The sequence below is a fragment of the Xiphophorus maculatus genome, chromosome 9 (assembly GCF_002775205.1).
Source record: "Xiphophorus maculatus strain JP 163 A chromosome 9, X_maculatus-5.0-male, whole genome shotgun sequence".
In the NCBI taxonomy this organism is placed as follows: Eukaryota; Metazoa; Chordata; class Actinopteri; order Cyprinodontiformes; family Poeciliidae; genus Xiphophorus; species Xiphophorus maculatus.
The window spans coordinates 23,508,382-23,743,671 of NC_036451.1; the positions used below are offsets into that span (position 1 = coordinate 23,508,382).

Here is a 235,290-nt window from a genome sequence, read left to right on the forward strand (position 1 = left end):
TTGCAAGCCTATAGCAGCAGAGTATACGTGTGATGTCCTAACATTACAACTGTCTGTGCCCACTGTGTTTAATTAATACCAGATCAGAGCAGAAAATGTCACCTCCGCCTTCTGTTCCTCAGGACCACCTCAATACTGTGTCCTCTTGCCAGCAGTCTGGCTGTGTAACATGAGTCAGGGGCCAAATATAGCCCCACACAGTGAGCAGCTAGGGACCGGCACAGATGGGACAGCAGCAAGCTGCACAGGCAGTATGCAATTGGACCCTGAACCTGAGAGAACCTGCTGACCGTCTGACCAATAAGGCGAGGGACAGCGAAGAGAAGCTTCGTTTTGTTTCGTTCCAACATAAACAAGACAAACCTGGACCCGAAGAACCAGGGAAGAACCTTCAGCCACACAGGGACACTTGAAGGTAAATATGGATTTTTAAATGAATCATATTTTAAGGACTGGTTTATTAGTTGTTTATCAAACAGCTGGAATCATTTAATTCTGCAGTAAAGTGTTTCAAACAGCTGTTTTCTGTACATCAGCGGTTGTTGTCTCTGTCACGTTATTCCAAGGTTATGACTTCCTCTTATTTTGAAGTATAACTTTGCCTTCAATATATCAAATGGTCAGATTGTAATGTGTAAGCATTTACAGCATGCATATACAGTACTTACTAATTAGTATATACAAAACACAGTACTTTCAAAACGAAACACAAAAGACAGATTATATCGGATCATTGCCACAGATTTTCCTCGTTCACATTAAGTCAGATCTGTGCAGTTGTTGTCACTCCAAATCGATTCTGTGGAAATCTTCTGCGTTTTCGCTCTGGCTCTAAAGTGATTGTCTCTGCTTGTTTGTGAAAATGTCTCCACTGATACCTGTGTGAGTGTTTGGAGGTATAGCAGCCCCTCTCCTTCTGCTCTGGGCGGGAGGGGCCGCGACGCTGCTGTGAAACATAGCCGCAGGGGATTATAAATAACAACAGCTGGTCTTCGGGACGCCATGAGGCTCTGAGCGTCACATCATCCGCGTATCAAGTCCAAAGGTTTCGCAGCACATTATTCACAAGCTCAGACTCAGAGGAGAGCAGCTCAAAGAGCAGAGCAAATCTGCTCCATTTTGACTTCCAAAAGCAATGCTTGTTATTACAGTTTAATAATGGAGTAACTCAGAATTAGGTCCACAGGCATGCTTGGATTATATCTAAAGTTGTTGTTTTTCTCCACCTTTTGTTTATGAAATAACATTTTTACACCAACGGTGAACTGTGTTTTCTGTAGGCCAGGCTGCAATAGCAATGAACTCAAAAACACTTTAGGATTCATCCATTTCAATTTCCATTCATCTAGTTTTAATAGTATTTATCCAAGGCATTCGGATCAAATGCATGTGTGACTCATTCAGCTCATTCAAAAGTAAAACAAAAGTAAATTATATTTAAAAAGAAAGAAATGCAGTAGGATTAATAAAACCTAAAGCATTTGCCTGAAGTTTATGTTGTTCAACATAAACTAAATGCATTTATTAATTTGTGATAAATACATATTTAAGTCCAGACTTTGACTAGACTACTCCATGATCTTCCTTTTTGGTTATCGTTGCAATGCAGACGTGGGCATGCTGGTATGCTTTGGATATTTTATTTATTTATTTATTTTCTGGAAATGTAGCAATAAAAATGAATAACTTTTTGCATTTACTTAGATTGTTTTTGTTTGATGCTGAAATTTGTTTGATGACATGAAACATATATGTGTAACAGGAACGACCGCCAAAAAATAGAAAGAGAAAATAGCAAAAGCAAAGTATTTAAGAGGACAAATACTCATTCACACCACTATTCTTTTGCTTTGCCTTGATAAGTTGATGAGGACCGAGACTGTCAATTGAAAATGGACAGTGCTCCGTTTTTCTTGGGTATAAGTGTCTCTCATCAAAATGGAAACAAGAGAACCTGCCATTAGAGTAAATCACAGGAAATGGCTCGACCATCAAAGCAATAGCTTAAAACAACTTGAACTTTGACAAACAAGGCTGGACAAGGACTCCAGTTAATGTTGGCAAGTGAGACAAAAACATCTCTAACAATGAAAGTCAAAGAATTGCAGCAAGCGCCACCAAGTCTGCACAACACCTTTTTGTTTTAAGACTTTTATATACAAGCTTACCAATAAATGCCGATAACTCTGGAACCTGTTTTAAGTGATGTGATGAACTGTTATGTTGTATGATGACTGTATGTTGAACTAGACACAAGGCAACAGAGAAATGTCAGCGATGTGGATCAGAACCTGAGTAAAGACCTTTGCTAATACCCACCAGCTGTGTCCAGACAGCAGCGCCCTGAGTCATCCTGCCAGCTATGGCTGTCTGAGCAAATGACACACTACTGTATTATAAAGTCTTTATTTTAAACTGGACCTGCTGTCATTGCCTTTTTGCAGATGAATATGTCATGTACAGTGAGTCCTCTTTCTGCCTGCAGCATAAACACCCAAATGGTCTGACTAATGAGGCGTGTTTGTCTTTCAGGATGCAGGACGGGAGTTGGAATCAGCCACTCCCCATTTCAGTGCTGCTCAAGGATCCAGCAGCAGGTGGGACTTTGGAGGGCGATGCGGGTGTGTTTTCTGAGGCCTCCTCCGATGGAGAACTCTACCTTGACTCGTCGACAGAGCTGGATTCTGGACACGGGGACTTTGCAGATCTGACTGCCTTCTTGAGTGCAGAGGAGATTAATCTTAGCCTGGACCTGGCCCGGGAGGCCTTCGGTGAGGCGGATGAATGTGAAGATCAAGACCCCTCTAGTCTTAAACAGCTGGAGCAGGTTCTCCAATCTGTCCCTTCCCCCCTTGTTGTGCCCTCTCAAACGACTGAAAACCTCAACTCAAGCCCAAACCTACACCACCAGACCAAAGCCGTTTGCTCCGATGACAATGGAGCAGTTTCAGTTTCCTCCAACCAGATTGCTCCCATCAGCAAACCCGTACAGATCTCCAGTGAGGCTCCGTCCTCAGCTGAGAAGGTTGTACGGCACAAGCCCATCCAGCCCGTGTACAAGCAAGACAAGCCCAGGCTGGTTCACGAAGGTCTCGAGCTGAACGACCGAGCGGCTTCGGTCACAGAGTTCTGCAGCCGAGCGGCCACCTTCATCGAGGAACTGTCATCCATTTTCAAAGGTTCTGCTCAGCCGGCGGAGGAGGAATCCTCCTCTCCTGACAGTGGCTACCTGTCTCCGAGAAGCCAGCGGACCGTCCCTCAAGGCTCGGTCTCCATGTCCTCCCTGCCTGCAGGCCCACAAGAGGACACACACAACAACCCGCCGGAGATGGGACAGGGGGGTTCGGAGAGGCACCTACATGCTGGAGCTTCAGCGGCATCCGAACCCCTGTCCCCACCTCAGTTCCTCCAAAAGCTGAAGAGTCAGGAAGTGGCTGAAGGCAGCCCCATTCGTCTGGAGTGTAGAGTTCAAGGAAACCCACTGCCACTCGTCAGGTAGGCAGCTACACCATTCTTTTGATCCTATGCTGCAGCCGGGTTTTCATGGCTAAAGTATTTAATTCTAGTGTAGGTTTTTTTTAAATTATATATTTCCCAAAGTAAAATTATATTATTACTTCACCATAGATTGGTTCCTCTTTATGTCACCAGTAAAAATATTTAACCTTTTAACCAATCATCATAAATTAAATCTGCCTTCATCTCCAGGAGAACTGGATTATAGGGGACCTATGATGCAAAATTCACATTTTGCACATTTTTGTACTTCCATTACTTTGGGTCTCTACTGCTTCTAAAAACTGCCCGATCGCTTTAAAAAAAAAACACCCAGACATTTTTTTGAAATTTGGAAAATGAGCTGTTTCAAAAACTACTGTGGGAAAAGAAGACAAGTCACCTGTTGTACTATGAATGGGTTTTTGACCAGACGTTATACTTATCAAACTTAAACTGGATTACAATTAGAACTAGATGATAAAAAATACAGTTTTATGCAAACTGGATATTATTAAAGGACAGTGTTCGCTTGCGGATGGGGCATTCGCAGAGGGCATATGGAGCCCAAAAGTAGGAAACCCGTCCAGGGTGCCAATGATACATGAAGGCCAAGGCAGAAATCAATGGTTAGATGTGCACAAACCCCAAATCATGTCATGTACCTGGGATTAATATAGCTGCATAGGGTTGAGAACATCTTGTAAAACTATTGTCACTCAGCACACTCAATCAGTGCATCCAAAAATGTAACCTGAGACGTCGTTTATTAACTCTGTGCTGCAACGCTGCTGAGTCCTCGGCACCATCTGACCCCAGACGCACGGAAAATCAGCAAACACTTGTTCTGTGGTCAGATGACTCCACGGTTCAGCTGCTTCTGGGACAAAGCAGTTGTTCAATCAAGGGTGATGAAGAGGAGAGAGACTAACTAGACTTTAATCGGTGAATTACCAAAAGCATCTGGGATGACGATTTAGGGAAAGAGTGTCTGTGTGACATGACGGACCAATCAGAGCTGCAGTGGTTTACAATAGTGGTTCATATATTTTAAGGTTTTTCTTTGTGTTTTGATATCACAACCACAAGCTTTAATTCGTTTCACTTTAATCCACTGTTCACCATAGTGATGATGTACTGGGTTAGTTTTCTCCAATATCGTCATGATCTTTGCAGAACAGATGAGTATCAGGCTCAAATAGCTCAACACAACATTAAATGAATCACTTTCCTCCATTTGAACATATATTTCTGTTTTATGAAACTGAAGTTGAGTTTCTGGCTTGTGCACACAAACCTGGATGATAAACCGAATTGTTCTGCGTAACGTCTTAGTGTTGGTCTGCCACGTAGAATCACAATAAAATACATTGTGTTTGTAATACGACAAAATGCTTAAAAGTTTAATGGCTATGAAATTTTTTTTGCAAAACCACCTAAACAGTCTTTTTTGTAATCAGTTAATGATAAATGTTATCATATGTGAATAATTGCACTAATTTCTCTAACAAAAGTAGACGTATGAAACTAATATATCCCAGATTTTTAAAAGGATTTTGAGGGTGATTGGACTTACACTGCTTTTAAAATCTTTTTATTTTTTAACACAGTGAGTCTGTTATTTTTTGATCTGCCTTTAAACCCTTCATATAATTTCTGATCAGCTTTTAGCAAGTTTCCACTGGTGTTACGTTTGGGTTTATTAGCCCACAATTTTAGAGTTAGCTTTATTCTCCCTTCACATGAAAGTTGCGAACATCTTAACTTCATAGGGTTAGGAAGTACTAGTGAAAAATAATTTAATGATGTATTGATTTCCAGGTCGTATTAGCAGCTTCTTTTCCAGTGAGCTTTGTGTTTGTTTTAGCAAAAACATTGTTGCAACAGAGGCTTTTTATTTACAGAGGATGCTCTGTTTCGAAGGTGATATTATTAGAAACACACAACCAGCAATTCACAAATATAATCAATATAACTGAGACAGAATTTACAACTATTCTCATTGGTTTAATTTTTTTATTAAAGTGAAGTTTGGTGAGTGAAAACACTAAAAATGTCTCTTTGTGTACATTTGCGTCTATTGGATAAAAGTTGCACAACTTAAACTGCAGATTTTTTTTATGGCTTTTTTCCATTACGAAACATGAGGTCCATGAATTTAAATAATTTCCATTAATTAGTCTGGATAAAACAATATTGATTCTCACCTGAGTTGCTTAGGAAAGCCTGTTTGCTTTTATGACATTTAAAGAAAACGAAGCAAAACCTGCTCTGACCTTCAGTATGTGAATCAGCCTGGGATGTTGGTGATGTTGACCAGAACCAGATCCAGCCTCGCAGCCTGACTGTTGCAGATAAAGTGAGTGATTTGGGAGGGGGCCAGATGGTAAAAGCTACCCCTGTGTTGACAAGTCGAGCACCTGGTCTGAAGTTTGGGGAACTTCCACCCAGTGTTGGCACATTTAACCAGTCAGAGTGATGCTTCATTTATAGAGCCTTAAACCCCCTGAACTTTCCACAATTTGTCACATTACAACCACAAACATTTAAATATCTTAATGGGGGTTGACGCCATAGCCCAACACAAAGTAGTACATAATTATTAAGAATGAATTTTCAATTAATACTTTTTTTTCTTCTAAACCCGTAATGTTTTTTATGTTTCATGGGAAAATTAAAAATTTTATCTGGTCAGGTGAAACCAAAATGGTTTGTGTTTTATATTGTTATCTGTGGTTGTGGACTGCACAACACCCACAGTAAAACATGGTGGTGGCAGATTTATGCTATGGGATGCTTTCTTCAGCAGGGTTAAGATGATCAGAGTTGATGGAAAGGTTAAAAAACGAAATAAAACGCAGCCCTGGAAGAAAACCTGTAGTAACTTACGACTTCTTTTAAGTTACTGCAGGTTTCCCATTTTCTTGGCAGAAATATCTGAGAAATCATTTATGCTACTTTGAATTGGTCTGTCACATAAAACGTCGATGAAATTAATTAAAGCTGGTGGTTGTACGGTGTCAAGATGTGAAAAAAAGTTTTGTTACTTTGCAAGGCAATGTATGCAAGTGATCAGCTAAGAGGAGCGTGACCTGTGTTATTTGTAGCACTTCATCAGTAAACTAAAAATACTCAGCTCTGTGTTTTTTCTAGATCTCAGCTCAGGCTCTGTGCTCACTGTTTACTAGAGAGACATACCTGAGCAAATGAGACCTTCAAGCTATTTGATCGATTGGGTTAGGCCTTCTCTTGACTGAGTTCCTGTAATATACCTATATTGACCATACATCCAGTTTATGTTTTGTACCTTTGAAGATCATATCTGTAGGTGAGTCCGCGTGTAAATCAAAAAGATACGGCTCAGGATGTGTATCTCCCCTTTTTGACTGCGAGGGGCCTCTTCTTTGGCCGTATAAATAGGCTTCAAGGGAGTAGGAGCCAAGCACAGGAATGTGTGCAATCCAATGACAAGGCGTTTTCAGTCCAGGCTCCACATCTCCCCACACCTTCTGGGGAAATATGAAGCATGTTTGACTGCACAGGAACAGGAGAGCGGGGTCGCTGCAGCAGCACCTACATTATGCTGCATTACATAGAGAACTGAAGAGGGGAAGTTCTCAAGAGATAAAGGACTGTGAAAAGCTATTTTGTGTTTTGTGGTTGGTTTTTGTCACATTTAAATATTTCAGATCACCAAACAAAGTCAGACCAAGATTCAGAATGGAGTTTTCAAGTAATGATTTTATTGATTATAGCAACAGTATGTAAAATTGACCTTTTTTTGTTTTGTTTTGTTTCACATCATGATGTAATGTTATTCCCTCATCAAAAACATACCTGGAGTGTTGCTTAGTTTTTTTTCATTCCTGTTTGAGAAATTGTTTAATCTCCCGTGGCAACCATTTAGCTGTGCAAAACACTTAGAGGAACTGAGTGCCACAGTCGAGACAAAGCTTCACCTCAGAGCTGCAGCTTCCAACCCTTCCATCTCACATCTTCTCCAGCAACTCCCCCACTCAGCTCCTTCAGACTAGCCAGCAGCAATTAGCAAACACCTGGTGGAAATGAGGATCTGCTGAGCTCATTGTAGAAGCTACTGCTCAGTGAAACGCTGGTAAAAATGTTATTAAAGAGGAGCGGTGTTGTGATTTCTTCCTGAAGGCAGAGTTTCAGAAAGAGCAAGAGATTTTTAAAGAAACAGAAGCCCAATTCCAAGGCGCTAATTACGAAGTCAAATTTCTTTTAAGTCATGTTTGACATTTTTGTAACAACTGAAGGTAACATAGTTATTTGATTGTGCTATAAAATGATACCATGTGGCTGGAAAACACATAATATTGTCTCTTTAAGGGGAAAATAGCTATGTAAACCACCCTGAACTCTGTACAAAACCATAACTGCTGTCTAAACCCAATAACTGACTGTGCCACCCTGACATCCAGCAAATAATATACCAGACAGTACGTGTTTTTCATCGCTGTGGAGCAATTTTTGCCCACTCTTCTTTGCAGGGTTGTGTTAATTGAAACAACCGAGAGGGATTTTTATCATGAACTACCTGTTTAATATCATGCCAGATGAATATAGTTTGACTTGGCACTCTTATTTTCAAGTCGTTCAGAGGTGTACTTCTTGCTCATTGTCTAGCTACTTACCTTAAGTGAGCTTGAATTTAGTGGAAAATCTTGAATTTCCTTCACAACACAGTCTGTCTGTCTCAATTACAGCAAAGGGAGCAAAGCAGCACCAGACTATTAGTGTCGTGTTGTTTTTCTGAAATTAGGTCTTAGTTTTATGCCTGATGTACCGGGACACATCCCATCCAACAAGTTCCTCCTTTTTACTGTCAAACCAGAGAATATTCCCAACAAGCCTCGGTGATCCTCCAGCTGTTTTTGGAGCAATGTAAGGTGGGTCTTTGTGTTCTTTCTGGTCAGCAGAGGGTTTTGGATTAGACGGCGCCTATGGATTTGGTCAGCCTCTTTCTGATAGCTGAATCTGTTTAAATGAATTGTGGTGACTGAGGCCTGCAGTGCTTTGGATATTGTTCTCAGTTTGTTGTGATCTGGTGAGTTCTTGGAGCCATTTGATTAACCTGATGACTCCTTGGAAAATTCACTGTTCTGTTTTCTCCATCTGTGGATAATAATGGCTCTAATTATATTTTGCTGATGTCAACAAACCTTAGAAGTCACTTTCTAATCCTTTTCTAAACTGATAGATGTCACTGTTTTTCAGCTGTCCTTAAACTGATTTGCACTGATTCTTTTTAGCTGATTTCATGTCGTCACACAGCTTCTGTTCAAGTGAATTTTTGTTGCAACAGGAACCAAAAATCGCTGCGGCGCTGTTTTTTTGTTTTCTTCATAGGGCTAATAAAACTGAACAAAAACAACAACAACAACAGAAAAGAGTTAAACCCCAGTTAAATCATGATTTAACGAAGAGAAGACAGTTGTGTTTTCACACAAGGCCAGGTTGTTGAAAATAAAGATGAAATATATATATCTACAGTACAGACCAAAAGTTTGGACACACCTTCTAATTCAATGGGTTTTCTTTATTTTCATGACTATTTATAAGGCAAGAAATCCCACTTATTAACCTGACAGGGCAACACCTATGAAGTGAAAACCATTTCAGGTGACGACCTCTTGAAGCTCATCAAGAAAATGCAGAGTGTGTGCAAAGCAGTAATCACAGCAAAAGGTTGCTACTTTGAAGAAACTAGAATATAAGGGGTATTTTCAGTTGTTTTACACTTTTTTGTTTAGTGCATATTTCCACATGTGTTATTCATAGTTTTGATGCCTTCAGTGTGAATCTACAATGTCAATAGTCATGAAAATAAAGGAAACTCATTGAATTAAAAGGTGTGTTCAAACCTTTGGTCTGTACTTACTGTGCATATATATATATATATATATATATATATATATATATATATGCCTCTGCAGAACGCTGGCATCGGATCAGAACCGGCTCATTAGAGTCTGTGGAGGTGAGACACACCTCACCTCCACACATCTATATATATATATATGTATATATATATATTATATTATTATATATTCCTTTATTTAACCAGGCAAACCCCATTGAGATCTAGATCTCATTTTCAAGAGGGGCCTGGGCAAAAAAATTTGCAATACATAGCAACCTGGTTACAAGATAAAAACAATTAATACATATGCACAAATAAATAAAGATGAAAATAAACAAATAATTCACTTCATTTTTTAAATTAGAAAGTAAAGTGTAATTGAACTGGATGAAGTTAAAACTATGCCACTTGAGGAGCTTTGGGTAAAACATTTAAACAGACAAAGGGGTTTTCATCTGAAATGCAAAATGTATATATATTTTTGTACACTTTTGTATTAAGTACTGTTCTGAATATGTAGATTTTTCCCCCCGGAAAATTGCAGGGTTTTTTTTGAGTCCGCATACTCCAGTTAACTATTAATCAGTTACTAAATTAATTATTAGTTATTACTTCAATAATCGATTCATCACAATTAATCATTTCAGAACTGCAGGGCTGTTTTGCTGCTTTGTCCACTGAGTGTGTGGTCCTCAGTGTTTGGGCACTAGATGGCAGCAAATTGTTTGCGGTGCCACATAATTCACCTTCTGGGCGCTGAAAAGACATCAGCGACCTAAAGAAAAGTTTTCACAGTCAAAGCATTACTGATGCACTTTCAGCTGCGTGTGACTAAAGTCCAAGAAAACAAATGAAAAACCGGTTGGTAAAGATCCCCAAACCTGAAGCAGGTTGTGTTTCCCAAGTCTCCATGCTGCTGCTGTTTGATGGCGTTTGCACTTTTCGATGAGGTTTTGCAAACTTCTCAGGAGCTCCTTTCCCATGGGGAGCACCTTTGATGCAGCTGCCAGAGTGAGCAGGTGACGCACCTCCTCACCTCCACAGACTCTAATGAGCCGGTTCTGATCCGATGCCAGCGTTCTGCAGAGGCAGCGAGAAGGCATTCCTGGCGGATGGGAGCTAGGCGTGACCTTCCGTGGTCAACCACAAGCTGTCTCCGCCAGAAAGTATTATGGTGCTGAGCGCATGGTATTCTCCAGCATGCCCTCATTCCCCTCAACACACAATGCATAATGCAGCGCTCTGTTTTTAAGGGATTCGTTTCTCGCACAGGGATACATGCGAGCTACATCCCAGAGGGGAAATTATGCATTTCTTTACCCTGAGTTCATACTTTCGTCTTTTTAGTGGCTGGATTTTTGGGGTCGGGATTACAGGATCAGAAATCAAGGGAATGTGTTGAGTCAGTGCAAGACCCCAGTGTAGGTCTAGGCTGCTAAAGAGAGCATGTCTAAACATCGTTGTTGGTGTGAGGTCCCACTCTGCAAAGCACCAAACAAGCCTCTCTATTTCAAGTCCCTGCAAATCAAGTGGAGAAAATCACCGGCATGCTAATTCCTGGAATTTCATGCGACGCTCTCTTCCATATCATTACTCTGACTGCCTCCTGCGCAAACAAGGCAATTCAAAGCTTGGGATGTCGAACATTGAGGATGATGGGCAATTAAGGGTGGGAGCAGCCTTGGCTTCTAAGTTTCAGACAAACACACACAAAACCACAATGGAAACATTTGAATGCTTTAGTGGCTGCTCAAACATTCTGCCTAGACATCCATGCAAAGCAAAGTTTCCAACCCCAGCATAAGACTGAATCTGCCGCTAAGTTCCAGGCATCACACATCTACATATGGGATCATGCATCTCTGCTTTCACCAATATTAATCGCAGACAGGCTTTACATTGCAAATACTTATGATGACTTTTGTTAAAAGCAGGAGAAAAAGTTTTAGGGGCTTCCTTAAAATGTTCTGGGAAAGTCATTCAAAAACTACAAGTAACTTTCTGTAAAACCACATTGTTCAGATGGAAGCAATGAATTGGAATTTTTTCTGGTTCTTGAATAGACAACACAATATGTGGCTTTTCAGTAAACGGTTTAAATGTAAATCACATGTCACCCATTTCCCATCATCCAGAACACGTTTTGTCGTATTAAACATGAAAACTAACATTGCTTAAGCATTTTGAGGGCATAAACAAATGAAAGTACTGAGGGAACATGGGAGGAAGACATGTCCACTAATGAGCACAAATTGATTTACAAGTGTTGGGATTTACAAATGCAGCTTGCAATTTGCATGCAAATACTAATTGATTCAGTTCAACTCAGTTTGCGTACACAATGCCAATCAAACCACAAATGTCCTCACCAGAAACTTGACACTCATATTTAACTGTACAAAAAACAGAATTAAATCAATTCAAGAAATAGTTCGACCCAATCACATAGATTCAGCAATGCCTAAAAATGTGTGGAAATACGTCATAAACTCAAAGTACAAAATTTCATATATTCCCTTTAGCAGCATCATTTCTTTTCTTTATGCACACACTTAGTTCGTCACAGAGCTGATTAAACGCAGGTAGAAACTTGGTTCGTGCGGGCTGTCATTAGATTCTTATAAAATGTTCTCTCATTTATGTCTCAACTGATAATTTTACCACAAATGCCTGAAAGTATTTTTCTAGATGTAAAGCATCCTAATATGAAATACATTTAAATTTGCAGTCTTAAAGTACCGTAATACTTTCTACTCATCAAGCAGTGAATCAGTGACAATATTAGACTAATGAATATATTAGACTTCCAACTAGTGAACTATAATGCTCCAACATATAGTTTAAGTTTAAGGATATCAAGCCAGAATTTGATTGTTTTTCCTCATGCTGATTTTGCATCCAACGGGGTCTGAACTTTCTATTCATTAGCACTCAAAATATGGAACTCCCTATTAGTATTATTCACTCTTTTAGTTTAACAAGATCCTATGATTGCCTGTGCTAATGCAGATATGTAGTGGTTTGACAAAGACTAACATATAGTACACTATGAAACAAAATCTTAACATTTTATCAACAGATATTCCAGCACCTGTTGTTAGCATTTAACGCCACTGGATGCTTGCAGAAAAACTTTAATAACGGACCCTTTGTGAACCTTTGACTTTACAAATATCCTAGTTAAGATGTCAAACCGAAGCCCTTAAGGGGCTGTTTACCTCCATCTCTTAGATTTCTGCTTCAAAACACCTGACTCAAATAACCAGGTAATTAGCAGGACTCTGGAGAACTTGACTGCATTCTGAACAGAGCTGGAGTTTGAGATTTTTTCTGTGAAACTTCACTGGAGGCTGAGGAGGTAATGCAGCCATTTGGTTCAGGTGATGGACCAGGGATGATACAGATCACTAGAGTTTGAAACTGGTGAAGTTTATGGTTGTAAAATTGACTGTCTTGGTTTATCATGTGAAGTAATACTGCTAGGGCTTTTAGATACTGGTGTGTCTACTCTAGAGGGTGTGTAACTATAGCTTTTCATTGCTCTTGTCCTTTTATGCACAAATAAAACAGACGGTTTTGAAATACAAGTTTGCTGTGGCATTTTAACCAGCATACCATTACAGTAGCTCTTCCTCCTACATTTAGTGAAAAAGATTTTGCATGAGGTCATGGCAGGTGAGATCTCATGATGTAATCTGACTGTAATGCTCACTGTTTGGCCCATTTCTGCAGGGTCATAATTTTTAAGTCTCCCTAGCGGACTCATTTGATCTCTGCAGGAGAAATGGAAAGGCAAAAATAATGATTTTTTTTATATTGCTTCCTTCTTTAAAAGTGTTGCAGTCATGAAGTCATTTCCTAATTTATCTCCAAATGTCTGGTGTCGAGAATGACCTTGACCCATGTTCAGATTTAAAGCTACAGTAGAAGACGTTTCTATGACTGTAGTAAGCATTTTCGCTTAAACATGACAGCATTTGAAAAGGCGGTATTCCAACAAGCGAAACAGAACAGAGATTGTAGCTGTGTGGTGAGATATAGCCAGCTTGACGTACTGCTTAGCTCTCACCATGCTGATACCTGAACTCTGCTGACAGCATGTGTCTAAGGTGAGAGCACATTTGAACTGCTTCACCACAGAGCTATATGGGGCTGCTCTAATTTAACTCAGATTATCAGTGAACCAACCATGCATACACCCCTAAAGGCGCTACTGCCCAGGGGCCTGCACACGTCATTTAAACATCAGCAGTAAAATGCTCTAATAGACGCATGTAGGACACTTTAGTCACTGGTTTGTTAAATGACCATATGACATGTAGAGCTGCTCCGTTAAGACTCAGCGGTGACTCCAGCTTTCCCGCTGGCCTGGAGACAGAGTGTGAAGTTTCATCTGGCTAGGTGAGACATTTTCTGCTCACCTTGCAGCCTTGGTGTCTGGGAGGGCCCTGATGTTGACAGCCTATGATGAATGGTAGCAAAACTCACACAATCCAGTTACTCGGGTTCACCTTGGTCATGTTAACGCTACAGAAATGCGAGCGGGGCTGTGTCCTTCCATGGACAGGGAGAACACCATGGACTGTTCTCCCTGCTGCCCTCTGGAAAGAGGTTCCGCAGCATCCGGTGCAGGTCCACCAGGTTCTGAAACAGCTTTTTCCCACTTGCCATCAGACTGCTGAACTCTTAACTGGACTGCACTCAAAAACTGGTCTCCACTTCATACCTTGCACATGTACAGAGCTAAATAACTTATATTTTACTGTCATTCCTGAGCTTTATATTTTATATTCATATTTATATTCATATTTTATACTGTATTTTATTTTATTCTGGAGTAACCTCACAACATTGGAACCTCAAAACACTGTCCTGAGCCGTAAGCAACAAAATTTCGTTCTGTATATACCCTGTGCATGCAAAATGACAATAAAGTCAGTCTAAGTCCAAGTCTAAGTCCTTCCACTCCTCCTTGGTCTTGTGAACTGGCAAACACTGCAGGATCAGAGTGTCCCTGCTGAACTGTAGGAGCCTACAGGAAAGGAGATAGTCTTAAAAGACAAAGTGTTTTAACTCTTTGTCCATAGGTTAAATACGCCCTTGTAATCTCATCTTTGGAGAAAGACCATTTCTACAGCCAGAAATGATTCTGGGCTCAGTGTCAGCAACATGACGCAATCATGCTCAGTGCTCAGAGGATGGGTCTTGTGAAACAGTGAGAATGGATATGACTCTATACTTCCCTCCCCAAAAGACTGACCCAGGCGCCAAACGTTAGAGGGAACGCAACTCGCCTCCCTCTTATAAACTGCCAAACATTACAGGGTGTACTAATGAACTAAACAACCCACCAGAAATAGGGCAGATTTAAAGCAAGGAACTGAAGGAAATGAGCTTTGTAAGTACCAGATCAGTGATTGCTGAAAACATGCCATACCAGGTTTAACAAAGAATGTCTGTGGTGGATAAAAGCAGCAGCAGCAGGAGGAGGATTATCCAAGGGGAGGATGACCAGCGGAAGCTGGCTAATAATCCCCACTGAAAACTTCTATGTCTACAGAATCAACCTGTGTGTAATTTATTCTCAGTATAACTGCAGCCTGACCTCAGGTGTTGTCCCAGTCCTCCATGTAACCTTGAAGAGAGAAATTTTGGTTTTGCTAAAGGGCAAATATTGTGCAAAATTCACATTTTGCATGTTTTTGTACTTCCATTTGGGTTTCCACTGCTTCTTTTTTGGTGCCTGGAAAATGTGCTGTTTGAAAAACACTCTGAATATAACGTCATAAATTCGGTGGCACTGCCCCTCACCAAGCAACCCCAGAGAAGCCCAGCCTGTTACCTAGCAATACAAACTGGTTGGTCAGCTGGTTTTACATGTGCCCATACATGTGCTGTATAATTACTGCTGAAACAGAATAGTGTTTTGTTGTTGACTTACCATTCATAAACCACTTGCTGCATTCATGTTGGTTGTGCAGGAGGCTCTACTTTTACTTTTCAAAGATGTACGGTTGTATAATTTCACATCTGTTTACAGCCATTTTCACATGCGAGTGTAAACATTGAGTTAGAGGGCGTGGCCAGCAGCAAATTATTGGATTGGGTTAGGGCCTTAAGCATCTCGGTCTGAAAGGAGTTTGAAATAGGAAGAACTGACCAGACTGAAATCTCATGATTTTGTTCACAAAATGTAACAAACATTCTTTATTTAGCCCATAGACTTATCCTACTTGTTCTAGGAAGCAAATATGTCACCTTTAAAGATGTTTTGTCTTTATGGCTTTTGAATTTGTATGGTCCTACAGGCATCACCCCTACTATTGCCTATAGTAGATCTGCCTCTTGTCAGCAGCTGGACTTAAGTTTCCGAAAAGGTCTTTTCCGTCTCATGCTAACGTTTGTGGTTCAGAGTGTGCGCCACAGCTGGACTGTGAACAGTGCACTCTGGACTGCCTTCTTCGGTTCACCTGTTTAAACGACTCTCTGCGGTTCATCATGCTTGACGAGGCACTGCTGTTAGACCCGGCTTACAGTAATACGGCTTTTGATGGGATATTTTAAGGCCGGTACTTTTTTCCTGTATGGTGGCTTCCTGTGCAGCTGCCAAAAAGCTGCTTTTGAAGTAGAGCCTAATTCCAATATGTATCTCTGACGAAGCTGAAGGCGAGGAATTTTGGAGATCTTGTGCGCCTGTCTAAAAGAAACACCAGCAGACTCCCGTTGGAGCGCGAGGCGGTGAAAATGTGTTGCCCCCACTACGTTGTTACTCTAAAATCCGAGGCTGCACAAGGATACTTCTTTTATGAGCAGATGAGAGGTCAGCGAGGACTCATAAAAACAAGCCAAAAGCCTTCCTTCCCATGTGCATGTGACAGGATAACAGCTGTGCGGACGTTAAACTGTCCAGAACGGAAACTCAAGATGGCCATCTCCACTCCTTTGCCCTTTGTCTGTGACTGGATGAAACAATGTTGAAGGCCCTGATATCACGGGGAATGACGGTTTCAGTAGGGGGTCCGCAGAATCGGCTTTCATACAGGCAGAAAGAGGAAGATGTTTCATGTCAAGTTCATGTGTTGGATTAGAACTCGGATGGGTGTCTATAAATCCAGGAGAGGAGGGTGCAGAGTTCAAACCGTGACTGGAGCAGCGTCAGCCTGTTGCAGATTTTGGCATTCGTCTTCTCAAGTAGGCAGGAATTTACTGCAGTTTCCTTCTTTCTCCCCTCCCCCGTACATTTCTCCAAAACAGCATTTTGAAGATCCTGCTTAGGTCAACATCGACTAACTTCCATATCTCAGCCGAGTGAGGAGAAGAAGTAATAAAGAACTTCGTGATATTTAGATGACATGTAGACACCTTACAAGAAACAGGTGGCCCAACTGTTCTATTCATAAATGTTTAGTATTCTTTTTTGGTGTTTGTGGAAAGATCGTGGGCAGCTTTCTTTGTACTAATGTGTTTCTTGAAAGATGTGACCATACCGTGAGTGACTCACTAACCCTATGTGGGGCCCAAACATCTGCGCAGTGACAGACAGCTATTGCATTAACTGAATCAAATTGATCTTCCCATAAAGTGGTGATACATACCTAAAATTAGTCCCGACACAGGCCGCTGTGTGGTTTATCGTCAGCTAAAATTACTCTTTGACAGAGAGATTGATGGTAGTGGCTATGGAGTACTTTTGAAAAATTATTGAATTGGTGTTTTTGTCGAAGCAAATCTCTAGTTGGGAGCACGCACTTTTGCACAAAAGCTTAAGTTTTGAATGAATGCTCGTGGGGTTTTACATGATGTTAGAATACAAAACAAAAAGAAAAAAATTAAGACCCACAAGCATAATAATAGTGAAAATGTGCTCTTGTCAGCATTCCCCTTCGTTTTCGTCGGAACTTTAAGCTGCTGTTTAAATGTGCGGTCTCATTTATTGGTTATGGCTGATATGTTTAATTTTGGCCTCTTCTGGATGTTCCTTTTGTTGGTTTTCAAGCTGGATTTATTTGACAATCAGGAGGATACATGGTCCTAACAGTGTGAGATCATGAGCGGACATGGCCTGTGTTTTTGTTAGCGTCACTTGGTCTCCTTGGAGCAGGAACACAAGATGACAGCATGGGCCCACTCTCAATGATGTCAGCTGACCCTCATGGGACCTTTTTGAAACGCAACATGGTCAAGGTTTAGTTGGACTCTGATGTTATTTGCATGTTCGAACCAGAACTCTGCATTTATTTTCCTACAGTTATTTGCAAAAAATATGCACACTCCTTGAACTTTGTCACATTTTTTATGTTACAAATATGGATGTAGTGTATTTAGATTGTATGTGATAGACAAAAGTTTTGTGTTATTTTCCTTTTCCAATTTTTACAAATAAGTCTGAAAAGTCTGGCATGCATTCATATTCAGACCTCTGTTTACCGATACCCCTAAATAAAATCCAGTGCAACCATGAACAGTGAACTAATTAGTTAATGTTTCCTTGTAGGAAAGTGTTTGGCATAATCAGCAACTCACAAAGACATCACTATCAATCTAATGATCGGTTTGATTGTAAACATTCACATCTCACATCAGTGAGCAGATTTAGTCATATTCCAGTCTCCCGGTGTGGATAAAACCACAGACCTCATTAACAATTTTATTTTAAGAGTAAACCATTGTGTAGGAACGTTTTCTGTAATACTCACTGGGACATTCGCTGGGATGTAGGGGAAAAGGTGTGGCCTGAAAATTATGCAAAGAAATGCACAAAAACCACGTCAGTCTGTATCGCCTGGGAAGTCTGGGAGAAAAAGTTCATGTTCCAATTAGATAGAACGCAGCTAACCATAATGCTAAAGAAACACAGGAATGCCTTCAGGAAAGAACTGGACTGAAATGACCGGAGTCTGAATGTGAGAAAGATCTCTGAGGAGACCGAGAGACTCTGGCTGTCCATTCAGCCGAAGCATTTCTGCTAATCAGCTGCAAAAAGTTCTTGTCAGGACGGGGAGTGAGTGCATGTTGCTTCAGCATTATTTCATGCTGCACTTTCTTGTATTTGGTGGAGCCCGAAAACAAGGCGCTGTGTGTGAGCGCGCCACTTTGACTCATTCAGTGATTAATAAGAGCATAGGAGCATGCATGCTCTGTAATAACATGGCAAAGTTTAAGGAGACATTAACACAGCAAGTCTTTATTTTCAAAAATAGTGTTGTTTTTTTTACTGAAATATGATTATTATTATTATTATTATTATTAACTTGCCGTTCATACTACTAATTAAACCAGTCCGCCACGAGATTTCTTTGAGAAAGCGTCCCGCATGCGCAGAAGAAAAACGTCAATATCACACAGCAGTGCACCTACGTTTACTGAAGTAATAGTGGATGGTTGATTTTGTTCAGTTTATTCAGCAAGGGGAGCCGACGGTATCGTCACAAGATTATAAAAAAACCACAAAAACAACTAATAAAGTTTTGTGGAGCACTGACTGCAAATTCAGTAGGGAAGTGTGTTCAGGTGTGTAGTCAGAACCAGGAGTAGTCTGGTCATGATGTGATGCACTTCCGTGACATAAACTTCTTTCATAAGTTCGTAATCATAATTTCCAGCCAATGTTTATGGCCTGATTGACCACATCTGGCCTTTAAAGACATAAGTCGTTTAAAATGCGACATAACCGCTCAGACTGCAGAGGTTTTGAAAACAATCGGATACTTATCCGATTTAGTTCCACAGATGAAAGTGGCTCAGATTTTTTGTGGGAGCGAAAAAGTCGACGAAAAAGTTGGATATGAATCGCACATGGACATACGGTCGCAGTTTGACTGCTGTGTGAACGCAGCCCAATAGTCACATGACTTGCTGTTTGTCAGAACAAATGGACGCGAGCTGATGCCCAACGACAGATATTGTCAGATGTTTGTTTTTCTCCTCGTCGATCTTCATGTCACCAAGTGGAACCGACACAAAGAGAGCTGACCCTCTCAGTAGTGACACCTCAAAGAATCCCACCTGCCACATCCCAGCAGAGCGCCATTAGTGACCAAAAATATCCCGAGTCCTGTATGCGGTAAAGCCCGACTGGCGAGGAGATCCTGCGGAGACCGAAGCACTCCACCACGCCCTCTTGCTCGCTGCATCCGCCAGCAGCTCTCCGGCTCTGAACAAAACCACAAATGGCCGATTTTCGCCTGCTGACTGAGCAGATTTTTAAATTTAATCACCGCGGTCTTATTTTGGCGAGAAAGAAATGACGTATCCACACCTCTCAGAGTAGCCGCAGTCTTCTGTCTTGTTCCTGCCAGGTACTGCCAAGTCAAAGTGGTCCATTTTAGACTCTTAACTTATACTATTTTTGTACAGGCCGAATTAGGCTTTTCCAGTTGCCTACTTCTAGTTTCTGGCATGAGGAAGTGATTAGGCTTGGGTCAGTGTATTTCATGTTTTCCCCTCTTTGGTCACGCCATTGTGCAAGCTGAACCACTGTCATCTTTTATTAACTTAAAAGCCTTCCTCCTGCCGTCGGAGATTAGAGCCCCAGAGGTTTCCATCGTGACAGTGTTGACTGGCTCCAGCCAAGTCCTGCTGTGGCGCTTTTGATGGTCAGCGGACTGTAGCCAGGACTTCTCTCGCAGCTGAAAAGCCAGATTTATTTTTTTCCTGGTTTTTTTGTTTGTTTGTTTTCTTTGCTTTGGTAAAGGATTCTAGAATGCACAACCAGAAAAGTTATTTAAAGGTTTGTTGCCCGCTCAAAAAAAACGTATGAAGTTTACCTGCTCCAAGTTTTGATGGGTTTAAAGTTGCAGATGGTTTGAAGTGCATGAACCGGATTTATCTGTGTTGCTAGAGAGAAGCTTCCAGATATTTCAGGAAACCGCTGGAATTACATGAATGAATTCAGTGTGGGCAGTCGTGAAACATTTTTTTTTGTCTCTTTAATGAGTCTTAAATGTGTTTTTTTTCCCACTCTTCTGTTTTGTGTGGAATTTGGCAGCTCTGAGCTGCTCTCTCTCTCCCTCCTTCCCTCCCACTCAGCCCTCTGCTCAGTCTGAGAAATGTGTGTATCTGTGTAACACTGAGTGGCTCAGTGTGGGTCATGCTGTCAGGAGAAGAGGCTCTGTGTACATCTTTGTATCAGGAGCATTTTTACTGATCTTGGTTCACCTCAGCGGGAAGCAGGAAACAGAGCAGGTGAGTTGCAATTTGGGCGACATCTGGGTTAAAGGTGTAAAGGTAAAAAAAAGATCAATTGCTATTATTTTTAAATTAATCCTCATTTACTCAATTGTCACCTGAGACTCAGCTTATATTAATTATTATTACTGTTATTAAATATTAATTACTGTATTAATATAATGCACCAGTAGCTCATATCTTTCAGTGCAGAAAGTGGGTGAGAGCGTCACTTGATTTCTATGACGTTGCGTCGCGCTCGCATGCATTTCCGCTCATTTGCGTGAGTTCATGTGTGGAGGGGCCATCCCACTTGAGTGCTGAGGTGTGTCCAACTTTAGCTCAGCTGTTGCACTAATCTGGTACTATTTTAATCTTTGCATTTCATGCATACACACACAACACGGCCGCAATTCATTCCCTCTCACTCTTATTTATCTGGAGCGTTTTCAGCTAAGTAAGGGATGTACGTATTCCTCATCACCTCTTTTTGAGGCACGTTTCATATAGTTGACAGTGTTGATTCTCTAACTCTGAGGTTGGGGTTGTAAAGGTCCTTATGGCCGGAGCTGAAATTCCTTACAGTCTTGTATATTCTGGTTGTTTCCGGTCAGAATATTCGACTGTCATCAGCAGCTGTCTATTGTCTAAATCATCCCAGTCGGGCTTGACCCATCATTGACCAGGCTCCATCATCACACAATCTGGGCTTGTTTTTTATTTTAACCTCTAACCAAAGCATTTCTATTTTTTAATTTTTAAGGCTCTAAGTGGAACATCTTAAACTGACCCCAGTGAACTAGGAGTGTTAACGTTTTCCTCCTCAGTCCAGTTGACAGCATTCAAATGAATGAGGTGAGCTGGGCTTTGTATATCATGATTACTCCATAACTGAGAAACAAAACATTCATTTCATTTCTTAGTTGAAAATGTGCACATTCTTTTCTCTGGGTTGAAACTATGCTAGTAGCCTACTGTACTATAATCCAAAGACTAATATTTGCTTGAAGACTGTAGATTACGGCAATGCTAATCAAAGAGGTTATCAGGAAGAAAAGGTCACCCAACAGGCTCTCAGGTGGAAGCCCAAAGGGAAGCGAAAAACAAGCCACCCACAAAACATCTGGCGATAAGACCTTGAGGCAGATGTCAAAAAGATTGCCTACACCTGGAACCAGAATGAAACCAGGACAGAAGTCTCTGGAGTTCTTCCTTTTGCAGGCCATACCCTGGTATGGAAAGAAGACGTCATAAACATGAGTTAAACAAGCATCTCATCAATGAGTGAATGGTCTCCAGTTTGTTGTAGGGCAACACACTGCAAACAACTATGGGGCAACTTAGAGAGACCTAACCTCATGGCTTCCTTCCTCTTCCAGGGGAGGAAGCCAGAGTACCTGGAAAGAACCCAGAATATGGACTGAGAGAATAGGCTATCACCGTGCACAAAAACCATTGGCCGGCATTTGGACTTGTACCTGTGATTTAAAAAGTGTCTTTAAAAATGCCTAAAGAAAAACAAGAGATCACAAGAGTAGTTGAAAGTGGTGCTCAGACTTCTTGTAAAGATTTATTGACATACAATAGGACTGAATAAATCAGGATAGCAACCTAATTGGCTATGCTGCAGGTGTGATCCTACCATACCCTGCTTTAAGGATATTTTACAATACCATCATATTGGACACTGAGAAATCATCACTGTGTATGTATAATGGGGACTGTTTTTGACTTTGGAGGCTTTAAGGCTGCATTTGTTTGTATGAACTCAGTCTGCGTCCATGCAAGGGAAGAAACCCAGTAACCCTTCCCTTTGCTGTTTGCTTGAGTTAGGTGATAGTAAAACCAGCCCAGCCTGCTATAAGGTTTGGCCAGTCTCCCTTGATCTCCCTCTGTAGTTTGTAATTATGGGTAAAACCAGCCTTGATGCTGCTCTTGTTGTCCGTTTCAGCCTTGGTCCGGTTCTGTGGTCTGCAGACATTAAACTCTCCCAACTGAGAATGCAGGACAGATTTGTCCCAAGAAGATGACCTCCTGTCTTTGTGGGAGGGGAGGGAGGTGTTGTGTTCAAGTTGGTCACTCCCTTGTCAATGACAAGGGAGTGTTCAGTCATCATAATAACTGAAACCTCCTTCTTCTACTTCCCTTTCCCCTTCTCCTCTGTTCTGGCCTCCTCCCGCTTGGCTTTGTGGTGAAACTGAGCTTTGCTTCATAAAATTTTCCATCAACTGCAGCAAATAACAACAGGGTCAGACGAGGAGAGAGCAGCCCGTCGAGGCCGGGGCAGCAGGACTCGGTTTGGCCCGTGAGACCCTCTCTTCATTTGGAGAGCAGCTCACAGTTCTTTCTCAGGCTTCATCCAGACTTAACTAAGTTGTGTAAGCTACTTTCCAACATGAGGTTATTGTTCAGAGAGCACAGTGGGGGGCTGTTTGATGCTGATGGTGGGATGTGTAATCACCTTGGTGGCTGACTGCCATTGGGTGGGATGAACGGAGAGTTGAGGTGTTACTCATAAAGACTTTGAGTTCATTCGCATGCATGCTCCGAATAGTTGGGTTTTGTAACGGCATTGTGTTGAGGGGAAGTGGGTGGTGAAGCCACACTCTGCCAAGAAATGTCTACCTTCAGCGCGTTTTGTCAGGGCATTGACGGCTTTGTCTCGACCACACCCTGCTGAAAAGGAGTCTACCGATGGTCAGATTCCTTCTTGTGCCTTTGACTCTGTGTCTGACTGGAGAAAGTGTCGGTTCCCTCGCTGGAGAAAGCGCCGCATGCTGTTTAGGCCTGTTATGTTCAGCACATTCCAGAGAAACAGAGAGGGGATTAAATAAACATTACCAAATGGCTTTAAATGAGTTTATACAGTAATTATGCGTAATTGCACATAATTAAGGTTTATTAATAAGGGTTTTTACTGTTTTTGTTGAAAGTAGCTTGTGTGTCCCATTTTAATGTCAATGTGATGAGAGCCCTTGTTGCTTTGAGAGCAACAAACGTTCTATGTTTCCATTCACTACTCTAATGTACATTACAGTTGCAGACGTGCATTTGGGTTCACCCCGCCCAAATCAACACACAGTCGAAAGTGTTTGGCTGAAAGCTTGAAGTCATTTGGATTGTGTCTCCACATGCTTTGCACTTTCAGAGACTGAAATTCTTGCTTGGTCTTATTTGCAAAACAGCTTAAACTCAGCTAGATTAGAGGAAGAGTTTGTGAACGGCAATTTTCAAACTTAACTACAGAAACCCTGATCTTAGGTTTTTCTGTTTGGGCCTGGACTTTGTTAACACATGAGATTACTTTAATCTAAATCCTTGCCTTGTTGTCCTTCTGTGTAGTCAGTCTCTCTCTCTCTCTTTTACTGTCAAACCATTTGCTGCTTCTGACCGGTTTTCTTCCTGGATTGCCCTGTATTTAGCTTCGTCTATTTTCCCATCAACTCTCACCAGCCTCATTGTCCCTGTAAATGAAAAATACCCTGTAGCGTTATACTGTATAGGCTTAATACATCATTAATATGATACACTTCACAGTGTAAAATGCATTGAATTTTGATGGTCTAACGTGAAAAAGTTGACAGGATTTGAAACGTTTGTGAGGCGCTGTCTGTCAGATTTCATGTCTGGGTTGATTCAGAGCAAAGAATCATACCGGTCTGAGCAACCACCTCCCTCCGCCTGTAATGCCCTCTGATCCCCAGTAACTCCATCAGACTTTACTTACGGTTTGAATGACGCATCAAACCCTGCTTGTTTTTAGTGCAACTTAAAACACAATTTTAGAGGATTTATATTAAACAAGCTTCTTCGCACCCTTTGCATTTGTTGCAAAGACCACAGTTAACAATTTCTTAATATTGCTCGCAGACTGTAGAGATATTTAATTAACCTAAACAACCTGGCTTTCAGGAGTTAAGCCCCAGCAGACACAAGAGTCACGCAAGCACGTTGTTTTCACTTTTCCCCAGCTGGTTATAATCCCGGAAAATGGATTTAAAAACCACACAGGGATATTGTTTGGTGGGGGGGGGAATCTTTATTTCACTGTCAGCCATGGGCTGGTCTTAATTAGGAAGCAGAATTTGAAGTGAGTGTCGTGTTGCACATTGTTTTCATATCACTGTACGCTCTCCGACTCACAAGACATCATAATATATGATAAGTGACACATGATAGTAGCTACCTGTGCACTAAACAGTTCACTTAATAAAGCCTTTAAAGTAAAGTCACTTTGGCCGCCATTTCTGACAGAAAGCCGTAAGGAGTCCTTTTCGCTGTTCGTCACAAGCGGTGCAGAAGAAAGTGCTCTGAATGGAGAAAAGCAAAATGACCACAGACAAAACCCTAAATGTGAAAGAAAACTAATTTTGCACATCACCCTGAACACACAAGCCCCCTGTAATGTGTAATGTGGTGGTGGCAGCATCGTATTTTCATTTAGCAAGCTGGTCAGAGTTGATGAGAAGATGGATGAAGCTAAACAAACAAAAATTAAATCAGTTAGATGTTGCAGAGGCCTTAAAGCTGAGGTGGAATTTCACCTTGAAGCAGAAAAATGACCCTAAACAGAGAGCCAGAGCTACATTGGAGTGGTTTAGAGCAAATCATCCTGTGTTAGCATGGCCTAGTCAAATCACGTTTATTTGAATAGCACATTTCACCAACAAGCAGTTCAAAGTGATATACATAATAAAAACATAATGCAGTAATCATGAATTATTAAACAAGCAATAATTTTGTCAAATTCCACAATCAATATCATCAATGCACATGAAAATATTGATCAATATTCCATTTGTTATGCTTCAAAAGCAACTCTAAAAAGGTGGGGTTTTATTCTGGATTTAAAGGAACTCAGTGTTTCAGCTGTTTTGCAGTTTTCTGGTGCATAGAAGCTGAATGCTGCTTCTCCATGTTTGACTCTGGGGATGCAGAGCAGAACCAGAAGATCTAAGTAGACTGGAAGGTCGACACCATAACAACAGATATTTTATGTATTTTGGTGCCAAGCTGTTTAATAATTTATAAACTAACAACAATATTTAAAAGTCTATTATCTGGGTTACAGGGAGCCAGAGTAAGGACTTAAGAACTGGGTGATGTGCTCTATCTTCCTGGTTTTAGTGAGAACACAAACAGCAGCGTTTGGATCAGCTGCAGCTGGAGGATTGATTTTTTTTTTTGACCAGCATAGATGAGTTACTGTAGCTCTTGTTAGAAATCCTTGAAATGTTCTTCAGCTGATAGTAGGTCGACTTTGTAAATGTCTCTATGTGTTTCTGAAAGTTCAGGTTTGAGTTGATCGCTGCACCCAGATCTTGCATATAGTCAAAGCAAAGACCAGAATCCAATCGACAATCTGCAGTAAGATTTGAAAAAATCTGTTTCATCTAGTCTGACTGAATTTTGTAAAAAAAAAAAAGAGCCGGCAGAAATTTATTTTGCAAATGAGCTATACTACAGAGCAGGGGGCGTTTTTTGGATAAGATTTGGATATTTATTTGTAAAAATATAAAAAATTTGCATTTATACACTACTTTGAGTACTGTATAGAATAATAAGAAGAAGATTTTGCTAGTGATGTGAAAACGCTCAGTATCTGTGTATACTTTGCACTCCTGTCACTTTGTCTGCAGTATCTCACCAATCATCATTTTTTATGTCTGACTTTTCCTTACTCATGCTCTTTCATTCACTTTTCCATATCACAGTTTCCGCCCACGTCAATCAGCTCAGTCGTAAATTCACCAACTATGAACTATTGTCTGGATGCGCGAACTGATTGATTGCTGTCTGGAAGACGAGTCAGCGGGCCGTCCAACTGACACATCGGGTTGTGAAAAGTGAAATTACGGCCATGCGGCGGGTTGTTGGAAATTATGCAGCTCTCTGAGACAGCAGGAATGCCTTCAGGTCATGGCTCTGGGTTTGTGAAACAGCTGTTCTTCCGGCGTTTTGGGAATTCCTGTGCCTCCCTCTGACGATTCGCAGGCCAAGAGGTGAAAGAGAATTTATATCGCTTATCATTTAGCGGCGTGCTGACGCTGTTAGTGGTGTGTCAGCGGAGAGTCGACGCTTTGAATGTTTGGAAAACACTTTTAAATAGATTAAGACGTTGCTATGGATCAAAGTCTCAGAATGTGGTCTCGGAGAACTAATGTATACAAGGAAATAGTTGAGTGGATCATCACGGTTTGATCTTGGGCTTGATGTGGTGGCACTGACTTTGAGCCCTGCTTTAATCCTGACCCTGTGAAGAGAGATGAAACAGACAAAGCTGGTGGAGTTGGAGGCTCTCTCTTATCCACCTCAAGTCCAAGATGAAGCGAAGGCTGCTCCTCTGCTCCCCAGGGAGAGCTGTTCAGGGCTCACAGCGCTTTGATTGGAAAGAGGGCAGAGGGTGTTCCTGCTTCCCATAACAGAGCGGCTTGTCAGCGCCTCAGGGTGGCTGATGTTTTGGAAGATATGGAAACTCATACATGCCCAGCAGGTGTGTGGAGGTGTGTGTGTGTGTGTGTGGGGTGGGGAGTGGGGATATGTAGATATTCACGTGAAGTTGATTAGGAGACATCCATCACATTTGGAGTAGAAAAGTAGAAACCAGTTTGGCTGAATTATTTAAAGCTGCAGTATATAACTTTTTATTTACAAATATATATGTTTTACATATTTGTTGAAACTGTCGCTATGCTGTGACAGTTTGATATGAGACAAATAATATGTGAGACATTTAGGAGCTCAGTCAAAAGGCTGATAGTGCGAAGACCCGCCTCCTGGCTCCGATTGGCTCTGCTTTTCTTCAATAGTATCTCAGGAAGGAGGTACAGGAGCTCAATGTTTTATTTTTTTCACAGTTTATCTGTCTCTTTTTACACTGTCACGACAGTATAGTAAAATTTTTACATATTTGATTAACAAATATGTAAAAAAACATATTTCTTTATAAAAGCTACATGCTGCAGCTTTAAGAAACAATTTGCACTTTTGAAAAGATTTAAGCTGAAAGCAGAAAATCCTTACCACCACTGCAGCTTTGCTTTTGTAATAAATGAAATAAGTATATCAAAATGTTGCTGGTTGATGTAATCCAGGTGCTCCCCTCCCTGCAGGTGGTTCTGTGAAGGCCGCGAGCTGCAGAACTCCCCTGACATTCAGATCTGGAGGGAAGGAGACCTTCACACGCTGGTGATCGCCGAAGCCTTCGAGGACGACACGGGACGTTACACCTGCGTGGCGTCCAACAGCCTGGGAGCAGATAATACCTCCGCCGAGGTTTACATCGAAGGTCAGGCATTCAAGCTGCTGCTCTCATGTAAATATTCACAGCTGCTGGGGGAAGTTTTCACAAATGGACCTGACATAATAATTATTGAACTGCTCTGTAACATAATCCTAAATGTCGCTTGTTTGCCTATAATGAGCAGGAGTTTTTTCTTTGTTTTGGTTTTTTAACCTCTCTTCCTTTTTAGTTTTTGTGCACCAGAATGAGTACACTAAAGTACGTGTGTCAAACTCAAGGCCCGTGGGCCAAATCTGGCTCGTCATACCTTTTTATGTGGCCCTCTAGGTTCTACATTTAACACTGAGTGTGCTTAAATGTCATGTTATCAATCAAATCAATGCAGTTTTTATCTGTTTTCTGTCAGATCATATCAACCAGTCCCTCCAGTTTCTTGAGAATCATTGTGGAAATTCATGCAAAATCAACAAATCCCCGTACTTTGTTGCGCTAATACATAATTGGTCCAAAACTTTCTTACTTGTACTAAACAGCTGCCTCAGCCTTAATATCATCTATACGGCGGGTTGTAAAAAGTCGCTTTTACCGTCATAAATATGTGCAAATATTTCCAAATTAGTACCACAAACGCTCTGATTTCAATTGTTTAAAAAAATCACAAAAAGAATCCTGGAGGGACTGAAAATATGTTCAATAATATTATTTAATTTCAAGAATTCATTGATATTTTAACAGGTTGTCAACAAGGTTTTATCACTATCTGGATTTGGCCCAAAACGAAAATGAGTTTGACACTGCCTCACTAAAGAAAGAATATTAAATAAGACCGGTTTGACAAATTATACATGGAATATGCAGCAAATTGTTTGTGTCCTTGTGGCCTTCAATAGCAGCAAAGAAGATCTTCTGCAAGTTATTTAAAGGTTCTCTATAAAGTTACAAAACTGGCCTCTGCTTTTGTTTCCGTCCACTCACAGGGGCTTCATCATCAGACTCAGAGGGAGAAGGAACAGCGTCAAAGTCAAGATCAGGAGCCATGCCTCAGTACGTGTGTTTCTGCACCGCCTCTTGTGACCTCACGACCCTGCGGTGAACGCCGAACCCCAGGAAGGGTCAACTGAGCCCTGCAGCAGCCAGTAGTCTACTGTCTGCTTCTCTTTATCCAGGCCTTTAAAGAGCCTTAAGCCTGACCCAGAACGTGGGACGCATTCCTCTAATAAAAGGTCCAAGGGGGTTAATATGAAAAAGAAGCACCGTGTCATTCTATGCCTCTACTTACCTCCAGACTTTAACCTCTTATCTGCACTTCACTGCCTACATGTATGTTTCTTCCATTTCTTGAAGCTCAAGCTGCTTCATACGACCCTTTTCTAAAAACCAAAATAAAGCATCTTGATAAGAATGTATTCTTTCCAGTCCGGCAGAGCAGAATCACTTTACTCCAAATGTTTTTGATTATTCCCCTGCCTTTCAAGGATTCTTGGCTAAATTTTGTTTACATTTCCTTCAAGTGTTCCCTCCTTCTCCATCTTACAGGGCGCAGAGAAAGACCACTTCGATGTCCTTAACAATACGCTCATCATCACCCAAAACCCCAGAGGTGCTTCCTCATCGCTCAGCCCTGGTCCAGTCCATGTCTCAGCACCCACAGCGGGTAGGATCCCAAACCAGCCGCGATCGTAAACCTTCAAAAATATTAAAAAAAATGTCTTCCTCTCTCTCATGTGTGTGTGTGTTGTCTTCTAGATGCAGAGCCCTGTGTCTGCACTGCATGGTGGTGAGTCGTCAGGCCCTCCACTGTTCACAAAGGTACGCTTGAATAAATGTAAAGTGCTCCAAACCCAAACTTCACTGTGTTTTATAAGGATTTTGTGCGATAAATAGGCCAACACAAAGTAATTGCTTATAAAGTGGAAAGAACAGGAAACATGGTTTTTTTTTTAAAATAAAAACCTGAAAAGTGTGGCATGCATTTGTATTCCCTTAATCAATAAAATTCCTCTTAAGATTTATTTATGACATTATTCTCTCATCAAAAACAAACCTGGAGTGTTGCCTTAAATCTTTCATGCATGTTGGAGAAATCCTTTAATCTCTCATGGTAACCATTCAGCTGTGCAAAACACTCCAGCTCCTTCAGACTAGCCAGCAGCAAATGGCAAACACCTGTTGGAGCTGCACACCTGCAGAACTCATTATATGAGCTACTTCTCAGTGCAATGTTGGTAATAACAATGGTAAAGTTTAATAGGGAAGCCATGTTGTGATGAACATCCTGAAGGCGGAGTTTTAGAAAGAGCAGGAGTTTTTAAAGAGACAGAGGCCCAATTTGAAATCGTTAAGTTACAAATTGAAATTTCTTTTGAGTCATATTTGATTTGTATAGCATTGTTACAAAACTGAAGGTAACTTAGTTATGGCATTATATGGATGGAAAATACATAATATTGCCCCTTTAAATTAAACTGTGTGACTACAGTATAACCTGAACCATGAAAGGACTCCTCCATGCTTGTACATGGCACCTCGTCCAGGCAATCCATCCACAGATGTATCCATAAATGTCCTCAGACATCCCATAATAACTGCTGTGGCTTCCACCAGTGGGGGTCCAATAAAACAGAGACTTTTCTGGTTCAGACAATCCAGCTCTCTGCTGTCTCCTCCTCCTCCTCCTCCTCTTCCTCCTCCCTCAGGCTGCGGGTCTTATGATAGCCGAACTGAGACGGGCTGAGGCAAAGCTTCAAACAGTCCTGCCAAGCCCACACGGGTCAGGCCCCCTTCACTTTCATTCAGCCTGTCAGGCCCTAAATCATTTCCCACTTCATTAGTAAAGGACATTTGTTTTTCCTTCACCCCCACATCGAACTCCTTTCAAACCGCTGCCAGACTTTAATCACGACATTCCCCCGTTGGTCAGCACCCGTCCCCACTGACCCATGAGGCATGTTTCTCTTGTGAACCTTCTTTTAAATGTGTCTGTGCTGAAAGCGCAGAATGAGAAGTTCCCAGGTCCATGCGAGCCCACCGAGGCTGAGGGTTCATTGTCGCAGTTCGTGCATTCATCCGACTTTATAGATTGAGAGTACTTGTGCAGGAACACTTGATTTTTCCTTCATTTTCTCACAAACTATGCATTCTATGAGGATTTTCTGCAGCAGACAGAGACAAGGTAATGCAACACACAAATGTGAAGTGGGTTGAAGATGATACATGTTAACCTAAAAATAATATTATAAAAGAAAAGTGTGGCATGCATTTTTGTTTTTTTTATGAAGACGAGGAACTGTCAGAATTTATTGACTAAAAAAAAAAAACTTAGAAGCTGCAGAAAATGAATACTAGATTGATGTATCTAGTATGTTTTGTACAATGAACCAAAACATACAACCAGATTTATATTTATATGATTAAATGGCCCAGTCAAAGTCCTGACCATAATTTAATTGGGAAAAGTTGAAAACTGACATTTACAAATGCTCTCCATCTAATAAGTTCCAGTCTTTAGATGTGCAAATGTTTAATGTAAATGTACAACACAGTTTATATATATATTTTTTTTTTTAGTAAAACGTGTATCGTTTTCTCTGAACTTCAAAGCTATGCATCGGTCTCTGTTGGTCCATAAGATCTTAATAAAATATATAAAAAATACACGTGACGTGATAAAATGTTAAAACGTCCAAGGGGCCTGAATACTTTACAAAGCCCCTCAGGAACCAGTTTTACGATGTTGGAGTTTCCTGTTTTCAAACTTTTCCTATAGCCGATTTTTATGACCCCCTTTGTTGTGTGAAATGATCTCATTCGAATTTATTGACTGTTCTGTTTGCTAGCTTCTGATTTTATTTTCCGTATAATCAGAAAAGCACTTCATAACATCTGTTTCTAAAAAAAAATTGCTTTGAAAAAAATAATTAAAAAATTGGATCCCTATAAATCAAAGGAAATCACCACGACAATCATTATTTTTCAGAGTTTCCCCAGGCAGTTTATATTTCAAGAAGACAGTGGCTTGAGTCCTTAGAAAACTGCAATGGCTAAATTGGACCTTGAATCAATTTGGCTTGATTAAAAAACATGTTTGAGAAGTTATTTAAAGCCTTACTTTGATGTGGAGACGATCATATCTCCAAAGTCTGAACTGAATCCAAGAGAATTTCCTGATTCTTTAAGAGCAGATGGTAATCTGAGCATGATGGGAACCTTGTAGCAGCTTTGGGAAAACGGCGAGACGTTCGTTGTTAGTGTCAGGACTCTGGGTTTTTGGGTTTGGTAGCATTATGTTTTAGTTAACTTTAGGTTAGCCCTTCATGGTCATTTCAGTTTTATTCTTTGAGGTTATTTAGTGTGATTACAATTGCCTTGTCTTCCTTATTTTCAGTTCTTCATTGGGTTTCTAGTTAGATTTATTCTTTAGGTTCTGTTATTCTTCTATGTCTGAGTATATGTCAAGCTTTCTTTAGTGATTATAGTTTATTTTTATTTAATCCTCCTAGTTATTCCTTATTTCAGCCTCCCTGTAGTGTTTCTAGTAATGTTTATTTCTGAGTTATTTTTCATCAGTTTACCTTTCTTTAGTAGTTCCAGTTAAGTTATTTCTTAAGTCCTTCTAATTTTTCCCAGTAGTGTTTATAGCTTTTTTTTTATTTTTTCTCTTTAGGTTTAGTTTGCCTTTTGTCTGAATCTATGTCCATCCTTCTTTAGCAATTCTAGTTAAGTTATTTGTTTGTTTAGTCCTTCTAGCTCTACGTCCTTAGTTCATATTGTTAGATCAGCATTCTTTCTGTTTAGGTTTGTTTATGTTTTTCCCTCATGCCTTTTTGCCTTCTAGTTTATCAGATTTTCTTTACTATTAGTATTCCTTTAGTTTTAGAAGTATTTTCAGCTCCCTGTTGTTTCCTCCCTGTTTTTCCCACTATATTTCCTTTGTGTACCAGTACCATCTTCTCCCCGCCCCTCAGCTAGCTCCTGTGCCAACTACTCACACCTGCAATCAGTTATCTCATTAGGTCCATTGTTCCATTTATTACCTGCCAGTATTTAAGCTCTCCTGCCCCAGTCTGTCTTGTTACCCTGCTTATCTCCATGCTCATCATCCCCCTTACAGTGCCCGTGTTCCTTAGTATCGCTTCGTGTCTCAGTTTTGGATTTGCTTTGGTTTGTTTTTGCGTTTCCCTTGGATGTTCATTTTTTGTAAGTTGGACTCTGATTTTGTTAATTAAATTTTCTAAACCGCACCACGTCTTTACGTGCTGCTTTTGGGTCCACCACACCACATCATGACAGGAGTTTCTTACTATAAACAAACAGTTGTCCGTGGCTATTAATGATTTCCTACACACTTTAAACTCGGACTATGTTCAGACTTTCCTCTGCACCTCAGCAAACAAGGACAGACTCCCAATTATACATCGTTGGCCTTGCGTGTCAAGCAAACATTTAGCTGAAAACTTTCAAAAGCTTTAAAAAGAAAGTTGCTGAACCATGGAGCATCTGTGGAGAGACTTAAAAAGACTTCCCTAATCTGCTTTTTCTTGACTGTTCACGTCTGAAAGAACGGGGAAACAAAAGCTTACAAAATTCACATCAAGCACACAGGTTCATTCCCCAAAGAGACGTACGGGTTTAATCAAGGCCTAACAAAAGCATCTGAATTTCTATATTTATGTAACGGATTAACAAAACCTTCCAAACACCTGCTTTTGCTTTGTCATTGTGAAAAATGTGTGGTGAGAATATTCCTTTTGGAACAAGCAAAGGGCATGATGAGAAAAATGTGGACGGTTCTCAAAAACTTCTAGATGGACTGTAATGTCCAACAGGAGGGGAGTTATATAATAGTGGGTGGTTGTTTTTTTTTGGTTTTGAGTGGCCCCAATTTCAATTTTTTGTATGAGTTTTATAGCCCTCATCCTCCCTCCTTGTCATGTTTCTCCTCTATAACAGACGTATCTTAATTAGAGATGTGCTCGTCATCCTTCACTCATCGGTGTCTTTCTCTTATTGCTTCTCCCTTTCCAATCTTCGACTGTGGCCTCCTCCCCTGCAGCTCCTGCAGGACGTCCAGGCCTCAGAGGGCCAGGTGGTGGTTCTGGAGTGCAGGGTCCGTGGAAGCCCTCCCCTCCAGGTCCAATGGTACCGGCAGGGGAACGAGATTCTGGACTCACCCGATTTCAGGATTCTACAAAAAAGTGAGACATTTCCAAGCTTGACGAAGCTCAGTAACTTTCAGACGTGTGCTGACTGATAGTTTGGGTTTTTTTTCTCCTCTCCTGCGCTGACTGAACACATCAGAGCCTCGGTCTGCAGCTGAGGCAGGTACGTTGCCTCAGGCGCTTGCAGCTACGTTCATGTTTAACACGTCCCGGTTAAATAAGCAATGGACTGGCAGCTTTGTCTGGGGATTTACTCTTGATTTCATCATGACGACATTGTATCGCTGCAGTCAAAAGGGAGTCCCATCTATTAATAACGTTAAATCACATATTTCCCACCTGTGTGACTCCATGTTTAACTCGGGCTGTGAGTCAGAGAGACATCCCCAAACATCTGTGTGTCTGTCTGCTAGCTTGTCTTCTACACTCTGTTCGTCTGACTCATCAGTCTACCTCAGATAACCATCATCCTTGTCATTTCTGTGTCACTCGGCCGTCGTCTTGTCGTATTTCTCTGACCTCTTTACAAACAAATGTACTTATGGCGGCGATGATTTATTTCAGAGGAGATCTGCACCTTGGTGATCGCCGAGGCTTTTCCAGAGGATGGAGGTCTGTTCTTCTGCAAGGCGTCTAACGCTTTTGGCTCCGTCAGCAGCACGGCCCAGCTGATCGTGAATCCAGGTGCGTCCAGCGCACAATCAAAGAGATGGTCAAACTTCACAGGGGCAAAACCGTACCATGAGATGTGGTGTCTGTTTAATTAAATTAATTTACAAGGTAAAGTACAGAGAAATTGAACAGAGCAAAAAAAAAAAAAAAAAAAACTTTAATAATTGTACTTCTTTCCTTTTCCATTTTCTGGTTTAAGGTGCTGTAAAGTCATTAAAAAAAAAAAAAAAAAAATTCAAGCTTCCATAACAGATTTCAATAGATAATAGGTTAATTCTGGTGTTGTTGTTTTTTTAAAAGAACAGCTATATCACTTGGTTAAGTTTTTAAGATAAACATAAGGATAGGATATTGTTGTTTTTTTATCATTCATTTAAAGCATAGATGTTAGAAAAGTCTTAAAGCTACTGAAACAAACAGTAAAACACAAATGACACAGAGTTAATGTAATCCCACAGGCGATCTTCTGGCTAAGCTAAATGCTAGTGATAATTTAGCTAACACACATGCCATCTTTCTTCCGGGTCAAAAATAATTTAAAGAACATAAATGAATGATTTTTTTACACAAAGGTTATGCAAGCTCCAGTCCTTCATTGACTTGCAGCTTTTAAATATCTTTTCAACACACCTGAGTAACAGAATTAGGTTATTGTCAGGAATCTGTAACAACACAACATCTCCTCAAAGAGAACAATACATTTATGATTTCTAGAGCTATATCGTTCAGCTTCCAGAATGTGTCCAACCCCAGAAAGAGCAGTACTTTAATATTACCACAAATATACTTTCTTTAGGTTGTCGGGCAAAAAAAAAAAAGAAAAAAAGATTAAGTTCAATGTTTTCAGAAATTATAAACGTTACTCACAAACTGTGTCTGGAGGTTCCTTCAATTTTTAAGTGAGAGAAGTAAGTGTATTAAATTTCTTAATTGAAGGTTTTAACTGAAGATTGAACATCTAAAATAAAATTCAGATATTTTAGTCATCTTTAGGAAGTTTTGGCATGGCTATAATGCTAAAATCCAGCTAACTTCAGTAGTTGTTTCCTGAAGATCGAGCTGGTTGGGTTTACTCCGATTGTCAAGACGTATCTCAGTGACCATCTCCTCGGACTTAACTTAATTATGTTAAGTCTGTATAGAAAAAAGGTAAAAAGAGTTAAACTAGACACAACTATTTCTGTGTATATTATCACAAACAGAGCTGTTGGTAGAGTGCAGGATTCACCACACAGTGTAAAGGAAAGGCTGAATAAACAGGGATTGCATCAGCCTGACTGGACCCAGCTGTCGCCCCATATCAGACCAGCTGTGATTCACTGTGTTTGTGTTCAATTTCCACTCAGTAATGGTATGTGCAGGTCCAGAGAGAACTAAATATCAAAGTAAGAAAAAAACAAAACAAAACACTTTCCACTGTTTGCTTCCCCCAGCAGCTGAGGACTCATCAAGTAATGGCATGTCTGGCGATAGTTCAGGATTTGAGGATGCGGCCTCCTTCCCTCCTCCGCCTCCTCCTCCTTCGCCACCACCCACCGAGATCAGCCTCCTGGAGTTGCCGCCTAAGGCGCTGCCTCAGCCCGGTTTAGACGCGTTCCGTGTCAAAGAGCTGGAGTTGTGGCCCAGTGCGTCCGTTGCCCCTCTGGTGCAAATTAGCTCAGAGGTAGAAGACGGGGACAAGGAGAGAGGGCAGGAACCTCTACAGAACGGCCAACACCCACCGTCACCTCCAAGCTTACCTAAAGACGCCCCACTCCCACCGCCACCTCCTCCTCTGCCACTGTCAGAACCGGCAGCAGCAGACATCCAGGCCACGCCCTCAAGTCAAACCCACATCGTACGAGATTCTCCTCCGAGCCAGGGCAAGCTGTCTCCATCCCCCGGGAAAGATGGTCCTCCGATCCCTACCAAGCCAAAACCAAAGCTGTGAGTACTTGTCATTCCTGGTATGGCTGCGTCCCAGAGGAAGGTTGGATAGCAGGGCTGAGAGTCTGATTGGGAGGACTGTCTGAGGGGAAATGATGGTGTTGTCTCTCTGCTTTGTCAAAAGGGTCAACAGGGGGAAATCCCAGACCTTTTGGAGAAGAAAGCATTATCTTTATGTTAGTGTCAGTAGCTGCGTTTCCATTACAAATCTGCACAAAAGTTTGTCGATATTCTACTAATGGTGGAAAAAACCCACAATTTCACAATTGCTGTGTTTCCATTAAATAAGAAAAGCAATTAAAATCACACGTGAATAAGTTTGTTCACGTGACAGGTCATTAAAAAACATGGCGCGCCGCCATCCTCCTCCCACTTCCTGTTGTCTTCTTCATCTTTTCCGCCGGTGGTAACGTCCGGCTGTTGATCACATGACCTGTGTGACGTGACAAAAGTGTTTCCATTGCAGTTTTGCAAAATGCACTAACTTCAATATGGCCAATAAACTACCTTATCGTAGCACAAGAACTTTTTATCTTTTTTTTCTTTTCCAAAAAATTTCCTTGTTTCCATTAAGCGAATTTGTTTTCATAATTCCAATTTGTGCAAGTATAAGGTCAGTGGAAACGCAACTTGTGTCTGTAACAGATCTCTGTGCTTCTTCTGGATGGCTCCCATTGTATCCTTGTGACCTCGCTGTGCATGCACGTCCCAGGATTCGGCTATTGTGTTTTTTATTCCTGAGGTAGAGTGTCGCTGTCATTTTAGAAGAGCTGAGCAGTAAATGGTTTTCTTTCTGTAGTAATCAGGCCTTGTCTTAACCATCCTACCACACCTTTCCTTTTTTTTATTGTAAGAATAAAGTGAAAAACTGAGGACAATAAGGAGCAAAGGAAAGACGTGAGGAAGAGAGGTCTGATGTGAAACCAAACTCCACATTCAGAATAAACCATTATGTGGTTAGCCTTTTAATCCCTCAGGCTTTCCGGATGCCTCGCTGATACATGCTTGAATATTTGCTGATGAGTTCTTTACTGGTTTGAAGTTATTCATTAAAGTAGCTAGTCTATGTTTGTTTTCCAGACATTATAGGATTTTTCTTTTGATTTGTTGGCAAGTGAGACACTGTTGGTTTTCTCTTTAGTACATTCTGTGATATTCTAACTAAGTGATAAATATTGTTCTGTTCCATACAAGATGGAAGATAAAACCTAACAACTTTAAACAAGTTTTCCTTTAAACAACTTTAAAGGAATAGTTCAGATGTTTTTAAAGTTGAGCTCTATGAAGTCGCCATCAATAATGATTCCCTCATAGATTTCATAGATGCATGTAAAGGTAATCATTTTTTCAGCTTGTGTAACTTTTAATGTACAGAATGGATACTTGCAACCTTAATTAACTCTTCCAGACAGTGATAGTCCTATCTAGGCCTGGGTAGAATATTCTTTTCTGAAAATGTTTAAAAAAAAAGATGTTTGAAAGAATGATTCCTTAGTAATAATGACGTATCACAAACAAACATGTCCTAAACTCCTCCACGCTTGAAGACATCATGACTGTGTACTCTGAGTCAGTGCAGAGACGCTATGACTAAATGATGGGGCAACTAAGAGAGAGAGGGAACCAACACCAAGTGAGAGCGAATTTATTAAGTCTGGATCAACTCTGTTGAAACTCTGTGACGTTATTTTGAGGGAGACATTAAATTGCTTGATCACTTGATAATGAGTCCAATGAAATTTCTTGAGAATAATGATGACACCTGGAAAAGCATAGCAACACCTGTGACCTTGATACTCAGATGACAGCCTGTTGGGAAATACAAAGTAAATTCCCCTGTTTACTGAACTCATGTAGCACTGGTTAGCTGTTAGCATATTCCACCACCTGAAGGGTTTTATTCTAATTTCTACAAACTCACTGCAATTTAACATTTCTCCAGTACAATTAAGTAAACTGTTATTGCTAGTAATTTCACCAAAAAGCGCTTCTGAACTATCTGAACTATCCCTTTAAATTTTGTCTACTACTTTGTTAAAGCTGAAGCATGTAGCTTGATCCCGTTTAGTCATGGTTGCAGTCGACGTTTCAGGAGGAACTTTAACCTTTTATGTTGCGTTTTAAGAAAAAAACCTACATTTTCTACCTAAATCATACATTTGAACCTCTGCCCAGCTGCTGCTGATGATCACCTTGCCATGATTCTCGGCTCTATTTGTCCCTGCATGCGCTCCAGATTGCTGCTTATGGGTGCATCCATGTACTGAAAACGTTGTGACTTGATAACTCTGTGCTTCCAGAGCTGACAATATTGAGGAGAAGACTGAAAACGCCAGGTAATTATTTCGTCGTGTCTGTGATGCTGTCAGCAGCATTTATCTGTGGTTATGGAGAATGCGTTTGTAAAAGTACAATGGAATTTCTTTAGAAGCAATCAAGTTTCGATAAACCTTTTATTTAGCTCTGATTTTTATAGATATGGAAATTTTTAGGAAGCTTTTGTGTGGATTCAGGAGGTTACATCTGAGAAAGTTAGACATTAAGAAAATGACCTCGTGCGTAAAGCTGCGTTTACAGTTTAATAATTCACCGGAGTTATATTACGACTGCATACTTTGGACAAGGCACAACATCTGACTTAGTTAGTTGCGTGACAAACCCTGCGCAACAAAAAGTCTTATCTGTTTATTTTTTCACAGATAATAAGGCCAGGATGTTCAGGTTTTCTTTTCTTATTGGCTTAAATACTTGTGTTCTTTTTCCATAACAACACACTAAAACAATCGGCCTCCGACGTCGAAGAAATTTGCGTCGACCCCCATCTTCTGCCCCATTACATTGTTTCCTTGCTTAATGAAAACAGCAGCACCGCCATTAACCAAAGGTCATGTTTCTGCAGCACTGCGCTTATGAACAGTGGCCGACTGTAACCAATCTGAAGCTTATCAGTTCAATCAGATCCTGCTTGTTGTGCGGCACGTCGTCTGCAGGCTTCTTCTCAGTCAGCTGCTGGGGAACACTCAATATAAACAGGATGTTTTTATCTGAGTTAGCTACACTCATCTTAAGGGCATGTGTCCTTATTTTTACTATATATATTTTGTATGTAAAAAGGTGGGAAAGGACACAAGTACAATACATCAGCTTGGCTTAGTGTTGGTGAAGATTGATGACCCTCCATGAAGAACACCATCCCTGGGTGGTGATGCGTAACACCACGGCTGTCCAATACAATAAGGTTTTAACAGTCTCCCACTTCGAGTTAATAAGGGCAAGAGTTATTTGTTTCAGAGAGGGAGAGGAAGTTGGGGGGGAAATGTGGTGTCTGACAGCAACACACAACCTAACAGACCGGCACTCTACTCCAGGATTTAAAAGCGCTCTGTGGCATCCCCAGCATGCCTGTGTTTCATCACAGTGGCTCTTTGTTTGCTTGTTACAAGATTATGATTAGAGAGAGAAAAATGTCAGCAATTTTCAGAAAGACTGTTGCACTAAAAGAGCCTATAGACCAATTTCATAAATTAGACTATAATTGAAAACTTCATATATTTCAGTAATTAAGTTCACCAAGTAGAATACTTTAAATATATTAACTACACTGACTGTTTTTAAGAACGTTTCTGTTAAATACGACAATTTTCTGCTTGTAGCTATGTAAACAGGACATTCAATGTTAGAATATTGCATCAGACCAATTAAAAAAGCTTAACAAAAAGCACGTGTAATCCACCCTTGAAGGTTGTTTGACTCTGACAAATGATCCTAATTGAAAAGCACACTCTGATGTAATGAATATAATTCTACACTTCTTTGTGTAAAAGCTAGCACCAGTGAATGAAGGGAGCCAATTCCTGCTTTTTTCACAAAATCACTTTGTATTGCACCTGTGTTGGTTTAACTGCATGATGGAGCTAATAGAGCCGTCAGTGAAATAGTCTGAGGACACAGTCAGGCCCACCACTCAGAGAAACTGTAAGGGAAGTTAAAACATTGATTTTAAATCTGTCGTTCATGTGGCATACACACTGTGGGGGACAAACAAGCCACCGCTGCAGCCAGTTTTGGTGGGTAAACAGTAAGAGGAATGTTTGTAGAGACCAGATATCGATTTAATTTCTTGTTCTGTTTTGTAATATAAAAGTCCTGAGGGAGAGTATCCAGTAGACTTAAGCAGCAAGTCCAACTCTGAATAGCACAACAAAAGAAAGAAAGTTCTGGAGAGGCCTACGCAAAACCTGGACATAAATCCAGCTGAGACACAGAGGTGTGGTTGAAACTAGAAAACCCTCCAGATTGGATGAAAGAAAATGTTACAACAAAATGTTGATTAAATTTCCCCAGTGATTAAAAAAAAAAGAGAGACAGTTATTACTGTAGTTTGGAGGCTGGACTTAGAATTAGGTATCAGGGCAACTTGCTTTTTCACATGTAGCTGGGTTGGTTTGGATACTTTATTTCAGCATAATTTGTAAAATGCGTTTTGTTTTTATTGAAGTCACCATTCTCTGATATTAAAGTTGGTTTAATCTAAAACATATTAAAGTGAAAAAAGCACAAATAGAAGAAAACTAGGGGTGGAAATACTTTTTGATGGCGTTCATTTTAATCTGAAGTTGATTCTTTCTGGACTTTTTTTAAATTAATGTATCTATACATCACTGGACAATATGGCTGGAAACATAATATGATACAAGAATTTCACATAAACCAACTAAAGGTGATTATTGATTAGTTTTTTGTTCTAAATATCTGAAATACTGCCAAACTGGTGATGTGATCTTTCCTGTTGCATCAACGGTTTTCTGTTGAAACTGCTGCTGCATCAGTTACTCAACAGGCTGTTGCTAGGTAACCAAAGAGTGAGTGAGTTAGTTAACGCCCCCGACCTTGTTTAGCTGACCGTGAGAGTTCGAACAACTAAAGCCTTTCTTCTGCCTACATCTCCCAGAATGCTGTGTGGTTCTGGATCGGAGTTCAGTGAAATTATTGAATATTGTGCCAGACGTATTATTTATCACATATCTATCACAATATATATGTTGTTATTGATTTATTGTATGTAAAACTTTTACTTACGAACAACTCGACCCATTGATTGACTTCATAATGGCTTCTCAGCTTGCAGTATTAACAGACAGAAAACCTGCGATTTTTAAATTTTTGTTTGGCTCGAGTAATGTAGAGGGTTATGGAGCAAGCTTGAGAGGAAGGGACGTACTGCGGGAGACCTGGCCAATGAAAACAGACCTGCTGACTTTTTTTTTTGTGGGCTGGATAAGGGCAGATGCCAGACATCGGTGCAGGAATCGAGTGAAAGCTGAACTCAAACTTCCCAGGGAGAGACTCGGATTCTCTGCTTGGATCAGAGCTAAGGCACAAGTCTGGAGAGAAACCAATGACTTTACCACATGCTGGTAGAGACAGGAGTTTCTCATTGACTGCCTTCCCCCCCCCCCAGATCATTTCAGTGTTTCTAAGCATAGCCAACAATAATATTTTAAGGTGTGTTCTTTAGTCCGAAATAACACCTTGATTCATAAATTCACAGGCTGCTGATTGCAGGATAAAATGAACGAGCAACACTTTTCTATAGAGACAGTGTTTTCTTCTCAGAAACTGCTGCAGGGTTTAAGCACACAAAGGAAAAGAATGTTTTCTTAACCTAACCCTACTGCTGGGAGCTTGTGTGTTTTGTCATCGAACCAGAAGTTATCTTGTTGTTGGAGGCCAGTTTAATTGTGTGAGCTTGGCAGGAAAACAGGAGAGCATTGCTACTGAATGAAACGGCTTTCGAGCATTGTGAGGCGAGGAGACAGCACTCGGGAGATTTATGACCCTGTTAGATAAGCTGAGTTGTGTTTTCATGATGCAAGACATCAGCTCGCTTTTATTTTGTTCAGCGTTCACCTGAATAGTCACCTTGCAGAACGTAAAGTCGCATTACGACAGGCAGGTAACACCTGGAGCTGGTCGTTCTGATTCACATGTGAGCACATGTTTGTGTTTCAGGATGAGGAATCGACACCGACCATGATTTACAGCTAAAAGGTTTCACTGCAGTTTTTCTTTTATTGACATTCTGCTGTGATGCAATACAATTATATTACATTACAATACCAATATTGATCATTTGCAATAATCTTGGCTAGAGATATAGGATTATTTGATATTGTTTAGAACGTGAAGCAAAAGATGTTCCATTATTTCTTCTGTTAACTTTATTAGAAAAGAAAAATCTTGGTTTTAAAAACTTGATCAACTTTGAGGCTGTCCCACTTGTTGCTTCCATAAGATCCTAATAAAAGCAACAGCTGGGATTTTCTACTATCTGAGCTTTCAAAATATTCTTGAGCTAAAGTCAAAAGCTGTTTCAAGGTAGGTGGGAAGGTAGCCTGGTTTTTAAAACATAAGTCTTAAACCTGGTGCTCTGATTTGTGTTCTTTCTTTACTCTGAGAACACTTTACAATTTTTATGGCCCAGTTTGTGTTGGCTTATCACATAAAATCCAAATGAAATATTTTTTTTTGTGTGGATTTAATGTGATAAATCAGTCACATCCAAATGGGGTAAAAATAAAAAACCTTGAAGATATTTGAACCCTGTGAATATTGCTGCTCTGCTAAATGATAGAACATTAGAACATGCAAAGACTTTACACTCCGAGTAAAAAAAAAAAAAGCATTTGACAAATTAGGAGGCATACAACTGGAGCAAAACGATAAAGGTGGAGCCAGCAAAACGCTGCCTGAGCATTATATTATAGGTTGGTACAGTCTAACGTCTGGGTGGGCGTCTCTGTGAGCACAAGAGGCAGAGGCAACAATTATCCATTCCTCTGCTTAATCTCTCTTTCATCAGAGCAGGAATCAACACTGACAGTTGAAATGATTCTCTTGCACGGATTTCGCTCCACAAAGTGCTTTTTGTGTACGCGCTGAAGTCTCACTAGCGGCGTAACTGTGGGTTTGTTTTTGACGCAGCACCGCAGTGTGTTCTCTTTTAGCCTGCATGATGAAAAACAGGCACTCTTTAGCACTTAGCAGAACCTCAATTTAGCCTTTTTTTCCCCTTTGCTGCACTTATCCTGGTGTTCCGGCAATCATTCAGGTTTTTTTTTTCTTGCTCTTTGGCTGCATGGATACTGAGGTAATGACTGATTGTAATCTGCAGAACTTGGGTGGCTTACATGAAACCAGACATGGGGGAGGGGGGAAGAGGTTAACTCAAACAGGCGAATGTATACAGTTTGCAGCCCCTGAACCTGATTTACAAATGGTTTAGAGATGATATTTAAAGAGCAGCCTTGGAGAGAAAAGCACAGATGTGTTTGTGTGAATGGAGCGCAGGCATCGCCAGAGCCACTTTATTTTTCTTTCCTTGGTATTTACATCTTGTGTGCCACTGTAAACTTCCCAATCACATTTCAAGAAAACACTGCAACCTCAGCAAATCACCTATAGACCCACTTTAAGAGAGCTCAAGGAAGAAACTAAAGAGTTATACAAAGAGGCATTTTGTTTTTGCAAATGAAAGATTTTCTGTTCAGAAAATGTAATGGATGTTGCATGGATTAGCCCAAACTTAAGATGGACAAAGTATCGATTCATTACAAAGTACATGTGGATCTAAAAAAATTATTATTTTGCTTGAGAAAGATGAAGAAGCAGCCAGACCATGAAGTAAATAATGGAGCAGGAAACTTTTTTGTGTTGTTCCTAGATGTTTTTGTTGTGAAACATGATGGTGGCAGCATCATAATACAATTCAAACGTATCATCTCTGACCACGCTGATATGAACTTTACAAAAACATTATTTCAGTCCAGTCATACGTAAGTCCCAATCGATCCTCTAATGTCTGTCTGGACTACTGGACTGGAAGAAGCTGAACGATTAGAACCCAGAGAGAACATTTTTGAGCTCAAGTTAAAGACTCATTTGGTCACAACACAGCAAATGAAGACGAGGTCAATGCATAAACACAGTGTTGATGAAGGCCAAGAATGTCCTAATCAAATTTAACATGGCCCCTGCCGCCTGCTGCTTGACCTCGTACCTTTCAATCCAGGTCGGCTGACATAACGGCCATACCTCTGAGATGAAATGATTTCTGCAGTAGTTTCCAGACCTCTTCAGCTCCACAGAGGCGGCTGTCTGGGGAATAGCAAACGCACCGTTTTCACACACAAACACACAGACTGTGGAGTTTCAGCAGAAGATTAGCTGGTCTCCGTTTTCCTCCTACGTTTTTTTGTTTTTTTCTTTCTTTAAAGAAGCGGAGGGCATTCACTCAATCTGGTGAATATTTTTTGTCTTGTTTTTTTTTCTGAGCAAAATGCTTTGGTTGCCAGGATCTGTCGCATATCTGCGCTGTGACTCAGAGCTTCCCCTCAGCAGTTTGTTTGTGTTTACGAGGTGCAAACGCTAATGAAGTATTAACAGTCACTTTCCTCTCGAGGTGTTGCTTGCGGTTTTGTAGAAAGCAGAAAACATGCGTGTTACGGAATCACATACAGCCGAGACGGCAGGCTTCTCACCAATGGGTTGTCGCCACCGTACGTCTAATTAGAAGCCGCTGAACACCTTACAAGGCCACATGCTTGGTTTTGATTAGCGGTGTTTGGGAAAAGGCAGACAGGAAGCTGGCTCTCGTTTCGTTGGGAGTGAGGTCCGTAAAATCGAATAAAAAGTGAAAAGAAGTCGCAGGAAGCTCGAGGGAAGAAGGGATGAAGATAATTTCACATGGACCTCTGCAGCTGGGGAAGAGGGCCAGTCTATAAAAGGACATAGGAGACACGGGATTGGCTGAGATGGCAGATCAACAAACCGCTGGATTGGTCGGGGAGGCAAGAATGACCCGAGTGGAATGAAGAAACTCTCCAAATAAGGAAGAGATCTGTGGGAGCTGACCTTCAGAGAGACGAGCCGGAGGAGAGGGAGTGATGAAGGGACGAGCGCTGGGATGTGAGGGGAGCGAGAGATGAGGCAGTGTGTGTGTTTGGGGAGTTGACAGCATGGAAACTCAACTACCTCAGAGTCCCCTCCCCAGTATAAAGCGCTGCTGTATGTAAAACGCACAGATAAACATACAGCACCTTGAATTTGAATTGATTTCATAAGAGACTGAGCTTATTAAAGAGAAAGTATTATGTAAAACCAACTTTTTTGATATTTACATCATGTTATAATGTTATTCCCTCATCAAAATCACACCTGGAGTTTTGCTTTTGATTCTTTCATGAACGTTTGAGAAATCCTTTAATCTCCCAAGGCAACCATTCAGCTGTGCAAAACGCCTTGGTGGACCCAGCTCCGCCTTCGAGATGGAGTTCGTCCTCAAAGCTACAGTTTCCAAGTTTCCGTCTCACAGAGCAGTCCTCCACCACAACTCCTCCACTCAGCTCCTTCAGACTAGCCATCTGGGTTTATACTGAATGAAGAGGCTAACGGCTAGCCTGATATCGGGCAATTAGCAAACATCTGTTGGAACTGAGCGTCAGCTGAGCTGATAATACGAGCTGCTTCTCAGTGAAACGCTGGTAGAAATGTGGTTAAAGGGCTAACAGAGGAGCCATGTTGTAATGACTTCCTGAAGGCGGAGTTTCAGATCGAGCAGGAGTTTTTAAAGAGACAGAGGCCCAATTTGAACATCCAATTTCTTTTAAGTCATATTTGCAGAATGCAGCATTCTTATAACAACTGAAGGTGACATAGTTACTTGATTGCACTGCAAAATGACTCTTATTGTGACATAAGAATGTCACAATAAAAGCTGCAAAAGATTTCAGACTGGGCTTGAGTTTCATCTTGTAGCAGGACAGAAGCTTTAAACATACAGCCAGCACCACAACGAAGCGGTTTAGATGACATAATAGAAACATACATGAAATTATGTTTCTGTGCCTGGATATTGAAACCAAAATTCACAAATACTCTTCATCCAATCTGATTGAGTCAAAGATATTTTGCATAAAGCTATGGGCTAAAATGACTGCAGCAAAAAGCGGTTCCATTAAATACTATGGAATCCAATTTCTGCTATGAAACGAAGCCCAACAGGAAGTCATATTTTCCAGTTCTACAGTCATATTTACTAGAATAAATGCCATAATTACAAGAATAAAGTCATAATTTTGGCTTTTAATGTCATAATTTTTATATAAAATGTCATAATTTCAACTTTCAGTTATAATTATGAGGTATAAAGTCATAATTTTGAGTTTCAGTCATTAATGAGATTCAAAGTCATGAAACAGTTTGAATAATGTCCCTCATAATTATGACATTGAAAGTCAAAATTATGACTGATTCTCAAAATTTATTTTATTCTTGTAATTATGACTTAAAGTCAAAATAATGAGTTTGTATCCCCATAATTATGACTGTGAAAGTCAAAGTTCAGACTTTATTTTTCATAATTATGACTTTGAAAGTTGAAAATATGACTTTTTTCTTTCTTTCATGGCGGAAATGAGATTCCATAAAATACTGACTCTGGGGTTGAATACAAATGCATGATGCACTTTTTATATTTATTTGTAACATGTAGAAAACATGTTACACCACATGCTTTAAGGTCCAGACTCACAAAAACCCAACAACATATTGAAACTTGTGGTTGTAACATTAATAAAAAGCCAAAGTCTGCAGGGTGTGAATACTTCTGGACTATATAAAGACAGACAGAGGGCGACATTTTTTCCTTCTGAGATCAATGAGCCTGTGATCAGGCCGTAGCTCCAAGTGGTAAATGTGGCTTATCTCCCAATGGACACTCTCAGTTGGTTGACCACATAACTCCCACTTGTGGATCTCAATTAGAGGGCTCTGTAATGGGAACACACTCCAGTCTCATCACACGTCTGTCACCGAGAACAAACACAGACGGGACTCGCTGTGATTCGCCCCACAGAGTCCGTGAATCAGCCCGCGAGGTATGACTCGCTTCGTAGTCGAACGAGACTTCCCCGAGTGGCTGTCTGACCTCCAGCCGGTAACTGGACTGGGCACATACAACACCCCACTGGAGCGCATCCCAGCTCTCCCACCTTCCACTGGTTCTGCCGTGACTCATCAGCCAGCCTGGAACGCGCTGGCTCTAAAAATAGAGCCATAACACACCAGAATAGAAATGAGAAATTTGTAATAACAGGAGCTTTGCTTCATGGCTCAACAATGAGGAAGACAATCCTTCTCTTGAGAAATACTTGTGGAAATAGTTGTGTGAATATAAAGCAGAACTATACGGTCAGGATGGGAGTGCTCACACACGCCACACAGAGAGTCGGGCTCTTATATTATTCCCACACCCTAAAACAACACACACTGCATAAAGCTATTATGCTCCATATGCTGGACATGTAGATAACGTCTTCATACACACCTCCAACATATGAGGGGTGATAATAACAGAGAGCTAGTTCTACGTGCCATCAAACCAAAGCTCGCCAATGATTAAAGGGTTAGTCCAAAATCCTGGAAGTGAGATTTTCTTGAAGCAGCGAACATCTTAACTACCGTAGGCGACTTTCAATCTCCAGGATCAAATCATCTGGGTTTATACTGAATGAAGAGGCTAACGACTAGCCTGATATCAGTCAAAACTCTACAGTCTCAAAAAAAAAAGGTCCTGTATATGAACATTAGTTTATAAACCTTTTTAAAAGCATCACTGAATCAGATGCTATATAAAGGATAAAGAATATTTAGAAAGGAAACAAACTTTGGTTTAGCCTGGTTTTCCAAAGTGGCAGAGATGTGACATCATATAGTAGCTCAAAAAATGTAGAAATGTAAAAGTAAGCACGTTTGTTTGCTATACATCTTATTACACCGCAAAATTCAAGTGTATGAAGTTTTCTTGTGTTTCTCTCATCTTACGGTTTTGTTTTGTAATTTCTGTCAAGTATTTTGACTTTTTGTAAGCGGCTGCTTTCTGGCTCACACTGTGGAGGGGAGGAGCCCACAGAGCCACTGACTCATGCAGAGAGAAAGAAAGAGAGAGAGGGAGAGAAAGGCAGGGAGGCGGCCTGTGTCACTGTCTGGCTGCCCACAGCTATAAAAGCCGCTCTGTACCTGGCAGAGCAACACTGAGACACTGCAGCGGTTCATTCACACCGAAGATCACCACACTAAAGGTAGACTTTTGTTGGCTTTTTTTTGTTATTCTCTTGTGTCAACTGGGAGTTTATTCTGACAACATTACGCAGACTCTTGGGTTGGAATGGAGAAAGGGAGGGAAATGTGCTTTTCTGTAACTTTTTAAGAGTTTTACATCAAGTAGAGAAAAGTTTTCAAAAATGTTAACTCCTTTTATTTCTCGTTTTTACTATTCATAGCCTTCATTTTCTTAGGAATCCAAGTTACCAAATGATGATGTAGATTATATACATTTCAACTTTCCTCAGCTTGTGCTGAAATCCTGCACGTTCAGAGTGGCTCTGGTCTGTTTGGAACCACACAGAGGCTTGAGTTTGATACCCGTTCATTTAGGTGAGGCTCATAAAGAGGGAGCCATTCAGGCTGAAGAAACGAGACGGGGAAAAGCATCACCAGAAACCCGTTCTCTCTCCAGGCTGGTGTCTGTAACAAACTCAGAGTGTGTTTATGTGGCGGGGTTCGTGTGTTTGCCGAGCTCCCCGGCGGAGTCGGATGGATTAGTTAACACAATAGACTCTCCAGAGTGAGAAAGCTCGTGGCTTGCTGCGCTCCAACTCATTTGCTGGCTGATTTCTTCACTTTCTGCATCTCCTCCTCCTCCTCTCCTTCCACTCCTGCTGCTAATCCCATTTGATGGCGATCTCGCCAATCCAAAGAAGAATGTCTTCAGCATTCCTGCAGCAGAGGAAACTCACTTGAACAGAGAATAGGAATAGGAGAATGGATGAAGATGAAGCAGCCTTCATCTGTTTTACGCCTAGATAAAAAACGCATACGAAGCTTGGGAGCGGGAGGCGATGGTGTAAGATGAGAAAGAAAGAAAGTAGGACAGGGAGAAAGTGTGCGACTGTGAGTTGTTGGTGTGGCTGGAATAAGAAAAGCGCTCTGTGCTTCGCTTTAACCCTCTATGGCATGACTTTTTATTTTTGTGGGGAAGAATTATTTTCCTGCATTCTTTGGGAGCTTGGTGGTCCCTAATTACATGTCAATCATAAAATCGGACTCTGACACCTCCTGGAACCAGATTTGGGTTTGTTGCCTCAGGGTAACATTGGTCTAGAACACCAAGATTGTCTACACTGATTATGAGAAATGAAATACAAATCAAACAAAAACTATATTCATAAAAAAACTTTTTTTTGGACAAAAATATGTCAAAAATCATGCCCCCCAAAAAATAAAATAAAGGAGCAATGTGAGGTACAGCTATGTGGTTTGTTGCCTGAGGGCAACGCCATGCCATAGAGGGTTAAAGATTGTAAAACAAAGTAGGGTCGGGGGTGGGGGGGTGAGAAAACAGTCTGCTTCTATTTTATGTGGTGTGTGTGCAATTATAGACATGGGCAAGGGGAGGAGGAGGCAAGAACGGATGGTGGTACCCAGGGAGGAGTGGGGTTGAAAGTAAGTTGAGCCGTTTAGGAGACAAAAAGCTGGAGTAAGACAAAGCAGCAGATGTGAATGCAGTGACTAATGGACTGTAGACGGATGCTTCAAAGTATTTTATTGGGTTTTATGTGACAGACCAACACAAAGTTCTGCAAAAATGGGAAGCAGAAGGTGACGTCTCAAATCTTTCACAGGCTTGATTGTTTTCCATTTTAGCTCCATCCATCTTTCCCCACAACTATGACTAGCTTTGAAAAGCCTGGTCCTCACAGTATGATGTTGCCTCCATTGTTGTTTCATCTTGGGAGTGGTTGGGGGTTTTTTTTGTTTTTTTTTTGCCACACAGAGTTTTGGAAAAGTTAGATTTTGATCTCTTGTGATTTAAGTTCAATGATTGGCTTTTGGATTTTTGATAATGGAGTACATAGTCATGCCACACTTCTCAGAATTTGTAAGATAAGAAATGAAAACTATGGATTATTTACATGTCATATCACAATTACGCTCCACTTTGAGTATCCTGAAGTTTGGAGTTGTAACTTGGCATCATGTGAAAAAGTTCAAGGGTCAAGAAATCCTTTGAGTCTACACTGCAAAAACACTAAATCCTACCAAGTATCTCCTACATCTTTCTGAAAAGTTACTTGTAAGTTAGTTTTGCCTTATTTCAAGCGTAGCAAGAAATTTGTACTAAAAACGAGACGGAAAATACTTGGTAGGATTTTGTGTTTTTGCAGTGTCTCAGCTAGAACGTGCTCTGTTTTACTCTGGAGCTAGCTGTCCTAAAATTCATTAGCAATAAACGGCATTTAGGCAATAAATGTGTCATAAAACACGTCGCTGTGTTCAGTAAACGTCTAGAAGCTGCTGATGTGACACATTTCTGCAGAACCAGGTGACTGAGGGAGGTCGGACGTCATTCGACCGATCAGCCTTACCAACAGTCCGCCAGTCATTTCACGTATGAGCTCACTCTCTGTGACAGATTAACGGGATTTGCCGCTTCAGGCGAGTTCATGCAGACACACCACCATGGTGACGCAATGCTCACTGACGGCAAGGCAGCGTTTCAACACAATGAATATGTGAAATCCAGCCAATATCCAGTGGTTTTATTTAGAGGGTATCAGAGTAAAAGGGGGTTTACTACAAATTCGCAGCATGCTTTTCAGGAATTCACTTCGTAGTTATGCTCTGCTTTGTATTGAATCTGAATTAAACACATTAAGGGTTGTGGCTTCAACTGTACATGATTCCCACCTCGTGTTTCTGTGACCCTCAAATCCGGTTTCACTTTCCACCATAAATCATTTATGAATAGCAAAGTCCCCGGCGTTACCAGGCCACGGAGGTGTTTGCAGAAACAAATATTCGGCGGTGTAATGCAAACACGCGCTGGTTTTATAAGCTGAAGGCAGGACTCTAGTCTCCCCTCCCTCTTCTGCTTTTAGAGGAGCGCAGGCAGAGACTCGGCTGTCTCCGTGTTGTTGTTGTTTACAGAAGGAAACCCCTCATTAGTGCCGACGTACACTCAACAGCTTCCTGCTCGCTTCCTGTCTTCAGCTGGCGAGGATAATAAAGCGGCTCCGTGGTTTACGGCCAGCTGCAGAGCTGGCAGGATCGGACGGCGGATAAAATCCTTCGATGGCTTTCCGCTTACTTGCTCTGGTCCTGAACTGCAAAAACACAAAATGTCAACAAGTACAAAAGTACCTAACAAGTCGCTTTTCAGCAAACTATGGGAGCTTATTTTAATATTGATGTGGATTAATCTGCTGAAGGAACATGACAATTTAACTTATAACATGGGGAAAACTTATTACTAGTAGTTTGTTAATCTTAAGGAATTATTGACTTAAAACAAGCTCCTAAATCTTGCTGAAAAGTTACTTGTAAGTTAGTTTAATCTTATTTCATGTGTACTGAGATATTTGCACTACAATCTAGACCAAAACGTTGTGGTAAGATTGTGTTTTTGCAGTGTGAAACGAGGAGTTTTCAGTGCGATGTGGGCCGTTAGAGTTCAAGAAGGCAACAAAGAGCAAACATGGCCTTTTACAACGCCGGGGTCTCCATTTATTAAAGCAACATGCTGCTGCTGCTGCTGGATCTGGGGCTTCTCACTGAGCCTGAAACATCACAGCGCTGTAAAACTCTCCCTCAGCGATGTTACTGTCAGCCTGCTACAGGGTCTGGTTATTATGATTTCAGAAATGTGACAGAGATTCCAGTCTGCGTCGCTGTTTGTCTCATCTTTCTTCCTCCGAATTTAAGAATGTACAAATCCGACCCAAAAAGACCTCCTCCGTCGACTCCTCCAGAGAGGGGGCAAAGAGACGGAGAGAGGCCTCCGAGAAGAAGAGTAATTGCGTCTTCCAGTCGGAGCAGCACACAGAGGAGCTGAAGTGTTTTCTCTATGAAGCGAGCGGCTTTGTGGGCCAGTTGGCCCAAAGCAGAACAGCAAAACACAGGACTGTTGGCGTGGCGACACAGGAAAACTTCCCTACTAATTAGACCCCGCTCTGACATATGGACGGAGAGTAGAAGGGACAGATGGAAATCTGCTGTGAATCTGAAGTCTTTTTGTCAGAGATCTATACAGATCTATACAGAAACTGTAGGTCAGGTCAGGCGGATTGTTGAAAAAGCAATGTATGGCGGGACGACTCTGTTGGACTTTGCGGTCAAAGATTTCTGGGAGTAGAAGCTGGAGGCTGATCTGTTTCTGGATGACCTCTGGCTGGTAGCTTGATTGATCCAAATTCTCAAGTGGGACATGAAAATATTTACACAGCTGGAAATAAGACCAGACTGACCGTTTAAGCATGAAGCAAATGTTTAAACCAGATTCAGATGCAGCTGTAATTTGGCTATAATTATAATCTTCTTGAACTAAGTAGTTTTGGAGGACGAAAGCTGCCAAGTCACGACAGATTTCTTGAATCTGCATCAAAACTCGTGGAAAAAGCAGGATAGTTACAAAGTTCTTGACAAGCCAAGACCCTAATTTTGTGACCAAATTCCGATCCCTGATTTTTGTGGAGCTCTACCTGCAGATACAGATTTAACAGCTGTAATGGGAGATTTCAGAACAGCAATGACAGCATTTAACAAGACAAGTTGTAAATGAAAGTAAAACTAGCTTTTGCGTCTCATATTAGCCTAGTTAGGACGTATAGGCGTTGCTCTCTCTCGCTCTCTTGCAGCCGGAATAAAAAGTAGAAATGACACCCTATGTTGCAGGAAACAGACCTCTTGGCTTGTGATTTTGGTGACACACTTCTAAAGAACTGTATTTGCACCTCGAGCTGGAATTTGTAACTTCTGCGACCAACCTGAACTCACCATTCGTTGATCGATTTTTGCGACTCTACCTCCTGTTTCAATTGTATTTTTTTTTTTTATTCCAAAAAGAACTGTAACACAAGTACGTCAAAAAAGTAGAAGAAAAAACCCTGATGAATGCCAAAAGGGCCTTTGAAGTGTGTTCATGCTGAGCCAGTAAAGCAGTGAGGGATTGGGGCCGTGAGGATATGAAGTGTGTTTCCTTTCTGCCGGCCGCTTCTGCCTGACGCACCGAGAACAAAGCCAAAAAAGGAATGAAACTGCTGCGGAGCGCCGCGAGCCTCGCCAGCTGCCAAACTATTCCTGTAAAAGCTCACTTTCTTTGGAGGCCTGAGGAGGAGAGCTTTGGGGGAATGTAAAGGAAAACGTACACAAAGAGGCAGACATGTTGAACTGATTGTGTTGCTTCTTTTTTTTTTTGCGGTCGGTGAGGACCGTAAGGAGAGCACCAGGTGGGGACGAGCTGGAACGATCGGAATGGATGCTTGTGGATTAATGGGTATTTATTTGGGCCTGTGAAGTCCACTCTGGAAGGAAGCGCATAGCCAAAATGAAAAACCAAAATGGCTCGGAGAGACTAATCAGTCATGCTGCTGTTGGCAGCAGGACCTAAAAGAAAGGGGTGGGGAGTAAAGAAGGGGGGGCTGCACTGTCACAGATAGGAAAAAATAGTTGAAACACTCCACTGATTATCTGACATCTGGAAGAGATTTGGGCACGTGAACTTGGTGGACTCCAGACAACATGCGCGCGCCGGGATGTACAGTATTTTCTGAACAGTGAGGAACTTCTCATTCTCACACACTGCACAGCATGCTGCAAGATTTACAGCGTCTCAGGCTTTTCCTAGAGACCAATGTCGTCTTCCTGATGCCTGCGGAGAGCTGCGCTTCAGGCCTGTGGTTTCTATAGTTTGTGAAGGCTTAAAGGAGCCCCACATTGTCCTCATTTGCAAGTTTGGAATGTAATTTTGGGAGCCTGTTGGAGAGGATTTATATACATGCTGCGTGTTGCTGCTGTCTCTGGTATCAAAAGTTCTCTGAAATCCTCCTGTCTTTTTGAGGCCTGTTCCTCGAAAGATTCTGTTTGGTAGCGCAAGTTAAACAAATAATTATACAAATATAACATGTCAGAATGTAAATAGCTAAGAAAGTATACTCTAAACCACAATACCTTGCAAAATTATTCGCATTTCATAAACTTTTCCACGTATTGTTTACCTTGGGAGCAAAAACGTCTGCATTTTATACCCCTAAGGTCCAGCTATATGGGAAAGCTCCAAAGTGTCTCATGGTGGAAAGAACAAGTGCTGATCTCAGGTTGATAATATTTGCTCTATGATTAAAAAAACCAAACACTTGTATGAGGATCTGTGTGATACTGCATATTTGGGTATTGATAAATACAGGGTTAGTATCGCAAATATTGCTACTTTTTATTAAGTATTGATATACTTAATAAACGTGACATATTGCCAAACTTCTGACGTTGAGGTGTTTTTGTGTTTATAGGTGTTTTCAAAAATACTATAATAGCATATTAAGATGACCAATAAAAAATATAACATAACATAATTGTGTACATTTTTTCCTAAACTTTTTGGGGGTTGTTTTTTTTTACCCGGGGTTGGGAAACTGCAGTACAAAACTAAAATCACATTTCAAGAGAGAATCTGAAACCGAAATATCGATTTTACCGCACTAATACCGATCTGATACCGATACCAACTAGGAATTGATATTATTGATATTTTGGATCAATCTGCTCCAATTGTAGCTCCAATTGCAGTAAAAAAAATAGTTAAATAATAAAAAAAAACACATGTATACTTTGAATTTACAGTGGCATGCACTTTTTAGTCACATAAAATCCAGTTAAAATAGAGAGAAAGTTTGCTCTAATATGAACATTTTCAAGGACTATGAATTCTTCTGTGAGACTAGTGTGTACACAAAGCTTATGAACCACAACAGGATCAAAGGATTCCTTCATTTGTTGTGTTTTTAAAAGTTTATGGACTTCATATACATAAAAAAAGCTATAAACAACCACCCTGAAATGAAAAGGATCAAAATAACTTAACACTTGGTCTCTTTGAAACTTTACTAGTTCATGTAAAGATTCGTGGAGGATAGAAATGTGGAGCAGATGGCATCCGAGAAACTCCACCGTCTCTCCTCCACAATGACATCGCGAGGCGGTCACCAAACTGGACAACCGCAACTCTGAAAACCCCCCAGAAAAAACAGCATTTCATCATCCGGATAAATGACTCGCATATGTCACAGTTATGTTTTTCTTCTTTCAGCAAAACATTCAAGCAGGAGTCATACCAAACTGTTTCACAGAGAGGAAATCGGCCTCTGCAGCGCTACTATTATCAGTTTTCTAGGCTGTGAGCCGAACAACAGCAGTCTGACTCCTGCAGCGCATTTAAAGTGCTGTCAACAGTCTGACTCTTTGTTAACGGCTACAAGCTGATAAACTATCAGTCCCTGCTGCTCGTGCAGTTGTTTCCTCCCTACAAGTCGGACATATTCCAGTTTGAACAAACCTGGTGCCAGACGCAGCGCAGGAAGAACAGTTCACTGTAGTTAGTAGTTAAACTCTGTCAGTAGTTCTCATTGACTGCAGCTGATGCACTGCAAAAATAAACTACATCTTACCAAGTTGTGGTTTCAGTAGATCTAGCATTTTTCCATTAGCATTAAAGAATTATTTACTTAAAACAAGCTCCCATATCTTCCTGAAATGTGATTTGTTTTATCTTATTTAAAGTGTATTAAGATATTTGCAGTAGAAACCAGACCAAAAATATTTGCTAAGACTTTGTGTTTTTGCAGCGTAGAAACTTGTGGTTGTGGAGAACCTGAAAACAGATGCTGGGTTTTGTAGCTTATTTTCTCGGTGTTGCCGTGTTACATCCGCCCTCCACCTGCTGTAAAGCGGTGAGGATTAAAGGAAGCTGGACTGACTGAGTCTTCTTCTCCTTTTCCTCTCAGGAACGCGGCCCAGCTGAAGCAGCTGCAGGACCAGATTCTGTTGGAGCAGCAGGAGGCAGCCATCTGGCAGCAGCAGCCGGAGCACATCCAGGAAGTCCCGCCTCCACCCTTGCATCTGCTTCAGGAAGCACCTCCACCTGCTCCGCCCTCGCCGCCTCTTCCCCCACCCCCCTCCTTCCAGGAGCTGGAGAGCAGCACCGCCATGCAGGCCAGTACCTTCAACTACGCCCGGCCCAAGCAGTTCATCGCTGCCCAGAGTCCGGGAGGGGCGGGCTACGTCGCCCACTCCTCTGGCTCCTCTGGGTCCAGCCTGTCCTCCCCGCTGTCTCCACCCGCCTCCCACAAGCCCTTAAACCGGGTCGCCCTGCCTCCTTTCACGAAGGCCGGCAGCGTCGAGTCCCCGACCTCTCCGTCTTTCCCGCCTCCTCCTCCGCCCTTCCTCAGCCTCAGCAACCTGTCCTCTCCCTCCGGCTCCGGCCAGGACTTCCCCCCTCCTCCGCCGCCGCCTCCTCCTCCTGTCTCCATGTCTCCAGTCGGCTCAGATGTGTCGTCGCCGTTCTCCTCGGTGCCCCCGTCTCCCGCCTCCAACTTTCTGTCCTCGTTGCTGCCCTCCAGCCCCTCCACACCCGGCAGCCCCATGGTCAACAGCCTGGGCCTTCCCAAAGGCAACGGCACCATGTAAGTGTCCAAATGTCACACGTCTGTTACATGTTCAGCTGCGGTTCTCGTTCACACTGCACTGTGTCAAACGCACCGAAATAGTTGAAAACCTGTTCCTCTCCTCGCCTGTGGTGGCGCTGCACCAAGAACAACAGAAAGAAATGACACAAAAACAACTTCATTCTTCACAGAATGTAAACAAAAATGGTTGTAGGAATTCTGTTTTGTAGTAATAATACATTTTATCTATAAAAATCTTTTAAAGAAACTCAAAGACACCGTACAGTAATATTTTTAAAGACAGCAGCAGTAACAAGCAGGCAGGGAAACTGTCTTTGGCAAAAGACCACAACGCAGTTCTCCTGCTAACATGTTTTGGTTGTATTTACCCAGAATGCCCTGCAGTATAGTCCGCTTCCTGCTTTTGGAGTGGTCTCTGGTCCACTTGCGTTCACATACACATTCAAACCGCACCAGAGTTCACTTCAACCAGACAGAGACCATCGGCGTTAGAGTGCAGATTCGCACCTCCCCAAACGAATCAGACTTTCTAGACAAATGAACCAGAGTTGGATCAAAGCGGACCGAACAGCACACCCTTACACTCTCTGCTGTCTCTTCAGAGTTATGCCTTGTGTCAAGCGGGACATTCAAGGCCCTTTCTACACAGCATGAACCCATAACAGAACCTGGTTGGACGTAAACGTCCAGGCAGGAGGCTTGGACAGATGAGAAACGACATGTTTACATTTTTATACGACATGTTTGAAAAAGAAAAACTAGATAAAGCAGCGAGAGAGAAAGTAAAGTTTACCAAAGGTGTAATGGCAAGAAAATAAACCCTCTGACCTGAGAAGGAAAGGTGAGTCCAAGTCAAACAAATGCTCACACATGCCATTTATTTCATAAAGTCAATTATGCAACCAGAGAAACATCCAGTTTAGTTTATTTTTTGTTTTTATCAGACGTGGAATAATAACTGAAGTGCTTGAGCTTGGGAGTCCAAAAGCCTTAGAATGGCTTTGTGGCCCTTTTCTAGACACATATATTAAAATGATTTTGTTTTTTATTCATCCTTGAATTTCTTCAGATCAGGCCGTGGTTTATCTGTCTTTTACATGTTATCAGGCAGATTCTATTTAAAGATGTTCTCCCACCTCTTAATTCACAACACAAGTAAATGAAAGAACAAACATATCTGATAAAATATGCATTTTTTTTTTTTACTGGAAGTTTGTTTTGCTGATAGAGGATAAAACATTGTTACGCTTAAACCAGGCATCTATTTCCACCAGCTCGTTCTTCAGAATTTGAATTAGTTTTGTTTTTCTAGTGTGATCTAGAAACATCTGCCCCCAAACAATTTGTAAAATATTTAATATATCATCGCGCTGTTGCAGTGCTAATTTGCCCTTACACTGCAAGGCAACCAGACCCACAGCTTTGCCCAAGCTTCCTGGACAGGACACAAGGAAAAAATTGAAATGAAATAAAATTTCTTTTCATTCTAAATTTAAAACATGAACAAGAAAATGAGGCGGTGCTGCTCAAAGTTTGAAATTTATCGCAGTTTTAAGAAATTAAGCGGCGTGTGTGATTAATCTGTAAACGGAGGATAGAAACTCCCCGATGAGCATTTCATCTCCCCTCACTGTCCTCTGCAGGGCTGCCTCGTGTTCATATCCACGTATGATCAATCACTTTTATGTTTTTAAGTCAAAATCCCACACCCGGCCCAGTTGATACTTTCATTTTGCTCTTGGCACATCGACTTGGCTGACAAAAATCTGCAGGTCCTTCCTCTCTCCTAATGAGAGGGGAAGGTTTTCCCGTTCCACCTTCATCTCTCCGCCAGTTATTTTTCATCGGCCCCTCACTCACTCCTGCACTCCCTCTCTCACCCTGGCATTCCTGCGGCATTCGTAGAGAGATAAGAAGATACAGAGAGGAATGCAATAGCTGGACATGTCCAGATAAGGGAGAGTGAGTTCTGGTAACGATGCAACAGGAGTAAAAAGATTTGAGATTGTAAGAGAGCGTGTGCAAAGAAGTACGACTTTAATGATGAGTTATTGTTTTCTTGTTCTTTTTATCTTTCTTTCAGCAAAGTGTTTCCGAGGAAGTCGTCAGTCACCAAGACGCCTCGCATCGTCTCCGACTCCGACATCCAGGGCTCCAAGGACGCCGTCATCCAGGATCTGGAGAGAAAGCTGCGCTTTAAAGAGGAGCGCATGAGCAATGGTCAACAGGTGGGTTTTCAGCTCCCGTCAGCGAGCGTGATCACCTTTTAACATGGATTAACACGCGCTAAGAAGAACAAAGAAAGCTAATTAAAACATGACAGCGATACTCATTCAGCTTCGGTTGGATTTGCCTTTGGATAAATGTGAAACGTTTTAACAGCGGGCCTGAACGCAGCTGCCACTGGACTGTGTAAGCGTGTGTTTTTGTGCGGCTGACCCCACTAACCCGCGCTGACCTCATTAATCCCTGATTGCAGAGGTTAACCTATGAGGAGAAGATGGCCCGTAGGCTCCTGGGGGCCGACAACGCTGCCACAGTCCTGAACACACAGGACACAGAGGAGGAGCCGGTCACACAGGTACGGGGGCCCTTCGCATGGGGGACCGACACCGCTGGGGCCAGATGCTGAAATTATTACTTTTGTTATTCACAGTCATGACAGGTGGATGAATGTAGAATTTCTATCCTCTGAAATTAGGGATTGTCAGTGTTCATACTGGGATCCCTGGAAATGCTTGAATTTCAATTCGGTGTTTTCGAGGCTCCTGCATCAAGTCCTTAAAAGTCGTTTTTATTCAAACTGCACTGTTTTGTAATAAAGCCAAACATTTGGAGAAAAACACTTACAGCTGAACCCAGATATTTTCATACACCCAATCAAGACACTTTTTTCCCTCACTGTCTGAAGTTAAATTAGACTAAATGTCAGTAAGAATTACCAACATTATTTATATTTGCTAAACGCCACAATACTTGATGAGAACTTTTTTTTTTTTAGAAATGTTATTTTTAACTTTCTTTGTATGTTGTGTTTGAGGTAATTTACCTGAACAAGATTTGTTTAAATTGTGTTAATGTCATAAATATTTATCATTTCTAATGGCCCAATGGCTTATTGACTCATTTAGTTGAAATAAACGTTCACTCATGTTTGATGTTGGATATTTTACAGCAACATTATTGAAATTGGGGGATTTATTTTGTGAAATTAGTGTGTTGTTCTCGGAGCAGTCAGGTGCATAAGGAGTGTGTAAAAGAGACATTTCAAAACACAATTGGGTTTTTTTTTTTGTTCATCTGGTTTCTGCTGTAGAATACGATCACGAGATATAATAATTAGTAATAAATGATAACATATTGAAGTGACTGGAAAACATATTTTGAAGTCAATTTGTTTTAGTTTTATTCTCCAAAGTGTGGTGCTGGAAAAGTTTGAAAACGTTCCTTGAAAATGCTTGAAAAGTGCTTGAAGTTTACAGTGGGAACAGTGGGCAAACCCTGAAAAGCAGGGTTAAACTTTTAAACTTTTTTTTCCATTTGATCACATTACAACCACAAACCTTTATGTATCCAATGTTGATTTCATGTAATCAGAAACCAAAAGTGTGGCGTACATTCGGATTCAGGCACCTTTTAATTTAAACATTTCACGAAGCACATCTTCCACATTAAAGGTGTTTCTACCACGTATTGGCCCCCAATTCAATTACATGCCACACTTTTCAGATTTTCTGTAAAAACCACACGTCGTTTCTCTTCCACTTCACCGTTACGCACAACATCAGTTGGTCCATCACACAACACTCCAACGCCATGCGGCGGAGTTTGTGTTTGTATCGTGACAAGATGCGGAAAGTTGGAGGGATGAAACGAAACATCAGAGAGAGAAAAAAAAAGAAAATCAAACAAGCTCTGAATGTCTCTTTATGAAAAGCTTTCAGTCAGTAATATATCTGAAAATCAACAAACTCTAAATAATGTTTTGGAACACATGGCTGCAGTTAAATATATGAAATCAAAAGGGAAATATTGCAAACGTCGGGCTGTGAATAAGTCTCGGTTGCGTGTTGACGTTGTTTATGCATCTGGCCCCAGGAGGGGAACATCACACAGGCATGGAAACGTTTCACCAACACGTCCTCACCAGGGCGGGTTGTTTCTTTCACTCTGCTGCATGTTCACCGTGTGACGCGAAAACGTTTTCTGACGACACTTCTATCTTCTGACCGCCCGTCAGCCCCGCCCGGTGCCTCTGTAAACACCGGCGAGGAGCAGCGGAGGTCCCTCCATAAAAAGCTCTGTTTATCCAAACCCTCTGTTGTTCCACAGGAACATCCAGCTAGCGCTAATGTGGCTGTTTGTCTTTCTCAGAGCCAACGAGCCAGTTCTGTTGAAGGGAACAAAAATAGCAACAGTTCCCGGAGCCGGTCGTGTGTTTCAAAGATGAGCCGTCCATTTCCAGTTATGTCAACCGAGAAAAAGCTACATTTGAAACAACACGACGGTACAGCCGCTAAAACGCAGCAGTGAACACAAAGGGTTGACGGGTCACTTATTAACAGACCAAACTGATCCACATTTCCATTTCTTTGTGACTCTTTGCATGGAGAGCTGGAGTGGTTGGAGCACCAAGAGCGCTTGTCTCCCCTCACTGTGTGACGCTCAGAGCCAAACACACTCAACCAAAACGTGTGTTTTCTCCCAACAGGAAGACAAGTCAGCTGATGCAGAAACTTGCCCTCAAAAGGTTCATTTCAACCTTCTCTTTGCTGACGCATTGTTTTTGGTTTTTGATTATTACTATCCACACCGTTTTTAGATCTGTAAATTGAAATCACACTGATGTGTTTTTAGAAGTTAGAAAACCAGACATGCGAGTCCTGTCACTGGTTTCTACAAGCGTAGAAACGTCTCAGGGTTCGGGTAGCACTATAGTGTTAATATGCAGTATTAATATCCATTACAATCTATTACTGGGATTTTGCGAGATGGCCCAACACAAAGTTGCGAATTTATTTCCAATCCTCTCTGATGCCTCCAAATGAAACCTTCAGAAGTAACCTAGTTATCTGAACCACTAGCAAATAAATTAAGAGCACAAAAAAAGGAACTTTGTGCAGCATTTTATGCTGAACACTTATGTCCTCTGTGAAACATGGTCATGGCAGCATCATGCTGTGGGGAGGCATTTCTAGAAGAAAACCTGTTAGAAGCTGCACAAGACTTAAGGATAGGATGGAGGTTTGCCTTCCTGGAGGACAAGTACGCTAGAGAAATGGTTTATATCAAAGGTCATTCTTATATTAGAATGGCCCAGTCAAAGTCCAGACCTAAATGCATATGACAAAACCTGAATGTTTGATTTTAAGAGGTTCTCCATCCAATATGACGACTTAAATTCACACATCTTGAAAGATCTAATTTGTCAGAAACTTGTTTTAAAAACCATAAATCCCTTTCCTTCCAGTTTATCAGTGCGCATTGTTTTGTGTTGCTTCATCAAATCAAATCCCAATAAAATACATTAAAGTTTGTGGTTGCGACAAAAAGCGAAGAAGTCCAGGCGGCATGAAGACTTTTGTTACGCGCTGTACAGCGTGTCGTGTTGCTAAATCATCACATCTCACAGTGACGCACGTTGTTTCACGTGTTGTTCACGTTTTAAGCGGCGAACAAGCCCGTCTTCCAGTCCAGTTCTCAGAGAAACGGCCTCCTCTCGGTGTGATCGCGGGTCGGCACCGGCCTCCTCTCCGCGTCGGCTCAGGAGGATTAGCGCCGGCTCTGCAGCTGCGCCCGAGGCCTGTCATTATCTGCGGGATGTGTCATCACGCTGAGCTGCTCTGCATTTGTTCCTCCACGCTCCGCGGAGCGATGAGGGATTGATGGGGATGGTAGTAGAGGAGGAGGAGTGGCTCATCTGGGGGGAGAAGGACTGGGGAGTTGAGGGGAAGAGTTCGGCTCGATTGGGTGACGATGAAAACGAGTTAATGAACCTCGGTGCTCTGTCCCTGCATGCTCCTCAGATTCTCTCTGGTCTAGACGTCTCCTGACTCGCCCCGTGTGTCTTGTGTTCAGGAGTACAAAGTGTCCAGCTTCGAGCAGCGCCTCATCAGCGAGATTGAATATCGCCTGGAGCGTTCTCCGGTGGAGGAGTCGGACGACGACGTCCAGCACGACGAGGACTCCGCCGGCCAGGGGGTGGCGCCCTCCTTCGACCAGAAGCTGAAACACTACAAGGTGTTCGAGGGCATGCCGGTCACTTTCTCCTGCAAGGTCCACGGAGACCCCCAACCAAAGGTGCCCACCACTGATTCAAACGGTTTCATGGGAAAACACTTTTTCCTTTCACACAACCTTCCATCAATGCACTTGGATACAGCATTCTGTATCCATTATCTTCAGAGATTGTTTTTGTGACCTACCGACATGAATAAGTTTGTTCACAGATATGTCATTAAAAAACAAGCCGCGCTATCGTCGTCCTACCACTTCCTGTCGTCTTCTTCGTAGTTTTTGCCAGTAGTAACATCCACTTTTTGATCATGTGACTCTTATGATGTGAAAAAAAGTTTTCATTGCAGTTTTGCCAAAATACACTGATTTTGACACAGCCAAAATCCACCTCATATAGCGCTAAAAGCTTTTATCAAAAGACATGAGGTGTTTTTTTTTTTTTTTTTTAAATTGACGTGTTTCCATTAAGTTAATTTATTTTCATAATTCCAATTTGCGCAATTTTATGGTCAGTGTTTCAGTCAGCAGTCTTTCACATGATTACCTGCAGGTGATGACACTTATTTGGACAATTATTGTATTTCTGTCTTGTGAAACTAATTTTCTGAGTAGCTGAATTTTGAATTTTTGCAAACTGCGGGCCATAATCCTCAAATGATGTGTAATAAATGCTAGAACATGTGAAAACCTGGTGCTACTTTTAAAACATGATGTTCATAGAAAATCAGTGTAACAATAAAACTTGAGTGTTGAGTTTTTGCATCTTTTCCTTGCAGGTCTATTGGTTTAAAGACGGTAAGCAGATCTCCAAGAGGAGCGAACACTACCGGATCAGCCGGGATCCGGACGGTACCTGCTCGCTGCACACAGCGGCAGCCTCGCTGGACGACGACGGAAATTACACCATCCTGGCAGCAAACCCAGACGTAAGTCAGAAGAAAAAAAAGAAACATTTATCTGGGAGGCTGCAGATAACGCCCTGCTGGTCTGAACAGGAAGAAGGCGTTGAATGAAGCAGGAACTCACTAACACCCTCAGAGGGGTGAAAGGTTCATGTAGGACAGGCTGTAGAGCAGCGCTCTCCTGCTTTATCAGACACATCTAGTTTCCTCCTGTTTTGTGTGACTGCCAGTCCTGGGTTCAGACTCCAGCTCTCTGTCCTCCCACTGCAGGGCCGGGTGAGCTGCACCGGCAGGATGATGGTCCAGGCGGTGAACCAGCGCGGCCGCAGCCCACGGATGGCTCCAGGTCACATGCGCAGGTGAGGATCCACTGTCTGACGGTGGTTTTTTTCCCTCTTTCTTTATGCTGGGTCAAATTGCCTGTTAGTGTCGGGTCAGATTTGTTCTACTAAAGGGGGGAAATTAGATGCTTTTGTTTAATTAGTACTACAAACTGGCGACCTGTCCAGGGTGACCCGACCTCTCGCCCGGAACGTTAGCTGAAGATAGACACCAGCAGCCCTCCTGACCCCACTAGGGACAAGGGTGGTAGAAAATGAATGAATGAATGAATGGATGGATGTTTAATCAGCTGCTGACTTGGCTAATCTGTTTTATTTTAAAAGCCAAGTACAACCAACCAAGATCAAAACCACAATCGATGGAAATAAAGGGCGACGTAAATGTATGAGAAAATAACAGACAAATGTACAACTATACATGATGTTTGAACATTTTCTCAATTATTTATTTCCATAATTCCTAAAATACTTGAATACTAGTATTCATAAAAATACTTGCAGGTGGACACGTGGGTAAGAAGTGGAAGTAGAAAGGACTAAAATGTAAAAACTTATAAGTGTTTAAGGGTAAATTTGGGGTTCAGTAAAATATATTGCAAAAGACACAATCCAGAACTGCATTCTGGGGGATGTAGGCAGAATAAAGGCTTTAGCTGCTCAACCTCTAGAGCACAGGTGTCAAACTCCAGTCCTCGAGGGCCGCTGTCCTGCAGTTTTTAGATGTGCCACAAGTACAAAACACTGGAATGAAATGGCTTAATTACCTCCTTCTTGTGTAGATCAGTTCTCCAGAGCCTTAATGACCTAATTATTCTATTCAGGTGTGGTGCAGCAGAGGCACATCTAAAAGTTGCAGGACAGCGGCCCTTGAGTACTGGAGTTCGACACCCCTGCTCTAGAGGCTAGCTAAGCAAGGGAGGTAGCATCAACTCACTCAGTAGTTGGTTACCTAGCAACAACTTGTTAGGTAACTAGTGCAGCAGCAGTTTCATGTTTCACAAAACTGCTTAAAAATAAAAAAAACAACAGCATGAAGTGAAATCTGGATAAAGCAGGAAAGGTCACCAGTTTGACAGTATTTCTGATATTTAAAAGAAAAAACAAACCAATATAACTATCGACTGAAACGCTTCTATTGTAATATGTTTTTCAGCCATTCGGTTCCAATATTCAAAAGGGCAAACAAAACAAAACCTGTACTTTTTTTAAAAAGTTATCCATCCAGCTGCTGGCTGGCACGCCTGCAGCTGCAGCCCCTCGCTTTTCTGCACAGATTCAGGCCAGAAAAGCTTCCAGGAGACTCATATTTACACAAGTGTTTGCCATGAACTGAACTCACACTCTGTTCTTTGTTTAACTGTTCATTCAAAGAAAATCAGAGTGTTAATGAGAGGGAACACATGCTTGTTCTGACCTTGTATACACGGTGTGTACTCATGCAAGCCCGGATAGTAAAAGATGATCACAGAGGCTGTGGACATAAAAACCACCTGTGAGCTGTTATCACCATGGACATGCCCCGATTAGATAACAGCGCCGCGTTGTTTTGGGTGAGGAGAGAGACCGAGATAACAATCGGTGCCCGAATGACCTTTTTTTCTTTTTGTTTGTTTCTGGGGTTTTTTTCTTCTATGTACAGCCCTGCTTCAGGTGCAGGTGGGATGGTGAGGTCACAGGGAGGATTCAGAGGAACACCTGTGGGTGCAGAGATCACAAACAGGAAGAGGGTTGATGTCAGACCTGACAGGGGAGGAGAGCGCAGGCAGCTTTATTAAAATTACTGCTCCGGTTTGAGGGAGTTTTTCTTTCACAAATCAAACATGTTCAATTTAAGAGCAAGTTTCTTCTTCTACAAAACTCACACCTCTCACTGTAAAACGTACTGTTTGCTAGCAAAATGGTTTATTTCCCCTTTAAGCTGGTTCTGTGGCGAGCATTTGCACAGATATATTCTGCTTCTTGCTTAATCCTGTTTTACTTAAACCCCTAAGTGACCCCCTAGCTCCAAGAGGGCAAAGAAAATTATTTAGCAGAGATTAAAAAAAATACGGTAATTGAAAGGACAGACTTCATCCACTTCAAGAGCAAGCCATTCAATTGGAGCACAAAAACGTACTTTTTAGAAGGAGAACAAATTTGTAAGCAGGATTTTGAGTTTTGAGCAGGACAGATTTCAAAAATCATACACTGTTTTTTAGAAAGACAATTCCCCCAAATGTAGTGCTTGAAACGTTTTCTCTGTAAGTTTGTAATTCATTAGGTAAAAGCTTTGTTCTTCAATTAAATAGGGCGGAAACAATTATTAATTATTATTCGATTATTGAAATAAACGTCAACCAATTTAGTGATCAGTTAATCATTAACTGTAGTATACAGACTGAAGAGAAGGCCATTTGCTGAATGGACAACATATTCAGAGCAGTAAGACAAAACTCTACAAAAAGATTTCTATTTTACATTTAAGATAAAAAAAAACCTCTTTGTCTGTAAGTACGTTCTACTTAGAGCTTCTCAAGTCACATAGTTTGTTTCCCCTGGCTGAAACTCTGCAGAAAATCAAAAAAAAATCTCCTATTAAGCTCGTTTTGCTGTCCAATTATTATCACGTTTAACCAAAAACTAGCCAACAGATTAGTCTTGAAGTTAAAAATATTTAATTTGCAACAATTGATAAATCGTACACTAAAGGGATGCTACACTGACTGCATTTAGACAATTAAATGTTTAAATTCTTATTCAAAAAAGGAAATGATTTGTACTTTTTAAATGCATTTCTATTCATGTATATAAAATAAGCTCAAGAGGTTAAATAAAAATGGGCAGAATGTGGCAAATTTTTTTTATTAACTATTGTCAAAATAATCAATTACTAAAATGATACAATTAATGAACTTATGTTTGGACGCCGTCCTTGCCTGCAGCAGGTTCTGTAGGGAAACAACAGACTGATAACTATATGCAACTCCTGAACTCAATCCAAGGCAAAGAAAACTTGATGATTTTCTGCACAAGTAGAAATGATGTTTACTCCCAAGCAGAGCATCGTTTGTTAACAACAGGAAAATCTGCGCTCAGCTGAAGTTTGCATCTGTTCAGTTCAAAAGCTGGCGCCACTCTATTGGGCTTAAACCGCCCGCCCAAAATCATTGCACTCCCCTAACCGTACTCACTGCTGTCCTCTGCGTCTCTGCCAGGCCCCGATCTCGGTCCAGAGACAGCGGTGACGAGAACGACAACATCCAAGAGCGTCACTTCCGCCCTCACTTCCTGCAGGCGCCTGGTGACCTGATCGTCCAGGAGGGCCGCCTGTGCCGGATGGACTGCAAGGTGAGGACACACCCCTGGCTCTAGCTGCACCGGTCTGGAGGAAAGAAGGTCAGAGCAGTTCGCTGCTGCTGCTGCTTCGTCCAATCAGCTCCTAACCCTCTATGGCATGGCGTTGCCCTCAGGCAACAAACCACATAGCTGTACCTCACATTGCTCCTTTATTTTATTTTTTGGGGGGCATGATTTTTGACATATTTTTGTCCAAAAAATAGTTCTTTTATGAATATAGTTTTTGTTTGATTTGTATTTCATTTCTCATAATCAGTGTAGACAATCTTGGTGTTCTAGACCAATGTTACCCTGAGGCAACAAACCCAAATCTGGTTCCAGGAGGTGTCAGAGTCCGATTTTATGATTGACATGTAATTAGGTACCACCAAGCTCCCAAAGAATGCAGGAAAATATTTCTTCCCCACAAAAATAAAAAGTCATGCCATAGAGGGCTAATAGAAACCATCTGGCCCATCGATTGGTCAATGCATTTGTTTTGTTTTAGATGCTCTTGCTTTGTAGCAACAGAGATCCCCCTCACACCACCATGCTGATCCGTTATGTCATTTTTACTTCAGTCCTTTGTTACCTGGCAACATATAGAAACACAGTAAAGAAACTGGGATTATTTACTTAACCTCCTGTGATTTAAAAATAAAAAGTCTCCATCTGCATCAACCACCTGCGGAGGACAGGCCAAAGTTGTGTCATTCTTGAACTGCAAATGGCCCCCGGGCCGCACTTTGGACACCCCTGTTCTATATTAAAATGAAGCGGAAAGAATCCTCTAAAATAACAGAGAATGACTGGGGAGGAAAAAAACCCAGTTGCAAACCAACAGGAATATGATAATCATAGTAATACAGAAAGCGTTTTCAGATCCACCCTTTAATTCAGTGTCTGGATCGCTCAGAGGGAGGCTCCATGTCAGCGCTGCCAAAGAAACATTTCCACACTTTTTCCTTGATTTACTCGATTTAGTCTGTAGGAAATAAGGAAAACTGGCTCAAAGGAGACATTTGCTTTCTTATGAATGTCTCACCATAAATGGAGAGAATGCAAAGATGGAAGCCTTGAAGGACCAAGTCCAATTTCTGCTCGCAATTACCATAAGTAAGATGTTTTACCTCGCCTCCTTGCAACATTTACAAACTACTTAAAGCTGGTTCATGTAATAAAAGAAAACAGACCCACAATTAACTCGCTATAAAAAGATGGTCTTTTTATGCCTGTAAAAAGAAAACTGCTCTCCATTTTTTCTTGGTCTGTGTATTTATAGCGAAGATTTATCTACAAGACCTGTGTGGAAAAAAACCCCCAAAAACAGCCGGACTTCCGGACCCGTCCAGCGGCGCCTACACCGCTAGAACAAAATCTTACCAAGTGCTTCGTCTAGATTCCAGTGCCATTATCTCATCACACTTGGAAGTTACTTGCTAACTTACAAGTAACTTTTCAAAGTATGGCAGCTTGTTTTAAAGTTAATAATTCCTCAATATTGATTAAAAGATAAACATAGTTTTAGTGGTAGAAATTTTTATTCATGAATCAGGCAGGCAAAAGCCTTGGTTTAAGTCTGTTCCTTTTTTGTAAATTAAGGGTTTGTAAAGTGGATTTCTTGCTTTTATTCTTTGTGTAATGTTAATTTACCAAAGTAAAATGAAACTGAACTGAAAAATGTCTCGTTATAAGTGAAATAATCTGCCAGTGGATTTATATTGATTTTATCAATATAAAGGAGTTATTGACTTAAAACAAGCTCCAATATCTTGGTGACAAGTTACTTTTAAGTTAGTTTTGTCTTATTTCAAGTGTATATTTGCTCTTGAAACTAAATTAAAAAAATACTTGGTAAGATTTTGTTTTTCCACTGTAGTCCACATCCCTTTGTGATTTTCCATGAACGCCGCTGAACTGGAATTTCAGCAGAGGCGTTTGGGAACGGTGAATGTTCCAGGTGGGCCAGGTGTTGGGTTTCTCACCCAGATTTCGTCCTTTGTTCAGCTTGTTCCCATGACGAAGCATGCAGGTGACTGGGCTCCGTCAGATAAACACAACAGAGATAAAACAAACACTGCTATCTCCGTCCTCTCAGTAAACACACACAGAACACATGCGGCTGACGCACTCCGTTCTCCGAGAAAAACAAGCAAAGGGCACAAGCCTGGAAATTCTCTTCCACACATTCACCGCAGTACGATGACTTTTTAACGCTTCCTTCCGCCCGCAGGTGAGCGGCCTGCCGACCCCCGACCTCGTCTGGCAGCTGAACGGACACGCCATCCGTCCCGACTCGTCCCACAAGATGTTGGTGAGGGAGAACGGGGTGCACTCTCTGGTCATCGAGCCGGTGACGAGCCGCGACGCCGGCATTTACACGTGCATCGCCAGCAACCGGGCCGGCCAGAACTCCTTCAACCTGGAGCTCATCGTCGCAGGTGAGCTAAAAGGTCGCGCGCGGACGACGACCGCGGGCGCGGCTTTTGCCGTCGCCTCGGTAACGATGACTCTCTCGACAGCTAAAGAGATGCACAAGGCGCCCTCGTTCGTGGAGAAGCTGCAGAACACGAGCGTGGCGGAGGGTCACCCCGTGCGGCTGGAGTGCCGCGTCATGGGCGTCCCTCACCCGCAGATCTTCTGGAAGAGGGAGAACGAGTCCTTCACTCACAACACAGACAGAATCAGGTACAGGTCTGCAGTTCTTGCTTTTCCAGAGCAACTCGTCTTCGCAACGTTTTCCACATTTTGTCACATTACAGACACCGAGTATGATGTATTTTAGCGGGATTTTACATGGGATTTAATATAATGCACAGAAATGGGAGGAGGAGGAAAAAGGCTACCCTGTTTCTGCCATGGAAGCCTTTGCACTTTTCAGAACCACATTTTCGTGTCTGTTAGGGTACATCATCCAGCTTTGCAGATGGATATAAAGAATTCCGCACATTTTCTGCAAAACAAAGCAAAGTCACATTTGATTGAGATCATCTGTCTGGGCAAGTTTTCTTAAATTAAGGTCTGGACTTTGACTGGGCCACTCTAACCGTTTTCAGTGTAAAAGAGGCTGAATACAAATGAGTGCAACACTTTGGATTTTTATCAAGTTTGAAAATGCATTGGATGGTTCATCGCATTAAATCCCAGTAAAACGTCTGCGGTTTCAGGGTTAGAAGTAAATTTGTATCAGTAACACTGATGGCTCCTTCCCAGCATGCACCAGGACAATTGCGGCTACCTGTGTATGATAATCCAGCCGGCTCTGAAGGAAGACGCCGGTTGGTACACCGTGTCCGCCAAGAACGACGCCGGCATCGTTTCCAGCACCGCACGCCTTGACGTTCACAGTAGGTTCAAACCGCCTGCAGAGTCGCACGTTTCCTCCCACGTACTTTGCCGCCGCGGTCTCCAACTCTCCGTTTCCCCCTCCTCAGCTCAGTGGCAGCAGCCGAACCTCCCGAAGCCCAAGAAGGTCCGCCCCTCAGCCAGCCGCTACGCCGCGCTGACGGAGAGGGGGCTGGACGTGAAGGCGGCCTTCTTTCCCGACTCCAGCCCACTGCCACCCGGCGGCCTGGTGGAAAGCGACGACCTGTAACGGGGACGCAGAGATTTTGGACTCCAACCCCCTCCCACCTCTGAAGGCTGCCCTCAGTCCCCCCCCCCCCCCCCCTCCCCCAACACTCCTGAGACATAAACAGAGAGGCAGGGGGCAGACTGAACTCTAGTCCACCACTGAACTGAAGAGATGGGGAGGGTGCAACTGTGGTTTCCTTCTTATAAACCCTTTATAGTAAAGAGATTAAGGTGACTTGGAAGGTGATTGAAGTGCTTATGATGAGAGAAGAGTTAAAGTGCCTCTTAATTCTGTAAAGATTGAAACTCGTGCAACACAGATTCACTACACATGCACACGTCTGATACCTGCAGTAATGGATCTGAGTGGCCAGAATTTAAAGGGACTGGAAGAGGTGAGCTCTTCCATGCCGAATGTTGAAGGTCTGGTATGACGAAGGTTTGAGGTTAAGTTGAGCAGGATGTATGTGGAAGAGCAGGTGTACAGTGGAGTGAGAGTAAAAGGCTTTAAAGATGGTTCATTTAGTCGATTTCCCTCTACTTTGGAGGTTTATTTTTCCTAGCCGTGTGCAATGTAATGTTCTGACTCATGAAAGGTTTCAGTGTAGCTCTCCTATGCAGCACAGATCACACTATCTTATTCTATTTGCCTTCCCCACCATCCTATCTTAAATTATACCTTCAAAACAAAAAAAGAAATGAAGTTTTATAAACGTACTGCCTTAAATCGCTTCAATTAAACAACTTTTCTTTGCATGTTCTTTTCAAACTCCTGTATAGTGCCAAACAGCTTTTACATGGATGTATAAAACACAACTTCTTGCAGTATTCAGGGGTAATAAACACTCAAAATAATAAAAAGAAAGAAAAAAAAAAAGAAATTAAAATATATTTGTATCTATCATTTTGTCCCCGTTTAGATCTTGTATCAGCTGACCTTAAAGTGCTGGCACATTTCTATGCCAATCAGTGCCTGTGTACAGATTGTTCTCCTGATTTCATTTTAGCTCATGAACTGTAATAAAATTCCAGATCTGAAGAAAGTGAAATGTTTTTATAAACCTCATTATGGAAATATTTTTTAGAAGGATCCATTTTGTAGGCAGTGTAAAAGCTAAAATTAGGTCAATATGTGGGCTATAACTAGCAGGTTGACTAAAACTGAACTACTAAACGGAGCGGGTCAAAGATAGTCAACATGATACAGTGTTTGTGCTAATTCTGGTCATTTTCATGCAACAAACACAAGCTGGTTGGGCTTTGACACAAACCTGGAGCCTGCATAACCTCTCAGCATCGCAACCCCAGATTTGGGTCCGACCGATATGCACCCTTTAGCAGGTGCCTCCTAAATTTCTTCACCGATAGACAAAAGCACAATGAAGACCAGTGGACAAAGCGATGTTGACATTTTTTTTTTGAAAAGGATAAAATACAAAAGGGTTGTACTTTTTGCAATGCAAACATTGAGAGCAGGAGGGCAAAAACATGTAAAGTTGCTAATTCATTCGACTTTTTAAATGATTCTTTATAATGGTAGAGATGAACCTAGTAACTTCTTACTACTGGACATGACAGTCACCTCTGTCGTCCCTGCAGGTCCGAAGCTGTAACCAAACACGGGAAAACATTCCCCAATCTAAAAATACCACCCCCACCTCTAATTTTCTCCAGCTGCAGCCCAAAGGGCCTCGTTCCCGGACAGGCCCCCACCAGAGGTGGAATCAGGAGGGTGATGGTGTTGGGAAGATAGAGGGGGTAACGTGCTGGGGGGGATCTCCCGAGGGAGGTGGGGAAAAACAAAACACGAGCGCTGGAATCAGTCATGGAAAATGAGCCGCAGCGTTAAATCTGGTGATTAAATTTAGGACCCCGGGGCACAGAGGTCTGGACAGGGCCAGACACTTCGGAGTCAGCAGTGTTAGTCACAACACACACACACAATGCGGCTCAGTGACTCAGTAGGACAGCCCTCTGAAGGCAGATGAGGGATTTCATCTTCTAACTCAGCCTCATCTCCATCCATATTAGCATAAAGCCGTCGCTCGTCATTAGCATCCTTGCTTAAACAAGACACCCAGAACTGAAAGGCTTTCCTTCCTTATGCACCAGTGATGCCGCTCCCTACATGGCCAGCTGCAGTCCACCGTCTGCCACCAGCACCTGTCCTGTAACGTATGAAGAGTCCAACAGGAAGAGGACGGCCGTGGCTACCTCCTCTGGCGTGCCAAACCTCCCCAAAGGGATGGAGCGCGCTCTGGCCTCCTCCTTGAGCCCCACGGTCATGTCAGTGTGGATGAAACCTAAAAGGAGAAAGGAAAAAAGTTGACTGGAAACAGAAAAATGAAGGCGGTGACGTGTGAAGAGTGTGTGCCAACGCCGTACCTGGAGCCAACAGGTTAACCCGGATGTTACGTGAAGCCACTTCTTTGGCTAACGACCGAGTGAAACCTTCTAAACCGGCTTTACTGGCACCGTACGCGCACTGGCCACAGTTTCCCTTCAGGCCCACCACAGAGCCTGAAAACACGGCTCCGTTAAGGCAACCAGGTGTGATGCAAACATGCAAACACAGCTGTTTGTTCCACAAACGATTCAAATCAAATTACCTCAGTGATCTCTTAACATGCATTCCTTTAAATAATAATAATTAAAAAAAACATGTAATAAAGGGAATTTTAGTGGTTAAATCTTGAGGTTTTCTTGGGAATTACCCTGTCTGAACTCAGTAAACTCGTAAAATAATTTACAATATAATGTAAAACAGAAAAAAATAATTTAGTGCTATTCTATGAATTCCATCTATGTAAGGTCAACGATGTGACTCTGCTGCCTCCTGGTGTCTAAACTGCTAACCTACAGCTAATGTAGAAGCTCTGAAGCAGACCTATGTTAACGATGGCCGCTCCCGGGGTCCGCAGCATGCTGCGCAGTGCGGCCCTGCAGGTCAGCATGGGGCCCAGCAGGTTGGTGTGGAGCACTGCCACCACTTCTTCAGGCTTCGTCCTCAGCAGCAGAGCATCCCTGATGACAGGATCATAAATATTCATACAGCGCCCCTCACAGTCACTACCATCCTTAAGAAGCTTAAAGATATTTTACATAAATTAATCTTCTTAGGTGTACCTTAATCCAATACTGAATAAAATATATATTTTGGTACTTTGTACAACCACCACTGTCTTAACAGGACAGGTTTTCCAGTAACAATTATCACACAGAGACAGAGATTTTTGACCCCTCTAAATAATTTTCTCCAAAGCGCTCGACTCTTTAACCCAACTCACAGATTTCTAAAAGATTCAAATCTGGGTGCTGATATGTTAATAATAATAATAATAATGGTAACTTTATTTATAAACTGCTTCCAAACAACATGCTTAACATTTACAAGGAGTTACAAAAGCCCTACAGCAAAACAAAACAGTTTAAAAACATAAAATACCACAATAGATATAAAACATCTTGTTTCTGGTGAAGCACTTCTGTGTTCATTTGCTCATTTCTTGATCAACATGTTGACAGTTAATGGAAACCAGGCCCACAGCACCACTGTTCCTCCACCATGCTTATCAGGGGCGCCAGCGGCTTTTTCACATGTCCCTTCTGTGTTTCACACTAAACCAACTTGGAGTATTTGCAGCCAAAAAGCTCAACATTGGCTAAATCTGAAATAACTTAAGCATAAATGAAGAAATGCTCAAGTTATATTTATTTTACTGAAATTTTTGTTCCCCGAAATCCAATTAAAAGTTGGATTTTTAATGCTATACTAAAGATACATTTCTCTTAAGCCTTTCAGCGCATCAGTTATCAAGTTGGGTACACAGGCCGAAATATATTAATACTTCTAGAAATGCAGCTGAGATTTCTACTCCGCTGCCCACCTGTTGATTCCAGCGGCGTTCACAAGGTAAGCGATGTCTCCACAGGTCTTCTGGATAGTTTCAAAGGTTTCCTGCACCTGTTGCTCCTTAGAGACGTCACAGCTGAAGGCCCTGTGGTCAGCTGAGGAGCACACACACACACACACACAAACACACACACACACACACACGCACACACGCACACACACACACACACACACACACACGCACACACACACACACACACACACACACACACACACAACATTTCTGTGAGTGAGCGAGCCAATGCATTGTTACAATCTGTTCTTAACCAAATGAGCAGACAAACTTCAACTTTTCTGTTTAAACTCTTCAGACCAGCAAGTATGAAGGGGACCTGTACAGCGAACGGTAGCACAAAGAGTCAGTGTGTGGAAAAGACGTTGCATGTGGAAGGTTTTTGTTATGGAGGATATGGCGTTCTGTCCACAGAGGCTCCGGCAATGGCGCATAAAAATGGAAAAACACAAAGAAAATGTTGCTTAACACGCGGATAGCTGATACGACAAGAAAAGGTACATAATAATGGAAATTTGCTTGTCCATCCACTTCAAGTATAATTCAGATAAACACAAAGGTCACCACTGGCCCAACGGCGTGGCCCCCATGGACTGGAAGCTGTTTGTTGTTTTTACCTCAGAGTGGCTAACTCTGGTATTCCTATGTCGATTTGATACAGTAGGGGCTTCCACACTTCCAATATAAGCACCTTATGTCACGTTTTTCTGCCATTAAAACTGTTTAATCGTTGTTAACACGTCGTGACCTGTCTTTCCCAGCCGCCGAGTGTACGAGGCTCGCGCTGGGTTTACACCTGTGCTGCAGCGAAGGAGACCAGCTGCTGCTGGGCAGAGCTACCCAGGTGTGCATTAGAATCATGGCAGCAAACCAGCAAAACGCAAAGAACTTGGTACAGTTTCCCCCGCAAACTAACCGACTGAGTTGAGTAATGCTGTTGGATGCAGGTAATGTATACACCTGCATCCAAGAAAGAAAGAAAAAAAGAGAGAAGGAAGGCCAGACAGACAAATAAATAAATAAATGTGTGTGGGTGTGTGCCAGAGAAGTAGCAATGGGAGGACTTGTAATGGGGGGAAGTAGGCAAGGCTCGCCCAGGTCTCTTCTCATGCTGAAACCGCCACTGGGTCTTTGCCTCCTTCGCAAATGAAAGCAAAGTTTTTCACATGTTCACAAATTACAGCACCTCCGTGTAGGGCAGCCACAGCAGCCTCGGCTGCCTCCTGGTTCCTGGAGACCACTGCCACCCTGCAGCCCCTCTCTGCCAGCAGGCGGGCCACAGCCTCCCCAATCCCCCTGGAGCCTCCACAGACCACCGCCAGCCTGGACATGACCCTACCGGGGAGGACACAATCCCACCCGAACAGTTGGAGGGAAAACTATCATTTTCAGCAAAGTAGCCTGGGATTATTAAAATGTTTTCGGCTCAATGTAACAACTGTCATTTATAATTGACACACTTCATCTCTGTGACATTTTACACATGCAACTGGTTCTTACCTTATTTCGTTCTGTCAAACCTCATCAGCTGCCTTGTCTGGCTTAGTAAAGTGAGACCAGCATTTATTCTGAATACACAGACGCCGCCATGTTTCCGAGCCTAAATATGCGTTGCTAAGCACCAGCCAACAGAGGGCGCTGTGGGCCCACTGAAAACAGACACACCGGTTGAAAATGTCGCTTTCCTACTAGTTTGTTTGAAGTAATATTTTCGATAAGTATTATGCAGCCAGAATGTTTTAATTGAATCACAATTTTTGAAGAAGTATATAAAAGGCGGAAGTAAAACTATAGCGAGAGCATGGTCGTGACTTGACAACAGGAAATGTTCAGTAGTTGTCTAAAATGGGGTTCAGTTTCATACCTACTGAATTTATTTATCACATTACAATTCTAAGATTGAAAGTATTTTTGTGATACTTAACACAAAAGTTTTGCTGTAAAAAGGAAAATATATTTTATTTGACAATTTTTTTTAAAAGTATTTCCAAACCTACAACAGACTGGCTGGAAGAGGGGGGACCAGCAGGTCAACAACTTCAAACTCACACCCACAGCTGCAATGGAATGATTAAGACGAAAAGTAAACATTTGTGCTAAAGTGGCCTTTAGCACAAATGTTAAGTCCAGAACAAAATACTATTGATAATCTGCTGCAAGACTTGTAAGTCAATGTGAACAGACACTCTGCACTTCAGATATATAGCGCAAAGAGACATTTCAGTCTTTAAAAGTGCAAACCTACCATTAAGAGCAATAAAAAAAAAACTCATCATAGGAGAAAAAAGCAAAAGACAACAACCTGCATTGCAGAAAAATGAGTAATGACAGGAATGGGTGGCCTTGCCCCACACCTGAACATCACACTGCTTCTCTGCAAAATTTATCTGCTGAAGTTAAACAACATTAACGTCTAGCACACCTTTGCCCCCCCGGAGTCCTGTGAATCATATCCTCTCTGCAGCAGAAATCAGCGTGTGTTGTAAACGTCCCAGCTCCTTAACACGGTGCTCCTGACTGTAGTCTTGCTGCAGAGCCAGATTGGATTTGTATTCACATCACCTCCCGAACACATTACTCCTCTCTGTCACACCTTTGTGATCCAGTGATCCTTGCCAGCAGAGCTGTGTACTTTTTCTAACGCACAAACACTCCTAGGAAGAAAAAAAAAGAAAAAGTTTTCATTGATTTTCTGAAAGCGTTTTCCAGAAGACATTGCAGTCCTGAGAGAAAATGTACCTTCTGTTCATCCTTCACAAACAAAATCTGAACAGGAACAACCTGATGCTGAGCTCCTGAACTACATTCAGTCCTCAAAAGCTATTTTTGAACCACCTACTGTACCATGGCTTCTATTTTTAAACACATCCCAACCCTCCATGCACACACCAAATGGAACAGAAAATTATGCAAATGCATACTGAAGTTAGAATCTATGTCAATTATATATGCTCTTGTTCTTATTTCTGCTGCCAAGTACATACAGTCTTGAGCTCGTATATCAGAATAACCTATTACCATGGTAACCCGACCACTGCAGGGGACTGAGTGCAACACGATGACCTCTGTGGGTGCATGTCAGCTCCTGTCAGTGTTTCCCAGCCGAGCACACCGGGGGAGGCTCACCTCTGTCTGAGAGGCTCTTCGTGGAAACAATGACCGCATGTACCCAAACTCGCTCCAACTGTGTCCTCTGAGGAAAAACCAGAGCTGCTGCTGCGTGTGCATGCATACCGAGCAGAACCTTAACATGGATGTAAAAAAATACAGCTGCTTCCACACTTATTGGCTCCACCGGTTTAGAAAGATTTCAAAATAAATTCATTAGAGAAACGACTTCAAACTGAAAAAATTACAAACATAAGTTTGGGTATATTTATTTGATGGGGAAAAGCAATTTCCTGGAAATGTATATATATATTTTAATACAATCTCACAATCTCTCTCGTTTTAAAGTTTTATGATTTATTTCCAGTGAATCAGGGTGTCTAAGAAACTGCAATTATTAACCCGTGGCTTTCCGTTTCTGAGAATCTAATGCAGCAGTGACCGATTCACTCCTTAAAATGGGAAAGCCAAGAAAACATGGCTGCAAAGTCATCAACTCAGTGCCTAAACCTAAAAAAAGAAATGATGGAATAAAAGGAGTCGTTTTTAAACCTTCTTCACAAGGGCCACCGCTGCGTTGCTGTTAATCAACACTTCTGTACGTCTGTACTCCTAATTTGGCCAGGAAAAAACGCCACATTACCATAAAAAACAGAAAACCTCAACAAAATATGGAAACAGTTTGATTTTATTGTTATAGATTTTTTTTTGTTTGTTTTACAAAATATGTGATTCCCTCAAATGCTTCAGAATATTTTTTTTTATTTTCACATAACAAGCATGATGTGCCAAATAATTAGATTTCAGTTTTACTAGTTTTAGGCATAAAACAGACTAATTAAGACAACAACAACAACAAAAAATCAAGTAAGTCACCTTGGCGTATAAACAACATGTTAGACTGGATGAGGCAAACACTGTTTGCTGATGCTCAGAAATGAATGAACAGAGTTGAGAGTTACTTCAAGAAGCACTTCATGTTTGCAAACTGTGCAGCATATGCATGAGAAGACAAACAGATGTTGGTGAAATTAGCAATGCCTTGACAGTGCGTACGTCAGTAGAAATTTGTGCATTTGTGCCTTTTTGGGTAAGATGAAAGGCTAACTGGTGAAAGAGAGGAGAGGTTTGAGCAAATAGTGTGAGGTTGGTGTGATTGCCAAGACATCAGATTCATTCTACTTAAAAAGGACAAAAAAACAAAAAACAAACAAGACCTGGACAGTGACGTGTACCATCGTTCTCCACATATCAGGCAAATTATAACATATTCCAGCAGTCAGTCACACAGTGGTCCCCCTTAATGAACAACGAAAGGCAAAATAAGACAAAAAAAACATTAAAAATGTGTGCTTGAAATTCTGGGTCCCCATATTAAAAGCCAAAGCTGGCACAAGTGAACATTAAAATTTGAACAGGCTTCAGACGAAGACAATGTGAAAAGGTCAAATTGCACTAACCGTGTCGGTCGGTCTACGATAACATGAAGGACTGCATGTACGTGGTAATGATTTTAGAGAAACGTTTCCTCCTGCTGTAGCACAGTACTCAGTCTAACTCAGCTAATTTCATTTCATCTTATGCTTAATGAGCCACAAATGTGACACAAACCCCCTCAAATCACAATATATTAAAAGGAATTCAAGTCTGTATCACATTTAAAAAGAAAATTAAATAAAGGGCTCAAAGTGATTGATTTCGATAAAAATCTGAGATTCCACAGAATCACACAACACGCCTCTTCCTGTGGAGTGATACGTCGTGCTACTTTAGGCAAACAGTCTGCGCTTCGGTCAGCAGTGTGCTTTGTTGCCACAAGTCACATTAGGAAAGAGCTATTAGTGTTTAAAAACAGAAATCCCAGTGAAGAGTTACTGTGTCAGGTCAGTCATAAGCTCTACCAGCAACAGGTGTCGGCCAGTGACATGCCTCGCAGAGACAAATATACAAAAACACAATCTGCTTTGTTTCTGAAATGTAATGTCGCTCTAGTGATGCAGAGCTCTGTCTGGGTTCGGCTACTGTCAGGGGGTCAGGAGAGCAGCTACTCTGGTCAGTGAATATATTAGCCAAAACGTACAAAAGCTACTTTCGACCGCAAAAAAGTTCATCTGGAGTGTAAATTTTTAAGACGTTAACATCCTCACCTTCCGTCCAGTCGGTGCCTTTACTAACGACAGGCAAATATTTGATCTTTGAAGGTAAAAGCATCGAAAAGCAACCTCCACCACACCTCAGGAAAGGACAACAAATAGTCATAAAAAAAAAAAAAAATCTGCCCAATGGCACAGAAATATTTAGTCATGTGCAGCATTCACAAATTTGAGCTTTGAGGATTCACACGTGCAATACAGCAGATCTCACTTCTACTCCTCTTGTTCAGGTAATGGGAGCAGGAGAGGATTCAGTTTTGTTGTTGTTCTTACGGTGCAGCGCCCTCATTTGTTCCAGTCAGCGCCATCTCCCCGCTGATAGCTTGAAACAATGATAAAACCTTCACCAGCAGGCCAAGAGAAGAAGCACTACGAACAGGGTCAATTATGACATAAGGCATGTGCACGACTTAAAGGGATAGTTCAGGGGTTTTCCAAGTGTATTGAATGGAGTTCCTGTTTTTCAGATTATTTTAGTTGTTCTAAACTTATCCAGAACTGAAACATAAAAGAAACCATTTCCAAATTTTCACATCTATAAGAAAACTATGATTAACAAGCTTTTATGACCGATAACATCTTGCATGTGGAAGCTAACTCTGTTAGCATCTTCATTAAGTATAATTCCACGATAACTGATCCTGGAGGCTGAAGCTAACAGCTAGTCCAAGACCAAAACAGACTTCTTAGTGTCAAAATAACTCCAATTTTAACAGCACTGTATTATTTTTTATTTTTTTTGCAAACCCTCTTCCGTTGGTTAATTACACAGGAAACTGAGGTAGTGGGTCAGTCGCCACGTCAGAGTGACTACTTTATAGAAAAGTCCTGTAGCGTTAAGAAAAAACACCCCAATAAAATAGTGTCCACTTGCAGCTGTACTATTTTTGCTTTTTACACTGCTTTACTTTTATATAAAAGTAGAAATACTTCACTAGTTACTGTTTCACGCAGGAACACTGCTACTGGCGCACCAACTTCTACTTCCATTTCTAGTATAAATAGTCACTGGACTTAGTGGAAATAATTGGCTGATTTAAATGTGACAACAGCTTAAAGGTTCTTGTAAAACAAATAAATAAATAAGAGGAGTTCATAAAAGCTGCTTTGTTGTTTTGAGACCCGAGTCGTTTTAAATCTACTTTGGTTTTGACCCTGTTGGACTTCAGCTAATCTGGATTTATCCTGACTGAAGACACCTAAAGGAGTTAATCACTGCATGTAAGATGTTTACTGCTTATAACTTTACAACTCCAGAACTATCCCTTCAATCTCTCAATGTCTAGCTTCATAAAACGTCAACATGAAATAAGTTAAAAAGTGAAACAATCGGATGAATATTTCATATGGGTTGTTTCAGAACCGGTTACGGTTGTGTCCGTATGTACGATAAAGTGAGGAACAGTACAAGGCACCCATTTTACAGCTGAGTTGTTACAAATATATAAATAACCAAGAAAAAAACAGAAAGGTTTATGAGTAGTGTGCTATTTTCGCCACTTAACTCTGTCCACTGTGCCTTTTTTAATAAAAGAAAATGTATTTCTCTCCCCCAGCTCTGAGCGATTTTAACTTCAAGTGTTGTTGGTTCTCTCAGCAGCGTTCACGCCGGGTCGTAACGATGATGAGCGATGAGCCCATCTCTGGCTAGATGCTGTCCACAAAGCTGCCGGGGAACAGGCCGGTCCTGCCGTTCCTCTGCAGCGTGCCTTTGAACCAGCCGTCCTCCCTCTTCCTGTGAACAAACACAATGTCTCCCTCCTTCAGTTCCAGCTCGGCCTCGCTCTGCGGGGGATATGACACCACCACCCTGTACCTGGGGAGGACAGCCAGAGGCACAGTCAGACACTCCAACGCACCGCTTCAAAGACAACCGAGCCGTCCTCGTATAACGTTACACCTTCTGAATCTGGGACAGACAGGACAATACGGCGAAACTTTCACATCAGTACCTCTCGCATATGATGGGACGTGCGTCGTGTTGATGTGATAAAAGAGAGGAGCAGGGCTGCCGAGGGGGCGGAGCGATGGGGGCGCATCCGTCGAGAGGGCTGCTCCTCCGGTGAGACGACTCCGGAATGGAGGAGGAGGAGGAGGATGATGACGAAGCAACGGCAGCAGGTTCAGGCTCGGGGCAGCCGGCTGAGGTCGAGGGAGGGGAGGTGTCGGGACCCACCGCGCCGTGCAGCACCTCTCCAGCTGCAGCCTGCTCTGCTTCAAGGGTGGGAGAGGATGGGGGCGAAGGACGAGACTTCTTCTTGTTGGAGGACAACAGCTTTAGAAGACTCTTCTTTTCTCTCTGCAAAAAACCCCAGCAACAATTAGATGGTAAAAATGAACAGATCTTAAAATCATTTACATGTCTTTATATCCTTGAAGAGACTCATTTTATTGACAAAAACAAACACTGTTGAGAATGATTATGTTGTATCCTATAGCAGCAGTAGCCACAATATTGCTGTTGCCTGGTAACCTACCAGCTGGTGTTAATCTGATAAGTTTGTATGAGCAACTCCAGGTCCAACTAATCAAAGCATTTTGCCAAAAGTTGTTACAGAGTGAAGAACGCTCAAAGTTAGTCTATCTAAAACAAATTCATTCAGGCTGCAGCTACAGACAGCTAGTCCTCCACAGACGATGCAGAGTTTCACCAACTCAAATTTAAGACCTTTTAATACCACTATGAATAAAATTTAAGACCTATATCACAACAGAATGCACAGGCAACAGAAGACTGCCAGTGGCGAAAACGCAGATGGTTCAGTCAGCTGGCAATAATTTTACACTTACCCATGATGGATGCAAAAAAGCTAGCTAGCTAGGATTTATTAGCAGCTACTTAGCACTAGCCTCAACTGCCTCGAAATACATAGTCAAGATTTCTGCGCCAGACTCAAAACTTTTGCTTGACAGAAAAGTCTCACAAGAATAATGAACTACATAGAATATATGAGATTAAATATTTTTAATATCATACAATTTAAAACCTGTGATAAATGTATTTAAGGCTAAATGAAATATTTTCTAATGTAATTTCCTCCTTCACCATATTGTACATTTGTCAATTCAGCCATTTCATAACTGACAAAAACGTTCAATTGAAATCAACACTGGGGGCATATCATGCAACTTCAGCAGAAAACAGGAAGGCTATAAGATATATTCAAGATGGTCTTTTTCTCCTTTCTAGGCTTCAACCTTAGTCTGTCATGTAATATAATGTTAGGTATACAACTACAGTTCCCTGGAGGAGAGGAACGACGTACACATGCTGTATGAGACGGGTATCCTGGCAGAAAACATCTCTAATCATGCCTTTAGGCGAACAACGGTTGTTCCTCCGTTTGTCAGGCGCTCTTCACCGAGCCTAGGTGCTCCATCCAGGTGATAAAACCTGACAAAAGTGCGGAGTGAAGATCAACAAGCAGCAGAGCACAGGTCCATTTTTAATGATGTCCATGAGGCTGTTACACTCCAGCTAGAGTTAGCTCTCTCAGCCTGAGGCAGTGGGAGACTGATGCTCCTATAAGCTGGGGAAAAGGCCTCAACGATCCAATAAGACAGTCTCTGTCTTGACAAGCTCTGCGCCTGGGGGTGTTGGCAAAGCTCACAAACAGTTGATCGGACAGCCACATCCTCTGTGAATGACCAACTTAGACACACAGTGCGTGCACAAGATGCAGGAAGCTCAACCTCCTCTGTTCCACAGAAAGAAAGGGGAGACGATAAAAACCACAGAGCTCAATCTTCATGGAGGTGTAGTCTGATGGAATAACTATGTATTTATCATGAACTCTATACTAGGTGGCTGAACAGAGAGAGTATGGAGGTAACTGAGCATCAGTGAGGGCAAGGAGTAAGGCAGCCTTGTATGAGAAAAGCTTCACTTGACTGGCAGAAATGGAGAAGCAAAGAGATTTTGAAATCTCTTTGCCCTGCCCTAAACGAGGGCAGGGCCAAAGAATTGGCACCTACCGTCATTTCATTAAAGCCCACATCGGAAGCAGCTCTTAGAAAACCTAACTAGTTAGGATATGTTAGCAGTGAGTTAGCATCGGTAGCCTAGATGCAGTGAAGATGTCTGAGTGCGACTCAAACTTTTGCCTGACAGAAAAAGTCCCGCAAGAAAAGACAGACAAAATTTAAGACCTCGGAATAAAGTATTAAGGCCAACTCTTATTTAAAAAAAAACTTAATTTAAGACATATGGCCTTAATTTTAGATACATGAATTTAAGACTTTTTAAAAATGTGTGAGACCCTGTCTGGTAGCAATGAAGTCGATTGGAGCTTTGCCACTCTGGTTTGATAGCTGAGCTAGTGAAGCCTCCAGTCCTTCTTCAAGAACTTCCTCCTGGACAGACTCTGATCTTAACAGAACATCCTGCACAGTCAGAATCTGACAGAAGTGTTTCAGAGTTAGCAGGGTGGCTAGTATCTGGAATAGCAATATTCTTCTGTAAAATACTAACAATATAGCAAGAAACTTGATTTTCTGTTTAAAATATGAGTAACTAGATCACCGATATTTTTATATAATCAATTGGTGAATTTGATCCGCCTAGCAATAAGAAATTCCTTGAAAGTTTTTGCTCACAAAATCTTTACCGAGTAGAAACGTCCTACCTTCACATCCTTGTCCAGTCTGCAGGCAAGAGCTGAGTTGGACGAGGGATTGAGGGCAGAGTTACTCCCGACAGGAACGGGTCTCAAAGCGTCGCCGTCCAGGGACGCGGCGCTCACGTTGGGTGGGGTCAGAGAAGCAGCAGCGCAACCCATCGCCACCCCCACCCGACTACAGCCTTGAGCGGGACTGGTGGAGGACTGGGAGCAAATGGCGGCGTGTGGAAGGTAAGTCACAGACTGGATGGGCGTCACTGCAGCTGTGGGTCTGTCCTGACTGTGACAAGCAGCTGCAAAGACCACAGAAACGGCATGAGATGGAAACTCTCATTCACGCCTTTAGGCAACATCTGTGCGCTTTACCTGTTCTGACAGCGTTGCGAGCCTGATTCACAGTCATCTGCGAGTTGACGTGCAGGGGAACCTTTGGCTGCTGGCCTGTGGCCGTCTGGGCTGATGTTACAGCTGCAGGTGGGGAGCAGGCAGACACAGCTGTGGAGCACGCAGGGAGGGGTTTGTTGAAATCAGGCCCAGGAACAATAGCCCCAAGGGGAGCAGAGGAAGGACTGACGATGGTGACTCCTCTGCCAGCCTGAGTGCACAGACTCATGGGTACTTTGGGTTGGGTGCTTCCAGATGCCGTTCTGATGGGGGAGAATGTAAAAGAAAATGGTGAAAACAGGGAGATAATTATAGGATTTCTGTAGGTTTCACCAACTCAAATATAAGACCTTTTCAAGACCATTATGAATAAAATTTCAGACCTGTATTATGACAGAAATGCACAAAGGAAAATGGCAAATCTTTTGTAGTAGTAGTGGCAAACCAATTGGCAATGATTTTCGCTTACCCATTGTAGATGCATAAAGCTAGCTGGCTAGTAAGGGTTTATTAGCAGCTAGTTAGTGGTAGCCTCAAGTAGAAGAACATAATGAAGATGACTCAAACTTTTGGCTGGTAGAGAAGACCCACAAGAAAAATAAACTATGGTACAAAGAATAAACGAGATTTAATAGTCCTACCACAACAAAATGTAAGACTTGTGATTAACGTATTTAAAGCCAGCTTGCATATTTTCTGACAAATGTAAGAGATTTAAAGGTTTTAATTTTAGATAAATAAATGTAATACTTCTTAAGGATGTGCAAACACCTCGTGTTAAATAAATGAATAAACTGGCTCTCATAAGTCTCTTTGCTCTACTGCTCTAAAAAGATGAACTAAAAGCTAACTGAATTGGATTTCTACTCAAAGCATATCACAGGTTTTACATTTTACACTCAAGGAAATAAACTAGTTACACATTTCTAAAGAGGAATTTGCAAACCACTCAACTGCTCATTTTTATGGGAATTTTTTTAAACAAGGGATGGGTCTATGGTTCAGGAACTTCCACAGCAAATGTATCAATATAGTTCACAAAAGCATCAAATAAATAACCTCTAAATAAAATAGGAGTTCATATTAAGGAATGACTGTGCAGATATGCTGCTGTAAAACTAAGCATGAGTGTGCAGCTGACACCGACCCAGCGACTAACCTGCTGACTGGGCTCATGTAGTTTCCAGGGAAGACTCCAATCTTTCCAGTGTGCATCGAGGTGCCCTTGAACCAGCCGTCCTGACAGCGTTCCAGCACTAAAAACATCTCTCCTTTCCTCAGCTCCAGCTCATCTTCCTTACGGGGGGTGTATGGGAACATGGCCACATAGCTGGATCAAACAACAAACAGATAACGCAGCTTTCAAAACCACGCCGATGAAATCCCAACACCGCTCAGAAATAAAAGCAAGTTTGTGTGCGTTTGATTCCCTGACAGCCCAGCTGGACAGCTGTCCACACCTCTGCCGAGCTCCTCCAGCACAGACTTCGCTCTCTGACCCAGAAGAAAGTCAGCACGAAAAGGATAAACAAGCTGCAGGTCGTCCGCTTACAGGAGCACAAGAACGGGGCTGTAACAGCGGTCAGGGCAGAGCTTTACAAAGTATGTACAACATGAAATAATTTATTGTATTTTATTGGGTTTTTATATCAGGGTTTCTGCAGGTTTCACCAACTCAAACCTGCATCTCCACAAAACGTCGACCTGCCAACTGGTGAGAAATTTGCCCTTATCCATAGTAAAGGCAATAAAGCTCGCTAGCTAGATAGCAAAGGTACATTAGTAGTGGCCTTATTTTTATATACATGGATATAAGACTTTCTAGGGATGCTCACTATATGATAGATCAACACAAAAGAGTGTATAAATGTGGAGGAAGTGAAAGAAAATAAAAATAAAAATCTATAAGGCATACTATGTGTTAGACAAAATTCTAACCTAAACCTTACACTAAAATTTGAAGTGGTAGTGGGACAACAATGTGAAAAAGTTAAAGGTATATAAATACATAAATGCCCATCGACCAACATTTATGCACTGGGAGATCCAGATGACCACAGGAGAAGCCGGCATGAGAAGAGCAAACACTCATCAAGTGTGTGGGTTGACTCGGGAGAGTAATGAGGGTAAAGGTGAGCGGGTCAAAAGTCAGAGGTAAGAGAAAGGATCTCCCTAAGGGACCCTGGAAACCTTCAGTGACAGGTTTTGACCTTTTCACCGGCACACAAGCTCCGTCTGCAGGGCCACACCGACAGCTGAGAGGAGGGTGGTCACACAAAGATTTCCCCTCCACCAACCAGGACAGTGCATTCAGTCTGAACCACGGCAGCACCAACCAGCAGTGACAATCTGCAGCATGTTTATGGAGACCTTAAAAAAATCTGTGTGGGGAGTTTTTGTTTTCCTGTTTTACTTACACTGTAGGTCTTTGTCTGCCACATTGGTCACTTATGCTGGGGGAGGGTCTCTGTCCAGCAGCGAGGGAATACGCTGCTCCGCTTACCGGGGACTGAGGAGGAGGAGGAGGCGGCGGCGGAAGAGCATCCTGTGAGAGAGAGAGAGAGAGAGAGTTAGATGGGACCAGTGTTCAATTACAATTTCACAACAATTCATTACTTATCTCCTCTTGTTATGACGCACAAACTCAAAAGCAAGAAGTAATACAAACCTCAATAACAAAGTTACATAGGCGGGGAAACCAGTTTGTTTATTAGCAACAATGAGAGAAGGAGATTGAAAGACGATTGGTCACTTGGGTTGCTCCCTTGGGTTTGCCCACACCAAGGGAGCACGGTCTGGCAGACACGCGCTCTTATCCCTGACTTTCTCTTGGAAAGGAGAATCTCCTGTTCTGCTTGTTTTCTTACTGCTAGGATACCACATGGCTAGATCTTAAATCCACTGCAGTGTTTAATTGAGACCATATGAAATGAGAAACATGTCTGTCAGCACACTTTAGAGCAACCACCAGAACCAACCCACGAGTGGACTCACGCTTTTCAGAAGATCTTCGACTGCGAACGTTTAAAACACTGCGAGGAAAACATGAAATCCCCGCAAACGGAATAAAAACAAATACTTAAAACCCCCAAAATAAGTGAGCTGAAATGATGCTCTTCTACTCAGAAGTTCCCCGAGTCGAACACTGGCAGCAGCGAGCAGCAGAGTAATAGCTTCCATGACAGGCTGGGGGAGGAGAGTGGCGCTCAGACAGCCCTGCGGTGTGTGCGAGCCTACGTGTGCACGCCAGCGTCGATCTGCTCCACGGTTCGCTGCCAACGCTTGAGCTGAGGTAATTAGGTTGCCTGCAGGCTGGAGAAATCATGTGTACAAAAACATCATGTAGGTTTCCCAAGTGACGCGGAGAGCTCAACCTTTTGTGTACAACATTCCAGCTCATTCAATAACTCTGCATACCAGAGCAGACGCACGGAAAGACAGGAAGTGTGCGTGCTGTTTTCAGCGGCCTGCAGGATGTTTTAATGAAACTTTTAAGGCTTTGTGGACTGTCAAAAAATCTCTAGGAAAGATGGATTTTTTGAAAAGCACATTTTTATGGACATTTTTACACGCTCAACCATCTACAGTGCCTTGTAAAGTATTCACACCCATTAACCTTTGGCTTTTTGTTACATTCCAACCCCAAAGTCTAATATGCTTTATGTGACAGACCAACACAAAGTAGATCATAATTGTAAAGTGGGAAAAAAAAACTTACATGGTTTTCAATATTTGTTTATTTTTTAGCAAAATGTAACAAAGTGTGGTGTGTGTTCATATCCACAGTCCTGACTAAACTCAATTCAACCTAAGACTTTTAAGGGTTGTGTCTCGTTCACCTTTGCAGACTGATATTTTTGCCCGTTCCTCTTTTTTATATTTTTATATTAGCTCCACGAGACCAGAGGTATTCCACGACAGCATCAAGAAATGTAATAACTATATTAAATGAAAAAAAAAAAAAGATTATTGTGCGCAGTTTAGTGATATAAGTTACACTTTAAGTGAAGAAGCCTATTTCAAATGGGATTGTTTTTCTTTTTTTGTAATTTTAACTTTATTGATTCTCAAGAAAGTATCACTTACAGTAACTTAGGTCTCTACATCACAGGATTACCATTAACATTTGTAATAAGGTAGACATGTAGACCATTGCATAATAACAGACAAAACATGGGATTGTTTTTCAAGAACAGGATTTGTGTTTTTGCCACTATGAATCCTGTGACATGCAGTCACAGTAACCAAGAGATCTAAAAATGTAATAGTTGTAATAATCATTTTTATCATTATCACAATAGTACCACAAAATGTTGCAATAAAATTCTAAGTCCATGTCACCCGTCAATCCAACCAAGTCTCCGTTCCTTTGCACTCAGGTAGTCTTACAGGATTTCCCCTGCATATAGCCCCAACATAAACTCTGGTCAACCTTACTGGGTCTACGCAAAAAAAAAAAAGCATTCCCACATCACCATGCTGCCACCAACAAGTTTCTTCCACAGATTTGAAATCGGGGTTTTAACTATTTTCTCATGCTGCTCTTCCCCAAAGTGAACATGAGACTCTGCTGCTTCTCCAGTGAATAATCTCCTGACCCTGTCTGTCATTCTGACGACCTTGTCTTGGTTGGTTGGTATTTTTTGTGTCATGCTCTGAGACCTTTACAGGACAGCTGCATTTAAACTGGAATCAATTAGAAACGGTTCATCGTCATTTACTGATGAGATGAAAGAGAGGGCAATTGGTTGCATTTGATTTTATTTTCGGACATCAAATTGCACCTTAGACAGGGCTGGGCGATGTGGCTTAAATAAAATCTCTAATTCTTTTATGTCAAATTCAATTTCTGATTTTAAATAGATTTTTTTTTCCCCCCATTTAAAAAAAAAAAATCTAAAGACAGAAAATATCTGGCATTAATTTGTTTTGTGAGTTCACCTGAATTCAAAGTCAAAGTAAACAGAAGCTGTAAAAAACTTTTGTCAAACAAGATGTTAGTTCCTCACTCTGGAAACCCAGAAAGTGCATTGGTGAAAAAAATAAAATAAAATCCAGATTTTCCAAAAATTTAATCTTCAAAAACAGAAAATTTGATCCATGGATAAAACTGATTTGTCGCCCAGCCTTAACCTTAGACTTTTAATTGCAAACCTGGAATCATGCACTACTTTCTCTGTTGATCTGTTAAATAAAATCCCACTAAAATACTTCGGCTTTCTGGTTGTAATGTGACAAAATGTGAAAATGTCTAAGTGACATGAACAAATTTTTTTTAATGACCCATAAACGGTTATAAAACTTCCAAAGTGGGAATCTATTGAACGAGCTGTTAAAGCTTGTAAAGCTTTAACAGCTCGTCCATGTTCGACCTACCAAAGCGATGGAGGTGTAGCTCGTCTCTGAAGGAAATGTGAAGACCGTTGCTGTGGTAACCGGACTGCTAGGGGGTGGGGTCACTATTAGTCCCGTTGTGCAAATATGTACCTGTCAAAGCAAAGAGAAATGTTGACTATTTAATACACTCGCCTCTCATCCAATAAGAAACCGAACACCCTCCAGTGAACACAATTATTGTAACCAATTAACTGATTAATTAGACATACAATACAATTACACTCTGACCATTAACGCAGTCTCATTACTTGAAGAGTTACAGAGTTTGCCAGGATTTCATTAAAAGAAAAAAAAAATCCCTCTCCTGTCACATTGTGTAAATGACCCACTGAGCAACACAGAACACATGTGGCTTTGTGTCCAAGCTTTGACCACGACGCTCGCCTCGCGGCCCGATTGCTCAAAAGGAGTCAGGTGATCACACACGAGGGTGTTTCATTGGGCATGTTATCAGCGGGCAGAGGAGGGGGGGCCTTCCCGGTCGGTAATCCACCCGAGTCACTGTGGTGTCCTGGTAACAAGGCAACACTGTTGGGACACACAATATGCCCCTGTAGCTCGGTGACTCTCCACGGCTGGCTGATCCAGACAGATCCGCCTCCTAAAGGTGAGCCTCTCTGGGAGCGGGACGCAACCGTGCGCTCACAGGCGCCTCGGAGAAGCAGCTCGTTAGATGATGGCTTCTAGAAAATGGAAATTTCTAGAATCTTCTGGGAATCTTGGGCTTAGCTTTATTTTCTTTTTTCGTTTTGTTTATTTTTTGGTGGAAAGACGACAAATGCATGCGAAGGTAAAGAGACTGGGCATGCACAGGCAGAACAGTCGTGTGCTGTTGTGTTGTCAGTGGGGAAGATCGCTTTACAGCCGCAAGCAGGTTCTCTAGAAAAGCCTTTACGGCTGAAACTCTCATACATAATGAATTAGAAATGCCCCAATCATTCTTCTCCAGGCCAATACGGAGTTATGATTATCTTTGAAATTTGGCCTGCTGATTACCATTTTGACCAGATCTAATTTGTTGTTTTAAGGAAAACAAATGCATTGCAGGTATGGATAGTAGCTTCAAATCAAAGCAAAAAAGAAGTTATTAGATTAGATCAGATTTTGATTAAGGGTGCACGATAAATCGGCATGAACATCGGTATCGGTTGATATTAGTCAATGGTCCGATGAATAAAACTAAGCTGATTTTAACAACCGATATTTTTTTTCCAGCTTGTTGCCGTTTGTTTCTGGAAAGTTAGGGGAAGAGCTTGGTCATGTGATATTTGTTTAGTCATTTGACAGTGATAGTTTTGCAGCAAAGGATTGTGGGGAGTTTAACTGAAGCAGAGAAGCAAAGGTGAATCAGCAGTGTGGTTATTTTTTTCAAGGTGTTTTATTGGCCCAAATTTTCACATCCATGCATCACAAATTTTTATTGAACTCAAAATTGAGTGCCTCAAATTTAACGGACACAACCATGCAGATTCTAGTTTTTATGCACTAAATGAAAGATGAAACAGATTTTTTTTTATTTCTGTTTTATAATAGGCCCACCGATCACTAATCAGAGGCAAACAAGGGATAGTTGGATGATCGATTGGTGCATCTCTACAGAAACAACAACATGCTCAGAAAAAGATCCTCAGGAGAGGCTTTGCTGTAGAGGAGCACTGAGTTCGTCTCACAGAAAACTCAGGAACATTTAACGGTAAAAGTTAACAGGAGGTTTTAGTGCAGATATTTGCAGAAAGTCTAAATGCATCAAAGCGAATATGTTCCAGAGAAACATGTACCCAAAAACACAGACAGTAATAAAAAAAGAGTTAACTGAAAACTCAAAGTTGATGAAAGTAGGACATTCGTGCGGCAAGAGAGTCGTCGTCTGTGTTTCAAATTATTCACAAACCAAACCCGTGTTATTTTTTTAATGCCAGTCATTGTTGAATATAAATAATGCTGTAAGAGAAAATACTCAAAGCGGTGACAACGCTAGTGAGATTCTGTCTGGAAAAACAAATGATAAATTCATGCCGCATATTAACGGAGGTCTATTCTCAAAAAGGTCTCGGGCTCTTTTTGCTCGGCCACTTGGGCAGTTTAAAGCGACATCAAAGTAATTGTTTTGTTTATCTCTACACATCTGCTTTTCTGGCTTTAAAGCATCAAATCAAGACTCAACTTCCAACAAGTAGAAACCACAGCGCAGCTTTGAGCTTCTCTCATGTCAGGATTGGTGTGGAAACCTTGAGGGCTAAGCTGGAGTCATTTCTGTGGATGAGTCAAGACGCATATGGATGACTTTAAGTTCCTAAAATCAATAATAGTTTGCTCAGTACAAAGAGAGAAAGGGACGTTTGTCTTCATGTTCAAAGGATAAAAGTGGTGCTTTCTGGAAAAATAAAGTTGGGAAAATAAGAGCAGCTAAGTCGCGAGTCTTGCATAAATGCTTGAATGCTGGATCCTATATAAAGGCCATTTGTTCAGATCATCAGTTTTAACCAGATTAAAATTGTAAATAAAAAAAGAGTTTTGTATTTTGTGAGAATTTCCTGGCTTTTTAGTTATTTGATTAAAGCAAATTATTTTCCTCAAATAATCAAAACATTTTACTTTTTATCTGATAATTATTACATTAACAACACTCCACTCAAATGTTAGATACATTAAAGTCCCAACTATATGTATCACTGGCCAATTAAAGAATGATAAAAACACCTAAATAAGACATACACAAACAAAACTTATGATCTGAATTCATGTCTCTCCTGTCAGCTCACCAGTAGACAGTACATGCATTACGCCCTGCTGAACCAAAACAAAAGTGCTCATTTATCATCACCTACATTAAATTACTCAGATATTTTTTTTCAGTTTGAAGATAAAAACTGAAGAAACCGATTAAACGAGTACATCCCTGTAGTACTTTGCAGTAGTTGCACTTTTTTTTTTAAACTTATATTTTGCATGGAAACAGAAATAGATTGCTATGCTAGCCGGATGATAAATGCTTCAACAGGTGACTGTTCAAGTAATTGACTGGTCTTGGGTTTCGGCTTGTCATTAAAGGCTGATGGTGCATCTCAAACGCTGACTAGTTGGGAACTGGCTTTAGACGGAGCTGATTAGTGGTTGGAGCCAAAACCGACTGACACACGCACCACACCCACAGGATGCCAACAAACTGAAGCCAGGCGCTACTTTATTTTGTCTAAATGCTCCGATAAAAAATAAAAAAAAGTAACAAAATTAAAGAGGTGGTATTATGTATTTTCCAGGCATTTTATGGCACAATCCAGTAACTATGTTAACTTTAATTGTTATACAAATATTACGTGTAGGAAATTCGGCTTTATAGGTTAACATCTTGAAATTGGGCCTCTGTCTTTTTAAGAAACTCCTGCTCTTTCTAAAACTCCACTCCCAGGAAGTCATCACAACATGGCTCCTCTATTAACCCTTTAACATTGATTTAACCAGGGTTGCACTGAGCAGTAGCTCCTATAATGAGCTCAGCAGATGCGCAGTTCCACCAGGTGTTTGCTAATTGCTGCTGGCTAGTTTGAATGAGCTGAGTGGGGGAGTTATGGAGAAAGGGATGCACTGCGAGGCAGAAGCTTGGAGACTGCAGCTCTGAGGAGGAGTTTTGCACCGAAGGCAGCTCTCAGTTCGCCCCAGCCGTTTTTCACAGCTGAATAGTTGCCACAGGAGATTTAAGGATTTCTCAAACATGAATGAAAGAAGCAAGGCAACACTCCAGGTGTGTTTTTGATGAGGTAATAATATCTTAACATAATGTAAAGTCATTTTTACATTTTTATATAACACTGCCCCTTTAACAGAATTGTGAAGACGAGAACTCACTGCCCAAACTAACAAGTCAGAAACGAACAACATCCAGAAAAAAAACCCTCCTCCATGCATCTCCCAGCTGACCATCCTACCTGTGAAGGTGCGCTGCAGGAAAGCCCCCCGCTGATCTCTCCGATCCGGGCGGCTGCGGTGGGGTTGCTGGAGCTGATGAGGACCGGGCCGCTGATCTCCATGGAGTGGCGCTGTGGCGGAGGAGCGAGCATGGGTTTGTGGGACATGGTAAGAGAAGTGAAGGAATGTCGTTTCTTGGTGTTCTTCTTCTCCCCTGGCCGCTGGGCGCCGTTGCTCTGGGGTCCCAGGGAGGCCCCTTCAATGGACTCTCCACTGGAGTCGGATGGCTTGTCCAACTCTATGAGCTGGCGGGCTGCAGAGTTGAACTATGGGAGAATGAGAGGCAGGGGGCGGCAACAAAGAGAAAATCACTAACAGACGAAAATTGTTTTGAAATCTGACCCTACCCTGCAGCTGATTGGCCTATATTTTCTTACATTTTAGCTCTTAAAGTAACGCCATAGTTGGCAGGTCAAAGATTTACCGAAACTGTGAATGTGCAGAAAACGTTGGATCTCTGATGAAGCATTAATGACCTTCATCTTAACAGTGTCTGAATGTCTACTTCATCAACATATTACCAGAAATACTGCTGCTTCTACAAGCAGGACCAACTTTATTTTAAGGAAGCTTATTGGTCTTAGCCAGCTGCTTAACTGCAGGTTTTGAGACTCTTTAGGCAATGTAACGTGCGAGTGAAAGACGAAGGTAAAAATCCAAGCAGCAGTTTTGGTTAATCACAGGGTGCGTGAACTTGCCATCATCTCTTGCCCCAAGCAGCTCTTTTTACTTAAAAGCCTAAATGTTTCAGAGCAATCCGGTGGTGAGTCTGTCTGGGTTAATCGCTGAAAGGCAGACAAGTACCAAATCATACAATAAATCAACTTCAGATGAAAACAGAGAAAACATGGCTCAGAGGAAAGGAAAAACGCAATGACCTAAATATTCCTTATTCACCCTGAACTTTCATTATTTAAAAATATACAGAATGAGCCATTCTCAATTCTGTCCCTCTCAATATTAGCAATGAATACAATGACAGTTAAACCAGAGGAAGAGGGGATTTATATTGTAAAATACTCCCAGGCTAAAATAACTTTAAACATATTTTGCTTGTATTTATTTTTCCTGAATATATAGACAAGATCGCTTCTGGCCAGTAAACCAAAGCACCAGCATTTTCTGCCTTTATAGTTTTGGTCATTTCATACTAAAATAAACAAATAAAGCTGCGTACCATGTTTAGCACCGACCATGTATAGTTGAAGAGGAATCTGACCAACAAATGACGGAAACAGGGAGAAACACGACATTAAGGGAGATTAATATAAAGATGCATGGTGTTATCGGCACCAACATCAGTATCAGCCGATATTAGTCATTTTTTAACATGTCAGTATTGGTCCGATAAATGAAACTGGACCAACATTAACAGCTGATATTTGTTTCCAATCTGTTGAAGTTTATTTCCAAAGGGTTGTTTAATGTGGTATTTGTTTGGTCATGTGACAGTGAGTGAAGTAGCAAAGGATTATGGGGAGTTTAATGCAGAGAATGAGCGGTGAAGTCAGCGGTGTGGTGGTTTTTTCAAAGTGTCGAAAAGGTAGTGAAATATATATCGTCACCTTCGTAAAATAATAGCTTAAGTCATTTTTTGTCAAAAGATGAATTAGCGGGGCGTGCTGTGGTGGCGCAGGGGGTTAGCACGCCCCACGTTTGGAGGCCTTAGTCCTCGACGCGGACGTCGTGGGTTCGACTCCCGGTCCCGACGACCTTCACCGCATGTCTTCCCCCCTCTCCTCACCCTCCTTCCTGTCTGCCTACTGTCTAAAAAATACGAGCCACTAGCGCCGCAAAAACTCTTCAGAGAAAAAAATTGAAAAAAATAAATAAATAAATAAAAAATAAAAGATGAATTAGACACACACAAAAAACCTTTGTTAAAAAATTACCTTTGGACCATTATTTTAGGAAAGTGATGATATACGATACATAAAATGTCAGTAAATATCACCAATTGGCCATAACACCAATAATACATTTTCATATTGATGCATCCATGGGTAAAATGCATTTAAATAGATTTACACGAGGTTTGAACCTTTCGTTGACTAGTTACCACCATAATTAAAAATACAAAGGGAAAAAATCATACGCAGTAGTGAAGTACAAAGCAACAAATTCCCATAGAGGTTAAAAGAAATGACCCTGACAAGGCGAGACACTGACCGTTTCTAAGAGTAAAAGATCCTTACGCAGAAAACACTTGTGTTTCATAAACTTAAGTAGATTTAAAGAAATAACAAAAAAAAGAATAAAATTAGACCATGATCAAAGTCCCAGACATCTGACTGTGATGTGAGGCAGTTTCATCACAAGAGTGAAGTTACACCCTTACCTCCACGTATGAGATGGGGAAAATTCCAATTTTATCTCCCAGCATTCCCTCGGCCCAGTTTTCATCAACTCTGCGGATCACGGTCAGGATATCATCCTAGAATAACACAACAGAGAGGGAAAAAATGTAAATAAGGGTTGGTATCTAACGCAGAGCATTGCTCAACCTTAGGGAGTGAACTTCAGAGCAGAAATAATGAGGAGGAGAAGAGTTTTTGGGGTTTGTGAAACAGAACATACCCTGGGACTAAAAACAGCCCATCAGATGAGATACTTGCCGAGCTCGTTTCTGGTGTTGTTCGTGTGGCATATAAATTGATGACAGAATCCAAAACAATCAACTTATGACCCAGCAGCTGAATAAACAAAGCAGCTTAATTACTGTAGTTAAGCGATGCCTCGCTCTATACGCCATTCATTCTCTCCAGCCTAATTACAGCTGCTCATCAAGAGGCCCGGCTTAAAATCCAAACCGTTGCTGTGGGTGTTTCATTTAAAAAGCCGGACGTTCTGACACGCACATAACTCCAGAAAATGAAGGCCTACAAGGCAGAAGCGTCACTGTAATGAGAGGTATTTTGGTTTTACTGCGCTGGCTATGTGGCAGGAGAACGTCTGCTGAACGTCTGCGGCGTTCTCACCTTACAGAAGGGCAGGCAGTCCTTGTCGGCCTCTTTGTCTTTCAGCTCGAAGTCGTACAGAGCTTTGCACTGAGGCGGCGGCTGCGGCAGAGGCTTGATGACCTGGACGAAGTTAGTGGGGAAGAAGCCGTGGACTCCGCCCATCTCACCGTGGTACCAGTTTTCATCCACTTGTCGGCGCAGGATGATGATGTCGCCCTTGCTGAATTTGAGGTCTCCCGGTTCCTTGCCGTCATAGTTGTACAGCGCCTTGGCACAGGGAAGCTGGGGCATTCCCTGAAACGGCAAAGAGATTTGGCGAATCAATTTTTAGCTTGATTGTAGAATCAGATTTTTTCAGAACATTTAGTGCTACTAAGTCAGTGCAGTTACAGAGTAATGAATTGTCAAAGTTAATGACTGTCGGCATCTGTGAGGGGGTTTATATGGCTAGAGGAAGCTCAGACATGTGAGCAATTTAACGGCAGCTATATGTTCCACTAAATGGAGACATGACTGCAGTTTACTTAAGCTACAAGAGAGCGAGCAAGAGCAAGTCTTCACAGATAACAGGAAGACTGACCAGAGAAATAAGTTGCTCAGTTTCATCTGGCTGAGATTTTAACCTCAGCCCGTTACAGAACGAGCACAGACAACTTTTCAGAAATGTCCAGTTTTACCATGGAATACATGAAGATTGCAGCATTAGCAATGTCACTTACATTAAAACTCAATACTCATTTAAATCTTGTTTTTTTTTTTAAAGTATTAGTTGAAACCTACTTTCTAGCTCACACATGACATCAAGGTCTATAAGACATTTTCAGTGCTGTTCTTATGTCTTATGTGTATGATCCGATACTGGTATCGGAAATCAGTCGGAGAGTCAAAAACCAGGTATCGGATTACATTGGTCAGAAAACTTCTTATACGCACACAGATGGATGCACTCTGCTCCAGCATTCAGTCTGCAGCAGCACTTCTATCCAGCAGCGCTTTGCATTTTGCACAGAGACCCATTGGTTAATAATAAATGGGTCAGTTGTTCCAACACATTTTGTTGTTCACTATTGTTCTCTGAGTAATTTCACTTGATTAAGCATCCCACACTGCAAAATAAGCAATAAAAGTATGTATGATTCATGCTACTGTCATATCGGGTCAATAACGATATTGCACTGAAAGTGAAAAAGTTGAATCGGGAAACCCCTGAAAAAAAGATTTATTTTTTCATTTGATTATTTTTCTACATTTATCTGTAATATTTTTTACAGAAAATGAAGCGAAGCCCTTATTATTTATGTATGTATGTACAAATAAAAAGCCTGCACAATCAGAAAGACCCCGATAACATGTTTGAATTGGAAATAAATAAATCTAGGCTTGAGTTCAGTCACCACCAAAAGGAAAAAGATTCAATTACACCCTTCATTTAAAAGGTGAAAATGGGGCTGTATTGTTTTCAAGTGATAGATGATTATGAGTCTGTCTGGTTTAAGTTTGATCTGTTTACGTTTGAATAATATTAACATAATCTACACAAATGTGTGAAACTCGGGCAGCTAACACATGGATACATCCGCTCTCCTAAAGGCTGAAGTAACTAATCAGAGCGTCTCTGCTACAGTATGAGCTTGGCTGATTCTGTAACTTCTGACTGGGGGCTTGAAAGTACGCAGAGCTCTGTGCGTTTTAATAAGCAGAGGAAGGTTTTGTATCCAGGCCTGCAAGCCTGCGGTCCTGAAAGGCTCATTCAGGGAATGACAACCCAGGGAAAGAGGGAACGCTAGTGAGGATAGTGAAGCATCAATGTTCTCTATTCAGTGAGAGAGTCCATGAGAAAGGCTTCGGTCCAAAACAACCCCCCACACTACCGACCTCCCTGCTGTTGGTCACAGTCCGCAGTGATCGGAATCCCAAACACCTTCAGTCGATTTGATCTGAACTCCAAAGCCAAAATTGAAAAATTACCGTTGGACGACAGAAAGAGACCCAAAGTGCGCATTGAAAGTCCGAGACGGAGCCAGACACGGAGGGGTTAACGCGGAGTTTGGAGTGGGCTCTGCAGTCTTGTTAAAGACTAATGAACCGTTTAAAGGCTCAGAGGAGAATAAAAGTACAGAATGAGCTGTGATGGTGAACCAGGGTGACATTACCCTGCTGCAGAGAATCACACAGTCTGAAGCACAGAGCCAATCACACTGCGGCTCTGCCGCCGCTCTGGCCTGTGGAGACCACGGGGAGACCAGGGGTGCGCTGTGGCCCCTTGGACACTGCGCTGGAGCTGGGCCTCTCTGCTTTTTCAGAGGTCGAAAACAAGGCTTTTGAAAGTGAAAGCTTTGACATTTTTGTTTCAAATGACAGTACGGGTTCAGGTTAAATCCAATTACATGGTAAATATGAAATGCTTGTTCTCATGAAACGGCGACATTTGTAATCGCTTGTGCGTACAACGAGGCGCAATAAAGCCTGTGTCCAAAGTCAGCCGTGTTATGCAATTTATTTCTGTGACTGCAGCCAACAAATAATCTACTTACAAACATAACAGTTTGAATTAGCCGGTTAAAAGTGCAATTGTTTTGTCTTTTTATTATTTCTTACTCAAGCTTTGTAGTCAACATATTTATTGGCACTTTGTGCTATTCTCAGACCTTTACTGCCCATTTCTAAACTGAGTTTAGGTCCTGCTGTCTGGAGTCATAAAAGAGGTGTTGTCAGCAGAGCTAAATTTCCATGTTTCACTTGGCTAGATGCAGTGAGAGTAACAGGGAGAGAGGAGGAGGGGGGAATCAGGAGACTGTCTGTAGGGGGCCCTGGATGAACGAGTTAGTGAGGGGGGAAAGACGGGCTAAAACTGGGGCTGGAAGATAGCTCAGAGGGGTGGCTAATATCCGGTGGCTAATAACACAGAGACAGTGTTGTTGTTTCTAGAATCAGGCTCCATAGAGAAGTGTGCAGATACAGAGCAAAGGAGGCTGTGCTCGAGGAGAAAACACACAAAAGTGAGCCAATATCACAGGAATGTCCTAAAAACATCTCAAACACACACATTACGTAAACACACAAGCGTATGGAGATAGCTCAAGCTTTTACTGCTATTAGACTGTCTCTAGAGGCAGGACGAGACTCGAACAGAGTGCATCTCGTGATGAATCTCCCTCGATTTTATGCTCCAATAAAAACAGAGCAACTACAGAACAATTCAGCACCAGGACGATTATTTTTTATTTCTCCGTCTTCGCCGATGGTTTGAAAAATGAGCAGAGAGGCTACCGTAGTGATTACAGGATCATACGCCACTGTAAGACTGCTGCTACTTAACAAGAGTACACGCAGCCAACTTCAAGTGACTTACAACCTCTTTAAAGATTTATAATACACGATTACCCACAACAGCAATAACCCACTTTGGCCTAAGAAAACAAAAAGGCAATGTACAGGCCACAAGAGGCTTATGTTTCTTTAAAACTAATATGTTAAACCAATCCACAGGCCACAATAGTACATTGCGGAACAAAAACCCATCACTGTTGTCGTGTCAATTGAGCTTTCTCCACCACGAAAGCTAAACGAGGTTAAAATGAAAACTTCACAAATTTTGTCAATAAATACAAAACAAGAAAACAATTATAAAGACCATAAGAAGTCATTAAAAAAAATGAATCCACCTAGATGGCGAAACACAAGTGGGATTAGGAGCAGGTACTCATTCAAAATACTGACAGATCTGATGTGATATGAACCAATTCCTTAATTGTTTTTTAAACAGATTCGAAGCGGTAGCTATTTCTAAAACTAAAAGTTAAAGATCTACTTTTCCCAGGGAATACAAACAGAAAAGGATGTTTAAAAAATGCTAACTTTGCTAAATGCTAAACTCTAACCAAAAATGCAAACTCTACAATACTTTATTTCACAATGCTATAAACTATTTTCCTTGCTTCTTCTCCTAGCACAAATAATGACCAATCATTACAAAAAGCCTGCAAAACATATTCTGAATCTTGTTTCTTTGTCTTCCTAGATTATAGTTCTTAAAGAACAATCATAATTGACTAAAGGTTTGGACACCAGAGAAACCTCAGTGTGTCTAGCTCTGAGACATTAAAAAAAACTTTTATTTAATCTTTTTTGCTACATTAAAAACATCGGCCAATTAAAGAATCGTTCAACAATGTATGATGAAGGAGAATCTGTTTTCATAAGTTTACTTCTCTTCCTTGATTCTAACTCAAACAGAAACCCGTCCCAGTCTGTGGACATCAGCTGGTGTTTTGCAGCTAATGCAGTTAGACCTGTGTGCTAAAGGGATTTTACTGTTATAATGTTCTCTTCCACAGCGCTGGGCTATAAGTGAATTATCCATGTGTGCTGCTGTACAGCACAAGCAGTGAGTAAACAGGCATTTAAAACAAAAAGCAGACACGTAGGACTACACTTAGTCTATCCAAACAGCTTCGTTTTACAACCTTTGTTTTTTTACAGCCATATTAAAGACAAAATATGCCTTCCTTAGTGCTCAAAAACCCAAATAAAACGATCTGATCCACACAAAGTAAGCAACGTAAATGAATTGGACTTAAACAACAGAATATCTTGACAGCTAAGGATGCGGTAACTTTTGCTCCATCAGCAGTCCGGGAGCAGTGTGCAACCACAGCAGACTGGAACCTTTACCCCCAACCAGCAAGTGTCAGACATGACTCCACTCCCATATGGGCACATGCAGAACCTCAGCGGGGGCTCGGAGAATGAGCCGGAGGTACTGCTGCCAAAACGGTGCGTGTGTAGCGGTGGGGTTAGTCTGGCCACTGTGCTGCTACAAGCAAATCCAGGCTTGTTAGGCATTCAGAGAGAGAGAGTTGGAGGGCGATCTGCATTTTTACAACCAGGCAGCAGATTGTTGTGGGTGTCGTCGTCAGCGCTGCACCGAGTGCAAGAACTGACACATTGAGAGTGAAGAGTGGGAAAAAAAATTCACAACAAAGTTCAGCTTGATTCCATTACAGATAGATTAGTTTAATTGATTCCTAATGGCATTTTTATTGACCACTGTAGGCCAGGCTTTTTCCCACTACTTCACTGCACTTTGTTCATTTATAATACAAGAACAGATAAAGAGAGGCAATCAGCAGCATTGCTGCTAGGAAACTCATGAGAGCAACAACCAGCATCAGTGGGAATTTTAGATGAAATCGTAACATTTTTATATGAAAGTGCCTGCAATCCCTGGCAAAAGAAACCTACCACTTTAAACTTTCACATGTCGTGTTGTGGTGACGTTTTATGTCAAAACCAGGGTTTCCCCCAGTGTATTATAAGCCTGGCGGGCCACCAGACTTTACTTGCTCCTTATTTAAAGTAAGAAGCAAGTAAAGTCTTGCTCTTTAGCATGACTTTACTAAGGAGTCTTGCTTAGTAAAGTTGCTCCTTATTTTAAATAAAGAACAAATAAGGAGCAAGTAAAGTCTTCCCCCTCTTTCCTGTTGGACTACCATCAAATAAAAGCCACTACAGCTAACAAAACCTTTTTATAAAAAGGGGTTTTTGTACACCAGTAACAGAGACAGAAAAGACAAATTAAGCCAGGTTTATAGATGACGCATTGAACTGGGAACAAAGAGGTGCGCACCAGTTGTGCCGTCCCTGCAACTTTGCCAAATTATGATGCTTGCCTGTGCAGCATCAAATTTTTGTAACTTGTACAGTTTAACACAAAAAAGCAGTGGAGTGCCTTGCGCCTCTACCAGCAGGCTTAGCAGCTTTTCTAGGGAAAACCCAAACGATGAATGGCGCGAAAAATTACAACGTTTCTACTAGGGGATCTGCCAAAATAAACGATGCATTTTCATCCAAAATAAACGATGCATTTATTGTATTGTTTATCATTTGCAAGAATTTTATTTATTCTTTTGTTAAGACAATTTTGTGTTGTCTTGATACATTTCAATTAGTGGTGTTAAAAAAAAATCCAACAAAAAAGTGAAGGTATTATCTGAAATTTTATTTTTACCATTTTCTCCACTCATTGTTCCACAAAACCGTCAATAAATATGAGTAAATTTGAAAATGTGGTTCAATACAGTTACTACATGCAGTTTAATTCACAGTGCGTCCTAAAGAAGACTAACTAAAATGAGAATGTTTTTCCAAGCACAGTGCTTGTGTTTGTGGTGCTGAGTGCTGCTGTGCCATGCAGTCACACCCATTAAGTTGTAATATATAAAAAAGTGGTAATATATGGGGTGCTGTGGTGGCACAGGGGCAAAGCATGGACCACATATGGAGGCCTTAGTGGTCGTGGTGGTAATCGCAGATTTGATTCCCGGCCTGGTGACATTTGACTTCCCCCTCTTCCCTGTTGGACTATCAAAGAAAGGCCACTACAGCTAACAAAACCTTTTTTAAAAAAAAAAAGTGGTAATATATAGTTTTCATCATCATTTTTATCATTATCACAATAGCACCACAAAATATCGCAATAAAATTCTAAGTCCATATCACCTACCCCAAGTTTCTACTCTTTAAAATCTAAATCTGAAAAGTTTGTTATGCATTACTGTCCAGGAACCTTTACCTTGAGGTCCTTAAATAAAATTCAGTACAACTGGCTGCTTTTAGAAGGAACCTAATTAGTAAATAGAGTACAGCTGTGTGTCATTTAATCTCAGTATGAATCTCGCTGTTCCGTGAAGGCCTCAGAGGTTTGCCAGAGAGCGTTAGGAAACAAACGAGGAACACAGAAAACCAGTCAGGGATAATGGATGGAGACGTTTAAAAGCATCATTAGGTTATGGGACAGTTTCCCAAGCTTTGAAAAGTTTACTAATTAAATACACAACTGCAGCCAAGGTATTTACGTCCATAAAAGATATTAACACCTTTAGGTGTTAAATTGCTTATTTTTGCTGTGCAGGAAAGCTACATTTTTAAAATTATTTACAGTTTTCAAAATGGGTGCCAAATTGCTTCACTGTTTATTGGTCTTACTGGTTTTGCCTTACCAAGACAGTGACCATATTGTCTTTTTTAATTAATGCTAAAAGAACCCTATGGTTTCAAAGAAAGTCCAGACCATAGTGGAAATTGTATTGAATATGTTCCTTCGTATCAGATTCAAGTTTGAAACTTTAATATAGAGATAAACAGTTTGGACAAGTATTAGTCATTCTCTTGTCATATTAGTCATGTCATGCTACACTAGAAATGCATTTAAAAAGGGGTGGAAATGAGAAAATTGTTTTAGACAATAAAACCAAAATTAGTTAGCCCTGTTTGGAGGTTACCACAAGAAACAAAAACCACGAGGAGAAATGAGACCAAAACTGAATGTTTTTGCCAACTTCCTTTTGTGGAAGGAAACCAACACTGCTAATCATCGTTCCTGCATCGAGGCATGGTGGTGCCAGTGTCATGCAGCAGGGAAGCTGGAAAGTGTTGACGGGACGATGGATGGAGCAAAATACAGGGCAATTCTCGAAGATGACCTGCTCAAGGACGCCAAAGACTTGAACAGGTCTTTGGCATCCAGGGTATTTACGTCCATAAATACCTTGGATTTATGCTTGCTTTAAGCTGTTCGAAAGGTAATGCAAGCATTTCAAACAGGTTACCTTAGGATAAAGACCCTAAACATACAGAAATGGCTACAATGGAATGGCTTAATCATTTGTTACAATATCCTAGTGAAAGTCTAGCCTTAAATCCAGTGGACAATTTAACCTTAAATCCACTACACAATGTGTGCAGAACATGTTTCAAAACTGTTGTTTACGGATTCTCTACTCTCTTTTGCAATCCCTGGTCATTAAAACGTAGTTGGAGTATACGGAGAGTATACCCAAAAATGTGGTTGAACACCTGCAAGCCAGAAAGAAAGCGACCATTTTCATTCTACTTCACAATTATTCACAACTTTATCAATAATAGTTATTGTAAACTAGTCTTAATGGGACAATAACTGGAAAGGTTCAGCATTCCTAATGCTGTATTTTTTGTGTTTTTTTTTACAAACATGTTTCATAGCATACAATTGGTATTAACAGCACATTTTGGTTACAATAAATTGCTTTCTCAGTGCTGTTTTCTGATAAGACGTCCAATCTGAATTAAGATGGCTGTATATATCGTAAGCACAAAAATATCGCAGCGTCAAAAACATAAAAAGACATTGTTTCAAAAGAAAGTTGACAAAAAGTACAAGTAGGGCATGTGAAACTTTCTCAAACTAATATAAAGGAAAGTGCTGGATGAGTCCTCGATACGGTAGAATGTAATGACGGCGCTTCATCATCTAGAGCTGCCGTCTACTCCTCAGCATGAGACAATAGAAAAACTTCCATCTGCAGGTTTCTATGGAAACTCCACGCTGGAGCTATTTTCCCCTATTTTTGGGTCTCTTGACAGTGAAGTGAATCTTACAAAGGAGACTCTTGAACATCTCATTGGTGTCTCAGTATGGAATTGTAAGGGTGACGTTACTGGGTTATCGTATCAGGAAAAATACCTCGTTTCTCAGGGAAATTTGTTCAGCGTGAAAACATTTAGATCAGCTAAAAGTCTCTGTTGTGTCACTGTGACAAAAATCAGAATGCAAGACTTGAGAGACTGAAAAACCATCCACGTGAAACAAAATGAAATCCTAGGGTCGAACGATAAAAGAGAGAAATTTAAACTTTATGTGAATGATTGCCTAATTCAGCTTCAGACTGGCGGAGAGCAGAAGAGATTAAAGAGTCAAACATCTCAGCGAGCAACAGCAGCATTTGTACATTAGATTCCTGGATCAGCTACAACAAAAATGTTTAAACGCCTGGCATGAAAACGTGGGGGGAAACGGCCTTTATCAAGCAATACGGTGTCGAATGTTGTGGGAATGTTTACCGACTTTATTTACATCCAAGATGTCGAGGAGGCAATAAAACATTCAGGCCTAACTAAACTAAAACTTTATGTGACAAAACTCAATGCTTGTTTGTTTCCCCTCGCTACATACTTAAATGAGGTCCCACACATTAGTCCACAGGCATGAAAACACTCAGCGCAGTCTGGACGCCAGATGGAGGCTTGGATCACATGTGAGAAGGAACAGGAAGCTTTGAAAAGTCTTGGAAACTCTCCCTGTGTTCATCGATGTTGCTCGAGCCGCAAAGGCATCTGTCAGTTAGCCTGATACTTATTTTACATGAAGAAAAACAAATGCAGTCTACTCCTCTAAATGCAAACGATAAAGCACATCTTCAGAGTACCCACGCTATGACCCCAGGAGTCTGCTTTACTGCTGGTTCTTGACTCTTCAGCTGTCCCCTCGGGGGGCACGTGTAAATCTGACTGCTTAGACAAGAATAGGAGGTCTGAAAAATCAGGAGCTCCATGAACCGACGGTGGCGAGGTTTTATGAAAACGTTCGACACATGGACATACAATCAGGACATTTTACAGCACTTTATTAGCTGCAGAGGGAAAGCGTTTTAAGAGGAAGGGGAAAGGATTTATGGGAGAGCATGTGCACACATTGTAGAGGTGTCACGCATGTGGTTTTCATGAAGCTCTAGTGCGTCTGGCCATCAGTGTGGGTTCTACTGTGAAAATGCAATTAGACAAAACTACTCGCACGTGAACTGGCCCATTTTTTGCTTAACCTTTCTGTTTATGGGCCTGCTTTTCATCCGCGGGCCGGCCTTCTGACGCGGGGGTAAACGCCGGCTCTGGGTGGCCTCGAAATCACCCGGTCGGCTGGTCTGACTTGAAATCCGAAAGGACGGAACCCTTTAACTCGGTGCCAATTCATACGCTGGGCTCACCGGTTTCTCTCACAGGAACCTGCTCACATTTCACGGCAGACGGAGCGTGTGAGGAGGCAAAACACGGAAAGCCAGAAAGACCTGAGCGGAGAAACAGTCTGAGATCAAAGGGGGAAAAGAACATGAGGCAGAGAGAGGAAGCTGGGCTTGAGTTTCTGAACCTTTCAAACAGCGGAGAGGCAAACACAATTGGTCAGAAGGCCTGACTAATTTGGTACAGGCAAAAAGACTGACTAGAAAGAACAGAGATGTGAATTATAAAGTAGAAACGCACTGAGAAATCGGCTGGAGACTGGCACTGAATGATTTAATGCTTGACCAACTCTGATCTAAGAAGGAAACTAAAAATGGGATCTCTTTTGATGAGTGAATACATAAGTAAGCGCTACCAAGTTGGGTATTTCAACACTGTTCAGTGTGGAAGCAGATCCTCAATAAAGAAGCAGTTGGAGGAATCACAAAGTTGCCAGAAGCTTTAAAAATAAGGCATTTTCTATGAGGATATAGTGGCTGTTAATCCAAAATTGTACCATTTCTGGGATTTGTTTGTATTTCTTGGTGGCAGATTTGTGCTTCTCACACTACATGTGTGAGAAGCACAAATATGGCTCACATATATATGCACATGGCTCTCTATAGCCTTAACCCCTGTAGTGCAAAGCTTTTATGCACATAATGTGCATAACATTGTATGGGTTGGCAACAGAAGTGAGCCAGAGGCAAAGAAAAACATCGTCCAGCCAATTGACAATAAATTTGCACTTACACATGATAATTGTAAAAAAGCTAGTTAGTTAGCTAGGATGTGTTAGCAGCTTGTTACTGGTAGCTTCAAACACCTTGAGTCACAAAATATAATTAAGATGTCTGTGGGCGACTCAAACTGTTGCCTAACAGAAAAGTACCGCAAGAATAATAAAAAATCTACATAGAATATGAGATTAAAAGGTCTGGCCACGACAAAATTTAAGACCTGTGGATAAAGTATTTAAGGACAAATTACATTTTTAATGAATCCAAGACATTTTAAGGCCTTAACTTTATATACATTAATTTAAGACTTAAGACTTTTTAAGGATGCACAGACATTTCAGACAAAGAAATGCCATTAGCTAGCATTTTTGCAAAGTACTAAAAATATATAATTTCTAATGCTTCTACCTACAAATTGTTAGAAACGTCCATTTAAATCACACCTTTTCTATTTATATGGCTTCAATTTTGTATAAAATGTACAGATACTGACACATCTTGGTCTTTGAGGTGGTACCAGGTTATTTCTGATTCTAGGTGGACAAGAGACAACACAAAGGATGGTTGACGGTGCGCTGCGGTCTGGACGCCGCTCAAAGCAGCCCCACTGTGCCACGAAGCAATAATCTCTACATTATACATAATAATTCAATCTGTAATGAGACAGTAAACCCAGAGACACCCTCAGTAATAACCAGGATTAGGACTGTGAAAGCAGTCTCACGTAGGAAGCTAACTTGTATCCAAGCTACGGAGGGATTAGTTCACAAATGTCACAGTATCTGTGTATTGAGTACTAGTCAATATGAGCTGAATACTAAGCATTTCCTCACATTACTCTCCACTGTGCTTGTGAAAGCTCACAGTGTCTGTAGGCTTTTGTCCCTCTCAGTCATTCAGGCTGAGCCACCTGCTCTGCTTGGCTGACGCTGATTTACACACGCTGCAAATTAAGGGAAAAACTGATGAAGTGGACAACTAGCTTGTAAGAAATTTTGTATTAACCGTGGTTCGTACAGGCAGATCATCTCATTGTATGCGCGGGTCCTAAGACACTTCTAAAGTAAACAAACAAGGGCAGGAAATCGACTCGGTCCTGGCAGAAATCCAAGAGACAAACACTGCATCTTTTCACTGACTCAAGAGGCAGCATTATTTTTTCCACTCTCTCAAGAAACTGTTTGTCCTTTTCACTCGACTCAGTGCAGATGTCACATGTAACTGCAAGTTTCACCCATTTCTCTGCTGTGGAGACTGAGCATGTGAGGCACCATGCGAAGAAGCCCTCCGTCATTCCATATATTCTGCAGGAGGACAAAATGACCTCGTTCTTGCAAGTGTTTGCTTCGGGAAAGAAAAAGTGGTGAAAGGGATTGGCCAGTTTCTGTTGCAGTAAGAATTGAGTGACTTGTGCCAACTTACAAAGGCCTGGTTTCATCCGTCGCTTGAACAAAGATATTAAATTTTAAGTATTGAGAACTGAGCAAGAGCTGCAAAATCTGAACAGCACTGCACTGGAGTCTACTGGCTGGCATGTCACCAGTCCTTAAACATCCTCACTCTGTCATGGAAATATGCTCTTTAATTAACTTTTTATTGCATTTATAGAAAACATAGTTTGGTGGATTACAAAGAGTTGAATCACCAAAACCACTGGGTAATCCAGGCAGCAGTAACAATATCAACCAGGTTTTCTGCAAGTTTTGCTCTAATTTAATTACCTTTTAAGACCATTATGAAGTACATTTCAGACGTGTATCTCCACAGAAATACTAACATACCATTGCTGGCGGGAAAGGGTACGTTAGCAGTAAGTTAGCAGTAGCCTCAACCAGCCAGAGACACACAACGTATATGTCAGAGTATGACTTTTGCCTGACAGAAAAGACTGGTGGAAAAAAGAAATACATGGAATATATGAGTTTTGTCGAAACAAAATTTCTACATTTTCAGGTACCATTGGATCTGTTGCACCATCCAATGGTACTGGGATCGATCAACTAAAAAGAGAAAAAGGGGAAAACAGAGTTATCTGAATGTTTTTCAAACAGAATATAGAGTGTTCTACCAAGAAGCGGAGAAATACAGGCTGAAAGTCTCACTGGCATTTTAAGTTGTTGTCTGAATATGTTGCAACTCCCCACTTGTATCTGTTTTTTGTGGTTGTACACAGTTTAATGGGTTCTCGCGGACATAAAGCCAGTCTGAGTCATTTAAACAAACATAACCCTCCTTAAATGAGGCCAAAGTAATGGAGGATAAGGTGTGTTCATATTTGAGAAACCAAGCAGGTTGCAGCTGAATGTGTTGCCAGAAGTTATGATGAGATTCTGGCGTACATGTAAGCCTCTGGCAGGCGCTTGTGCCAAAACGTGAGTACACTGACAAAAACCATCCTGCTCTTTTTCAAGTTCTTGTTAATAATTAATCATGGGTTGTCAGCAGGAAAGACCCCACAAGTGAGAAGTAACAGAGAACCAAGGCTTCTGGTAGAAATGAAATTTTCTGAGTGACAAAAATAAAAACTGAGTAAAACAAAAAACTTAAAAGACTAACCTACATCAGTTTTGCTATAAGCAATTTATATACGAGTAAAAACTACAAAACTGTGAACAATGTGTACAATATGCCCGTTTGCTGTCAACACTGTTCGTTCCTACTTTCTCAGACTAATTTAAAACAAAAAAGTCAGAGGAAGCACAAAAGAAGTTGTTAAAAAGAAAGCCATATTTTTTCGGTCAGGTTGTTGCTTAGCTTCTTCATCATTTCATACTTATGAACTTTCTACTGGTTTGTACCCAATCATCTTTGGGTACATAAAGGAGTCGTCTGCACCGTTCTGTAGCCACCTCGGAGACAATTCTTTAAATAAAAGCTGACTTCGGTTCTCCACAGGAAAGGCTGAATGAAGCGCAGTAAAGTTGACCTGTTTTATTTTTTTCAAGCTTCCAACCTTTTTCCCATCATAGAAACAGCTGGAGTTGGAAAGACTGGCAGCATTTTAGAAACTTTAGCATCTTAGCAACCTGTGCTAATTACTAATATGCTAAAGTAAGTTTAAAATGTCAACTCTGCTCTCAACCAAAAGGTATGACATTGTCTCTGCTCTTAAAACAAATAAGTGCTCGCAGAATGTAAGCTGCAAATTTTTTTTTTGAATGCTATGAATTGTTCAGAAATAGAAGCTGCTAAAATTTGTATCAGCAGGTCAAAAAATGAACAAAATGTCAAAGATCAATGAGAACCTTAGTCCACGAATCCCTAGCCACTCTGGATTGAAAAACAGAATTGCATTGCTCCTTACGGCCAGTGGGTTGCGACTGAAACAATGTTGGACAACAGATTTTTTTGAATGAAAGTTGGACTCTACATAGAGCGAACCAGATTAGCAACTCACACTTTGTCTCAAGTCTGCATCAACTGTGCACCAATTTTGAAGAAAATTAATCAATTTATCATCTCTGAAAAGGAGGTAAGGATCAAACACCAAGGTGAGCCAGAGGGTAAAGATGCATCAAGAGGCAGTAATAGCGCCAGGGTCAGAGGTCAAGCAACTGAAAACGAAACTCGCAGCAAAAAATGATTACGCCTTAGGGATCAGAAATGAACACTTAAGATGCCAGCGGTCAAACGGTCCATGGATGACCAGCTCAGGCTAACCAATCACTTTGAGGGGTGAGAGGTCAAACTACTCAGTTAAGTCCAGAGTGGCGGAAAAGCTACCTCGGGAGTAATGAATGAGGGGCACCACGTGACACACACTGGAAAACAGCTTGCAAAACGTTTTACCAATAAACTGACATTTGGAAAACATTTTGGTGCCAACAGTCTGGTCCACACATACACACTGCACTGGCTCCAAAGAAAGGCTTTATCGGCCCACACAGGTGTGACAAGGCTGTGGATAAGAAGGTCATGGATGTTTCTTTCACTGCTCCATGCTGAGAGATGTGACATGAATGGACACAGCACAGGAGGGTGAAGGGGGCGGCGTTAGCAAATGCGGCATGTTGGTTTGGGGACCACCTAGAGAGCAGAGCTAAAAACAAACAAGTAAACTCAAGACGTCTTTGTTCACAAGCTTATTGACACAGAGCGAGGCTGACTTTCCATAAAAAGACAGCCAGGTGGCCGGCACTTTATACAGCAGGACCTTAAGACAGGATGAAAAAGCTGCAGCCAAGTCGGCCCGGAGGCTTTCAGGTGCAGAGGAACATCACAGCTTGGATTACTATAAACAAAACTTGCAAGACCCTTCTTCATCTACTTGACAAACCAAAAATCAAAGAACTAACCTGTGGTCAGGGAAGCAGATTAAAACATCTAAGAAGGTACACACCCAGCGTCTGCTAAGAGGGGAAGGTGAGTGTTAGCTGGCGGGCTGGACAAGACCCGACAGGCCTGCTGTTTGGAAAAGAAACAGTGACCTGCAACTGTTCACGGCATTCCTCCAAGACACTAACACAAAACATCCCCCTCCGTCTGGGAAAAAAAAGAGAGAGAGAGAGAAAAAAACACACAGAACAAAAGTGTTTTCCTCCATATGTCTGGCCTGGAAAATCTTAAAGAGCCTGAAAAGACAAAGACAGGCACAGAACCCTCATCAGAGGAGCAGCGAAACCCAACAAAGAGACTGCCATGACGGCCATTAATCACGACTGGGCTTTTTGAACTTCTCTTCCTTGGAGATTTGGTAAACATATACTGTATTTGGAGGGAGCGTTATCTCCCAGAGTATAAGTAACCCTGTTCCTGTTCACTGTATCCGTTCCGAGACGTGCCCAAATGGTGACGCATTTAAAAGCTTTGATTGTTATCCCACTAAGTTTTCCCATGACACCAGCAAGGCGACAGACTGGGAACGTATCCAGGTACATGTTTTTAATTCTAGTACAAGACACATGCTGGCCAACTGGGAACTTGGACAACATAATGAAAATAAAGTGGCAGCTTACATACACTGAGGATGGATGATGTGGTAAATATGTATAACAATTTCCTTTAGAATAAAATCAAGTATTTTCCCAACAATTTCCTCCAAGTTTTAATCGTTGTTGCGACTTACAACAGTTGATATTCAATACTTAGTTTTTGAGTTTACCATTTGTGTGTCAGTACTTGTTTTCAAGTATTCAAGTATTTTATTTAATGTCTATGCATCCATGTAGTTTAAAGTTTTTCATATTCTTAAAACGTGCTATTTTGAAGAAAAAAACAAATACAGGAGCATTTGTTTTAAGAGAAAGAAAAAATGTTCTGTAAAAACTATTGAATTTTAAGCTTAAAGAATTCAGCTAAATAGGTGAATTTATTATTTATTTTTAAAAGATTCAGCCCATAGGACCAAAAATACAAAATGTTCAGTAAATGGACATCTCACTTCCACTGAGGATCTCTGCAGAGGAGCGGAGTTTGCCACGGTGCTAGGTTAAAGTTAGCTTGCATCCTCTTTGTTTTGATAAAACTTGTTGATTTAAAGCTGAACTTAAAGAGATGTTTCCCTGTTTCACAAGCTAAGGGCTTTACTTTATGTTCTTAACTCTACATGAGTAATGCTTCAGCAGCGGTCTGACCAAGAGTCAGCCTGATAACATATCAGAATCGGATGCAGTAACTCTTATTACTCCACTTTGACACTGAACATCAGCATAAAAGGTAAAAAAACCAAAAACAATTGGAAACATCAGCAAATCCTGCAATGATCAAAGTTTTCCACAAGAGAGAAACTATTGGACCCTACTTACAGGGCAAGATTGCAAAAATATTTTCATCATTCATGATCTAATATGATTACATTGACAACCTTGAGTCAGCACTGAGATTTTCCCAGAACAAATCATGTTCTATTTCCTACTTGGAAGGCTCAAAATACTTTATAATCTTTGTGTCCTAGATAAGCATCTGAAAATACAGAACGTAAGCAGAGATGGAGACACCCGGTTTGCTGCGCCACACAGCAAGTGTTTTGTTTCCTCTAAATGAAAAGTAAGGAGTAAGAGGAGAACAGGGAGCAGTGCTGACTCTGTATCTAATAAACTCTAATCCTGATTAGACCCTTAACGAGCTCCAGCCTGGATTTAGATGGTGAGGAGAGAAGGTAGAAGGCAGAAAATTACAGGAAAAGCAGAGTTTGTGTCGACATCAGTTACGGGTTCAAAGCTGATAATATTTTTTATATATATAATTTTAAAACGCTTTCTATGCATTAATGTTGTTACAATGAGATTTGACGAAGAGTACAAAGTTGTCTCCGGCTGTATGAAGTGTAGAGAAATTAGTGATGATTTATCCTCAATGTGTTGCTGCTCATTGCCAGACAGCTGGCTGAAAGACGGGCAACTATTTTCCCTTACGACAAAGAAATATTTATCAGTTTAAAAATATTCCAGGAGGCAAAAAGCATAGATAGTCAGTAAATGTTATTAATTAGATTCTAATTTTGACAGATATATATATGTAAAATTACTTGCCATGAGAATAAAGTAAGTGATGCTTTTCTGTATAAAATTAAACCAACGGTGTGCTGGAATATTTTGCTATTTTTCTTTTTTTTTTTTTTGGTATTTTTATTTCACGGTATTGCACTATTAAAAACACACTATTAGCTCTCCAACACCATAATGTCCTTGGAGGGAACATTTAGGTCACTCCAAGATGTCTGCATTCACTGTCCAGAAGATCTTTGCCGCTTCGTAAACCTCTGTGGGAAATAGAGGAAGCAAGAGGAAGGGGTGAACGTGCAGAGAAGAGTGGGAACGAACAGAATGAAGCGCTGTGAAAAGAAACAAATTCCCAGTGGAAAAGCAGTGAGCATGTTTGCCAGTGTGCGGGCAGTGTGAGGGTGTAATGACGGGGTTCTGTCATGCAGGCTGAGGCGACCGGGCAGAAGTTAAGACTTCAACAACAATATGATGTAATCAAAGAGAGCGAGCATTACTCATCGACCTCAGACACAGGAGGTGCTCAGGAATTTTATTGTGAGCACTTCACACAGGGAGGCACGCAAAAGCACTTTTTTCCCCTTCCCTCTCGCTCCCTTTCTCTCTCATAATATAAACGCAGAGAGAACCCGCTATGATGTTCATCCAAGAATAAACGGAGGACCAAGAAACATCTGTAGCGTCTTACAAAACAACAGAACTTCCTTTTAATCAGTAGGAAGTTGCACCAAATTATAGCGCTGGGTTTAGAGAAAACATGCCAGGAAGAAGTCTTTAAGTAGTAAGAGGTAAAGCTACACGAATCACAAATCAATGCCCGGACGTGATATCTGGTGGGCTACGTTAGCTGAAGTACCAGCCAGTAGGGATGGACAACTATAGCACTGTAAAAATTGTGATTTACCATGATAACCAAACTCAAGGAAGTTTGGTTATCATGGTAACAAAGGTAAAGGTAACAAGTGATTGCTACCTTCAAATGTATTTGAAAATATGACAGCATTGTCCTAGTGAGTGCTGTTTAGTGGTTCAATTGGACTACTGAATGTAACTGCTATAGTAGTTACATTTTGATTTGATAATGGCTTAGTTTTGTTTTTCAGAGCAGCATTTGTGTTTTTGGGACTCTGTATGCAGTGACATACTCTGAGTGCATTTTCACACCTGACAGGCCTGTAGACTCTGTTCCACTTAGAACCAAAATTACAACATTTATTACATTTCCAGTTGGTGCAGTTCACTTTCACACTGCACTGTGTCAAATAAACCAAACCCATTTCCCCCCTTTGCCTGTGGTGTCGCTGCACCAAGAACCACTGAAGGAAACGACACAAAAACCTCTGAAGACGACGAGCGCAACTTCATTCTTTGTGAAATGTAAACAAAAACAGAGTAGCGTCAGATTTTAGCGATTGCAGGATTTCTCTTTTGCTTTTGGCAAATGTCCATGAGTCATTTCTCCCACTTGTTCTAGACTCGTGCACTTGTTTTGGTTATATTTACCCAGAATGCCCTGTGCTATAGTCCTGCTTTTGCAGCGATCTCCCATCAGCTTAGCATTCATATACGCATTCAATCTGTGTTAAGAGTTCACGTCAACCAAGGCGAGACCTACGTGTTTAGGGGGACCAGAGTTAGCTTTTTTGATCCGCATCAGAGTTCAATTGCGCGTTCACACCTCCCCAAACGAACCAGACTTTCTAGGCAAGCCAACTGGAGTTGGATTAAAGTGAACTAAGCAGGGCTGGAGTGAATGCCCCCTTAGTCACCTTGCCACTTCTACCCTTATCAAAACAAATATGACAAAATATGGTGATAAAACCTCAACTCCATGTAACCCACCGCTAGCATGACAACGATATATTCAGTTGGTTAACAGACTTTTACCGTCCTTAATGCCAAAACCTGATGTAAACATTAGTGACTAAGATGCTAAAACTCACTGGACGTTGCAATAATGACAAAAAAAATGGGTGAGGAAAATATGTGTTTAATTGTAACCCATATATTTAATTCAATATTCTAAATGAATATCCTGGCAGCAAGTTTTCCTATCTTTGTACCGCCCTAGAAAGAGCCAAATTGAAAGGAGAGACAATGACCTGAATACATCGAAGGAAGGTTAGAGAGAAACCAGCGTCTCATTACTTATCAGCTAAGCATGAGCTGACAGACATGAAACAAAAGTTCTGAACCTAAACTTCAAACTCCAAACTGTGGCTCACTGGGAGCATCATTAAAAATGAACACAAAAGATTTATGAAAAACCCCAGAAATGCTATTTTGGTGCAAAGGATTATGGGTTCAACTCTCTGGGGAGCCACAATGAAACTGAAGACATTCACTTGGATCTCAAATTCCCTTCCCATTTCCCCAGTTGCCGATGACCCTTGTCAACCGTGACTCGCGAACTCCGACCTTTTGACTCCCCCACAGCTCAAAAGGCCTCCCTCGCTCTTGCGGAGAAATACCACCAAGTGTCTGCTTCCAATCTCTGCCAACCAAATCCTGTGTTTTATGAGTCAACACGGGGCCAGGGGAAGACAAAACATCCCCGTAATGGAGCTCCGCTGGAGGCGAGTCTCACACGCAGACATTCTGCTACAGTGAAGACGAGCCTTTTGATGGCTCTCGTGAAGCAAATGCCACGTCGCTGCGTCAAAGACAAGCCACAGTCCCGGAGATAAAGAAAGGTTGCGCTCTGAACATTTGTCCCTTTTGAGCCCGACGTGTTCACTCAACACTGTTACCGGCGGCCTTCCACACACATAAAAATCACTCTGTGGGCCACTCTACGCGTGTCGGCCGGTCAGGAGGATCAGAGGGAACCCAGAACAAAACCCTGTTGTGCATCTGTCAGCCAGTCTCCACCATTCTGCCCTCCAAGCCATTATTTAGTCACATAAGAATCGGAGGTGGAGCCCTGCTTTAACAGAGGAACAGTACCAGAGGAGCAGCCTCAAGCTTTAAAAGACCACCCCCCTCCCCTCCACACACACACCAAATCCCCTTCCCCAAAACCTCCAACCCTTCCCGAAAGGGACAGATGACGAACAAGAAAGAAATGGGACTGAGGGTGTCACCCGGGAGCAATGAAGCGTTCAATGCCCATGGATCGCTGGCCAGAGATCAGACTGGACGATGTGTAAGAGCTTTGATCTCCGTCTTTTGTGTTCCCAAAATGATACACCTGCACGGCCGCATCTTTTCTTGATTCTTTGGAGTCGACCGAATGCATTTAGACAGCAGGACAGACTCAGGAGATGCAGTCAATGGCACAACAGACCACAAAAACGTTAAAATAACGCGTGGAAATAGTTCAATCTCTTTGAAAGACTTACCTGTACATTATATGAATATAGGTATGCATCTTGTATGTCAATTAAACTGTCGCTTTTATTACGGTACAACTAAGCCTGTCACAATAAGTTTTGCTGTAATATTATTGTTTATTGCAATAAACAATACTGTTGTTGTTTTGAGACCATGTTCATGTTGATAATGGCACCCTCTTAAAGACCAATAAACTTGAATTTTGCAAAGAACACTACAAAGGACATGGAGAGTTTTAAACTATTCAAAATAAAGCATGATAACTGAAAACAAGACATAAAATGGGAAAAAAACAGCAAAACTATGAAAAAAGTGGATTTGTTTGTGTAAAAAATATTAGCTAGTGCTATAACTACTTCTTGTATTCAAGTATTCTGTCAATTACTTTATTAAAAACATGTTTTTTCCCATAAAAATAAAATGTTCTTATATTTTTGTACAGTTTTGCCTTAGTTATTGTTCTGAACGTATTGTTTTTTTCAGCAAATGGACATTCTTTGAGTCTGTATGCACCGGTTAACAATTAATCAATTACTAAATTAGTTGACTTTTATTTCAGTAAATCAATTCATGACGATTAATAGCTTTCAGCCCTACAATGAGAATGAAATTTACCAAGCTCATTTTTATTCATCATGCGATTAATTTCTTAATTGCTTACCGAGAGGAGCTTAACTACAACATCAGACTTTAATGGATTTCATCTGGATTTCATGAGACAGACCAACACAAAGTAGCAGAGAAGAGTTCAAGGGAAATAATTGGATAGTTTCAAATGACGCCTGCTCAATTTCCAACAATCAGCCTCCTTAGTATCTGCAAGGGGAGATTCCAAAAGGCAAAAACTGCTTTGAAAAAGAGAACAAATCTTCTGAAGTGATACTTTGGCGAATGAGGAAGGTCCCCCAGTAGCAATTCACAGAAGGTTCTCTGATCTTCATACCTGCATGGCTGGGCAGATACATTATCAGCACGCTGACATTCCAGTGATTCTACACAGAACCTTGACATCTTTTCATCTACCCAATCCTCCCTTCGTGGGCACCAGCGCAGCTCATAGAGAGGCCCACAGGTAATTTTCCTGCACACATCAGGAGGTACCTGAGAAGAATTACAGCCCAAAATTTTGAAGAAATCTGACTGAGTCAAACTAGTTTGTGTAAATTTTAAAAAGTAAGGGACTTACGGTTTGATAATTGTGTTTCATACAAAACAGAGTCTGGACAGGTACGTTAAATAGCATTTCCTAACAACATTTCCTTTAAATTTTTGACCTTTTGCACAGTGTTGATATAAACTTTCATGTCATATCAGTAAAAGAGATTCCAGTTATTCTTCTTTCTACAAGGGAAATACAACTACTAAATTTCTAATGTACAGTGCACTCAGATTTTATTTACAGATACACCAGTCAAACTTGTGTGACCAATTTCCTGTTTTTACACAGCTTCTGACCTGCTGATATCAATTTTAAATAATTTATACTAATAGTAACTTTATAAATGCTTTTAGAGCATTGAACAATTACAAAGAGATAAAAACAATAAAAATGGGAAGTCAAGGCGATGTAAAACAGGTCTTTACCATTTCAAACCAACTACTGCAAACTAATTTAGCATCTTGTACTAGCAGTTAGCATGTGTGGTGCATCTAGAATAACAAAAACGGTTTCATTTTGCGCTCCTTACAAACGTTACGTCCTTAAAACAACTCCATGATTTTCAGAAGGTTGCAAATATTTCCAACATCAGCATGTTCAGCAACAGATGGACAGTCTCAAAAGATAAAACCGAACTTTGTTGTTCTCCATTCAGCCTTCCTGTTACCTGCTGAAAGTGTTAATGAACTCAAAACATGCCATGTTGCTGAATATACAGTATTTTCCAGATTTTCAACTTAAAAGCGGCATCATATGAACTTATTTGTGTGGTTTCCTTGATGAGAGGGTTTGAAAACATTTCTCCGTCGTGCCTGCTGCTAGCAGCAATAAACGTGCTTGTTCTAAATGAAGATCAGCATTTTCTTCTTTGATTTCCAATTTTGACTTCCAATGATTCACTTCCTGCCAAAGAGCCCCCTGGTGGTGGAAGAAAAATCCACAGAAAAGCCGCATGGTTCAAAGTGTGGGAAAAAGTAGCGGCTTATAGTCCGAAAAATACGGTAATTGAAAAAGCTTATGACTTTGTTCTAAATATTTTAAATATTTTTTCTATTTCACAGCTAATTTGGGTCTTTCTCACTCAATCGCAACTTCCACACCAAAAAATGTTTTTAACACAACCTGAAATGTACGTATATGTATATGCTGATTGAAATATATAGGACTTTTGTCAACTGGCCAGTCATAATCCAGGGCAAATGAGCTGAAAATCAATTAATAGAAGACAGGAGGCAATTGCTCTGAGCATCTCTAGTTTCATCATCCGTCTATTCGTACCGGCAAATGTGTAGACCTACCTGTTAATGTTCTGTAATTTGTATGTGTTAATTTTATTTTTCTTGGATTAGGACACTAAAACCGGCTACGGGCGGTATTCTTCTAAATCCGGTCCTAACTAAAAGGACGCTAATGACTGAATCCACAAAGAAAAATCTGTGTGCCATCAACAGGGTAAGTGGAATTATTAGCGGCTAAACTACTGACTGCTCTAAAATCTCCGTCTGTGGTGGTGATGGGCTGCTAGTCAACTGGCTGGCTTAAAGATCCCCCACGATAACCAGTAATCCGGACCAAAGATTAGAGACCCGACATGCTGCTGTTAATCCACGCAGATTTTCCCTGTTTTGTCTCAATTTGGCTCCAACAATGGGAAGGACAAGCTCAATTAACGCGTGTCCGGTCAGGCAGGGTACTCACCCGGACGGCAGTGCTCTTCGCCTGGGCGCGTTGGGGCTGCACACCCGGAGCGCCCGGGTCCCTGGTTCCGCTCCCGTGCGCCCGCGCCACAGCTCCGGACGTGCCGTTGGCGCAGACGCCTCCGCCGGACGCGGAGGCCCGAGGCCTCTGCTTGATGCCATCCAGAAGGCGCACGAGGAGGATGTTGCTCGGCAGTTCGTCCACGGCGCACTCCACCAACGTCCGGCACTCGGGGCAGCGCAGCTCCCCGCGCGAGCCCAGGATGCCCTGGAGACATCGACGGCAGAAGGTGTGCTGACAGGGAAGGACCTTCGCCGAGGCATCCAGGCGCTCCAGACACACGGGGCACTCGAGCAGATCCAGTAAAATGGACTCATCCATACTCTGTGCGATGCGCCTTCACTTCAGAAGGACATGATAGCTGAGGAGGTTTCTGTTCGGAAGCAGCTCAGGGGCCGTCACGTCACTGCCATGCCTCGGCTGTGGCCATGGCATTCACATCAGCTGTGACCAAAAAAAAGGTCAAATGAATCGGCTCTGCAGCCAAGAAATAGGTCATAGCATCTATATAACAGACAGGACATATGGCTGAGGCAGTGTGTTGTGTCATCAGCTGAGAAGTGGAACAATGTCAGGCACAAACAAGCAACTTTTACAGCTTGTGTGGGTGAAAGTTTAACAGCTACAAAATAACTATAGATCTGTAGTCTGGTCACCATTTGAAAAAACTTGATAGTACACCTGTTAGATTTTGCAAGGTGCATTTGTCGTATTATTTATGATTTATTGTGAAAATTTTCTTTTCATGATAAGCATTTTGATTTATTCTTGTGCCAATAAATTACAATATCAGTAAATATGGTTAAGTATATTTACATAATTACACATGATCCTTTAATTAAGAAATTTAATTTTTTAATTAAAGGATTTTTTAATTAAGAAATAGGATTCTTAACTAAAGAATCCTATTTCTTTAATGAAGAAATAAGAAATTCTATTTCTTTAATTAAGTGCCATATGGAAAAAAAAACTATTTCAAATGTTGAAATGTTTTTCAAGAACAGTATTTGTGTTATCATACAGTCACAGTCATACAGTTACCTATAAAAGTAGTGATAGTTTTTTGTTACCTCAATAGTACCACAATATATCGCGATAAAATTGAAAGTCCGTATCGCCCCACGTCTAAATACATTTGGTAGTTTTTGTCCTTACACATCGTTACGATTCTGTGTTATGTCAAGATTCAATATAATTCCAGATATAAATATCCCACCGGGTGAATGATGGATAAAATATTTAGCCAACAACACAGGAAATAAAGACTGGAAATACATTTGTAATGCGTATCCACAGCTGGAAAATACATAAAAACGCTTAAAAACCAAAAATCAGATTTTTCCAGATTTGGTAGAAGCCCTAATACAGACTGTGAACACTGCGCAATAAAAAGGAGCGCAGGAGTGAAACGCTGTGATTTATCATTCAGGAGGACAAACATCAGACTATCAAACATACGATCAACACACTCAAATAACCTATTCATCTAACAACAAGTCGATTTCAGCCAGAAAATAATCTCGCAAGCCGCAGCAGAAATATTCTTGCAATGGTCGTGAAGAACGTCAACATTACGCAACACTTTTAGCTTTTACAACCTGACGAGTTAAAGCTGTCAAGTTTTAAAGAGACACTTAAACATACGAGAAAAGAGGCGAAATTAAAGCGGGGATGCTGGAATATATTACATGTGACGTTAATGTTGCCACATTATAAACACATTATACTTTTACGAGTTTATCTGCCTATTCGCACTTTGATAATAACAGTTCCAACAACTTACGGGACGGAAGTCAGATTACATAAAACACTTTAAAACAGCTGAGAGGGTAAAAGTAAATGCGGCTCACCTCTTCCAGCAGGACTCCTCCTCGGTTTGTTCCGTTTTTCCCAGTTTCTGTCTCCTTGCTAGCGGTAAGTTAGCAGCCGAGCCCCGGAATATTTTACCCACTTAGCAGAGAGTGTTACTCCGACAAACACGGCCGTCTAAATAACATGTGTTTGAGTCACGGAGGCGCAGTGGGAGGAATAAACAAGCCTCTGTTAGATACTAAAGTAAAACCAAGCGAGAGAGAAAAGGCGGAGAAGACAACGGAACTCCAGCCGCACGGAGCGCCATGCTAGTAGGCGAGCTGCTCGGCTGGAGTGTCGCTGCTGGAGCAGCGGGAGGAGAGGGAGCGCGACCGCTTCAAGGACGCATGGGAAATTAGAGAACTGAGCGAACTGTTCTTTCGCATCACTCAAAGATGTAGCATCGCGTCAGTATTTTTTTTGGGGGGGGGGTTTGCCAGGGTTTTGGGTTTTTTTTTTCCAAATTGAAACTTTTCTATAAACTGTACTCTGTAAAAAACAAAATTCCACATCCCTTTAGTGACAAAAAGATCAGAGAACTGTATATAGTTCTTTTGATAACTTTCAGTTGTATTTTTCTAAATTCCCTTTTTTTACTGACCCTGGCTCTTTCTAAAATCAGAATGCACATTTTTAGCCATCTAACATAAAATAATTTATTTTTATTCCGTCACCGTTATTTCAGATTAAGATTCTTAACAAGTCTCACAAAACTCAGATCTCACTCCAAGGCCTTGTTACCAATATGCTCCACTCCCACTCAGCTGTACAATAATCTCTTCTTGTCTGCATCCTTCTTATTTTTCCACTCAAACTTCTTCTGCTCATGGTTGAAACCTTTGCTCTCTGCTATCTTCTTTTAGCTTGTGGATCTCTATGGAGAAGGACCAAAAGAAAAGAATAAAAAGAAAATCCAAATCAAGACCTAAAAAGAAATGGGGGAAAAAAATAGACCCAGAAATATTAAATATGAGCACAGAAGCAATCTTTTCAGAGAAAGCAGAGCATTTTCAACATTGAGAAAGAGTTACTTCTTTATTTTCTGGAATGTGATTTGAGCGAGAGCAGTGCGTTACGACTGGCTCAAGGTCATAACAGAAACGGGAGACCATGCAGTGGCTAGAGTGCATAAAAAAGGAATATTTGTTAACAAAAACAACAATGGATTGAGGATGTCAGTATCAGTGGTGTAATGCAAATGCTTGGATGTGGCGCATGAGTCCATATGGAAGTGCTGAAGTGCAAAAACAAAGACAAACTCAAATGTGCAAAAGGAGGGGAGCGGAGGCCTGGCAACAAAACACCACAAGCATCAAGCGGCAGAACGGACACCGAAGGCCACCCAGAAGATGGAGACAGCCAGGCTTAAATACTCTGTGCTCCAATCAACAGACCAGCACCACCTGCAGAGGGGAGGAACACAAAGACAGACAAAAGCACCTGTAACCCATCCCACAAGGCCCAGGGCTGTAACAAGTCCAATCTCTAAAAATGAAAGCATGCTCTTAAACTGAAGATGTACTCTCTTTGATTAAACCCAGGTGGGGTTTGATTGAAAACACGAGAATAAAGAGTGAAGCCAAAGCATGAAAAACACAGATGAAGGAACTTCAGGCTTTACGCCTTAAATGAATATCGCAAGAGAGAAAGACATGGACTTATTGAAGGTCACACATCTGCAGTACAGCTGAGTCATCACCATTATTCTAGTCAACAACAGAAAGAAGAAGAAGAAGAAAGATCCAATAGCTTATACTCAGAAGTTGTCTGGGTAAGATAAAGCAGTTTTCATTCATCCCTTGGCTCATGAAAATAACTCAGATGCTTCATCATTTCTGCCAAAAAGACACTCATCCAGCATAAAAGAGAACAAATTTTGTTATAAGTTACTATCAACAGATACACACTTAGAAGAAAAAGCCGCTAAAAACGGCTGAAAGGCCAAAAGAAAGTGATGAAACACAACTTGTATCCGCAAAATACACAAGCACCAAATGCAAAACAAGGAAACTGTGATGAAACTATAATTTCCGAGTTTCACCTGAAGGCGTTATGTAGTGTTGTAAAAAGGGCGTAAACTACGCTGTCAATGAACGACGTTCCCTTCCAGACACAATGGAAAATTCCTTGTTTTTCATTTTTTTAAATTCAAATCTGTACGTTTTTCCATCGGTTAACCTTTGTGACTATACGATGTGCTCATCTGATTGTTGATCCGGTTCCCTTAATGTCTCTGTCGTAAATATATCCGACTTTAATTCTGTGACCAAACATGCTGTTAAAGCGACGTGTCTCTTCAGTTTCTCCAGATATTGGCTCGCCTCATTGAAATAATTTAAATTTGTTCGATATTTTTGTCTCGCTCTTTTCTTGTATTTGTCACAAAAGCAAAATTTTGTCTGAGCTGTAAAAGTAAGAAGATTTTTATTGAGACTCTTTCTGTGTGTATGAAGCGTTTGAAATGTTTCATTTCCGGTCTTTATGTGCAGAAACCAGTGAAAATTTTTATCTGCTTTAAATGCCGTCTGGTAAATTGGGACAACAGAATCAGATTACAGGTTTTCGTAAATGATTCATGCAAATATAATGTAGCATTACAATCAGATTCTGTTTTACTTTTTCCCCCTTCTTTTTGCCTCATTTAAATGTTTCTGATTATTTAAAAAAAACTTAAACATTTAATTAGGCTAAGTAAATACAAAATCAAATTCTGATTTCCTTTATTAAGGACAACGAATTTCTAGACAGTCATGAAGGACTTTTAGTTTTAAACATGAACTGACACTCGTAGGTCACAGAATCTCACATTTAAGTCCAGACTTTGACTAGGCCATTCCCAAAACCTTCCTTTTTTTGCTCTCTCTCTCTCTCTCTCTCTCTCTATCTCTCTCTCTCTCTTTTCACTTCCAAGTGCAGTTGAGGCTGAACTCGGGATTTTCTGAACTCGTGGTTCCAAGAAGTTGCAACAAAAGTTGTCCCAAAGCCTCAAAACAGCCCCGCATCATCACGCCACCACGACCATGTCTGACAGTTGATACAATACTTTTCTTGTTCTTCTGACGCAGAAACAGAAAAAAGTGTGCGGGTACTTTTTCCACAAAGGCGTCATTTACAAAGAAGGAGTGAAATATCTTGTATTACTTGACGTGAAAATAGCTACCCAGTGAGAGACGGAGGTCGTGTTGCTGCCAGTGTTTGCAGACCCTGGAGAGGTGAAGAGGGACATCTGGTGGTCACACTCTCAGCGGGACTACGGACATTTCCGCACGTTTCCCACGTTATTTTTTGCGGCTTTTTCTTTTGCTGAACATGAATCATCCGCGGTACAGTCCGTCACCACTTCAAGTCTTTGACTTGTCTCTGGGTTTGGCAAAAAAAAAAAAAAAAAAAAAAAATAGACCAAAGTCCATCAGGGGGCTTGAAAAAAAAACCAAACTTTTTATTATTATTATTATTATGAAATACAAATTTGCAATAGACCTTTAACTCCCAAGTAACCTTCACAGCAGAGGCAAAAGCTGCTATAAAAGAAGACAGAGGATCCAATGAGACACTAAACGTGATTTATTTTGATCCCGTCCAGAGGACGGCGCGTATTGAGCAAGAGGGAGAGAGGAGGAAGAGAGCAATAGAGAGGAAGATTTATATGTGGGGGTGTGGGGGCTCTCCTCTGTCTCCTGCGGTCCCGGTGGGTTCCAGCAGAAGCCCCCCACCCCCACCTATTTTTTAACCAGGAAGGAGGCAACGCTCCACCCTCCTCCTGCACCTTCACTTCCACACATAGACTTCAGGCCTTCCGGAAATCCTTGACCACCCCAGCACTCATGAGGAATAAAAAACATTTAGAAAAAAAAAAAAAGACCTGGCAGACATTATTTCTGATGTTATTGTAAAAGGCAACAGGAATGATTTGTTCACTCTGAAAGGCAGTAATCCTTTATAATAAGAGCTGCAGCTGAGGGTGTAAAGAAAAGATCACGGGGAACACACACACACACACACACACACACACACACACATACACACACACACACGCACGCACGCACGCCCACATAGAGAGAGAGATGATGGAAGTGACAGCTGTGCCTCCACTTGTGAGGCACGGGAAGACCTGACGAGACGTACGCCCTCGTTTCCACTAAATATATAGGCTATATATTACACTCTCTTGCGCTTCATAGATATTCAACACGCACAGACTGAATGCTAATAAGTGCAGATATCCACAAGTCGACGTTTGGCGAGTTGAAGCGGTGCAAAATCTTTGGCTTTTACACAATCCTTACATCAGGATCCTGACATTACCCCCCTCCCTGATCCTCTCTTTGATAAGGCTTTCAGACTCACTCGCTCACTCAGCCTCAAGGCTTTTCCTTTTCTTTTGAATTAGATTAGGAAGCAGAACTGAACTCTAACTAACGCCGTCTGATTTTATTTTTAGTTTTTTTTTCTATGCGGGCCATTTAGCGCTGGCTTCCACTGGTCGGAATAAAAGCGGGTTGAGGGAAATCCCAAACATAGTTACATTTATTAGTCGTCAAGCAGAGATAAGGTCGCCAGGGTCTGTGAGGGTCTGAAATGCGTCTTTGTTTCGGATGCAGACGGGCCTCGTTGGGATGTTTGATTCTTTTATGGGCGATGACCCGATGAGATCGGTGTAATACGGTTCATAAAGGGGGGGAATCCCGGCAAACACTGATGTGACGTCCGACTGTACTGAGTGCATGTTTTCAACCAACAGCGTTGCTATTGTTTCGTCATGGCGCTTAGCCTGATATCATTTTTATTGTTAAGGGAAGACAGACTTGCCGGCAGCCATGTTTACCGCAGACACAGGACCAAACTGGTCTGGAGCAATATGTCAAAAGAGTGAGAGCCTCCCGCCAGAAAGGACAAAACAACCAGAGTGTTCTGCCTGTAAATTTCTGTTCATTTCAAATGTGATTTATTTCTCAGAGCAGACATCCTGTGGCACTCAATGGCATCTAATAGTAACATAAATACAATACCTTGCACACGTAATCACACCTCTTGCTCATATTTTGTCATGCTACAATAACAAAGGTCGGGGTGATTTATTAGGATTTCATGTGAAAATTGTGCAGAATTGTAAAGTGTTACACATGAAAGTTTAAAGGGGCAGCACGATGTGTTCTCCAGGCCATTTTATAGCACAATCGAGTAACTATGTTAACTAAAGTTGAAAAGAATGCTATACCAAATACGACATAAAAGAAATTTTACATTGTTATTCAGTACCTTGAAATTGGGCCTCCGTCTCTTTAAAAACTCCTGCTCTTTCTGAAACGTCATTTTCAGGAAGTCGTGGCTCCCCCATTAAGCGTTTAGCTCATTTGAAAAGTATTTGTGCGCAATACTGAAAAAATAAAATTACACATGTTCCATTTAAATATACATTATTAAAGTCAGTATGTGTTATTGTCGAGATGCCTTCGTTACAGTTCCACCAGGTGTTTGCTAATTGCTGCTGGCTAGTTGGAAGGAGCTGAGTGGGGAAGTCGAGGGGAAGAGCTGCTCTGTGGGGCGGAAGCTGAGCCTCGAAGGCGGGGCTAGGTCCACCCAGACGTTTTGCACAGCTGAATGGTTGCCATGGAGATGAAAGGAGGACATAAAGCTCATAAAAGTCGATTTTACATGATTCTGCCCCTCTAAAACTATGGCACACATTTGTCTTCACTCTGATACCCCTAAATAAACTGCAACCCGGCTCCTGAAGATTAATCAGACTAATTGTCACTGAACCACTTTGGATTCTAAATACAGGAAGTGCCGGCTTGGTATGAATTCCGAACTACCAGAAGAGGAATAAACAATGTATAACTGCTGCTAGTAACGCCTATTAGTTCCTAAGCGATAATTCTGTGTTTTAGGTTGGTGTATGTGTGAATCCTTCAGATTTTCAAGACTGTATTTTAAATTTGGGGGTGGAGATACACCAATTAGTCAGCTAGAGTTTATCACACAGTTTTCCTCTGAAAAACTGATGTTCATTAAATGCATCAAAATAAAATAAAAACACTTCCACTGTTTCCAGTCTACAAGTGCATCAGTTAACACGCAATTTTATTTGATTAAAGCAAATGTGACAAATGTGCCGATGCCTAGATGGGAACGACCTTATGAGTCCTTGTTTTTCTGCAGACGTCAGAGCTACTGCTGCGATCAAAGAACCCGCAGCACATCTTCTCTTATTTCCTTTCTTTTTTTTTTTTTTTTTTTTTTAAATTGTCCTCGGGGAAATCAGTTGAAGAAGGAATCGGCAGGTCGGACCTCCGACAAAACTGCAAATCAATTCGAACGCGGAGAAGCTTCAACCATGAATTTGACGTTGCACAAACAGAGCGGGGCTGCACATTGCATGTTCTTCTGTGTGTGTGCTAAAATATTAAAATGCTGGAAAATTTAAGAGCCCGAGTGCACAGTCCATAACGGAGACGACCACTCCTCAACATTTTATTGTTGCCACTTTTAAAATAGCATCTACAGCCTCCCCACGACTAGGAAGATCATTTACAAAAGGAATAGAAGTGACAGACAGCTGTAAACATTTTATCAAGGCCAGAATTGCTCTTATTTCAGTGGATTCACCTTCTGGAAAATCCTCATGACAACCGAAATGCAAACCACAAAGCTGGAACTACGACCCATGCATAATGCAAGGAACAAGAGAAGGCTTCAAACAGATGAACAAGACGAGACAAAGATCAAACAAATAAGTCTGTCCTGCATCGGATATGTTTGATGAGGGCTTTGTGACGGGAGTAAGAGCTCTCGCTTCCAACGCTCCCACACCCCACCCAAATACCTAGAATAAATTGTGTGGAAGACTGAAAGACGAGCCAATCCCATACACGTTTTAGTCCTTGTGCTGCGTTCAAGTTGTACTCGAAACTGGGAAATTACAACTTGGAATTTTTTTTTGGGGGGGGGGGGGGGATCTACTGGAATGCCGGCCGAAGTGAAATTAACCACCAACTTCGACATCGTGTTTCAATATGGCCGCTCCTCTCATCAGCAGTGATAACATGAGGCAAAAACTAAACATGTTACCGTTAAAGGACACAAGCGCAGGAGGTTCTTAAAGAGACAGACTGATTTCAATTTCGAGTAAAACTATAATGCTAAGTCAAATGAATTTAAAGTTATTTTCAATATACGCACCATTTTCAATGCAGCAGTTGATTGTGCTATAAAACGGCACTGTGCGCCTGGAAAGCACATAAAACCGCCCTGTTTACATAAAAGGAAGCTTGTGAAGTCAAATTAAAGGAGCAGCATTATGTTTTCCAGACACAAAGTGTCATTTTACAGCACAATCAAGTAACTATTTTAACTTCAGTTGTTACAAAAACGGTGGATACATCAAATATGACTTAAAAGAAATTTGACTTTTTTTAAGTCGAAGCTGTAATTCAACAGCTTGGAATTGGGCGCGTCTCTTTAAAAATCATTTGTTGCAACATCCATCGTGTCAGTATGCGAGTCTGATGCAGAAAGAAATACAGATTCAGGTTATTAGAAAGTTTATTAAATAATAATAAAAATAACAGATTTACAATATTTAGTCAAACATGAATTATCGGTAATATCTGCACAAGTTGCATCTTGAAGACAACAGTCGCTTAATCTTACCAAGCAAGTCTCCCAAGCCAGTGCTGCTACAGCGCCTTGGTGGCAATGCTTTGCTTTGATCTGCGTTAAACCAGTTAGTAAAAATAATACGGAAAATTAAGTCGGCGTTTGTAACTTGGTATATGGTAGAAATTCTGGTAAGAAAGGGAGGTATAACTGGTTTTTGAGTACATTATATAGTCCTTTATGTTGATGATAACCTGGTTTATAAATTGAAGTTGAATGTGGCACAGAAAGAGAGCACCTGAGAGAACCAGATCTAAAGCCCCCCTAACATGAACCGCCTCCAGAGTTCAAGAAAACTAAATACGTACACGTGTCATTCATCTGAGGACGCAGGCAGCAATAAATATTTACAGAATCGTGAAATGAACTTTGATTACCAATAAACAACAAGCAAACAAAAAAAAAAACAGATTTAAAACTGCACTTCTGAACAAACACTGGTTAGAAAAAAGGGCGTGTCGGATGCTGACAAGTGCTCTAGATAGAACATCATGCAAGTGAGTCACTAACATGTGAGGGGCAGCCAGACTTCATGCATAGATCCTGCTGTCTGTAGAGGGAAGACGGTCAGACAGCCGCCAGCAGCTCCACTCTTCTGAACGTTACTCGTCGTTGTCTAAACGAGACAGAAAAGGAAAACTGATTAGAATGAGGCGTGAGGGCGTGCTGTGGTGGCGCAGGGGTAAAGCACAACCCACATATGGAGGTCTTAGTTCCCCGATGAGGCTGTCGCAGGTTCGATTCCCGGCCTGGTGACCTTCGCTGCATGTCTTCCTCCCCTCCCTCTCATTACCCACTTTTGAATTTCTAACCTAAAGCGACGCAGACTGGATGCCACACATCTATCGAGAAAAACGATGACGCGTGAACGTCGGCGACCACTTTGGAAAAATGCCAAATAAATATCATTTATCACAACCCATCACAGTTTAAACAAAAATCTGTTGTTTTAAGTCTGGCTAATATTAGCATTAAGCTAAAGCTCTTCTGTATTGTTCTGTAATAGAACAAACTGATGATCAGTTCATATTCTCACTGAGACGAACTCCCTTCCCCATTGTTAGAGCTCAACGATCTTTGTTTGGAAACCAAAAAAAATAGAAAAAAAAGAAAGTTAAAATTGATTTTATGGTTTTAGACAAAATTCATTTCATAAGAGCAAGGTTAAAAAATGTCTAGGTTAGAGATTCCTAACCTAGACCAACATCCTCCTAAATCTGAGTGTGAATAATTATAAGTAGGGCAACAGACTACAGTTCATTAACACAGAACGCTCTCCGAGAACCGCTGCACACATCTTTTCAGAAGTGTGTGGAGCTGCTCTCTGCGTGGAGGTGATAAAACATCTGCCAACGAATCCTCAGGGAAAATATCCGACATGTGCAGCTTCTCCTTCAACGCAGTAAAAATAGAAATCAAAGAGTTGTCAAACAGAGATGTTTGCTATAAAAAAAAAAAAAAAAAAAAAAGAAAAACAAACCCCAACATATCTGAAGACTATTTGGATCCTGAGGGAAAACCTTTCAAGCCTCTCCACCCTCCAACATCTATTTCTGGTGTGGCCACAGTGTGACAACAGATCAGGCACAGAGAATGACAAATCAGGGAAAGCAAAGGGAGCGTTTCTCCATCTACTCAGTCCCTTGACAAGTTGGTGCAGTGACGCATGAGAAGTTGGTATGTTGGAGACTTAAATCTGGAAATATTGAAGAAAGGTGATCCAGATGCAGTCTGCATAAACCACTGAATATTCACAGCGAAATAGAGGTGCTGAAAACATATTAAAACACACAAACATTTCCTGGTTGTTTAATCAACCATTCCTGGAAATATCATAGCCTTCCTAGGAAATTTCCACACTTTGGGGGGTGGGAGGGATAGAGAAAAGTACAAAAACTAAAAGAGTGTAAAACTTTTGCCAAGCTGAATTTGCTGATTTGTAGTTTTATTCTCTGAAAATCATGAATCAACAGTGTTCATTTTGGCTTCTGATTCAGAAGTGACGTCAAGGGCAAGTTGAAAATTATCATAGCAGATCATAATTGTTATTATAATAATAAAATCTGTGTGGCATAGGGGAAAAGAAAGGTTAAGCACCTTGAGTTCAATTTTAAAAACACAAAAAAGTAGAGGCCAAGATAAACAGTGTAGTTTCCCCTTTAAAATTTTAGGGGAAAAAAGTGTTTTTATTTGTTTTTAACTGGTCAACCACAATGGTCACAGAATGGGACAAGAACACAAACTGTTAAGTGGCAAACCTAATCTAAAAGGTCTATTTTTATTACAAAAAAAAAAAAAAAATCAGTGTAAAAATACTTATTTTCCCAGCAGAGTCAACTTTTAAGTCCGGAAAGAAAAAAACATTTACCACACGGTTTTAATCTTTTTATGCTTGTTTAGACGTGGAAAAACTTGATTTAAAAAAAAAAAAAAATACTTTATAAACAAAACCCACTAACCTTCTTGGTATGCACCGTCAGCCATCACTAGATGAAGGATGTTTGGGTACAGATGCTGGTGCTCAGTTCCTAGGATGTTTGACACCAAACTGGAACCCAGTTCAATATTCTCATCTTCATCTTCATGTATAGCCTTGGGGGAAAAAAAACAAACAAACAAAAAAAACAGGGATATATATTGCGAGGTCAGAAGAAAGAATTGGCTGATTTCCTAATGACTAAATCTGTACCTTTATCTTGTTATAAGCTTCGATGAATTTCTCGAATCCCATCTGCTGCTCTAGGTTGAAGCGCAGCTCCTCCAGGCGACTGTAGATGCTGTCGTGATGGCGAGCCTCCACACCCTGATCGTCTCCGCTGCCATCTATAATGGAGAGGAATGAGGCATTTGTCTTCTTAGGATGCTTTGGTTTACATGAAAATATCTCCAATTATAGTAGGAAAGGCTAAACGGGTAAAGGCAGGTGCTAGGGCTGGGCGATATGGCTTCAAAATAAAACCTCTGATTTTAATCCATTTTTTTCCCCTTACTATGAATATGTTTAATTCTGAGTAATAATATATATAATTAATGATAGCAAGAATGTTGGAATAAAGACAATTTTACCAGAAGACAGTCTTAAAATTACGAGAAAAATGTTGTTTTAGTGAGAAAAAACTAAGTTTCAAGACGTGATCAGTCTGTGTGGTTCTCTCTCTGAAACAGACTCAGTCATTTTCTCGACTGCTCTTGATAATAATTTGATACTGATGTGTTAAAAAAATGAAGAAATGTCTTTACCTGTAAAAACAATACCAAAGTACAGTATAACTTAACGAGATGCTCAGTAGTCCTCGGTTTAAGTTTATTTTTCATGTTTGAGCTCTCGTAAAATTACTTCATTGTGTTAATAATACGACTTTATTATGGTAATGACGCTTCTTGTAATACACTGACTTTGTCCTACGACTCTGATATTTTATTGTGACTATATTCTTGCAATATTATAACTTTATCCTTGTAATAATAATAATAATAATAAAGTTGACCTGAATTCAAATTCCAAACAAATGGAAGCTGCAGAACTCGCTTCTCAAAGAAGATAAATAAAATTTTTGGACGTGCTGACAACAATGGAAAGTGCTTTTGATTTAATTATTATTATCCCACTCCCCCAATTTTCCAAAAACTACATCTTCAAAAACCAAAAATTCAATTGCTCGATTTCTCCGTTTCACGACTAACTCCTGCGACCACGCGTGGCGCTCCCTCCTACCTGACTGCCATTCTTCGTTGAGCTGCTTGCCGTCGCTTTGCCCCTCCTCTCCGTCTCCGTCAGCCAGCAGCTCCCTGGCCTCGTCTTCTGCCGGACTCCCGTTAGAGCACTCCTCGTCTTCATCCTCGTCCTCCTCTTCGTCCTCGTCGTCCTCATCCTCCTCGTCGTCGTCCTCTTCGTCGTCGTCCACAGCCATTCGGTTGTTATCCTGATCGAGCTCGGCGGCTATTGTGTTGTACAGCTCGCCGTCGCCCGCCTGTGGGGGGTTTCCGTTAAAATCTCCGGCGCCGTTAACGTCTACAGGGTTTCTGTCGCCTTCTTCCTGCAGCAGTCTCTCCATCGAGGCCCGGATGTCCCGCAGGTCTTCGTCTTCGTACGCACTAAGAAACAGAGCAGAGTCTCACAGTGCGCTCTTACCCTGCAGTAATTATTCTCCATCTTGATTCTTAAATTGAATTCTTAAACATTTTACAATACAAATATTTTGTTGGCAGAAGATTCTGAACACAGAGCCTTCACTCGAAGTATTCACATGCCTTAAAACTTCCACATTGTCATTTTATTTATGATAGATCAGCATAAAGTAGTGCATAATTGTGATATTACAAAAAAGAAAAAAAAAAACCAACCTGACCTGGTTTTGCAAGTTTACAAACCAAAATCTGAGAAGTGTGGAGTACAAGCCCTGCCCCGATAACAAATTTTTCTGGATGATAAATTGTCCCAGAAATTATCTCCATAAATGATAATATTGTTGTTTTGAGGCCATTTTCAAATCGTATATCAACAACGACGTAATAATGCAAATTCACCCTCTCAAAGACTGATAAACTTTAACTTTGTATAGAACACTTAATACTGGACCTGGAATATATTTTAAATATATTAAAAAAAATATATTAAAAAAAAACAATAGTTGAAAGATGGATGATAGAAAATATGTTCAAAAACTGACTTATTTCAGTTATTTACATTTGTAAAATTCTCAGTAAAAAAAAAAAAAAAAAAATCGATTGAGGTTTGTGTTTCCAACGAGACAAAATGTGGAAAACCTCAAGGACATTACTTTAGCGCGGCGTAGACTAAAATGATTAAATTCAGAGTCGGCATGACTTACTCCTCAGCATCTGATTGGTCGTCGTCTTTAACAGCCTCCTCCAGATCCTCAATTTCTAGGTCTTTGTCCGGGGAAACGTTAGCCTTGCTAGCTTCATTGGAGTCCTGCTCAGGGCTGAACAGTCGACTGAGGTCGGGTAAAGAACACGTCCGCAGCATCTAACGACGCAACCGGAGCAGAAAGGCATCTGAAGAAACTCGATAAAACATATTTATTAGAAAATTCATGAAGTAAAACATAGGATTTGGCACTGAATGACCCTAAACCCAACTGTTTGATGCTTCCAGTCCAACTCCAGACAAGAACAGAAGGATGCTCATCACCTTTGGGTTGTTGGCATCAAACATGCCGGCAGAGAGACCGATGAGAAGGGCGTCCTGGTTCTTGGTGCGCAAAGGTGAGACGGATCGTGAGCGGGAGGCCAGAGAAGAGGATGACTCATCCATGGAGGAATTGGCGGACATCAGTGAGAGGGCAGCGGCGCGGCGGTGGGCTGGCGAGCATTTCAGAAACAGCGGCTCTTCGTTCTGAGCCGAGCCTGGTGAGGGTGGATTTAATCAGAGTTATGATCACAGGGGGAAAACAGGCGGCCATGACAGCGGGGACGTTCGCCTTACATGAGGAGTCGGTTGGCTTCTCTGAACTCTTCTCAATGTCCTGAGTGACCGTTGGTCCTGTAACGCCCCCTTGTGGCCTGTAAGAAGACACACACATGCAGTAATGAAATATGACGGAACATTAAGGTAAGATTAAGATTTTTTTTTAATTCGGGAGAACAAAGATACGACATTACCCAAAGAAAGTCGTAAAAGAAAAAAAAAATCACTAGGAAAAAAAAGTTGTTTTAATGAGAACAACGCTGCAGTACAGTGGTCAAGATCTGATGTGACCAATTCTTCAAGTCCATGTGGCACGTTCTTCGAAATAGTCGTTTGAACACATCAGCATCATCAAATTTACCATTTTTTGTAAGGAGTTCTCATAAGATTACTACTTCATTTTCCAAACATGACGACTTTATCATTCTCGTATCATTTCGACTTTGTGATAATGAGAGAACAAAGCAATACGACAACTTCATTTCCGCACCATCACGACGTTATTCTCGTATTATGAATTTTCATAATATGTCTTCACTCTCATATTATGACTTTATTCTTGTAATGTTAAGACTTTTTTCTTAGCCTGCCCCTTATACTGTAATGTAGTGAAAAGTTATTACAAATGAAAAACCATTGCAGGGTTTCGCTGTAGCTGTATGACAAATCTACATGGAGTTTTTTTTTTTTTTGCTATTTGCATTAAAATATCCTCGAAATCTGCAGTTTATTGCAACATTTATAATCCAACATATATCAGTACTCACATTTGCTTCTGGGCTTCCTGTTCCCAAGCTTGTTGCACATTAGCAGGTGGACTTGATTCTTGTTTAGGACTCTCCTCCAAAATCACTGACTCCAGGTCGGCTGGATCTAGAGGAATTTAACCAAAACAAGATTTTGCTTTGCTGAAAATGAATACAAGTCTTGATTGGTAATCATCAATAGTGATGATTATTTATATTAATATCAAGCTAAGAGATAACTTACCCTCTATATCAGCAAGGTCAGGCATCAGAGATTTGTTTACCACTGACGTTTGCTGATCTGAATCCTGGTTTCCATCAGTCGGTCTCTGAGCCACAGCAGAGGTCAAAGGTTCACTGGGGATTTTCACACCATCAGCTGCAGCAGAAAACAGAAAATACACCATTAATATTAGACAATGAAAGCACCGAGGGTATTCTTGTGCTTTCATTTGCGACCCTCTCGCTCTCTCTCTCAAAAAAAAAAGTTTAGAAATCTGTCATTTTCAGATCATAAAGGGAAATCAGAATCAGCCAGAAATGATTTCGATAGGCCAGAGCTTCACAAAAACGTGGGGAACAAAAAAACAACCAAAACAGATCAGATTGCTGATTTCATGACATTGTCTGTATGAAGTACATCTGCAGCCGATGCTTTAGACCAGTGGTTCTCAAACTTTTTTCAGTGATGTACCCCCTTAAGAATATATTTTTAGTCAAGTACCCCCTGACACGGGCAAAACATTTTTGGAATTAAAAAGAGGTACAGTGCTGTAAAATCACTGTCTGATTTATTAAAGCCAAACAACTTATATCAGTGAACCTGACAAATACATCCATATTACAAACATTGCATGGTAAAACAAAAAAGAAAACAGAAGACGGTGACCACCAGGAAGGTATAAAACCAGTCAAACCGTTTTATTTTAAAGGATATTGAAACTAAATACTGAATATAAAATTCAGTGCATGAACACACATTTATATTTTATCTAACTTTTTACAAAATAATTTTTCCCAAGACTTATTATGAGGAGCCTACTGATTTTTAAAGATATTTTGAAAAGCTTCACGTACCCCTGCAGTACCTCCACGTACCCCCAGGGGTACGCGTACCCCCATTTGAGAACCACTGCTTTAGACCAGTGGTCCCCAAACTACGGCCCGCGGGCCAGATGCGGCCCGCCTCCACATTTGGTCCGGCCCCCTGAACAATACCAGAGTATTTTCATATATGTGCATTTTTATTTGATAAGTTGGACTTTTGCAATAAAATAAATGTTCCTTAGTAATGAACTTTATTTATTATTAACTACTAGTTAGTAACTATTTTATACATGCATATAATTGACCCTAACCCTTTTTTTTATGTGGAGAACCCAGTGTTATTTGGTTATTATTTATTTCATAAATAGTGTTATTTCCTGACTTTTGTTCTCTGAAGAATCCAGAAAAGGTTATTTGATTGTGCTTTCTGAAAAACAATACATTTTTATGTTTAGCACTCTTACAATCGTCACACTTTTTCTGTTACAAACTGATCCCGGCCCCCCATCAGAGAAGGGACAAGTTATGTGGCCCTCACAGGAGAAAGTTTGGGGACCCCTGCTTTAGACAATGACTCAAATTAAGAACAAAAACCAGAGAAGTCCGTACGCGTTGTGGAAACCTCCAGCTGTTCAGCGAGCGGCTGAAGCGGCTCCGGCCCCTGACACACCGGACTCGCCTCCCACGCCTTCCCGGGAGCGTCTTCCTGAAGCTCGCCCATCCGTATGACTTCCCCCAACGTTTGATCTGAGACAGAAAGAAGGACAGCAACAAAACAGACCGTTTTCTAAAGCACGCACTTCCCATGTCCTCCCTCAGAGTCGACGGTTGTTACCGGCGGTTGTGATGCACGTCTCTCCGAGCGTTTGCTGTGCAACGGCGAGGACGAGAGGAGCCGCTGCCTCCCACCTCTTCCTGTCTCCACCAGAGCCTGGCCTCTCCTCTGGAGATGCTAAAGTGGCTAGCAAAACAAAGATGTTAACAATTGATGCACCAGATTGATTTTTGTTTGCTTGGAAGGCTGAACTCACTGCTTGATGTGGAACAAGTTTCTCCAAAGGTTTGCTGAGGCACAGGGAGCACAGGCAGCTCCGCCACTTCCCACTTTTTCCGGTCTCCATCCGAAGAGCGGCGTTTCTCAGCGTCTGGCTGTTGGGGCGGAGCAGGAGTCGGTTCTGATGGTGCCGGTGGCGGAGGAGGTGTTTCCTCCGCCTCGTTCACCGGGCTCTGGGCTTTCAGGTTCTGGTTCAGCCTGCGCAGAATCTGCTTCTTCTCACTCTGTCGCACAGGAGACATTAGTGGACGTCGACTCTTAGAAATTTATTTACACAAAAATCGACCGGCACGTTAACAAACCCGAGTCACCGTCGTTGCCTCAGTTTCGTTCAAGTTCTCCTTTGGTGGAGTAATCTGTAAATGAGTGAAAACAGTCACAATTTAGCGACACAACTACAGCCGTACGTGCGTATTGTTTATTGTAAGTGTCAATTAATTGATTATTCCAATCAGATTAAACACATAGTCACATGCTGCAGATTTTTCAGTCAAGCCTTTTTTTAAATCTTAGAAATGCGTTAAAAAATACAAAACAATTCAATTCACCTTTTGAAATAAGAAGGTTAAGATTTTATAGATTAAAATGCAACATAGCATTCCTTTAGTGAACGCTGGATATGTTAATAGAGTCTTTATTGGTTAATGCTTTGGTCATTTTGTAGCAGTGTGATATTTGTATGTAAAGTGTAGAATACAATATTATTATTAGTAAAGGATGCATCTGTGGTGAAAAAAAAAATACTAACAATACTTTTATTCTCAGCCCTTTCTGACATCAATATGTTGTTGGGCTGATCTGTTGATTATTTTTTGGATTACAAATTAATAATAGAGTAGCAAAAAGTGCTTAGTAGAAGATTTTTCAGAAATAATTTGAACCAGGTGAAACTAAAACTATTCTACTTGAGTTTTGAGTAGGACATTCGTACACTGTTTTTTTTATTTTTTTTATCTTAAATGCAAAATGTATATAATTTTTGCACAATTACTGCTGTGAGTGAGGTGCTCTTTCATGATTTTCTTTTGGAGTACGCAAACTCCAGTTAATAATTATTTGACTAACAAATCAGTGGACAATCTGATTAATCGTTTCAGCACACTGACCGCTCCGACGTTCTCCAGCGCAGCGGTCATGGAGATGGGCGGTGTGGAGGCTTCGGATGAGGGCTGGGCCGAAGCTTTGACGGCTGGGTCGGGCTGCGGCGGCGCGGCCTGTGGAGGAGGACAGTCGGAGGAAGACGCCGCGGCTCCCGCTGCACTTACGGGTGCGATGCCGCCCTTGGCAACTCGAGCTGCAGCAAGCTTTAACAACAACAGAACGTAGCCAGTATTGGACTTTATCCGTTTTAGACGGGCGTGTATGAAGGCAGTGTGAACCCTACGTGGTCCTCCCAGGCCTTCTTCTCTCTCTCGTACGCTTCCCTCCTCTTCCTCTCCAGCTGCTCCTTCAGTACAGCAACACGGGCGTTTGCCTGAGCCTCAGAGAGGTTAGACAGACACAGATATGAATATACACGCACTGCAAAACAAAATCTTACCAAGTAACTTTTCAGCAATATTTAGGAGCTTGTTATAAGTCAATAATTTCTTAATATATAGTTTAAAAGAAAAAAAAATCATCTATAACTCGGGAAAATGTCTTGTTATAAGTAAAATAATCTGCCAGTGGAACATTTTTTTTGGTAATTTATATTAATTACTGACTTAAAAACAAGCTCCTATATCTTGTTGAAAAGTTGCTTTTAAGTTATTTCTGATTTATTTCAAGTGCACTAAGATGTTTGCACTGGAACTAGACAAAAATACTAAGATTTTGTGTTTTCTGATCGTCATATTTACCTACACTCAATGTGGGCACGGGTGCCATTAAGTTGGAGATTTTACCGATGCACTTAAGATTTAATTTTTCAGAGTGGACTGATGATAGAAGACACAATTTCAATTAAATTAAGCAAAACAAGAATTTGATGCAGTCTCTCTACGCCACATCAAGTCAAAATGACACATAAAGAGTCAAATATATATGCAAACATTAAGTAAATGCATGTATGGAAGCTGGAAGGAAACTACAAGCGTCTATCAAGAATGGTGGTGGCAGCACCAGGCTGAATGAGGACCATCCTCTGGTTTCTTTATTGTTCTTTGGCAGCCAAATGGTTGAAATGTTGGCAAAAACTTCCACATTTTTCACGATTAATAAAGCAGGCCAACATTAAAGTACTGGAACGTCACCTGGCCTGAAATCTGTTGAAAGTTTAGTCGGGGCTTAAAAGCTGGATTTGTACCCCAGACAAAACTCTACTTCCTGTTATCCGGCCAGAGTTATACCAGGAACTCTGTGATGGTTATAAAAACGAAACATGTCTCTGCAATTTGTTAAGGGTCATTTACCTAAATATTAGTCATTGTGTACATTTAGCTTAACCTGCCGAGACAGAGACAAGTCCAAAAGGAGATCACACACTTGCACCAAGTTCTTATTTTTTAAAAACAGTGAATGACAAAAAAAAAAGAAAAAAAAAAGAGATGAACTGCATCATTAAAAGCCCAGAATTGATGGCATTTGTGCCTCTAAGCAGCAGCCTACACATACAAGGTTAAACAGAATAAAACAAATACCAGCTGATTTTTCTGAAGCCTAAACTATTTATAGAAACACCTCTGACCTTCTTAAAGAGCAATTCCAGAAGTTATAAATCTGAGAAGTAAATAAAAATGTCAGTGGCTTTGAGCTTCTTGCAGACTCACTTTTAAAACCTGTATCTTTTTCCTCCTGAGCTCTGCCTCCTCACTTGACTCCTGGCTATCAGAGCCGTCGCTGTCATACTGAAACACACACACACAAAAATATCAGAGAAAAAGACAACAAATCTCATTGCAGCTGCTTTGACGACTGACGGTGTGTGTAGGTGTGCACCTTCTCTCCTCGCAGCCGGGCTTTGATCTGTTGACGCTCATTGAAGTTCTGCAGGCGGATCTGCCGGAGTCTTGCCAAGTACTCCTGGGAACAGATCAGTCCTTCATGAACGGTGAGGAAAACACTTACTGTCTACATCTTGTTTAGTCGTCATAAACACTAAACACCCACGCATGCTTAGCAGTAGAGTTGGGCAACATGGCTCAAAAATAAAATGCTAGATTTTTTTTCAGATCAGATCCGACTTTTTTCTTGCTTTTTCTAAAACAAAACAACACACAAAAAACAAAGTTACAAATGACAAAATATTTTCAAAAAGTGGATTTTATGTCAATCATTCCCTTCTTATTTGTATGACAAAATATTAGGGCCAGGTTACAAGAGGATATGGTCATAATATTAGCAGAATAAAGACAGTTTCACCAGAAAAATATCTTCAAATTACAAGAAAAAAAAAAGTTTGGATAATTTTTCTTATTTTTGGAGTTTTCATAAAACTACAACTTCATTCTCTTAATATTAGAACTTTATTCTGGTTATATAACTACTTTATTGTCATATTACTACAACTGTATTCCTAATGACTGGAAAAAAAAGAAAAAAAAACCTTTACATTTTGTGATAGTTAGTCTGAATTCAAATCCAAATAAAAAGTTGTAAAATACTAAACAGATGTTCCAAAAATGTAATCTACAAAAACGGATCATTTCAACTCAGACCAGTCATAAGGTGAGCATCTCATTAGAACAGCAAATAAGAGACAGAATTAATCAAATCAAATTTTGCAAACTTCATGCCATGAAGAACAGCTTTGTGTATCGGTAAAATACAAACATGGTTTAAAATAAATAAAATTTGCATGAAACAATGGCCGTTGTTGGGGAAACACAACGAGGAAACCAAACACAGGGAGAGAGCTTGATGTTGTACTGCTGGGTGGAGTTATGGCTGCGTCACAGGGGGATGGATGGAGGGGGTTTGTGCAGACAAGCCAGGCGTGCTGTGATTCAGATGGAGAGTCAGGTTGGGTCGTTCGGCTCTGGGCTCCTACCTCCTCCTCTTTGTTGACTTTAGGTCGCTGGAACCGAGCCGAACCGGCCCGGCTTCCATAGATTGCAGCCAGGTTTTGTCGAGTGCCCTGTTCAGCATTCAAGTCAGCCACACTTTAGACGGATACAAAGCCTCAGCGTCTGACTACAACAACATTTAAGTTGGGAATGTGAAGTTAAAGTGCCACCGATCAATGTTTAGCTTTAAGGGGAAAAAAAGATGAAATATTGCCACTGCACCATTACATTTATTTAATGGCTGCATGACAGCAGCCTTCGAAGCACGCAGGCGTAAAAATAATCAAATTGGAACATTAAGAAAACCTAGTCAAAGTCCTAAAGTTGGAGTTGTACTGCAAAAGAAAAAAAAATTACAGTAATATTTTTGATAAAGCCGTATAGCATATTTCTGCCACTAGGGGGTAGCAGGGCTCTTAAAACTTCTGTCTGATGAAACTGTGGGTTTCCAATGAAGGTGTTTTCATAGACTCTCCACAAAACATTTCAAAACTACTAATAACCAATTTAACACATACAGAGTATCTGCAGGTAACGGCAAGTCAAATTTAAAACTTTAAAAACCTGTTTAATGCCACCTTGAATTGATTTTAAGAGCAAAAACTGTAACTCTAGGGGATGGTTGGGGGATACAGCACCCAACAAATTTATCAACTGGTGATAAATTTGAACTTACTCCATGATAGATGCACAAAGCTAGTTAGCAGGGGTGCATTAGCAGACACTTAGCAATAGCCACAACCACCTGGAGTCACAGAGTGCAATGAAGAAGTCTGCACATGACTCAAACGTTTGCTTAACCCAACTGTCCCGCAAGGAAAACACTAAACAAAGATGATTAAATAGTCCTGCCACAACAAAATTTAAGACCCGATTAATATCTTTAAAGGTCAAATATTTAGATAGATGCATGAATTTAAGACTTTTTAAGACTTATACAGATTGTGCAGACTCCCTGACACAATCATCAATATGTAACGGTTTCATGCATTACGTACCAGCTGTCCCTCAGCTTTCACTTTGTTGAGCATTGCTTCTCTCTTGCGCTGTAGAAACTCCTCGACCTGAAAGGCTCTTTCGGCTGGTATCTGACCGCGCTGCCTACAGACAAAACACGGCAACAAATATTCAAGCCGCCTTCTCAACTCAGAAATCTGGTGGTGCTCTTTCAAGTGGGACTGACCGGCTAATCTGGGCTTGTTTTGAAACGTGGTGCAACCTCTGAAGTTCTCTCTTGATGACGTCTGAGTTTAGTCGACGGGCCGGTCCGTTGAGTAGCACTGGGCCGGCAGCAGCTGGTACGCCTCTGGAAACCCCCCCCCCCAAAGAAACCGGATAGAAGTATATTTAACTCTTCTTTCCTCCTTGCTCAAAAGATTAGAAAATAATAATTTTTTTTTTTTTAAATCATTCTTATTCCATAATGTTATTCCATTTTAAAATTCTGAGATACTTCAGCTGATAACGTCATTCTAATGTGAATCATTCCTAATGTATTAGGCCACATTTTATATACTTAAAGCAATTTTGATCTGCTGCTTTGATGGTTCTAAAACTCGGCTCTGTGTGTAAAACCGGGGTTCTTATTCCATGAGAGTAGCCAAGTTCTACTTAAAAACTCCAGTTATTACAGGTACGTGTGAAAGTGTATGAATACGTTTGTAGCGTCCTGGATACATTTAATAAAAACAAAAATATTAATTTACCTGATGGGACTGCCAGGTCCTGCTGAAGGTCCCTCCCTGCTGGGGTCTTTGGGTTGGGGTTTAGCTACTTGGTCCACAGCAGCGTAGTGGTGTTCATACGGGCTCAAAACAGAACCTTGGATCCCCACAGCCCTTTTACCACCCACAAAACACTGAAAACACAAGATTAGGACCCTGATTTGAAGCATAAGAGGAAAAAAGGGGGTAACTTCACTTAAATGTAATTTTTTTTAAAAAGTCACCACCTTCCTCTCTGGGCTGCTGCCTCCACTTGAACTCAAGACATGCTTCCAACCTTGTTCTCTGGCTTGGTTTATTCGACTAATCTGCAAGACATTATTGATACACAATTTCATTCATGTTTGAGGCTCAATTCAATAATGTCTTTCAGCTTATGAAGAAGGGAAAATTCTATAACTTCTTTAAAAAAAAAGGAAAAGGTTTGATAGACCTTCACATTTTGAGGGGCCGTAAAGGAGTAGGCCACTTGACCAGCAGTAAAATAGTGTGGGTTTGTAAAGAGAAAGAAAATATGTGGATTCCAGTGTGTAACGATTATAAATCTGAATACTTTCATGTGCATTTCTCTTCAGTACACCACAATCACTGCTTTGCAGAACCATCTTTCACTCCAGGCAAAGACTTCTGGATGCGTTTCTGCTAGCTTCGCACATTTAGAGCCTGAACACAGCAGCATACAGTAGCTCAAATCAAGTACTAAGTGTCATTGAACATTAATTTTAAATTTCTATCACAGATTTCCAATTCAACTAATTCCATTTAAATTGCGGCTCTGTCTCCTTAAGAAGCTCCTACTCTTTCCAACACTCCGCCTTCAGAACTTCATCACAACAAAGCTACTCCTTTAAGAAGTTTACAAATATTCTTAGGAGCGATGGGCTTAGACGTAGTCCCTATTATAAGTTTCTGTTAATTTATCACATAAAAGCCTAATAAAAGACTTTTGCAGGACACTATGGCTCACCTTTTCTTTCTCATATCTCTTCATTTGCTCGCCTTTCAACAGGAACATCTGAGAGGGAGAGAGAATGACAAAAAGGAAAAGCCGCACACATTTAGACATTAAAAACAAGCTAAACGTCATGCTTACCTGTTCTCTCCGTTTCCTTTCCTTCTCTATCAGCTCCATCCTTTTCTTTCTGATGCCATCCTGCAGAAGAGACAGACGCACCACAAACTCAAAAAAATAAATACAAAAAAAATATCTTAAAGAGCTTCCCCTAGAGGTGAGAGGATGCAGAACTGCTGTCACAGGGCAGGCAGGCAAAGAGGGAAAAACGACTGGTTAGGAAAAAGATAAACTCAGGCAGAAGGCTCCGAGTGGAAAACCAGGTGAAGGCAGGGATCAAGTGTAATGGGAGGGATGGAAAAAAAAAAACACAAAAAAACAACTGAAAAAGTAACCCACGTGTGTGGGTGAACGAATGGAGGAGAGGAAGGGCAACACTAACAGAGAACACAAGTTAAATGGGGGCGCTCAGCTGTACCTCGTGCTTTTTCCTTTCTTCCTCCACTTGACTGATTCTTCTGTGAGGGGCTGCTGGGAGAACGGCCTGAGCAACATATAACATGTGGCTTCAGAGTTGCCGACATTTTCAACACACGGGAACACCCACTAACATTTAGACAGCATTCAAGCAAAAAAAAAAAACAAAAAAAAAACCCAAAAACAATAACAAATCAGTATGAGAGACTAACCGGTTTGTGTTTTACTGCAGCTTTCCTCTCCGAAGGCTTCTTTGCTCCGTCGCCAGCCTTCCTCACTGCTAAAGGCACTCCATATTTACATGCTGGTTTTGTAATTTTCTGGGCTGAAGTGAAAAAAATATTTGTAAAAAACAAACAAAAAAAACAAAACAATAAAGGGAACAACAGGGCATCCAATTTATGCTGCAGGCACATCCACTAAATATGTAAATCAGGATCTAGAAAGCAGTGAGTTCCTCCAACTGGACAAAAAACAAACAGTAAAATGCAGAGTGTGACTCTTAAAATACAATTTACTACTAAATATTGAATCCAAGCAGTCCTTCACACTTACAATTTTGAAGATAATTATGTTACAATTTAATATATGGAAGTTTTATCCTCGGTCACTGAAATTAATCTTATTGTACAAATAAGAGGTTCAGAAATATGAGAATGGAGAAAGACAGGAAGTGTCGCTATGCCAACTAGTGAAGCTACCAATTATAATAAGCTATCTGTTTAACAATATCATGGGAAACAGCAGTCATTACAGTGAGTTTAATGACTGGACACAACTTTGGTTCCCCTTCTGAAACCTAGGCTCTTATTTTGAAGGCGTGTCTTCCAACATCACTTTTCTATTCCCACAGTGAATAGAAAAGTGATTTCTGCTATGGCTTCTTTTTTTCTACTGAGCACCCAAAATGGTGGATAATACTTTTTCAGGCAGACTTTAATTTGGCACAAAATATTTTTAAATTGTGGGATCCCACTATATTTGGACTGTATTCTGAAATATAACAGAGGATTAAAGATCAATTAGGGCTGAAATGATTAATCAACTGTTGAAATAATTGTTAACTAATTGAGTAATCGATTTATTGTTAATTGGAGTATACAAACTCAAGTAAAGGCCATTTGATAAAAAAAAGCAAAAAAAAAAAAGCAATAATTCAGCCAAAGCTGTAAAAAAAATTAAAATTTTTTACACATTAACACATTTTGCATTTGAGATAAAAAAAAAAAAAAATTTGTAAACATGTTCGACCAAAAACTCCTCAAACAACCTAGTTTCAGCTTCACCAGGTGAAACTAGTAAGTACATTTTGCTGTCAGATTAGTACAAAAAACACACTTAATTTAGAAAAATAACTGAATAATTGAGGGGGCTGGTCAGCGACCTTTAATGCATTTCTAATAGCATGAAGCTCAAGCTCAATTAATCTGTCGAATGATTAATCATTTATTCAGATTAATCAGAATAAATGATTAATTAATAAAAATAATCGCTAGTTCCTGCCCCAGGTTGAATTGTTTGACGCATTTTGAATCCTTTTGCCCAAAACCAGCAGTAGAAAGTTGGGACTCACTGCAGCAGATAGCACTGCATGAAGGCTCCTTACCTGATGGCACCTGTGCCACGCCCATTTTAGGCTGCTTGTGAAGAAAAGCATGGCGGAATTCCTGAGCGATGATCTGAAAGGAGAAAATAAACCATTTTCCTCTCCATCACAGAATCTGATGGCTGAAAATAACGGCAGGAGAATTGCGGAACTCTACCTGTGGTGTGAGAAACCTCTCTATCCTGCAAGAGAGGAAAGGCTTGTCCAGAATACTGCCGATCGAAGGCCTCTCCCGGGGGTTGCGTTTAAAAAGCTGCGCCAAGAGAGAGCGTAGCTCTTGGGAATAGTGAACAGATACAGGAGGGAAAGAGCCTCGAATTATCTTCAGTACCAGGTTCTTCATGTTGCCAGCTTCAAACTACAAAAAAAAAACAGTTATGATGATTACCTAGAAAACACTGAAGTTATCATGGGTAAGAGTGGCAATCATGATTACAACTAGGCTCAGAAAAAATAAAGAAACATGGTCACTGCAGTGCTGCAAAGGATGCATAAAAACGCACATTAATATGTAAACAGCTAGCACACATCAAATACTTACTGCATGCTTAAGAGTGCACATTTCATAGAGTACACACCCTAGGGCCCAAATATCACTGCAGAGGGAAGGAAAGTAGGAAAAAATAAGACAACGACAAGGAAACAGACAGGCAGGGATACGTTTTCCAATCAGTTTGCACTCATTCAGTTGGGCAATTGTGAACAACAAGTGTTTTTTTTCCCCCTCCATAGTGAGATATAAATACATTTTAACCCTTTATTAAACTTGAAGAGCTTCCTAAACATGACTTCACTGACTGTAACTGAATTGGATCGGATGACATGGAAACCTAAAAACAGAGCAGGAAATCAATATTGGCTTCCTGTTGTGGATGTAAACAAGAAGCTGACATGCTATCCTCCTGGCTTTATCTAGAAACCACCTGCTAATACTGGAGAGAACAAATCAGGTGAGGACATATGGATTGTGCAGCAAACACTACAAGAGAAATAGAACAAACCCCCAAATGATTCACTTCAACAGAAGATCAGGTACCTTTTATTGTTGTACGGCTTGTTTTCACAGATCTCTGGTGATAAGTAATATGGAGTCCCTATGCATGTTCTCGCCAGTTCTACAGTACTGGAAAAAAAACAAAAAGAGCAACACTCTTGAGTCTGTTTAAAGTCCAAGTTTTATCGTTACAGGCATCTGCCAAACATACCTGTTCAGGACCCTGGCGATCCCAAAGTCTCCAAGTTGAACCGTCCCTTCTTTTGTCAAAAATATATTCTGCAGAAGAATTTTTAATCAAAGAACAAATACACGATTGGGAACACAAGATTTGCCAAGATCTGGCCACGCGAAGGAACAATACCTGAGATTTAATGTCCCTGTGGAGAATTTTCCGCCCGTGTACATGCTTCAGGGCCAGGCAAATCTGCACAAACCAATCTAGGATCTGAAAAAAACCCCAAACAAACAAACAACAAAACAAAAAAAAGCTATTTCAATATGAACAATGAGCATTCATTTGGCAGCATCAGAGGAAGCACAAAGCTGTCGGAAGCTTCTAGAAAGGAAGTTTTTCCCCATCAGCTGTTCTTTCAGGTAGCAACTTTTAAACAGTAAATTAACAGAAAGCTGAAAGCATTACAGAAAAGTTGCTTTGTTTATCCTTCACGTGTTTAGCTTCAACAAATTTTGCCTTTGTTAAATGGAAGTGAAATCCGGTTAAACTGCAGAGCTGTGTAACGCCCACTGCTCTCTCATCCACTCTGGTCTTAATGTAAATAATTAATGATCCCGACAGAAAAGCTTCTTAAGGGGCAACAAACTGCTGCAACCAACGACGGGGTGATTTAAACACATAGCAGCAAATTGGAGCTTCTTCCTCTGTAATACGGAAGTATAGCATGTACTGTGCAAAAACAAAATGTTTGTGAGCTGATTTGTAAACAATATATGTTGAAATAATTTTTTATTGGCTCAATGTCTAACATGGAGCTTTTTATGGTGTTTTAAAAGGTTCCGTAATTTTGAGAGAAGTCACTGTTTTGCGAAAAAAACCCCAAAACATTTATTTTATGAGAAATGCTGAATTGTTAGAACAGTTAAATTATCTTGCTTATTAGTTAAGCATCGCCTGCCGTTTATAGCTCAAAGAGAAGTCGGAACTTGTCAAAAAGGATCAGAACTTCACTAAGCTAATGATAAGAAATCAGCCACAAAATATCTGGACGGTGAATTTCTAGATGAAATAAATGATAAAGTTCCAACTTCTCAAAAACTATAATTTAGAACTGGCAAAGTGTTACAGGCTTACTTGTTCCTCGGGAAACAGCACTCCTTTCTGAGAGTTGATCTTTTTGAAAAGGTCCCCTCCCTCACAGTAGTCCATGACAATGTAAAGGCATCCCCCTTCTAAAGAAAACATAAAAAATACAAATTAAATGTCATGATTAAAATACTTCTAAGATTCTTCACAGAAACACAAATGTGCAAATACCTTCAAAAGACTCCTTATACTGCACAATGTTGGGATGACTCATGTTGGCAAGAACAGCAACCTCTCTCCTGGACTCCTGCCTCTCTTTACTTGACATCTGTGGAGAGAAATAAAAGGATAATTTGTTATAATCGCGATGAAGAAGTAAAATGGGCTCCTACTGCCCATAATACATAAGAGCTTACTCCAGATATGCCAATCTCCTTGATGACATACTGGCGTCCATCATCTTTGGATTTCACCAGGATGGCTTTTCCAAATGAGCCCTCCCCAATTTGTTTCACCTTTTCGTACTTTTCCATGCTACTGGAGAGACTGGCTCCGCATAGTGGATCTGAAAATAAATACAGACAGCATGGGAAGACTGAAAAGCTTTGATTAAGGGCTTAGAAACAGTGAAGCGTCGATTTTATTCTCTGATCAGAATCCCGAACTTTCGCGTTATGATGCATAAATGTTGAATCAATATGTCAAACATTAATTATTTACTCTAAAAGGGTTGAGATGCCGAGAAATTACATACAGCTGCCAAATGGCTAATGTTACCGTAGCGAGACGACGATGTGAAAAACCAAATTCCTGCTGTAGACTACGACTGTCCCGTAAACGCTCAAAGCCCTGAGCGATAAAACGCGACGGCTCATTTAGCAACAGTTTGTAAATGCTAACAGGAGGCTAATTGTGTATTACCATTAGTTCTTCGCTGCTTCTCGCAGAAATTCTGCTTCTTGCTACCGTCCTCGAACTCACTCTAACTACAGTCGCTCTTTCTACGTTTTTATTGGTCAGCGTCTCCCTTCTCGACCAATGATTGGTTAAACTAACTGCCCATTACGTTTTATGCCCACCCCCAACCAACGGCTCTGTTGCTGTGGATATTTCCCTTAGCAACCAAAAGGCACACCGTGTTAACTACAATGGTTGGTGAGTTTAACCTTTTCACAGCGTCCAAGAACTAGTTTAACTTACAAACTATATTAGTTAACATAAAACAAAGAGTTCCTCGTTTGATAGATAGGTATCGTGAGACTCCCATTAACGTGGTGGGAACTGATAAATAATACTAATCATACTATTCAGAGGAAAATCTGAATCAAAATGGTTTGATAGAATCATTTCTTCACAATTTATGTACTGCTGTTTATTTAATAAACAATGTAAAATGAATAAGGCCAGGGCCATAGAATCAGGATAAACTTTAATGACCAGAGTTGTGTGCATAAACATGAGATTTGCCATTGTTGACATTTCATTGTTGACTGACTATGAAAACATGAATGAGTGAGCCATGGCATTTCTGGAATGTCAATATCTCTCACAAAACAATAGAAGTGGTGCTGATGATAGTAGTGTTAGCACTAACTCCCATATAGAATTGTGCTGGAAGGCGAGAAATAGACTTTTACTAGCTCTCAAACCAAAATAAACAAAAACAAGCAAAAAAACAATGTCACAATCTTTAAGATTTGAAATCTAATATCACAAGGTTTATGTTTCTATCTGAATTTTGTACGGTTTTTTTTTCTAAATTGTTAATATTTTTAAAGAAATTAGCTTTTGTTCCTTTTTTTTACTCATTAAATTAAACACACACACACACGGATAGAACGTTAAAATGTTTTGAATTTATTTATTCAGTGTATGTATTTTGAAATTATGCTTAAATAATCGCTGGAATAGCAATTTAATCGATATATTCTTCCATTACGTTTAATTTTACTTGAACGTTAGCACCAGATGAAAACCGCCCCTCATTAATAAGTTGTGGTCACGTGGGTGGGTGGCTCGCGCAAGCTCTGCCGCACACCTCGTAGTTTGGTTCTATCGCAGATGACGCAGTAAGGTCCAGCGAAGATGGCTCCCTTTCCGGATGAGGTGGACGTTTTTACTGGCCCACACTGGCGAATGAAGCAGCTGGTGGGTCTGTACTGCGACAAGGTGCGTATACACAGCTCCAGTCAGTTTCTAAGAACAACAAGCAAACGGCCTGCGGTTCAAAAAGGAGTGTTCGCCAGCTAGCACGCTAGCTAGCTGCTGTTAGCTGGTTTGTTTGGCAGTGAGTGTTGAGACGGAGTAGATGAAATGCTCCCGGGTAGTCTCGGGACTGCTTCGCCGTTGTTCGGTTGATATGTTGTTGGACTAACATCTGACCTTCTATTACTTTAAATTCTGCGTAACAAATTGTTTGTACCTTTTCAGCACAACTGAAAGGCAGCTTCGTATTTGGTTAGCCTACGTGCAGTATGTTTGTTATGCAACACGTTCTAAGTGTGACACGCACGCCTTAGTGTTTCATCAGGCAGGGTACTCATAATAATGGGATTTGAAAGAGGCTTCCTGTCACAGCCTACAATAGGTGTCAGATAAGCTCAATTAGGACACTAGCTAATGCACTGTTAACCTGAACAGCCGTGGTTACAAAATACTGCACAGCTGTCATGTTATACATGTTTTGCAAAGCATCCGTTACCATAATATAATTCGAGCAATAGGAATTTGAGCTAATGCCAGTTCCAGTGTAAAAATAAAACAGCTTTTCTTTTGAATTATTGACTCAGGCACGTCTCTCCTCCACAGCTGTCCAAGACAAACTTCTCCAACAACAATGACTTCCGCTCCTTTCTTCAGTCCCTGTGCGCCACCTTCAAGGAGTTCAAGATGCACGAGCAAATTGAAAACGAGTACATCATCGGTCTGTTGCAGCAGCGCTGCTGCACGGTCTACAACGTGCATTCTGACAACAAGCTGTCGGAGATGCTGTCTCTCTTTGAAAAAGGACTGCAAAGCGTTAAGGTGAATCTGCATTCAAAACCACCTAAACCAGCTCAATGTCGTCATGCCCTGGCCGTAATTTGCACCTGCTGTGCTTTTTAACAATGGACCCGCAGACAAATACCAGGGTTATACCATAGAGGGAGACCATAAAGTGCATGTGCTTCTCCACCGATGGTTGGTAAACAGCGTGTCATTAAATTGACTGTTATGTTTACCACACAACATCAAACAACAACATCAGACCTGTTATTTAATTTTTTTTTACTTATGCATGCAATTTTTTGAAAATGTGTACTGTTTCTACTCAAAGTACTGTTTAGTTTATATTATGGGAATTTTAGCATCTGCTATAATCAAAAGTCAAAACTATTTAATTGCATTTCTAATAAATAGCTAGACTTAAAGAGACTAAACATTTTTTGTCTCAGGATTTAAAAAAAACAATTTATAAAAGACATTCTGAGTAAATGTTGTTTTGTTAATTTGACCTTCCCCTTTGCCCAGCTGCTTAAACAAAAATCTAATTCTGGGTCAGATTGAGATCTGGCTTCCCTTTGAAAATATGTTTTCTTGGGAGACAAACAATAGTGCTCTGATATATTTATAAATATTTGAAATGTGTTCAATTTCCCTCTTTTTAAAGACAGAAAGTTTGGAACATTGGGTCACGGGGAGGTTAAACCATAATAATCCAGCTTTACAAACCTAAAAATAGCAACAGTGTAACAAAAATATTGCTACGTCTCAGCTAAAAATCCTTACTTGTGAAAATATCAAGTCTGCAACTTGCCTTTTGTCAGTTCTGATTCAAAACGTAATGAAACAACTCTAATAACTCATAATTCTAATGAAATAACTGGACTTAAGGAGACAAACATTTTTTTGTCTCGGGATTAAAAAAAAAAAACAATTTAAAAAAAAGACATTCTGAGTAAATGTTGTTTTGTAAATCTGACCTTCTGCTTTGCCTTCACTTTGTGGTCTTTATTTATTCATTTGTTTAAAAAAGCCCATTACATGTGGAGTAAGTAAGTTTAGTTGAGGATTAAAAAAAATAAAATAACGATTTGATTTTCTGATTTTTAGAGTGAATATGAACAGCTCAACTATGCCCAGCAGCTGAAGGAAAGACTGGAAGCTTTCACGCAAGATTTTCTGCCACACATGAAGGAAGAAGAGGAGGTATAAAACACTCAGATTTATTATCATTATTAAAGACATCTCTAATAATTGGAAAGCCTTATCATTTTAATATTGTAGATTTTAGCCTGAATCTAACTCGGAGTGTTAATCTGTTGCAAGTCATTCTTACACTAGAAGTGTGTTGCAGGTGTTTCAGCCTATGCTCATGCAGTACTTCACATACGAGGAGCTGAAGGACATTAAGAAGCAGGTGATAGCGCAGCACTGCAACCAGCAGCAGCCGGACTGCGCTGCCGAGGTGCTGAAGGGCTTCAGCTTGTGGACCCAGGCTGAGGAGCTGCAAAAGGCTTTTAAATATGCTGATCACGAGAAGACAGATTATGGTAAGTGTATTCTTTTAAAAATATGTTACATTTTCTTTACATGCTCACTCTTAAGTTTTTTTGTTGTTGTTGTTGTTTGTCCAGATCTGGAACAAAGAAGGAGTTCTTCTTCAGCCCACGTCTCCCAGCTTCCTGCAGAAATCATGCTGAGGCTTTTCCATTACTTGGGCCCCGTGGATCTGTGCCGCTGCAGTCAAGTGTGCAGCGCGTGGTCAGACTTGGTCAAGACCGGCTCGTTGTGGAGGCACCTGTATCCTGTCCGCTGGGCCAGAGGTATGCTTTAGTTTTAAAGTAAACCAAATTTGCTTCCTTAATTTAAGGAAGCTATGAGTATGTCGAGCTTCTAAAATATTTATTAAAGGGATGAATTATTGTGCCCCACGAGGCAGTTCAGTTTTACTGTATTTATTTATTGCAGACAAAATCAATTTTATTGCCAGTTACAGACACTATAGTTTGGTTAAGGAAAGTCAGTACAGATTCCTCTTGGTCAAAGTCTTCTCATGACTCTAGAGCAGGGGTCTGCAACCCGTTACTCCAGAGCCACAAGTGGCTCTTTGGACCCTCTGCAATAGCTAAAAATGATAAAGAACAAACAATTGTTTTTAAAGATAGATGTAAAGCAAATGTAAATCAGTTTTTATAGACAAATTGCATTAAATTTCCACAACAAAATGACACAAAATGTACATCTTAGATCTATTTTTCTTGTCATTAGGTGGCAACTATATCATATTTACTGCAAATGTCATCATAAAAATGTACTTTTCTTTATCTTAAAATAAAGAAAAGTGTTTCTTTAAAAATTACACTTTCGTCTGAATTTATTTTTCAAAATTTGTATTTTTCTTTCTTCATGTAACATTTGTGGCTCTAAATGACTCTAAATTGTGTTTTTTGGATTGTAAATGTTGCAGACCCCTGATCTAAAGCTAAACAGGCTAAAATGCAGCACCACTTATACAAACACTGAGTAATGTATTATTCAGATGAACCAATAACTAATAATTCCTCATTGTTGTTATGTTATGGTTTTTGTCTTATGTTGTCTTCTTTAACTTTGGTTTCATTGTTAGCACGTTCTTAAAGCTTTTAGATGTTAACGCTGAGAGAGAGATATTGTTTTGATGGGTTTTTTTCTATAGGTTTGGCATTTGTTATATAATCTCTAAACAGAGCTTTGAACAATGAACGCAAACGTCTGTGATCGAGGCAACAGAAATGATTAAACAGGCGGTTTCTGTTTTCTTCAAGAAAAAAAAAAAGGAAGAAACGGTTTCATCTCTGTGGTGTGCACCTGTGTCTTTTTCTTCAGGTGATTATTACAGCGGCCCTCCAGGGGATCTCGACCAGGAGCCAGACGACGACTGGGTGAAGAGCCGGCAGAACGAGGGCCGCGCTTACCAGGAATGGGATGAAGATGCTGACGTTGATGAGTCAGGTGAGGTTTGGTTTTCAGCTAGTTTTCATCACTGTGGGGAAGAGTAAACGGTATCACCAGATGTGGCATCTCCAGTTGAAGCTGAACTGACTCGTAGGGTTGGAAATGTTTGGTTTGAATCATTACCTGCATCTCCCGTGTCTTCCCAGACGCCTCCGGTCACACTGAAGGCTCCCTCGCTATCAGCACGGCTCAGAGGGAGAAACGGCTCCTAAACGGGATCATCCAGCACCTTCTTCCCACTGTGGGTTCTTCTGTCAAGTCCATGATTCTTGCCTATAGTTCTACAGTTTCAAGCAAAATGGTATGTGGCACAAGACTTTTTTAAATTATTATTATCTTGGAACTTAACGGTGTTTCCAACTAAACATCCTCTGAAAGTTCTGCTCCGTTTTATTCGCAGGTTCGTCAAATTCTCAGCCTTTGCCCCAACATCACTCATCTGGACCTGACCCAGACTGATGTTACTGATTTTGCTTTTGACAGGTAAAACCTCAAACTGGGTGCTCTTTTCAAAAACATATTCTGAATAATAGAAAAAGAAAATGACATACCCTCTCCTTTAAGGATCCACATTATTGATTAAAGAGTTAATCTGAAGTTGACTGATCTTATCGATTAACTAACAATTTATTGATGGGAGCTGCCTTTTTTTTTTGAAAACCTGAGAGGGCCAACTGTCTTTCTATAACATAAAAAGCTGCGTTCTTCATGATATGTTGAATTAAAAAAAATAAGTATAAATTTAGCATTATTTTGTGTCAGCTACTATTAACAGCTGACACAATTTAAATTAGTTTTTCCCATTACCATTGGGATATAATCTTTATAGTCTGATAACTACATCTCTTAAAAGATGTAGTTTTATACACATTATACACATACATCATGGGTTGATGGCATAAATACCTTCCATTCCTGTGACTCCAATACACATTTTTTTACTGAATTATAGTCTTTGAACTAAATTATGACAATTATTATTTATTAAGAGAATTATAACATTGTATAGGTAATATTATAACAAATAGTATCATAATAAATATAAAATATATTACCCTTTTTGATGTACATTTTAAGAAAAATTCAGCGAATGCTCAAATGAGACAACGGTACGGATTGCGCAGTCAAACCGTTTCTCGTATGGACACCGCCATCTTTATTCCTGTATCAACTGGCTCCTCTTAAGGATGACCAGCTGCACCCTCTTCTGGATGGAAGTCAAACTACAGTACTAAGATGTTATTAATTGATAGGAACTCCTTTTAATCTAAAACCATTAATCACAAATTATTATTTTTTTGCATCAGTTGTCTGCTTGGTGAGATTGTTGCTAAAATGATCATAGAGCTCAATACTCACAGTGTTGTTTCCTGTCTATCCTCTATCAGCTGGTCCTCTCTTGGAGCTTGCCGCTCTCTGGAGCACCTGGATTTGTCGGGGTGCGAGAAGATCACCGATCACACCCTGAAGAGACTGTCTGTGGGTCTGGGCGACCCTACGTCCTCTGTCAGTTCGGACAAACACTCAGAGCGACGAGCCAAGCTGCTCAAAAGCTGCCCTGTGCCCATTACACTAGTGGAGGAGAGAAACCTGCACGTGGTTGGGCGAAGGCAGCAGGCCATCATTTTCAAACACGCCACCGGTCGCTGGGGCGCTGCCTGCATCCCAACTCACGTCTGGGTCCTGGACACTTCCAACCTCGCTGACATCGAAGACGCCGCAGAGTGGAGTCATCGCAGCGGGATGCCGTTCTCCGAAAGCTTGGCGGAGACGACGCAGCTCGTGGGAGGCTCGTGCTGCTGCAAGAGGAGGAGGAAGCACAGGACCCGCTCGGATTCATCCTATCTGCATCAGCAATACGCCATATCTGGGGAAATGTTTTGCGGTCACTCCACCTGCTGCTCAAGCGAGAAGGCCCTCAGGACTTTTACTGGGCCCCAAAGCGAGTCGGGCACCACCAGAACCAGCACTGCAGAATTGCGGACTAAATGCTCCCCAATAGGGCAGCAGCAGTGTCTGGAGCCCGAGAACAGGACTAACTGCTCAAAGGCAAAACGATCACTCAAGTTTCTCAGCCTCTCTGGATGCTACCAGATCACTGACCTGGGCTTAAGGTAATGATCACACTTTGATTCAAACGGATAAAAAAATATTTACTTAGACTTCATTCTACCAGGATAAAATCCCATTGAGATTAAAACCCTTTTTCAATAGACTCGAAGTGAAATATGTTTCACTTGAAAAGTAATTATTTCCTGCTCAAATTTACTTTCTATATGAAGATTGAAATGTTAAATTAAGGAGCTGCAGTGAAATTCTTTATTCTTTAGTCTTTTCATAGCACAGATAAAGTTTTAAAACATTCAGCAATACTTTTTTAGTGATTCAAAAGAAAAAATATTGAAATAAGCTATGCCACTTATTGAGTAAACTTTTCTATACAAAAATATACAGCTTGGATCCAATCAGGTCTCTTGCAGTGAAATTTACAAGTTTTTATAATTTAAAAAAAATAATTTATTATTTAATCATATTATGACATTTATTTATTAATTAGTTTATCTATTTTCCATGTCTAGATGAGTCTTGAAAATGGATAACTTTTTTTTAAAAAGAAATTTGATTTTCCACACATTTTCCTTATTATATTCTAAAGGATGAACCTCAACTAATACCTAACAAATTCAGGGTTCACAAAGATAAGAACAAATTTACAAATTTAAAACTTTTAAAAAAATTGTTAAATCACATGTTGAATTGAAAGTTTTACTAATCTGTACTTTTCACTTACTGACTAGCTGCACCTGTATTAGGAATTCAGAAAACTGTCTTTTTTTTGCAAACCACTTAGTTAATAGAAATCCTTACTTTTCAGGTTGAACTGGACCGGATTGAAAACTTGGTCTAAAATGCCAAAGAAAGTACTACTGGAGCATTTATAAGAGTTTTTGCTAAACAAAATGAAGGCAACATTTGTTGTGAAATCTTTTAAGGCAGGTTTCAGAAACTTTGCTTTAAAGAGTCAAGCAAGTTTATACTTATTATATTGTATTGACATGAAAATAATAATAATAAAAAAAACCTAAGATGAATGTGTAAGAACCCTGACTCATCGGTCCTAAATAATGCATTTGTTAATGAAATATTGTTAATCAGTGGGAATAATGAACAGTGCAGCTCCTATTAGTCTAAGTCTGGATTAACCATGCCCATTTATTTGCCTGAGCTGTAAGTCTGCATTACTCGTTACCTTTAACGAGGTGGCATTCCCCTCTTGTATTTCAGGGCGTTATCTCAGCGTGGAGGGCTTCCTGTCCTGGAGCATCTCAACTTGTCTGGCTGCCTCTTCATCACTGAGGTGGGGCTGCAGGAGCTGGTGTCAGCCTGTCCTTCCCTCAATGATGAACACTTCTATTACTGCGACAACATTAATGGTAACACAAGCCAAAGTGCCGGAGGTTGTTTTACATTTCTGCCTTCCACAAAATCCTTCATGTTTGTGTGATCTAGGAAGTGCCTTGATGAAGACCTTTGTCTCTGTTAAAGTGTAATATTTTTATGATGACTGTAAATGATTTGCCAGTAGACCTATAACAGTGTGCAGCAGCTGTTACAGACAGGTAAGTATGAATTATGCTAGTGTCTGCCACACAGGCCTATGAGATGAGATGTGTTACAAGTTCAAAGTGTAGAAATATTAGTGATGCAAGACATCCATTAATGACTTAATCTAAAGCTGATTGATCTTATCAATAGACAAACAATTAATTGATATGAGGCCATTTTCTTAAAAACCTGGGTTTTCCCCTGTGAAGAAGGTTGACCGCCTTTCCATAACATAAAGGGCTAAGTTTTTTATAATATACCAAATTCCCCCCCCCCCCCCCCCCCCCCCCCCCCCCCCCACAAAAAATAAATAAAATAATAATAGTCAAATAATAAAATGTAACAGAACAGGCACAACAGCGTATTAGGGCCATTGCAGATAGGAAAAAAATGGGAGTAAATTTACACCCAAAAACTTGACATTTTGAGATTAATCTCAGACATTTTCTAGAAAAAACCTGGAAATTTCTGACTTTCAAAAGTTGCCATTTTTCAACTAACTTTTAAAACTAAAAGTTTGTCTGGAAAATTTCTGAGATTTGTTTTTGGTGGAAATGTACTTCCTTTTTTTAAATTCCTGCCTACAATGGCTCTAAGGTGCTGCTGTACAAAAGAAACCTCTCAAGTTGCTGAATGGAAAAGTTAAAGATGAAAAGAATAAAAGATGAGACAGAAAGATGTTCATACAAGGTACCTATGTTACCTGTATCTGTGGTTGTTCCACAAGAAATTCTAGACTGAGAGCTGTTTCTGTGATAACTTAAGGAGGTTGTTGAATGTTTATATTTCAAAACAGAAGCACGTAAAGTTAATTTTGCGTCCTACACCGGACTCTGTTCGGGCCGTTTTTCTTTCCCATTCTGGTATGCCACCGCCTTCTTTGTTTCTGTATTAACTGATTCCGCTTAAGGGTGATCAGTGGTGCCCTCTTCTGGACTGCTGCCGAACAACACAAAAAAAGGTCTTAAGTAGGCGCTATTAATCAATTGGAATTCATTTTAATTTAATAAACTATTAACTGTCAATTAATTGTACGTCGATTGCTTGCATCCCTAATAGATTTATTTTTTTTGTAGCACAGTATTTGCCTCTTCTTGTCCTGATGTGTTTATCAGTAAGTAATCAACACGTGACTGTTCTCTGCAGGTCCTCATGCAGACACAGCCAGCGGTTGCCAGAACCTGCAGTGTGGTTTCCGAGCCTGCTGTCGCTCCGGAGAGTGATTCCCGTCTACCAACGCTCCCCTAAAAATGTCACTTCTCCCTATTGTTGCACTTTATCCTGGGAAATACCATTTGCTGTATTTTGTCACTTAAAAAGTGTTTCTTGATGAAACTGTAATTTTTGCTCCAGCTGTTTCCCTACTTATTTAGTGGAGATAACCATTTAGAAAGAATAAATAAATAACGGGGTGAAAGAGTACATGTTGGTTCCTTTGGCTTTGAAAAAGTGAGACAGAAAAGTTTTACACAATTGGGGTTTTTTTTTTGTAGATAAAAGCTGACTGTTCCCTAATGTTTGTGCATACAACTTCTAACAACCACCATCCTTTCATCCCTTTGCAGTTGATGCTGGTGCAGAACATGTTTACGTTACTTGAGGCCTGAGTTCTGATATTTTCCAGAATCAGGCACCTTCTGAATAGATCTACAGGATAAACACAAAAAGTATGATTTTGGATCCAGGCAGCAAAGACATAGGAACAGGCACATGATGTTGCCATATGTTTTGGTTTTGGTTATGATCTTTACCATTCTGCCCTTTCAGCTCTCCCTTAAAGGCTTTTGTTCGTTTTCCCCTTTTCTTTATCCACTCCAGTGGATAAAAAAGAACAAATGTTAATATGAGATGATCACCGCCATGTTGGAGGGCTCTGTTGTGTACATAACTGCTTTATCATTCTGCAGCAGGATTTACTTTCTGGTTCTACAGTCTTGCATGAGATCTGTTGAAATTGTAAACTGGTAATAAAACTTTAGGCACTGCAGTCTGTCTACCTTTTTGTGTACAAACATACATTTTATTTTCAAATGCGTTTCCCTACTGCTATTCCAATTCAAGGCATATAAATATTTCTAAGCACAATATATTTATACCATGTTGACAGATGCACAATAATTAGGTAAAAAGTCATACATTTTCTTAACAAAAAAGCAACAGTGAAACGAGTGTACTGTTCAGTCTTTGTCATGTGCGGACGAGTGAGGCGAGGTACACCCACACAGACAGCACGTTGTTGGGATAAGGATGTATGTACACGGCCAGTGCAAACTCCACAGTAGCTGAGTGAATATTGTGAACCCCAGTGCTGTGAACTGCCTCTATGATTGGTCCGACCTCAGAAAACGGCAGATGGAGGGGGAATCCTGAGATCTGAAAAGATGGGGATCTGCAGTCATTTTTAGATAACTTTCTCCAAATAAAGTGACATCTGATGCCAGTTTCCACAGAGAACATTGAAGAGATGACTCAAAAAATAGGAAGCGGTGTTAACTGCAAATCATTGCATAATGTCCTTTTATGGAAATTGATCAGTACTGAAGGGTCTCAAAGTTTTCCGACTCACCCTGTAGTCTCCGAGGAGGTTCTGCAGCTCGACCCGGTGGCCCTCCGCTACATTCTGACCACGACTCAGCTCAAGTTTGGGCAGAAACTGTTTCAGGGTGGTGTTGCAGTACCGGTTCCAGCGAGTTGGGTGACGAGGGCGCCACTCCATAATCTTCTCCTTTAGTATCTTCTCAACTCTATCCAGAATTAAATGTTAAAGTGTAATTTAAAAAAAAAGTGTTTATAGTTGAACACTCTGGATCAGTACAGAGATAACTCCGCTGCATTTATTCCGGTAACTAACCTGTCCTGAAGCTCTGCTGCAGCTGCTTTGTCTGTTTGGCGGTACACTAACTCCTCTGGCTGTGAGAGGAAAAATAGTTCGTGAGAACCGGGCACCTGCAGGTTCTAGCAAGTCACACTTAAGACTTTTTAAAGCCATTTTAATTTCAGCTTGGATGAAATTTAAGACCGAAAAAACTAAACACGGGGAATGACGCTGGCAACAGAAGTGAGCCAACGGCAAAAACAAAGATCGTCCACCCAACTGGTTGTACATTTGCACTTAGCCATGATAGCTAATTAGCTAGCTAACAAGGGTATTTTAGCAGCTAGTTACCAACCGCCTTTAATCAGAATGTACTGAAGATGTTTGCGCAAGAATCAAGCTTTTGCTTGACAGAAAAGTCCCGCAAGACAAAAATAAAACTACATACAAGCCCGAATAGTCTTGCTACAACAAAATTTAACACTTGTAATTAATGCATTTGAGGTCAACTTACATTTTCTCAATGAATCTAAGACATTTTAGGGATGCACAGGCACTCTAGAGAAAATGAAAATATAGATGTTTATAGACAGTATTTTGCATTTACCTGTACACTAGACAGCCCCGGGTGGGAGAAGGAGCGGGAGAAAAACGGTTTCCACATTTTGGCCTTAGTGATGTCAAAGTTGGTGTGTAATGGTGAAGGATTTTTCTGAATGTTGAACCAAACCTAAGCAACATGCACCCCCAAAAATCTTGTTATAGAGGAAGGCGACATCAACAAAGACTGTATCATGTCACATATAACTGCTCATTTTTCACTCACGTTGTCAGAATTAACCAAGCAGCCGACGGTTTGCAGAGGGCAGAAAGCGTCGCCCTTCTCATAGAACTGCCCGCTGCTGGGGTTCCAGATGAAGTAGCCACTCTGCTCATGGGTCAGAACATATGCTGTTGGTCCCTGTGAAAAATCCACATGTCTGAAAGGTGCTCCCAAACAGTTCTTTCTCTGCTCTTGGAGGTTTTTGAAATGGCCAATTTTCCAGAGACCAAAAAAACCATCTGTGTGTTTTCTTTTTTTAAGCACATGGGCTGTTTTTAGAAACAGTTGAGACCCAAATGGAAGAATAAAGACATGAAAAAATTAATTTTGCATAATAGGTCCCCCTTTATATTTGATCAACTTTAAAACAGAACGTCTGGTAACGTAGTTTTATTGTGATTGTGCTTGGCAAAAACCCCCAACAAAAATAGAAGGTTTTGTTCAATCCCTTGTGGAAGCAAATTTCAACCAAAGTTTCTTCCACCAGAGCTGTGGATCACTGCAGCTCCTCCAGAGTTAAAACATGGCACTCATGCCTGCTTCTAAACTTAATTTATCATTTCAGGTGGGTGACCCTGTCTTGGAAGGTTTGCAGGTTCAGGTTTAACAAGTAAAGCTCATCTACCTCTGGTATGGCTGTGCCAATTATGAGCCACGCTTTCTTTCCCAAAAAAAGAAAGTAGTTGCACAACAATACAGCGTGTTCCTGCTCATCTCCTGCCAGTAGAGTCAGGAATTGCTGAGAACAAACAGAAGATACATGTGTAAGTACAGCACTCGTTCTGTTTCCACATCTTACAGAGGTTTCACTCACGTCACATGTGCTCAATAAGTCACAGGTTGCAGAGAAGGAAACCTGATCTGGCAAAGAAGGGATCAGGGAGACATATTGGGCAACAAGGCTCTGCGAGGGGACAGAAGAGGTATCAAGTCAGCTGGTCCACTAAAAGTGAAACCTGGCATCACTCAGTGTTCAGCATAATCGCACCGACCGTGGCTTCCTGAGGGTTGTTAGGAAATGCATCCAGAAACTCCTGCGGGGGGTTGAGCGGTCGGACGTAACGAGTGATGAAGACCGTCTTTCCGCTGAGGTCGATGACCGTGGTGATGCAGGGTCGGTCCGGATAGCCTCCGGCTGCGTGTTTCTCAAACTTCTCTGAAGCCTGCAGTAAGCGCTCATCCTCCTGACTGTTGAACTGCATCAAAGTCACTTCAGATTAACACAGAGTGTCTTTATGGAAACATTTTTACCTGATGCACAAGTCTGCACAAATGATGATAAAATAGAGTAAAAGAAAACAATAGAATGTTACCTCTGCTTCCTTTATCTACAGCGCGAAGAAGAGCAAAAGCCAATACATAAAAGAAGATAAGGACAAATTACTGAAGTGATATGACACCACCTACTTTTAGCTAAACAGTCTGAAACAAGAAGAAAAAGGAATACAAAACCTAATAAATACATGAAAAGGAAAGATAAAAATATATATATAATGTAAAGATATAGTGAAAGGTTTTTATAACTTTGAAACTTTTCAAACTGTGACACTGCAGCCACAATGTGACTGTGTTGTATTTTAACCACCACAAAATAGAATATAAATGTGAAGTGGAAAGAAAATAAATCATGTATATTTTAAAGTGTAGCCTGCATTTACATTCAGTCAAATTTACTGTTACCCTTAAATTTAAAAAAAGTACAACTGAGTAGGGGCGGGCGATATGGGCCTAAATTTTAATTGTGATATTTTGTGTTAGAACTGTGACAACAAACTGACAATAAGAACTACTTATTATTTATCTTTTATGGCAGTGATGGTATAACATAGCCATTGATGTATATATTTATAATATATCAATGACACAGCATAATGGCATCACAAGCACAATTTGTAATACACTCAGTCATATTTTCAAATTAATATTTATTGATACTATCATTGTACAAACAGTAGAGAAAATAGTGAAACTAACAACTCTGAAAATACGGACAGTTTTAGGGGGCTTTAAATGTTAATCAGAATTTATTGTGACAAAGACGAATCAGAATCCTTATCATGTGAGGAAATTTAACCCAATCAATGCCCACCCCTACAACTTAATGTCTTTAGAAGCCACTTCATAGGTAAGTAGACTCAACATTTTTTTAGAAAGGTATTTCAGGTCAGGGATAAAGTTAAAAGCAGGTTTTGGTGAAACGATATCTCAGGCTTTGAACTGCTCACAGAACACTGTAATCTACTACTCCTCTTCCACAAGATAAAACTGAGATAAAATACTTTGACGCTTGTGGTTGTAATGAGATACAATTTGAAAAAGTTCAAGGGGTATAAATATTTTGCAAGTTAGTCTAAACCTGAATCAAAAGAAGTCAAAACAGCGCTGCGGACATGGACACTGGAAAAAAACCCCCAAAAAACCCGGACAGGACCCCTCCTGAATGTGAGACTGGGTTACCTTCTGTCTAACAGACTCTCCAGGCATCAGCTGAGGTTCTACAGTGATGAAGAGCCGTATGAACGTCCCGCCCTGTGTGCTCCGCCACTGATCATAAACGCTGGTGCTGCCGTGCTCCCTGCTGTACCCCAGCAGCACGGCTGGCGTGTTCACTTTGAACGCACCGTCAATCTGCCGGGGCAAAGCGAGAAATGTCGATCACTTGGGAAAATGTCTGCTTATACAAACAACGCAGCGGAGTCTTTACCTTTGACTGAGAGTAAATGGTGCTGAAGGGAATCTTTACCGAGCCCAACCAGTGCTTCTCTATCTGCGTGTGAATGGACGTCGCCCTCGATTTGTCGCTCTGCGCGGCAAAGTTACAGTTGTTATAACTGACACGGCTGTTTCGGATGTAAAAATGTGATTTCAATCGTAGACGGATCTTTACCGGTCCAGTCTCATACAGCACTTCATCAAATATGTTGATGAAGACTTCATCTTTGACAGACTGCAAACTGCCAGTGCTGTAGTCCCCATTTGGAGCGCTGCGGAGAAGACGTTTGAAAAGGAACACCCACTGCTTGACTGACTAGTTAGCGTTCCAGGAATTTTCTCAGGATTCAGGAAATCGTAATGTAAACACAAAATGAATTTTAATATATACAGTTGAACCTTCCTATAAAATACATTGAAGGTTATCGACGTAAAATGTGAACAGGACAAAAATCTGTCCCAGCTGAGTCAAACTGGATGGCTGTACTGGAGATCTACGTTTTAACTTAAAATAAAACCTCATAATAAATCACAAGAGGCAAGATAAAAAGTCTGTTACTTAAATGGCAGCTGCAGCTCCTCATTCCAGCTTGGATTCGGTCCGTCAGCTGTGGTTGTTTGGAGCACCGTGCGCTGGAAGGACACTTCCACAAACGGCCTTACTTGTACCTGTATTACACAAAGTGTACATACTTAACATTGATGCTATAGGTCACAATGTTCACACAGTGTAATGTCGGGTTGGGGTGTCCTGTACCTGGCTGAGGTACCAATCACTGCCCTGGATGGCACTCTGAGAAGACTGTCCCGGTTTACTGGAAAGCAAAAAGTGGGACGGTGTCAGGCACAGAAAACTCCACAATCCAAATACAAGTTCGACACAACGTCTTCTTGATTATTAAAAAAAAAAAAAAAAAAGGTGCTGGCGCTCACTTGCTCTGGGGTTTGCGGATCGGGATGTTGTGGGCCCGGATGACGTTAACGAGCAGTCTGATGTCCCCGTCCGACAGATTCTGCGCTGTGACTTTTTTCCTTTCTTTCCTTTGAGGTTTCAGTGGCCGTTTGGATTCAGCGAGCTTGAACAGGTTAATTCCCAGAATGCTGTCGGCAGCAAGAGACATGACGTGTGAAAACCAGACGTTTAAACTATCTTCTGGAGAAGAATAAAAATGGATGGGTGGGATTGTTGGCTACTAACAAGTACCCAGTGCACCAAGGAGACAGGCAGAGACTCCTGAGGTGAAAATTTAAGATTCTCTATTGGTTAAAGCTTAAATTGTAGCTTTACTAGAGTGTGACGAAACATATTCTGGATTTTAATTGTTGACGTTTTAAGCAAGGATATTAAAACCAACATTTTGCTGTAGATATAAATGACTTAAAAAAGGGTTCATGTGTTAGTTACCTCATTATGGTAGCAGTGATAAGATAAAACTGTTATGATTTATGAATTTTCGCTTGTGTAAAATATCAGAAAGGAGAGACATCACACACAAGTGCCATAAGATGATGTATGTCAATGTTTCAGTGCCAATTGTTACATTTTTGCACCATTTAATTGAGGTCCTTCTACATTATCTTTTCCAAATCCGTTGGAAAAATCAGAAAATTTATAAGAGGACTGAACACTGCTGGTGGTCTATAGGCACTAGAGCTTTGGTACCTGCGTTTGCAGCTAAAAAGCACACAAAGACAGGGCAGGGGGGGAAAGCAAAAAGAAAAGCATTACAAACATACCCTGAACCTGCACCACTGTAAAAATGAAGTGCAAACGAATAGCATAAACATAGAAAACACATTTTAAACATCGCAGATATAAAAAGAACAGCAAACGTATCACTGATGCACTCTTCTGCGTACAAGTTATATATTGTACAAAGCAATTTTGTTGGGAAATGTGTAAAAAGTCATGAAGTAAAGTCATCTTTTTTTTTGCGGTAGCAAAGCGGGCCAAAAAAAACAAAAAAACAATGTGAAGAAATATTTTAAAAATTGGACAAAATCAATGGTGGCACAAAAAATGGTAAACTAAAATATGAGAAAACGTTATGTTTTGAAATGTCTCCTTTACACACACCCTAAACACCTCAGAAAAAGTTAAAAAAAAATCTCTAAAAACATTTTGCCATGTTTTCTGACATTTAGCAAACAGTTTTGATTATTCTAAAACTACCAGAGAAGTTTGGTCTGAATTAATGTCAGACAGTGAGAAAAAAATATATAGATTTATTTTTATTATCTTCAGATGTCTGGTTTCAACTATAAATGATGCTTTCCAAATTTAGGTTTACAATCAAGGGATTGCACTGTATTACCAAACTGTGCAGTTTGAATATCAAGCACTTTGAAGGGCTTTATGCAGAAGTCAAGCACTTCTCAAACCTTGAAAATATCTCATTGATATTCAAGCATCTTCAAGGATTTCAAGCACCCGTACAAACCCTGTAAAAAAAAAATAGCACCTGTGTATTTTATTCATTCCCTATGAGCCAAAAGGTCAGGGATTACTAGTTAAACTTTTATAGAAAAAGAGAAATGTATGAATAAAAAAAGCTCGAGTTACATTAATTTTAAAGGGAATATCAAATGTGTCGATACTTGTGGCACCACGGATTTTGCAAAAAAAAAAAACATTTCTCAATTCACCCCATAAATTAAAGATTTTCTAGATTTTTTTTTTTAGAGCGACTGGAATGAAAAATTAACTTATTTGGGGGTTTTTTATGCATACTTATAACGTTTAGTATGAATCTGATCACAAGAGAGTGTCGTACATTTCTAAGACCGTCAAACTAATTGTTTGGATTGGTATTTTGTGGTAACAACAAATTAATCTCACTTCTTAGAACATTCTTAGAATAAAAGAGTGAACTTTGCAAGAGGAGAGGTAAAATGTCTGGTTTAATATTCACCCAATGCTTGGTATTTCTTCTTCAATCACCAGGTCGGACAGTTGGTAGTGATGTTTGGAGAGAATAAATCTGTTGATGACTGATTCTTGTATCTATGAGGCAATGGCAGCAGCAACACGGCTCATTCAACAGCACAGAAAACAAAGATAAATCTCAGTTTCTACATAAAAAAAGGCACTCAAGACACCTGCTGAAGGTATTTGGCCACAACAGCTCTGTGAGGATCCAGATGTTGCCTGGTGTCAATCGTCTCCCCCTCTTTCAATCTTTTCTCATAATCCTAAACTCATTCAAACCAAAGCAAAAGAAGAACGATTACTACAGCTCACAAATCGTCTGAGAATCCTTTTCAGAATATTCTGCGACTTGGCACGATGTTGGAAGGCTGACCTGGAAAACCTTGTCAGAGACCTCCCTCTCCAGAAGAGGGACAAATTTGTAATTGCGAAACTCGGGAGCCTCCTGGTTCCTCAGCCTGAGCAGGCGGAACCTCTTGGACCTCTCCATCTCCTCATCACTTACAAAGTTGAACTCCTCCTGCAGGTGTTCAAGGCGAAAGTAGTCGGGAGCGGTCACCTCGCCACTGGTCGCCACCTGTGAAGACAAGGCGGCTGTTCTTATCCGGGGTTTTGACTTTATCCTGGGGAAATCCAGGAAAACAATCTTGTGTGTTACGCACTTTCAGCAGGTGCATGATGGAGGTGTTCTTGGGATCGTTGGGGTCCAGTCGCGACTGTATGGCCCACTCACCGATCTTTTTCATGTCATACAATCCGGACGCCCCGATGTATGAGACAGCATCCAGATGGCCTGGCCCTCTAAGATGCGGAAATACACAATTGCTGATGTGTGGGGAAAAGTCTAGGGGTGAGATTTTTTCTGTCTAGGAGGGAGATAGGCGCACAGCAGATCGGACAGCGACACCAATCGAGTCTATCAACGTCAGCTCAGGTCCTGGGAGTAGATCTCATTTTTAATACAGATTTTATAGCTAGAGGAACTTAAAACAAAAATTCAGCATCAATGTAAAATTCCAAATATATTGAAGGGGTCATGAAATGTTTTTTGAAAAATTTACTACCAAGTCAAATTGTATTGGTTACCTTTTACTACCTGGTCTTAATTTGAGCTAATTTAATTTACTACCTTTCACCCAGAAACCCTGTTACATGAGGCAAGAAGCTTCTGACCCACTGTAACAGTTTATAAACCAGTGACCTACTTTAACACGCCTGATTAGCGCACCATTCTGTCCTAACATGCAACAAATTTAACTATTTAATTATTCAACTAGATTTTACAAATATTCTGGAAACATTTGCTACACATACAAATACGAGCAAATGTATTTGTCCTTGCCAAAGCAGACACGTTTTCATTATCCGTGTAGCAGGAATTCAACCTTACACCATCTGAGAAGCTCCTAGATCTGTGGTGTTGGTTTCAACACTTTGTTTACATTGACAATCGACCATTGTCCCCCTGTGACAGTGAGTACCTGTGCGCTCCAGCAGGATGCTGAGAAAGAGGCGGTGCGAGTGGGACACCTTCTTCCCCGACGCCCCACGACACGCAGCAAGACAGCTTTCCGGACGTCAGCAGTGTCAGTTTGTTGCTGCCATCGGACTCAAAGGAGAGCGGCACATCTGAAGACGCGCACAGAGAAAGAGGGTCGATGAAATGGCAAGAGCATGTGCCGGTAGTCCTTCATGCCTTTGAAGTTTTGCTCCCAATGAATCAAGAATGTTTTTGGCATTCTTTTTAAAGCAGCCAAGTTTAATTTTTTTATTTGAACTCGCTTTTATTTCTACTTTCGCATCTGATTATCACTACATTAGTGTTTGTTTACGGCTGTGGTTGACACAGAACCTTTACAAGATTAACAAAGTACTAAATCACAAAAACACATTTTTCATATTTCGTTTCAACTAGAGTAGAGAAGTCTAAATTTCACGATTCATTCACTTTCAAACTTCTACAGCACCACACTTGAACTAAAGAATGAACTACAGAAAACAGCTTCTACTCATTGTTTTATATAATTTATATCAGTTATTAATAATATTGTGGTGTAGTATTCCACACTCTACAGCAGGAACAAAGTAAACCTTAATATAATAAATGTTTATGTTTTGAAATGTCTTGCTTGCACACATCCTACACATGTGACTGAACTGAAATAGTTACAAAAAAAAAATCTCTGAAAAAGAGTTTTCTGGCATTTAGCAAATAGAAATAATTTTGGTAATTCTAACTGACCTACAGCAAAAAGAAATTTGCTCTAATTTAATTTCAGAGGGTGAGGAAAAAATGTGCCTGTGTGTTTCAGTGTCTTTACATATCTCGTTTCAACTGTAAACAAAGTTTTACAAAAAGTTTTTACGAAATTGTGCAGTTTGAACATCAAGCACTTTCCAAACCTTGACAACACTGAATTGAAATTCAAGCATTTTCAAGGATTTCAAGCACCTGTACAAATCATGATATTTGGAGCAGGAAAAAAGAGAAATTAGGAGTGACTTGAGACTTTTGCAGAGTACTGTCTGTTTTCCGGGTATTTTTAGTCGAAAGTAGAGTGATCTGGAAAAAAAACAAGTACCACTTCCAACTCCCTCGTGATCAAACATCACATGCTGGTTGCTGCTGAACTCAATTTCCTCTATAGGGGCTCTGCCTGTAACGACTGAAGGGTCGGGTACAGGAACAAACACCTGAACCAGCAGGGAGTATGATGACCCAATCTCCTCAAACACCTGCTCAGACACAGTACACAAACACAACCGGGTAAAACAGAAAGACCACAGCGAGTAACTGAACCGAAATATGCAGGAACAGACAGAAGAGTTTTACTGTACCTGCAGATTAATGCTGTGTGGACAGTTGAGCACCTTCAGATTGAAAATTTGTCCAAAGTGAACCCTGAAGTCGGTGCTCAGGGAGCAACTGTCTGTTCTGGAAACTTCCTTGTGGTTGTAAAGGATCTTGATGAAAAGAGAGCGCCTCGAAACATCTTCCCTGCGAGCTATTTCAGCCCTGAAAGATGATGTGGAGAACAGTAACAGGGTTGATGAAGGTTTCGCCAACTCAAATTTAAAACATTTTGAGACCATTTCTAAACATAGGGCTCCCACTGGTATTTAGAAAAAAAAAATCCATGACTCTGCATGACCTTCAATATAATTTTCCATGACCCATGCACAACAGGTACAGAAAGAAAAGTGTAAAACTGAAAGAGTAACCCCACCAGGTTGAACTACAACAAACATGTAAAAGTTTAGTGCAGGCAGACAGGGAGGAAATATAAATGACACTGTTACCGTGTTCAGAGCGTAACAGAGACAACCGTTGCTAAGACAGTTCACTATGTAGTAGCGATACTTCTTCTAATTGAGTTATTTTGTGTTGCAGGTAAGCTGGTGATGTTCATAATATATCCCATGGTATGTTATTGGGTTCTGTAAAGTACCAATTACCACATTGAGTTCCGTATTAATATTGTTTCTGTTGTAAGTTAATTTTACTTTGTGAACCACTTTTTTTTTTTCAGAATCTAAGACATTTAAAGGCCTTCATTTTAGATACATGGATTTAAGACTTTTTAAGGATACGTGGACACCCAAAATACACCATTTGGCAAATATTCTGGCATCAGGAGGATTTGATAGTTGTTACTTGAAGGTGCCTACCTGGGACATTGATCGTTGCCTGTGATGCCTCCTGATGTAGACAGCTCCGGGATCAGAATGGCCTCTCCTGGTTTCCTACGTATCCTGGAGGCTTTTTCTCTCACCCACCGCTCCAGGGAGTCAACGCCCGGCCTTTCTGGAACCTCCGGTTTCACGGGGTCTTCCTCAAATGGATCCTCTGACTCAGTCTCATCCTGATCCTGTTCTTCTTCGTCTTCTTCTTCTGTGTCATCCTGTGTTTGGCCTTTCTTTTTCTTTTTCTTCTTTCTTCGCTTGGCTTTCTGCAAACATTGAATATGAGAACATGGGCTTGAATACGAATGTGAGGCTGACAAAGTAAACAGGCTGCACTATGACTGGTAGGCACCTGCTTCTTCCTCCAGAGTTTCCAATCTTCCAGTTGCTTGTTATACTCTGCTAGCTTCTTTTGGTGCTGCTCCTCACTTTCTGCTTCCAGTTCCAAAACTTCTTTCAGGATTTCGCCTTCATACTCCCACTCATCCAAAGACCGATCTACATTCTCCCTGAAGCAGTGACATAAAAAAAATGGAAATGTGACACAAATGAACACAAAGCTCTGATAAGAAGCAGATAAGTACAAAAAGTAGTTGTTTTTACATTTTCTCATGCTATGATCACAAACTGTAAAGAATTTTATTCGGATCTTATTAGAACAAGGCAAAGTAAAATGAAAACGATGCATAATATTAGAAAAACAAATACAAATCTGAAAAGTGGATTCTTTTACTAAATAGATGGATTCTGGAGGTAACTTGTTACAATGGGTTTTATTTTGTGCCATATCTTTTTCTTTGTAACATTAGGGCGTCTGCGCTTTCTTAAAAAGTCTTAAATGCATCTAAAATTAAGGCCTTATAGTGGCTTAAATTAGTTTAAGAGCATTATTATTTTTGGTTGTTTTTTCCTTGTGGGACTGTCGTGCAGACATCTTGAAGCTATCGATAACTAGTTGCTAACATACCCTTGCTAACTAACTAGTTAGCTTTTCTGTGTCTATCATGGGTAATTGCAAAGTTTTGGCCAGTTAGCAGGACGACAATCATTTTCGCCACATCAAGCGAGGCTAGATGCATTCTCTGAAAAAATAAACAAAAAAGTTTTAAGCTTAGCAGTACACAGGTTAAGGCTGTAGACATCCATATGCAGTGTAATACACCGGAATCTCCAATATGTTTATAGCTTTTTTAGGTCTTAAATTTCATTCAAGGTGGAATTAAAATGCCTTAAAAGTCTTAAAATTCTACTTCATGAAACCTCCAGAAACCCTGAAAATGTTGAAAACCACGTGTCATTTCCCTTCCACCTCATTGTTACCCTGTACATTGTGTTGGTCCTTTGTATAAAATCCATTAAGGTTTGTGGCTGTGATGAGGAAATTATTGAAGGAGAGGGATCATTTTCACAATGAAGCAACATCAGGCAGAAACTTTAAGATTAACTAATGATGTTTTCGTTGAGAAGTCTATGAATTAAGTAGTTACCTTCTGAGAAAAAGCTTAAAAGGTGTATTGGTATACTTCTGAAACTCTCTCAGGGACTTGATCTCCTTCCACACTTTAATGATGCTCCTCAGCAGAGTCCTGTCTTTCTCCTGCTCCAAGTCGCGCAGCTGCCGAGTGTTCCTATTGTGGACGCATAGGAAAACCGGTTCGTTACGTAGTCAGGACTGTTGTACCTGCTACCGAACAGAGACCTCACCTCACTTCTAGACTGTACTCAGAAATCCTGTGCTGCAGGGCCTCGGAGGAGCCCTGCTCACCGTGGATCCTCATCATGTTCCGCAAAGCTTTCCTCAGGCCGTTCAACTACAGCAGAATGAACACAAAAAGGTACCAGATTATAAATACTGCAACAAAGCATCTTGGAACAATAGAAGCAAAATCGGGTTGGTGTGAGGACTGCTTTAATCCACTAGAGTTTACCTTCTCAGTAAGGTGCCCTGTGAGATTATTCTGTTGCCTGCTGAGGTACTGATCGTACAGCTGAGCTAGCCGCGATGCCAGGACGTGTTCGCGGCTAAAGAGAGGATGATGGGAGAAGATCAGCCCGGAGACATCAACGTCAAGCTGGTAGTCTCCCTCGGGGTCCGTGGCACCAGCAATGTACAGGTTTGCATACTGGGACTTCATAGCCTAAGACATAAATAAAAAAAACACAATTACCCATCATCCACTGTCCTGAAGGATGTGTGTTCGGTTTCTACACAATCGTTTTGTGAACATTTCAAAGATAGATAGATTTAAGTTGTTTCAGAACATCTCTTGCACAATTTATGAGCACAAATATCAATATCACAGCCTTCAGATCCTGCTGGTTTACAACTCGCAGCCTTCACTAACAGGGGGATTTCTCCTGGATAATTTCCTCCAGCGATAACTTCTGTGCTCCGGTGCTCATATATGTGTTCAAATGCATTCAGTTGAATTCGGTTAAGGCAAAAATATAGCGTAGGAAAATTCTAAACTTTGACTAGAACCTTTTGAAAAGGTTGCCAGAAAATGAGGAATAATAGGCCACAACAGTCACAAATAAACATCCCAACATCCTGGAAAAACTATAAAAATGCAAGCAAAGTCCCTCACCATGCTCTGCATCATTACCATCAACATCAGATTCTGCTAATCAACATATTTCTTGGATGGATGGGTTGGCTGTGAATGAGTGTCTGACCTTCCTGTATACAGTTTGCAGAGCAGGATCCAGCTCCTCATCCATGTGGAAAAGGGGTGGCCTTGTGGACGATTCCTTTATGGGGTCAGGCAGAGCAAGAATCTTGCCATCATCTCCAAACCATTTGCTTCCCTTCAAGGAAAGTAAAAAAAAAGGCAAGCATGAATCTAAAATTGAACACAGTTCTTTATACGAACAGTTTAGCAGATCAGCTGATGATACCTCAGCCATTTTCAAAATGCGATTCTCTGAAATGTTTTCGTTGGTCATAGATACAGCAGGCCGTTGTCCCACATAGAGGCCCTCGTCCTCCAGAAAGCGGGGCTTCATGTTTTCAGGCAGCTTGACGGAGGTTGGGACTGTAAAGATTTTTGCACAATTCCAGTTAGACCAACACTTGTGAGTCGAAGGGGGAACTGCTAAAACGTGTGCTACCTGTTAGAAAGCTCGGAGTAAACAGGAGTTCACGGTCTCGTTGGACGCGCATCTTGAGACCAACATACTCCGCTTTCCTCACTTCCACAAAGTCCTGAGGCGAATGGTCAATGACGAATAAATCGTCTTCATTTCGCACCAAAGGAGCTTCTTCACTCTTAGGCAAGGTGTAAAACAAGAGTCAGTCACTCACTACTTTCCAGCGTAATACAGTGCCTTGATATTTCTTAAACGTTTCCACATTTTTCTATGGTATATTCACAAAACTCAATTTATCTTGGGTGGTGCCACTTTGTGTTTCTGTTCATAATGTCGGACATAGGCCTGTCACAATAACAAATATTACTGAATGATAGATTATCCCTGTTTTTATTTTGATAATTACAGGCATAATTATTGAAAATGGTTGCTTTTTGAGATCATTTTGACGTAATATATTGATAATGGCGTCTCAAAGACTAATGGACTTAAAAACAAACAAAACAACCAAAAACAATAAATGAAAACAAATAATAAAAAAAACGCATACAAACCCAAACCATAAATAAATAGATAATGAAGTCTGTGTGAACAGAATTGCCCTTCAAAAATATATTTAAAGCTCATTTTAATTTATCATGCAATTAATTGATTAATTTCTTACTGCGACAAACTTAGCTGCACATTTACAAATAAAAAAAGTCGGCTCCCATCTGTTGCCCCGTCCCAGGCTCTGTTTTTCACTGGCTGTCAGTAACATGTTAGCAGTAAAGGCAGTTATCAGTTCACCCTGCATCCAGATCTGGCCTTACAAAATTCAAACACGTTAGTTTGACTCTGACTGAGATGCCGTCCGGTCCCCTCACACACTTGCAGACTCCAGTCTTCACCCCATCTCACACTAAATGTTACCTGGAACTCATTTTGGTCTTGATTATCTTCCTCTGCTTCATCCTCCTCTTCCTCCTCAGCTTCCTCTTGTCTGTTTTCATCTCTATCATCCTCCTCAACTCCATCTCTCCGTTTTTGTCTCATCCTGCTCTTACTCTCTGGCTTACTTGGCTGGTCGGGCTCATAGTTAAATGTAAAGAAATTGTATGCTTCTTCAGCAGATGGGAAGTCTTTTTCTACCTGGATTTGGAAAGGTAAAAAAAAAGCATGTGAACAAAAATATTAGTTTTAAGAGAAATATTAACGTCAGTATGCAGCTTACTCTTCCAGCCGGCTCTTGAAACTTGACTCTGGTGCGAAGGGTCAGGGGGTCGTCGTGTCTTCCTGAACTGACTGGATGAGCCTAGTAAACACTGGAAAGTTACTTCTACTGCTGTACTTTATTACATGTGCTCAGATGTCTTTCAAATCACCTCTCTATCGAATCTTGTTACGGTGTCTCTGTCTTTGAGCCGCTGGAGTCGACTGACCGGCTCACTAGAATCCTCTGAAGTTTCCTGCTGCTGAAGGCTCTCTCCCTTAGACTGCAAAGCAGCGTACATACAGTGGCGCTCACGGACTGACAGGCATATGAATGGTAATAGTCTTACATATATAAAAAAGGAAAAAGAGAAACTGAAATTTACCCTCGCTGCTCTCAGCTTCTCTTGCAAATGCCGTGTCACAAAAGTGTCTAAATGCAGAGAGCTGGAGGGCTGCTCAGATTTTACAGAGACTCCTACGAGAAACAGTAGTCAGGAGAATGTGACACTATAAATAAAGTAAGCGATAGATTGTAAATGCATTGTTCAAATTAACATTAAACTGCATAGAAAGTCTTGCAAAAATATAGGCCTTCCTTAACTATTTAAACTTTTGTCACATTATATCCACACTCACCAATTTATTTTGTTTTTTTTGGGTTTTATTTTACGGAATATGCTAAAAACAAAGTAATGTATTACTGTGAAGTTAAGAAAAATGCATAAATGGTTTTCAAACTATGAAAACTACGGCATGCATTTGTATTCATCTGTTTTTCCCTCATCCTATAAAAAATAGCTACATTCTGTCAGACTGAATTTCCAGATTTTCAGATGATTTCAGGTTTGGACTTTGACTAGCCAATAACTGATCTAAAACCAGTGGGTTAGGTAATAGCAGGGGATTTTTATCAAATACATTTTTAAAGACATATATATATAAACATATTTACAAATGGCTGTTGTCATTGTTCTCCTGTTTAATTTGCTGAAAAGCATACTCAACTCACAGTCAGGGTCAAATGTTCACACTTACTTTTTGAGTCAAAGGCTGAAAAGCTTGGAAGCTACTGATCCATACAGCTCTGGCTGTATTCCTTCCTTGTAATAGAAGTTGAAAATATTGCTTTTTATCTGGCACACAAACGTTTGACCACATTTCTCCTTTTCTAGCCTTCCTGCTGTCTGTATATTTTAGGATTCATTTTAAAAATTCTTGTTCTTTAATTTTTTCTTCACTGTTTTTATTTTTGTTGTTGTTTTATTAATATATGATTGCTTTATTGATTTTCTTTTGGTCATATTGACTTTATTATTGCATTATATGACTGCTGTTTCCTTTATTCTGTGTAGAGCATTTGGTTCTGTGGGTATTTAAAGAGCTCTATAAATAAAGCTGGTATGGTGTGGCACTTCAGAGTTAGATGCTACTTTGTGTTTGTCCGTTAGACAGTAGATACCAGTAAAAACGCATAAAAATGTGAGGCTGTAATGTGACAAAAACGGAAAAGGTTCAGAGGGGTAGACACAAACCTCTCTGAGAACCAGTTGGAGGTCTTGTAAAAACCACAGAATCATCCACCCTACTAGATGGTCCCTCATTTGGACTGTTGTACTGAGTGGGGGAAACTTCCCCAACATCCTCATCCTGGACGAAAGACTGTTCCAGCAACTAATCAACAAGAGCCACCAGTGATATTAGGCATAATGGGAGTAAAACTGAACCAACATAAAAAAAATCCCAGACAACTGGGTTGCACCTTTGTCTTCCTCTTCTCTCTCTGGGCTCTCAGTGTGCGTCTCAGAGTCTCTCCTGGGTCCTCGTCGCTGCCCACAGCTTCCTAGTGGAAGACAGCCACGCAGTTTTAGAGCAGGCAGAAACACAGAGCCCACATCCACGCTGCTATTAGCCACTAAAGCTGCAGGAAGGCTTAGGATGAAGCGAGATTGGTGTTGAAGAGCCAGCAGCACATACAGAGGAGAGCAGCAACAACCTAAAAGCTAAGCTACAACACACAAACCAACCTTCATTGCAGTCGGTTGCTTGTCCATATTGAACCTGGCAGACGGAACCAGAGCCTATCGAGTACAGTTAGATTTATCAGAGCGTTAGCAGCTCCTGTTTCTGTGCTGTAACATCTTCTTCCTTCCTTCCTTTCCTCGGGTCATGTCCTGGCTTGTTGAAAGTGACGCTTCATATTGGACTGAGAGTTAAGTATGCATGCACGCGCTTAATATTAAATACTCTGGTACGACGTTTATGCTTCATTTAACCTTAAAGGTTCAATTACTTTACCTGAATGTCGTCCTCGTTTTTGTTTTTTACCAAAGTGTCTTGCAAGGCCCGCCGTTTCTTTCGTAGTTTCTCCCGAATTTCGCTAAAAAGTTGTTTCAACACAGGAAAGTATGTTTTATTAGTAACCAAGCGTTAAAAAAAAGGTAATTCACAGATTCGCTTGTTACCCGAGCAGTCAAATGTTTACCTTGATGCAGCCATTTTTTTTCCATCAACATTTCACTAACATGTCGTGAAAACGTTACATTTATAACAGTGTAACTATGCGTATAGATGAGAGTTATCTTTTAGACGAAGATAATTTTCTGCTAATATCCGGAACTCCGTTAACGCTGCCTAGTAACGACGTAAACTACTTCTCACTCTACCACGAGCGACGTCGTGAACGCAACCTAATAGTCCACAGAGAAGGATTTCTATTGGTCGGAGTTACTGCCAATCAAATCTCTCACTTTAAAGTAACCCGCCCACTACGTGGCGCGAAGATGGACAAACGTGCAAGTTTTAAAAAAAAAAAGTATTATTATTATTATTATTATTATTATTATTATTATTATTATTATTATTATTATATTTATTTATTTATTTATTTATTTATTTATTTATTTATTTATTTATTTTCCGAACTCGTGTTGCTTGTGGAGTAGTTTTTCTCCCCCCTTCATCTGCACTTCTGCAATAAGGACCAAATCTGACAAAACTGGGTAGAAATCTGCCCAGTTTTGTAGATTTAACAAGGCTCGAAAACAGCCTCGGTAGTAAGGCTAGACTTTTTGGATGAATCCTGAACTAAAGTTACAGCTTCATAGTGGGAGGATGGCAAATATTTCTTACGGCCTTCATATCCTCTGCATTTTATTCCAGTTCATTTTCTCACCTCCATTGCCACATATTCTGCTAAATTAAAAACTCACAACAGGTGTTTTTATTTGAAAATTATTTAAATCCAGCAAAACGTGCTGAATCTCAGCGTTTTACAGAGTTTGCATTCAAATCCATAATCCAAATAATTAAAGGGAGTAATGCTCACATCAAAACCTTGTTCAAAGCGATCTTAACTGGTTGCAATAGCGTTTATGTTCCGGGATACAGATTAAAGCCATCCCAACTGACCAGGATTAGGATTTACAGATTTGAAATTTGAATGGAGCAGATATGCGGCTACAGCAGCTGTGTCTGTACATGGTGTTCAGCGTTTTTTGTTTTTTTTTAAACCATCCCAAAGCAAGCAGGCTTTAATCCACTGGAGATCACAGAGGACACACGAGGTGACTAACTCAGAGAACATGAATGAGTATCACAAACTGAAACTTTACTACACCACAGAGGGTTGAACAATCATGACTGAATGAGTGGCGTTCTGCTGCTTACCCAGCAGGTCAGCATCAGGTGTGAGTGAAGCGGTCTGCCTCAGACCACCTGCAGCTGAAGGAAAATAAGCCAGCACATGCAAAACAAGTTTTTCGAGAGTGGCCTAGTCAAAGTAAAACCTGCTAGTAGGGTTGAGGTGTGATTTATTTTTCAAATAAGCCCAGGCAGGATTGGATATCTCTTTACCCTAAATACAAAAAAATAAAAATTTGAAACAACTTTTGTATTTATTTATGTTATCTTTGTCTGATATTAAAATGTGTTTAATGATTTGATGAAACATTTCAGTGTGACAAAACGGCAAAAACAGAAGAAATCTGTATGGAGGGCAAAGAAATTTTCACATGGCAACACTGGAGGAGTAATGTTATGCTCACTTTGCAGGACTTAGTTTGCTTAATAGTCATTTAGTTTAATTTTGGGGAAAAAATAATGTTCACTGTAACAAATATGAGGCATTTCCCATGTTAAAACAAACACAAAGCTTATGATTGTTCAGAGATCTAAACTTGGGAGCCCTATCTCTCTGTAACATGAAACTCAAATATGATTTATGGATCCCAAAGGGAAATTAAATGTTGTCGTAACTTATATTAATTCAAATTATTGAATTACTGTATGAATGGTTATGGCTGTTTTTCAGGAAAGATCTCCTGTAGCAGTCTGTACTGCAGCACTCTGACTCGTAAAGAGGATGGTCAGAGTTGTCCATAATTGAAACTACAAGATTTCATTACTTTAAATTAGAAAATAACAAATAGTTTAAAAAATATTCTTCATGAATAAAGAAGAATCTTAGCCAAAATCAGAGTAAAAAAAATGTCTCCCAAACAGAAGGTTAGAATGTCTTTTTTCTTTTCTAAACAAATTCACACCTTAAATTATTTGGAATTTTTATTTAAATCAACCGGAATCAAATAAATCACCTGAAGCTTCATCAGATTTCCGCAATGTTAAGTGAATACTTCGCTAATCCCATAGTAGTACAAACATGTATCTAAAACAGTACATGTAGTTTGTTCACACCAAACGTGTTCTGACTGAGTGATAATAGCAGTAGCAAACAGTTTGTGGTTCTGCCTTGTTCTCCGGGTTTTCTACGCGTAGTCCGCTGCCAGTGTGTCAAAGTAGTTTGTGTCTGCGTAGAGTAGGAACCCAGAGAACAGGCTGTCCGCCCAGCTGGGGTCCGAAAATAAGCCGTTCTGGTCACTGAAGAAGATCTCCATCCACACCTCGTCTTCAGGGTTCAGGAACATGACGGTGGAACCAGACGCCACGTCGTGGTTTCCTGTGTTGGCGTCGAAGGTCTTAATGCGGTATTGACCGTTCTGCACCAGACTGATGGCCAGGTGTTTGTTGGCCAGTGTAATGTCATAGGAGAAATAATAGACGCCTGGGTATGCGCAGATGAATTTCCCCGTCTGGGGGTTGTAGTGTCCGCCTTCATTGAAGAGGACCTTGTTGAACTTGATGGGGGTCTTCTCTGCGGGGTAGCTGCTAGTGATTCCCACCGAGAAGGCAGATTTGGGTAGCAGGCTGCCACATTTGCACGTTCCCGCAGTTCCACGGGGTCCCCGCTCGCCCTTATCGCCTTTATCTCCATCGCGGCCTCCAGGTCCAGGAGGCCCCGCGTCCCCGTTGTCTCCCGCGGGGCCTCGTTTTCCCGCGGGGCCGCGTTCACCTCGCTCTCCAATTTTCCCCGTTGGGCCAACTCTGCCCTTCGCCCCTAAAACAGAAACGTCAAAGTTAAATGTCAGTTTTGCAGTGTTATGGTTGTGACTTTACAGGGTGTTCTATCGGGACACTATGAAGCAGTGTTTTGTCTGAAACTTCCTTTTTTTTCAACCCGTTTGTCTTGCAGGATCCCGCCCCCAGGTCCCTGCTGGAGGGAAAAAAGCTGCGGGCTGATGATGACTACCTTCGGTTTTAGCTGTCAAATTGTCAACAGAACGCACTTAACCTTAAATGTACTCCTGATATATAAAAGAAAAAGGGATGCTAATTGTCAACACTATAACAACTAGGTAACAAGGTCAGGAAAAAGTTTTAATTAAAAGACAAAATACAGCAAGGGAGAGAGAAGTAGGTCGGTGATGCTAGCTTGACTTTGACAACTTTAACATGTAGATGTGCTGTGCAATTTGGTTCAGTATTGCCGGCGACCCGTACACAATTCTGACAGGTAGAATTGTTTTCTTAAAATATTGCATGTTTGACTAATTAAACACGGAAAAGAACATTTATGACAAAATTAAATTGTTTTGCATTTTTAACTGCAATACAAAAAATATGGCCTCAGAGTGGTTCAGCTTGTGAAAATATTGAAAAATGTACATCATCTCACAATTGTGCACTTCTCTGTGTTGGTCTGCCCCACGAAATCTCGATGAAATGCTCTACAGTTGGTGGTTGCTATGTACCACGTGAAAGGTCCATGGGTTATGAAGACTTTTTCACGTATGCGCTGATTCCTTATTATGTTGTTCTTCCATTTGTTGAATCAGTTTCAGCACCACACCTACTCCTTGCATTAGGTCACAGCTGGAATGCAGCCAACTTGATATTAGAACAACGACACAGTTTGGAGGCCGCATTCCTCCGAACTATTTTATACTCGATCACCTCCATCCAGAGTAAATAGCCCAAAGCAAGGACATAGTTTATGTTTGAGCATGCTCCGTATGCCCAAGAGGGTTATACAGGAATCCATGTCGTCAGACAATGGAAAACATAACCATTTTATTTTTACTTTTTTATTGCTGACAGATTTAATGTGGTGTAGGGTTCTAAAGTGTTGATGGATTGGTATTTTATTTTGGCGAGATCAACAGGATCTAGGCTTCACAGCTAAATTGGATCCTTAGAGGAAGGGTTACATTTGGAGCATCCTTAAAGAAAAAAAAAATCTTGGCAAAATCAATAAACGCACATCCAGACAGCGTAACTTTTATGAATGAATCTACAGTATCTTAACTGGTGACATCTTACAAAATCACATCAATCCTCCTGTTTTTCAATCCCTGCACGTTGTCGCTTTAAACGTTTCAGTGCAAAAGTACAAGGATGCAATTGTTGGGTTTGGCATTGCTGGTACATGCCTATAAATTACACCGCGTGTTTTAGCAACTACCAATAACTCCAGCTCTCTGTCAGCAAACTAAACAGTCAGTGCAGTAATATTTAACAGAGACTCAGCCAAGACCAAGCAGCTGTGTTTGAAAAACTCCCATTCTGAGTTCAAAACCAGCAGACCAAATGCTGTAGTCAACTGGCAGGTATGATCGCCTCCCGATGAGGGGGGTTTGCAAGGCTTTTGCTCACATCTCGAGTTATTTATAAAAGAAAAAACTTGGAAAAAGTGGTTTTAAAAGAATTGAAATCACTTCATGACAGACTCTATGTGCCTAGATTGGTATAATAAAGGTTGAAGCTGATAACATTTACAAAATGACAGAACGAGTCTGACTTGATGGGAAGGATTGCTAGGCAGGAAAAGTATGTTGCTTTTAATAAAAAAAACAAAAAAAACATGAAAACATAATTTTGTTCAAACAACATTTTTGGGATGAGATTGAAGAGGAAATGTTTGCCGTAACGCACAAATCAAAACTCTGAGCCTCATTACCGACAAGCATGGTGGAGGAGGTGTGATGATTTGGCCTTCTATTTTGTTCGCTTCACTTTAATTCTTTGTCGGTTGGAACAGCAGCAAGGTGTTTTCCGATTTCTTTAATTTTGGGTTTTGGTGATCGCCCAATACTGATATGTGAAAACGATCTTATTTACTTTTACATAGCCACAAAGCTGCCGCATTTAGGCATTTCAGAGTTAAGGAAACCTAAAGCTCTGCACAATGTTTTTGGTGATTTAAGTCATTTTGTTCGCTTGTCCTCAACTGACCTCAAACTTTGTGGTTTTGTAAAAGCAAAACACTACTGTGTAACAGGCTCAAAGTAGTAGTTTGGACAGCAATGCTCTAAATATTTCATATACATTCGAGAGCCCTACCTCATGTGCTGTTAAAACAAGTTTGTATTGTTTCACCGGGTATTCTTCAGGGTTTTTCGATAAAATAAAATTGGAATCTCGAAGGTGTATTGTGACCCTTATACGTCCTGACAGTGTCAGTTATGAGGAAAAAAATCGGCATCGGCCAAAATCAGAATCGGCAGGTGTGGCTTTTTTAAATGATCTGTGAACGGCCAAAACGGTGCAGTCAGTGCGCTCCTAATATGAAGCTAACTTTTAAGCATGGTGGCGAAAATGTGATAAATTGTGCTTGTTTTTGATTCGCTTATATGTGAAGTTCAAAATGACTTGGCTATTTGTGCAAATACATTAATATCGGTTCTTTGTCAGGTTGTAGCTTGTTGCTCACAGGCTGGTGATGCTTTAGAAGCATGCATGTGGTCATTTGCCGCATAAATATAATGTTTGATGTATTTTTTTCTTCATAGTTCATATGCCCGAAATAAAGAGTCCATATTATACCTGTATCGCCCTTTTCTCCCTTTTCCCCCTTTCGGCCGTCTCTGCCGTCTCTTCCTGGAATTCCGACATTCCCATCAGCTCCCGGCGGCCCGCCGGGACCCGGTTTGCCGGGCGGGCCAGGCGACCCGGGGACGCTGCAGACCAGTCGAGGCGCCCCTTTCAGCTTGGACTCGAGCAGCTGCCCGGCGACGCAGTGACACAGATAGATGGCTCCCATTAATGCCCACATCTTCAAATCTGCAGAAGCAAACAATTTAGTGAAGGACAGTTAGTTTTCCGTGTGCAAAACAATTTCTACCCCTGAACCTTTTCTGATTTTGTCGTTTTACAACACACCTTAAGGAGTTTTATTCGTATTTTTGGACCAACACGAAGCAGTGCTTGGTTTAAAACTGGAAGGAACGTCACACATGGATCACATTTTATTTATTTTTTGTATAACGATGCCAATACTAGTCAAAAGTACTATGTGAAACCACTTTGCTCTGCATTTACACCTGTGTTTTGGAGTGTGTCTCCTGCTATTACTCTTTTCCCATGTAGATTGTAGAGAATGAAATTTTCTAAATTAATAAAACACATTTTACGTTCTAATAAATTTGTTACTATGATGAGTTCGTACACCATTAGGTCAATCCTCAATACCAATGATTGGAACAACTTACAAAAAAAACACACCAAAGCTCAGTACGCTAACTTTAATATCGACCTTTATCAACTCAGTACAAACCAAAAGCCATGATCAATGTAGCTGCTTTTAAAAACTACTGACGTAACATGAGATTATATTTAGTCAGTCTGAATATGGTTGCACTTTTACTTTTTTTATGATATTCTTCCATTTTCTGCGATATGACATTCCGTCGTATGATGCTTTAATGTTTTCTAAACAGGTCGCTGTCGAAAATAAGAATTTGTTTTCTCAATCAAGCTACCTCGTCAAATAAAGGTTAAATGAAATAAAAATAATAATTGCCCATTATACTTTTCAAATGTTATCAAGTTCAGCAAGATTGGAAGAAGAGCATCTGTGAGGGTCACCTGTCAAGTCTTGCAACTTGTTTTCAATCAAATTAAGGTGCGGACTTTGACTGGGCCATTTTAAACCATAAACATGCTCTACACCAAACCGTTGCGTTCATAATTCTGGCTGTATGTTAAACCTCCTGGTCCTGTTTTAAGGTACATTAGATGGACTAAATCACAAAGCATATAGGTTACTTCTGAAGAGCATAGGCTGGACTGGGTTTTATTTAGGGGGTTCAGAGTAAAAGGGACTTAACCCTCTATGGCATGACTTTTTATTTTTGTGGGGAAGAAATATTTTCCTGCATTCTTTGGGAGCTTGGTGGTCCCTAATTACATGTCAATCATAAAATCGGACTCTGACACCTCCTGGAACCAGATTTGGGTTTGTTGCCTCAGGGTAACATTGGTCTAGAACACCAAGATTGTCTACACTGATTATGAGAAATGAAATACAAATCAAACAAAAACTATATTCATAAAAGAACTATTTTTTGGACAAAAATATGTCAAAAATCATGCCCCCCAAAAAATAAAATAAAGGAGCAATGTGAGGTACAGCTATGTGGTTTGTTGCCTGAGGGCAACGCCATGCCATAGAGGGTTAAGACTAAAAAACAAGTGTCAGAATGTCATTAATAAAAATTTTTTAAAACTATTCCTCCCTTTCCTTCCACTCCCCAACTGTGCACTACTTCGGGTTGGTCTGTTTGTTACATTGAAGATACATTCAAGTCTGCAGTTGTAATGTGACAACATGTGAAAAAGTGTGCATGCGTGTGCATGCGTGTGCGTGTGTGTGTGTGTGGTGTGTGGTGGGGGGGGGGGGGGGGGGGGGCTGAGGGGATACTCTTGCAAAACCAAAGAAGGTTTTGTTCTTACAGATAATTAGGTGACGAATGAACCGACAGCTCTGTTTGAACCCTCACTCGGGGTTGTCGTCATGGTGGCAGCAGGCGGTATGGAGAAAGCCTTTTGTCTGTCGCTGTTCTCTCTTTATTGAACGCAGCATGAGGCCAGATGTGATTTTGTAATCAGGAACAGCTAATATCTGATACACAGACTTTCTCAACCAGCCGCAGGATTACATGAGAGAGAGAGAGAGAGAGAGAGAGAGACGTCAAAACAGCAATCTTTAGCTCTCTTCCAATCCATGTCTTCTTCTCCCAAGACATTCTCCAGCTATGACGTAACACGCAAGCGCGACTTCTGTCTTGTAAACACAAAAGCAATGGCACTTCATTGGACCCCTCGCAACCTAGCTTCCCCACAGAAGAAGACGGAAGAACATCCCATAAGGAAAGGCATCCTGATAATAGCAAATCAGCTCTCATCCTGGGAACCTTAACCCATCGTGTTCAAGATGCACATTCCTTACTTCTTACTCCACATGGATGTATACCGACAAATAATTCTGCCCTGTGAGAAGTCTTTAAACAGTTCGGCAGAGGGGAATTTGCGGAGATGATGGATGCACGTGGCCTTTTCTTGGCAGATTTGCCAACGTGGGTGTGAGAACGCGAGCCGTGCATCTGCTGTTTGTCTCTGGTCAGTGGAACATTCGGGTCAGGCCTACAGAGAAACATCGTTCCCTCCCGAGTCTTCAAACAGAGAGTGAGCTGTTTGTTACTCATGCATTTGCTTTGTCTATCCTATAGACACCCCCAACCCGCCTGCAGGAATGTGCTGGACAGCCCCTCTGGGCATCGGTGTGCATTATATTCGATATCAGGGCTAATCAGTGGCCAGTCTCCTGGGGGTTATGTAATAGCTGTTCAACTGTTAAAAACAAAGAGATTAAATGAAGTTTCTATTTATAGCAGCAGGAAAAGTTCTCTTGTGTCCTTTCGGGGGACGGTTCTGCAGGTGGACGTGCATGTTTGTCTCAAGAGATCGATGTCAGCACTTTGGTGGTCTTTCTAACCAGCTATTCCAAATGGAGGAAGTGAAAACAGACAGGAACACTGTCTCACTCAGACGTGTTTTTCATGCACTCAGCATTCGCTCTAATGACAGAAAAAGGAGAACAATGGTCTGGAACATCATCCTCTCCCCTCATCCCTCCAAGTGAGACACTCTTAGATGTCCTTACCCCTCACTCTACAGCTGTTCGTCTTCACGGCTGATCAGGATTCCCCCACTTTGAAGCGTCTCCGTCCCCTTATGTGCTCATGTTCCAGCCTTTTCCTTCGCAGAACATGTTCCTCTGGCAGGTTTGACACAGAACTCCGCCGCTCTGCTGCTGACAGCGTCTCAACAGTGCATCCAACTTCCTCCTCCTCCTTCTCCTCCTCCTCCTCCTCCTGCTCTTCCTCCAGATCCACTCCCTTCTCTTTGCTCCATAAACTTCCCAAGGCAAACAGGCTGTGATCGTGTCAAACCCAGGGACCACATGTTGCCGTGTGGATCCGTGGAGTCACGGAAAAGAAGGCGCGGGAGTGAATCACACGAGAATCGTAGAGCTCTGATGGGTTGATGTTGTAGAAATAAAGTGGGAAACCAGAAATTAGAGCAATGGTTTGGAGCCTGGTGACCTGTGTGACTCTAATGTGCATTTATGACGTTTACCTCAAGATGGCGCCATGACTTATTACTTATTATTATCTGTCACATCGTCACGTTTCTTAAATAATGATAATGGCCTGAGTTGTCGTCTTTTTTTTTTGACAAATATATATATATATATATATATATATATATATATATATATATATATATATATATATATATATATATATATATATATATATATGACCAAAAAACTGTTTTTGGTGACCAAAAACTGGGACTGAGACAGTAAAAAAATAAAAAGTTAGATAATTGACAAGAATAGCCGTTCTCCGTGTATTTTCCCTTTGTCGTGGAAAGCGCTCCTAGCCAAACGTGTTAGCTGTGTCTGTTTCATGGAGAAACAGACTTGAGAGCGTCATTGGCGCCATTTACTCGATACGCTCATATCTCACATTTAAAGTTGCAGTATGTAACTTTTACAAAAACACGTTTCTAGCAAATTTGTTAAAAACGGTCACAACACCGTGAGACAAATTACCTGTGGAAAAAAAAAATCAAGCTCCTCCACTTTTTCCCAGTGAATTGCCTTCTAAAGAAATGCAGCACCAGTAAGGGCAGAGAGACACCATTCAAGGATGTCATCGGTGGCCATGGTAACTAGCCTGAGCGTCCATGGCAGCTTCTGTTGTAGTGAACCAAGCATCTGTAGTGGCGTGAGCAGTACACAAGCTGATTGACAGTGTTAAGACCCTCCTCCTGGCTCTGATTGGTTGTTTCTGACAGCGGCGTATTTTGTGCAAATGACAGAGAAGCTAGATGAGCTCGATTTTTTTCACCGATTATCTCTTGTACTGATCATTTTAACAAATATTTAAAAATGAAAATCTCAAAAGTTACATAGTGCGCCTTGTATTACTACACAGGTTTGATTGTGTGTGTTTTTTCTGTGCCTCTGACCATGAGCTGGTCTTTTCAGATTTCTGTTCATGCTCGGCCCAATACTGCTGGATGTCTCTTCCTGTTTAAAGGGAGTCCTTCCTTTCCACTGTCTCCACATGCATGATCAGGATGAGAGATGGCAGCAAAATTAACCACTGAAGGCGTTCTAGATCTCCCCCCCCCCCCCCCCCACTAATTAACACAGTGATACATTGGGCGTGTTGTATTGCAGTTTGGTCTGAATTGGACAATATGAAACTGAATCTGACTGACTATGAACTAAGTTAAATCTGAGACAAATTCAGAGTCTTTAAAAGAGGAAGATGGCATGGAGGTCATTATGTAGTGACAAATGTTTAGGAACAACAAAGCTTTGTGAAAATTTCCTCAATTTTGTACATTACATCATCGAGCTTGCATGCTACTCGAGGTTTGAGAAAATGCGGAAAACCGAGCCAAGGACAAACTGATCTTGTGCTCGACATCGTTTTGGCTGAAAACTATTGCTGGTGAACATGATCCTGTCTGAGAAATGGTGGACAAACTAAACGGAGCTCTCATTTGAGTGTGAAATCTAACTTGAAGACCAACAAAGAGCTCAGGGATCAGGAAAAAAAAAAAAAAAAAAGACCAAAAAAGTCATTTGGCGCATTTATTTTAATGAAGAAGGTGGATTATTCAGACGAGACACAGCAGAACTTGGCTTGCGATGACAGAAACACCTGGTCCGTGAGTGGTCTGTACTTCAAAACTTGACATGTACAGGGGGTTTTGCAATAAAATAAAACATGTTTTAAACAAGATTTTATGAGCGTCAGAGATCCAACACAATCCCCAAAAAACATTTGTTTTTTTCTGCAGCTTGGAAGTAGACCTGTTCTGCTATCCTAGATGATTGCTCAAAATAATACATCGTTCGACTGGGGGGTGAACAGGATAGCTAAGGCCTCACTCATAAGAACATAAAATGTGCTTCTAACACGGCACTAATTATTCACTTTACTTCCTGATAAATGGTGTCGAAACGTAGCTTACTCGCGTTTGTGCAAATTATTTTAAATTACACTAGAAATTGCACTTTTAGGGGCGTGCTGTGATGGCGCAGGGGGTTAGCATGCCCCACGTTTGGAGGCCTTAGTCCTCGATGCGGACGTCGCGGGTTCGACTCCTGGTCCCGACGACCTTTGCTGCATGTCTTCCCCCTCACCCTCCTTCCTGTCTACCTACTGTTGAAAAAAAATAAATAAATACGAGCCACTAGTGCCGCAAAAACTCTTCGGAGAAATTGCACTTTTAGATATTGTTCTCATTGTCAGCATATAGAGAAAACAAAAAAAAGGTTGATCTAAGAGTTTTATATAAAAATGTTTAAAACATCAAATATTTAAACTCTACAAGACATGATAGCCTCTAGTAGACCTGAGGGCTCTTTGTAAATATGAGTCAATAAAAATGCAGCCAACAGGAAGTCAGTGCAGTAAGCGCTTTAACATGCCCACTCTTTCCCACTATTGCTGCAAGACGAGCAGTGGATGTTGTTGCTGTGTACAATAAAGGCGCAACTGATCTAAATGTAGTTATGATTTGGGTTTTTTTTTTAAATCTGGATGGCGGGACTCTGTTTTTGTTAAAAGTGTCAACTGTAATGTCTGATTTTAGCTTCTTAAAAGGGCGACTTGGCTCCCCACTACGGGGGCCATTCCATCTGGGGGTGGCACAAGAACTCAAAGGGAAGAAAAAAGGTGATTTGTCAGGTGGACCCCAGACACATTTTGTTTTTGTTATTTGCATGTACAGATGATAGGGAGGTTAGTATGTGATAAACAAGTTTTGATCCTATGCCAGCCTAAAAGCCTGTTTTTGTTTTGGAATCAGTTCGAAGCTAAACAAATGCTATTTGTGAAAAGGTGTGTGAAAACGGCAACATACTGTCAAGTAGAGAGAGATCAAACATAGTCTCAAATATTCTGCATTGATTACTTCTCATTGAATTATGTGGATTTATTAGGCTTTGCTTTGCTTCTGAAGACCAAGAAAATTGATTATTAAAAAAAAACAAAAAACTTCTCGAGTCCTTTTTATGAACCGACTTTCAAGAGAAATGGGTCTTTAACCGGAAAAACACATTGGGTCAGACTGTGTCCAAACAGAATGGGTCTTTATTCAGGAAGTGAAAGAAAAGAAGATTTGTAATCAACACCCCATTTAAATACAAAACCAACAAAAATAAAAATAACCATGATATTCATCTTGCATATCAAAGAACCATTCAGTAATAATCGCAATCCAAACACCTTATAGACCGCTTTGTGAATCTATACACAAACTTTGATTTAGAAATTAGTCACTTTACCAATAAAATTACAAATATTTAGCTTTAAAAATAATCAAAAACTCAAAAATATCTCAGCAGTTAGCATCTCAAATATATTATGTGTCCACATAAAAATACAAATAAACCTCCACAAAAACAATAACATTTAAGTATGACGAATTCTTCCAAAAAAAAAAAACAAAACAAAAAAAAAAAAAACAAGACAGAAAAATAATCTGCTACTGTTAAATGAAAAATAAAAACGCAGGACAAAACAAGATGAAAGGAAATAGAAATACGCATGAAAAAGTCTCTCCTTTTGTTAGCAAAACACTATTCAAAATAACTACAATCATTTACATCGGTACAAAGATATCTGGATTTAAAAATACTCGCAATGAAAAAACGGGGTTCGTTTTTCTGACGGTAAAAAATGACACTGTGGATCAGAAATCTGCAAAATATGCAATGAAAAAAATAAATCTGCATTTTAAAAAGGTCTACACTGTAGTTCTTACTTTTATACAAACATTAGAAACAGTATTGCACATCACAACACAGAGTCGAGGTTAGTCGGCCTTTCAAAATGTGTTATATTCAAGTTTCAGAGCATCTACGAGGACAGGCAGCCGGGGCCTCGATGCAACGGGGTGGGGAAGGAAGGAAGTGGGAGTTTTTGAGGGGGGCGAGAATGTCAAGTGTCTTCCCAGATTTAAAGAAAACCTTCATGTTTCCTTCCCTCAAACAACATGTGCCTCGCGTATCAAAATAAGAATCACCTGTGTATCAAAAACGTCTGATGGCGTTGCTAATGAAATGATTCCTCTGAACCTGTGGGGCGCAATTCATTGGTGGGGGGGGGGCAGAGGGGGTGGGGGAAATAAATTGTCATATTAGTCCTATTTAAATAGAAAAATACAATCAAAATCAAAAAATCTTTTTTTCTCGTCTACAAAAATAGTGAAATAAATACGCTTTTACAAAAACAAAACAACAAAACAAGGGACACGTACAGAATAAACGAACAGTGTTTCAACATAGAAAAAAAAAAAAGGAACCACATGAAGACAGTTACGAGTCAAGTGTTACAGGTGACGATATTCACACATCATCGGGGTAACTAAAGGGAGGGAGACGGGTCCAGATGGTTTCCTTCGCTTCTCACTTTGTTTAGTTTTTTTTTTTCTTTTTCGGACTCCCGCTCCTCTGAACAACCAAATCCCACTAAAATATATTAGAAACAAAATCTGGGGTTCTGGCTCTAATCACAGAGAACATAGATAACTTAAGACCACTGCATCACGCTACATCTTAAATAAGTAATTGTGGGGAAAAAAAAAAAAAACATTTAATAAATCATCTTTACAGTTACAATAAATAGGTGGAGTCCACGTTTGCACGGAAATCATTAGGTGGGGGGAGTGAATAGAAAAGTAGTGCATAATAATAATAATATATAATCAAAAAACATCTCAAAGAGCCAGTGAAGGGTAAGTAATTGTCGACACAAACAGTTTAAATTATACGAACCAGCTACAATAAGAATATATACGTTTGAGTTTCCGTCCCGTTAAGGTTTTCGTAACAGCACACGCTTGACTAACACTGAAGACCACACTTTGGGGGGGCGGGGACGGGTTCGGGATGGGACAGGGTGGACACCGAAATCACGACGACACAGGAGCGACACACGTGTACGGTTACTGAGTGGACGGCCGGGCGGGGCGGCCGTCCAAACAGAAAAGATTGTCCCTCAACGGTTTAATCGAAACGTCTTTCGAAGGGTCGAAGCGGAAACCGACAGAAACGAGTAGAAACGAACGATTCGCTTTTTAAATTTTTTTTTTTTTACTAAAGCCATCGTCCTCGCTGTAAAAGCTCAGGGCGGGAGATGGTTTGTTGTCAGGTTTCCTTAAAACTGCGGCGCTTTGGTCGCACGGCGTGGAGCTGTGACTGTTACGTTACAAAATATACGGAGCTCTGCAAACATATTCACACACCCAATATATACTTAGATTTTCCAAAAAAAAGTCATTCATGTTACAACCACACACTACCGCGTTTGGGATTTTATGTGACAGATCAACACAAAGCAGAGCATAACTGTGGAGTAGAAGGACGACGCTACACAGTTGCAAGTTTGGGGAAAAAAAGGTCACCTGAAATCAGTAGACTTCACATGACTCTAAACATTGAGCCAGAAATTGACGTTCACATGTACTCTCCATCTCAACAGAACAACCTTCTTTATTTCTCTAAAGAAATGTCAGACTCTAGATCTGCACGGGTGATTTTCCTCCGTTTCCTGCGATACTTTCCATTGGTCTATAACACATCGATGGCAGTTGTAGTGAGAAAAATGTCCGAGGGGTATGAGTACTTTTGCTTAATAATGTCACTCTTGTGTTTGCATCTGTTTCTGCCAGAGAGCTGCAGACTCAGATCACTTGGGGACCGCTCAGGGGTTCGACCGCAGGAAAAGCGAAGGCATGTTGTTGAATTTTTCTCTACGTAATCTGTTGATAACTAAACTAGAGCCTCAGCCTACACTAAGAACAATCACACAGCACATGGACAACACAAACCACTGAACACCACTCTGCTTTTGAGATTTTTTTTTTTCATCTATACAAGGCGCCATGTCACCAAAGGATGGCGTCTACTAAGTCTACATTAGAACCGATATCACTTGTTTTTGTATTGATAGTATGTAAACAGATCAAACTACAGAGAAACATCGATGCATGCAAGTTTATGTACGTGTTTTTTCTTCTTCTTCTTACCTAACTTCATCTGACTTTTTTTTTCCCTTGTCATTTAGGAATCTGCAGTTGATGATCATGCTACCCAGTACAGAATTTCAGCTTTTTAAAATAGGATTTCAGTGATCAGCTGTTTTGGTTTATTATATCTTTCTCACATTTCACATCCTGCATGCTACTTCTGCAGCTACAAGCCTAGTGTGGTTTGCATGCACTCTTACTCTTTCTGTGGCGCCGTTAAGTGGTTGAGTGCATACTGCATTTCATTTTACATGATTCGGGTTTAAATATAACACCAACATATCTATTCATATATATTTATATATAGCAGCAAAGCTTCTAAAATAGCTTTTTTTTTTCTTCTTAAGTATAAATGTTAGCAGAAAACCGGATTTTGTGTTTTGAGGTATCGCTCTACAAGTTAGAATGAGCACAAAAAAATAACCTTTTCTTCTTCTGGGTTTTTTTTTCTCCTTTCAATAAACTCTCTAAAAAGTAAAAAAAAAAAAAAAAAAAACAACAACAAGAGAGCCCGTGGCGGCATTAGAAAGTAACGCTTGTTTCCGCGTCAGACAGCGTGTCGGTTTTGAGCTTCCTATCGTTTTTTGCTACCTTTGGTTAAATTACCTGCGGCACGTGTCGACGTTAGAGAATCGAGGTCTTTTTTTTCTTTTTTCCCCCGGAAACAAGTGTGCACTGAACGCACTGTGTGGTTGCTAGCAGCAGACAGACAGACAGACGAGCTGCCCCCATGCAAAAAACATTCCTGTATCTACCTTAAATCTCAAATACAAAAATAATAAGAGTAATCATAATAATAATAATAATAATAAAAAGCTACAAAAATCAATCTCTTTTTTTTTCTTTTAAATCTCCACTTAGAAAAAGATGAAAGTACCACAAAAGAGTTGTAGAGTTGTCAGAGCCTGAGATGTGAGGGCGGTTTTGGTGAAAAACTGAGGCTTGCGGTGTTTGGCTGCTACAAAAGATATATAGCTATATATAGTATATATTGTATAGTGTTGCGCACTTGATTATACTGATAGCTTAGTTTAGCAGGAGAGCAGAGCCAGGCTCTTTTTCCCATTAGCCGGTGTTTCGCTTAACTCTGACCGTCACCATTGGATGTGGAGCCCCTGTGCCCCCTGTTAGTTCCAGCGGAAGTGAATCTGGCGCGGGCGGTCGGCGCCCTCCTTCACCAGGGGCTTGTGAAACTCTCGCCCCGCGCGGGAGTGGATGTTGGCCCAGCAGAACTCGCAGTAGTACTGGAGACAGGTGACGTTAGCGCAGAAGAAGGGAGCAAATTTCCCGCCGCAGCGAGCGCCCTGGCACTCGTCACACAGCTGGTCATCCAGGACGTAGGGCTTCACCTCCACCTGCATTTTCAACGAGAAATTGTGTGAATGTCACATCTTAAATGACTAGGCGTGTGGGAATTGTTAATAAAACAAACTGTACCCGCTTATCGATGTCTCCATGTTGCAGCTGGACGAATCTTGCACTGATGGCAGCGATGTAACTCTGCTGATTGGAGAACGCCACCCGCCCTGCCCCTTTAGGGTACTTGAGCTCTGGATCTGTGTCGATTCCTGCGTAACACACTCCACCGTAGAGGCGGTCCATGATCATGGCCAGCTCAACTAAACAAAGGCCAAGAATATTAATGAAAGAAAGTTAACATGACATGATAGCAGTTCTGGGCACAGATAGCTAAAAAGTTAGTTTTGCTAACCCTAAAACACTAGTCATAAACATCAGTTGCACAAATGCTAAAGCGCTATGGCAACATAGTATTTAGTAGAAGCTAATGCTAAAGCATGACGTCAACATGGTATTTAGTAGAAGCTAATGCTAAAGCATGATGCCAACATGGTATTTAGTAGAAGCTAATGCTAAAATGCTACTACAACACAGTATTTAGTAGAAGCTAATGCTAAAGCATGACATCAACATGGTATTTAGTAGAAGCTAATGCTAAAGCATGACGTCAACATGGTATTTAGTAGAAGCTAATGCTAAAGCATGACGCCAACATGGTATTTAGTAGAAGCTAATGCTAAAGCATGACGTCAACATGGTATTTAGTAGAAGCTAATGCTAAAGCATGACGTCAACATGGTATTTAGTAGAAGCTAATGCTAAAGCATGACGTCAACATGGTATTTAGTAGAAGCTAATGCTAAAGCATGACGCTAACATGGTATTTAGTAGAAGCTAATGCTAAAGCATGATGCCAACATGGTATTTAGTAGAAGCTAATGCTAAAGCATGACGTCAACATGGTATTTAGTAGAAGCTAATGCTAAAGCATGACGCTAACATGGCATTTAGTAGAAGCTAATGCTAAAGCATGACGCCAACATGGTATTTAGTAGAAGCTAATGCTAAAGCATGACGCTAACATGGTATTTAGTAGAAGCTAATGCTAAAGCATGACGCTAACATGGTATTTAGTAGAAGCTAATGCTAAAGCATGATGCCAACATGGTATTTAGTAGAAGCTAATGCTAAAGCATGACGTCAACATGGTATTTAGTAGAAGCTAATGCTAAAGCATGACGCTAACATGGCATTTAGTAGAAGCTAATGCTAAAGCATGACGCCAACATGGTATTTAGTAGAAGCTAATGCTAAAGCATGACGCTAACATGCATTTAGTAGAAGCTAATGCTAAATGCTAACTTCAACTGAAATTCTATGATGTCAGCCCTTGAAATGCTACACAGGCAAACACAAGTTCAGTTGAGGAAATAGAACTGAGGAAAAAGAACTATAGCATGAACAGTCTTCACACACTTAAAAATAAGAGCATGAATATAATCGATTAGTTTGAAGAATTCTTAACAGTAGATAAAACGTCAAACTTTCAACTTAAATCTTACAAAACAGCCAAGAGAATCAGCGCTTTAGAATTTACCATAAAAAAAAACTAATTCAGGGGAGGGTAAGCTTGTTAAACGTTTTCAATGTTAGCAAAAATGCTAAAGTGCTAAACCAAAAAATAGCTTCACTATTAGCATATTAATAGAAGAGAGGCCACGACCAGATAACACCCTGTCCTGTTATCCATGGCTGCAGTCGGGATAGTTTTGTTATGTTGTTGTCTACTAACACAGTTTGGGGGTACGTACTTGCTCTCAGGGGACGAGGGACCCCTCCCACAAAGATGGTTTTGCGGGGATCGAGAGGCTGTGATCCGTCCATCACAAAATCACTGTCGCTCAGGTTCCATGGTCGGATTTGCACCTACAGTCAAACACGACAAAAGATTGACTCACATCTCTTGATTAGACGTGAAACATGTTCACGACGACTCCTTTTTGTTTCTGCCAGAGAGCTGCTGCACGTTGAACTCACTGGTTTGTCCTTGATGGTGGGGCTGGAAACACACAGGTAGAGCTTCCCATCCTCCTCCATGCATGCGTCAATCAGGGCCTGCACCGAGCTCTCCTCCTGGAACAGCAGGAAGGCGTATCCTTGGACAAACACACACACACACACAGAACGCATAAGGTCTTAATGTGGATTCAGTACAAAACATCACTTTGCACAACCAACTGGGGCCCACAGGAAAGCATTTAATCTTCTTCCTTAACATTTCACAAGAGTGGATCATACAGAAAGTGATATGTGAGCCTTCCTGTTTGAGAAATCTGTATCTGATGAGCCACTTCTGTGTTCAGTTGCTCAAATGTTTTGGGTTGTTATCTTGTTGGGTTTAGTCCAGCCTTTTCTGTCAGCTGTTCTTAAAATGATCCAGGATTGGTTGAACATGTTGGCCTAAATACGTTGTAATTTTCCTATTAACTAAAAAATTGCTGTTTGTGATTCGCCAAAACTCATAATTACTTCAAAAATGCACATCTTTTGTTTTATTTCTCATCCATGGAGGTCGAAGTTGGGAATGTCAGGGCTACTAACTGGTTTGCATTGGATATTTCCTGATTTATGAAAACCTCTACAATATTTGAACGCAGAGCTCCTCCATTATGACTAATATTACAATCATGATTTTTTTTGGTCAACAATGATTTTAATGAGTTTTGAAAAACAGCATATATATCACACTTGAATAACAATGAATGGCCCTGAAACACAACATTTCCCCTGATTCAAGAATTCAAAAGGAAGACTTGAATGGGAGGACTAAGCCTCCCATAAAATAACAAGTCTTTATCCATATCCAGACTAATAAATATACAAAATATATATATATATATATATATATATATATATATATATATTGCATAAACTCCAGCCCCTGTTTGCACGTTTCTCATAAATCACTTCATGGTGAATGTCGGGTGGCTAAACAGATTTGTCGTGTTGACATGTGGTGCAGAAACCCTGGAGCAGAAAATCCTGCACATCAAGCATCTCTCTGCCATGTTTGATTGAGCTACATTTTATTGTTACTACTATTATTATATTATTGTTTTTTTTTGGAAAGGATACTGGAAACAGGAAGACTATTTATGCTATGAATTAATGAATGGAAAAGGGGTATGATTATATAAGTTATGGTAAACTTCATCATACTCCTTTTCAGGCTCACAGTCACCGAATAAGTGGTGTATTTACATGCATTTGAGTATATAAATTTGATAGTAAGGTCATGTATTTACACTTAGAAACATCAAAGTCTTTATTATTATAATTATGTTTTGTTGGTGAAATGTCTGTCTGAAATAAATGATCATCATCATCAAAATAAATGGATCCAGCTTCCAGACAATGACATCATCTACTATTTTTTCCTATTTTGGATTAATGACTCTGGGTAATGGGTTTCTGTGTGATCATATTTACACCCCGGAGGGGAAACACGACGTCATGGATTATTTACCAGAATTGAACATGACTGCTGGAGGCGAGGCTAAGCAGGGCAGATGATGGATGTTAGCGGGTGCTAATAATTGTGACACCAGTGATTCTACTAAATCATTTCTTAATTTGGGATTTTCTCCCACTAAATAAAGATTTTACTTTAAGAATTTTATTTCAGAATGCCAACATTTATAGAAAATGGCTACGAAGGTAGTTATGGTAGGTGTTCATGTGTTTTGTCGATACCTTTAGGGGGAAAGTAGGATTTGCTCTCAGCTTTGTGTGGCCAGTCCACCACCAGGTGACCGAAGCGACGGAAGCTTGAGGTGATTTCATCTGAATCGACGTTTAGAAAGACGAAAAAAAAAACCAGACGGATGTAAAAAGTGAAAGACGGAACAGAAAAAACCCCAGACGTGGAGCCAGTCTGGTCATCCTCACCTTCGTCTATGTCAGGAGGCAAGCCCCCCACAAACACCTTACGAGAGAAGCGCTCGATGCGCTCCCCGTTTTGGTGGGGGTAGCAGTTGGGAGAACCGAGGACACCCGGGACACCCTGGTTGCCGTGGCCGTCGTCGAGAAGATTGTCGTCGATCGGGAAGAGAGAGGAGCGGCCTGGCAAAGACGAACAGGAAGGTGAGACTGCAGCAAATCGCAAGCGGGCATTTGCAGAAAGCGCCCCGGGAGTGCTGCCTCTTTAAGGGAGCATCATTTCTCCTCTACACAGAGGGACAGATTTGAGAGTACAGCGCTCTATAAAATGACCTGTCCACTTTCATCGCACTGCAACGCCGAGACAAAGCAGCAGCTTAAAGTGAGGATTATGTGCAGTTTCGTTTTTGGCAGATCTGTGACTGTGACATGCAATAATCTGCCCTCTGCGTGGAGCAGCATGGCTGATTTGGCAGGACTGAAAAGCTGGGAACAAAATCATGTGACCTCCGAAGCGTTCAGTTTATTATCCATCCTACTAAAAATAATTAAACCGATAACATAAAAATCATGTTTTCTTCTAAAATGTCATTACCCGTTTTACCAAAGGCAAACATATTCAATTTAATCTTTTATAATTACATTGAAACTATTTGTGGCCTGTTAGCCTAAAAATAAAACAACTAAGTGAATATACAAAAACACAAAAAAAATTTAATTAACGTAACAAGGTTGAATTACAAACTGAGAAAGCTCAGTGTTAGAAAATGTTCTGGATAAGGAAAGAATATACAAGGGTTCTCCAACATTTTAAAAGTAATTTGATTTGGACTTAAAAAAAAAAAAATTTTAACCAAACCTCAAAACGTATTCACATCCCTTAAACATTTCCCATTTTGTCATGTTACAACCAGAAACCTGAATGTACCTCACTGGAACTTTATATGACTGGTACAATAAGAGCATATTTACATTATTCAGCAACATTTACAATGATACCCCTAAATAATATCCAGCAGGCCTGGGTGTAATTTAATCACAGTCTGAATTCAGGTGATTTTAGCACGCTAAAACATGGTCAGGATCAAAGGACTTGAATACTTTGAGTCACAAAGTGGGCCTTGTAAACAAAGAAGGTGTTGAAACCTGCAGCACCTGCCTGTCAACGACCCACTCACATTCAGCTGCATATGGCCAAAATGTTAGGTACACATATGTGAGCGTTGAGGGCTGCACTGTAGAACAGAACAACCTGAATGTAATCCATATTCTGCAGAACCGGGCTTGGCAGGTGACCTTTTATAGAGAAGGAAGAAAAAAGCTCTCAAGAGCTCAAATTTTAAGGCTGCCTTCATGTTTTGAAAATCCAATCGGTAATCTAAAATGTCTGAAAAGAGATTTTTAATCAACCAGACATTCCATGTCTACGTCACTCACATCTGAAGAACTCAATAGTTATCAAGTAGTATCCCAAACATGTTGTTATTATTATTTATGTTAAGGTTACAAACATGGCATTAAGGTTAATGCTTACGCTGAGGACACTTAGCTTTACATTTCTGCATCTCCTGATAACCGAAAAGCAACAGTTTTAACTGTATTTTACATTTTGACATGTACATCAGAGAAGTTTATCCAGCTTAACCAGGGAAAGACTACAGTTTCCATTATTGGCACAAACCTTTAGAGACAGAATCTAATACCACAACTTTAAGCACTGGAAATTAACACTTCAGATTGAGTAAAAACTCATAAGCTTTTTCTTTTTTTAAATTTTATTTGAATTTTATCATTTCAAAAGCCACAGCGTATGTTGTTTATCAACTGGAGACCATTTTCCTCCTAGTTTAATGCACAGGAGCTAATGCATGTTTATATAAAAAGACAAGCTGATTACTGATTGTTCTATGTAAAAACACCTACACAACAATAACTAGACATTTCAGATCAAATATTCACAACTAATGGAAAGAGAATATCAGTCGAGACCAGATCTGGAAACCACTGTTATCATTCTTATTTGGTAAGTAAAATAATTGAATAATTGTGTTTTTATGTATAGCAAAAAGGGGGAAAAAGGAATTTCTTCCTAAGAACAAATAAAAAACCCCAACATGTTCTAAAACCTAAAATCCAAAATACAGCGAGTTCTCAAAGCCCATTTAAAAATAAGCAGGAAAACATGCCACAAGAGAAGACAGACACATTGCAGTATTTACCTCGACGTCTCCCATAGCTTCTGGCTGCATGTAGAAAAGTACAAGAGGGCAAGGTTCAGCTGTGCAAACATTTGTCAAAGGGCATTTTGTGACTATTGACTTTAATCTGCAATTATCTTATAACTTTGTCCAACTACAAATCAACTAACTTGAGTAATTAATTAACAGAATGGAATGTCCTGCCTTAAAGTTAACCATCTGAAGTGACTCAAGAACATTCAGACTGCAGAAGAGCGAGAGAGAGCAAAACATCGTCTGCTGTGTAATATGCTGAGTATGTTGGCAGCATTTTAGAAATCTCAGAGTTGAGTCAAGGAGCATAATTTTCTAGACTAGAGGTGTCCAACTCATTTTCGTTTTGGACCAAATCAAGATCACGAGTGCTCTTAAAGGGCCGGTTGTGCCAGAATGTATCGATAAAACCTGTTCAGAAACTGTTAAAATATCAATGAATTCTTAAAATTAAATAATATTATTAAATATCTTTTCAGTCCTTCCAGGATTTTGTGATTTTTGTTTTTGCAATAAAAATCTAAGTGTTTGTGGAACTAATTTTGACATTTTTTTTTAGTTTTTAGCAAAATCTGCAATAAACTCCCAAAATGTGAGCACACTTGGTGTTTAATCTAGAACCCAGAGGGCCACACAAGAAGCTATGGCAGGCCGGATTTGGCCCACAGGCCTTGAGTTTGAAACATGTGTTCTAGACGATCCAAACGGGCTTGCGATTAGAAATCGGCCACAAAAAATTACCGTAGCTTCTGCTGAGTTGAGATTTTAAATTGAACCGATTTAGATTTTTTTCTTATACTTAGAACAAATGAAAACAAAATCATTTAGATTTTCTTTTTACTTAAAGGCATGCAAATGAGTCTGTCCCCATAACTAGACATAACAATGTAGATCAGATTCTGAGAATATCACTACTAAGGCATCTATAGTATGTTGCCCTTAAAAGCGTGACAGCATTTTAAAATAGAAAGTCTTGAAGAGTTACACGAGGAGCCCTGCAGGTGGTGAAGTGTGAGTCCAATGAGGTTAAAGAGTAACAGAGGAAGCAGCGAAGGGAGCGGGAGACACAGAGGGAGACGACGCTTCCAGATAATTACCATTGAGCATGAGAAGGCCGTCGGCCCCGGGGTTAGGGCAGCCCACACGGCCTGACATGAGAAACACACGTTATGTTACAAACTCAGACACACACCACAGAAATACAAATACAGATACCAACGGGGGGAAAGCGGAGGGAGAGGACAGGATGAGGCCGACGCATTTACATGGCAACTGATGCAGAAACAGATAAACAACAAATAGGGAGAGCACAGCTGTGTGCTGCAGGCAAAAATGAGACAAACGTTGATAAAAAACTAGAGCATTTATGACATTTTTTTCCACTAATTACATTGTTTTTTATTTTTATTATTTTTAGAACAGGTGAACCTTTGCTTTTTTTTTTAAGCTGGCTTCATGCTGGAAATACTGGTATTCACTTAATGATCCGTCTTATTTATGGTTTTGGTTGTGTGTGATTTCTACTTCCTTTTTAGTTATTGTTTTTGGTTTTGTGTTTTGTTTTGGATATTTAAAATCTCTTCCTGTTCTAGTTTGGAGTGTCCTGTACAAAAATAAAGTTTATGAGTCTTTGAGAGAGGGTACTTGCATTATTATGCCATTATGAACATATTATGTGAAAGTGATCTCAAAACGACAATATTATCATTTATCGCAATCATTTTAGGGACGATTTATCGTCCAGCAAAACATGTTACAGTGACAGGCCTAAATGGCATTTTTATGCAGTAACCAGCATACAGAGCAGGATGTTTTAGTATTATTTAATATTGAAATGGTATCTAGTTACAGTCAAACCTTCTTATTGTGATATCCTCTCACTGAGCATTTGTATTCAGCCTCCCTTTGTCAATATTTGGTTGAGTCACCTTTTCTCTACAGTCACATCTGCAGGTCTTTTGGGAGTTTACAAAGCCACAGTTTGGAATTTTACACATGTTCTTCTTGTATAGCACGTTGAGTGGTCAGTATGTCTGAAAAGGTGCAATATAAGTTAGTTTACTCTAACCCTAGGAATTTTGAGCTGTATTTACACTAAACCACACACACAGGATGTGTCTGCAGACAAATGATTCAAGTGCATCAGAGTAAGGAGGGCTGAATAAAAATGCACAATAGTACTTTTCAGATTTTCATTTGTAAAAGAGAAAAAAAAAGAAAACCATGTTCATAATTTTTATTCCACTTAACAGTTTTGTTGTACTGCACCACATAAAATTCTACTAACATCATACTTTCTGCAGGTTTCGCCTACTCAATTTTAAGACTTTTTAAGACCTTTAAGGTCAGTTTCAATGGCAAAGACTTGTAAGACTAACGTTTGAACGCCTTGTTTAAAATCTATTGAAATTCCAGTTTCCGAGTTTTTATGTCGCATTAGCAACAGTCACTGTTTTCTGAGGCGCTTTAGAATAGAATAGAATAGAATAGAATAGAATAGAATAGAAGCCATGCCAGGTCAAAACTGTGACATTTCTGGGGTCTGCCTTTTGCACAGAATGCACACAAAATTTAGCTATGGAGTTAGCTAGTATTAGCAGCTAGTTAGCAGTAGCCTCAACTGCCTCAAGTCACAAAACGCAAAGAAGATGATTAGATGACAATAAAGTTTTTTGAGAAAAAAACAACATATACCATACAAGATACAAATAGTGCTGCCATGACAAAACATAAGAACTGTGATTAACATATTTTAGCCCTGCTTACATTTCTACTGAATTTAACACAGTTTAAGGCCTTCATTTTAATACTTTTAAGAGTTGTTATGGCTGCGCGGATTCCCTGAGAATTCACAGAGATTTGTAGTTGTCATGTGACAAATGATGAAAAGACTCATAATTCCTGTTGTGAGGAATTTGCACCAACCCATGCCGCTTTTTAAGTTACCTAATTGTTGTTTTTAGGTTATTGTTAGCGCTGTGTCATCTGCACAACCATTTGCGAGTGAATTCTGAGAATTTGAAGAAGATGTGACTTCTGAACCCTCTTCTTTAGGTCGTTTGACCTGTACTGACCAGTTTCACGACGTGAAACTGCATTTGCAGACACTGACAAGAATACAAGGCAGGACACTTTGGCATGGTTTTGCCAAAACTCCAGCACAGAAGCTGCAGTCTGCAGGTGAGTCATGGTGGAGCAGATAATGGGCTCGTCTGCGTTTTATTTTTGTTTATCTACCAAAGCGGAACCAAAATCTGAAATGTTTCATTCGTAGCTGGAAAAGATTAAATAAACCTCGAGAGCATAAAAAGTTCTTAGCTTCTTATGCTAACAAGCTAATGAAAACTGATAATTTTACCATGTGCTCTTATATGTAAAAGCTGTTAAGCATAATAAAGTGGTAACGCTGTAAATAGCCTGTCAGTGCCTTGTAAGCCGTCGTCCCTCTCAGCTCCCCTCTTGGCTGTCATAAACAGTGTGTGGAAGGGTGATCTCATTTAAAATTAGCCCACCCCCCTCCTGTCTTCTTTTTTGCTCTGCACACTGGTCCATGTCCTGTCCATCTGTTCAGGCAGGAAACCCCCTCCCGATTCACCCCCCCCCCCAAAAAAAATATATGAAAAAAAAAAGCTCATGGAAGAAGAGCACAGGTGGATTGCCAATAAAACGGAAAGGAATGACGGCGCTTATTGTTTGTCCACAAACAAATCAGTAACCAAAGCAGACGTGCCTGCTTGTGCCACTGATGTTCTTCCTCTGTTCTTTCAATGTTGTAAAGTGAGAGCGTATATTGCTCGCACGGCTGTAAATGAGCCACTGGAAGGCGGTGGTAGCGGCGGAGACGGAGGCGGAGGAGGAGAAGGGCGCGAGGGGTGCAGTCATCCGACACTGCTACTCTGATATTCAGCAGCTGAGTGCGGGAGGCCAGGACAGTGTCGCACTCTCTGCCTGTCGCTGTCAAACCATTAGAAATAATTCAGAAGAAGCCCAGCGCTCATTCTGAATCTGTTGAATTTCCAAAGGCTGAGAAGTGAGAAAACAGGTTTCTCTTCTTATTCTTACTGAAGCACAAAAAAACAAAACAGCAGGCCGGTTCTGCTGGCCAGGTTAAGCCAACCACTAGACCAGAGCTTTAAGGGTCAGTTGAACGTGCAGCTGGTGGCACCGGCATTAAGCTCTCAGCGGGGAGGTAAATAAGCCCGCTTGTGGAAAAAAACAGCACGTCTGTGGGAGAAACGGGCTCATTGGCTCCTGGAGACGATTCCCTGAACAAGATCGCCTTCCTCTGACCCCCCACGCCTCCCCACGACGGACGGAGACCAAAAGAGAAAAGGCCACCTTACCTTTTATCGGATCCTGCTCCACTCGCATGATGTTGATCAGGGAGCTCTCCAAGGAGTGCATGTTCAGGCTGTCGTACATTCTGGAGCGGTCCTGGAAAAGTAAAAGAAAAACAAAGTGGGGGATGTTGGTTAATTTGCCAAACATAAATGAAGCACACACACCATGATGCATGTGTAAATCTATCACAGATTTGTGATTTTGGCTCGTGAGTATTAAAGCCTCTGAAACTTGGCTATTGGGCTTAACACGCAGGGGACCGTAGATTCAGATTAACATTCTTTCCATATTTATTCAATTAGAGGGCCTGGAGGTAAGCCAGTGAGGGGCTGGTCAACTATAAGGAACTGAATTGTATATAAAAAGGCGTCAGTGTACATGCTGTTGTTTTTTCTTTTGCATTTTGTCACATAAGTATGTGACGCAACACAAGAAAGTTGAAAAATGCTCAACTTTTGTCGACGTTGACGTTCATTGTGTCAGGTTTCAACTTTCACCTGTCGCCGTCGTTCGTCGCTCTCCGTCTGTTGCGCCCATCACCCATGAGAGACATAAAAAGCTAGCTAACTGGCTAGCAAGGGTATATTAGCAGCTAGCTAGCGGCAACGTCAACCGCCTTGAGCCACAGAATGCAATGAAGACAGCTGAGCAAAACTCAAACTTGACTGACAGAAAGTCCAGCGAAAAAAAGCCACATGTATGAGACTAAAAAGTCACGACAAAGTTTAAGACCTGCAATTCACGTATTTAAGGTTGACTTATGAATTTAAGACTTTTTAAGAGTTTGTGGACACCCTGAAACACAGCATGTAATCTTATTGGGACTTTATGAGACAGACTATACGTATTGCATAAATAAAGGGAAAGTCTGCTAAAGACCATCAGTGAACATCAGCATCATGTACATTAAAGGAACATAGCAGACTAGCAGTATTAGGTAACAAAAAAAAACAACATCCCAAACTTGGACCAATCAGCTGACAGGAATACTATTTGTCTTGCCCTCTATTTATACATATCTAAAACAATCTCTCTTTGTGTTGAAAAACTAATTAATGAAGGAACAAACTGCTTGTGTCCACTAGGGACGATTGTGTTTGTTATAACTTTTCCAACAGCCAAAAAGTGTCTAACCACCTGAGATTGTTGTATATCTAATGTATCAAAGAAAGCAGGAAAGGTCATAAATAGGAAAGATTGCAGCTGTGGTTTCATGGGAAGATACAAATACAGGACAAACCTGATGGAAAACCTGTAAAAGGTTGAAAAAAGTTGTGATGCTGGAGTGAAAGTTCACCTCCCAGCGGGATGACAACCCTTAACGTACAGGCCAGAGCTACAAAAGAACAATTTAGATCATAGCATGTTGGCGTGTTTGAATGGCCTACTCAAAGTCCAGCCTGAATTCAGTGAAGAATCTGTGAGAATGTACAGTATGTACACAACAGTCTCCATTCAGTCTGACATAATTTTGCCAAGAAGAATCTGGAAAAACATCAGTCTTGGGATCTGCAGCGAAAGGTGGTTCAAGTATTGACTCAGAATACAAATGCACAGCAGTATTTATTTACATTTAATCGTAAAGAAATGTGAAAGCCTGGAATCCTTTTATTTCCAGACTTTGCGTCAGTCTGTCGCACGAAACTGAAAGCACTCAAAGGACATTAATACTTCCGCAAGGTTCTGCATGTGAAACCCGTCACGATGCAAGGTTGAAATATAATTAGTTTGATCTCATTCAGTATAAATGAATGAGATCAAACATTAATTTAAACTCATTTATGACATGAACATTCATTTGTGAAATCATAAAATGATGTTCAGAAAACATCATTTTATGAACCCCTGAGGTAAAAAGTATAGGAATGAAAAGGCGTCCTTAGAAATTTCGGTGGTTTTCAGTCTTAAAAAAGAGACGAATCCGCCCTTCTGCTCCTGCTAACGTGTAAGAAATGCAAGCAGAGACACCTAGCATGTTCAAACACGAAGATAAAGCAATATCTTTATTGGAAGAAATATTTATACTCCAAAATTGGACGGAACCAATTCATTTGTAGCAAAAGTTGATTCTGTTATTGACGATTGATTTCAGCCCAAACTAAATTTGGTTGGGGAATTATTCTGACCTCTGACACCGAGAGCAGAGGTGACTCTCTCTCTCTTACCATCGTCAGTCTGAATCCCATGTGACTGTGGAAAGGTGACGCTGCATAGATGCGCTCTGTCAGCGACTGCCAAACGTTAAACAGAAAAGGAAGGAAGAAAGGAAGCAAAAAACTTGGAATCTGAGAAATTTCTGGGTCTGACACTGTTTATGGAAATTTATCCATGAAGTCAGGCCTGCTTCCTGGAATGGAAGCGTTGTTCTTCTTGGCACCGATACAACTAAAAATACAAACTCATAGCAACCATCGCACAACTTGGCGGCAACCTCATTCAGGCCGATATCATTAGTTTAATTTGAATGAGTCATATACTGTATGACTTACATAAAAAAAAAAAAAACAGTTAATGAATGTAAGAAAAACTAAGTGTCTGATGAGGCCTCAGTAAGTATAGATTATTAAATAAACCCTTTAGAAGAGACAAAATGTGACACTTTGGTTCAGTGTTCAGATGTAACTTTGTGATTTTCTCTCAGCAGTTTCTGCCCGAATGGCTTCATGGGAGAATTTAACAAGAAAAACATCAGGTCTTTGGCTAAAGGACAGCTTGAGGGAGTCTGGAGAATGTCTGGACAAACGCATCCCGATACTGTCCAGAGTTTGCCTCCGAGAACAGACGACGGCAATCTCTTAATAACACAGCATGCAGAACACACAATACTTCTTCCTTTAAGTTCTGTCATGAAGCGGTGTGTAGAGGTGGTGAGGCAGACGCTGTAGACCCAGGTGGGATGAAAATGATGATTTTAATGGTGAAAATAAGTCCAGTAACAAGAAGCAGGCACAAGGAAACACTGACGAAACATAGACGAGGACCCGACGAGGAACAAAGAACACAGGTGGAGTTAAATACACGGGAGGGTAATCACAGAACGAGACACACCTGGGAACAATCAAGGGGAGGACAGGACAACGAAGAGACTAAGGACACAGAAAACTCTAAATAAACACAGAAAAACACAGATCCTGACAAGTTCCCTAATCAGTCATCAGCCAAACCTGTCATCACGCTGGCTTCGGTAGGGAAAAGGAAACACTAAGTTTGATATCTAGAGAGGCCAGTTCTTACAAAATTTGTTCCTAAATGCTTCTCGTCCAGGTGTTGATGAGTTGTCAATTTTAGCACTGCAGTGAATTGGAGAAAAAAAGCTTAGATTAAATGTTTTGATGTGGTTCATTTGACTCATTAGGCAATTTACGTGATGCAAAACAAGTGAAACATAACTGCTTTTCCTTTACTGAAGAGAGGTTTACATTCAAAATGATAGTTTTGGAAAATAAAGTGCATTTATTGTAAGAAAAGAAAATGCAAATATGAACAGGTGAATCGAAAGAGTTTATGTAGAAGAACGAACATGTAAAAATGGAAAAATTGTTCAGCCCATGATCAAATTTTCTCTAAGTAGCTTCTGACCAATGATCGGGAAAGAAATTTGATTCAAATGGAAAACTCCCACTTTTTTGTTCAGTAAGTGCATCTTCATTTGCTATCTTTAATTGTGAAAAACAATAAAGTTTACACACACAAAACCTGTATGAGTGTATGAAAATTAGGAAGTTCAAAAATATGAGAAACTGGTCCTGCCAGACTGGCGGAGTTTGAAAACGACTGTTCAGTTGTTTCAGCAAAAGATCTAATATACATGATGTGTTAAAATTAAACAAGTTTTGCAAATTGTGTCAGACTTGGCAAGGAATAAGAGGACATGTTGGATCAGCAAATTTCAGTCTGAGCCAACGCAGTAAAACCCAACGATTGATCGCATCTTTCCAGGCATGACAGGATATGCCAAACATCCACAAAGACGACAGACACTCTAAAAAGGGTAAATGTTCCTATGAAGGATGTCGACTGCAGTTGCTGTTTAAACTTTCCTTTCGGCTTTCATTTGATTTGAGTTCAAACTAAATTACAGCCATTATTATTCCCAAAAGGACAAACCGGTTTACAATTTGATTAAAGGATCAATTCACATTTTCCTAATGAATGGAAACTCGGCTATTGTTTCCTCCGATATCTAGTTTTAATGGCTGAGTTTCCCTTTGGAAGTACTAGACGAGCAAATTCACAGAAATCTTTAGAAACAAAGACGTGAATTAGTGATTTAGCTTTTCAGAGTGCCTGGAAATATTCTTCTAGCTTGAGCCTTTCCACATTTTATTCCATTAAAACCCCAAACTTCAATGCATTTTGTTGGGGTTTTGTCTCATAGATCAACACAAAGTAGTACATAAAGTGTGAGGCGGGAGGAAAATGGTAAATGGTTTTCGTAGTAATTTCCAAATGAAAATGTGAAAAGTTTGGTGCACATTTGTGTTCAGCTCCCTTGAGTCAATGCATAAAAACTCTGACATGTCTGCCTGTATGTCACTACAAACAGAATGCTGCCACCACCGTGTTCCTCACTCTATCATTAAATTACAGATTTGTGAAAAACATGACTGACAGCTGTCGAAAAGAAAACATCCTCCAGAGTTAAAGTGACCTCCTGGCTACTTCTCTGATTGATGGTTCATTGTCGGTTTATGTCTTGGTAGGCTGACAGCTGTACTCTACTCTTTTCGTTTTCAGACAAAGGATAGAACAGGGCTCAAATGTTGTCGTAAAACCTAACCCTGCTTGTTATTTTTTGACGTCTGCTGTGATCCTTGCTCTTCAAGATGCTATTTGTTCTCTCTTGTCCTCCAATAAAACGCTGAGACCTTCACAAGAAACCTTTATTTATACCGACATTAAGATAGCATTCACACCAGACCCATTTAGTCCACTTTAATCAAACTCTAGTTTGTTTGTTTAGAAAGTCAGGTTCGTTTGTGGAGGTGTGAATGTAAAATTAAACTGACGCTGACCAGAAAAGCGAACTCCGGTCCGCCTAAAAACCTCTGTCTCGGTTTGATTGAAATGAACTCTAGTGCAGTTTGTATACATGTGTGAACACTAGTGGATCTGAATCTTCTCTAAAAGCAGGAAGTGGACTATAGTGCAGGGCATTCTGGGTAAATGAACCAAAACAAACACTCTAATCTAGTGCTAACAGGAGAACTGCCTTGTGGTTATTTGCCAAACTGCTAAAACCTCACACTACTCTGTTTTTGTTTACATTTTGCAAAGAAGGAAGTTGCTCTCAGTGTCGACTTCAGAGGTTTTCATGCTGTTCCCTTCAATGGCTCTTGGTGAAGCGCCACCACAGGTAAGGAGGGGAATCGTTTCACACAGTGCAGTGTGAAAGCGAACCACACCAGCTAAACATGTAATAAATGTTGCAACTTTGGTTCCCAATCAAACCCAGTCTATTGGACTATCAGGTGTGAAAACATCCTAAATTACCTGTTGACCCTTTGTGCTGGTCTATGGCATAAAAACCTGGAAAATGTTTTGACGTTTGTGACTGTAAAGCGACAAAACAGGACATTTGAGAAGAGAACAGGAAAGACTAAAACTCAACATTATGATTGCGTTAATATGCGCATCGACGCGAGCATAAACTAATTCAGTTTAACATAAATGCTGAAATCATGTGAACAGCTGAGCTCATACCTGCAGGGGCAACATGGTGTTGCTGTTGCTGTCCGTGCGAAACATGTTCTCCTCCATCCAGGACTTCGGCCCCAGCGATCCTCCGGAGCGCGGGAACTTGGGCGGAGCGATGACGTTGCTGGAGAAGGGCTTCTTCAGGGGCGAGGCGTGACTGACGGAGCCGGGAACGCCCATGCCGCTGCCTCTGCGGTGGTCCCGGCCCCAAGACATGCCCCCGCCGCCGCCCCAGCCGTTCCCCTGGTGGCTCCCCCACGGGGACGCTTTCACCATGGGCTGAGCCGGCAACAAGCGAGAGGTTAGATCAAACGCATAAATATGCCTCAAACAAGCAGTAGGTTTAATACTCGGTTTAATCCCATCCCTTATTTCCCCTCGTCAGCCACTGCCGAACTTTATCTGCTTCTGTAATGGGTGGGTAGATAAGAAGATTTAGAGCTTTAAGACTAATACTAAGTATCCCGTGCCCTGCGACACCACCACTGTCACTTACACACTCTCTCCACCTGGACCTAGTGTCTTCTGCTGAAGCATCACCCTCTCAATCTTTTTTGCCAATGTCGTGTGGAAATCCTTTCCAGAGGCATTATGTTTTGTTTATGACAAAGAGAACCAAAAAGAGGGAAAATAAGAGTGTATTTTGCTCAAAAATTCAAATAGGCGCATCTGATGTGTACTACCCCAACTGATAATTGATAGGAATGAGTGGTAGTGGCGTTACCGTTTTTAATCAGGTACAGGAGCAATGCTGCAGCGAACAGTTATTTTAGTAATTGGTTGTGCTGACGATTAATTGGATTAAAAAATTAGCACATTATGCTGATTTCTCATTTCGTACAATATTAAAAATGCATACAATATGTAAATAACTAAATTAATTTTCTTGAAAGAGAAAATAAACATTTTATTGCTTTTAAATTCAAGAACAAAGCATTCCTTTTGTGAACGTTTGTAGCTAAGGACGCATCTGCAGGTAAAAAACATACATCTAACATCAACATGTGTAAAGCCTTTTCTGCTTGACCTCAGTACATTGAAGGGCTAACCTGTTGACAATGTTTTCGATTAACCAGTTAATAATTGGACTGCAACGGGTGCTTAATTAAAGACTTTTTATTAAAGAATTTGAACCAGGTAGAAATACAACTATGCCACTAAGTTTGATATCTAGTAAGGTGGAGGAGGAGGAGTTCTGTATAAAATATATTTACAAACAAAGGTGTTTTTTATCTCTTTATTGCAAAATGTGTGTATTTTTTGTAGAGTTTTGGCTTAATGACTGCTCTGAGGCTGTTGTGTTTTCAGCAAATTGCTTTTTTTTTTGTCTGTGTACTCCAGTTAACAATTAATCAATTACTAAATTAGTTGACAATTATGTCAATGATTAAAATAATTAATCAGAATTATTCCGATTAATTGTTTCAGCCCTATACAGGAAATAATGTGCGAAGGCCACAGCGTTTCTCAGGGCGAGAAATATTTAGAAAAATAAAATAAAATAATAAAAATTAACAAGTGTGGTTTTTTGGGGTTTTTTTTACAAACTAGTGCTTCTTCTTAAAAAAAGACAATCTAATCAGATGCCGGTGGCTTTGTGCTCACATCCTCCGTATGAGCAGAACAGCAGAACCTACAGAAGACGACAGAGGCGACGTACCGAGGAACAGTCTGCTCTGGCTCTGATCCGAGGGCGGAGATAGAAAAATCGGAACATTTTCCGATCAGTAAACCACAGCGTCCCATAAGTGCTCTTGGGTCACGCTGACGACAACAACGCTGCGATGGTTTGAGTTGTTACTGAGGGAAGGAGACCTAAAGCTACCTCCGTTCTGTTGAGAGAGGTGTTCGAAAAGTAGTCTGAGGAAAGAAAGCTATTTCCTATGGAGGTATGTCAGAAGTCCATTAATGCAGACAACAGGAAACCGAACGTACTCTAGGAAAGTTTCTCTATTTTATCCTTTTGAAGAACCAGAATCTGTCTGTCATGGAGCGTAATGGAACCTGACTCGTCTGGAACATTTTCTGGACCAGAACGACATTTGCAGAGCTTTGAAAACTTTGCAGTTAGGGTAAGCGTATGGACTCTCTCTACAGGTAGTACACACACACACACACACACCCATTTGTTTAAAGATAATAGTGAAATTCTTTTTAACTGCTTAGCCGTGTAAAGCTGACTGACCTATCTCTCGCTCACACACCCAGTGTGACGTCGTCTCTGGCTCTAATATAATTAATCATTATTGGACATAAAGGCAGCTTAAGGTTTCCATATAGACGAATGAATGAATGAATGAATGAATGAATGAATGAATGAATGAATGAATGAATGAATGAATGATCTAATAAACTGACACATCTGACGATAAATCTTGAATTTTTCCTCCTTGAATATTAAGTTCAAATCCACAATTGTTTTTTTAAAACGGATCTTGGAGAGAAAAAGAGTATCTTGTTATCTGATGGACCTTTATAATTTTATGTGTGCTAAAAGACAAAAATGTGTAATATATACAATCTTGTAAAGTAGTAAAGGTGTAAAAATTGAGTCTTAGGGCCACTGTAGACAAAGAATACAAACTGGCTGCAGAAAAGTAAACTTCTGTCAAGAAACTTTAAAATTCTGAGAATAATTTCAAACATTAGAAAAATCTTGGATATTGAAAAGTCATAAATGTGCAAGAAAAAAACATTTTTTCCAGGAGAATATTCATAAATCTACACCATAAAGTCAGACGTTTGTTTTAAAAAATAAGAGATATCTGCAACAAAAAGTAACACAAGTCCTAAGGTTTAAGTGGTAAATGCAGATGATTTGCATCTATGTACTTTTCATAGTGGTTTCTCTTTCCGAACCAGAACGACATCTACAGGGTTCAGACTCATCATGAGCGCCTCAAACGGGATCCAGAATACACACCTGGGACAGGGAGGAAGAAGCTGCAACATGGCTGCATCGAGTCTAAACCTGGGAAATGTCCTTCTAATACCGGAGAAGAGTCTATATCTGCCACTTACACTTTGGAAAATATCCAGATACACATTTTCTAGATCTACTCCACCACTCTTTGAGGACTTCTGGCATTTTTTGTTGCAAATGTCTGATTTTACAATATTAGTAAACTTCTGAGATTTTTCTGGCAAATTTTTGACTTCACAATGTCACAAATATTGTGAATATGATATATTTTTTAATATGAATTTATGCCTTTAAATATTGAAAACTGTATTTTCATTATTTAATGAAATGTATGACTTTTCAACACAACAGAACATTCCACTTTATTCAGGTATAGATGTGAAATTAGTCTAAAAATTGTGGAGATTTTGGGTGGTAATTTAGTCCTCTGTGGCTAATTATATATTTTTCGTTTATCTCAAATGACCCTAACACTATTGTATAAAAGAGGTATTGCAACATTGTTGTTGTTGTTGTTGTTTTTTTCATAGATTCCTTTCGCATAACCAGGAGGATTTTACTTTATCAGTACTGTAGACTGTCAGTCATGTGAAAGAGACACACCTGGTCCTGTTTTTGAAAAGGTTGTTTTACTTTTCTGTTTTTGTTAGCATGTCATAACAGTCATGACTGTCACACAGCAACAGTCTTCAGTCAGGGGCCTCTTCTGATTGACTGGAAGACGGACTGCTACCAAAGATCCTTCCTGCCCACAGCATCACGACTCAAGAAAGTTTGATTATATGAGTTACTTACGACAGCATTTAATTTCTCTTTTATTTTCAACTGAATTGAATTTGAGCTAAATTGGGAAAAACTAGATTTTTAATTCCTCTAAAGAGGCTGTTAAATGTTTTATATACTACTTAGAGTTAAATAGGAACTAGCTTATTTAGCTTTAAGCTAGTTAAATAAGATAGTTCTAATTTAAAAACTAGCTTAAACAAGCTAGTTCTTTAAGCTAGTTCTTAAATAATAACTAGCTTAATTAAGCTAGTTATTAGATAAGAACTAAGCTAGTTCTTATCTAGTTCAGGTCAGACCTTTACAAAAATTGGAATAAAAAAAACAACCCTGATGTGACGTCATAAGAAAAGAAGAATATAGAGTTAGAGTGTCATCACAGTTTGTCTCAGTTCAGAAATAAGCTTCTTCTGTGTTTCAAGATCCTAATGACATCACCGCATGGAGAGAAGTCGACTTTCTGCCTTTTCTCTCCTGTCGCTACATTTTTGGATGAGTATTTGATCAGGGCGGGGCGAGGGTGGGGGGCGCGCCGACGACAACAGTCACATGATTGCCTTTGTTGCTTTCATGCAAATATATTTACAATAGATTCAAAGAAGAGAAAGAAAAAGGTTGAAGGGCAAAGAAACAACAACACTGCAGAAGCACTTACAGGCACACCCAGTCAACACAGACACAGACACAGACACACACATGCTCCCATGCACACACATACCCAGTCAGTGTGCAAATCACATGAGAAACCTGAAGCTGAAGGCTACCCGGCTCGTAAAGCTTCCGGTTGCAGAGCGGGGAGGTTCGTGTGAGTCTCAGGGTGTGCCACGCCACCAAAACACTGGATGTTTTCATTTCACCCAAAAAAATAAAAAATACATAAAATAAAATAAATGAGCACCCACTTAGGACATGGAAAGAACCCTGTGAGGTTTTATATTCCCACCGAGCGAACCACAAGAAAGGGGTGGTCCGGCGCCATGTGACTGCATCCCACTGCCAGCTTCCAGGAGAGAACAACAGGAAGATTCAGCGATGCTCAGAGTTCCAGCGTTCCCCCACTCCCTCTGTATGCCTCAAGGGTAGAGACTCTAAGCCTTGCATAATGCATTATGAAAAGAAATATTTATCCCTCAAAGAGCCTGGCAGCAGACGGGGCACATTTTTTTCGAACACCTACTGTACTGTCACAAGGTGGTTCCCATAGGGGTGGAACGATTAGTCGGAATAATCACGTTGAATCGATTATTGAGATAATCTTCAGCTAATTTAGTGAACAATTAATCGTTAACTGGAGTGTACAGACTAAAAAAAGTGGCAGTTTTCTGAAAGAACAACGTACTCAGAGCAGTAATTAATCCATAACTGTAGGAAGAATTACACAAAGTTTTTATACACTGTGTTGATGTTGAGTGTTGTTAGAAGTATCGTTTTAGTTGCACCCTGTGCTACAAATGACCAAGCTTCCTAAATGCCATTTTATTAAATTTTAGAAAATAAAATGTTTGTTACTTGTTTACAAAAGGAGTTATATTATCTATTTGCACGTTTTAATGTGTTTCTAATACTGCATAAACAATTAGCTGAATGTGGCAATTTTGTATCCGATTAAATCGTCAGAATAATGGACAGTCTAACCGATAACTAAAATAATCATTAGTTGCAGACCTGGATCCCCAAAATCTAAAACATTGTTTCCATAAACACTCAATTTTTGCCATTTGAATACAATTAATTGAACTCCGTTTTTAAGTACATTTTTCACTAATTCCTAGCTAATATCCTGATACACAATGCACCGTCTGGTTATGACAGGATGCTGCCCAGCTGCTCACCTGGTGTTGGTTGTAATTGTTCCTCTGCTGCAGGAAGGCGCCCTGCTGGGGGTGCATCTGGGGACTGACCGGGGACCTGCGGCTCTGCGGCTGCTGAGGAACGTTCATCTGAGGCGAGAACGGACCGCCGAAGCCCTGCACATTAATCCCGGCGCACGGATTAGCCGACACCGGCGAAAAGCTCTGGAAGAAGGCCGGGTTGATGGAGGACGGGATGCCCGGGTAGAAGCTGTTCTCGGAGTCCGTGCTGGGCATCTGGCCGATGGCATTCGCGTGCATGGGGTTGATGGAGTTGGCCGCCGGTGGAGGCGAGGAGCTGGTCTGCACGGACCAAGGGGTGCCGAAACCGGGGAGGGAGGGCGAGGACGGGCCGCCGCTGGCGCTCTGGATCTCCTGGGAGGAGGGCAGGTTGGGGAAAGCGGCGCTGAGACCCCCGGACAGCATATTGCCGGTGCTGCTGCTGCCATTGCCGTTATTCAAGTGGTGGGCGATGGGGGAGTCCATTTGGATCTCGTTCAGATTCACAGAGGGAGGCGATGGCGTCGCAGCATCGGCTTCGGCCGCCTCCACAGCAGAGCCGCGGGGGTCAGCGGCGCTGGAGAAGGGCTGCAGGTGACTGAAGCGCCCCTGGGGCGGGGGGTACAGCTCTGCCGGGGTGAACTCTAGCTGCTGATGTACGCTTCGCTGAAGGTCACAGAGGGACTGCGTGTGGCAGAAATGCTCGGGGAAAGCGATCTTCTGGGTTAGGTGGCTGTAATCCGACGTGAAGGAGCTCAGCTGGCTCTCGGTCTGGATGGCTTGCTTCGCGGATTTGCTGACCGAGCTGCTGCTGCGGTCCTCTTCCTCCTCCTCCTCGGCTGATGGGGGTAACTGCGCGGCTGTCACCCCGACAGGCTCATCCTGCATGTTGTGCTGATGCGCAGTAGCTGACAGGAAAACAGGGGACGCGGCGACGCTCGTGAAGGGCGAAACGAGGAATAAATTACTCTCGGGGAAGCTGGCAGGGCGAGGCGCCGTACCCGTGCGGCGGCTAATTCTGCGGATACTACATTCGACGTTTTAATTCAGCAGAAAAGCGTTTTAAAAAACGTGTATATTCGACCGCCCGTGTGTCCGTGTGTGGTCCTTTCAGCGGGGGGAATATGAGTGAATTGGCTGGAGGTGGAGGGGGTCAGGCCTAGGCAGAAATACTCGCCTGGTTCTCGTCGTAATCTCTCCTCGTCTCGGCGGTCTCACTATCTACCTAAACACCGAGCTGTTTCGGCCTGGTTACGCGTATCCTAGCCGGCGCGGCCCATTCCCGTCCGAACCTTGCTGCCCCCCTCCTCCGGTGACCGGCTGGGCTGCTGCGGCAGAGGATTAAAGATCCCCGACTCAAACCACGTCACGGCCGCATCACGCCTCCGTGCGCCCGCCTCGAGCCTGGAGCCGCAAAGAGAGCCGCATTGTTTACGTCACTTTTTCATTATTCATAAAGTGCAGCAGGCCTACACACCCTCACTACACCCCTAAAGTAGCCTACAGCTGGGCGAGGCACCATATATTACCGTATTGTTGATTAATACGGTCAACAATATACACTATACACTGCTATACTGCCTTATAGAAGTGTATTCAGTCAGTGAACGCAGTCACAAGTCTGTACACAGCGTACAGACTACATTGCCCGAGCGTCCAAAGTGCCACAAATAGAAATATATATACGTGTAATAATTAATTTTAAATGCCAGTGTAAAAATGTGAAAGAAATTGGTAATATAGGCTACCTTAAACACATTTAATTACATATGTCACTTGATTATTATAAATGACTTAAGTCTAATTATGTGGATTAAAAGTGTAAGTCAGACTAAAAACATGAATTATTTTAGTCCAGCAGTTTCATGGTTCCTGTTTCCCATTGCGTCATGCTCAGGGGCACGTAGAGTGTTTTTAATTTGGCACTCTAAAATGGCAATGTTTGTATGGACCATCAATCATTCAATCACACATTCAAGTAATCATTTATTGATTTGTTGTTATTTTTTTGATTATAGTGTTTTTTGGCCCAGCATCAGTCAGTGAGAGGTAGTCAGCGCGGTTTACCTGTAGTTAACTTGCTGTGCAGGTTAACCAATTGAGCGTCACAGCCTACTAAAAGAGCCACTATGGGATTTTAAACTATTTCATGGTGCGCAGCAAAAAAGGACCATAAAATTATTCAATAATGCTATAATAACATGTAACTTTAATGTGTCTTAAATTTTTATTTTATTGAATACAAAAATAATGATTAACTTTTAGATTCCCATAACTAATACAGAGGCTCTTTGGATATATATATATTTGTTATGAATTTCATCTGCTTTATTGAATTCCATATGTAATCCGTGCTTATTAAGCATAAATATACATTTAATGACTTTATTTATTTGATTTTGACACTTTTGTTCTTCCATAACGACCGTTCGAACCACTGTAGAACTAAAGATCTGTGCACTGTTTCATTTCCGAAGCTGCTGCTGTTGTTCTATATAGGGGACATGTTCTACTCAGAATGAACTATTTCGAAACCCAATTAATTTTTTTCGTATGTTTATTTGAGCAATTAATCTTGAATTTGGCCAGAATTCCGTTTTGTTCGCAGCTCCTCGCTGTAAGCCTAAATATCAAGAGGCTACATTTTCCTGAGCTCCTGCCAATCAGTATTCAGTTCGCAGCCACCGTGCGTACGTCTGCGGCAGCGTCACGTTACGACGCCAGCTTCTAAATATAGTTTTCTATGTCAGCCCTGGATGGGGGTGCGGAGGGGGTGGGACACATCTCCGTCGACGGACAAGCAGCCCCACCATATGATCTGCCTCCTAAATGGCCGTCACCGGCAGCCCCCGGGCCTGCATGGCTGCTGGGGAAGTCTATTTCTGTGCAGATGGAAGGATTAGACTGTGAATCCTGTCTAATATAAGTCATGGGAAATAAAAGTCATGTGTTCAATAATATGAATGAAATTATTGCCCTTAATTTTTTCCTTGTTAGCTTTAGGGGTCAGGGTTAGTATAATAATAATAATAATAATAATAATAATAATAATAATAATAATAATAATAATAATAATAATAATAATAATAATAATAATAATAATAATAATCTTAGATTAATCAGTTTTGGGGGTTTGGTCATTTTTTTTCCCCCAGCAATTGATTTTCAATTGTTTTGAGTAGTTTATCCAAACATCCACACTGAACTGAACAGGAAACCAGAGCAAAACGCACAACTCTAGTGCAAAATCAGAAAAAGTTTATTTGACAAATGAGAAATGTCCCAGGTTGTGATGCTCCACAACCCGAGCATCCCGAGCTCAGATTCAAGCAGTGAAAAATAAATAGGTGCAAAAAAATATCTTTATATGGCGGCAATGTTGATATACAGTACCTACAAATGTTTTCCTAACTCTTTCCTGTATGAACTTCCACTCTCTTGGTGTCCCAAGTCCATCAAAAGGATATAATGAGTGGCCATTATTTGAAAGAGCACAGAAATGTGCATTAATATATATATATATATACATAAATAAAATGCTGCAACTCATTAAAACATAAACTATTCTGTCATATATTTGTATTAATGACTGGCTTACATAGTTAGTTTCACTGGGGAGCAACTGGTGTTGCCAGACAAAGTCAACCACAACCCTGGTCTCCTGCGGTGGCGACAAGCAGCTTGTCATAAGGCAACTTGTTATGACAAAAGTGCTCCATGTTTCTTGTGCCTGTCCGGTGCTGTGTTGTGTTAACACGGCATCATGTTTGTTTGAGAACAGCGACGGTCGGGGCTCGTCACAAGACAGGGTCCGAGAACACATCCTTGTGGTGCATCCGGTGTGTGAGTCTCGCATCTGACCCTAGCTTAGTACTGATAGCTTATCCAGCCACAAACTACAACCAAAAGTTGCTTCCTGACAAAACGCCACAAGTTTGCCATAATCACATGTTGCTGTTTGTCGCAACACTGAGACGAGGTTTTCTGAAATAAATGCATCGCCATTGATCGTCATTCCGTTCTGGTTTTGGGGATTGCTTCCCCCGCCAGTGTGAACTCATCACCCTTCATCTCCAAACCCCTTATGTCTTACTTCACCTCCTCCCTCATCTTCCTCCTCACACCTCGAGCTGCTTTCCAGCTGTAAGCGAACACCCCAATAATCGGGGTCCCAGATGGGACGGTCCCACCAGTGGGAGAGCGGGGGCAGGTGTGGTGGTTGCTGTATAGCCGGTGAGCACCAGTGATTAGCCGGGCCCAGTAAAGTGCTGGAGGGAGTTCACTGAGTGCAGCCTTTCCAGCAGCTGGTGTCTGATGGTGAGGATGAGCTGGGGAAACAGGGAGGGTTCAGCCTTTCCGACTGGGACCGCGGAAGGGAAGCAGAAAAAAAAAGGGGCAGGTCCCAACGAGGCCGCAGAAATAGAAACATACATCAAAAAATGCAGCCTGGGCAGAATCCCTATTTAGTCACTGTCTGTAAAGACTTAATGACGAAGTGTAGAGCGTTCATTTTAGTTCTTATTTTCAGACCATACCCGGGATATACCAAAGCAAAGCAGCAACATACGCTTTAATCAAGTTTACGTGTGCTACTGCGCTCTCTTATCAGCACACACCTGGCCTTTCAAACCATATCAAATTTCAACATGCTCCTGCGGCCAGCTCCATTTAGGCCTGTGCCAGGCTGCAGCTGCAGTCGTCATAGCAACAGGTAATCTGCATCTCCTTTTGTATGCCTGATTAGTCTGTTTGGACTGAAGGCTCTGTGTCAGACTCTGTGTGTGTGCTTTAACAGGGCCGGGCTGGTGGCATTGATCAGCTGGCTGAAAAAAAATCAAACAAACAAACTAAAAAAAAAAAAACCCCAACCCATCCATCAGTGCTGACGACTGCTTTTGGATTGACAGGGCGTGTTCCACCTCCTTTAATTCAATCTCTGCTTACCGACGTCGCCCGCTTACGAAGGCGTCGTTAGGTTAGGTTCAGGCGAGTGAGTTCTGTGGCCCTCTAGAAAATCAGCGTCCTATAATCCGATAATTAACTCCTGAGATTGCAAATCACAACCTGAACTGCGTTCACATTCGTAAATGTGCCTCTATTAGTCTCACTTGATCATTCAACACTTCTTTAAAGAAACTTCTATAATATGGGTTCTGACGACATTTAATTAATCAAGTCTTGTTGTTGTTTTTCCTTTTTATTATGCCGATTCGGATGTCAATGGTGATCTGCGACTGCAGGCTCAGATCTCTCAGCATCAACAGTGAGATTGGTGCAAATGTTTTCAGATGGCAAAGTTGGCCTCTTTTGTATGGAATCATGGGAGTGCCAAAAGTAACACAATTTTATAATAATAGTAAAAAAAAAAAAAGACGACTTCTGCGCATACACTTTCCTAAATAACTTACTGCTTTTGTTAGAGAAATTTCAGCACAGTTTTTTTTTTTTTCGTTTGTAGAATCTGAGCCAGTCATGATCGGAACCGGCAGGTCAGACCTGATGGAGAGAGAAAAAGAAAAAAAAAGTCTTAGCGTATTTATCTCAAACAACAATTAGCAGCTGCTTTGCATGAAGCGTTTCGAACAATAAATAATTCAACTGTTTGTAGTTGAATTATTTATACTTTGATATAGTCCATGGGGGGGCTTAGGGAATTTGCTAAAAGTAAAAAAAAAAAAGAAAAACTTCTTCTTGTGTCTTTTTGTCCAGGATTTCCAGCATATAATGGAAAACATCTTGTTCTATACGTCTCGTGGCTCTGATCCAGAGCGATGTACAAAGTAACGGATTATAGGAGAGAGAAGGGCAGCGTCTCATCCACATCGGCAGATATGAACTCAAAATAAAGGGCCTTCTATCCTGTTTCTCCTGAGTTAGGCGGACTTTCAGAACTTAAAGAAATATGAAAATTCTTATAATCAGAAGATCTAAAGGCAGATAAAGAGGTAAAACCAAAGCTAATTCGTTTTGCTCTTTTGACCTAAAGGCGCAGAGGAAATGTGAATGCGTTTATACATATTTTGGAGTGTCGGACACTGAACTTTTGCCTTTTATCAAAAGTAACGGCAGAAGACGAATGCTCCATCTCTCGACTCTAATTTTGTGCATTGATCCAGCAGTTTGAAGCCGGCTGAGTGACGGGAGGGGTTTTCGTTCCAATTTGTGCCCAACGTGGCCTCCAGGACCGAGGTGTCTTTGTTGCCATAAACTGTCCCTTTGTTGCATCTCTCTGGCTTTTTGAATGGCCCTTTGTGTTTGCTGACTGATAAAGCTCCTGCAAACAGCCATCGTGGTCACACACACGCACACGCTTGCACCCCCCCCCCCCCCACCCCACCACACACACGCGCACACGTGCATGAAGTGAAACACAGAGATATGCAGCCTGGAGGTGTCGACAATGACGATACGTCCACGTTGCAAACTTATCTCGCTTTCAGTCTGATCACGGGTCAGGTCCACTTTTTCTTCAGAATCAGTCAAAAAAAGAAAATGGAAACAGTCATGACAGACTTACATATATTGTACTTTTCATGGCCTGATGAAGAAAGATTGAGTTTCGCCTTCTGTGAGGTGGGGGTGCGACGTTGGACGTAGGACATGGTTGCCTCCTTACACAATTCCTCTGGTTTTGCTTGTTTGTTACATTTTTCAAATTCATTTAAAATTCATAAATGCTTTCTTGATCCCAAAGGGAAAATTGCATGTTGCTGTAACTTATGTTAAACCAGGGTTCTTCAAAAAAAAAAAAAATTGAAAATAATAATAATAATTTAGATGGTGACGGGTGCCATAGCTCCTGTAGCAGTCTGTATTACAGCAAATTTGAAGAAGCCTCTGACTGAAGACGCTCTGCTTCTCTCATGGCGAGGATACTGCTGTCATTGTCATGTTCTGTGTTTTCTGTGTATTTATTTAGAGTTTTCTGTGTCCCCGAGTCTTCGTGTTGTCCTGTCCTCCCCTTGATTGTTCCCAGGTGTGTCTCGTTCTGTGATTACCCGCTGTGTATTTAACTCCACCTGTGTTCCTTGTTCCTCGTCGGGTCCTTGTCAATGCGTCTAATGTGCGTGCTGCCTGTTGTTTGGACTGTGCTTTTCTTTATTAAAATCAACTATCCATCCTACCTGGGTCTACAGCGTCTGCCTCACCACCCCTCACCGCACCGTTCATGACAGTCATTACAACATAATCTAATATCAAAGATGACCTGAGCAAAAAAGAAAAAAGCTGTTTACAAATGATTATTTTATTTATCAAAGGGAAAGAACATCAAACCAATCAAAGCTCTTTGTGAAAATATTTGTCACCTCAACTAGTTTCAAATCATGAATCGACCGTCACCCACAAATGAAGAAAATCATGGAACGCTCCTTCACAGGAGTGAAACTCGCTCCAGCAAGTCATAACCCCCCCCTTTGAATTGAGTTACCGTTTGAGAACTATGATCAGTTGGGAAGATTGAACTGAAATAATTTTTTCTTAGTTCTTTGAAGCCGCATTTCTCTATGAATTGGTACTATATATATATATATATATATATATATATATATATATATAAAGCTGAATTGAATTGAATTGGCCTCACATGCTTGGTTGGGATTTTTTCCCCTTCCCGCTCATTGAATGAAACGAATAGTTAAAACTATTTTCTTGTTTATTCCGTTTAGCTTTGCCAGTGCTTGAAATTCTCTTCCATAATCTAAGCCTAAAATCCGTCAGGAAGGTGAACGTGACCTCACAGCACTGCGTGTGACCTCACGGCACTGCGTGTGACCTCACATTCTTGTGGGGGAGCCAAGAAATCAGTCTGACCCAGTCTGATGATCTTTTATCGTGTTTGATCAGTCTGTTTCCTTTGTCTTGGCCCCTCTGCGGACTCTCGCTCCTCATCCAATTCCCCCGATATTCCCAGGAGTGCTCTCCGGCGATCGTCTCCATATCACATCTCTCTGCTTTTCTTCCTCGCTTTGAGCTTTGTGCACACGTTTGAGCGAGGCGGGGATGTTATCTTAACGTCAGTGTAAATTTCCTCCGGTTGTCGCACAGAAGCCAGGGCGCTGTTGCAACGGCAAACACTCACATGAGGAGATAAGTGACCTGAAGCCTCCTGTTCTCTTTATTTGCAAACAAATACGCAGAAGGACACACCCACAGGCCCTAATGTCAGGTCCAAACAGGGGTTAGAAAACACACATGGGGATGCCTGCCCTACTGTTTAGAGGAGAGACAAAGGGCACACACACACACACGCCCACGCGCGCGCAGGCTGTGTGTTTTCTGATTCAATCTCCGCAGGCACCTGTTCGCCAGTGCATTACCACCGGTAATGCAATTAGGTGTGTACTTGCGCCTCGCCCATGCGCCCGTGTTTGTCCGCGCGGTCTGGGTTGTTAGAAAGCGTCTCGTGTGTCTCTGGGAGGGCGCCGCAGCTGGGGGTCGGAGGTCACCGGCGACAGGTGTTTCTCTGGTTTGCAGATGCCGCGCAGAAAGCCAGCAGGGTGTAGTAGATATCACAAAAAAAAAATGTAATAAACAAATAAACAAACAAATAAATAACTAAATAAATAAGTAAATCAGCAGCGTTGGTGGATAGTAACATGTGGCGATGTTGTCTAATGTGGTCTCAGGATGACCCCTTCAGAAAAACGAAGTTCAAATTAAGATCAGTCGATGATATCTTTTGTTTATTTTTTTATTCTTAGGGATAACTGCTTATAATCTACTCTAAGAGAACATAGATGTGGATTCATTTTAGATTCATTTTAACGGGGGGAAAGGTCAAAGTGCGCGTATATTCCTATAAGGAAAAAAAAAAAACAACAGATTGCTCGGCCAAAGTAATCAGACCCGTTAACTTTTCTCACATTTTATTATGTCACATCCGTAAAATGCATATTTTGTGTGACAGACCAACACAAAGTAGTTTTGTTTTTTTTTATTAAAAAAGAAAAGTGTATGAGGTCACTCCCCTTTACCGAGATTCCCCTAAACAAAATTCAAAAATGTCAAATGGCACATTAGCGGTGGAAGAGTAACTCGTCACGATGAATATAAGTGATATGGTGGCGGCAGCATCATGCTGTGGGGATTTTGCAAAGATGTACGTCTCCAGGTGAGCTGACATAGGTGGACGACTACAAAGGAATGCCACACATTTCAGATTTTACTTCTCGTAAAATAAAAATAAATACACATCCTGTTATGCTTTCTCTACTTCCCAAAGATGCACTGTTGTTTGGATCCAGCGCAAACCCAAAGCCACAGTAAGGTTTGTGAGGGAAAAATGTGGGGGAGGGAGGAGTTGAATGTGCAAATACTTTTGCGTTTGTAATTCAAAATGCACTTTTGTTTTATTGACACGCTGCACCTCCAAAGTCAAATACTCTTCACTATGACGCAGGCTGGTGCTCGATTCGGACGGTAGAGAAACAAATGCAGGATTTGATCCTCTTTTCTTGGTTACCGTTGTGTCTCTCCACATTCAAATCATGACAAAAAAACTATTTTAGACCTTACACATTGTTATTCACCTAGAAAGTCAAAGTGTTAATTGGGTCCACAAAGAATCAGAAATATGAGAGATTTGTACCTTTGACCTCCGACCATGACTTCTCTGTGGTTGTCGCAGCTTTGTTTCTTGATAAACAAAAGAGAAGGAGGCATGTTTAGGTTTGAGAAACGCCTTCCTGTCGCCTCGCCTCCCCTCGCGCGGCGCTTGTTCTCGCCTCCTGAGTTTGCGTCCCTACCTGGGGGCCGCCGCAGGATGTGAGGAGGTGAGATGTTGGCAGGCGAGATAAGGCGCTTCCCGATTATTTCCTGTGTGCTTGTCTTCGGCGCTGATGAAAATTGCTTGCATAATAAGTAAGGCCTCCCATTTGATCCCACCTTGGTTTTAAAACGAGGGAGCTAAATCATTCCTAAACCTGAATATATTCAACATTGACTTAGGATTTTATGTCCCTTCTTCTTTTTTCTCTCCATTTATTTACAATATGTGCAAAAAAAACATCAGAAGAATTAGAAAACACAGCGTATGAAGTGTCAGGATGACTGATGAGCAGCAGTCACATGTACTTGGACTCTTGCTTTCCGTAGGGTGTATCGGTGTGTGCGTGCAAATAAAAAAAAAAAAAAGAATTTGTTATGCAAATTGAGGGTTAATAAACAAATATTTCCCCGAGGTCGCCTCAGGACGTTTGTTTAGCGACTAGCAGTGCTATCGTGACGTGCAAAATGCTAACGGTGCCCTGTAACACTTTAAACAGTGATTAAACTATGATGCAGAAAACCGCTGGTGCTGATTAGTAGTGCATGTTGTGTTTCGTTGCTGTAAAATTTTAATGTATCGCTCAACCACAGGTGTAAAAATGTCAAATATTCATGTGAATTATTACTTGTCCAAGCGTAGTTCTTGATCAAACGCATAATAATGTAGTTTATCAAACTTCTGTGCTCCCTGTCAGAGTAAGCTCTAAACCTGACAAGGGAATCAATCAATGTTCCCAAAAAGGACCCTGTAAATCATTAGATAATGGGAGGGATTTGAAACTACCTCTATCTGGTAAAAATCTGCCTACTGCAACAATTTCCGCCAAAGAGCAGAACATCTGAAGCGAAAACAAATCTCCAAATTTCACAAGAATGTGCTCGTGAAAATGTTCGACTCCTGGAAACGTTTGGCCGTAGATACATCTATCTTAGGGAGCACCAATGCCAAGGAGATAAAATAATATACTTTATTCTACTTAATGTTAAATTCTAGCCGAGCTTCTGAGGATGGTGTAAATTTCAGCAAGCTACGCTGTCAAAGAGTCAAATAAGAGCCCAGTACTAGCATCAAAGCTCTGGACTTTAAAAAGTCCCAAGTGTGTCCGTTCTGCCACATTATTAAACTACAGCTTTGCTTTCATTTGGGGCCAACAAAACAGTTACAAAAGCCACATTTCTTCCTTGTTACGTTTACTTTTTTTGTGATGGTCTATTCAAACGGAGGGCCTCGGCGCAGGCAGGTGATCATAAATGTCAGGATTTTAATGGTGACATGGGAAACGTCCAAAGTAAAATCAAAACAAAGGTCCACCGGCAGAACAGAGGTAGGGCGGCAGAGAAATCTAACCAAAGGATAAAAGGGATAAATGTTGAGGAGAGTGATTAGATTGGGAGATAACTGATGCATGATTACACTGATGTGGTGAAAGTTGGCAGATATCTTGCCGGAAAGGATATATAGTCTTTCAGTTTTTTTTGCCAAAAATATCGTTTTAAAAATTTTGATTTAATGTAATAATTTCTATGGGATTATAACCCCGCCCCCCCCCTACAGTTACACTGTTCTTGTGGCGCCAGACGTCTCAGACGTATCTTCATCTTAGGGTCAGTCAGTACTGACTTCGACATCAAGCGATGCCTAGCGCCCCCGTGTGGCTCAAACCGTGTGACAAATTTTAGCTAGCTTTAACTGTTTTTACTTTTACATTGTTTTTCCACACTGCATAGGATATTTTACTGTAGGTTAACTTACTATTGACAGTCCATGTTATCATTAGTATATCAGCTAGCTTTAGGTTTTTAGCTAATTTCACCTTTTGAACTGCTGTGACCTTACAGATTTACAGATCATTTTCACCAAAAACATTCAGCTTACAGCATTCACACTGCATTTTTTTTTGCATTAAAATTGCAAATTGTTCTACTTTTATTTGGTCCATCTCGCTTCTCTGCATAGCTGAATTGTAATTTTATTTATATAATTTCATACATGCCAGCTGTACGGCATAAATAATGTCCAGAAAAATAGAACTGATAGGAAATGGACAAACGTTTTCTTTTCAGCTGTATGTAGCTTTATTATTCTTCTCTCAGAGGCGTCCAACCACTTGTGCATACGTTCATAATGTTATAACATAAGCATGTTTTATGTTCTAATTTTATTGTAATTCATTTCATTGTTCTGAAAGATCATTTTCAAGTGTTCCCAACAATATAATCACTTTTTTTGTTCAGAATGTGGAAGGTTTTTGCAACAATGTGAAAAATATTGAAAGCTTATTAATAAAAATGTGTGTACATGTATGTTCCGTCATAATATAGCTTTCTTTTTCTTCTGGTTGGGCGGAGCATTTTTTCCTTATGTAATAATTGCCTCGGTGCTATTTTCAGTATTTATACAACTACTGTTTTAGCACTGATGAATGCCATTTACAAAGAATACCGAATACTTCTGAAAGGCTTTGCAGAAACATCCGCAGTGTGTGGATTGAACCAGCGGGGGGCAGTCTCAGCCTTTCCTTTCTTGACTTCTTCGCTCCTCCCAGAGATGGGAACAAGGGACTAAACCTCTAAGTGGCTTCTAAAAGCTTTTCCAGTCCCCCGCGGCTGGATTCAAAGCAATTAATAAAAAAAAAAAAAACAACCGCCTCTATCGTCTGTATTTCCATTTGTTTTCCATTCCAGAAATCTAGATTTAAATGTTGATCCCCCCCCCCCCCCTCCGGGGGCTGCAATACAAAGTCCTGCGTCAATAAATGTATTTCCAGCAATTCATTTCAGACATTTACATGCTCCGCTAAACTGAGATATTGTAGGTGGAATGTTATGAGAGGATTTTTTTTTTTTATAGTCTTTTCCACTAAAAGTGTCCTCTGGGAAACCTCCCTGACAAGCAGAGCAAATTCCAATGTTCTTTTGTTTTTTGTGTGTGTGGAAAGTGTACCATGTCAACCTCAAAACAAATTAAATATAATCTCAGCACCTCTTTTTTTCCCTCTCCCAGTCAAATCTGATCCACCATCAGGACTTCATCTCAGCCTTACGATCTGTTAAAGGTCGATGGTTTTGCGTTAAATTGTAACATCTTTCTTATGCCTTAGATCTTTTTGCTAGTGAATGAATTGCAAATAATGATTGTTTTTTTTTTTTTTTTTTTTGGTTCATTTTTCTGCTTGTGCCAAATAAAATGCATGGAAGTAAACCTTTTGTCCACTTGGAACATTTTAAATCAGGCGAATAAAGGGTGCCACAAATGGATCCAATTGAAATCAAAACTCATAGTAAAAATGGGAAGCAGCTGGATACGTTTGTCATTTGTTTTTCTTTTTCTTTTCTTGGGACACTGGCATGTAAATATAAGCCTCTGAGTAAACTTTCACAACACCATGTGAGATTGTATCCCACCACTTGGAGCCAGTTTTGGTGCCCGACACACTTATATGCATGTAACGCATATGAGTGTGTGGGTGTGGATGTATATATACTTGTACGCATGTAAACCCAGGTAAAATTGAAAATTAATTAACCTGTTTATATTTTCTTTTTGACTTGATTTATTAATGGGGGTCCATCTGAAAATATTGTACGAGTTCACGGGCCAGGAGTTCATACGTTTCTTACTTCTTCCTGCTCCTTTTCGGGCGTGTCAAGTTTACTGTGGCACAAAGAAATATGTGTCTTTTGCATTCCTTGTTCTTGGGCATGATTTTGTATTTACTATCATGTTGGAAAGAAAGAAAGAAATTAGAGTAAAGTTCAGGTATCGATCAACCGTGCACTTTTTTATTTTATTTCATATTTTCAGCTGTTCTTGACTTGATGACACATTATCTGATTTTTTGTGTTTCCTTTTCTGAGTTTAATGTGAGATTCCTGCCTTCTCCCACAGCGTCAGCCTGGTAACACTTAACCACCTCTTTGTGGTCACTAATCACCACCCAAACAGATATATATATATATATATATATATATATATATATATATATATACACTTCTTGGTTTACTCTGTTTTCATTTTTTTTTGTCAGATCCTTCTGTTCTACCTCGTCCAGATTCTGTTGTTCTCCTTCATCCCTGGGTTTTCTTGTGTTTTTGTAAGTTTTGTGTAAAGCTAAAGTTTGTGATGTGAAAATGTTCAGGGTGTATTCATTCTTTAGCAAAGCGCTGCACATCAGAACTGCACTTTTCGTCCTGTTGGTGGAACCAGACTGGGTCTGCCGCCGGCAGTCACGTCTAATACAAACCGAGTAAACAACACCCAGAACGGGTAGAGTAACATTCACTCATTCACATCTACCTGGGTAATATTTTGGACAAATGCCATGCCATAGTTTTTACTTTTAGTAAATCTATTATTTTTTTAGTCTTACTTGAGTAGAATTTCTGGGGGGATTTTTTCTTTTGCGTTCCCTCACAATATGCTTACTGCAATATTTGCTGGTATATTTTGTGCACAGTCACAAATGTCAATTTAAAATTTCAAATATATACACATTTAGAGCAGAAACGTGTTTATTAGTAGTAACTCTTTGGTGCAAAATAAAAACCTTATTCAGTGCATGTTTATGTCTGTTTGTAAAAGGTTGAGATGGAACTGCACATGAAAACGGCCCATTCAGACTAGCAACACACACAAAAAAGACACAATCAAAACTGTCAGATGACTTATTGCCCCATGATAACAGTCCAAATAGCTTGGATGTATTTTTGTTATTTCTTTCCTACTGATGGAAAGCTTCTGTTTATATCATAGGTTTGTTTCTATCCTAAAGAAAAAGATATAAAACTTCAGATATTCCACAACGAGATATTAACATACATGGAAAAACCTTACAAAAACCTTATATTGTAGCAGAAAATACGATGGCCACCTAAGAAAGGCGTACAGTATTCAATTATGCCGCTTAAACTGATCGGTGCATTATTGCGAGGTAACGCAAAAGAAAAACAAATCCTCCATGTCCCCTAGGGGGCGCCATAACTTTTTACTTCTATTTGAGGAAAAAAAAAAAAAAAAAGAAAAGTGCTGAAGTAGTTCTTACTTAACTTAAGTACAATTTTTGGGTGCTCTGCCCCCCTGACAATAACAAACTGGCAGGATAAAATTATATCTGTCAGGGGAGATATAATATCTCATCATGTGTGTGTGTGTGTGTGTGTGCGTGTGTGTGTGTGTGTGTGTGTGTGTGTGTATGTGTGTGTGTGTGTGTGTGTGTGTGTGTGTGTGTGTGTGTGTGTTTTTATATATCACAGGTGTGAATGCGGCTAATGACGCAATGTTCCTCCCGGCTTGTCCTCCTCACAGCCTGCCGACGGGAAGCAGAGCGGGGAGCCTCCTCCACTTGTTTCTGCCTCCTCCACTTGTTTCTGCCTCCTCCACTTGTTTCTGCCTCCCCATGGCTGTGTTTACAATAAGCATACCGCGCCTGGAGCGGCTGCCTTCTAGAGTTTCACTAAAAAGCTCCGGGACGGACCTCTGTCTGGATCTGGCTGTAAATGGAGAGGCCAAACCTTGGCTCTTTGTTTATCCCTCCCTGTCCCCAGAGGATTTCAGGCACCGCCGACATGTTGCCCCGACGAGCGCCGCCGACGACTATCCCCCTCATTGGATAACGAGAGGAAGTCGAGACGCTGACATGACATGAGCTCGTCACTTGCGCTTCCCTTTCATCCGACTTCGGTCGTGGCTTTTAGTCCTCTGGAAGAGCTTTTTTGAGGAGGAAGACAGGATGAGTAAATTAGTAACTTGAAGGACGGTCCGGTTTCAAAACAAGCGAGACGCTCATAAAACCCGACTGGAAGGTTCCACTTTTATCAGTGGAACCTTCCAGTTTTCTGCTTCACCAAAACCCCACTAAGGGGCGCCGCGTGGGACAGTTGTTAAAGCGGAAGCTAGCTACATAGCTCAACATGGCCGTGACGAGTTCGAATCCCACCCTGAGTACCTTTCCCCCCACTTTCTGTCCAATTACTTGGAAATGAAAGCAACTGGAGCTGTAAAAAAAAGTCTTAAAAACCAATCCAAACTTCCCAAGGCCCGTTTTATCTACTGTTTGAGCTAGTAGCCTCGTCTGCTGAAGGCCTGGTGGGTACTCGGTGGGGTGAAGCACGCACAACCCGGCTTCCTGTCGCCATCCTTTCCCTCCCTCATTCTTTCCCTTGAACCCTAACCTCCTGCCTTCCCCTCCTCCGACTCTCCTCAGTGATGATGCCTTTAATACGAAGCAAAAGTGTTTGCGCTGAGCAAGTGTGTCTATAAGCGAACAGGGGAGATGTGTTCCATCTTCAGCAGGGTCAAAGTTCATGCATTGTTTGTCCTCCCTACTCCCTTTGAGAGGAGACAGGAGGTGGAAATGATGGGGAGAGATGTTTGCAGAGAGGTTGTTTGTCTGGAGAAGGCTTTCAGCTCTTCTGAGTTAATGATGAACTATGAATTAGGTGTGATAGGCAGCTAAAACGTTGCTACTTTTCTTGTTTTCTGCCCCCCCCCCCCAAACCTGAGTAAATATATTTTAACAAACAGCTTTCATATGCTGAGTCTATTATGTATTCAAAAGCAATTTAACCTCCTTTGTAATTGCCCCATTTTTGTCAATCTTAAATTAAGTGTGATAGGTTTATTTTTATTAGCCTTACTGGGGTTTCATCAATGCCAGACCTTTTTAATCAAGAAATCACTCAAAAAGAAAATAAAAAAAATCCATCTGGCAACATAAACTAGGCCAAAGGAATGTGAATAGGCATCACGTCGTGTGCCGATCAAAGGAAATTCGAGAACTCATTAGAAACAAAGTCTGGAAAACAAGCCTTTTCTATGTACTTTTGGAGTTCACCATTCAGCAATAAGAAAGAAACTGGGTAAAAAAACCAAGGTGAAAATAAAACCCCTCCAGATCTTCAAGACTGTAGTTTACATTTTCAAATGTTATCGTTGTCTATTAAGATTAGTTTGATGACCTGAAACATTAAGCACAGCAAAAAGAGCAAAAACAGTAGAAATCTGCAAGCACCTCTAAAGGCACTGAAGTTGTGTTTCCGTCCTGATGAGTTCTAGTGGATCACCTGAGCCACTGGAGGTGTGTAAGAGGATCACCTCCACCTCGGCGTGCAGTAACGTCTTACCCCCCAGAGCAAACAAGACCCAGGTCAGAGTACAATGAGGTCTCTGTCTTTTGACAATGACCTGGTAGCAACATAGGACAGATACTCCCTTAAATCATAAACACAGGGAAAAGGTTTTCGTTACACCCTCAGTGTGGGGTATCGGTGTGAAATGCAACACCTGCAATGGCCAAAAACAAGTTCGGTTTTATGCATGACTTGATATTCGAAGAGGGTAACACAAAGTCAGTCCTGCAATCGTGTCACAGTTTTGTGAGATCCTTAAAGAAATAGCCAATTCAAATTCCAGCAGAGATCTGTATGTTTCTCACATACCAACAAAAATGTTACAGATGGGTCAGTTGAACATTACTGACTTTTTTACTTTTTTATATACAAATAAGTTGGGTCTAGCTAATGTAAGCTCTTGATTAATTGAACATCTGCAAATGTGATTACCTTCCATTTATTTTTGGTTTGCTGGTCTTGTACACACACAAAGAAAGACATCGGCACTGACCTTAGAGAAGAAATTGCTGCCGACCATTGGTCTGGAAGGGAATTTTCAAACAAGATGAAGTCAATCTTTCTGCGGTCACAGCAAATATCCAAAAGAAAAAACTCACCACAAGGTCAGACGGTGCAATGCTCAAAGACTTGCTAAAAAGTCAAGTCTACAACTGAGACTCTGGAGACCTCGGTTT

The 235,290-nt window shown here is 40.8% G+C and overlaps 8 protein-coding genes across 21 annotated transcripts; 2 read left to right on the top strand and 6 right to left on the bottom strand.

Moving 5' to 3' along the window:
• Positions 1-237: 237 nt before the first annotated feature.
• palld (palladin, cytoskeletal associated protein) lies at positions 238-72,527 on the top strand. Of its 4 annotated transcripts, none has more exons than XM_023339096.1 (23): positions 238-415; positions 2,533-3,495; positions 27,658-27,833; positions 28,766-28,832; positions 29,325-29,442; positions 29,535-29,597; positions 33,841-33,982; positions 34,086-34,109; positions 34,511-34,630; positions 36,052-36,544; positions 56,440-57,117; positions 59,204-59,348; positions 59,600-59,701; positions 61,495-61,584; positions 61,832-61,870; positions 63,199-63,420; positions 64,134-64,283; positions 64,530-64,618; positions 67,795-67,927; positions 70,149-70,356; positions 70,438-70,603; positions 71,129-71,262; positions 71,350-72,527. In XM_023339096.1, the coding sequence occupies exons 2-23, from the start codon at positions 2,534-2,536 to the stop codon at positions 71,508-71,510; spliced, it is 4,482 nt and encodes a 1,493-aa protein (XP_023194864.1). In that variant the 5' UTR covers positions 238-415; position 2,533; the 3' UTR covers positions 71,511-72,527. The 4 variants fall into 4 exon arrangements, with proteins under 4 accessions (XP_023194864.1, XP_023194865.1, XP_023194866.1 ...); XM_023339097.1 differs by having other exon boundaries at positions 36,055-36,544; XM_023339098.1 differs by lacking the exon at positions 61,495-61,584.
• cbr4 (carbonyl reductase 4) lies at positions 71,929-77,270 on the bottom strand. The gene is made up of 6 exons (XM_005809935.2): positions 76,915-77,270; positions 76,601-76,749; positions 75,376-75,496; positions 74,376-74,512; positions 73,874-74,008; positions 71,929-73,791 (listed from the first exon to the last, which is right to left on the bottom strand). Exons 2-6 carry the CDS (start codon positions 76,743-76,745, stop codon positions 73,613-73,615), a joined length of 717 nt encoding a protein of 238 aa, XP_005809992.1. The 5' UTR covers positions 76,746-76,749; positions 76,915-77,270; the 3' UTR covers positions 71,929-73,612.
• Positions 77,271-79,597: 2,327 nt separating this feature from the next.
• sh3rf1 (SH3 domain containing ring finger 1) lies at positions 79,598-123,424 on the bottom strand. Its single transcript, XM_005809934.2, has 12 exons — positions 123,095-123,424; positions 121,185-121,688; positions 98,020-98,295; positions 97,380-97,475; positions 95,002-95,307; positions 91,055-91,165; positions 88,096-88,223; positions 86,838-87,008; positions 85,661-85,941; positions 85,301-85,587; positions 82,628-82,974; positions 79,598-82,491 (listed from the first exon to the last, which is right to left on the bottom strand). Exons 2-12 carry the CDS (start codon positions 121,563-121,565, stop codon positions 82,323-82,325), a joined length of 2,553 nt encoding a protein of 850 aa, XP_005809991.1. The 5' UTR covers positions 121,566-121,688; positions 123,095-123,424; the 3' UTR covers positions 79,598-82,322.
• Positions 123,425-130,622: 7,198 nt separating this feature from the next.
• On the bottom strand, positions 130,623-151,097 carry nek1 (NIMA related kinase 1). Of its 6 annotated transcripts, none has more exons than XM_023339956.1 (36): positions 151,017-151,097; positions 150,512-150,660; positions 150,327-150,423; positions 150,144-150,241; positions 149,196-149,279; positions 149,043-149,110; positions 148,874-148,960; positions 148,379-148,433; positions 147,995-148,195; positions 147,838-147,910; positions 146,444-146,556; positions 146,233-146,298; positions 145,836-145,895; positions 145,710-145,757; positions 144,970-145,050; positions 144,725-144,876; positions 144,202-144,324; positions 144,017-144,119; positions 143,003-143,089; positions 141,952-142,035; positions 141,783-141,860; positions 140,417-140,512; positions 140,139-140,336; positions 139,335-139,388; positions 139,010-139,256; positions 138,814-138,930; positions 138,588-138,725; positions 137,176-137,310; positions 136,953-137,058; positions 136,204-136,280; positions 135,910-136,124; positions 135,587-135,744; positions 134,470-134,849; positions 133,444-133,577; positions 133,214-133,346; positions 130,623-131,370 (listed from the first exon to the last, which is right to left on the bottom strand). In XM_023339956.1, exons 2-36 carry the CDS (start codon positions 150,626-150,628, stop codon positions 131,357-131,359), a joined length of 4,077 nt encoding a protein of 1,358 aa, XP_023195724.1. In that variant the 5' UTR covers positions 150,629-150,660; positions 151,017-151,097; the 3' UTR covers positions 130,623-131,356. The 6 variants fall into 6 exon arrangements, with proteins under 6 accessions (XP_023195724.1, XP_023195722.1, XP_023195723.1 ...); XM_023339954.1 differs by having other exon boundaries at positions 138,814-138,939; XM_023339955.1 differs by lacking the exon at positions 151,017-151,097 and adding an exon at positions 150,873-150,985 and having other exon boundaries at positions 138,814-138,939.
• A 1,003-nt stretch (positions 151,098-152,100) lies between these two features.
• On the top strand, positions 152,101-161,664 carry fbxl5 (F-box and leucine rich repeat protein 5). Its single transcript, XM_023339315.1, has 11 exons — positions 152,101-152,264; positions 152,904-153,119; positions 154,188-154,283; positions 154,432-154,627; positions 154,712-154,900; positions 155,943-156,068; positions 156,218-156,372; positions 156,472-156,554; positions 157,460-158,185; positions 159,357-159,505; positions 160,824-161,664. Exons 1-11 carry the CDS (start codon positions 152,181-152,183, stop codon positions 160,898-160,900), a joined length of 2,097 nt encoding a protein of 698 aa, XP_023195083.1. The 5' UTR covers positions 152,101-152,180; the 3' UTR covers positions 160,901-161,664.
• Positions 160,935-179,609, bottom strand: cc2d2a (coiled-coil and C2 domain containing 2A). Of its 3 annotated transcripts, XM_023339312.1 has the most exons (39): positions 179,407-179,609; positions 179,220-179,301; positions 178,949-179,002; positions 178,684-178,764; positions 178,457-178,595; positions 177,308-177,399; positions 177,095-177,205; positions 176,944-177,024; positions 176,643-176,861; positions 175,752-175,908; positions 175,539-175,675; positions 175,317-175,448; positions 174,569-174,778; positions 174,345-174,451; positions 174,128-174,268; positions 172,993-173,149; positions 172,626-172,906; positions 171,795-171,972; positions 171,539-171,692; positions 170,438-170,585; positions 169,619-169,757; positions 169,330-169,533; positions 169,127-169,219; positions 168,940-169,031; positions 166,961-167,128; positions 166,785-166,842; positions 166,587-166,696; positions 166,203-166,299; positions 166,020-166,118; positions 165,773-165,943; positions 164,629-164,643; positions 164,308-164,511; positions 164,130-164,219; positions 163,941-164,054; positions 163,319-163,453; positions 163,100-163,222; positions 162,529-162,587; positions 162,244-162,421; positions 160,935-162,050 (listed from the first exon to the last, which is right to left on the bottom strand). In XM_023339312.1, exons 1-39 carry the CDS (start codon positions 179,418-179,420, stop codon positions 161,865-161,867), a joined length of 5,010 nt encoding a protein of 1,669 aa, XP_023195080.1. In that variant the 5' UTR covers positions 179,421-179,609; the 3' UTR covers positions 160,935-161,864. The 3 variants fall into 3 exon arrangements, with proteins under 3 accessions (XP_023195080.1, XP_023195081.1, XP_023195082.1); XM_023339313.1 differs by lacking the exon at positions 178,949-179,002; XM_023339314.1 differs by lacking the exon at positions 179,407-179,609 and having other exon boundaries at positions 178,949-179,127; positions 179,220-179,289.
• A 1,862-nt stretch (positions 179,610-181,471) lies between these two features.
• Positions 181,472-188,703, bottom strand: c1qtnf7 (C1q and TNF related 7). The gene is made up of 3 exons (XM_023339187.1): positions 188,200-188,703; positions 185,082-185,318; positions 181,472-182,316 (listed from the first exon to the last, which is right to left on the bottom strand). The coding sequence occupies exons 2-3, from the start codon at positions 185,308-185,310 to the stop codon at positions 181,688-181,690; spliced, it is 858 nt and encodes a 285-aa protein (XP_023194955.1). The 5' UTR covers positions 185,311-185,318; positions 188,200-188,703; the 3' UTR covers positions 181,472-181,687.
• A 2,993-nt stretch (positions 188,704-191,696) lies between these two features.
• cpeb2 (cytoplasmic polyadenylation element binding protein 2) lies at positions 191,697-219,115 on the bottom strand. Of its 4 annotated transcripts, XM_023339566.1 has the most exons (11): positions 217,700-219,115; positions 212,168-212,440; positions 206,467-206,557; positions 203,221-203,271; positions 202,112-202,135; positions 199,902-200,075; positions 199,707-199,796; positions 197,991-198,109; positions 197,765-197,879; positions 196,092-196,273; positions 191,697-196,009 (listed from the first exon to the last, which is right to left on the bottom strand). In XM_023339566.1, the coding sequence occupies exons 1-11, from the start codon at positions 218,603-218,605 to the stop codon at positions 195,782-195,784; spliced, it is 2,253 nt and encodes a 750-aa protein (XP_023195334.1). In that variant the 5' UTR covers positions 218,606-219,115; the 3' UTR covers positions 191,697-195,781. The 4 variants fall into 4 exon arrangements, with proteins under 4 accessions (XP_023195334.1, XP_023195337.1, XP_023195336.1 ...); XM_023339569.1 differs by lacking the exon at positions 203,221-203,271; XM_023339568.1 differs by lacking the exon at positions 202,112-202,135.
• Positions 219,116-235,290: the final 16,175 nt, after the last annotated feature.

Excerpts from the sequence above, each read along its gene's own strand:
- palld (XM_023339096.1), top strand. The coding sequence starts at position 2,534 with ATGCAGGACGGGAGTTGGAATCAGCCACTCCCCATTTCAGTGCTGCTC. Across the intron at positions 64,619-67,794 it reads GCTCCAGGTCACATGCGCAG|GCCCCGATCTCGGTCCAGAG; the intron begins GTGAGGATCCAC and ends CGTCTCTGCCAG. Across the intron at positions 70,357-70,437 it reads CCTGGAGCTCATCGTCGCAG|CTAAAGAGATGCACAAGGCG; the intron begins GTGAGCTAAAAG and ends CTCTCTCGACAG.
- cbr4 (XM_005809935.2), bottom strand. The coding sequence starts at position 76,745 with ATGTCCAGGCTGGCGGTGGTCTGTGGAGGCTCCAGGGGGATTGGGGAG. Across the intron at positions 74,513-75,375 it reads AACGCCGCTGGAATCAACAG|GGATGCTCTGCTGCTGAGGA; the intron begins GTGGGCAGCGGA and ends TCCTGTCATCAG. Across the intron at positions 73,792-73,873 it reads GGTTAACCTGTTGGCTCCAG|GTTTCATCCACACTGACATG; the intron begins GTACGGCGTTGG and ends TTCTCCTTTTAG.
- sh3rf1 (XM_005809934.2), bottom strand. The coding sequence starts at position 121,565 with ATGGATGAGTCCATTTTACTGGATCTGCTCGAGTGCCCCGTGTGTCTG. Across the intron at positions 91,166-95,001 it reads CCTGCAGCGCACCTTCACAG|GTACATATTTGCACAACGGG; the intron begins GTAGGATGGTCA and ends TTGCTTTGACAG. Across the intron at positions 82,975-85,300 it reads GACTGGACAAGGATGTGAAG|AGAGAAAAGAAGAGTCTTCT; the intron begins GTAGGACGTTTC and ends GGTTTTTTGCAG.
- nek1 (XM_023339954.1), bottom strand. The coding sequence starts at position 150,628 with ATGGAAAAGTACGAAAAGGTGAAACAAATTGGGGAGGGCTCATTTGGA. Across the intron at positions 150,424-150,511 it reads AGGAGATTGGCATATCTGGA|ATGTCAAGTAAAGAGAGGCA; the intron begins GTAAGCTCTTAT and ends TTCTCTCCACAG. Across the intron at positions 148,961-149,042 it reads ATCGCCAGGGTCCTGAACAG|TACTGTAGAACTGGCGAGAA; the intron begins GTATGTTTGGCA and ends TTTTTTTTCCAG.
- fbxl5 (XM_023339315.1), top strand. The coding sequence starts at position 152,181 with ATGGCTCCCTTTCCGGATGAGGTGGACGTTTTTACTGGCCCACACTGG. Across the intron at positions 153,120-154,187 it reads AAGGACTGCAAAGCGTTAAG|AGTGAATATGAACAGCTCAA; the intron begins GTGAATCTGCAT and ends TCTGATTTTTAG. Across the intron at positions 154,284-154,431 it reads ACATGAAGGAAGAAGAGGAG|GTGTTTCAGCCTATGCTCAT; the intron begins GTATAAAACACT and ends AGTGTGTTGCAG.
- cc2d2a (XM_023339312.1), bottom strand. Across the intron at positions 170,586-171,538 it reads TCACGAGGGAGTTGGAAGTG|ATGTGCCGCTCTCCTTTGAG; the intron begins GTACTTGTTTTT and ends GCGCGTCTTCAG. Across the intron at positions 165,944-166,019 it reads CCATTTACTCTCAGTCAAAG|ATTGACGGTGCGTTCAAAGT; the intron begins GTAAAGACTCCG and ends TTGCCCCGGCAG.
- c1qtnf7 (XM_023339187.1), bottom strand. The coding sequence starts at position 185,310 with ATGTGGGCATTAATGGGAGCCATCTATCTGTGTCACTGCGTCGCCGGG. Across the intron at positions 182,317-185,081 it reads GGGAGAAAAGGGCGATACAG|GGGCGAAGGGCAGAGTTGGC; the intron begins GTATAATATGGA and ends TTTCTGTTTTAG.
- cpeb2 (XM_023339566.1), bottom strand. The coding sequence starts at position 218,605 with ATGCAGGATGAGCCTGTCGGGGTGACAGCCGCGCAGTTACCCCCATCA. Across the intron at positions 202,136-203,220 it reads CGGCCTTCTCATGCTCAATG|CCAGAAGCTATGGGAGACGT; the intron begins GTAATTATCTGG and ends TTCTACATGCAG. Across the intron at positions 197,880-197,990 it reads CCACCATCAAGGACAAACCA|GTGCAAATCCGACCATGGAA; the intron begins GTGAGTTCAACG and ends GTTTGACTGTAG.